The sequence below is a fragment of the Aythya marila genome, assembly GCF_965140915.1.
Source record: "Aythya marila genome assembly, chromosome: 2".
Classification (NCBI taxonomy): Eukaryota; Metazoa; Chordata; class Aves; order Anseriformes; family Anatidae; genus Aythya; species Aythya marila.
In genome coordinates this window covers 41,605,627-41,893,984 of record NC_139043.1, presented here as the reverse complement: position 1 = coordinate 41,893,984, position 288,358 = coordinate 41,605,627, and the positions used below count along the sequence as shown (strand labels likewise).

Genomic DNA, 288,358 nt, shown 5'->3' with positions numbered 1-288,358 from the left:
AGGTCTCCCCGCAGCTCCTGGCTGCCAGAGAAGGAAGGAAACCGAAGCCGAAATCCTCTTCCTGCTGTGGCTATTTGCAGCTGTGTTTTAGTCACCCAAGTGTTGTGTTGCAGAGCTGTTTTGTTCGGTTCCTGTGATGTGATGTGATATGATTTCAGGGCAGCCTTTGGGCTTTTACAGCTTAAAATGTGCTTTGCATCCTGCTAGTAGTTTGGCATCCGCTGGAAAATGAACATTTACTATTTCTGTTGTGGTGATGCCCACAGGACCTGTCATGGACAGGAGCTCCCGGTTGTGTTTGGTGCTGTCTCCACACTTGGAGGTATGGCCCTTGCTGTGCTGTGAAGCTTTAATCACGTAGAAAAAAATAAGTAACCAGACCTGGTTGTTATTTTTGCAGGAAAGAAGAGGGAAGTTTCCTCCTCCTTCCATCCCAAAATTGTCAGCTGTACTTCATCTGTCCCTGAAATTAGAGAGGTTGAATTAATATATCTTGATTGGGAGAAGAAAAAAAAAAAAAAAAAAGAAAAAAAAAAAAAAAAAAGAAAACTTGAAGGGAAAAAGGGCACAGTGATCAGAACTAAGTGAGCAGGACAGACCCAGGAGGGTTTTGACACATTATCATTTGGAAATGGCAAAGTGAAAATCTGCTGTGACTGCAGTGTTTCAAGATTACTATAAGCCAAGAAAAATACCTGCTTGTGCAAATAAGTGTAACCATGACACAGAAACTTCAAGGGATCTATTCCCCTCATTTGATCAAATTACTTTAGATCATTTAAAATTATGGCCATCCTTTTGAGGGTATAGTTCTTGACAAAACTGTTGGAAGTATAAGTGACAACTAAGCAAGCAAATTGTCACTGTATTACCAAGACAAAGTGTGTGAGGAAGAATGTCATAACATTAAAAAATAGAAATCCAAACCTAGTTCTTCTATACAGGCAATGGAAATATATAAACCTAGAAAGAGAAAATTAAACTATATTTGGAGAAGAAAAAAACTTGGTGCTAGCAGGACTTGGCACAGGCTTTTTAGTCCTAGGTACTTCAACTTCTGTTGAAGTCCAAGGGTAGAGAAAACATCATGCAGCATCTCTGCAGTGAATGAAAAAACAACCGCCCTTTTTTTTTTTTCTTTTTTTCTTTTTTATTTTTTTTTTCCCCTACTGTGCTTTTCTCTAATTAGCATGTAGATTCACAGACTTATTTTGTCTCATTTTAAACATTTTATTCTAAACATTATCTTTTGATTTTTTTTTTTTTTTTAAACTGTGACAGTTCCACCCTGACTTCTCTTACCTGCCAGTCTGCAGAGAGAGGTACAGAAACAAGGGGAGAGCTGCTAGGTTGAAGTGCAAACCAGACTGATCTCCAACAGAAAGGAGGAGAGAAACAGTGATATGATGTGCCAGAGGACCTGCATGAAAGTGACAAGGAGCAGAACCTGACCATTACAATGCTGTTGTCCTCCTGTCTTCCAGTCCTGTTGCATGTCCCACCATGTTCTCTGTCCTTGTTGCTTCTTTTTGGTCCTTACTGGATGCTTGGCCTGTACTTGCAAATACTATCACCAGCCCTTAAGCTAGGGCAATGTGAGATTCAGCTGGATTTGTGGGAACACCATATCTTCTTGCTTCCTGAGACCAGCAGTTCTCATAGGCTAGGGCCCCATAGCTGAAGGGAAGTGTGTGCACCATAAAACAACTTTATTCACTGTTTTGGGTTTAATAAGATAGGCTTTGTTTGCAAGCCAAATGCATGACATTATCCCAGTTACTAATTATCTGAAATAACACAAGTTTGCCTTACATTAGTCTTTTTTTTTTTTTTTTTTTTTTTTTTTTCATCCAAGGATCTTATACTTAAATGTCAGTTAAATTGCTCAACAACATGAAAATGTAAAAACATATTTGTTACTTTCCATGCATACTGGATTCTATTTCTTCCCCTCCAAGTACTCTGATTATGTGAACACAAGATAGTGGCAGAGCCTCTGCCTGCTGAGGGTTGTCCTGCAGATGACCACCGGCTCTCCTGTTTGTGCAGTGCCAAGGTGTACGGGTTGACTCTAGCTCTGCTTCTCCTGGGATACTGCTTAGGCTGCAACACCTTCCTACAGAGCCCATCATCAGCACATTCAGCTCTGCAATAAGTGCATATATTTTTTTTGCAGATGAATGAGGTGCTTTCACATCTTTGCAGCTGCACCGCTTTCTTATCCAAGCACATGGTTTTTTAAATTTACATTAAAAAGGATTTTTTTTTTTTTTCAGAGATTTTATAATTTCAGAGATATTTGCCGCTTTGCAGGTGAACTTTCATATATCCAAGAATTTTTCAGATTCCAAATACAGGATCATCAGTGCCTACATGGACACATCAATTCCTGGCCACTATCAGAGCACAGCTGAGTGCAGCAGCTGGAAGCCTTTGTTTTTCACAAAGGCAAAGTGATCAGCTAGGTTGTTCATTTTGTTCTTCATGATAAATACCAGCTCCAGCTAGAATACAAAGGAGATCAGTAGGAGAAAAATGGCTCACACGGGAGCAAAATACAGATCTGTTGCTTCCATCAAGGTAATGGCTCCTTACTCTGAGCTGCTGGGGATGCTGTGGACCGAGCTGTTGTGTGGCTCCGTGCTGTGTGTTGAGCAGTGAGCTGCAGAGGAGCCCAGCCCCAGCAGGGAGTAAGCACACACCTCTGTCTGTGAAGAGGGCTGGTGCCAGTCAGTGTAAAAGCATGGCTGAATAACGCACAGCAGCAAGTACTTCTCAGAGAGGAGACCTAGCAGTGCTGAGAAAGTTTGCAGAGGCTGAATAGATGTCCTGTGAAATTATGGTGATCTCTTTAGACCCACTGATGTTTCAAGTCCCACCAGCCCCATAGGGTCACTATGTTGGGGGAGTGGATTTACAGGAAATTTGTCTCTAAACTTTGTTGAACACAGGTTTGCAGGTTCTGAGATGTGCAGCAATACAATTACATTTTATTGCTACAGTCTTTCAACTAACCCTATGTTTGTCCAGGAGCACCTGGACACAACTATTTACTAGCATGAAGTCCAAGAAAGAGCAGGGATCATAATGTGAGTGGGCATGGAGTCCATCTCTTGGCACAAATGTTTTCTGAGCTCATACCATTAATAGCTTCTATGAGCAATATGCCCAGCTTGTCATCTTTCTTAGGACAAGTTGGAACACCAGGGGTTATAAACCATTAGTTTTTTATTTTATTTTATTTTATTTATTTTATTTTTTTAAAGATAGCTTTAAGGTGAGAGTGGATGGCTATTAGAAGTAAGGCAGCAATAAATGAGTGTTACCTACAAACAATATATTTACAGAATGGCTGTCATCTGAAGCATTGCTCAGTTTCCATATGTCACAGAACATAGACTAGTCACTCATTCATGTGAACTTATATTTGCAAGGAGATTGAGTTTTAGCAGGGTTATTTTATTTAGATGACAAATCATGTCTTCATAGCAAGCTTAAGGGCATTTAATAAATATGCATTGATGTCTGTGTAAGTGGACAGAGGATACATGCATGTTCAAACCTTTTTTTTATTATTTCTGTTTTTAGAGAGAGAGAAAAAAAAAAAAAAAAAAAAAAAAAAAAGAAAGAATCAGGAGAAGTAAGACAAGGCAGCATATTCCCATGAATAAAGTAGGTATGACTTCCACAGTGTACAGAGGATGAAAATATTAGAGGAAGACGAATATTCCCAGAGGTGCCGTGCATTTGTGCAGCTAGTGGAGACTTTCAAGAGGAAAGGAAGACAGGGATATTTTTATCACACCAGTGCTTCCTGCAGATTCTTGGCTGCACCAGCACTTGCCTTCTTGCTTCTTAGACTTGGGTCTATGCAGGATCAGTAACGTTGGTAGATGGGGTATTTAGACATTGTTCATTGGATTATTCAGAATTTGAAAAACGAGTTCATTGCTATTAAAGGAAAGAGAACAGAGTGTCAGAAGCACTGCTTATGTACAGCAAAGTCAAAAATACCAAAGGTATCCCTTTCAAATTGGGATTCTTGTTTGAGTTTACCATTTTCTTGTATTTCCAGCAGAGGGCAGGTTTGTGTCATAAAACCTGTTTTCTTGTTTTATCAGAATCTAACGTGAAGTTCACCAGTCACATTCAAGCCTAGTTAGGAAAAAAAAAGTCTTATTCTGTGGTAGTATCCCATTTATTTATTTATCTCATATATATATGTATTAGAAAAATAATAATAATAAAGTAGGACTTCTAGTAACCTTGAAGCTTGCTAAAAATCTAGCTCCCAAATGCATTAGTCTCGTTTTCTAAAATTGTTATGAAATTGCCACTGGTTCATTTCTCCCAATGCATATCTACCTTGTTTCTATTGTGATATCTAAGATATTTTTAGCATTGACTTCATATGAAGACAATCAATGATGCACTTACTGTTGCAGAGACATGAAAAGGTGGTGTTTTATTAAAGTTAGGTAGCATAAAATAAAATAGTACTAGGAAAACACAAACATAATTAAGATCTTAAGGCTAAAAATGGTTAAAAAATAATAATAATAAAAAATATAATCCTAACATGCAAAACACCGGGGAAAAAAACAGGTTGTTACATCATGGTAACAAGTCCCAGCAGGGTTAACCACATGCCCATGTTTGTGTAATTCTTCTCAATATCATTTTGGTTTCAAAGTGACATGTTGTGGCACTGCCAGAACGGGACGTTCTGAAGCAAAGGGAGGCAATTGCTTTTCTAATTCATGTGTCATCCCCAGGAGTTGTGCTCTTTCTGCTGTGACTACGTGAAAATGTATTTGCAAAAAATAAAAAATAAAAAAACCTAGATGGAATCTTACTGGTAACTGGTATTTCAAATCACATTGCTTATGTATGAATCAACAGGACAGTTTAGACGCAGCAGTGGATGCACCAGTTTTTGCTTTTGCTTCTTGCATCTCATTGTTGCTGCTTTTACCATCCACGTGGTTTTGAGTCCTGGATTTTACTTTAGTTTCACCTACAGCTTTGCATGCAGTGCCCCCAAATGACATTGTGACGAAAATACACATTTTGGAAGGTATTTCTCCCCTTTAGCTGCTGTTGCTGTTCACTTTGCACACTAATGTTCTTGCTGGTTTAGATTTGCTTTGATTTTTATGTAGTATGTTTTAGATTTGTGTAATTTTGAAAAGTACAGACTCACACAATAGTACTGTGCTCAAATCATTATCATCTGAAGATTTAACAATCACCATGAAAAATCACAAGTATAGCCTACTGCCAACAAGCTGTGCACTGCTAATTAAGGAGCTTTACTTCAGCAGTGTTATCCAGGATAGTGCCTCTTGCCTTCAAGCTGTCTCTGTAGTTTCACTTTGTCTGCTCTTAAGGGGATGGCAGCACTTTGCTTTGCATCTGGACATGAGCTCCCACTCCCCCAAGACTAAACATTATTATTAAGTTTACTGTCTGGATGATTCAGTAGTATCAAAAGACAGAGTGAACTTCATCAAGTCAGGAAACATAGCCTATGGTTAGCTGGTGAAATGTAACAAGGACTCTAAATAGCCTCCAGCATGTAACTGGCGTGGCCAATATTGAACCCAGGTCTCCAGAGGTGGAAGACTAGAAAAACTGGCCCTGGGGACAAATACCTTTTCTAACTCCCATCACACTTCTAATAGTTACTAGGGCAGAATAATGTTTCATGACCTTTGGGTTGTCCCATTACCGCAACATAATCTAGCTGTGCAAGCTTTCCAAAGGTCACTGTGAAAATAAAAACATTTCCTGCTGTGATCCATACCCTCAAACACAAAGAAAAAGAAATATCTTAATAAATGTAGTGACATTTGCACTATAGGGCACAGTACAAAGATCATGAACCATTATTCTGCACTAGTAATAATGTCACGATTTTATTCTTGCCCAGTGGTTACTGTATGACATTTGTGCTCACAGGGAAATTCCTGTGAATATCAGTAACTTAAAATATATTGCCTCTGGGTCCTGTCGATCTCCCATTGGAGTCAATGGAAGCTTTGCCATTTGCTTACCAGTAAGAGGGAACAGGACTGACCCGGCATTCTCATGAGCAAAACTGAGATAGTTTTAAAGGGTTATTATTAATTTTTTTTTATTTTTTTTTTTTACATTTCCCATTAAAAAGCATCTGTTAACTGGCTCCTTGATGAAACATGTTTCTTAAGAGAATATAACTGGTCATTCTTATTGTTTTCCTGAGAATTGCTGCAACTATGTTTACAGAGGAGAGATTATGTGATGAGTCCTTTTTGGGAAAAAAAAAAAAAAAAGAGAGAAAAAAGAGAAGTCATAATGCTTCTTGCTACTTGTGCAATTATTTATGACTTGGGAGACAGATGTTACCTAATACTTCTTCACTGCATTCCTATGTGATGGGATCCCTCTATTTCTCAAACAGGGAGATGGATTAATTCAGAAATTTCTGATGGAGTGATATAACAACCTATAGAATGCTTAATGGTAATAATAATAATAATAATAATAATAATAATAATAATAATAATAATAAAGGCCTGATTTTCAAAGACATGGAAGTACTTGGTTTTATCTGACAGACTGGTTCTTATGTTAGTTATCTGCAAGTGCCCTGGAGCAGATGCTTTTTAGACTAAAATACGTCAGCCTTGATCAATTTCTATAAGATTATTGCTGAACTCTTGGAAGGAGGAGGTGGAGGGTTTGTATGCAATTGCAGTCCATATTGGCATTGGCTCCTGTCTAGAAACACACCTTAGTTATCAATACATGTAATATATCTCTGACAATATTTACAAGTCTGAGAAGAACTCCACCCCTCCTCCCATGTTAAGGAGAAGCCTATCTGAAGGAGAGGAAGTATTTGAAAGCTCAGTTAATGATAGGATCACATTATTCATTGTTTTGGATTACACGGTGCCTGCCTCTAGTCTGGCTCCACTGCAGGGGAGATAAATGTTTCCTTCCCCAGTCTCAGAACTGGTTTGCGTCAGAGCAAAAAAACACCAGTTCTGGGGGAAGCACACAGGCTGTTATTTCTTAACGGCTTCTGGTGGCTAAAATTATCCCCAGCTGCAGGGGATGGTTCGTGTTTACAATTTGAGGAAGAAGGCAGCAATCGTAACATCCAGTGCGCCTCCTCCTAATTGCCTCTCTGACACGTGCCACAGTCAGGTTTGTGATGCAGGAAGGTTTCTGCTGCAGTGCAGGTAGGAGGGTGTCCTGTATTCATCAGGTACATCCAGCAGTGGGATTTTGTTGAACAGGGGAACTCAGCAGGTGGGATCTGGCAGTAAACGAGCTGAGACCCACAGAGGCCATCTCAGCTGTCACACCATCCTGTTGCTGCCCCTCATGGACATGAAGTTGAGTCCTGGCTTCAGACAAACACAAAGTGGGAACCAGTCATGTGAACCAATGTGTCCAGTGCATGACGCTGGGCAAGATCAACAGTACAGGGCAAACATTCAGCATGCCCTCCAGAGAGCTCAGGGAAAGACCCGGTCTGGTTCTCAAAAGGGCTAGCCACCAAACAGCACAGCTTACGTTTATTTTCCTGCTCCTTGCCCTGGCCAGAAGCACAAACAGGCTCGCATAGTCTGGAAGCAGCTGAGTACAATTTTTCCTGTGGGTGGTAGTATTTAGAAAGTGTCCCGCCTTGCTTGCTTTTCTCAGATTGCTATCTTCCTGTCCTGATGGGATTAGGAGCCTGCCTTCTCAGAGGCACTGCCTGCTCTGGCCGGATTTCTCAGGGACTAGGCCGGTAGTGGTGATGACTTTGCAGCCGTGCTAGTAGCCTGTCCGGGGGAGGTGAATGAGGGCAAGGCATGAGGACAGAGCAAGGAAGTTGTAGTTCTCACCCCTAGCAGGAATTCCTTTGAATATTGGAAGGAAATGACCAGGGAGCAGACATCAGTCATGCTTTTCTGACTCATTGGCATGTTTTCCAGCCGGCAGACCCTGCCGGTCTCCTTGCTGCATGTAACATTGCTGTCCTAGTCTCTTTCTGCAGGAAGCTAGCACAAGAATTTTCCTCTTTAAAAATATAACTAAGGAATTAATGTTGTAATACATGAAGTTTGGAAATGCACTGAAATCACTGAGGGAATAAATGCTCATTTTTATATTAAAAAGCAGCAGCACTCTAATTAATTAGGACCTGGATGATTGAGGTGCTCTCATGAGCCCTTGATTTCTCTGAGAGACTGCTTCTTTCCCCTAAATGTTACTTATCACAGGATGCCTATAGAGGGGGATAGAGTACGGTTTGATCTAATGAATGGTTAATTGGCTTGCTTCTCTCCCCAGCTTTAGAAAAAGGAAGACCCACAGGAGAAATCATTTGAATGTCACAGTGGGATCAGCAACAGAGCAGGCAAAACTGGAGTGGCCCGTGAGGTACCGAGCTGTCCTTAGCTGTCTGTTTTCTTCTGAATCTGCTTGCTAACTTTGTTACTAGCACAGTGTTCGGGAGCACTGAGGGACAGGCAGCTGCTGCTTTCAAAGTTTGTTGAAGGCAAAGAGCCTGGAGGTGAAAGGCTGGTGTAACTCTGCACTATCCTCATGGAAAGTGCTGTTAAGGCTGATTCTGACACAGGTACTTTTGCGAGCTTGACTTAGCATGTTTTCAGCTGCAGCCACCAATACCTTCAGTTCTGGGTCCAGAGTTTAAAGGATCAGCTTAGTCAGCAAGAGAAACTCAGTCTTCTAATGCGATAGCCTTTAATTAGGCACGCATACATATATAAATACATAGATTATCTACTACCTCCTACTACAAATGTCTCACTGAAATTAATGGGGTTATTCAAAGAGTAAACTATGAGTAATAATGAATAATGTTAATACTCAGCATGACTAACAGTGGTAGGAGGGAGAGTCTGAATGGCTTAGACAGGAGGGTCTGCTGGGAGCCAGCATCTGATTTGCACGAACAATGACTTCTCAGAGCGGTGAAGCTGTTGCTCACTTGTTACCAATCATTAAGTTATAGCACCCATTTTATCAAAGACTTCTTGATCTCTGCCTTTATGCCTTTCTCAAGGCAGAGTTTACATGCGTGGCAGAAAATGAGTCACGCACACGCAGTTGGTCTTCTGATCCCTTTTCTGTTTAGTTTTAGTGTGGTCTACATCCTCGCAGCAACATTTTATGTAGACATGTTTCAAAAAGCCCGTGACAAAGCTTCTCACAAGAGGCTTTTTTTTTTCTTTCTTTCTTTTCATTTAATGTGGGAGAGAGAGCGTGAGATGAGGATCTGATTAAGCAATAAGAAAAAGCAGGCTGAGATCAGATTTCAGAACAGTTAACGGTCCCTGACGCAGTGCCTCAGAGTCCATCTGAGGCTAAGCCATATTGTGACATGCTGGTGTGTATGGAGGATCTAGAAAAAAAATGGTGTATAATGAGCAGAGAAAAGCAACATTCAAGAAGATCAAAAGTTTTAAAAGAACAAAACGTGTATTTATTTTCCCTGATAAGGGTTGTTAGATGGTCATCTCTTTATAGATAATACTGAATTTTTAACGTCACTGGAAGAAACTGGTGGTGGTGTGTTACTGTGGAGTGATATACAGTGAAATAAAATCTGCTGACATTCTACCTTTCTGTAATTGCAAGTTTCTGGGGAAAGACCTGCAGTGTAAATTCACTTGGGATGAGGAATGAGGAAATTAATATTTCTCCTCAAATACAAAGCAATCTGAACTCCATCAGAATTAATTCTGAAGAGATAAGTCTTTTTTGTCAGTCCCTTAAGTCAGATCAATTCCTTTCTTCTTATTATTTCTAGTTCTTGCTGTTCCTCCCAGTCTGTGGTAACCTAGTTTTCTCCTGACAGAAATTTCAGCTTCATGTTTCTAACAGAAAAATCTGGGAAACATTAAAAATTTAATACGCTAGAGAGAGATCCTTGGTTAGACTGAACCTAAGATAATGAGGTCAAGAGGTTTGGGAAAGGGGCAAAGCTGTATAATTCCAGCATTTGTCCTAATGTGCAATTAAGATTCTGATATGTGACCTAATTTTAACAAGCTCCATGACTAGAATAATAAGCCAAACCAAAGGAGTGTATCAGATCATGGACACTGAAAAAGACAAAACAAAACAACAACAACAAAAAAAAGAACAGGTCATTTCAGGATGTCTTAATTGTAAATGTTGTCTCATAGATTTGTGATGCAGGTCTGGACCAGACCGATATTTAATAGTCCAATCTATTAAATGTCTCTTGTTGGTTAAGGAAAAATACATTGGTCAAGGTGTTAAAAGATTAGTTCCATCTGAGGATCTCTGTCAGACGTTGTTACTGTATAATTAAAGCTCCCATTAGAGTAGTCTGTCTGTTATGGCCACATCAAAAGCAAGAGTCAACCTTCTCTCAGCAGCAGTTTTGCAATGTGAATAAACGCTCACCAGAAACTTTCTTGAAGTCACTCAGTCCATTCTTATTCTGCTTTTATATCATACTTGAATCCAAGTTTTCAGATGCTGTAGGCTAATGTAAAATAATACCTATGCTGTCCACCCTCAAGGAGAATATTACTGTAAATGTTCTCAAGAAGCTGGATCATAAACTGTTTCTCAGGGATGTAATTTTAAAATAATTCGTTTGTACTCTTCTTGTTACAACATTGGCCTAAAGAGGATCAGTCCCGATCTGTTTAAATGCAGTCTTTAGACACCCGCTTGTCTGGTGACTGTAATATTGTCTGTTGTGTGCTGGAAGGTAAGAATTTTAAGGTGAAGTGGATCCTAAGGTTCAGCTGATTACTGCAATATGTCTCTTGCATGAATTTGACAAACATCGCTACTGCTTTTCTGTTGGACAGATTAGATGACTAGGCTACCAAGTGGAGTTCTTTACAGAAGAAAACTGAGCAGGTTGCTTGTTACATGAAGCAGTGAAGGTCAGGCAGAGGGACATTACAAAACTGATGAATAATTTTGATTGATGTAAATTTTATTCCTAGGCGTGCATGAATGGAAATCTCTTTTTCTAAAAGTAGGCATGCTAGAACAACAACAATGTTCTTGTTGACTTACCCAGAAACTGCATTGGGTCTCTGGTATTAACCATGTATTACATACATGAGTAACATCTCAAAAAGTCAATGGTTCTATTACTTGTTTGCAAATGTGAGCAAGATTGATAGCTTTCAACAGTGCATCAAAGCTGAATCCAGATCTCTGGAATATAAACTCTGTGTAGGTTGTGCATTGTCTTGTAACACAGAGATTCACTATGAACACTCTCTGGTCCTACTGTTGGTATGTGCACCATGACTGTCAATAAGATTTTGGTTTACTTGTGGTAAGTTGCAGTTTGGTCTTTCTTCTGGAATCTTCTCTGAGCTTTACAGCAAAGCCTTAAAGTGAGCAAAGCTTGTGTGTGTGGTTATTCACATACCATTTATGTGTCAGTCAGCAGCAAACTAAGTTATCTTTTAAAAGATGTTTAAACATTTGAATATTTTTTTTCTGTAATTTATTTTGTTTATCTTATTTTATCTCAATAAATAATTGAAGTGGATTCAGGAATCTCCACTGCAAAAGAAAAATGTGCAATTAACTTTTATATGTGACAGCTGGTAACTGCATACTCCCCCCTTGAAAAGGAGATCCTTCTGTGTGGTATGAATTTGTTGATATCTCCTAACTTAGCTCTTTGTTGTGTCCTCCAAATAAAGCAGAAGAGACCAATACTGCAAATAGGGAAGATTCTTGATACTTTTGGAATTACTCATCCCCTGAATTGTAAACTGTGAAGAAGAAATCTTTCTAATTGTGTATCCTTCTTGGTCTATAATTTTGAAAGGAATAAGCTGCCATCAGCCAGACAGAATCACCACTGAAGTCTTCAATAAGCAGCTGCTAGAAGTTTGACTTAGAAATCAGGCAGAGACAAGAAGAGGAAAAAATCTGCTCAGTGTGGGTGGGGAGAGAAGAGAACTTGTAGGAGGCAGAATTAACTATTTTCATCTTTGCAATAACATTATAGAGAAAAATCAGTGTTATCAGTGTTGTTTTTTTTTTTTTTAATTTATTATTTTTTATTTTATTTTATTTTTAGGGAAATACTGCTAGTGTGGTTAAGAGTGAGCCATTTTGTCAAGGTATCTCATTAGGGCCTGGACATGTGTTTCAGATCTGTTGTTATTTGATGTTGCTGCTGATTCTTATGCAAATGAAGTTTTGCTATTGACTTAATTGTGAACAGGCAGCATTCTGCCTCCTTAATGCTTCACAAAGCTGCATGTGATAGTTAAGATTTTCCAGTTGCTCTCTAGGGAACATGCTCTTTATACAAGGCTTCTCATCTGATCATGAGGTATTCAGCTTAATTTTAGATTATTATCTTTGTTCATAGAATTAAATTAACTTTATGAAGATTTAGTATTCTGTAGTTTGAAGATTTAGTATTCTGTAGTTCTCACAGCTGTTTAGAGTCTATCAACTGGATGTAAACATTTTGGAGAAATTAATGCATTTACTTAGAAAGGTTTTCTAATCTTTCTAGTGCTTGCATGACATTAACTATTCCATGGCTTTCTTGCACATTACTGTCATCACATTCTTCATACTAGAGAAAAACAACTCATTGTAAATAGGTTTGAACAGTTGGCTGTGAAGAAGCTGGAATGTACAGAATGACTCAAGAGTAGACAATTCAAATGTGTGCTGACTGCCAGTTGTTGTTTGACAGTGGATAGATTGGTTCAGGCAAGTACATCTTCCAGGACTAAAGCTAGAAAAGACCTGGAAATGAACTCTCATGACTTTGAGGCTCAAGCATGCTTATTATTTGCCCTTTTTTTTTTTTTTTTTTTTTTTTTTTTTTTGTCTACTTGTTGTCCATTTCTCTCCTTGGTTTCTGAGTCTTGCTTGAGACAGGAGTGGAAGCACCAAAACAACCTCGCAATATGTGATTTTTCAGACGTGAATTAGTCACCCCATCCAGTTAACAGTATTCTAGCTTGTCTGGTGTGGATAGACTGGAATTGCTGTGTGTCATTGAGAAAGATGATTTGAGGATGGGATCTGCTTAACCATCACTGCAAGTGAGATAAAAGTCTTCAAAATGTGGCTTAAAGAAAAGCTTAGGCCTATAGATTCCTTGGAAGCAGGAGTGGATGAAGGAGAGGGAATGAGGCTCAAAGTTCAGGAAGTCAGATCTGTTAAATCTTTGTTTGAGAATAGTTTTTAAACAAATGACTTTCTTTGGCAGTGAGGCTGGTGTGATAATCTCCTGTTCCCAGCCTCTTCTCTGTGTCTGCCTCTCTTTCCACTCTTACCATGTGTTCCCTGCAAGCTGTTCTGCTATAGCTATGTGTGAGGTAGTGTCGTGAGTACAGTCTGAAGACTGATCTGTCTGAAAAACAACTGGGTTGAAAATATTTATGTGTAATGTGGCTCAGGTCCCAGTGTGGCTCACTGTGCTGCCCTGGAATTATTGCCCTAGCACCAGTAAGGGGTGGTGTAGAAGCAGGCGTGAGCACACAGGGGCCATGTGGAAGTAATGTAAACTGATTACTACCAAATTTCTGTGCTGTAATGTCCCGGGATGTGGCCCCGAGGTAGAGGGTTGGCAGGAGTATGTTGCCTGGGGCTTTGCAGCAGGCAGCCCATGTGCAGTACAGGAGCTCTGGGAAGAAACAGGGCTGTGTGTGTTGGCTAGGTGTACCTACACGATGGGTATCTTTGTTTCCTCAGTGCTGATTTCACCTCGCAGGAGGAGGGAGCCCTGGAAGCACCTCCAACTTGTAGCTTCTTGGCAAGGGCAGGGGTATTGCATGAGATGTTGTTTTTGTCCTGTTTTTATCTTTGACCATTTGCATAAGGAATTTGACTCCAGTACTGGGTGTGTGCTGAGATTAATACATGTAATACTGGTAACGGAGCAGCAGCTCTCTGCAGCAGAGGTAGTCTTTTCTAAGATGATTGCTGTGGTATTTTTAAGGTAAAATCTTTCTGGACATTGTGACTGAGAGAAATGCAAACAGTTATTACCTTGTGGCTTGAGAGAAATACATGTCTGGACTCCTCAGAATCCCTCAACACTTTGCATTTTAAGTACAACTCAAAACTTCCAGAACACTTTCTTTGCTAAGATTAGATTATTTTCCATATTTCACTTTTTTTTTTTTTTAATTTTCTGAACTCCAAAAATAATTTTTTTTTTTCTTTTTTCTTTTTTTTTCCTCCTTCCCTTCTTCCCCAACTTCCCTTCTTCCTCTTCCCTACTTGTATTTCAAGAATGGGGATAATTTGAATGGGGGGGGATGGTTTAAGAACCTAGCTTTTATTTTAGGCATGCAAATTCTCTTTCTGGTGATAGAGAATTATCTAAGGACATTGCCTGCAATAGCAAGGGACTGGATTGATAAATCACATTCTATATGTAACTATTTGTACATAATATGAACATATAAATGGATGTCTGAATGTGTTTGGCTTTTTTAATCAATCTAGATATCTTCTGCATTAAGTATGTATAAATAGCAAACAACTATTTCCATAGTGGTGAACAATTGACTGGAATCTGACTTTCTGGAGTGGAGGACAGTGTTTATTGAATGATTCTTTGTATGATTCGTTTTGCTTACTGTAAACATGGCATAAATGACAAAATATGAAAAAAACAAAAACTCAACCATCTGAAAATTCACAACTTAACTGATAGTGTGAGGAAAGACAAAATAACAGGTGATGCCTGAGACACAGACCTATAGGTTTTTGTCAGCAGTGTTAGTCTTTCTAGAGGACTCACTATTTTAGAAAAATGGCATTTTTCAACTCGCTATTTTAGAAAACTGACAGTTTTTCAACTGTCTGCTCATTTTGGCTTTTGCTTGTGGAAACATGCCGTCCAGAATCATTATCTGCATTATAGTTATATTTGTAGTAATTATGCCTCTGCAGGTCAGATGAGCTATTACCTTTTTATTGTGCCATAAAAATTTTTAAGATCTCTGTACCAGTGTAATTAGCAAAAGTAAAATGGGAGATCACTGGGGAGGAGGGAAGGGGGGAGGAATTTGATTCCTTTAAAGTAACAGCTGGATTTGCTATACCAAGTCAGATAAGGTTTGTTTCATTCTGGCCTCATTGATGCTGCAGGTTCAGGAACAGCCATGAACACTGCGCAACTAATGACTTCACTTGGGTGATTAATGCCCATTATCTACTTTACTTCAGAGTTTGATATTTACTAAACTGATTTTAATACCTTGAAATATGCTGAAACCACCTCGATTTCTTGCAAAATTACATCTTGTGAGTAGGGTGGTGCTGAATGCAGGCTGGAGCATGCAGTAGGTGGTAGTCTGCATCAGAGAACGGGCCAGCAGAGAAAATAAAACCAAATTTGGAAGCTATTGTACATCTAAGGCATAGCATGATTCTGGGGCTACCATTTCTCAGATACAGTGATGCTGTGTCATTCTTCTCAATGCCTTGCATCCTCTGTTGGACAGAAATACTATTCCAACCAATGGTCTCCTCTGTACTTCAGTACAGGCTCATGGGACATGCACAGATGTAGAAAGTTGCCAAATCTTACTTAGAAGCATGACTCACATTAAAGCTGATGAGAACGGGGTGCCTGAATGTGTTGGACATTCAGTGGGTTTACAAGGCCTGATGCTACCCTGCATCAAGACTTGTGGCACTGTATGGGTTTTGCAGGTCCACATATGTTCTGTATTAAAGGTTTTTAAGGAGCAGTGTTTAAGTGTTTGGCTGTTATGTTAAGCCCTTTCTGTGGTACTGTTCTTCTTTCTCTGTCCCATCCACCAAGTTTCTGTCATCAACCTGCATTACATGCACAGCCTCTGATTTCCAAAGAAGCCTCACTCTCCCTCTCCCCAGCTCCATGAAGCAACTTTTTCCTCTCTTTCTCACAAAATCCCAGAGCAAAGCTGCTGTGTTCACAGAGAGAGAATCTGAGTTTCATTTTTGGCAGGGAGATCATTCCCCAGGGGAGCTGAGGAGCACCAGCCTTGCCTTTGCCGTATGAACTTGTGCTGGGTGCACTTGCCAGCTTTGGTTCTCTGGAGGGTCTTGATGTTAGTGGTAGAAAGAGAAAGGTCCCCAGCTGGCATCCTGTAGGATAGATCCTGCTTATCATCAGGGCCCACTGGCACAAGGCAGCATTAATATGACTATCTGCTACCCTTTGAAGTAGTTTATCTCAGAACTGGTGCAGATATTTCTAAGTCCTTCTAAATTATGCGGTGTGTATCTAACCTTAGAGCCTAGCTCTGTGTACCAGTAAAAGGTGCCTTTGGGAGAGAGGCAGCTCTGTTTCCATGTTATGTGTTGGTTGTTCAGGCACACAGAGTGTGTCTTATTCAGATCACTCAGGAAATCAGTTGCTGAGCTGTAACTTCACCTGAACCTGAATCCCAAGGTATACAGAAGTACCCTTCCTGACTGTTGTTTTCAACAGGGTGATTTTCATCGCAGCAGTAGGGCCATGGTTCTTTTTTCAAGTCTCAGCAGTTGGCACGGATGGTTTAGCACTTTCATTTAGAGGAAAAGTGAGCATAAGCACTGCTGGGAAAAGTCACGCATCGCAGGTGGTATGTCCAGGCAGAGCTGTGCAGTCCCTTCTTGCCCTTGAGGCTACAGGCTTGGGTTTCAGCCTTTTTCCTGTGCCTCAGTAGGTTTCCAATGTGTGCTTGGAGAATTTCTGTGCATTTTTTTTTCTTCCCTCACAGAAAAGGAAGGCTAGGCTGCTCTGCTCCAGAGGTTTACAGGCAGTGAAATGATGATCTGAGCCTAATGGCTGCTCCTTGTCAGGAGTGTGAGAGAGGAGCCCTTTGCATGCAGGTAGAAGGCAAAGTGCCCTCAACAGCAAGGCCTCAGATGTGGCCTGAATCACCTGTGCGTGCTCAGGTGCTTGACAGCTATCTGTATGGATGTGGTGACCTCGAGTCCTGTGGTCTTTGCTCGGAGTCTGAGAGCCACGCACAGTTCAAGCAGCTTGAGGAATACGTCTCTGCAAATTCTGGCATGTCTCGGCCTTTCTTCTTGTGCCAAGCTGAGGCTCCAATCATCTACATGATGCTCCCAGCACAAATTCACCCTTTTAACCTCTTAACACACCTTGTATATGTGCGTGCACATCCTCACGCTCTGAGGTGATGGGAGCCAAGGATGGCAAGCACTTTTGGCGAGGCTCAGCAGATACAAGCTGGGTGAATCTAAAGGGCTGGTAGGTCTCTAGTTCAAGCAGGCAAATTGAGTAACTGGAGAAGGAGCAATATTTTAATACTCTATGAGCAAGCCATGCAGGTGTGAGGAAACTTCCTGTAACCTGCAGCACAGAAGGTAAAATCAGCCCACAAAATTTTGTCTTTAGCAGGTTTCCAAGTCTGCAACCAAATAAATGTATTTACAAGCTTTGGCTTTATTTCTGAGAAAAGGGTAATGGGAAGAAAAAAATATGCTATGGTCCAGAAAGTTTTAATTTTGACTCTGATGTTAACATGCTATGATTGCCAGCAAGTTATTTTAGATTTTTTTTTTTTCTCCTCCTCTTTACCCTTCTGTTTCTTCCATTGAAAACTCAAGCCTTCTCTGGGCCTCCTGCAAGGATTTTTGGTTAGAATAACCCACGCTGACTCATGTATTATTAATGGGGTCACTTGCTGAGAGTTGTCCATTTGGATGCAACAACAGTGTGAAGTCTGTTGCTGGCTGTTAATGCTTTTGGAACACGAGTTTAGACATGGTCTGTGAGAGCTACACAGAGATATCTTTGTCTACCAGGTGACTGAGGCATCTCCACATACAATATATAAAGGCAGAGTGATTTATTCACCTGATACGTATCTACCGCAGACCTGGTTCGGGGCTAGATCCTAGGTTTTCTTCTCTCACTTTCTGGCCCACAGTTTGTGTATTTGCTGTCACTACAGTCATTCACAGCAAAGTCAACAAGAGAGAGGTTGGCATAGGAGTGATGCTTTTTCTCATTTAACCGCATCACTCTGCTCACAAGTATACTACAGCAAGTGCAGTTATACCAGAGGAACACTCTCTAGCTGTCACTTTGTGCTTTCCCAGCTATATGTGGTGAGCATATGCATTTGTAGTATGTAGCACAGCAAAACCAGGCGCCATTTGGGTATGAGTGTCTGTGCTGAGAGGGCTGTTGGAGCAGAAATCTGTCTACTGCTGGCAGTTATCTGCTATCCCTTGAGTAGCAAAGGAAATGTAACAGGCTTGGGCACAAATAACTTAAAAACAAACACACAGAAACAGATAATTTCATTAGAAAATGTCACCTTATCTTTTGGCATAGGAGTTCTATAGAATGGTCTATCGATGGAAACCTTGAGAAGGACTTCCACAAAGGGGCAATTGGCCATGTCCTCTTCATAGAACCATACGTCTGTGCTGAAAAGTTAGCAAGGGTCCATTCTGCAGAGAGCTCTCCCACAGTTGTTATAGGGTTATGAAGCCTTTCAAAAACAATAATGCTTTCAGGCTTCGTGCACCTCCCGTCCCCATGAAGGACCTTATACTTTGCTTGGGTACTCAGAAGAAAATGTTTCAATTAGCCCATTTTCCTGATCTACCAGAGTGCTAACAGTTTCCCTGACAACTTGACTGTAGTAATATCTCTTGCCTTTTATTTTTTTCCATGCCAATTTCCCAAGGACTGGTAGTTTCAGTTAATTTCCTCTTGGGAATATAGGAGAGGGATATTATGTTTGTTTTCCTGTGGTGAATTCTGCATGAATGGTTCTCTGTGCATGCAGGATGCGGGGAAGGGAAACTTAGAAAAATCTTATCAAACAGAGGAAGAAGGGGAATAAAAGGGAAGGAATGGTGAATTAAAGAGGCTTTTAAATGGAGAACAGTGAAAATGAAGTAATTTTCTTATTATGAATAACTTTTAATTTTTCAATTCTTCACTTTTTTTTTTTTTTTTTTTTTTTTTTAACAATTGTGTGAGTTATTACAGCAAACAGTGTTGTTAGTTCATAATACTAATTCCAATCCCAAGCCATCTTCAAAGAGTAAAGATCTGAGATGTGGCAAAACCTCCATGGTTTACCACTGGACCCTGATTTTACTGAAGAGGCTTAAGGGTCATCATTAGGAACTTAGTTTTCAAAATCATTTAAGCAGCGTTGTTATATCAGCTATTACTCTGCAGTCCAAGACAAAAGGTTCTACAAACCAGCTGTCCCCTTTAATCCTGGGTTCCCAAGAACTGCCCCAACATCCACCTTGTCTTCAAAGCATTTTCACTGAGGACTTCAGCATCAGGGAACTGTGACAACTAAACTAATGCCCAGTTCTTCATCATCTGCTCCATCACACAGACCTCGTCTGCTTTAAGGTCATGGAGAGAGATTGCAAATACGTGGAAGAACAAAAGGGTGGACCTAAACTCGAGATTCTTACTCCAGAGAAGGTTTTCATGCTTGGGAACTGGAGTATTCCCACGGTTTGAGCCAGTAGAGGGAGATGTTACACGCGTGTAAACCACAGGCTCTGCATGAGGTGGCTGCGCCCCTCTTAAAGGGGGGCACCAAGCCCAGCCCAGCAGGCATAAATGGAGGAATTCCTATTTCCCTCCTACATGTCACGTCCCTGGTTGTTTTAGTATGTCTTTCAGAGCTGCTTTCTTCCACAAGAAGCTGAACACTTGGTGTGGAAAATTCCATAAAAATTAAGTTGTTCCAAGCCTACACTGAAAAAAGCAAAAATTCATTTATTCAAGCAAATTAGTGGTCAGACAAAACACTTATTATTGTATACTGTGTGCAGTGGCATGTGAATGCTTCCAGGTGGATGTTTTATGACTGTTAAGAGCTGTTCTGATAGCACTGGAACCGGTATTATGAACTAATGGTTAATAATGATAGCAGTGAGCTGCAGGGAGCATACAGAACAGCTCTGAGGTGTTACAGTATTAGTGGAAGAACACCATAGGTCTAATAATTCCTATCTTTCTTTGTAGTGGATTGAGCTGAGGCAACATGGGAGGAGAGCTGACATGAATGGCAGCTACTTTTCGCGCAGGTGTCTGTGTACTTGGGGACACAAGGGTGGTACTTCACATACACTGCTTGTGGAAGAGGGAGCTGCTCTCCATCATGACTCTTGGGAAATTTTCTTGTATCTGCCCTTATGGTGGGCAGCTGGATTCCAGGTCAGAGGGATGAGTTGGATATTTCAGCCAGTGCAGTCAAGGACTATACCTCTTTCCCCTCTTTATGCTGAAAAAAAGATTTCTTGGGAAGTGGGTGGGCAGGGGTTGCTTCAGTGCATATTATCTGTGTTAGTTCACTTTTAGCCACAAAGTGAGTTTGCTGGGCTGGGAGGCTGTCAGACTTCCATGGGGATTTCTGTGTTCACTTTAAACATGATGTAATGGCTGATTGATTAAACTCCTCCTGCTTCGTTTATAACAACATTAGATTGCATTAACAGTTTGGAGACCCAGGTATTTTTGTCCCTTGTACTGATATTTGTAGAGCTTCTTTGGGGCCACGTTTTGAAACTTGGATACTACTCAGTTGCAGATGTGTGTTTGAGTTTGGCATGTCCTGTAGTTCTGTTGTTGGACAGCATCTTGTAACCATCTTATCCAAAGGAAAAAAAAAAAAAAAAAAAAAAGGAAAAGGTCAGATACTGCCTCAGGCTTTTCTTTAACAACCCCCTCCTATTGATGTGCCTGAATAAAAGCTGCAGGATATGACCTTGATATCTTCTACTTTAAATGCCTGTATTGAAAGTATGAAGTGTTCTTTGTGTATAATTTTTTTTTTCTTATTCCTTGCTATTTTAGAGGCTTTCTTTTTGTTCTTTAGGTTATATTGGATGCTGGCTTAGTTCTGTAACATTCTCATGGCAGGAAATGTCTGTATATGGAAATCTTCCAGCTAGACTTCAGTAATTCCCACAAAGACTGACAGTCCTATGCAGTCACTATGTATATTCTGTCCTCATGTTGGCAAGAGAATTCAATTGTGTTCCTACAATGGGATAGGATTTAAAGCTTTTAGCTGCTTTTGTTTCTTGTGGAAATGATGGCTTCTGGCCATCTGGGCAGAGAGTGACATGGTCTTTTACACAGGACTTTTACCCATGCTAGGGAACTGTTCAAGCTTGATTTTTAAACAAAAAGCTCCAACTTGATATGAAAAGGTGCTAGGACCTAATCTTTTCCTCTCCCACTTCCCTCAGCAGCTCAAGCTCTAACGTACACTTACAGAAATTAAAGGACTTGGTGGACACTGAGTAAAATGTCAGAACAGCCAGACAGATTTAATCACTATCTGACAATCTCCTGGCCTCCCTAGCAGACAATGGCCAAATATCCATGCAAGCCAACCCCTTAATATCCTGATAGCACACTTGCAATGAGGATTAATGCTTCTAGTATTCATTACAAAGTTCCAAGTCAATCATAGGTGAAAGTATTCGGGACAAATGGAGTTTAGACCTCTCCAGGAGGATAATAGTCACTACTGTCTCTCACATCACTGATGATTTTATTTAAAGGAAAGCTACAAAGATAAGTGAATGATCACGTTTTTGGCTGTGACTTATTAGACCCTCCTTAAAATCAGTTCACTACTTGTGAAGTTCAAGTTTATCCTGACATCATGGCATTTCCAGGCCAATCTGTTCTCATTCTTTATATCCTTCATCCTCGCCTTACTCTTTCCAGGACTTCTTGTTAACTGATGTATTTGGTCATATTTGTCCTGTTGAGACAATGGGAAGATTCTTACTAACATCAGTGAAATTAGAACAGGCCTTTTCCATTTTCCTTCTCATATCTCTTTTTTCCCCTTCATGCCAAATGTCTGTGAGTAACACTCACGCTGAAATGGGACACTTCGGTCTCTCTTCAAATTTCACTTTTTTTTAAAATTCTCTAGAAAAACTGCCTGTAATTATCTCATCAGCCACAGATGTCAGAAATGCTTCATGATTATTTTTTCTATTTTTCATTGTGTTTGATGTTTAAATGAGTTTGATTGTTAGATTCTTGGAACAGTGATCAATTTGTTCTTATGACCCATGTAGAACCTATGATAATCTATAATTAAGGTATCTAAAATCAGTAGAGCATAGATTTTCTTTGTTTGCTGCTGAAGTCCTAAGATAACAGCACTCAGTATGTGGGAGGATATCATTGTGCTAAATTGTGGAGTTACCTAATAGAGAAAAACAAAAAACAGCACAACAAAACAATCTATTGTGTACTTTGACCACCTTGCCTGCATTTTCCCTTTTAATCTTTCTCTGTTAGGGGTACTGCTTGCACAGATCCAGCTTTAGATATGCTTGTCACATTGGCCTTAACAATGGTATCTAGAAAAGCTATAGTACATAATCTTGAAGGAGTAGAGATGTGTTGAGGAGGTAGTATTTTTTTGTTTCCCAGGAACTGTATGGTTTGCACATTTGGTAACTAATGGAGTCTGGATATGATTTAGGTAGAAAACATAGCCCCAGTATATAGCATATATTAAAACTAATCAAAACAGCCCTCAAAACCCCAATTCTTAACAGTTCTAGAACTGCCTGGCACAAAATAATCCCATTTCTGCTGGCCATGTGTAATGCCTGTTGCTTATAGCAGTGGTCTGTTTTGTTGTTCCACATTGAAAGATGGTAAAACTGGGGACAAATGGCCTGTGTGTAATTAGCAGAGCCAGGAGCAGAAGTTGAGTCTGTCTGCTTTTCTTTCTCTGGCACTTCCATACCTCAGAACAGATGCAAGTATTGTCCACAGAACTTCCTGAGCATTTATTTTTGAGAGTGACGTGGGAGACTGCATTTGATTTGGTCATAGAAAAAATGCTTAGCAACTGGGAATCATTTTATTTTTTCTTATTTATTTATTTTTTCCTCTCCTTTAGTTATCATGGCCCTTAGGGAATTAACGCCTGATGGCCCAGCCTTCCCCAAGGCCTCCACCCAACCTGCCCAGGGCACCTTCACAAAAGTCATGGGAGTTGATGCGTTTTCGGGTGTGTTTCAGCATGGCAATTCCCCTTCTCCAGCACTGGTCAGTATGGGATGCTGTAGGGGAAGGCACAACTTGTCTTTAATTAGTATGTGTGAGATAATCTCTTCCTCAAAGCAGTCTCCTCCTTATTACAACACAATCTCTAAATACTAAGCCCTGGAGCACGTAGTTAGTTGTCCTTCCCATCTGGAAAAAAAAAAAAAAAAAAAAAAAGTGGCTATTGTAACTGTGCTTTATAAACATATAGGCCCTGGGAGAGTTTTGCCTAGTTTGTAGCTTCAGTGACTGTCAGGTTTGGATGAAATTCTTAAAATCTATACAACAACATTCTTACCAGCTCTGAATTTACCTTCTTGCAGTTTGCTTCAACATTTCCTTGTTCTTTAGTTATGAACTAAAACAGGTTCCACTTCAACTATTTTTTTTTTTTTTTTTAAACCAACTGACGTTTTACTTACTTGTATTACTGTGCCTCATTCATCTTTTGTCTAGAATCAACTCCTAACAGGGAATCCAAGATCCTGTTGAACTGTGCCTTTCTTCTCAGGGAAACCATGCAGTAAAGCATGAAAGCCTGCATCTAGCAAGACAGGTGGCCAGTTCCTCTGTGGCAGTGGAATTAGGTGCTGCCATATCTCATACAAAGCCTGGCATTGAGCAAGTCCTTTTAATGTCTTTAACCCTTAGTAAGAATCAGGTATAACTCTTTGTGCTCCTGATGGTGTGATGAGGCACTGGCACAGGTTGCCCAGAGCTGTGGATGCCCCATCCCTGGAGGTGTTCAAGGCCAGGCTGGATGGGGCTTTGGGCAACATGGTCTGGTGGGAAGTGTCCCTGCCCATGGCAGGGGGTTGGAATTAGATGGTCTTTAAGGTCCCTTCCAACCCAAACCATTCTGTGATTCTATGAATGTGAGCTTGTGCTGCAGCTTGAAGGCTGTGTGATCCATCTGTCTGGGCTGCGCTGCTGTTTGGGACCTCTTGATGCAGAGTGGCAGCTTTACTGCAGTTTAACCAGTTGCCAGCTGTTTGTCAAGCTGCAATAACCGACCATGTCATGCACCCGCCCAAATTTCAAAGAAAACATGTTGGCTTAAACCCATGACAAACAGATTTTAGCAGCATAATGCCCAGTCCTTTCTTTCTTAAGTAAGCATGTCAATGTCCTAGGGTTAACGTTTCTCAGCGTTTGTTTTAGTTCATTTTAAAAACAGCGAGCCTGACCCTACTCTCTATGCACCTTCTGGAGTCAAGTGGGCACACTGGCAAAGGATGTGGGAGATGCCAAAATGCCATTCTACTAGGAGCTAGCAAAGGGAGCTTATTGGGGTGGTTGAAGATGATTCCTCAGGGAAGACCTGGGCCTGGTGAAGTTGAAACTCCCTATTTCAGGTGTGGTGTTGCACACAAGCAATAATAATGCCTTCCACTGAATTGTGCTGGTACCCCCCTATTGTATACAAAGTAAACAAGAATTACATACCACACCTTCCTATTCTTGCAGCTGGAGCTATTCTTCTGATATCTTTGATGTTAGTTCACTTTTCCATTCTTTAGATCTCTTTGTTTTCCAGTTTCCTTTTCAGTCCTCTCTGCTTGTTTTCAATTCTTTGCCCTTTTTTTTTTATTTTTGTTTCCTTGGGCCAGACACATTAAGACCTCAAGATAAACATATGAGGGGATTGGTATCTGGGCAAGGCAAATCTTTTGTGGCCAGGAAAAACATTTCTGCTGTATGAAACTATTGTGGCTGAAACCGTAGAACTAACAGGTGACATTGCAGTGGAGAAACCACACGGATATTCTGCACAAATACTAGATTCCAGGAAATGTAAATGAGCTATCTTTGCTGCAATGTAAACTCAGATTCCTGCTTATGTAGCACTTCTGCTCTGCACTGATGGATTAGAGAGACTTTCAGCAACTCCAGGATTTCAGACAGCTGCGTGTGGTCACTCTGGAGCTCCTGTATGTTATCCTCAGCCTTCTCGTCAACGATATCCCTGCCATTTTTTACTGGGAGTCCTGTTCAAAGCTGCTAACTAAAGGGTGTTTCACCTACCAACACCCTGGAGCTGCCTCTGCTCAGCAAAGCGCCCAGTTGCATTCCCAGGGTAACAAGCCACTGCCATTATAACCTCTGTTATGTTGGGCAGCCTCTGCCTCCTACTCCTTCCTTTACTGAGGGCTGTATTGATCTCAGCAGCTGAACAGGTCCCCTTTCTGAGCTGGGCCAGTGCCTTGAGACTGACTGGAAGGAAGCCAACAGCCAGAAATAAAATATGTGCTGTCCAGAACTAGTTCATTTCAGTGAACTGGTGGGCTAAGACCACCTCTATATGTGCCCTGGAAGTTCAGGCAAGTTCTCCAATAATATTTCTTGGAGAAATTCAGCTCAGTGAATCTGTACCAAGAACTAGAGGATGAAACCAATTTCTTCCTCTTGGATAGGGCATGAATGCTGTGGCTTCCGCTTGCCTGAAGCCAACTGGAGTGATCTCTGAAGAGAAAACAAATAAACTGTTTATGTATACTTATCCTTACTCTTATGAAAAGACTGACTTCTATTAGCTGGGCACTTCAGTATTATTCCACAGCTTCTCTCTGTCCACCTGCTTAAACAGGCTCGTCAGTATCTTCTCTCTGAAGCGCTCCCACCCATCGAATAGTTAGAAGTCCAAATTGCTGAAACATGTTCTCTGTTCAAGTGAAGCCTGTAATACAAATAGGTCTGTTGTCATATGACAGTATAATCTTACCAAACAGTGCACTGGCAGGATATAATAAGGATGTGTACATGTCTGTTCACATAAGGTCTCCTCTTACTATTTGTTTACTAAGGAAGAAGGGTGCTAAAATTAAACCCACTTTTAGTTCAGAATAATTCGCATGAAATAAGTACTCACCTTTGGTCCTGTGATCAGAGCTCATCATCCCTTCTGAAAAAAAAAATTAATCAGACAAGTTTGAAATAAAATGCAAGTAGTGAGGACTTCTTAGCGTGTTTTTCATCAAAGTAAAAATCACAAAACATTTTGAAGGCATCAGCGTTTATTGCTGGCAGAGCTACTGGTGAAAATAATTCACTAGGTCTGCAATGACTAACACCTCTGAATTTCGCTAGGTGGAAAAAGCAGAAGGAAATGAGTGCCAGGTAACATGATGATAGCTTACCTTCACATGGTCTCTGGCTCTGGAGGAGGAGGTACATGTGTTACTGTGCCATGAGGGTACGTCAGTGCAGTTGTCCAACCTCGGCCACTGTTTATGGTCCCAAAGCTGTGTTTCAGCTTGTATAGCTTACTGTAGCCATTGTCAGCAAAATGAGCTCTAGATGCAAAACTGAACTCCTGCCAGTGACGTCTGAACAGAGTATGGCTATGCCAGGAGAGATTAATTGTAATTACACCATACCTCATCTTAGGTCATTCTTCCTCTGCTCTGCTGCCGCCTTGCAGTCGGTTCTGCCTCAGTGCCCCACTTCTATCACAGCAGGGGGTGGCAGCAGCAGTGTACCCCAAGTGCTGCTGTCATCTCAGCCCTGCTCGGTGTGTCCTGATGCCTTACTGTTGTGCAGAGCTGAGGGAGAACCTGGATAGGGGCTGCTAGGCCTATGCTTCCTGCTCAGCTGTGACCCTTCTGTAGAGGAACTGGTGTGGTAGACCAGTATCGTCAGAGCAGCATATACTACTTCCTGTTATATGATGCAGAAGTACGAGCCTAAAAGTGGCTGTTGGTATCATTTTCCCATGCCAAAGTCAAACGTATTCTGCTGTAAAGCACTTTCCTGGTGGGGCTGTTTCGGTTCCAGTAGTTACATAAGTACACAGCCTTTGGGTTAACCCTTATGGGGCTGGTATGGGGTTTTTGGAGTAAATATGGCTTTTGGAGCAAACAAACTCCAGAGAGGAGGATTTAAAGAACAACACACTGTGTCCAGAACACCTTCCTGATGGATATTTTCATTAATAAATAAAGCCTTGGAAGTCTTGGGCTGCATCAAAAGCAGTGTGGCCAGCAGGATGAGTGAGAGAGGTGGTTCTCCCCCTCTGCTCTGCTTTCATGACACCCCACCTGGAGCCCTGCGTTCAGCACAAGAAGGACATGGACATGTTGGAGCAAGTGCAGAGGAGGGCTATGAGGATGATCAAGGGCTGGAGCACCTCTCCTGTGAAGACTGGCTGAGGGACCTGGGGTTGATCAGCCTAGAGAAGAAAAGGCTCTGGGGAGACCTTACAGCGGCCTTCCAGTGCCTTAAGGGGGCCTGCAGGAAAGCTGGGGAGGCACTCTTTGTCGGGGGTGTGGTGACAGGATATGGGGTTATGGCTTTAAACTAAAAGAGGGTAGATTTAGATTAGATATAAGAAAGAAAGACATCACTCGGAGGGCAGTGAGGCACTGGCACAGGCTGCTCAGAGAAGCTGTGGATGCCCCATCCCTGGAGGTGTTCAAGGCCAGGCTGGATGGGGCTTTGGGCAATCTTGTCTGGTGGGAGGTGTCCCTGCCCATGGCAGGGGGTTGGAATTAGATGGTCTTTAAAGTCCCTTCCAACCCAAACCATTCTATGGTTCTCTGATTTGAATTTCAGCTCCAGTTTACAAGTTGAAGCTCATGATTTCAAGAGATGTACTCTCTTCCCCCCCCCCTTCCCTCCCCCCCCCCCCTTTTTGAAAATGTCGCTTACTGGGTAGGCAGCTTCTGATGTGTTCTGGAAATCTGCTAGGTTTGCAGAATGCAGAGTGTAACGTCTCTAAGTATCAGACTTGAAAGCTCTCAGGTTGGATATTGGTATCATGAATCACTGATGGAAATTCAGCCAAAGACTTTGAATAATGTACTCAGAATCACATACATGTATTTGTAACAGTCAGGACACATTTCTTAAGTATCAGTCTTGTGCTTTGACCATGGGTCCATCCCTTCTCCATTCCAGTGGTTAAATAATGAAATATGACAGCATACAGAATTCAGGCTTATTTAAAATCTTTTACAGATAATTTTTGTTATTGTTGTTGTGGCTAGGTACCTTTTAGGATCCAGTGAATTGCTTTATTCCCTAAAAAAAAATAAAAATTAAAACCATTAAGCAAACCAAAAGTGGATCTGAATGATTTTTAGAAGAGACAGCAAAGAGGAGAGGTATCACAGCACAGGGCTGGCCCTTCCAAGACTGTGGACATATGTATTCATTTGGCTGGCTGTTTGGAAAATACCAGTGTGGTGAGGGTGAGGACAGTCTGTAAAGGCCCGTGTGATTTTATTCTTGGCTTGTGTGTTTTCACTGTCAATGAAAATACTGCCTGTGATTCAGTTTCTATGAACTGAGTGAAAAAGCTACAGGTGCCAAATTCAAGGTTGCTTTCTATGGCCATCTTAGGTCCAGAAGCACTATGGAGGTTGTGTAGGTGCTGGGGTTGGAGCAGCAGTGCCTCTAACATGGGGGTGCTACTCCCATCTGCTTGCCAGGAAGACCTGACCACGGGTGTCTACAGAGAGGAAAACTATAGGCGTGGGCAACTGGGGTCTGAGTAGATCTGTTGGACTGAAACTTCTCTGTAGCACAGGAAATGTCTGCCTTCCTCTTTTTTTTCTTTTCTTCTTTTTTTCTTTTGCCCTGTGCTAAACCCTAAATCTGTGAGTGCTTATGCACGTACTTAACTTTACTACCGTGAATAATTCCGTTCAACTCAATAGGGCTATTCATAGTCAGGCTGAGCATGTGTGTTCAATGTTTGCAGGATCAGACAGTGCAGAAGCTGGCTGCTGCACCATTTAGGGCTGGTAATTCCATCCCTTAGGCCCTGCTGTCCTTGTATGGAATGATTTCATTTTACACAGACTTTGCTTCATTTTCCACGTGTCAGCCCTCAGTACGTGTGCTATTAGTGCATACCAGCACTGAATACTCTTGCCTTAGGTATCACATGAAAAGAAAGCAACTTAAAAGTGGATGCAAATTTAAGCTGAATTCCTGTCCGGTATGCTGGCCTGATTTAAAACATCCAGAATATTTTAATGCTGAAAACAGCATTCATCTGTTTTGACAAAGAGGCCTGCCTGTTTTATGTTGATTTTTTTTTTTTTTAATTTTTATTTTATTTTAGTTGATTTGTAATGTGTAAACTCCTGGAATCCAGACCAAAGGTTTGGGAATTATTGTACAGGGTGAGGTGCAAATAGAGTTGAAGGCATTCCGCCCACCTCCCCCCCCCCCAAAAAAAAAAAAAAAAAAAAAAAAAAAAAAAGCTTGCAAGTCTTGCAATCAAGCAACAACTATCTGGATTTGGCCAAAAGGAGTTGAATAAAAGCACACGATGCATAAAGAATTGTTAAGAAATATCAAATTAGGGGATTAAAGCTTATGCTTTGCATAGGGGTTAAACATGAAGAAGAATACAGTCATAGCATACAGAGCTGGAAGGGACCCAGAGCAGTTACTCACTGTTGCCTCAATTGCTTTCAATTGTGATCTTCCAGAGTGCTCACAGCTCCCTCCAGTTTGACATTGTTTGCAGATGTAGTGAGTCTTTTCCAGCTTCCCACTCACAAATGCATATATTAACTAGCTGGCACCCTCGAACCATGCTCTGCCCCACACAGGTTGATAAACTTTCCCGTTTGACAATTGATAGCTCATTGTTCTGGATATGATTTCTCCATGCTGTTTTGCATCTGACTTACGATGCTGCCCCAGCTTGCCTATGAGAACATTACATGTTGCGGTGTCAAAGCCTTGACAAGGCAACTGTGAAGCATTTCTCCACTGGGTTTTGGGCTTGCTTCTTGCCTTAAAGGAAATTAACTGGGACGGAAGTGACTTGATACTGGCAAATCCCTGCTGACGTGTCTATCTCTGAGGTGCTTACATAAGAACTGACTGATTTGTTCTGGTGTCTTTCCAAGAACCAAAGTGATAGGTTAAGTGCTCTGTCATTTCTAGGATTCTCCTTTCTGTCTATTTTTATGGATCAACACTGTATTCACCCTTTGCTGTTTAGGAAAACCTCATCCTTCCTTCACAAGCTTTCAAAGATAGTCGCTAGTGGCTCTGAAATAGCTTCAGCCAGGTCCTAAAATGTTCTAGGCCAAACTTCACCAAACTCATGTGAAACCCCTACTCTGCTCTCTCTCTTTCCTTGCCCGAGTTATGTCTGCTTTGCTGGTTGTGTTCTGTCTGATCACAACTGATTTAACAGTGTCTGCTAAACAGATTAGCGGCACAGCAGGTGTCACTGTAAAGGGCTTATGTTGTTGCTGAGTGTAGGTGGTAAGACAAAAATATGCTGAACTGATAGAAAGGCTGAGAAAATGGGAGATCTTGGAAGCCAGAACAAGAAGTTAACAGTGTAATGAGTAGGAACCAAGAGACAGTGGAAGAGCTCAAAGGTGGGAGATGTCACGAAGGAGATGTTTTGTTGAGGTTATTCTGACAGTGAAACAAATTTACTGTCCCAAAGGGCAAAGAATGGAAGATCACAGTGTCTGTGAATGTTGATGTCTCTGAACACAGTGGTGTCTTAGAGAGTTTATTTGCTTTGAAAACAAAGCTGGAGACTTCCGAGTAGCCTGGATATAAGGACCGATAGAGAAGGCAGTGTTTCTCATGCCTGTCATGTGCTTGAGGTGCCTTTTCACAAGTACCAGACTGGCTCCTACCTGTGCTTCACAGGGTGCAAGAACTAGCTCCGACCAGATCCTGTGTTTTGAGAGCAGCTAAGGGCCGTCTGTGTTGATAGCTTAGTATATTTTTCTTGAAATGAACCGGCTATAACTCAGTTTGAGTGCAAATAGGGAAGAGACAAAAGAGAATGATATGTGTCAATGTATACAACTGTGTATGGATTTGTTCCATCATCTATCCCCTGCTTTCCGTGGGGGAAGCATAAAGCCCAGTGCTGTAAATCTTCTCTCCGAATATTTACACCTGGGTGGGGATGATTGAGAGACAAGCTTCTGAAGGATCAGGTCTCCAGCTCAAGACCACTTATTTTTGAGTGTTTTTGGTTAGCTGCAGAATCTGCTTAGCTATAGTTTATTCTCATTTAGCCTCATTTGTTCTGTTTTCCTTTTTTCTCAAGACGAAGTACAAAAAATATGTTTTTTTCTTCCTCTTGTTCTTTGTTTTTCTAACGAGATCTGGTTACAGCTTAATAAGAATGTTTGCATATAACCCATTAAAAAGAATATTTCACCTGTTTTCTGTGATCAGTTCTTGTGAAGAGGGCTTGGAAAGCTGACAGCCTTCTACAAAAATGGTCCAAATATAAGATGGTGGTTTCACCCCTGGATTATTTACACTACCAGCTTTCTAAGGGTTAATTAAAGTGCATGATCTTGTTACCAAGGATGATGAAACCAATTCACTTATCTGCCAAACAAAGAGCTTTGTGGTTTTTCTTTTTGTTGCTTTGTTCCTGCATTACTTTATACTTTCAGCATGTAATTTGTTCTGATTTATTCCATTATTAATTGCCCATGTGGGTTATATTGTGATGATCACTTTTAACCATGGGCACCTGAAGTACTCAACACTGTACCTTTGAATAATTCTAACCATCACAGATACACCTCCATTTTTATTATTGAAAAATCAGAAATGGCTGATGCTAAGTAATTAATGACAGAATAAATTTTCTTGTCTGTGAACACTTCCCGCACAAAGCAGTTTTCCATTCTGTGGTGATTTATCAGTTGTTGGTATGGAGAGAGTGAATGGGTGAGCTATTTAATTAAAACACTGATAAACACCAGATACTGGAAAAATTGAAGAATGTGTTTGTGAAAAGGGAGGGGAAATCATTTCCTTTTTCTTTATTTTGCTGCTAGCTATCTTGAATGTGGCCACTGTCAGCAGGTGAAAGGGTAGTTGATTAGAGGAATGGCATATTCCTCTCATATAAAAACAAACTCACAGTACTAGGTGATTGTTGTAGTTAGATGAGCTGCAGAATTTGACTGAGTTTAATAAAAATTCCATGCATTTATAAATTATTTATTTTCATAGCACAGTGCTCCTGAATATATTTGCCACTGGAAATGCACAATGCTTATTTGTATATGTTGTAATAATAATTACTTTTGACATTTATGATAATTTTTTTTTATTTTGAAAGATTGGTACAGTTCTTCAGACACACAAGAAAGTTGTTAATATGGCAATCAATCAAATGCAATCAATCAAATATCGTGCCATACTGCTGATGGTAACTCAAGGTAATAGTTAAGATCTACAAGGAAAGATGTTAGTCTTTAGTCTAGGAAAAAGAAGTCAGAGAAAACACGGAAAAAAGTCATAAAACACAGACAAAGTGGCTGCAAAATGGAAGGAAATGAGTGGTTCTGTATCTTATCTGTGCATAGTAGCTGAATTGCAGCAAGTAATACTTAGGCTAGATGCTAGGAAGAGCTGTTTAATAGCGGGGGTAGTTAGCACTCGCAGGGTGATTCCGCAACCTCCCTTGGCAACCTTCAGGGGATAAGGCAATAAACTGCTCAATCACTGTGCCAGGAATCATATAGGCACAGCTGATCCTGACTAATGGCAGGAGAGAGAGGCTCTCAGACATACAGTTTGATTTTTGGTGGTCCTGTGTGGAGCCAGCAGTTGGACTCAGTGATCCTTGTGGGTTCCATTCCAGCTCAGGATATTGTGTGATTTTAAATCCCCCCAAAGCAATAAGTGTTTAAAATCAAATGAATAGCAGCTGACATACAGCACTCAGTATGGAAGATGCTGGTTTAACCAGCTGTAATGAAAAGTCTCATAATTCTTGCATCTCCTACTTTGTGAGTTCATTAGAAGCAGACACAAGATAAAATATCATAACGGGCAAAATATTTCCTCCTCAGAATTCACTGGTGAGTGGTTGAACAGTGGAGCAGTTCTGTGCAAGAAGGCCATAACCAGCCCTTCTATGCAGCGTTGTCTCCTGGGGCACGGGAAGAGAAACTTGCTGGTGGGAATTAGCAGTGGCTCTATCAAACTGGGTAACTGTGGCTTCCTGATATATGCTATAAGAGGTAGAGGCAAATGCTGCCGGTGTCCCAGCTTCACATACAGCAAGCTGTGACCACTTACTGAAGCCCCACTCATTTCCCACCAGCTCATCTGCTGCCCAGTAAGGAGCCACATGTGTTTTAAGTTACCACCTGCAAGCTGTTGGAAGTGCCAGCTGTTTGGGAGTGTAACTAAATTCAGTTGCTGGCTACAGGAAATTTTAGGATGTGGACAGCAGAAGGAATAATCCATATCTTGTACTGGGACTTGGTAAGCATGTATTCCTGACAGGGCACATTTCTTCAAATCCTCAAGATAAGTTTAATGACTCAGATTGAATTGTTTGATATTCGGTTAAGTTTAGGCTTGGATCCTCAAAAATACATAGCTTCCCCGGTTGTTCAGATTAGGAATTAAGCACCTTAAAAGAGATAGGGATAAAAGGCCACTGACAATGATAGAAATAAGTCTCTGAGCAGTTCTGCGTGGCTGACCGGCGTGCAGGTGGAATTTCACTGGGAGGCTGGGATATGAGTGAATGCCACGTGTATTTGAGCGAGATGTTTTTGGCACTGCTGTAAGCGGGGCATGTTTTTACCTGCTCTTACTTATTTTAAAAGTATCGCTGGACTCAGCTCTTTTTTTTTTTTTTTTTTTTTTATATATGGTTTTGTTTTCCTATGGGATCATAAAAATGACATGGTGAAAGCATGATAACCTGCAGCATCTACGCTGAATGCAGCTGGTTGCAGAGGGATTCTGCAGAAGTTCTGCCAACCCAATGCATCTCTGTTTATGCCAACAATGACTCTATCAGTTTTTTAATACAGAATCACATCTTTTTACTTTCCCAAAGGCAAGAAAGCACTTTAATGGGGACATAAAAATGTTCTGGCAGTACCTCTGTGCATGTGTTGGAGGGAGGAAGAGTTTTTTAAGGCTTATCAAACATGTTTGAAGGGAAAGAACAAATAATTCTTTCTGCAAATATGACTAACTGTGAGAAAACTTTGCTGAGTGTGGTTCCCAATTTTGATTTTGCTTATTTGTGCTTATGTAAATCTGAAATATACACACTGAAGTTATCAAAGCTCCACTGACTTAAGCGATTGCAGAATTTACATCAAATTGTCCCCAGAGCTGTTTGTGCTGCTGTAAGAGGTTACAGTTCACAATGGTAAATTAGCTGATATGTGTATGGGACATTCTTCTGTGGATAGTGTGAGATACAGAGACTGTCAAACTAATTCTCTTGAATGGATTTTTCTACAGCAACACTGAAAATAGCTCATTTCCCTTTAGTTGTACTTAGGAAGCTTAGAGATGTAGGAACTTTACTTGTAACTAAAAAAAAAACCAACCCTTTCCTTCATTGGTGTTTAGGTAATATTCTTGTGATCTTTTTACAGTCCTCAATTACAGCATAAAGCTGACAATTTTTCAGGCCATTTCTGTTGCTATAATAGGTCTTATTAAGAGGTCCCATTATAGCAAAACTAGCCTTTTCTAGTTCTGGTCCAGGGAGCAGAAACAATATTTTATTTGAATTGCTCTATCTCTAGGGAAATAATAACTTACTACTCCACCCTTTGAACTTGTTAGGGGTTTGTTGCAACTTTTTGGTAAATTAGCAGTGTTCCACACAAAGCATTAGACTTACACATCCGATCTAATGTTAGATACAGTTCGATCAGAGAGTTTTCCTTAGGCAATAGCTAAACACAAAGCTAAACCAAATCAAAGCAAGAATCGAAACATTTTATGGAAAGCCCTCAGTCTCATTTCTCCCTTGCATTCTCCCACCCTTCCTGTAATTAATAGATTTAATTCATTTGTTGTTTTAATAAGTCTTCCCTCATCCATCCTTCAGCTGAAAGCAGCATTACTGCATTGCCAAATATGTATTTCCATAAAAAAATGAAGCCCTATGTCCAAGATTGCTATTCACTTCTTTCTCTTTCATTGACATACTGTAATATGTATCCAGTACCAATTCTTCAAGAATGTTAAGTTTGTAAGATGTGTTGCATTAGTTTGCAGTTATGAGATCCAAAATGTGTAATATTTAGCATATATAACATGTATAATACTTAGCCTGTGAAGATGCCATACAAATAATCTGTTGTATAAAAACAATGATGCTGATATTTAATCATGAGGCAGGAGGAGGTATATTTCTCCAGCTACAAACATACTTACTGGCTAAATTGACAAACAGTTAAACTTGACCAACTACTTGCAGGAAAAGAAAATGAGCATAAATGCTTTCATGGGTGTAGAAACAAACAAAAAGAAATCCATGGTTGGTCAGATTCATATTTAACAAATAATATCCTTTGCAAGAACAGCAGAAAGATAAAACCTGACTTGAAGTTTTGATAAGGGATTATTAAATGACTTCTATTTCTACAAAGCTGTTCCAATAAGATAACATAAGAAGCAAACATCATACGCACAGTAGTCAATAAACAGAGCGTTGGTTTCAGCCTGGCAGCAGTGGTTTGTATGACACAGGCTCACACTGGCAGCCTCAAACCATTTACTTTGGTGCAACACAGAACAGTGAATACAAATCAATCTCTTTTAGGAGAACTAAAGAGAGAGGCTACAGTGCTTAGGCTAATCCCAAATAGAGGAACTCAGGCCAACTGTTCGATTTCTGTATGCTTGTCACCACTCTTGGCCAAAGTGACTAAAGCCAGGTCTGACACTAAAAGCTAGGTTTGTTAATGGCATTGGCTGCTTAGCTGTTCTGTTTGTGCTCAGGTTTTTGTAACATGCCATTAATATGAGGGACTACAAACACAAAATACACAAGGCACTGTGAAGAGCTTCCTACCAGCACCCAAAGTATTGTGCTGTAGGACCCTTTTGCTGAGCTCCTTGTCCTATAGATGCTGTACTCAAGGACATGTTTTTCATTGCAATAATAATTTTCTTGACATTTAAAAACAGCCTGTCATTGCTTCTCAATTTTGTCACCTTATCACCTTACCGTTTTAGGTGTAGTTGTATGTTTATTTCAGGACTGCTTTCACCAGAGGAACAGTTAAAGAGGTGGGCTGGTGCTTTTGGGTCTGTGTGAGAGATGAGTACGTGCTGCAGGGAAGTAGCCAGGTCCCATCAGGAATAATAAGGAGTAGCATCGGAACTTAAGACTCGGAAGAGGTGTTTCTCTGATGCAATAAAAGCTGAATTATAATGAAACTCTGGAAGTCTGAAATCCTGGGAAGCTCTTGGTGAGAGAGTCATTGCTTTTCTCTGAGTATATGAGGGAGAAGGGACTTATGAGGGAGAAGGGACATATACAGGAGGGATGTATGGCCTTCTGTTGAAGGTGGTGATTGTAGATGTTGTGCCAGAAATAAGAGGGGTGTTGGAAATAATAACCTTCCTGGTGGGCCACCAGAACTCAGACCTGCCTTCCTTGGCTGCACGTGACTTTGCCCCAGAGCACAAAGAAGAGGGAGCACTTCACTGATGTGGGATGGCTTTTTAGGGACTTTATTCTGAGCACTGAAGGAGTAAGTGAAGGATATTTGCATTTTTAGAAGTTCAGGGCTTTCCAAAAAACATCCTAGGAATGATATGCTTATACTGATACCATTGCAGTATCATAAATAACTGCAATGACTTTGGCCTCCCAGCCTTCCTTGGCTCATAGAGCCATGCAGTGCATAGAAGCAAGGACAGATTTCATCGCTGTCTGACCAGGCTCAGGATGTTGAGTTTGGTAGGCCTGGATTTTGTATTCCCGTTGTACATGATCTTGCTATGCTTTGCACACATATGGGACATATATGTAGCAATGGGTGGAAGGGACAGAAGGTCAGGATATTGGCTGGTAATACTTGAACAGCCTTTGTAGCTGCAAGAACACATTCAATACTGTAAAACTGGGTGAGGCTTTAAAAGATAATTTAAACTACGTAGAATAGTATCGTAACATGCTGATGTTTGTGCACTAACTCAAATATTTGTCCAAGTCCATGCAGATATGGTGGAAAGATGCTAACTTGACCTGTGACATTTTGCTTTACTTGATAGTATCTTGATTGAAAAAGCAAAAATGTTACTAGTAGCAAGTCAAAAGAAACTGCATTAATAATAGTGCATTTCTAAACCTGTAAATACTTGCATATTAATTTGTCTTGAATATATATATATTTTAAATGGATGAAAAAATCCAAATGTTTACTAACTCTGAATCAGTCAGTTTTGTTTATGTACAGTACAGACAGATAACGAAGCAAGTTATGTGGCCTCACGAGCACCGAGTTATCCATGGGCTGAATAGTCATTGGTTTTGCAAGTGTCTGGAAAAAATTCTCTTACATTCTGCAAGATGTCTGGATGCCATGCAGTGAGTACCCTGTCAGAATTCATTGATTGAGAAATGTGTTTGGGTGTGGGCACATGCAAAGCTGTGGTAGCGAGCGCCTGTCAGCTGGACTGTGGAAACTGGCTGTGTGTGTGGTCTCTGCTCATCACAGCTGCGAATGAAAGGCGTTAATTTAACTGCTTGCTTAGGGGCAGTGGGTTGGCTGTAGCTGCACCCTGCAGATGGGCTGACAGCCTGGCAGGTACTATGGTCCAGTGTCAGGAGGACTGCTCTACTAGCCTCTGGGTGTGCTTCTCAGTGTAACTCCTTGGTCCTTTGCTACAGTCCTCTTTGTTGGGACATGCCTTTGAACTCTTAGAAAGTTGTGTTATTTTTTTCCCTAGCCACCTGTATATAATGGCATGCCTTTAAAAGGAGTGGGAATGTAGATTTCAGACTTACTGTCTGAGAAAAGCATGTACTACAGAGTCCCTCGAAACCTCTTCCCTTATTCTTACCACGTCCCTTCCAAAGTCTGGGTTTAACATAAGAACGGAGTTACTTCTGTTGTACTCAGAGCCTGTACCAGCTTCTCAATTTATATTTGCAATCAGGGGCAACTCCTCAGATCCATCCTCAGTGGGCACAGCTGATGTGCCTCCTTCTGGGTCTTACGAAGCACGAATGACAACACTGGAGTGGTGTCATCACCAAATTTGGTGGGCACCTCTCTATTCTAGAGGAGAGGAGCCTGGATGGTGTGTTTTCCTCACTTCTGTCAGGCTCTTGCTGTGCCTTTGCCTAGCATGTTTCTCAGCAGAATCTGGTTTTGCTTTCTGTGCTGCAGAAACCACATAAATATTTCTTGTGGTGGGCTGCAAGAGGCAGTGCAAGCCCACATGTCTAAGAGATCCCGGAGTCCTTTCCCAGGCAGCAGTACGGTTTCAAGCTGGAGCTTTTGTGTGGCAAGGTGGGGTAGGAAATGGGCTTTAAAGAGAGGCTCTGGTGGCTGGGATTCCTGGGTGCTGGAGTTTGAACAAGTGACTGAAGTAGACACTGCCTCAAGAACAAAGACACGGTGGGATGGTTGTGATGGCTGCTGGAGGATTGTTCTTATCAGGACCAGTCATGTAGCACCTGCACTGGCAGTCTGCTGTCGGAGTATGTCCAAGGAGTACTTAATTTCTGCTGTCTTATTTTAGTAACACAGTCTAGACTTTGTTACCAGGACTCATGTTTGGGCCTGTTAACGAAGGCAATTTGGGCTGGCAGAGATTTACAGTATGTATCTTGCTGGAGGACTGTAGCAAGGAGAGAAGGATTTGTCCTTGCCTTATTGCTTGGAAAATAAGTAAATACATAAATTAAAAAATGCTGATAGTGCTGAGTCACCTCCTTTTCATCCTGAGCTTGGTGTTACTGAGGAATCTCTCAAGATAGCTCTACATTCATGTAGAAATAGAAATAGGAAGGAGGGAGGGCTCTGGTGTCAGCAGCATGCAGGCAACATGCAGGGCTCTCACGGAAGCCAGGAAGAGTGGACTGATTTTGCTAGATCTAGGGGTGAAAGTGGGCTCAAGGCTAGAACATGTGCCTGGGAGGAGGAAAGTGGAGCAGCTGCTTTCTGTGGTTAGTATCACAGGCAAAGCACAAGACATCCCTTCTCTTTTCTATAGCAAGGCCTGCTGGCTTCGATCACTCTGCTGCTGCTAAAGACACTGGTGACTGTAGTGGATGGAATGTCTTTTCATCATGCAACCCTATTTCTCTCTGCTAAGTATCACAACAATCTGTGCTTCCCTCCTTCAGACTAGACTATGGAAGCTGAGACACGGTGAGCATCTATAATGGCTAGTTTATTTCATACTGCTGAGCCCAGCAGTAACAGAAATGCTCCTTACCTCACAACTTTTTTTTTTTCTTTTTTCTTTCCTGTCTACCACTACTAGTAGTGGCAACAGCAGTAGGTACCATCACTGGAAGTACTGTTACTGATACTTACAGCATGTAGTCTGGGAATGACTGCTCTTGCCCTTTATTGAATCTAGGATATGTCATTTTTATTGTCTCATGTCTCCAGTTGAAATTCCTTTGTTCTGTATTTGTACAGTATCTTGCACAGACACAGCCAGTGCCTCAGAGAGTACTGCCACATGAATAAGTCTTGCAAAGGGGCAGGGTAAGTAAACAAGAGGGATACTTTTTATCTATGTTTATAAAAAAAATTGTAATTGCAGGTCAACAATTACACCCATGGCAAGTGCAGGGAGATTGGAAGAAGAATAAGATAGCTCAGGGAATGCTTATGGAGACCTGCTAAATGTGAGAAGCTGCAAGAGGAACATACAAGATAACTTGTTTGAAGATTTAATGGAGGGACAGAAGACTCTGATGTGATGGTTGAACTGGGAACAAGAATAAAGTTGTAGTACTGCAGCAACTGTAGCTGATGTACTAGGGGATATCATGGTCCTCTCCCTAGAGGACCAAGCCAGACAAAAGATAACCCCCTTTTTAGGACTGGTTTTGAGCTGGCTTACCTCCCTGAGCCAGCTCACCATGCAATCACAGAAGCAGCAGTCCTAGCACAAGAGAGGGACATGATAGCATGCAGAAGGGAGCAGGACTCCAGCAGCCCAGATCCAGATTAAATTATACTGCTATGGGACCACCCTCCAGTCTTCTGAGACAGAGGAAGAAATAATAGGTGCAAGGCAAGGAGACTCACAAGTTATGAGACATAAGCTCTGCAAACAGCTGATATGATCTTGTGTTTGGGGACTTGGTTTGATCATATTATTTCAGTTGCAGAAATAAACTGTGGGCCGTACTCCCTTGTGTCAAGAGAGGGACAGAGTGCAAAACTCAGAACCTGGTGGTAGCAATAAGCACCAGGGTTATAGCTTGTCTCTGGCCCAGACATTTTCGGAGGGCAGCGATATAAAAAAATCACTTGAGGTATTTTGGGTGTAGCTTCTCACAGGGAAAAATCCATTCCCTCTGGTTGTGTAGTAGACAGAAGTGTTCAATTACCATTGCTCCTGCTCTGAGACAGTGATGAGATTTATTATCTCTGTCACAAAGCTGTCATCTTTTGATGGAGCTTTTTTTATCCACTCTGTGGGGCTTCTCCAAAAATACTATTGGCAAAATAATTTTACTTTAGCTAAGAACTGAAAAGAGCAAAAGCCGGATGTGTTCTTGAAAGCTAATCATTTCTGGCTCTGGAAGGAATTGTTTTTTAAATATCATAAGTCCTTGCAGTCTGCTCCGACCAGTGCCAGAGTTCTTCAGGGAGTTATTCTAAACTCTAGTCCTCAGCAAAGTAAGCTTTCCTACAGCCAAGTATTAGAGTTAACCTCTGAGCTTTATTTTTATCTACAGTTTTCTTGGCAAATCGTGAAGCTTATGTTTGGCATTTTATTTCCATCTACAACCTTCTATCTTTGGTTTGTATTATACTTTACTGAGCTTGAAGTTTATACAGTTTTTTTGGTGCATGATGCAGGTTCTAATTAGTGTCTATATAACCTAATTTAGAAGCTTAAACAAAGAAAGACGTATCCTGCACTGGAAGATTTGTGTAAAGCTTTGCCGAACTGCTGTTAGTATTGAATAAATGATGAATTTTAGTAGTGTTTTTTTTTTCTTTCAAATGAAACTGTAATGGAGAAGAAGGTGGAGAGCAATTTTATTACTGAAATGCAATACAACAGTAACAAATATCTCGGAGGATCTGAGACTAGAGACCAAACTAGGGGCCCTAACGTTGTCATTATTATGTATATTTTCTTTGAGAAATCAAATCCTAGAAACTTTGCTTACACAGAGTTTTGGCATGCTAGAGTCCTGGAATGTGTTTCTCTGCAGCTATCATAATAATTTTAAATTACAAAGAACAAAAAGTTAGTGTGCATAATGATTGCAAGACTTTATGTTTTCTCTGTACCTTGCAGTTAGGGAACAAAGAGTATGTTCAGGTTAGTATGAACAGTCTGTAGTTGTACTAATTCAAAACTAAATGTGTAAACCTGATTTATGTATCTGCTGGTGTAACTGGATATTTTACTCCCAACTTAAGCAGTAGTGATTATGAGTGAAATTGCCAGAAGTACTCCACATGACACAGCTGAAGATAAAAAGAGTTGTCTCTGGGTGTTTTTACGTTGCCAGAACAATACAAATGAAAGTTTAAGACAAATGCTAATGGGGACATAAGGTGGAATGCCAAACCAGTGGTAACGCTTGTTGCCTTTGAAGTTCAGCAGGGTGATGGAAATTTTAAGCTGGGAAGAGCCTCATATCAGTTTGTTACTGATACTGTTACTTCTACTACTAATTTGCATCCAGAAATTGGGAAGGAATTAAATAAGAAGTATTTGTTGGCTGTAAATGGACATTCTCTAAAAAGGCAAAGAAGAGAGAGAAAGTGTCAGCAAGTATCTGAGGGTATTCCTATATGGGCTCTTTCTCAGCAGTACGATCTTTTTTTTTTTCTTTCTCAGCAGTGTGATTTTTTTCTCAGCAGTGTGATTAGACCTAGCAGAGTGCCATGCTATGGCACCTGCTTGATTCTCAGTTTGGAATGGCCTCACCACTGGAATATGCTCTTATCTGTCTTCACTTGTTGATGTGAAGATATCTAATCATTTTTTTTTTTAAAAAATCTCCCCTCCTCCCTCACCCCCCCCCTTTTTTTTTTTTTTTTTTTTTTTTACTTTCTTCCTGCACAATTTTGAGACAATGTACTACTATTGCTTAGGCTGTATGTGGACTACTTGACACAGATGTGGTTGGTGCAGACAGTGTAGCCAAAATTATCTACACAAGCTGCAAATCTTTGCTCAGAGTATTTCTTGTCCAGAGATGAGTAACAGAACAGCAGAGACTGTATTTACCTTTTGCTACCCTTCTACATCCATGCCAAGATGTTCTTCTCTTAGATATATTAAGTAGGATTCTCTATTTTCAAGCATCTGTCAGTGTTAGAACTATAAATATGGGAAAAAAATAAAAGAAGAAAATATTTTCTAAGCTGAAATAAAACAGATGAACAGGCTGAAGGATAATTAAGTGCTGTAAGTTGGACCTTGAAAGTGGGTATACATTAATTTTAAGTGCAAACATGCATTCAGATCACATGTAGAAGGCTTCAAAGTCAACATCATAAATCTGCATTTTCAATACTGTACACAGCTGTGCCTTGGAGTACACTGGAGATGTGGGAACAGGTTCAGTGCTACAAACTGAATTTTGTGCAAAGGAGGGACCATAGCAACTAGGTCCCCTTAGTCACCTCTTCCTCAGGAAAAGATAGCCCCTTCCTTGGAGGAATGAAATGGCAGAGGTTTACAAGATCATGTGTGGTACGGGGAAAATTAACAACAAATGGATACTGGCTGTTTCTTATAACTTGTCTGGGAGCTGTTACTCCTTCAGTTACAACAAGGCAGGGAGTTTGAAAACAAAAGGCAGTTGTTTGCTCAGCAAAAGCATAAATCAATTCAAATATACGTGTTGGAGAAAGTCATGGCAGATCTGAACATTTACAGCTCTTGAACATGGTTGTCTGAAGACAGCATTCAGCGTAAGAGATCACAGCACTAGCTGCTGAGAGATGGAAAGATGTACCAGGGTAAAGATTATACTGGACTTGTGAATTAATAATTTTATATTTATTTATTTATTTATTTTCCCCTAAGATTCTGCTATGGGCCAGTGTCAGGAGCAGAATATGGAGCATAAAGAGCTGTGATTTGATCCAGTACAGCAGGTGTTACCGTGTTACAGTTCTTGCAATTACCCTGAACAATGAGCCCACACCATGCGTGTGTCCTATGTGATGCCGTGGGTGCCTGGCGGAGTAGCACAGGGATCCTTGCTCAATTTCGTTCTTTACATTGGGAATACTTGAGTGAACATAGCAGTCAATGAAGTAAGCAAGAGTTCTGTAACTGACAGCTGACTTGATATGAGGTCATAAGTTAACTTCAAGATTTATTCCTATTCTTTTCCATGTTTGACTACTTGAAGTCTATATTCCTATATATGCACTAAGCAAAGAACCTAGATTTTCTCGTTTTTTGAGTATACACAGTAACCTAGTTGGCATACTTGGCAATCTAATCACTGATAAAGACATTTAGTTACAGATGTAAAGTGTAATGTAATGGTGTAAGTAATTGTTGGTCTTGTAAATCTCTTCCCCAAATAATCTGCTTCTGTATTCTATTTCCACTCATTTTTTTCTTTCGTTATTACTTATTTAATAAATTATCTAATATCTGATTTTACTGAAGTCACTTTGGTGAATTCCTGAGCTAATGTTGTGTATGAAACTTTCTGCTATGGAAGGTCATATGCACGATCACAACAAGAAAAGTTTTGTTTTTCAACAAGTCTGACTTTTCTGTTATCAGACAGGAATTTGAGACTGTCTAACCATAATGCACCTTTAAAATAGACCATAGTAAAGAAGTAGCGTTGTGAAGAGTATAAAAGAACATTTCAGCAGCACAAAGGTAATATGGTATATCCCATATACTTGTAGAGCTGTGCCAAACAACTTTTTGTGTTTCATTTCTTGTTTGCTTCTTATTGCAAATAGTAAAAATATAGGAATTTTGAAGGCAACTGTCTGGAAGCTGAATGTAACAGTACCACCAGATGATTCTGGAAGAAGGGGAGACTGGATAAAAGTTTTAGCTTTGCCACTTCAAAGGAAGCAAATTCATGAATTTTTAAATCTTGTCTGAATTTTCATATGGTTAGACTCCAACTTGCTTTCTTACATCTTCCCCCATTAATATCAATCAATCAATTGACAAAAAAAAAAAAAAAAAAGAGAGAGAAAAAGAAAAAGACACTTCTGAGATAAAATAGTCACATTTTACAGAACTGAAAATCTGTGTTGTCTCACTGTAACTGTTTTAATCCCTTGCTAGGCAAGTGCAAGTAAAAGATCAAACTGTTGCTGGATTTCTATAGGAGTTTTTTTTTCCAGACCAGTCTGTAACCTGACAGGCAAATTGTTTTGCAATAGCGGCTGAATTAAGGTGAAGTCCGTAATTCAGACTTGAAACTCTCAAATGCAACTTCTCCATAATTGGAAATATAGTGCCTAGTTGTCTGTCAGGGACACAGCTATTTGTATCTTGCCAAAAACAACTTGGTTCGCAATCACAAGGGAAAACAGCTTCCCAGCTGGCTGATGGGATGTAATGTGACTCCTACTCTGCTACAGAGCGCTGCGGAAACATGTGTTCCAGCTGTTGACAGAACAATTGTCCTGGATAGCGTTTACTTACAGTTCGGTACTTTCATAAATATTACAAGAACTTAAGTTGTATAGCACAGAAAGTGCAGGTAGCAGTTTCCATTTTCACTGCGATGGCCTGGGGCCATCACTTCTAAGCACAGTGCCAGCTCACTTGGTAAACCCTCTAGACTGGAGTATAGGCAATTCAGGAATCGAGACAAATCATGCTGTACATTGCTTTCTTTAGCTGTCCATTCTCATTTCTAGCTGCTTTCTTCTCGCTATAACCTGCACAGCTTCTTGGCCCCAAATTGCCTAATAGGTGGGATTTGTCCCATGGTCATTTCCAGAGTGAAAACCAAAGAGGCATGGAAGAGCCCTTAGTGACAAGAACAAGAGTGCACTTTGACAATGGCTCAGGAAGATACTCAACTGTGATCGGATTTTTCTAGATTCTTTTGCAGACAACCCACCTCACAGAACAATCTGATGAATGCTTCTTTGCTTAGACAAAAATAGGAGAACAGAGCGGATCACAAGGACCTGGAAAATATTTGTTTTGTGTTACCAGTTGGTGATTTGTGAGGAGCTGTCTTTGCTAAGAAAGATGTTCAGGTAGACAGTAATCTCCAGATTTGTGCTGTAATCGCTTTATCTCCTGCAAGCTACGTTTACCATCGATTCTTTTACCTTTCAATTGAGAATCTCATTGCAGCATGTCGTTACGGTATTTCCTGTGTTCTTGAGAAGTCTCAGAGAGGAGTCTCGAAGTTTCTAGAAGTCACATTTACTCCAGGGACTTTGACAGCAGTCCCCTCATGAGGAGGTTATAGCGTCAGTAAATCCTAATCTGATTTGCATTAGGGAATACATACAGCTCATTAGCAGCAGTGTCATCTTGAAGTTAATTACAACATAACAAAACGCGAGACGTGAATTTGCCTTGTAAATAAGTGTTCCTTATCCATATCCATGCTCCTCTGTCAGTGCCAGAAAACCAGAGATAGTAGGGATAATAATGTATGCAGCAAGTATTTCTCTATAAGTGAGGGAGGAAGCAAAGTAGGCCACCCACTTCCTCCCCGAAAATATCACAAAGCTGTGCCTAGTGGGACATGTAACCTCATTTGCATCAGTCACGTCCTTCAGCAACAAGCACCTTTTTCACTATCCTGTCTATGCTCGGCAAGAAACAACATTCAAATCTGCTCTCTTGGGAGGCTGTAAGTGAAAGAGTTGCCTCCCTGTCTTATTGAAATATTCTTGCCAGCAATCTGATCTTCTTGCTTAATTCCTCTTTTAAAATAAAGGTTTTGCTATTCTTGAGGAGAAAATTAGAAATATATGGGGCTGTCCCTGTATGCAAGAGTTGGAAAAGGCAATGTATGGGAAAATACTCAGTAAAACACTTAAGTTTCAATCTATAATTAGATAATATTTTATGATAATTTGATATATGATAATAACATATTTAAATATTAAAGGTCTGTGACTTTATTAAGTGGCTATTACCTGTCCCTACGTACCTTACTTCTGAAAAGCTGCAACTTCTCAAATATACAAGTATCTAAAGTTAGATGTATTTTTGGCTTTGTTGCTGGTCAGAAAGAAAAAAACATGACACTGAATTGAAAACTCAGTACATAATAAAGATACTTCATTCAGAACGGTGATAACTACATAGACATAGTGTCTTTTTTTTAGCCCAGGTGCATAGTATTTTGTAAACAAAAATTAAGATATTGTTGGTGTACTAAGTAAAAAAACGGTTCTGTTGATAAAACATTAAGAAAGGGTCTTCTATGTTTACAATTATTATTGAAAGAAAGGAAAATGATGCTAATGCAGATGATGTTACAACCACTTTTAAAGGTATGGTCACTAGATATTGGGTGAAGACCTTGTGGAACAACATTGTCAGACAGAAATGCCAACTCTGAAGGCATTTTGTATTTAAATAATTGGCATATAGTTAATTGGGCGTTTTGGAACTGAGTCCAGAGGGTGTCCAAACTCATTTAGAAGCTGGCTTTTCATCACAACAGGTATGATTAAGCTCCCTGGGGTGATGGAAGAGAAACTGTGTGGGAAGAACGGGATCATCTAAAGAGCCTTATGGGAAAAGAGATTTGGTGTCCTATATTGCACAATTTACCTCAGCTACCTGGAACCTAGGATATATTAATATCTTTATTTACTTGCTATCTTCTTTCTGTGCATGAGGAAAAAATTACAGAAGCTGACTAGCCTTTAATATTCTTCCTTGGCTGAGGACAGGGCTAAAGGTTAAATTTGGAGCTTTAGGCTAGCTAGTGCTATAATAAAGAGTGCTGATTGTTTTGATGATTTGATGACCTGCATAGGAGAGGTTAAAATGTTACACTGAGAACCTATGAAGATAATAAGGAACAAGTGCTGCAAGTGAAATATGTGGGACTGCAGAATTTGAAAGAGCTTCTTGGAAGCTTTTCTTGGAAGAGTCCTCTCCTACTGCAGGCATTTACATGCTAACATCCTTAATGACTACTTCGAGGTCTGTCCTAAATTAAGTAGTTTCTTGCTTTCTCAAGGTTGCCCCAGACCTATCTTGAAAGGGTTCTTTTGACCTTCATTCTTCTGGTGTCTAGAAGCTTTGTCCAGCCTAAATCTTGCCAATGCTGCATTTTAAGTTAAACAACCTTTCCTTTCTGTGTCCTAGGGAAAGAGAGAAGATGATGGCTGCCATAAAGCTAAACAGTGTGAATGTGGAATGTCTGGAAGGCCTCTTCTTGTCATAAGCTATACATGGTGATGCTGAGCTAGTCACCTTAAACTAGTAACCATTAAACTTATGATTAAGTCTGGGGATATATTATACTGCTTTTCTATATAGGGGCAGAAATTTCTTACATTTACATATAGTACACAAGAAGGATGGAGGAAGTAATGCACATTTATTGATAAAAATCAGCTGCATGTATTTTGACATGTATAGAAACATAACTGACAATTTTCTGCAAAGATTTCTGTTGCTAATTTTGATTGCCAAATTCTTTATTTGTGTTACTCTACTTAGACAAGGTTGGCACTTTGAGAAAAGCTGGAAATAAAGATGAAAAATAGCAATAGATGGACACACAACCAAGATGTTTGGTAGTTTGTCAGAGACCTTTTATACACTATCTGACCGTGCCTTCTAAAATGGCCATGTTCTGTACACTGAAGATAGTAAACTCCTTTCGTCAGAGCTCTGTACTGATTTTAGTATTGCAACATAACTGAAAATGATTAAGCAGTAGATTTTTTTTTCTTTTCTCTTCTGTTCGTTTCAAAGACACTTTAACTGATACGAATTTCCCCAGACAGAAAACCCTTATTGAACTGTGTAACACCTCAAACATGTAACAGTTAAAAAATGTGTATTTGTCTTTCTCTTTATGTGGAAGAACAAAGAAACATAAAGACTATTGATCTTATAAAGACCAGAGAAATGAGGAGAGAAAATGAAATGGAGTGATTTTATTTCCTAAGTAACCTGTCTTGACTTGCTCTATGCCTTTCAAATCTACTTTACTCATCTAAACCTGTACCAATTCAAGTTAGTGACTGTAATAATGGTGACATCACTGTTTTGTTTACACCGAAATCTCTTTTGAGGGCATCACAACAGAGGTGGTTTTAGGAGAGGTATTGATTACGCCTCATCTTGGAATTTGGTAATTTTGGTGCACCTCAAACATGCTGCACTTGTCCTCTAGTCTGCTTTTTTTTCTGAGCCTTAGATGATGAACTCCTCAGGCCTGTGATTATTTCTTCATAAGCATTTAAAAACCACATAGAACAATAAATCATCTGCAAAGCAACAAGAATAATTCTGATCTTTGGCCATACAATAGTATACAATACATACATACAACAAATATTCAGTCAAAATTTTTGAATGTAATATTATATTCACATACTGTGCAGAGAGGAGCAATCAACATTTGTAAATCTTTCTTTGGGATCTGCCAGAATGCAGGTTTTTATTTGACCATGTTGTTCATACATCTTGTGAGATGGTCTTTATTTCCACAGTTGCTTGAGTTTTGTTGTTGCTGTTGTTGTTGTTCTTGTTACAAGACTCTTCTTCATTCAGTGCACACCCCCCAAACATATGACGGTACTCTTTTAATGAACACCTTCTCAATGCTTTGTCTTAGTTGTGCACCCTTAGGCTGCATTTATTGCTTACCGCTCTAGGAGTGAAATTATTATTTTTCTTTCATTCTTCTTTTACTAGTATGCAGCTTTATATGTCTGGTTGTTTCATTCACGTTGATTTTCATGGTGTCTTTCACAAGTAAGGGAAGGGGTATTAATCCTTTTGCAGATGGCTAGCCAAACAGTTTTGAAAGCTTCAACTAATCTTCTCTTTCCAATTTTAGACACCTGCAATTGGTAATTTTTGGGGGGGCATTTAGTATTGTATGACAGGGATATTCAAAATACAACATCTTCTAGCTTTATTTGCAAGTATGTTTGCCTTTCCACAGTTTGGACCTGATAAACAGGTACTTGGAATGTAAAGAATTAATACCTTATTTGACCATGTAAGAGAGTTTCATTTTTAAAAGTGTGATGTAGGAACACATTAGCAGGGGTCCGTCTCAGTTTCAGTGGTCTTCCTGTTAAGTTTTAGTCCTGAGACTCTTCAGTTTTCTGCCATACTCCTGTCTCCCTAGAACCTTTTATTTTTCTTTCAGAGTAGTAGGCCAAAATGCCACCTCCTACTTGTGCATCTCTAGTTTGTGTCTATCTTACCCTCTCCCCTTTATCATCTGACGTTTACCCTTCTGATCCTCAAGAGCATCTTTTTCTACGCTCCTTTGCTTGTAGCCAATCTACTCACCCTGCCCAAGTTGTTTCTCTTGCCTGTTACCTTCTGCACCTGTAATTGTTTGCACTAGTCCTTGTGCCTCTTTGCCCTTATCCCTTTTGATTGACATTTGTTACTCCAATTTTTATGTTCTTTGCCCTAGTGCAGCTATAGGAGCCATGTGTTTGTGTGCTGCATCCCTCTCATCCTCACACAGTGATTTAATTTCTTGAATTTGTGCTTTATTTCTTTTTTTCTTCTTTTTTTTTTTTTTTTTTCCTGCCACCATCAGATTCTCAGTAAGGGCCAGACCTCTTACCTTCCTCCCCCTTGACCCCTCTCCTGTTCTCTTTCCATTGGTGGTTCCTCAGCCTGAGATTTTGTTCTAGCAATGGAGATGATTTCTGTTTTCTATGGGGAGAAAAGGGACAGAATACTGATTCCCTAGCGTTTTCTTTCTTTGCTAACCTCAGGGTTCTGCTTAGGGGCACAACTGCTGCCAAAATAACATCTTGTGATTATCTGCCACAGTTATTCCCCACAATTGTAAATGTTTTTATTAATGATATTGTGTCAGCTCATGAGAACAGCCATTACCAGCAGACAAAAACCCCAAGAAGGAGTCTGCTTTGGCAGTGGTCACGACTGTCGTAATGGCCCATCAAATGTGGTCTTGTCATCCGGATTATGAAGTCTGTGGTGACTTCCTGCCGGAGGTCATACTTGCCAGAGCAGCTGATGACTGGAGTGGATGGGATGCTTGTGTCAGCCTGGATGGAAGGTGCTCTTACCACCTTCCTTTTACTAACTTCCTTCCTTTTGGCCCTGCAAGTGCCTGATGGTTGGCAAGAAATGAAACAGCAGGAGTGTAAGGTGTGAAGCTGATGCTGATGGCTCTACCTTAAGGAAACAGACTGTTTTCCTCATGAGAGGTCTCACTTATCCAACAATTTCTGCCTCTTCCATCCATGTCCAAGAACGTGTTTTTGGGGGGTGGAGGGGGAAATGAACCAGAGGAAAAGCATCATCAGGCCACTCTTGGTGGACCAGGTGCGTTATACTGTTGAAATACTGATGATCCATTTCTCCAGTGCCACACTAGACCTGTGCAGCTCCTTTCATATGTTGTCTGGTGTGTCACTAACAGTTGTGCTTACTCTCACATGCATAAAGCTGGCTTATTTATATTTCAACACCATTTGTTTTGGAAAACATAGGTTTTGGATGTTACCAAGTTCTGGTCAACTTCATGTAAACGGGGGCATCACTGTCTTTTCACTCAGGCAGCATGATGCGGGGAGGCCAGGTTAGCCTTTTCTGCTATAGCTATACATACAGTGACCTGATGGAATGCGGTACGCAAACAAGTTTTTCAGCTCAGCAAATGACTGGGTGTTCACCTGGAGATAGTGTTCTCAGTACAGTGTGCCAGAGGAAGTATGGTGAACGAATGCTGGGCTCTTTTTGTACTACACCTTTATCTGTCTATTGAGTATTCTCTGATGCCATGGAGAATAGTGCTGGAGCATCACTTTTCTGCCAGGCGATGAGCCCCTCTTAACAGATCAGGAGGATAATGGAAAAGGAACATCCTCTGATGCCAAAACCTAACTGACTTTGATGTCAGTATCCTCCTTTATGATGGACTAAACACTCTTCTGACTCTGTCCGTCTGGGTTTTCAGAAAAATTCTACTCTCCCCTCACGAACCTCACCAAACACTGCCATTTGGTGCATATTATGTGAAATCCTTACTTTAGATATTACTATTCTCTGGGCTGTATCCCCAGAGAATGGAGTACATCTGTGCTTGTGAGGATGGCTTGTGTTCATCCCAGTATCAAAGAAAGAGTGCTGTGATCTCCCTCCCAAGACACTAATTTCGCACTGATTAGGACTGTCCTGTGGGAGCTGGTCACAATTCATCCTCATTATACCCATGCTGCGTAGTGTGGTATCATTTTCAACCGTCTGTCTGAGCTGAAACTCTGCCAGCCCTCCTGCTCCTGGAAAAGGAGAGGACAGAATGGGTCACAGTTATTCTGTGTGCAGGTGTAGCAAAGTACTTCATAACACAGTCGTTTTTGTGATGGTTGTGCAAAGTGCTTTATTTCTCTATATTACCCTCACTGTTTGAACTCCCTCTGAGGTCAAACTCAGCTCAGACATGAACCAGGTCCTACTCTTTGGTTGAAGAGTGCATTAAGATTGCACGCTGCTCAATCAGTTCTACCCAGCTTGCCTTACTTCACCTGCCCTGTACAGCTAGGCAGCTATAGCTTACAGTAATGATACGTTCCTCAAACTACAGGTTATAGTGACCTGGTGTAGACTCCTGCCAAGTCATTTACTTGAAAGCTTCCTCCGAGTTGTCTGGGTCAGGAGCTCTGGCATCACGGCCAGGACTCCACCTGTGCCCTGCGCCACCCAGCAGTGTGCACCTGCTGTTCCTTCCGGGACATTTGCATCTGTTCAGATAAACGGTCAACTATTTTCACCTGCAGACTGATCTCTCTCTGCCACCTCCTTTCCTGAAAGCACAGAGCCCAGTACTGGTCACCAACCAGCTGCTCTTGCCCACGCTCAGGCAAAAATTCAGAGCCCTGTGCTAGCCAGTGGCCAACCTCCAAAGCAAGTGGCTCTGAGAAGCTGTGCTAAGCCTCCTGCTGGTAGGCAGCAGAAGAGGCCTGGTTAGCCTCTACAGCCAGGTTTACATTTTTGTCTGCGGGCTCCACAGAGCCTCCTTTTATAGTGTTCTTAGTCCAGCATGGTGTTTGCTGATGTATGCATTCCTTTCATTTGCTGCTTCTAAAGCTACTGATAAGACCAGCAGCTGTCTTATCTCCATCTGAGAGGGATTGTTTGAGACACAGTCTAATTCTTCCCCTTGCCTTGATCTGTCTTGACCGTGTCATATCTACGTCAGCCTGCTCCCTCTTTTACGCTGCTTCTCTAATGAACATGGTGTGATCCTGCAGTCTCTGTGCCTCCTCAGTGATCTATTCAGACTTTGTCTCCCTCAGAAGACAAGCTGGGACCAGGCCTGTGGTGAAAGTCACTGGTGTTTTCTTCTTCCTGAGCTTTCCAAACCATCCAGGGTTCACACACCATAAGCAACAAGTAGGCGCTAAAGCCGAACGCACCCCAGAAGCATTGTGGTGCATTGGCTGCACTGGACGTGTCCTGTGCCCAACAACTTCTTATAGTTAAAGTATTCGAGCTTCATTGACAGCTCAGTTCCAGAGGTCCTGGGCAAACAAAGGCTGCCACCTCATCTTGCTGGGCAGGTTATTAGGGTGGAAGAAGGGGCTCGTGGGTCTCCCCGAAACTACTTAGGAGAAGCCCTAAGGGTGATGCCAGCAGGTTATCGAGCACAGTCAGTGCAAAGGGATGGCTCATCTGTTGTATATGTGCGTGTTCGGTCCTGTGGGCACGAGCTATGTCCAACCCCGCGTGCTTGCAGTGGGCACGATGTGTACGTGTGAGGGGGTGCTGCCTGCCAGCGAAGGGAGAACGCAGGGAGATGACTGAAAGCGCAGCTTTGACCGTAATTTTCAAATCTCGAGCTGTTTAAGCGGAGGTCTGTCGGGACTGTTTAGACAGGGGCGAGCAACCCAGCCTTTTGGCAACGACTGCGTTGATCACGGTTACTTTATTCCAGCTTCCCTCCACCCAAGAATAAATATATATAAATAAATAAAAGGGCTCGGGGCACGTGGGGTGGAAACCCTCCTGACAGGGCCGGGCGGAGCTCCCCGGGGCGCTGCCACGCGGCTCCTCGCGGGGCGCCGCTCCCCTCCCTTCCCCTCACGGCCCGACCCGGCCGGGCCCGGCCCCGCCTCAGCGCCGCGCCAGCCCCCGGGGGGCCGCGGCGGGCGGGGCGGGGCGGGGCCGGTGCCGGCGGGAGGCGCTCCCCGCGCTCCCCGCGCGCTCCCCGCCATTGGCTGGCGGCGCCGCCGGCCGCGCAGGGGGGAGGAGGGGGCGCGCCCAGGCGGCCTGGGCTCGGAGCACTCGCGGCCGCCCCGTCCCGACCCGACCCGACCCGTCCCGTGGGCAGCGAGCGCCGCTCCGCCAGGCAGCCCCCGGCACCCTGCCTGCCTCCCTCCCTCCCCGCCGCCACCGCCGCCATGGAAGAGGAGCGGGCGGGCGAGCAGATGCGACCGCTGCTCACCACGGTAACGGCGGCGGGGGGGGCGCGCACAGCAGGGACCCCTCCTCACAGCCCCGACCCGAGCCCCGCTGCCCGTTAACGGCCGCCGCGTGCGCGCGGCGCGATGGCGCCCGGCTGCCCCCCCCCCCTCCTCCCCATCCCTTCCCCAGCCTTTGTTCCGCCGCGGGGGCGGCCTCGTGTCCCGGCCCCGCCGCTCCGCTCCCCCTCGGCTCCCCCTCGCCCCGCTGCCGGCTCGGGGGGGGCCCCCGAGGCGGCTCCGCTTCCCCTCGGGGCGGGTGCCGCGCACGCGGTCCCCCCGCGGGGCTTTCCCCTGGGCGGGGGTGAGGCGGGGACCGGGCGCTGCGCCGGGAGCCCCCCCCCCCCCTTCCCCTTCCCCTTCCCCTCGGGGCTGGTTCCCCGCGGGGCAGCCTCGCCTCGGAGCCTCCTGGAGTGCCCCCGGGTGGGTCCCGGCTCCCCGCTGCTCGTCCCGGGGCGGCTGGAGCCGCGGTGACAGCCCCGGCGAGGCGCTGGCTTCCTGCGGGAGCAGGGCACGAGGGCGCCTTCCCTTTGTTCCTGCGGGAGCTTCGCTCGCAACTCGCTGTTGGGCTTCGGATGCGTAGGGTTAACGTGGAAGGTGCTGGTGGTTGCCCTCAGGTGAATCCTAATGCAAAGAGGATTACGGACTTGGGAAAGTCAGCGCGCCCCGAGCGCGGCTTTGTCAGGCCCAGCAGGAGTCATTTCGATTCTCTTGTGCCAGAAATTAAGAAGGGGCTTTCGGGTCAGCCGCCTGAGCCGCTGTGCTGCCGCGGGGTCGTTTCTCGTGGAGGCCTTTTGAACTGAGGTGCTCGTCGGAGTGGTCCAAGGTGGTGTCCTTGCAACAGCAGTGAGCCTGGTCTTGGTGCAGAAGGGTATCCGGGAGGTAATTGTAACTGAGGCAGATATGAAGATGTCAGAAAAGAGGGAGGAGAGCAGAGATTGCTAAAAGCTACGGAAAAAAAAAAAAAAAAAGAATTTATAGGGAAGACATGCAGTAAATGGCTTAAAGAAAAGACAGGACACGCTGATCTTTGAGCAATTACATAGTATAGCAGCGTTGGATTTGTTGTGATTCTTGTATGCTCTGCTGTAGTGTAGCACTGCTTAATCCCAAATACAAGTGCTTTTGACAGTACAGCTTGACTTAGTTTTTCTGTTCCTGTGCTTCTGGTAGTAGAGGCCATTACTTCCGCTAGCAGAGCTTTCTGAAACTGCTTACACGTGCACGGCTTTTTCAGAAATAAACAGCTCTGTAAGATGAAAGGATTCCGCAGAAAGTGTGAATTAAGTGCTGTGGCTTAAAAACAAAGAAGCACAATCAAATAACCTCCCTAACTTCCTTTTTGGTCACCCTCCAGTTTTGGTAAGTCAGATGGTTCTGCATTTATGGGCTATTAGATGTAAAGTTTGGTGCCTCTTAGTATGGAGGAACACCTCTGTGCCCCCCCGTCCCCTTCTGCCTGGACTTATTTCATCAAAAGTGTAAAATACCTTTTAATCTTGCTTGTTTTATATTTTAGGTCCAGTCTTAAAGAAGAGAATCAGCAAGTGCTTAGGACATTGGTGTTTTGAGGAGACTGCTTGGTGGCAATATGTATATAAAAGGTGTAGAGGTGTGTGCAAAACAGATGCCTGATGTAATTATTATAGCTAGAGAACAACCAATGATCAGAATGTGGTAGGAATAGAGAATACATCAGGAAAAAGATAAATAACTGCATAAATCCATGGTTCTCTCATACCTTCAGTACTGTAAGCTGCTCTACTCCCCTCTTGGAAAAGAGGCGTTATTATTGGGAAAGGTTCACCGAAGGGCAACAAGATATGAATTAGCTCTTAGGTGAGAAATGACTCAACAGGCTAGGACTTGTCAGCCTAGCAGAGATAACTTGGAGATGGGGCGATGATATGTTAAGGCTCTATAAAACTACTGTGGAGAGAGCAGATAAAGATTGAAAAGGAGGCACGTGGCCAAATCACACAAGCTAGGAGCTGTCAAATGAAGGCAATAGGACATAGGTTCAGAGCTAACAAAAGCAGGCAGTTCTTCACTCAGTGTAGGGATTTCACAGGTATGCTTGTAGGGTATACGCAGGTATATGATGTGTATGCAAGAAGTCCTTGTGGTCTAAGGGGGGGTTGGATGAGTACTGGAAGAGAGATGCATGTTGAGGTTAAGAAGCAGCTGAGAAACAACCTCAGGAAGTCTGAATTGAAAATTCAGGAGGTTATGAGAGTGTAAGGAAGAGGTGTTATACGCCTTTTGTGTGTGTGTGTGTTTAACACTGTAACACTTTAACACTTCTGTTAATTTTTTGGGGGTTTGTTAAAGTAGGACTGGAGCGTGTTAGTCTCTTGGTGTCTACACAGTGGTAAATCTGACAGTTAGTAATGGTATTAAAAAGCTTTATTGAGTACCAATGATCTTGGTTCTCACTCCATGTTTCTGTCATGGTGTTAGTTATGGGATAGCTTGCTCCTTTTTTTTTTTTTTTTTTTTTTTTCTTAAGCAGTCATAAGTAGCATTTAAAGGAACTTACATTAAAGTCCTATCTCTACGTATTTTTCAGGTGATACTGTGGAAAGGCTTCATTCTGAAACAAAAAAGTTGAAATTTCCGTGCGGTATTTGATACTGGTTTGTGTATTTCATAAAGGGTTTATGAAGTTGTAGACCAGGTGGTATGGCTGAGTAATGGGTGATATGTTTTTTTAGTGTGTTTTTTTCCCCTTTTAATGAAACAGATCTGTTTTTATCACAGTTCTGCTGTAAGTGATAGTAGAACTGAAAGTGGCTGTTGTTGGGGAAGATGCTTTTCTTTCTGTCTTCAAGTTGAAGCGTGACAGTAATGTGGTCTGCAAGTTATTGCTGAAGATGGCATTAGTATCCCTCTGCTTTTTTCTGAAGTGACTACGTGGTTGGCTCCCACTTACTTTTCAAGAGCTGTGTGTGTTTTATCAGGTGGGTTTAGGCCTTGCTGTTGAACAGCAATCACGTTTCAATGACAGCTTCAGTCTTTTACTTCAGGCTTCATTTGAAGACTCTTTCAGGTACATTTCACTTCAGAAACACATCAACACTTCAGTGGAGTCTGCCCATCCCCTTATCCCAATGCCTTTTTTAATGCAACAAGATAGTGTCTGGTATTCCAACTTTTCTCATGTGTAACAAAACCTGTGAAGATTTAGAGGAGTGTAGGGCAACAGAAATCAGAGCTGCTTGAAATAACAATACATACAGATTGATGAAAATTAGTCTAACTGTCAGAATCTGACGGCAACTACGATTTCAGCAGTTTAGTCATCAAAAATGCAAATTGCTTTTTCTTTTCAAGAAAAACCTCAAGTACAACCTAATTCTCATGAATATATTTCAAAGGAGAACCAGGTGTTTGGTGGCAGTTAGATGGAAGTACATGGTTTCAGAACTGAGCCTTGGTCTAGTTACTGCATTTCATATAGCCTAGTAACTTTGTCTAGCTTTACAGCACATCTCTTTGGTGGTTATTGAAACAGTTCCTTTTTAAAAGCATTCCAACGTTTGAATTAGCTGTGTGGTTCTTCACATGTGAGAATGTGAGTACCATCAGTATGGTAAAACAAAGTTTTTACAGAATTGACTACTGTGTATCTTTATGCATCTTGTGTGACTCTTTTAGAACTGAGATAAGGGAACACTTTTTCACAGTGTGGTTACTAGCCTTCCTACTTGACATGCGGCTTTTGTGATGATAGGTCAGATGACAGATCTCTGGAGGACATTTATGCTGCTACAGTTACATTTTTTTTTTTTTTCATATTACCATATGCTGGAATGAGTGTTTTCTCTTCATGGCTGGATAAGGGTAACTGAGGGTATGTCTGTACTGCATAGTTCAGCACAGTGCAGGAAACCTGTGAGCTTGTGACATCTGACTGGCCATATGCTCTCCAGAAGTTAAACCAGTACAGTTACAGCTGTACTGGTTTGCAGCTAAATAGCATTGACCAGAGAGAATTTGATTGGCCTGATGACTGTGCTGACTTTTGAGAGACATGTTGCTGTTCTCTGTTGTGCTGTTTGGATATTCCAGGTTTGGTTAGCGTGTATATTTTAGACAGCTTGCACAATGCAGTGGGCTATGGGCAATGGCTATGATCGCTTTGGGTTAGGAGTACTGTGAGCTGCTGTTAACTATGCAGCTTTTTGAGTTCTTAGGAAGTTATCCGTGGCTGCCACGGACTTGAGAACTTTCATTAGGCTTCATTGCAGTAATTTTTATTTGTTGTCCAAAATGAGCTGTGGGTTGTATTGGTTAGTTGTCTTATATCCATGTGATTGATTTGGTTCTCTAGGTGACTTTTGATATGTCACCAAGGTGGTTGTTGACTCTTAATATTCAATGCTTTGCACAAGGGTATCTGTTACATAACATCTTTAGTGGACCCTAAAGTGGTACTTAATAAGCAGAACCACTGTATAACCAGTGATTGGTAAAATACAGACTGTAACTTGAATATTAACCACAGAGGTTCTCCCAAGAACACTTTTGTGCTTTTGGTATGGCATATTCTGGAGTGATAAAGTTTAGGAACACTTTCATTTCACATTATTTACTGAGATACTTTTTACTATTCACTGGCTAAGATAGCTGTCTGGCTAATGTTTTGAAATAATGATGGGAATAGGGAGATTCGAATGATGGTTCTATTAATCATCAGGTTGAGAAGTGCACCATGAGTTGCTTAGTCCTGTGTATCAGTAAATGTCTGAATGCAAAAATATGAGTGTTGATTCTTCTACAGGCGTTCTTGCATATGTATTTCTCAATTCACAATTGCATGATTAGCAGCAAATGAAAAAAAAAAAAAAGCTATCGTTCTGAAAGTGCAACATTTGTATTTAAAACTCAGTCCTGGCATCTGAGAAGCTCCTTTCTGTATTACTGAGAATAATCATCAATTATGCAAGCATCCCAAATCTACCTTGTCAGCATATCTCAGTGGTTATTAGAAGGGATTATCTGTTTAAGAGCCTGTGTTAGTTAGTGCTTGGCACACTCAGAGCTCTTTGTTTCACAGTGAGTTAAAATTTGCTGCATGCAGTAGAGGCAGCATGTCTGTGGCAAAGGAAATTTATATTTTTTACCACTAGATGGAGCCATTTTATTTGCGTATTGACATGCTTCTTTACATAAGTTTTACAAACTTTAAAATCCGTTCAAAGGTTCTGTATTTAGAGTATGGTCCATAGTTATTTTATTATTTCTTTGTTTGTGGAGGAGATGAAATATTTTATTCTTCCAACAGCAGTGTTAGAATTATACAGCAGAAAGGCTATTCCATTTTTATTAAACATGTAAAAAAAAAAAACAAAAAAAAGTGAATGCTTGTGTGTTAGGGGTGATACAGTTTTCTCTGTAAATTGTCCAGTGAAATATGAGTGGATCTTGTGTTACCTGAAGTAACATTTCAGAATATTGATCCATATTATTGCGTATCTTAGCCTGGAAGCTTTTCTGACTGCTGCCCAGTAAGGGCTGTCCAGCTGGACCTGAGATTTTGTTTTTCCTACTCTGGTGCCTTAACTAAAGTGACTCAAAGTTATGCAATGGAATGGTTGTCCTATTTGGGTATACTGGCACAAGTTGTCTTACTCGTTTCAGCAATGTTGGAGTGCTTCATAACCTTTAAAAAAAAAAAACAAAAACAAGTTGCTTGTTAATTCTAGCAAGTCCCATTTTAGCATAAGTATTTGAAATGTTTTATTTCTTGTGTCATCTACTATCCTCTTTCAGCAACTAATTTTATTTTCTAAAAGTTATGTTTTTCTTTGAGTTTGATTCTTTGCCCCTGTTGGTGAAGTAACCAACTTCTAATCTGCAGTGCATGTGATAGGCCTTGACTTCCCCTAAATCTCTTTAAGTCTTTAGTACTGAAGACTCTTTGGTGAACCCAGTCTCAGACTGAAGAGTAAGACCTTATTTGAATCTTAATTTTGAATTCTCTTACCTGTACCTCACAGTATACCATACAGTATGTCCCTTTTTCCCTGTATTCCTGCTCTAAGGGATTTTGAAATTTCTGCACCTGCTTCTTGTTCAATCACACTGAATGTTTAAATTTTCAACAAATGATGTAGAATGAGTACTGATATTTTTCATAAGATATGATTGTGCTGGAAGGCATCTAGACCTGTCAGCAGTATGGCTAAGACAGTATCTTCTAATACCAAAATATTTTTAAACTTAAAAACAAGCTTGAAGTTTCTTTTTAATACTAAAAGAAGTTTCCAGACTGTTGTCAAGCCATTGCCCTGGTTTATCAGATTTCCTAGTGTTTGCTTCCAGACAAAGTGGAACTTCCTGTGAGTAAGGCACGTGAAGCTGAAGAGAAGAAGCGGGATTTAACATTCAGAACTGTGCCTCCCGTCACCCCACTGCATGATGTGTGTTGGAGGTTCTGCTGTTTGACCTCCTGCTTGTTGCTGGTAATTCTCGACAGTATAAGTATACTACTGGGGATCTATCTGTATGTTGAGGTCTGCTTTTCAGGTGGGGAGAACTGAAGGCTCACCTGAAAACTTGACCAGTTGATACATTTTTTTTCCCCATCATCATCTTTTCATTATGGAGGAATACATGCATTAAAACCACATATGTGTGCGGACAGCGTGTCTTGGAAAACTATGCTTCCCTAAAGTGATGATTTTTTTCCTGGTCTTTTACGCACTAGGCGGATGGATTCCTTTGTATTTTCCATGACTAATGGAAATATAGTAAATATATACTGGCTGTGTCTTGACTTGGATCTATTTTTGGATGGAGAGAGACAGCTAAATGACTGTAAATACCTAGGTTATGGTGAGGATAACGGTGTCAGTTATTCCTTGCTAGAGAAACCTAAGATTTTGTTACAACAAAACTACCACTTCTGAACACTGCAACTATTCCATTAGCAGAATAGAATTATCATTAGACTTGAGAATCACTAATCAAGCTGTCTTGATGGTCTGTTACCAAAGAATGGAAAAAGGTTAAAGCAAACCTGTGTTAGAGAGAGATTGTAGTGGAATTTCACTTGGTGTTGGTTTCTGGAGTGCGATAGCTTTCCAGTGCGGAAATTCTGTTGCCTTGTCAAGAGTTTGAGGCTGCTGTGTTCTGGATCCCAGAAGTCACGCGAAGCTGAAGCACTTGTGAGTTCTTTCTTTCAGACAAGGTTATGAATAAGCTACTGCAGCTAATAAATCATGTTTATTGCTAACTGATCAGACTGAGTTCACATTGAGAAGCCCTGATTCATCAGATACTCTTTTGCATGTGTAAGAAAAGGGTGTACAGCAGATAGACCTTGTTGCACCGACTTGTTTTCTGCCTCTGTTGTTTAACTTCAGTTAAAAAAAAAAAAAAAAAAAAGTTTTCTCCCCTTCTTACTGCCCTCCACATCTGTTGCTCATTTCTACTGCTGAACAACAACAGGTAGTTTCAGATGAATTGTGGCTTGTCTGTTTCTACCCCAGCACACTCAGATAATGCCTGCATGTTCCTCCTACCCCTGCTTCCACCTTTTATGTGCTCTGTTTTCACATTTGAGCTCAGTCACAGGTTGCCTTTACATGCACGCTGTCCTGTTGTCAGGTCTGCACAACTTCGTGCATGGAGGAATGAGCCATTCTGTGCTTTGAGGAGGTTGTCCATGCAGATCAGCCACTTCTCCCAGGCTTTTACCCTTTACCCTCGATGGTAGCATTCCTTGAGATTCTACCAAGAAGAGTCCTGAACAGGCTGCATTCTGCTCTCGTGAAGTCCCGTGTTAGAACTGCATGTGCTGAGTCCTGTGCTGTGTACTGTACTATTTGTCTTTCTTGCTTCTCCCAGGACTTGAAACTCCACAACTTTGTGGTTGCTGCAGGCAAGCCAGTTTCTGACTTTCACATCCCTGTCTGTTTCTTCCTTGTTTGTGAATAAGTATAGCAGAGCATCTTCACCGGTTGACTCACACCACTAAATCATCTTCAGCACGCTTGAGAAATCTGCTGGAGTGCTGTGCCTGACCATGCTCTACCAGCAGATACTGTTGTGGGTCTAGGTCTTGATGTGTACCAGTGCCCACAATCATGGAGCTTCCTCCAGCTTTCAAAGGAAGGATTCTTCTTACTCCTTTTCTTGATGAAGAGATCTGTAGTGGGCATCTAGTGCAATGTCAACAATGTTGGACTTTTCTCCGATCCTTACCTGTAAGGTCTTGACTGCCTTGTCATTTGTTCGAGCAAAGCTCTGTGTGTTGCAGACATCCCTTTGAAATCTGTTTGAGATCTGTGCTCTTCACCTTCCCAGCCTGGCTTTCCCAAGAGCCTGCATCCCTCCTTTGCAGCACTGCAGCCATGCAAGCTGTTGCACCCTCACTCTGTAAGAAGCTCTGACTTCAAAGTCTGCCTCTTTACCTTCCATGCTGTGAGGGCAAGAACCTGAGGGCGATGGGCTCTTGGTTATGGCTTTTTTCACAAGGGGGACAGGAGCACCTTCTCCCTTTTGGATGTTCCACGTCTTCACTTAAGTTTGAAAGTTTTCTCCACCATGCCCAGATTACAGTCGTATTCACAAGCTAAGGGAGTTTGGTGGTAAAGATATTTGCTCTACTGTTAACTGGATATTGACCCTCTTCTCGCTCGAGTGACTGAGAACACCACTTGGGCCTCTTCCCCCTTCCCGTGGTGCTCAGTAGTCACTCTTGATTCACTCAACAGTAATGATTTTCTTTTTGGAAGTGTTGCTGGTGTCCCTGTGGGCAAGCAGGAAAGGGTAATAGTCTGAGGGCTGGATGAGCCTTGACATTTTTTCCGAAACAGCCTTGATCCAAACATCCAGCAGGCTATAGGCCTGCCAGGACCTCATGTTTATATTCTGTGATGTTGTGCAGTGTGGTCATGCTGTCCTGCAGTTCCTTCACCTGGCCGCTGAGCACCTCGAGGGTAGCAGCACCTCTCACAGATGAGGCTGCTGCCATCCATTACCAGCCCCAGGGAGGAGCAACACAACTCCTCCCTGAGGAGTTCTTGGGGTTGGCATCTCTGCTCTGAGAGGGCTGGTTATGCTTCATCTGCTGGTAAAGATTTTGCCATGCGGAGTGCCGTTAAGCAGTCTTGAGCGGCATTTCTGGGCCCTTTGTAGCTTTGCTGTGTGAACTGCTGACATCTGTTAGCTGAGCCCTGGGAGATGTGCTGTGCTTGTGATAATGTTATTAAATTAGTAAACCTTGCTATCTAGTTCTTCTCACAACAGAGATGGAAAACATGCAGGTTTATGTAAATATTATGTTCTAGTTGAAATTAATTTCTCATAGACACATTGTGTCAATATTTTTTTAGCAACTCCAGTTTTGTAAACATAATTGTAACAACTGTTATTTTTGCAAGACAGCTATTCATTGATAATAATCCTTCTCTCTTTTTTTTGTTGGCTGATGCCATTGCATTGGCTGATGTTGTTGCATAATTTATCCTCAACACTGAAGGCCCAAACACAACAGAACTTTGTACAGTCTGTTAGATTATTATGATGTTCCTGATTGTATATTTCATGAGATGCTGCAGAATGAATTTGAGTCAGAATCATTCCAGCCCTCAGAAATATAAATTGTTGTCTTCTAAGAAATAATTTTGGTTCATGTATTGCAGCAGACGAGAAAAATTCGTACCTAGGGCATGCTGGTTCAGTTGCATGGGAGCACAGCACTAAGCATCTATTTATGTTTATATAATGCTTCGAAGTTTATTTTTGTGAGTGTCTTCTTACAGCTGCAATAATGCTTGCAATAAGACTGCAATTACCTGCTTGCAGTCTTACTGCTCATCCTGGAGAGCTGTTTAGCTTGTGAACTTTTGTATTTTGAATTCTCTGCTGTCAAATTATTAATTATTCTCAGTACACTTATGGGCTGAGAACTAGACTTTGGTTGTTATCTGAGAGCTCACTGAATTCTTAATATGTTGTTAACAAGTTTCATGTTTGTTTATAGGTAAAATAAAGCTCATGTTCTGTTTCCTGGAAGATCTGGATGCTGCTGTAGGTGCTGATGCCTGTTGGAGGTGTCTTTGGGGCAAGACAATTTTTTGTGTTTCAGTCTCCCTAGTTACAATGTGAAGGCATGTAAAGTCTATAGAGTTTACAAACCTTTAAAAAACAAAGGAATGGGAGTGTAGTTAAGAATACTAGGTAGGAAGTACTGTAAATTTCCAGCTTCCTTCTGAAGTTGCCCTTGGTGTTGTGAAATCAGGTGAAAGCTCTTCTGTCCACCTGACTTCTTAATGCAATTGTGACATTAACCCAGTGAAGCTAAGGGCAGTTTGTCAGGTCATGGCATTTCAGGATGTTCAGTTTCTCTGTTGTGAACTGAACATAAAACCTTGTGACTTTCTGCAATAGCCTGATCTACTGTGAACATTCATCTTGTACTTTGATCTCTTTTCCATACAGACCCTGTAGCAGTCTGTCTTGCTCCTGATACAGTTGGAAAATCTAGTGATTATTTTTTTGTAATTCAAGTAATTTTCATGTGTATTTTGCCTGTTTGATATAAGGCTACACTGAAGCTATCGCAACTAAATGACCCTTAGTGTTGGCTTTACTTGGCCAGAACTGTAGCTTCTGAGAACACTTCTCCCTAATAATCTTCCAGGCTGTGGTTTGTAGGTGTGTTGCTTTCTCTCCTGTCCTTCATTTAATCTTTTCAGCGAGGTGGTATCTATCAGCTTTGAGACTCAGATGGGAGGATGTCTTTACGAAGTCTCCAAAGACTACTAAAACGTTAAGAAGAGCAGCCGGAATGTGGTCGTTTTTTGTTAACATGAAGGTGATGAATGGGTACATAATAGAATAAAGCTGTTGGACAGTAGTGTTACAAACTAGCTTCTCTGGATCAAATCAAAAGTAGCTTACCGTAGTTTTGTGGATTCTCTGGCTAACTGGTGAAGTCAAAAGACTGTCTGCAAGCTCTTTAATCAGTACGCAAAACAATAAGGTGGAATTATTATTTAGACTACTGCTAGATTTATGGCTTCTTTGTTTCTATTAAGAGAAAGCTATTGGTAAGATTATATTTAAACTACTGCTTGTTTTAGGGCTAGTATTTTTTGTGTCATTTTTTTTCCTATTTGGCTTGTACCTCACTATTGTGGGCTTATACTATTATGCAAGCGTATGTTTACTTCAAGTGTAAGCGTATGCATTTCTTTAACAGGTCAAACATATTTCCAGACAGACTTAGTGTATGAAAAAAGGAAGTGAGAAACTTCTTAGTGAATAGCCGCAGCTGGTGTTACTGTTGATGGTAAATTTCTTCATTTTCTGTTTGTCAAACAACTACACCCTACCAGCCATGCATTTTAAAACTGTTTATATAGAAACAAACAGATAGCATCTGATAATTGTTGTGACTCATTTAAGGAAGTGATAAAACCCAAGAGTAGCAGCAATCTTTTCCTTGTTCAGCTTGATCTTATTAACATTGCTGGGCTTGCCTGCCATTGTCAGATACCAGAAGGGAATTTAAACAGGCATATATTCTTGTAATTAATATTTGGTTGGATTGCAAATGGTTAGATAATGATAGGATGGAGAGATGTGCTTCAGCTTATTAATGAAGTGTACAAAACAGTTATTGGAAAGTTAAATTGTAAATACAAGGGAAAGTATTAAAAACTTCGATTTTTGCATGAACTCTTGAGTTTTCAAAGCTGCCAATGTATACCTGTAGAAAAAGGAAGAGCATCAGCCAGTTATTATCTTGGCATTGGTCTTGCTATCCATTACCTGCACTAACTGCTGACACTATATAAAGATCTTACATTTTAAATTTTAAAGAAATGTAACCAGAGTTTTTATTCAGCATACACTTATTTTGGAAAGTACTTTGCTATGTTAACTTTGCTCGCTTTTACTGAAATATGTAGCTGTATCTGAGTACTTTTGGAAGTGACAGAAAGGATACCTGTATTTGCATGCATGTTTGTTTCAGGGAGTGTGGTGTTCGATGTGCATGAGTTTTCACTCTAAGAATAAAAAGCACATGCTTCCAAGATGATACGCTGGCTTCTGTCTTGTGTCTTCTGCATTGCTGCTATTTCTTTTCAAGTCCTGAGGATCAGTTGTACCAGGTGATGTGGCACAAGAATGTAAATAGTTTCATATATTATGACCAAGTTACAGAGAACCTTTCTCATGCTTCAGTTGTCTTGCAGTATAAAACAACCTTCTGGGTGAAGGCAGGAGAAACTGCCCTTCTTGTCTCATGTGTTACTGCAAAACTTCAAATGCTATTAATAGGTATAATATTCTGCACTATTTAGTGAGAAGGTCACGTTGTGACTCTTACTGATGAATGGATTGTTTGTGTGTGTACCTACAAGATGTACTATATTTGTATGGAAGAAGATGTGGAGAAGGTTGTTAAAATTAAAGAATGAATGCAGTCTTAAGTTCGAGAAATGGTCTCCTGTAGATCTGTATTTCAAAATAATTGTGTTGTGTGAGTCTAGTGTTTCACTAACAGGTCATTGATAAACATCTTTGGAAGCCATTATCATTCCTGAAGTGAAAAACAGGGAGGAAGAGAGGAGAGGAATCAAGGAACAGCTTTCAGCCTCCTATTGCTTATAGGGGAACCAATACGGTAATGCTCAAGGAAGAGGCTGTTTGTGAAAAGTGATGTGGGGTGAAGGGGAGCCTATTTGTGTCCTTCTGTAGTCCCTCATGGCCAAGGAACATTTCAGCGATTCCTTGGGAAATTCGTACGTAACAGCTATGAACAGAAATGAGTTTTGGGTATGCCTTGACAAGGGTCATCTTCTCCCTTTCCCCTGCTTGTTTTGGTTTCCAGCTTTGCCATAAAATATGTGGTGCTTTTCTTTGTTAGAATTAACTTTGGCTTTTATCCATGACTTCATCTATTGACAGACGGCCTCAAAGGAATTGGATTGTCACTGAGTGCACTGCTCTGTGTGAGCAGTGAGTCTGTACGCGCTGATGTGGAAGGATTCCCATGAGATGCCTCCCCTAGAAAACGTGTTCTGGGACTCTGAAAAATTGGCGTGTTTTCTCTGTGTACCTGCAAGGACTGGCAATGGCTGGTGCTGCAGCACTGGAGAGAAGTTTCTCTTGGTGGCTGTGGACAAGTGCCTGTCAGCTAAAGTGGGAAAAAGTGCGTTCAATTCTACTTCTGTGTTACATATTTCTTTGTATATACCTAAATCTATTGCTTCCTATATATCTGAAAATATACTTCGGCATAAATTGCTAAGGTCTGAGTGAAGTGCCTTCCTTGTTTCTTTAGTAACTAGACAGAGACCCAAAGCAGCTTTCTGGTGTACTGATTTTAGGCAGATAGTAATGAAAACAGAATTATCTCCTGGATGTAAGCTTTTTAAAATTTGGTTTTCCATGGCTTGTCCTATCTGTACTACTGAGGGGAACGTGTTTCTAAACCGCTTAGGTCCCAAGAAAGGAATCTTCTTAGAAGAAGTTCCAGAAATGGAAGAACTTACAAAAATAATGCTGTTTGACGTTAGTATGCATAGTGATCATGCTTTGAAACAGTCATCAGTGGTGGAGCTCTAAATTTGTTTCACCAGTGTGGATGAAAGTTTCAAAGAAGTTATGTGCTCTGTATCATATCTGATAGGTGGAAAATCCTAAACCAATCCAAACCATAGAAAATTCAAAGCCAAAACCAAACTGTTTGTTGGAAGTCAAAAAGTTACACTCTAAAAGAGCTTGCACAGTGCTAAAGCAGCAGAGCTCTTGGTGTGGTTGATCATGGACCTCTTCGTAGATGGGAAAGCTGTTTGTCTTCGTTAGTGTACCCCACTGATCACGTAAGGTAATGTATTAAACATATTAATAGCAAGTAGTTTGACAGAAGCTTAATTAATGGGGATAATGTTTTTGTTGCAGATGTTCAGAGACTAGATGTAATGAAACAGTGCCAGAATTATTTGCTTGAAACTGAATAATTGGATGTGGTCCTGTAACCAGGACCCCATGTGAGGGACAGAGCAACAAACAAGGGTTTTCTTTGCAGAACGTGCCACCCAGCACACAGCTACAGCAGAACAGAGAGGTCTAGAGCACAGTGCAGCTTGTCTTCCTTTGCAGCTGAAGGCTGAGTGAAGCATATGGTTTTAAATGCTTACTGGTGTGGGTTTTTTGTTTGTTACTGCAGTAGGGAACCTGTGCTTCAAGGCCTGCTCATGATGCATTTGTAGAGTGGTCCCTGATTGACAAGTGGGTATAAGATGGGAGAATTATGTTCTTAGATCATCAGTTAGTATCACGCTGTTAAAAATTGTAACTCCGCTGATTGCTGCCCTCCTTCAGTGGTTTTTTAATAACTTTATTGTGAAGCCCTTGATGGGCTGAACAATACAGACACTTCAGAGTGCTTGTTTGTGTGAATGTTAATTGAGAATAACAGAATTACACATGATCATAAGGAGAGGCTTCTGGGTTTGATCTCTTCTCTGGAAAATTCTGAGAATCAGCTTTGTTTTCTGTTTTCTTTAAAAATGTTGATAGAATTTTATTCCGTAGTTTCATAAACTTTCAATAAAAACAATTTAATGGATTTTTTTAAAATGTTGCATCCTTACTGCTTTTGATTCAGAAAACCTTGGTGATGAAGATAGTGATCGAGAGAGTGTATTTGAGTCGGTGCTTTAGAATGGATAAAAAACATGAAGGGTGCTCAGTTTTTAGTGGTGTAAGCACAGATGTGTTCCCTGTATATTTGTGCTTTCTATTAATATGCAGTTTGACAGTTGTATTGAGGAGCATTTTTAAAAAAGGCTAGAGTTAAGTTCACAACACCTAGAAAATATGCAAATAACTGATTTTTTTTTTCTTTGAGGAGGCTTAACTACAAAATATAATACTACTTTAACGTGTCAGTAAAGATTGTAGATCTATAAAAGTATGAAAAAAAATTAAAGAAAAGGGTTGAGTTTCAGGAAACTGATGAACTCTCTATTCCACCACCCTCTTTCTTATCCCATTCTTCTGCTTATAAACTGTTAGTCTGTGAATGCTGCTAACGGCATCTTTCAAACCTGCATGTCTATCTTTGACTCCTAATGCTACTTAATTCTTTCAGAGCTTTTAGACATGAGGGTTTATCTTCTAAATTCAAACTAAGACCCAGACTAGAGGTGAAGCCTGCTGACACAGTGGTTCTGGAAGCCTGCTATTGTGGTACCAATACCTCTATTGTTGGACGTGTTACTGATGATGCTGATTAGGAAAGCACACGTGTGTACGAATGTCTACAAGTTGCTAATAATGTTACATGCTATCATAAATCCAGTTACTTTATGGGGTCAGTCAAAAATGGGAACAAGCTTCAAATACATAGACTGTACTTTCCTTTAGGCTGCTTTCATTGTTTCATTTCCTAATCAGTAAGTGTAAATATGCTTTGCAGTCTTTTTCAATTGCTTTTTGTTAAACATGCTTCTTTAATAGGCCTATGTTTGAGCATGCAGTTTGATGATTTCCTTCAATAGAAAAGGCTGGAAGAATAGAGAGCGTGATGATTGCTCTGTAGTATTGCATAGTAATTTCCTTTTTGAAATTATTGGAATCCTGTGTTTCCCCCCAAGTACAGTGTCTGACTGTATATTACCCATGTGGAAGTTGCAGCCTCAGTCTGAAAAAATGTCATCTTCGTTCAGCTTTTGTTTTTTGCTTTCTTTAAAAGTCCCGATGACTTTTTTTCCTGTAGTTTCATAAGCTTCCAGTAAAAGCAACTTGAGTGAAAATTTTGGGGTTAATGGCAGCATCAGCATATACAAGTGATTTTTCAAGTGGAGTGCTTTCAAGTTCCCCCTAGTGTCCTGGTATGAATGTTGTAATTCTAGACTGAGCTGCACTTCAGTCTTCCCTTGGCAGGAGAGCTTCTTTTTGGCACTGTTGCTCTGTCCCAGAGAGGAGGTGCCTTACCCTTTCTTTGAGCCTATGTCAATGCACAGAGACCTCAGATAAGAACTGCTTTTGGAGAGAAAAAGAGATTTTTTGGAGAGAAAAAGAGATGTTAAAGTATTTACATGGCTGTAAATACTTTAAAATCTCTATTTGTCTCTATACATGAATAATTTTGCTTCGTATTCTTTTTTAAAATACTTCTGCTAGCATTAATTTTTGATGCTTAACAATGAAAACTGACTGAAATTCCCAGGATTGGTATTTCAGAAACCTGGTTTGAGGAACTCTGTGAAAGGTTGTTAAAATCAGATGATGAAGTGTTTTTATTTAAATCAATTACATCCCAGTCACTAGCTCTGAAATTAATATTAAGATCACCAAAAGCTATGATGTCTTCTTGCCCCAAATATCTAATCTTATTCAAAGGCAATTTCAATTTAAATAAAAGGCACCATTTTCTACTGAAGATGAGTGCCCTATCATCTTAAAGACACAATCTCATTTGATTAAGGCTAGCATGCAGTACAAACTTGTTTGATTGTAAAAATTTCTGATGTAGAGAATAAACAATATGCTGTTCTGTGGTACTTTCCCAGCCTGATTTACTGACAGTTGAGTTTTTCTGCAGTCAGTTCTGTGAAGAAGTACATGAATAACAGCAAAGAATCCGGTGGATAGGTTAATTTAAGTGTGCCCTGACTAAAACAGCATAAGGCTGTATATATTAAATAAAAAAAAAACAACAAGGGAGTGGTGGTGGTTATTTTTATAATATGATTATAATCTAGGCAAATGAAAAATTATCATTAAAAACATGAGGAGTTGCCTAGAGGACAGGTATATTCAAATTCATATATCTCATATTTTGTTTCTTTTCATATCTCATTCAGTGAACACTGGAATGAAGGTATCCCTGTTCTCCCTAACCCATCCCCCTCCCCCCCCCCCCAAAGAAAAAGGGTTAAAAATTTAAAGTTATATTTGTGCATATATGATTAAGATACCTGACTGCAGAAGCTTGTGTGATGTAGTAACTTATGACAAGGCTTTAAACTGTAGTTGGTCGTCTTTACATGTCACAGTAAAAGCAAATCTTGTCTGCTGTGTACATGGGTGGCTTCCCTACAGATTTGATGTTATCAGAAATACTTACTCTGCAGACTTGATGTCAAAATGATTAGAAATGCCATGCAATTTTTGATTCCTCTACTCTCCCTCATCTGAAGTTTGTAGAAATGTAGTTTGGTTGAGACATGTAGTTGCCATTGTCTAGATTAAACCCTTGCATTTTTTTCTCCCATATTTGAAACTTCCCTATTAGTTATAATATCCCACATTACAAATGTCTGGGTAAAGTGCTTGAAGGTATAGCATATATGATTTATGTTTCTGGAAAGTCTTTTCTTTTAGGTTTCCTGTCTGGGTGATGTATTTTATGTATTACTTTTAACGTTTGGTTTACTGTGTGTTTTAGTTTTCTGATTTTTAATGGGGTCACTTATGTTCCTAAGGACGTTTTAAAACTGTTGAATCTCCTTTTCAGTTCTGGCAGAGAATGCAGAAGAAGAGTTTGTACCTAAGGGCATGATTGATATATTGAAGCCAGCTTCAGAGTTCCCAATGCTTGATCAGAATTGCATCTCAGAAAGCACGGTGCTACTCTATAAGTTCAAGTTTGCTGTATAAGAAAATCATGGTGGTAAAACTTTTACGGGTAGACCCTATACAAGACTAGGTCATCGTCTGGCTTCTGGAAGTCAGCATAAAAGCCAAAAGCCTAAGTAAATTCTGTTCCATCCCCTAATTTAACTTGAAATCAGCCTTTCCTTGAAGCTTGTATTTGTGCCACTGGGTGGTGGCATACTGATTAAGCCGTGGTCTTACTGCTGTATTAACAAGACAGAAAGCTTTTTTGTTTATTTCAAAAGGGGTGAAAAGGTCTCTCCTTTAATTTTTTGTGTAACTTTTTCAGAAAGCACCTTTTTGGTAGTTGTTGACTGGTTAGAACTCCCATGCAAACTCGGTTTAAATGATAGTGTTCTCTGAATTAGGGAGTTCTAAGTGTTTGTTAAACAAATCAGATAACAAATAATTTGCCTGCCACATGTTGAGTGTGTTAAACCGTTTTTCTTAAATAGCCCCTCAAGTCACGAGTTTTTCATAACAGTCCTACAGCATTAATTTTTTTTTGTTTGTTTGTTTGTTTTTCCCAGAAGAGTATGAGTGCGCCTGTCTTGGAAGTACTATTTTGTAGATCCTTTTACATGGTTATACAAAAAAGAGAAAATTGCAATAAAGTATTAAATGTTGTAATTGTTGTTGACATAAAGGATGCAGTAGATTTAAAAGAGGTAAGTTTTCTTTCTTAGCTATATTTTAGATCTCTGCCAGGGAGATATAAACTTTTTTCCCTTACGTATTGCCAGTTGAGCTCTCCTATAAAATGCACACCATTTACTGTGGCATACACATATCTGTTGTGTTAGAATCTACACCTTATTTTTGAACTGGCTTCTCCCAGGGCTTCCTAGTCAGGCACAGCAAAAACATTACATTTCATAGTACATCAGAAAATGAGATGCTTTCTCTTTTGTTCTTAAAAAGACAAGCTCAGCTATATAGCTTTCAATGATGTACACTCGGTAGCTGGTTGCTTCACAGCTGGAGCAGCAAAATGCTCTTAGGGCTGATTTTCTGCTGGATCTGTTCCCTGACCTGGAGCATTGTTGGTTCAGATGACTGCCAGCCCTGTTGCAGGAAAGGGAATTGCAACTTTCTCTTACTCTCTGCCTTGTTAATAAAATACACCTGGATTGCTAGGACTTCTGTTTTGATCACTGGGGATTTGGCATGGTGGAGGCTTGCTAACGCATTGCTAACCAGATGACACTAAGCGTGTAACAGTGGGAGTAGTCTGACTGATATTCATGATAAATGGAGATTTTGGATGACCTGAACTCCTCGGCATATCTGGGACTTATGATATGTGCAAAGTATTTTATATTAAAACAATCTGCAGCTGACAACATGTGGATGGTGCATGATATACTACTTGGGATGCTAGAAATGGCACAGTTCTGCCCTTGTTCACGTTGCAGTGGTCACGAACAGGGTTAGAGTTTCACTTCCTTTCTGTCCTTCTCATTTTTAAAGAGAAATGTGGGCTAAGCACATGCAGTGCTGCTACCATCCGCTTTATCGGTCCTTCTATGCACATTGAATACATTGCCTTACCTTCCCGTTACAGTTGCTGAGCTTTGGTTTGTAGGTAATGATTTTTCATCGCTGTAAAGTTGTTGTCAGTTAATTATTACAAATATATTCATTTGGGATGCAATTTTATGAAAAAAGGAGAATTCAAGAAACAGGGAGAGCTGAAGGTGAAAAATTAGGCCTTGAATTCATGTGGACTGGTGAGATTCGTGATCTACTTCCCAATGGCATGGAGGTGAACAATCACTCCTCAAATTTTACAAATTTTTAATTTAAAGGGAACTGTGTTAGGAACTTTCCGATGTGGGTATAGTTTGATATGAGTGTTTTAACTGGATAATCTGGATAATTTGACCCTTTTTTTTTTTTTTTTCCTTTTTTGTTTTCCTGCCTGAGGATCTACTGTCAGGGTTTGTGTGCACATACTTAAAAAGAATCTCCATACAAAGCGGATAAAGTTCCCTGTCCCATATTACGAGGCTTCATATCTGGACTCATCTGCCGTTTGCTTCAGTGCCATCTGTAACTCTAGGAGATGAATGTTTGGTGTTTGTACAAGTGACTTTAGAACACTTAAACATATGACCTTGGTTAGATTGTCCTAGTAGTGTTGAAACAGTTTATAATAAAGCTCTTGTAGACTTGGGTGGCAATGTAAGGCTAAGTTAAAGGAAAAAAAATAGAATATTTGTCACAAATGCTACCAAAATGCCTGGAAATGAATCTACGTAAAAGCACCTGGTGAGGGATGTGTCATAGCTGTAAAGTGAGTAGCTTGGGATTTGGAAAGCGTCCCCCTCCTTTTGCTCAAAACTAAAACCTCGCTCCCCAAAGCCCTGGCTTAGCTCAGTGCTGCTTTCATGGTGACCACACGCTGATACATGCGGAAGTGAAATTGTTGGTAGTGTTCTGTCTGAACACGGTGAACTTCTTCCATCTGTCTCTACAGGAGGGTGCTTTTGAGTCCAGAAATAAGGTACTCTAAAATTTGACATGTAAATTTTTTTCAGCTTCGTTATGTATGCAAATCAGGACTGCAGAATGATTCCCAAAGTAGTCCATGCAACTTGGGGATGACTATTCAAATTACAGCCTTCAGCGGTATCCTCTGTAGATAACAAGTTTGCATCTCTCAGAGTGATGTGTAATTGTGTAATGTCACAAGAGTTCAGCCCGCAGTCTGCCTCGTGCTCTCCTAATCCCAGTGGTTTGTGGCAGCCTGAGAAATCCCAGAGTTCACTAGTGGGGCAGCACACCAGAGAATATCAGCACTGAATACTTCTGTTTTTGTAAACACTCAGGACCGTGCGTACGTGCCGATACCAGCTGAAGCAAGCTGAAGCGTGCTGAGCAGATGCACCTCTTGGGAACTAGCTGTTAGGTGGAAATTTGTGTTCTGAGAAACACTTGTAGGCAGGCGAGCCCTTATTCTTATGAAGGACTTTATTTCATTAAATGATGAGCCACTGCCTACAAAGGGTTCTGTATTTCCTTGCGAAGAGAATAATGTCTGCTTAGAGGAGTGGTTTATATTAAATATCTGCTACGGAAAACTCATATGAAGCTGTTCCTTTTAATGTGTTAATAAGTTTCCATTTAATGAAGAAGCTGAACAAAGCCACAGTATTTGATGGTATTTGGTATTTGATATACTAACATCAGGCAGTTTGTCTTAGAATTTGCCTGTGTCATCTGCATCCCCCAGCTTCCTGCCTCCTCTGTCAATGCTTCCCTATCCCAAAAAAAAAAAAAAAAGCCTCCTTGGGAGGTATAATTTTACTCTCTCGTGGTTAAGTATTTTAATATGTACTTTATTTTCTTTTGCTGCTGTGTTGATGGTAGTGTTGCTCTAATATGCTACAAGGCCTATTCTGATAGATTGATCCAGAAACCAGTCGTAATAAGTGACATAAAAATTGCTCTTATAATCCATTGTAAAGTGTTCTGCTTTCTATCACATGGTTAACAGAGACTGAGGAATTAGTCCATCTTAGTTGATTTTGAAGCAATTTTGAATTGATTTTGGAGGAATCTCTAGTCGATTTTTGAAGGAATCTCTAATGGGAGCCTGCGCTGCCTATGAGGAAATCATGGGCTGTACATAGCTTGTGGAAAGATTTAATCTTCTGCAGAGAACGAGAAGCTCAGGCAAAATCTTTTTCATTCTGGAAAAAAGTATATACATACATATTTGTTATACAAATATACACAATTATATTTTTGACCTGTTTTTCAAAAAAAAAAGTGTTTTTATAGCTGGAGATAAGCTGAAATATGTGCAGCTTGCAGCGGTATTAAAGTGAGAATTAGGAAGGAAAAGACTGATGGACAAAATGTCTGTTTGATGATAGCTACTTGTTTCTATAAATTATAATTGTTTTTATTTTTAAAAGCTCTCATACTTTGTAAGGGTCCTTTTGGAACATCAAGTGTATGGTTGAAATATTGCTGCAGTACAAATAGTTTTGCTCTGAGTTCTCACAGCGTTGTCACTGAGCATGTTCAAGGACATGATAATTCTGAGTGTATTTGTCTACAATTTGTTTTAGAGTAGTTAAGTGTGTTGAGACTGTTGCAGTTGGAAGTTACTGTGTTATTCTCCCGCTGAACTAAAACTTTCCTCTGGTATTTACTTCAGTAACAGAGGACTTTTTTTTATCCACAAGATATTTTGGTATGAGTCTTAAAAACTTGAAAACCTGAATCTGTCTCAAAAAGACTTGTTTATTCTTTATAATGCTGGACTTTGAGCGTGGCTCTACATGCACATGTTCTTTGTTTTCTTTCTTTCTAGTTTTTTTAATGGATAAAGCTTCTGCGTGTTCTGTTCCAAGACTGAGTGACTGTCAACTAGGAGTTGTTTGACTACAGACTAGAAAAACATTTCAATAAACTGCTTCAGTGATTGTTTGTCTTTCTAAATCAAGCAAGTATTCTTTCTAAAACTTGAATCAACAACAAAAAACTTAACAAATTAAAAAAAAACAAAACACAAAACCACACCTGTGCTTCCCCTGCCCCAACCGTATTCTGTCCCAAAGGAATACAAACCACCCGCCCACGAACAAACCTACTTTGCACTCTCTGTAGAAATGAAAATACTTGTAGTATGGGTTCTTGCTAAGGAAGACTGCTTTAAAATGTGGGAGAGCCACCCCAAATACAATTCAGCATAGCCATTTCAGTATTGGAGCTGAAGATCGGGGTAAGCCAGGTGTGTGTCAGGAACAGAATAGGTCTGGCTGAGGATGCTAAGCTCAGATGAGAGAACTAGCAGCTAGGATACCTGCTAGATATCTGCTAGTCTTGTGTAGCCTGATTCTTCCTATATGAATCTCTTAGTTTTAGTCATTCGCACGTAGTGGCAGAGAGGGTCATCGATAGCTTGGAAGGGAAAGGATTGACACACACCTGTTAGAGTGAACATCTATTTACAGAAATGGGAACAAACTGCTTTTAAACTCTTGTCAGTGCTGTCTGAGAAGATTTTTATTAGTCTGTGGCTGGAGAATTTTCCAGATGGAGTAAGTCTGAGGGGAACTGAATGTGCTCGTCTGATTTCTGAACTCATCAGGTGATTAATCCCTCCACAGATGCACAATATTTATTTTCCTGGTGACATGCACCCCAAATTTATGAACAGTACCCTCTTTGTTTTGTCCTGACCAACTTGGTCTTTGGTTGGTTGGGGTGCACTAGTCTGGCTTTGTTACTAGACTGCTTGTCAGATGGGAAGCAGGTATGAAGGGGGGGTGAGAAATAAGAAATGTGGTGCTGTGAAGTGAAGGTGGGGTTATGGATAATGCCCTTGGGAGCCCATTTGCCTGCATGTTGTATGATGGAATGCAGATCTTAAGGTATGTTGGTGATGAAGAGGGGTAGAGTGAAGTAAAGCTCCGAATTTGGTCTGCTGGAGTGGGGGGTGCATTTTTCTGAGGGTGGTTTAAGAAAAGAGAAAATTTTGCTACTCATCATACCTGAACCAGAGGGCCGTGCTGTTCTGGAAAAAAGATAGGAAATTAATCACTGCTAGCAGTGATTTTACCCCTTAAAAAGTAAAAAAAAAAAAAAAAAAAAAAAAAAAAAAGGATTTTTTTATTTTGCAGAATGAGGATATATGGCTTCTGTCAAAAAAACTGCTTTGGAATGAGCACTCAGAGAGAGGTCGATATCGGGGCTATAAACACACTTAGCAGATGTTTTGACGTGGGAGCTTCTCCATTCTGGGCAGCGAGGTCCGGCCGCTTGCATTTCGCTGTGCTAACGAAGTCTTGGAGCAGCGCAACCGCCTAACCTTGGAGCTGTCCTCAGCTGCCGTTGATGCAGAAAAAGCGAAGTCTGGAGCCGCGCGTGAGCTCCTTTTTTGGCCTTCTCCAGGCGGGAGTGGAAGGCGGCCACGCTCGGCGGCCCGGGGGATGAGAGGCTGGCGAGGTGGCCATTGGCTGCGGGGCTGGGGAGCTGCTTCCTCGGCTCCTCCCGGCCTCTCCTGCAAGGACAGTCGCCGGTTCACGCCTTAGCATGGAAGAAGGAGCTCATCCGGGGAGGAAAATGCAGCCGGTACGTAACCAGCAGCTGCCCAGCTTCGTAACGGTGCGAGTGTGCGGTGGTGTGAGCGGCGCTTTGGCAGCTGCCTCAGAGTGGTGTCTGCTGCCCTGGGCTTGTTAGCGAAGGAAAGATCTGGGGGAGAAGTAGTGCTGGAAACAGTTATGTATGGTGGAAGACATTTTCTGTGTAACTAGAGTTGCTTAAGTGTAGTAACTGGCTTAATCCAGAAGGAAAAGGTGCTTGTGCAATCAGAGGAGTGTACTACCAGATTGGGAGAGTGTGTGTGTGTTAATTAGAGCCAGCTTTTCTTAATTCGAAAGTTGCCAGCTGTGGCTTTATGAATAATTCTGTACAAGCATAGCAGGGACGTTTCTCTGAATGGTTCTTGAAATAGTGTACTGATTGCTCCTTTTGACACCCCCCTGTTGTTCGTGTCCCCCCTGTCCCTTCCCCTCCCCCCCCCCAAAAAAAAAATAAAAAAAGAAAAAAAAAAAAAAAAGAAAAAAGGCAGACAGTGATTTTTGTCCCTGAGGTAAAATGGTCGTGGGGGTGTGTTCTTATAACTTCAGTGGGAAAGTTGTAACCCTCCCCCCCCCCAGGTTTCTGCAGCGAAGTTTAATGCTGGTGCTATGAGGTATTGCTCTGCTCCTGTATGGATCATCTTTATCACTGCCGTTTACCTGCAATGCAGTGTGTAACAGGGTTTACTACTTTACAGTTCCCTGGAAACTAAAATCTATGGGGTGGAATTTTCCTCAGCTATAAAGCTTTAAAGGCCTCTGAATTATTTTATGTAAATTTTATGAGGAGACCACTGAATTTTCCATTTTCCTCTTGTGGGCATAATAAAAAAGGGTTTCACTTGCACACGTTAGGATGCATCTCATTGACTTGTTTGCTAGGCTCTGTAGTATGGTAACTTCTGTTTTCCTTTGTGGTTCTGCTTTGAACTCAGCACAGAGCTATCTCAGGCATAGACACGTTGGTAGGGACTGTTATTTAAACAGGTACTAGTTAAAGCTGACATAAAACCTGAAGGAAATCTCTCAGCTTTTCGAAGGCTCGGCAAAGCTCAGTTTCCTGTGTACTCAGCTAAGAGAGGAAGGGGACAAAATGTGAGTTGAAGTAGCTGCTAGGTTTCTCTTAGTGAAACGCAACATTTAAGGAAGTCTTGGGTGGTGTGTTAATATTTTGCACGTATTAAACCATTGTAAGAACAAGATGTGTAATCATTCTGGCTTATGCATTTATGCATATTATCATTTCTGGTTAAATACACTATTATTTAAAGTAGTCATTCATTTACAACTACAAGACTTGAAAATTGAGTATGTGCTTTTTCCCTTTAAGAAGAAATGCTATATTCTCTCTCAATTCCCTTTCACTGAGGTGGCTGGTGGCAAAGATGTTACTATTTGGGTTACTATATTAGTAAGCACTGCTTCATTCAAAATTGATTCATGTTTGTATTCATTCAGTGTTGTGCCTTAAAACTTAAGAGCCTTTGTTTGGCTGTTGGGCAACTGATTTCAATTCTTTCTAAAATTATAGTAAAAAAAAAAATGAAAGGAGCCATGTTTTTTTTTTTTTTGAATGAAATTTTGTGCTGTGAGGCAGTGATAAAATGCAACTTTGCAAAATGACTACGAGACTGTTAATATGCAACTTGATCTCTTGTGTTGGATTGGTGACATTATTTGCTAACTTTATCCACAGTGGTAAATTTTCCAGCTCACAGAATTGACATTTGGTTGAACTCAAATGGGTTCATTTTAATTTTCTCTTGTATTTTAGTCATTTCCTGATATAATATTAATCGAGCCATCCTTTTTTCTTGTGTTCATTCTAACCCTGTTCTTTGGCAAACAGTGTGGTATAGTTGAAGGCAAGTCACTATTGTGACCAACCTTTTTTCAGTGTTTTCTTTTCTTTTTCTTCTCATTTCCTTTTGCGTTATGATTACTAAATGGCCTTGTGTTTATTGCTGTCTGATTTGTCAGGGCCATGGTTTGTCTTGCAGGTTGTGGTGCTCAGCGTGACAGTGGCCTGATTAATATCTGCTAGAACCACTGAAATTATTTATAAATTAGTTATTTATAATCACCAAATGGTCAATGGTGCAGTAAGGAAAATGTATTAAAATAGCAATGTGTTCAGAACTGTTTTTTTCCCCAAAATGGTGATTATTTTTAAGTAGCATGTATACATTTTTTTTCTTTACTGTCCTCCACATATGGTTTCAAAGAAATAAAATGCAACTCCTGCAGAGTCTGTTGAAGTCTACTGATGTCTATTGGGCATGTATATCCAAACTGATGCTCTGTATAGCTCCTTGTTTTTTTTTTTTGTAAGTCTTCTAGAAGCGGATTGGTGAGAGTTCAGTATTTACTGGGATAAGCTGAGCAGTTAATTAGAGGATTAGTAGGATAGAGAAACTTCTTTAAATATTCCTAACCTCTCTTGCTGTGACTGTGGTATTGCCGAAGTCGAGGTGCCAAACTTCCCTTTGTGGCTCAGAATATTGCTGAGGCTGGGAGGGGTTCCCGCGTACATGTGAGGATAGTTGTGTAAGGCAGTAATCGTATAACCACAGGAAGAATTGAGGGGGGGCAATGATACCCAAAAGCCCTTGAGCTGTACTTGAGTCTTGCCTATAGTGCTTGGGTAAAAGCTACTGCTACGATAATGGGGAAATATATATCTGGAAAACAGCTGTTCCTGTGCACATAGGAACAAGGAGAACCCACTAGTACAGTGGGCTTCCTCTTCTACAACTGGCAAATGTTCTCTTTGCACATTATTACTTGTTTTATTCTTACCTGTGTGTATTTAAAGGGCAGGCCCAGCTAAAAATTGCGTGCCAACAAATGGGACAGGCCCTCGTTCTATTCGGTGTATTTTCACGTGGCTGTCAGGTCGATCCGCTTATTTTAGAGCGGGTGGCACGGCGCTGCTTCGGCAACTTCCGAGGAAACAGTATCCTCGTGGCCGTGATGCTGTGCCCAAATGACTTAGTTAAAATGCATTTATAGGCCATTCCCCTAACTCTGCTAGAGCTGTTTAATAGGCTGAATAATACCTCCGCTTACTACTATTCAGAAAGAACTTGGATTTTCACATCCTGTCTGTCCTTCAAGGTGTCAGCAACTGGAGAAGCCTGCCCTCCTCCCCACCATAGGCTCGTCTTACTTGTGATTTAAAAGGGGAATCAATCTGACAGAGAGGTAAAACAATATATTTAGAACTTCCCAAGTGCTGCTGTTAGTCGTTCCTCCAGGTAAACCAGGTCAAAAGCACTTTACCAAAGGATAATTAGTGCTCTGTAAGGGTGGCAGCGGAAGAGCTGCAGCATAGACCTAGTGCTGGTAGCTGCCACTGGTAGAATGATGGGCCTCAAGCTCTTTAGAGAGGAGCCATAGATGGCATTAACAAAAATACTAATTCTCAGGCTTCTTCTCCATATTCACTTCCAGGGTTGCTGTTACTGGTAGATCTGTCATACAAGGTTAGGATATACACTGGTCTTGTCTGACTTTTTTTGCCCCTTCCTTCTGAAGTATTACTGCTTATTAGCTTGCAGTTCTGGGAGACTGAATGGGTAGATGAGAGGCTATACATATATTTTGTAAATTGGAGATGTATTTTATCTCCTGACCACATGGACAGTTAAGTGTGCTTAGAAGAGAAATGCAGGTTTCTGAAACAAACTGTATAGGAGCAGCTGTTGTGAAAGCCTATCATGAATTACTCTACTGGTTATTAATTATTCTGCACAATTTCAGTAGCAGTGTGACAAAACAAATGTATGTGTGTCTATACACCTCTATATTAAGTCTTTTATATATATATGAACATACATGCACACTTGTGCACACATCTGTAAAACAAGTACAAATTCAGGTTTTATAGTTCCTCTTCAGTTATTTTTAAGTGAGATGTGGTCGAAATAAAGGTTTTAGTTTCTTTTTCCACCTTAAGGTTTATTTTTAAAGCAGTATTGGTATTTTTTTCTTTGTTTCCTTTTACTTTTTCTTTTATTGTTTTGTTACTGGAACTGTGATAGGTATCATCTGTTTACATCTGAATACAAGTCCAACAAATCGAGGGCTGACAATGCAACAACAACAAAAAAAAAACAACACGTGTTTGATGGACTGTGCTTCCTAGGTCTAGATCAACCATTTAAAATTTTTCGCACTGATTTTTAAGTTTATTGGAGACTTTGTGTAGGCATCTGCTGTTGTGTCTTCTTGGAGACAGCATGCTGGTTTGGATGGGTGGTGTTTTGGTGATGAAAGGATGAAGAGCAAAATACCCAGAGCAAACCACCCTGTGCAGAGACTCTCCTTTTCTCTTAATCATGGTTATGTACATCTACAGCTCTCTTGTAAGCAGCTATTCAGTAATGCTGTTCATCAGTGAGCCCTTCTGGTCTGTCATGCGTATGTGACTGTGTAAGGTTAGGCGAGCTGCATGGCGAGAAGAGTTTGCACAGGTGACAGTGGAAAGTTTCCTTTACATTTCATATTCGGTGCGTCATATTTGTGCCAGTCCACTAGATGATAACTGACGCATGCTGCAGTTGAGGTTGACAACTTAATCCTTGCAAACTTGACTGTTTTCCTTCGTTTCATGTAATTTAGGATTGATGTTTTCTTAAAAATAGTACTCTTATGAAACATGTGGTGTTGACATTTAAGATTCAGAAAGTGTACTGTACTGAATGAAGGCGGATGTTTGGGAAGGTAGATGAGTAAGGTGTGGGCAATTTTTGGATGCTTGTTTGTCTGCAATAGAAAGGGATTCATTCTATTTTCCTGGACTGAAAAAAGTCATCTGAAAGTCATCTGAAAATCCAGAGGAGGAACTGTAGCTGGATTCTGCTGCCAAAAAGAGTCTTGTCTGGTTCACAGCAGTTGAAAGGGATTTGAGTTTTGTGCTGGGGAAAGTTTGGAAGGCTGATGGGGTTGCTGCTTGTGCTGTTTCTTCTTTTCCTCTGTTATTTGGTTTCTTTGCTGAGAAAAAAACAGAAGTTACATGTTAGAAGTGAGTCTTAAATTTTGCTTTGACTCATCTGCGTCAGCTGTTTTGGGGCATCTGTGGCACTACTGTACGTGAAGTTTCATGTGAAATCAATGGTAAACTGCAGAGGAATGCTTGCTGAGGTACTGCCAGCCTCCTTATGCCCCTGAGAAGGGGAAGCTGACTGACTGTAAACAGTCCCACCTTTCTTTGTTTGAACTTTCTTACTTTGTAAAAAGTTTATAAATGAAAAGATAACCGAATTGGGAACAAGTTTTGATTCAACAGCTGAAAGCTTTCTCTCACTTATGCCTTAAACTGACGTGGTAGATCTATAATTATGGAAACCTATGCCCTACAGACTTTATTTTTAGCAAGGAAAAAGCAGTAGTAGCTTGGAATCAGCTTTATAACTTACTTTAACTTACTAGATTTTTTTTTTTTTAATTTGTTTTTACTTGACCTAAGGCAAAAGTATCTTATGACAGCATTTGCTATTGGCATCACAAACAGTTGCATTAAAATGATGCTTTGTGCTTTTCTAAACAAAGGCTATAAACGATACGCTTTCTCATGTATGATATTTGTGGTTGCTAATGGTTTATTCTTGGAAGAGTCGTTGCATATGTTGAGTACTTTGAGATAGCGATAGAATGGTTTGCAAGGGCATGCATGCCTCTCTGTAATCTAATCTCAAAAGACGTTACTTTCACATGGTGTGGTTTTGAAGGCTGCTTCTGTACGTATGAAGTTGGCAAAGTACCTCTTACTAAAAGCAAGGGATGATAAATATTAATAGCACGGTGTAAGGGATTCAGCAAGTACAGTTTCAAAACATTACTAGGGCCAAACAGAATCTCGTATTGCGCATGAATTTTCCATGGTGTGTGTGTAACTTTCTTTCAGCACGCAGCAGTCTGTGCAGTGACTGGGAGAAAAACTTCGTTGTCCTTTATTGCTAGAAAACTGTGTATCTGGCAAGCTTCCAGATATCCTAAAAGGGCTTTTAAGGAGGAAGAAAAATAGAAGTTAGGATACTTCAGCTGGCTATATGACTGCAACCATGAAGCTAATTATTGATTAATTAGAGGCTTTTTTTTTGACAGCAGTTTCCCAAATATTAGTGTTTTTTTTTTTTTTTTTTCCCCACTCTCAAAGTGTAAGACACTTAAATATTATTAATCAGCTAAGTTATCTTTATTTTTATCTCTAGCTTCTGAGTTTTCTAGTAATGCGCTGCCTTTGCATGCATATCTGATTCTGTAAAGTGGTGTGTACTACAGGCATGTAACTTTCTAATTTTGGGTCACTGATATTGGAAAGCAGTGATGCTCCACTCCTCCTGGGTAGCATTATGGACTTACCAATGCAGTTAAAAGCTTTGCTGTATGGATTTGGTGCCCCAACAGATTATTAATTTAAGTTTTCTAATGCTGCTTCTAGACCTCTTTTGCTATTAGCTTTATGTATGTTAGCTTCCCCCCCCCAAGTTGTGCTGGAAAACACATCTTCAGTAAAGGTAAGAGTTGAGAGTCCCCCTGCAACAGTTTTTTCCATACCTCCAGGACAGTGACCAAAGAGCTGGCAGAGGCTGATTACATTATACAGGCATCTTCTGAAGGGCTCTTTAATCCTGTTTTGGTGTGTAGGAGGCAGGAATGCCCCCTCCCCACGCTGTGATACTTTCTGAACTTCTGCCACTTCTTTATTAATACGACCCAGTAGCAGTTTCACACAGCTGCCCACCAGATACACCTAAACTGATCTGTAGTGGTCTAGGCCATGAAGGACTTCGGTTTTCTAACATGCATCCACATCTCTGCCCTTGCAGTACAGCAGTGGCAAAATGGAGCTACTGTGTAACACCTGCCATGAAAACCCATTCTTAAGGCCACAGAATCCTCCCTTAGTTTTCATCAAATAGTTCTGCCATGTGCTAGGTGTTATTTTGTATCTTGCTTATTTACATAGTGCCAGCTGCTTTTAATGTTGTATGTGGTGTAGCTGCTTTTGTTACAACCGTCTCCAAAGTGGGAAGACACTTGTTACTGTCTCCATTTTAAACCTCATCTGAAAATATTTATTTTCCTGTATATGCCAGCCATTGGTCATCTTCATATTCTTTAACCTACTTGTCCTACTAGTCAATGATTTGGCTTTTTTTTTTCATGGTGTATAATACACTGTAGTAGATACCCGTTTTAGAGAGACTGAGGAGCTTTGTTGATTTTTTTTTTTTTTTTTTTTTTGGGGTAGGGAGAGGGGTTCTTGCTTACAGCTGCTGTACAAGTATGTTGATTTTCATCCTCCTCACTTCGGTGTGAGAGGACAGGCCTGCTCTACACTCAGAGCACTGTGCTGTTGAGTGATTCCAAGATGAGAGTTTTAGTGAATATCACCACTGTAAGGGTTCCCAGTCCCTATAAGACTCCCGATTCAGGGTTGTGCTTTTTTTTTTTTTTCCATCACAAAACCATTATTATAGATCCTGCACTGAGCTACCAAAACGTGGCACTGGGCAGCTTCCAGCAGTGGTGAGCAGCCAGATGCTTTGTGGTGGGCCTGGCTGTCACACAGCCACAAGGAAAGGCGGTTCGGTGAGCTGAGAAATGAAGTCAGTTATTTAAGTAAATAAATGGAAGCAGCTGGCACAGCTCTTTATATCTGATTTCATGATCGATAAATCTGACTTAGGGGAGGAAGGAAAAAAGGTTTGCCTGCAGGATCTGGAAGAGCAGGGCCAGCATTCTTCAGCAGTTGGCTGGCTACTACAGGTAGTAAAAGTGGTAAAACCCTCCATGAGGGCAGGCAGCGGCAGTTCAAGGGGAGATCTTGTTCTGCCAGGAGGCTGGATGCTGTGAGCTGTTAAAAGAAAATAAAAACTGCATTCTAAGAAATGCAATCCATTGGGAGAGAGGCAAATTTCATGTTGCTTTGGTCTCAGTTCTGAGGTGAGAGTATGAGATTTCTCCAGCTCAGTTATTTTGAGTTACTTTGTCAGGTTTGTGCCAAAGGCAGGGTGTAAAGGTGTGTTTTAGTGATGTGTTCTGTGTAGTGCTACATGGATTTAGAGAAAGCACTCACAGATAAGAAACCTGTCCTTGAACCTCTACGTATTTCAGATATTGTGCTTTTACAGGATGAGTGGTATGGTTTTGGTAGTAAACGACTGGAAAAGATCATCTCGCAACTGCTGTTGTCTAACCTTGTACATAAAAAGCATGAATTAGATGGGGTGTGGCTGGTTAACAAGCCTCTTGCTGAAAGCTGAGTGAACAGTTGATTATTTTGATCTTTCCAAAACCGTTTGTCTAGAAGAGGCCCTCGAGCTGTGTAGCTTAACTCTTTTGCCACCCCTTTACATATAACCTTTGGTTCATAAAAGCTCCTTATTTGTGCCAGAAAATCCTACGCAGGAATAGTTTCCTAAGCAAACGTGTTCAAGGTCTCTGAATGGGAACTGCTGGAACTGTGAAAAATTTGCTAGTTAATTTAGTGAAGTAGATTCGCTGCTGTTGAGAGTGAAGCTAAAAGAAGATTCCAATCCTGAAATGTACGTCCTGATCCTTGATAAGATGAAATCAAGAGCATTGCAAAAGGAAATTCAGTGGTATTTAGCATATCTGTGGATTTGTTCTCTGGTTTTCCATTACAACTTCATGTTCACTGTTTCTGTTCATTGGCATTAAGTTAAATGGTTTTAGGTTTCTGTAGACAGCATTTGCTCTGAGTCCTTTTTTTCAGGCTGTCCGGCTGTTGTGTTTTGTGCCCGTCTCCCTTCCCTCTCTTTATTATGATACTGGTTGGAATTCTGATGTGAATTTTTGTCCAGCTTTTTGCCTTTTGCCAGGACAGCTGACTCTGTTTTTAAACTTGTAGGAGCATCTCTTAAAGTACAGTGGCAATTATTTGTGTAAATAATGAGTTTTAAATTGTCCTTCCTGATGACTCTAAACAAATAATTAGCTTAATTTGCTTCATTATTTTATGACATGTAGTTTATATAGCCTTAGTCATACTGATGTTTTCACAAGCAGTGAAAGAAGATGCTTTTCTTCAATACAAAGTAATGTTTTCTTGAGGAATTGTATGCGTAGCTTTTCATTTATATTTTCTTTCTCAGTTTTTAAGAGGTGAACTTTTATTAGTTTAGAAAACTTTTGACAGCTTCCAGAACAGCAGAATATCTTCAGGAATTCAGAAAAAATTAGTTTTATTTGGATTTTCGTAACTTAAACTTGTCTCTTGTTCCTTCAGGGTCATGATGAAGAAGCTGTTGTGGATATGGGCAAAATCAGCTCTACTATCAATACAAACTTTGAGAAAGAAGAACTAGAGAGTAAGTTTGTGGGGCCTCTCTGTTTGCTTAACCTGCTTTTTTCCCCCCACAGGATAAAATATCTATTTTCCTTTGAGTGCGACCAGTATCACTAAAAAAAAAATCAGAATTTTATGGCCAACGTGCAATTCTAGGAATTAAAGTCAAGGAACTGCAGATGACTTGTGCTGTCTTTGTCACTGCACATGCTAATAAGTACTCAATGTTCTTTAAATCTGTCACTGAAAAGAAATCTTTAAAAGATAGTTACAAAGCTTTTCTTCGAAAGCTTTGCTTCTAAGACTAACAATCAGAATGTAGCTTTGAAGAAACAATCACTTTCAACAAGTTGTTTCCCAGCATGAATGATGTCAACTTCTTCAGAATCAAAATTCAGGGAAACAGGGATCATGAGGAAGTTGTTTGTTTTCTTTTCGGAAAACTTCTTGGGACTGTAATCATGTACTTCAAATACTGACTGACTAAGAAGATACATTGCTTTAGTTCCATGCTGAATCGTACATCCTGTCTACAATCAATGAGAAGTGTTATGGAGTCATTGTTTGACCCAGAACCCTGCATTTAGCACATTTTTAAAAAAAAAAAAAAAAAAAAAAAAAAGACATTGAGTCAGTTTCATATGCCAAAATCAAAAAGGGATATTTTGTCTATGGTGTAATTCCTTGCTGGCTTGGAAAGGAAGTAGATTGGCTTGAAAGTTCACATATGTCATTTAGTGATGCAAGAGGAAAAAAAAAAGAGGAAAAAGTATGCAGGGTAAAAATCTTACTTTCCTGTGCTCTGAAGCTTAATTAACATTTGTGAAATGCTGGAGACTATCAGTAGATAAGGTAAGTAGTATTTCCTGAAACTGCTGACTCTTACTGCTTCAGAACAGCAGAGAGCCCTTATAGCAGCAGTTTCTAGCTGACAAAAGTTGGTTTTAGGTTAATGCCTCATTTTCTTATGCTGTATTCTAACAAGGGACAGTTTAAAGTGATTAAAGTTATTTGCTGCTCTTGCAGTTATATTCTTGCTGTGTTCCCTTCTCTCTGTTACTGCTTTCTGTCTTGAGCTGACGCTTTGTTTGTCTGACTGTACAACAAGCGTGGTTAAATGTAGTAAGCCAGCTGAAGAAGAAACACCCCTGACCCCAAAGGAACATAATGAGAGATCTCACGAATTGAGTACCCTGAACCATTTTGCCACACAGGTGGGTGTCTGCCAGTGCTGAGAGGAGGTATGAGCATAAGGCTGAGGGGTAGAGGTGCGGAAGTGCAGTGATGCTAATTCAGTTAGGGTTAAGCTGCTGTGAAGCTTTTTCACTGTCTGTTTTTGCAGTTAAATCTTCAGTGTAGATTTAAGCTGTCTCCTCCTTCGTTTCCTTCTCGTGCGTTTTTCTGGGAGATGAACCAAAACAAGCACGGGTGTGTTTTTGCAGGGAGGCAGGGGTTAAGAGGAGGCAGGCATTCAGCTGGAGTAGTTTGTCAGTGAGCTGAGCAGCTGGAATGCCTCAGCACGAGGAGGAATGACATGGGAACGTGCAGCTGGATCACTTCCCCAGTCTTTCATGGCACAGGCACAGGAATGCCTCAGCCAGTACCCCACTGCAGGGACACAAGGTAGGGATGGAAAGGCAGTGGTTAAGGCTTCTGGAGGCAGTTTTAGCAGTTGTACTGCTGACTGTGAAAATACCTGCTGTCTTGTTACCAATGGCCAAGGAATAAATTACAGTGAAACTCAAACTTGTGTTTCATGAGCGTTCGAGTCAATGTAACGACTACTGAAGGGAGGAACTGAAGAGATTTCATTGTCCTCATCTTGCTCTTAGCCATGCAGCCTGCTTCTTTCTTTGGCTACCTCGTGCTCTCTTCAGAGCAAGACATTGTCATTTTGTAAAGGGAGTGCTGGCTATACAGAGATTAAATGTAGCTAATAAGAAACCTCAGACAAAAATGTATTGCAGTAGGATTAACATGTTTCTGAAGCTTCAGAGAGGCACGTATTTTAGGAGTAGCCAGAATTATTTTTTTTGTAATTACTTATATTCTGTAGTTTCTTAATTATCTGTAAGAAAATTGGTCTTTTTTATAGTAGAGTGGGGAAAGGGAGGGACAGCATGTATTTTGACTTCTATCAGTGGTAACCATTCAGAAGTAAGAACAAGAACTTTTTCTTTTCCTGTACTGAAGAGAAATGTATGTAAATATAGTCATTTGACTGGTATACTTCTCTGAGATTCACCAAAAGGAATTGTTTAGATTCAGGGTGTCTGAGATGATAAATTATATGATCTTAGAGTCCTGTTTATTATGAGATCACTAATTATAAGCTATGATGATGAGAGTAGGCATGTGGGTTCGGGGGGAGGTAGGGAGCTTTGTTTTTAATTCTGGTACTAAAACCTTACAAGGGGGGGAAATGGAATTGTTGTCTGCAAGCAGTAGGAAATTCCAGATAGTATTATTTTTCATTATTGACTTGTGAAAATTTCCTTGTAGGCTTAGGAAGATCTACAGTAGCACTAAGTATTGTAAGTGTTTTAAGAACTGAAGCTGTTTCAGTCCAGTCTTCCAACTTGTTTCTTCTGGTGACTTGAAAAGGAGTTCTAGGAATTTGGAACCCCTCCAGAAGTGTGCGTTGATTCACTTTCAAGGAGAGGCAGCAATCAATTAATTCAGTTCAGCTATGATGTGAAGAATCAAACCTGGAAAGCCAGCAATGACAGGTGATAATTTAACAGCTTAAAAGCATCTACAAACTGATGCTGATCTGTTTGATGCTGCAGAAGGCATGATTTATTACTAATGCTGGAGCAACATTTTTTGGTGCTCTCAGTACTGGATGACTATTTTCGGGTAATTTTGTGATGGGAATGCCAATGTGATGTCAATGGAAAGCAGACTAGTTGCTAAATGCAAAATAAATCTTGGAGTTAGGGCTCTGTTAATGGTTGCAGGGAAGTGTGGTACCTATCCAGAGTGACAGTATTTAGGTTAGAAAGGTTAGAAATAGGCTACTTGTTTTGCAACTCTCCCTGTAAAAGGAAAATAGATAGAAATGGTAAACTGCAGTTGTGGGCAGACTGTGTAATAAATTAAGGTACCACTTCTTACCAAAGTTGTAAGGCCATGCTTTGAAATAACAAATGTCAGTTTACAGAAGAGCTAGAAAGTGGAATAACAGCTTAAAATAGCATCTTTAAGAGCACCTAATGTTCTTAGCTTGATGCCAGACACTTTAAGCCTCAACGAATGAGAATAACAGCGGAGTAAGGATGGAATGGAAGTAAGGCAAGAATAGTAATGGCAGAGGTATTATATCCCATCTTTCTCTTAAGGACCATGTTTTAGGTAAGTGCTCTAAAACCTGAGTTGCTATGTTTGGCTTGATATTACTAGGTCTTATCTTTTCAAATTCATAGATGGCTTTTCAGCTTGATTTGTGGATGCATTTACTAGATCTAGCTTAGGGTAAAAGGGCTATCTTCTGTTACTCTTAGCAGACCAGTTGCAGGCATAGCAAAGATAAGGAGTTTACACATAACAGAGGTTTTGTTCTAGAAACAATCTGAGGTTGAGTGTCTGTCTCAGTAGACTAGTTTTCTGTGGCATAAATCCAAGAAGCAGCTTTCAAAACGTAAGTTGATTTAGTAGCTGCTCTAACACTATCCTGTGGCAGGTGTAAGTAGTGTTTACTTTTCAAGTGACCCTATTATCTCTGATACCTTGATGGCTTAAAGCCATGTTTTTCCTTTAAGAAAACAGCTGTGCTTTTCTGTTCATCTTAGTTGATAAGGATAGATAATTAAACCATCCTGCACTTTTTCTTCCCCCTAGAAATGAATATATCTAAATGGAAAACTTGTTCTGCAAGTTTTGCAATTGCTGTGAATAATCAGAAATTGTTTCAGCACTATAAAAGGGCTTTGGGGAACAAAGAGAACTTAAATTCCACAACAAGTTACAATGTACTGCTAACTTTTTCATTTGTTTGTTTTTTGGTGGTAGGTTTAATATTAATCTACCTTTAAGATGCATCTAAACTATGAGGGTTCGAAAACCCAGGAGTAGTTCCTGCAAAAACTTTCAAGAGAACACATTGCACGGGGCAGGTGAACAGATGTAACGTAACAGGGCATTGTAGCTGCTGGCCCTTTAAAAACATGCTTAGTATTTACTTTCTCATGTTCCCTAATTATAGGCTGCACTAATTTAGGCAGAACGCGTTTTTTCACGGCTCTCAAACTATGGAATGAATGTTTGAGTCGTAAGAAGACCCCCTAATGGTCTAGAAAAGAACTGTATTTAACTGAAAAGAATTTCTAAATGCTGTGTTAATGAAATTACACCTTTTTGTGTGATCAAAAAGTAGAATAAAGCATCATGAAACTAGTTCTGAAAATAAAATTAATTTAGGATGCTCATCAATGATTCTTGGAGGCCACCTTTCACCCATTGGCTCTAGTGATATCCCTGAGCTGCAAAGTTAATTTAAATTGAACTGAGAGCAAAGTGAAAACATGTCTATTCAGGTACAGTACAGTTGGACATGTTAGGTATGTTCAACATGCTCTGAGTCATATGCAGCAGCAACGAAAATATTCACTTGTACCAGCTAAACTAGTAGCTGGTACAGAATGAATTATTTTGTCCTTATTGCTCAGAAATGTAATATTTCAGGAGTACCTGTGCTCAGCTCTTCTGTGTAAGTTACAAAAATCAAGGATGTTTTCCTAATACGACTTTTAATGGAATCTTGATTAAGTAAACGTTGGAATTAGGTTGCATTACTACACCTCTGTCACCTGTGTGTTGAAACTTACAGTTACACAATATGTTGTACTTCTGCCATGGGGTATCTGCATATCCACAGGCAAGTTCCATGTGACTTCTTTTCCTGTTAATTTGTACAGCATTGAGACTTCTTTGTACAAGGAGTAATTTTTCTCAATTTATTGTATTATTAATATTGTTCATCGCAAAGTTAAGTGCTTAAATGGTATCAAAACTACTTGCAGGATGGCTTTTGAGAGGGAAATCTGCCAATAGAATCTGCTCTATTCAGTTTTATAGGCATAAAACTGAATAGAGCACCCAGAACGCCTAGACACAATATTCAATGTTCATGTGGTGGTGATGTTAAAAGGCGGGAGGTTATTTCTAAATTCTAGACCAGTTTTTTTGGAAGTTAATTCTCAATTCTTGATGGTAATTTAACAGGAACTGAGTGTAAAAAGAAAGTATGAACTACTGCACCTCAAAATTCATATTCTTGGCTAACTATTGCATAGACTTAAAAGGGGGAAAAAAAAAATTAGCAGTTCTGATACCACCGTTGTCATTAAGGGAAACTACTCATTCTACAAACAGTGGTCTCAACAGCTAAGGAACCCTCCTGTGTACCCTATTTCATTAGTGGCTGGTGACAGGATGTTTTGTATCTTTCTGTGAAAGATATTATCTGCATTTACAGTCTTTCTGACAGAGCTGAGACTGAGGAGGAAGGAATAAGACTCAGTTTTCATACTAGAACAAGGTTAACTTTTTTTTTGTATATATACTAAGATATTCATTAGATTAAAATAGCAGTACGATTTTGATTTTGGTTTTATTTTGTTTAAAAGGCATTGTATAGTATTATAAAATGGGTGTGATACTCTATCTCAATTCTGGTTTAAAGTAATGAAAACATTTTCAGGCAAGACAGCTTTCCTACAAATTTAGTTTAATATTATGACTTAGGTGTTGCTCTATGGGAGGTGTAGACTTCAGTAATTCAATGACTTTTCCATGGAAAGTGGAGTACGTGCAGGGGATCATACAATTCACTTTAGCTTTCCTTATTACGTAGCCAATTTAAAGTAGATGATTCCTATATAAATAGAGAATCTTAAATGAAATAATCTTTGAAGGAAATGAAGTAGCAAAGAATATGTTTTTAATATGCAACTATTTTTTCTATAGAACGAGAAAGCAGTGCTGAAAAATGAGTACCCTTGAGTTGTTACAATTTCTAACAAGAAAGGCTAGATAATCTAATATTCATTCTCCAAAGCTGACAATGCTGTAAATCCACTACTAGAGGTTAAACAGTGGGAATAAACAAAGTGATTCAGCACTTAAACTTAAAAGATTTACTTTGAGAACATCTGCAGCAGACAATAACTTAGCTTATAGTTAAATGCTTAAAATCCATTTTGGGAAACTCCCATGCTAATTTTAGCATTTCTTTTAAGCACAAAGTTCTTTTTAAAATAGAAGCCATTAAAAACAAGCTAATGCCTTTTACATAAATGCTTAAAATAAATATTTAATGTAAAATGGACCAAGATGGAAGCAATGCTATTTAAAAATGTATGACATAAGTGGTGTCTTAACTTATCTGAGAGTTTATGTGATGCTCCTGTTCTGACTGCATGTATCAGAAATTTTATGAAAAGGTAATTAATGGCAGTTTCATAATCTGAAACATGTAAAATTGTTATTCAAGCAGTAGGGCCAGGATACAGAAGTTTACCAAACAATACCAACTGAAACTTGAAGCTTTAAAATGAACTTGATGGCTCCAGCTTCCTCAAAGATTTTTGAAACAAGGCAGAAGACAACTTATTGTCTGTTGATGGCTTTCCATAACATTTACTGATGTTCCAAACATTGACTAAAGCTGTGAAGTGATGGGTCTCAGAATTCTTGCTGAATAGATGACTTCTCCATTTGAAATTCATCAAATGCTAGTGTTGAACAACAGTTGAAACTTCTTAAGTGTGAAGATTTTTTTCTTTTTTTTTATGTAGAAAAGGTGACCTTTTTTTCCTCAGAAAGGGTTAACCCTTATATGCGACAAGATTCCCCCATAATATTTTTCACACCTTATAAATATCAGGAAATAGAGGTATTTGGGGGAAAATTAATCCACTTAAAGATGTGTGCAGCAGTTGTACAAGAGACAGGTATTTGAACAAGTTTGTAAAATAATGCATTTATGACCATTGATGAAGTGGAGAATTTTTTTTGCAAATGTTTCTCTTCAAATCCTCAATAAATAGTGTATCGACTGTGGAAGCCTAGCCTACTTACAGGGCTTGGCATCCTTGGGAAGGGCTGAGAACACTGATTTATTAGTGGACAAAGGTCAACCTTTGACTTTAATGGAACTTTTGCCTAAATTGTCTGTTTCTAGGTTTTCTGCTCTCCAGCAGAAACAACTCTTCGAAATGATCTTATCTATGCATCCTTTCTCCTGAGCGCTGCTGAGGCAGGCTGGATTATACACCTTCAGCTCAGAGTGTGGAACCCAGCTATGGTCTGACTTGGATGTGTGGTACGAGGGCAGCCAGCTCCCCCAGGTACCCAGTGCTGGCTCCTTCCCCAGGAGAGAGAGGTAGAGGCTGGCTGTGGGCTACAAAGCCCTGGGGCAGACGTGGAGTGCCACAATCCCTGTGTAGCTCTGTCAGCTGGCACTGGGCTTTTCCTATTGCTGGTACTACCTCCACGTCTCATGTCATTACTGACAATGTCTTCTTGAATGCTGTTGATTGTGCCAAATAGAAATAAATATTCAGTGCATTTTTCTCTTATGACTGCCCCATCCAACTCGTTTTTCTGCCTTTTCTAAAGTCTACAGAAGAAACCCACTTCTGTGTGTAATGAGTCCTGGTATTTATTGCTTCTGCCAGTCAGCATAATGTGATGCTGGCTTTCATTGTGTAGTGAGAAAACACTCTTTCTTACTGAGCTGCTTTACCATATGCTATGCATACAAAATTTTTGGATTATGCGTTTCAGTACTATCTACGCAACCATTCCAGTACAAAGAGCATATTCTTAGATACACTTAATTACTATGAGCAACAGGGGATTTGGGGATAGGGCACAGAAGGCTTAACAGATCCTAAAATATATTGGACTGTGGAGAACCTGTGGGCTCCAGCTAAGGCAAATAACCATCTTGTGAAAGGATTTTTTTTTATTCCTTTATAGAAATTTGGTTAGAAAATTCAATATTGTCAAAACAGGATATAATTTTTTAAAAAAGGCAATTAATTCTTTTAACAAAGCACAGAAAAAGACTGCTGATAATAAGGTTCTTTTTGGTAGGAAGTTAATGCTTGGAAAACTGAGATGATTGTATACAAACATTGATATTCCTTTTTCCAACATTAAAGAAGGGTGAGGTATAAAGGAGATTCTAGTTGTTCCTAAAGTTTTACCAGAGCAGAATGTATTTGGAGAGGATCTTTGTGCTCTGAAGTGTTTTGGGGTGTGAAAAGATTTGTTTTCACTTTTACTTAATTCACTGAAGATTATTTTTCATATTTGTGTACCTATAACTTCTGAGCAAACCTGTGATATAGTTGATATAGTTGCGCTAATAAATAGCATTGAGCTCATTTTTGTGTGTACAGGTACTTTCCATGATGTATTAGTGTAAATTGTAATGATGTAATTAGTGTAAAAGCATGAGATGATGGATTTTGAATACTTCATGTTAGGGTAATGTTTTTGGGGATGTGGGAGTTGGAGACACCTGAGAGCACACAGCTTTTCTTTTTCCCAGATGCTTTTTTGGCCTGTTTTATAGTATCATGGAACAGGTTAGGATCTCTGCAGATCCTTCATGTATGACATTACTTGCTTAAATAAAGGCTTCTAAGTAAAATCAATGACCTAACTTTGTATTACTATCTGATGATTTTTTTTTTAAATAGCGATTCCTATCATAAAGTTTTTATCTTTAGCTGACTATTGGGAGCTTATGGAAAAGATAGTCAGACTCTTGTCAGAGATGCACAGTGAAAGGGTGAGGGGGAACAGATGAAAAATGCAGTATGGAAAGTGCTGACTGGATGTTTGGAAGTCGTTTTTTTTTTTTTTTTGGTGGAGTATGTTGTCCGTTCCTACACTTGGAGCTTTACTGGTTGTCTTCCTGAGCAACCTGATCAAAAAGATGGCTTCAACTTTGAAGGTGGTCCTTCTTGAGAGAGATTGAACCAGATAGCCAATCTCCAGATGTCCCTTACAACAGCAATTAGTATCATCTCTGCAGTTCAAACTTCTAAGTAACAGGATTTGAGAATGTATAACGTTCCTTTCCGTGTAGGTGTGTTATCTTGATTTCCCTTGGTAGCGTAGTGAAGAACATTCTTTGTATGAAGCTTAAAAGTTGTCCATCCGTCAAAGTGATGGTTAGGAAGAAGGAAGTCCTGTGTGAAATTCTGCTTACACAGTTGCCACATCAGAGCATTTTGGATGTATGATTTTGATCTCTCCAGGAGTTTAGAAGTCTTCTATTAATATTTTCTTAGGGCTCTGGGAAGAAACCAGAATATCTAAACAGAGCATTTTCTGTTTCCACTTTATTTGACTTATAAACTGTAAACTGACTTGCACCATGTGATTGAGACATAGTGAACTCCTAACATTTACATTTTTTTCATAGGGATAAGGGCCTTAATAGTAAATACCCTTGGTGGATTTGAACAGCTAAGCATGGATAAAGTCATGTTAGATTAAAATGTACAATTATCTCTTGAGTTCTCTATCACTAAATTTAGTATCAGGCAGTCCACTAATTCTATTGATGATTGGTTTAAAGTAATTCTCTAACAGGCTTTACTTGCGAGTGGTGCTGTGGTACAAATGTTGGTGGGAGTTAAGCTTTGAAGGTCGAGCAATTGTACTTTTTAAGCTTTTAAAAACACTATTCAAGTAAAAGGTGGTGTTCCTTTTGAAATAACACTGATTCTGGTAATATGTATCATAGCCATTTTAGAGTTACCTTTTCCTCTATTACTACTATGTTTTGGCCAGGGTGAAGGAAACTGTAAGTTGTTTTTCTCGGTTCATTGGGAATGAATGAAGAAAAATCTTACGTGTTTTTTGTTTTGTTGGAAATCATGCTAGCAACTAAATCTTTATCTGTTCATCTTCTGGCTTTAGTTTCTCCTATTTGAATAATGAAGTTAAGGGAGCACAGACCTACTCGACACAGCACTCTTTATTTTTAGGGGCTTTTTCAGTGCTTTTGTTTGTGAAGTTAGAATTAAGCTTCAACCTGTATAACTCTTGGGCAGCTTTACTCTGCCTTTTGGTGTTAATATCCCTGCAGCATCCAACAGCAGCAGTTTAGGATTTCCTAGGTAATAGAAGAAATGGAGGGTGTGGGTCCAGCTTCCCAGCAGGGCTGGCTATTCTTTGTGGAAGAAACTCATAAAAGAAAGGTCTCTATTGATAAATAGTAGTAATGAATGCTTCAACAACTTAATCTGTGTTCTATGCTTCAAGGGAACAAGTTTACTGTCAAAATGCTTCATTTCAGATTTGGTCATAGTCCCAGTCAGTCCACTCCTATTAAAGCTAGTGTTTGAATTGAGTCAAGCCTCAGGTCATGTAATTCAGAAAATAATCTTGACTAGATGAAACAAACGCTGGGCTTGCTCACATATTACTGATATATTTTTTTTTTTTTTGCTTAGTCCTTTCTCTTGTGTAACACAGAAAATATTGTTTTATAAGGTATTATTTACAAATTTATATAATCTTGAGGCTTAAAGATGCTTCTTAGAAGGCATGTTTGACATGTGTGCATACATATGCATATATGTGTATAGTCACAACTCCTGTGGCTTGCTCGGCTTCTATAAACTTGCTGAATTTACATCTCTCTAGGAGCTCAAAAACCACTTCCTTTTCCTTTTGTTAAAGTCAGTCTTCTGTAATAACTCTTCTACTGTATGAAACAAAGTATTTAGTGTTAACCTCCAGGCTTATAGTTAATGTGTCTTTTCCTGAGATTGTTTGTTTAAAAAGGCATTGAAAAGGTTATTGTACATGCTAACTCCTTTATAGAAGGCATTATAGTAATATGTTCATAACAGTTCATTGATTTTTTTTTTTTTTTTTTTTTGTCAGGCTGTTGGTGCTAGTATTGCATTAATGTGAGAGGTCAAAGGAAAATAAGATGTTGAAAGTAAATTTTTTTAAACAGCAGTATGCATTAATTTGAGGATGTGCTATCTAAATTTGTTAAAGATCCTAGAATGGTGGAGGGAGGGGATAACAACAACTGTGTCAGTTGTGTGATGTTTTAGGAATGCATTTTCAGATGTAAGTTTCTGTAAAGCTCTTCAACTGATGATATTAAAGGAATGATATATTTGAACCTCAGGTTCAGCTAGGTGTGTTGATATTTAGAGAAATATTTGTGGTTCATTCAACCATAGAAAACTTCCAGATTGTAAGCTATGGGTAACTTGCTGAAGTTTATAAATTTAACTGTGAGATCACATCTTGCTATTGTAGCCGCTATCCTGTTACGATGATTTCAAACAAACAAGGTGTATCTTGTAATTTCTCTGCTTTACTAATAGTTTCCTGGTGCTTTTCAAACAGCTTCTTCCAGTATAGATCAAGACTGTTTTATATTACTTGTTTCACAACTGAGTTCTTGAATTGGCCCATAGTTTATTCTTACTCATTTCCCCAATAAAGTGAGTATAGCATTAATTCCTTGACACTGGGGAAAGACAGAAAACAAATGGTAACACTAGTTAAATAAAGGTAGTTCTGCAAAGTTTTTCTGGATTTTTTTTATCGTTGTTTTACTTTGTCAAACTCCTTGTTTTTTGACAATGATACTAAATTTGGGCAGGAGGTAATTTTTTTTGTTCAATTGTTTCCTCTTGAACTTTCTTGAAAGGCCACAGAGCTGTGTATATTGGAGTTCACGTCCCCTTTGGAAAGCAGGGCCGTCGACGGCATAGACATCGTGGGCACAGGCATCACAGAAGAAAAAAAGAAAAAGAAACTGATAGAGAGGATGGCCGAGAATCTCCATCATATGGTAATAAATTTGTTGTGGGAGTTCCTTGTGTCTCTTGAAAATAAGCTTAAAATAGTTACTCTGTGCTTAAACATTGTGCTGTTTCTTTTATTCTTACTGCAATTGTGTATTTCTAACTCCAATCAGGCAAGGATTTTGTAGTTATATTTTATCTGAATGAATCATAAGTTGTTGGGCTTCATCCGGGTCTGTGTCTGAATGAATGTTTAGCAGCCTGCACTGAATAGGTTGGACCAGGGCTTTTTAATACTCCCCTTTAGCTTAAAAAATACTACTTGACTTAAACACCATTTTCCAGATTGTGTGTTCTTGCATTTCTTTCAAAAGTGCTGAGTGACGCAGAGAAAACTATAGATACAGCTGTGAAAAGGCATTTGCCATTTGATCCATTTACTCCACCCTTTCACCTGTCCATTACTTATAGTGAGAGACTGTACTGCCTCCTGAGTTCTAGTTCTGGATTCCCCCATCCCCTCACCCCTCTGTCAGCAAGAAATGACTTGCCATATTCTCTAAAATGAAAGTAGTGGGCACTTCTCTTGGTAGATTTTCTTGAAGACCTCACACCTACTTCTATTCTTGTACTATAATGACTGGAAAAATTATGGTGTAACGGGTAACTATTTGTTCTACTTTGGGTGTGGATACCATGCTGTTCTGTCGTGTTTCTGTGATGAGAAAAACACTGTATTTAAGGCCAGTTCCTGAAACAAAAGAATTTTCAAATAGGAACGCTTTGACGAACCTCCTTTTACTGTTCGTGTACAGTTCTTTGTTTCATCTACCTTCAAACATTACCTTCCTGAATACAAATTATTGCTATGTGATCATGTATTTGTAGAGTCTCCTTGCAGGTTCCAAAGCATCAGGCAATATTAAATAGATAGAAATTTACTTCTGTCTTCTGGGATGTTTTTTCAGATACAAAGGATGCGGCAGGATTCCTAGGATACACTGGATTTGGGACAGGATTTTTTTTTTTTTTTTTAACTTTCCTACTGGTTTTGCTGAGGATGTTTTCATATCGTTAATCTATTGAAAAATTAAAAATACTTAATTGTGTTACCAGAATACAAACATAAATTTCCAGATGTTACTTTGTTTGCAGAAACAAAGCAAATTTTTAAAAGGGCCTCCTTTTAAAGAGATGTCCATGTTTCTATTGTTTCTGTGCCCTCTTGAAGAGAATATTGTACTGCATGTTTCTAACTGAGACCAGGATATTCAAGTATTACATTTTGTTTCTTGCATAATAGAAGCAAGTTCTTTTAATTGTTGGCTTTCTCATTTTCTTTCAGACACGCCATCCCAACGAGTGCAATTTATCCTGGGTACTGAAGATGATGATGAACACATTCCCCATGATCTCTTCACTGAAATGGATGAACTTTGCTTCAGGGATGGAGAGGAATATGAATGGAAAGAAACTGCTCGGTAAGCTAAAAGTAGATTGTTTCAACGTATATTTTCTAATGATTTTATTTCAGAGAACTGCAAACCAAGTCTAAGTTAAAATTATTGTGAACTATAAGAGTTGGTTAAATTCAGGATCAGCAAATTAAAACTTTTTTTGTTTAATTTTGGAAGAATTCATATGTTTTGTTGAAAGACCCTCAGTCTTACTGATGCTGTGTTGACTTTCCTAAAACTCACCATGCTGAGCATTGTGAAAGGTACAACTGTTTGTTATTAATACAGGTGTTCAGCCATGTAGCATAGTATTTACTGTCTCAGAAATCTTTGCTCTGTTATTGGTGATAAATTGGTGTAATTTTTTTTTCTCAAACCTAAATAAAATTAGGTATTTACACGTTCTTTTTAGGAAGTATTTGATTAATTTTTTGCAAAGTTGAGTGCATGAATGTTATAGGAGGCCACAATTATGTTTGGCCAACATCAGTTAAACTGTTTCCTTCTACATGTGCTGTAATATATTCTTCTGGATGAAGTACTTCCAATTATCTTAGTGTGTGCTAGCTTTTGCAGAAGTTCAAGTTGCATCACACCTGTGAATCAGAATCAAGATCTGTAATAGTATAGTAAAACATATTAATGTTGCCTAACTCTTGAACATCTGACTTGGCATCCTTGGAGACTCAAATATTGTATACAAGCATTTCAGACAGCTGAGATGCAGATCAAGTATTGCATTGTTCATAAGAATTCATGAGTAGACAGGTGTTGTTGAAACCTGATGAAACAAAATTGGCAAAAACTAAAGCAGTTGAGCATGGATAAAGGCCAAGATGAAAATGTTACAACCATTAATTAATTGGATTGTTTGAGAAATCAAAACCAGTATGAGCTGACAGGTCTTCCTCTTCTGTGTTGTTTAGAAGTCATAGGGAAGGATGGGGTTGCTTGCCAAGTTGTCTGTCTTCCATGAAGAATATAAATGTGTGTATGTACACATTTCAGGTGGCTAAAATTTGAAGAGGATGTTGAAGATGGAGGTGATCGATGGAGCAAACCTTACGTAGCAACTCTGTCTCTACACAGTCTCTTTGAACTACGAAGCTGTATTCTTAATGGGACGGTCATGTTGGACATGAGAGCAAACACACTAGATGAGATAGCAGGTTGCAGCAAAACTTTTTTGAAATATTTTATTCCTAATTTTTAATCTGTAACTTTAAATGCTTTTGATGATGTCTTTTTATGTTCTTAAAAACACTGTACTGAAGAATAGGTATGTGCTTGCTTACTGCGGTTTTCTTCTTCTGGTTATAAAGAGCTGATCTTGCAAGCTTCACTTATGAGCATCTGCACTAGATGAATAGGACCTCCTTTATAATGGATTTTAGGATGAGGCCCAAATTTTACCTTTATGTTCTAATTCCTGAATGTGTTCTTTGTCTTTGTTTCTACAGATTAAATGTATGTATCTTCCAGAACATTTTTAGGACTTATTTGTGCACTTTAGTACCATAATTATTAATCATAACTTGGTTGATGTTAACTTGATGCCATTAGGGCAGTTGAGTGTTGCACATCTGGTATTTTTTTCACCTTTATAAGAGGTGAGCAGAAATAAACTATGTAAACGTTGTTTGACCCTACTATGTTGAGTGTCCTCACTAATCAAGTGATCATATTGGGTACTATAAAATTAGCTTTGAAAGCTTTCATATATACATATATCTGCGTAGTCTGAATGCCTTTTAACTAGCTTTATGTAATTTTCCTGGTATCTCTTGCTACAGATACCACATGGGAATGCCTTCTCAGGAATCATGCTAGGCTAGGCTGATTGACATGTCTGTGATGGACAAAGTGTTTTGGCATAAAAGCTTTGGCACTGATATATTTTTTTTTTTTTGAGTCTTCAAAATCCTCTCAGGAAATTGATATTTCCTTCCTCTTTTCCTGACTTACAGAGTAAGATTGTTTAGTACGTAGTCTGTAAAATTATGAGGAGATCACGTGAATTTGTTTGAAGTTAACGTTAGGTGCCATTATGGAAGCATGTAGGATAGTAATTCTTGGCAGGGCATGAGGCAATAAATGTATCGTTCTGGTTCCCTGAGTTAGTAATACCTAGGAGGTATTCTTGGTTCTCACTTAAACAGGGCAGGAGTTCTGTTTTGAGAAGCCATAGCAAAAGACTACATTGCGTAGTAATCCTAAAAGGAGGCTGCACTGCACTGACAGACTTTTCCACATATGATTTTGCCTGTAAGGCATTCTGAGCTGTCACCCTTCTCAGTGTGAAAATTTCTATGCACCTACGGTTTACTAGTGCAGCAAGGTTCTTCATGCATGAGTTAATAGAACAATGAATTTTAAAAGTTGTGTGTCACATAGTTTTATGTTAGTTTGTGCAGGTTTATGTATGTTTGTTTCTAAATAACAGTAAACAAGCAAAAAAAAACCTGTTAAGTAATCACAGCAGATATTTTCCCAGACATGCAAACTTCTATGCTTCTTGTAAGCATATGGATGATGTATCCTTCTGAATCATGGAATGGTTGGAAGTTGGAAGGGATCCCTGGAGATCTAGTCCAACCTCCCTACTCAAGCAGGGTCCCATAGAGCACGTTACAACTTGATGCTGTTGACAGCTGACTAGTCAGTGTTAGAGGACGAGACTAGCATTTGCTTTACATTTCCTCTTTGAAAGTATGTGAATGACGTGAAGTCAGTAACTTATTTCTTAAAATGATGCTAGTAATAAATAGTATTTTGGATGCACATGTTGTGCATTGCTTATTTGCTTGTTTGGTGACATCTTTGAAATTTCATTTAGATTCTTGAAGATGACTTCGCTTTTGAGAAGGTACTTTTTGTAAAATAAATTCTATTTTTTTTCCTGTGATTTGGTTGACCTGTAGTGTTAGAGTGTGTAGAAGGAAAGATCTGATATATGTATATAATTTTGATTTTTCTGTTGTTCTTGTTATGTAGATATGGTTTTGGACAACATGATTGCTTCTGGCCAGCTGGATGAATCCATAAGGGAGAACGTGAGAGAGGCTCTTCTAAAAAGGCACCATCATCAGAACGAGAAAAAATTCAGCAATCGGATTCCCCTGGTTCGGTCTTTTGCAGATATAGGCAAGAAACATTCTGACCCTCACTTGCTTGAACGAAATGGTGAGATAAGTTGTAGTGTCCAATTTATTCTAACCTGTTAAATAATGTTCTCACTGGGAGATGAAGGAAAATTCAGCTGATATTAGCAGATAAGTGTTTCCTTCTTGATAAGCAAAGAACTAATGATAACAGTATGTGCTATGTGTAGCTATGGCTGATGTTTCTGTTTATTTTTGAATTTACTCAAATGCTTTACTTCTGCCTGTATGTGTAGCATGCATTATGGTTTTGAAGCGTAGAAATAGACCCATGTTGGTCCTAATACTTTTTAGGAAATACTTTTTAGGGTGTGCTTGAATAAAATGTGTAATCTTTGAGTAATTTCAGCATTGGGGCATAATATATATGTTTGTCAAGTGGCTTGTACTTGCTTATTCAGTCTTTATGCAAGAGATTTACTTTGTAGTTGTGTTGCGATGCTGACAATTAGTGACTTTTAATTCAGCGTTATTATGTTTATATGACGAGAAAGAGTTCACCATCCTAATGGTGAAGAAATTGCTTTTACCTTGGAAACTGTTAATTTTTACCATGTGTTGTAGAGAACAATCTATCTGGGGGAAGAAAAAAACAAACACAATGTAATTAGAGGCTGTTCTAAGTCTTTTATTGAACCAATTCCTGAAAAAAAAATCTGGAATGTCAATAAATTTACTTGAGACATCCAGTTCCAAAGTGCAGATAGCAATAAATACTGCAAAGCAGCTTACTTTTATTCTTACTGCCTCTATTTCCTTCTCTATTTTGTGTTTTCTTATGCTTTGCATTAACTAAGCCATGTATAATTTCATGTTGAATTTCTTAGTCTAGTGAAAACTCAGTACTGATTTCCTGAGTAACTTCTTGCAATGAAGTTCCTTTCCAGTCTTTGAAAACACCTTATTTTTCAGAACATCTACTCTTCTTAGTTATGTGTTTGTTGGGTGATCCAAGTTCAATACATATGTGGAGTATACTCTAGCCTAGTCTTTCTGACACACATTGTTAGCTAGTGAATATATGATGCATGGTTAAACATTTCGCCAGAAGTTTCAGAATTAGTTTTTTCTAGAATGGAAGTGTGACTGATTTAGAGTGTAACTTCTATATAACGTCTGACTCTTCTTGTTTTGTGTAGCAAATGTGAAAATTTCAAATATAAACTTGGTTTTTATCCATCCCTTGACATCTGTATCAACCAGATGTAATTTTTTCATGTGATAGTTAATTTTGCTCTTTATCCTAATATAGTTGCCCTCTATTAACTGGTAAAACAAACACAAGTGCATATTACTTTTTAGTCTCTTTGTACACCTGTGTGTGTTAGGATTAGGACATTTTATGTTCATAATTCAACACAAACATACTGACAAGTCAAATGGTTATTACCACAGTGATTAACATAGACAAAATCAACCAGTTTTCCTTATTGGTCCTTCTGTCTTCACTGTACTGCAGTTTTGATAGCTGAGCTTTGTGGCTTTAGTTCTTATTTTAAACCATTTTTATCTGTAGAACCCACTCTTCCACTGTTAAAGGAGGGAAAAAAATGTATGTGACATGTACCTAAACATATTTTCTTTGCCTCTTTTTTACAAATTATTCTAGGGTTGTCCAGCATGTTGGTCTCTGTATAATGCCACTACAAATGTGAGACTAAATGTGTCTAGTTTGCTGTTTTTTGCTTGATGGCATATTATGTGAAAACAGCATGTTTTGGTCTTCAGAGATTGTAGGAGAAGTAACCAGTACTCCCCTCAAAAGAGACTGCCATCCCAGGAGAAGTGTTTTTTTTTTTTTTTTTTTTTTTTTTATTTGTAAACAGGAGGAATGGTTTCACTAAACCTTCTAACGGAAGTATCGGTATGAAGATTGACAGTCTCTCTCCCTGCTTTATGAAGAACTAGAAATTTGAAGGAACTGTGACAAGACTATGTTCTCTTTAACATGAAAATAGTGGGGCATTGAGACAGGATAGGGCAAGAAAAGTGACACTGAATTTTGGAGAAATATTTTTGGTTTTAGGCAAAAAGGGGATATTTGGTATGTCACAGCAAGAAGAGATGGAGAAGGGACCATGTAACTCCTCTTTGTACCCTCTTTAAAACTATATATTGAGACTACACCTGGCTAGAAAACTTCCTATTAAAATGGGAACTTTGTTGGAAGACAGTTGTATTTAATGTGATTTGACAGTTTGATCATGATCATTTAAAAAAAAAATTCTTCTTAAAAATTTACAATACTTCGTATATAATAGATGCAGTTAAATGTGAAGTCTTGTAATATATTGGCTGCTAATGACTGTTAAAGGTTGTTTTTTTTTTTTTTTTGGATGGCGTTAGGGGGTAGCTGCTGTGTAATACGGAATAAATTCTAGGACATTTTAAGAGTCAGTTCTGAGAGACAGAATATTTTTGTTTTGTTCTTATGTTAAGAAAAATATCTTGGTGACTTTGAAATAATATCTTCTCCCACATATCTTTGGTGTTCTAATTAGTACTTATTAGTAATTTCTGACCTAATGTCTAAAATCGGATCTGCTCTTATCTTTTGTCTTACTTGCATGAGTATGACACTTTTGGCCCATAAAGCTTGCAATTTACTTTGTAAATTGTTAATGCATATTTGTTTCTCTTTTTTTTTATTTTTATTTTTTTTATTTTTCCCTGATGTAAGCCTCATGGTGTTTCATTTGTTTTATCTCAGGGGAAGGCCTTTCAGCCTCCCGCCACTCTTTGCGAACAGGTCTCTCTGCCTCAAATATTTCCCTGAGAGGAGAAAACCGTTTGTCTGTTCTTCTCAATTACCTTCTTCCTTCTTCAAGAGCTGGAACTCCGGCAACCTCAAGGTGTACAACCCCTGTCACTACCCCTCAAAACACACCACCCTCCAGTCCTACCTGCAGCCACCCGCCAACCACAAGTGCCCAGCCAAGTTCACTTCAGGGCAAGGAATTGCTGGTGTCCTCTGCCAGTGATGATATTCCTTCAGTAATTATCCATCCACCTGAGGAGGACTTAGAAGTTCAGGACAGCCAGGAAAAGAAGACAGAGGAAAATATTGGCAAAACACCAGGCAACTATCAAAACTTAAGCTATCCATGTGTGATGCTCTCTGCATCAGGATCACTTGCATTGCAATGTTTTTTAGCACATAACTTGGGCACAAGGGGTTATGTTAACTGTTACCTCTGCCTGCATGTTTTATTTATTCTCACTTGTGACTGTTTTCTTGTATGGCACTTTTAACTTTTTAGCTTTTTAACTAAAGCTAGCAAAAAAACTCTTTAACCTTCATTTGTGTAGTTAAAAAGGAATTTTGTTTTAAAATATATAATACATAAGCAAAATGTCAAAAATGGTGGCCTTTTCCTTTCACTCACCTACAATCCCTGTCAGGTTTTGTTTTTTTGTTCTTTTTGTCAGTGAATGAAGTAGTATTTTACACCGATGTTTGTTATCCAGTGCTGGTTACAGAACAAGTCATAGTGAAGTATTAGAGACAAATACGAAAAGAAAAAAGGTGCAGTTATGACCGTTGTAATAATGAGTGTCTTAGATCATCATGAAGTATTTCAGCAGTTTTATTTTTGCTTTTGGGCTTTTAAGAAACAGGACCATTACAAATGGTAGCTTGGAATTGTCAGGTTGAGTTCACCTGTACCTTTTCCTAGGTAGCTTTCCATTACTGCAGTGTTTCAGCATCAGACAGTTGCTGATTGTTTTATTGTGTTTGATATGCAAAATAGTTTAAGGTAATTAAAAGCATATCTAGGTCAGAGCCCAACAACTTATTAGTTGCTGACTAGCTAGGCTTTTGGTTTTTACATGTAAAAAGTTATGTAGGCATATATATAAATAGTGAGAGAGGATGGGGAATTGAGGCAGTTTCTTCTGTCAGTTTTATTAAATGTTTCTTACAGTCTGCATGCTTTTATCCTTTCTTTCTTTTGCAAAATCATCACCTACTTAGAAACTAGGATTTTCATGGATAAACCTTGTTTTTAAGGGTATCACCTAGCTTTTTAGACTTCAAAGTCCTAAGTCCTGCCTTTTTTTTTTTTTTCACAAGCTTATCTTGCCAAAATCTAGCTTGTAGATTTGTCTACTTATGTCTATTTAAAACAAAAAAAACAACAAAAAAAAAACTGGTTTCAAAGATTATTGGAACATAGTTGCCTCTGAACTGCTGCTGTGCATGAACTGTATGGGTATGTGAAAAATATGATCTGTTTCATCATTTGGTTATACTTAGTGGAAGTATTTTTTTTTTTTTTTTTAACCCGTCCAGCTCTATCCATCTCTTTATCAGGATTAGTTTCAGGGTAAGCAAGAGCACACAGTTGTATTCAACAGTGAAAACAAGCTGGCAGAAAAGGCTGCAGTTATCTGCCTTTTCACATTTTGCAGCAAGTTGCTAGAAAGGAAATGGTAAGCTGTTATAGGCTGTCGTCTTGAGTTGGAGTAGGGGCCCCATCCTTACTTCAGTTCAGAAGAGCAAACAAAAACCTCATTCTCTGCCCTACTTCTGGGAAATTAAGAGAATTCTTGTGAAGACCATTCTCTCTCATGGATGACCTTTCAAAGATAATTAAAAACCAGAAGTAAAAAACAAAACAAAAACACAACAAAAACAACAAACAAACAAACAAAAAACATTTGTAAATAGTTTTCCTGTTCTAATTTTTCTCCTCATCTGGCAGGAATGACAGCATGTCAGACATAAGATCTTCAGAACCCAAGAGAAGGCAAACAAATGAAGATCAAATACTTGATACTACTATTAACGTTAATAAAGCATTCAACCAGAATTTCCAAGACGCATTCCTATTGCTTTTGTGCCTCAAGGAGATATTTCTCATAAAGAAAAAATCTGAAAGTGATGATTTCCCAGTGAATCCATTAAATAAATGTCTTTCCAAAGAAAGAACACCAGTAATAATGGAAGACATTTTTGTTTTTCTGTTTTTCCTCTTATTTAATTCAATAAATCATTTGACCACAGAAAGACATTTTCCTTTGAGATGCATTTGAAGACATTCTCAGACTGTGACTTTCTGGGCTGTAACTGAACTAATCTGTCTTGTCTTCTGTCTAATCAAACTCAGAAGGGAACCCTGAAGAGGAAGTCGTCTTCCTTGTCCAAAACAAAAACAAGCAAAAAAACCCAACACCTTAAACACCATTCCATTAAAGATAACGATCTGTATCACCTTGCTAGTAAGCCAGAATATTGCAGCCTGCATACTTTTTCTACGTCTTTGTGATTGACTTGTGTTTGCCTTCTCTGAATATTGGGAAGTGTTTTAATTTGCTAATAGATGGCTTTCTTCTTTTCAGCATTCTTCTGTCCTTGGCCTTGTGCTGTTCGGATTTCATTGTTTTTATTTTGTACTTTGTAAATAGCTGGAAGGTTACTGAATTTCATGTGAGTTACTGTAAAAGGAGGGAAGGGAGGCACACTTTTCAAACTACTACTTGATTTTCATCAGCCATTCACTAGTTTATAGTGAGTGAACCAGGCAAAGGGTTTTCCTTAACAACTCTTTCTTTTGTCATGTATTTTTGTTTTCCCATCTTCAAAACTGTTGAATACTGAATTCCATAGGAAGAACTAAGAACAGAGATATGCCACAGCTGAAGATCAAGTGTTAATTCACCAGCAACATTAAACTTTTTTAATAACAGCAAAGAAGCCTGTTACAGAACTTTTAATTCACTGATAAATGTACTTTAAAACTGAATAAAATAACTGCAACTTTTCTCCTAAAATTTACTTCATGAAGATAATTCAGAAAACTTTGACATGTTTGCCTTCTAGGAGTAAGTCGTTCTAATTCTTTTCCATATAAGGCAGCATTGAAATTTATTTAAAAAAAATAATTATTTCCTCAAACAGAAATATGGTGTGACTTGGTCTTTAAAAGTTTTCTCCTTAATAAATGTTGCCTATATAGACATAATTATATTGGAACAACTGTGCTTAGGTGTTGAACTCATCTTAGTTCCCCCAACATGATTTTCTTTTTTACTGAAGCAGGGACACGAGGCAAATGTCCTCTGCTTTTCTTTCCTAGTGAACTATTCCTATTAGAATTTTTGTAATCATAGTATTCAAGTAAGTCTAGTTAGCACATAATCTTTAGTGAAGGTGTGGTTATAAGTACTTAAGGGATCTTACAAGGTTTTAATCCAGATTTACTCAAGACTCGTTCCACTGCTGTCTTTTGAAGGAGACAGACAGAGCATCTGCATGACAACATCAAGAAGAGAACTGTACATTTTTAATGGGTGCATCAGTAGTTGGTAAGACTAGATGAATTTCTGTCTGAAAAAAAAATACTAGGTGGTACTGGTTTTACCAAAAGCCTCCAAGTTTGTATCTAACCAAGTGGAGAAGGAAAGGAAAAAAAAAAAGTGCCTTTATTACTGTGAGATTTGATTTGTTTTATTATTAGAGTTAATATTTTATTATTCTGAGTTTCACTGCAGATACTGGACGGACTGATAAGCATAATGCTATGCTATGCAATGTCATTTGGAAATGCTCCATGCTTACTTGCTCCATGTCTGAAAGCAAGTAAGCAGTATTCTCATGTGAGCACAGTATTCCATTCAGCTACAGGACAACAGAAAGAAAAAACATTTATACATAGTCTAGGATTGGACAAATATTCTTGTATCAGTGACAAAACTTGTGAACTTAATTGTAACATTGGGGAAATTTTGAAGGAAGTGTTGTAGAAGAATCAGTGTCACTCAATAACAAATAGTACTGAATTAAGTTAGTTTATTCTTTATTCTCCTCCTTGATTGACTTCACTTTTTATTCTAGTCTGTTTGCTCTTGATCTCAGAGCATTTGTGGAATGTGTGGAATGATGCATTATTGCTCATCAGTTACATACATCTTCAGTTACCTTTATTGTTATGTAGAGAAAAGGTGAAAAATGTTTAAATGTATTTTGATGCCCACCTTGCTCTTCTTCTGCACTGAATGTTTAATATTTCTATTTCCAGTTCTACAAACACATCTTAACATTAATTCTTAAACAGTTAAATATTTTGAACAATTAATTTCACAGGTGGCTGTTTGCTCTTAGTTATTCTTGTGAAGAACAGATCTCGGAGCAGAAGGATTGAATGTGATTATTGTTGGTCTAGCTAACTGAATGTAATATTTATAGTGTCAGGTAATTACTTGTGCGTGGTTAGGTTTCAAAAAGGAAATTACAGCTTATTAACTTCATTTAATTTTTGCTTCAGGAAAAACTACCCACACCATTTATACTCCTATGAACTGCAGGAATGAAAATTAATGCTTAAGGCTTGGACCTGCATGTCTTTGACTGATGATGACTCTTTGAAAGAGTCTTTGGGAGATAAAATTGGGAATCAAAGCGAATTCAGTTGTAATTTGAAATGTTAAATAACACCAAATTACTAAATAATAAATGTGGATAGAGGCAACAGTGCATTTGTTGTGATAGAACAATAGCCAAAATGTAGCCAGGGAGGATTTGGTTTTATCTTGACTAGAGCGATGCTTGATCTAAACACAAATTCTGCATGAAATACAAAACTTAGACATCAGGCTTTTTTTAGTTGTGGTTTTGCAAGCATGTTGAAGCATGTTTAATACCACATCTGAAAGGTCTAGTGTGGACAAGCAAGGCAAAATGCACTTACTGCACATTAAACTGAATAAGGAAATGCTTTGTAATCCAAAAAAATAGGATTTGGGTTTGGTTATGCATGCCTAGACCAGCTTTTAAGTGCTAGTTGGGTAGGGATGACCATAGCAACACGGGATTCACTATATATGAACACGCGTCGGTCACTTTATTTTCACGCCCTTCGCTGAACCTGCAGTTCACTGTTGACTTAGCAAGCTGCATAAAACTGTTGTGTCTTGGTTCAGGTGACAGAAGAAAGCTGTACATTTAACTCTAATAACTGCATTGTACGTGCCTCGATTTAATGAGTTAGAGAGACCATTTCATATAGTATCATGTGGGCAGATCAATAGTTGGAGCTTAGGTATGCTGACTGAAATTATGTTTTGCAAGCTGTTTATCCTTCCTGTATGTATATCCTTCCTGTTTGCTTGTACAGGTTTAGTGAACTACCAGGGTATTGCTCCTTGTAGCTGTAGCCTGAGGCTTTCCAAGACTTTTTACAATTGAAATACCTGTTACACAGGAAATTGTAGATAACAGAGTTGTTTCCTTTTGGTACTGGGAGGCTTCTAAAGATAGTAAAGATGCTGTCTACTAAATACTGGGGCAGTTACAGTTAGCGTCAACTTCTTTTTTCTTTTTTTTTTTTCTGGCAATCAGAGTCTCTCAGTTTCTGGTGACTGTTCTGCAAATGGCCATCATTTAGGCAACATTTAACTTTGATATTTTAAATTATGTCATTATTTTGGCATCACAGTGAATTGTTACGTTGCATTTATGATACTAATGTAGGGCACTCTTACTGAATAACTTGCACATTTGCTTTAAGTAAGCTGCCACATTGAGTTTTTAGTAGTGTTGCATACTCAGTTCACTTTAAACACCATTTTAAACTTATCTCCTTTATTTTAATCTAGGGTTATTAGCATCTCCACAATCAGCACCTGGAAATTTAGACAATGGGAAGAGTGGAGATGTTAAAGGTACTGGGACAGGCGGAAGCAGAGAAAACAGCACCGTTGATTTTAGTAAGGTAAATAATATTAAATACCATAGTGTTTAGCATAGAAAAAATTGTAGCAGAAGTGTGGTGGTTGTTATTGCTGTCTTAGTTATGTAGAAGTTACATGCACAAGTATAAGAATGTGGCAGAGGCCAAATGTGTCAAATGTTTTGAAACTGTGTGGGACGGAACTTTTGATTTCATTTGGTGATCTTCTCAGTATTTTAGTAACTTAATGAGAGCAGCCTGTGTACTTTCTGATGAAGGGGGAGATATTTTCAGACCTGTTATAAAGACTCTTCTGAAAACAACCTTGTAGATGGTTTTGCAATGGTTTCTCCTAGGCTGCCTTTTTTTTTTTTTTTTTTCCAAAAGGCTTTTAAAGGGGATTCGTTTTATATGTTTGAGTTTGCTATGCAAAAGCTAATATTCATTACTGTAAATTCCTTCCATGTTTTTCATAATTGAAATTTGCTGGGCAAGTTGCATTATGGCTGTTATTATAAAACAGTCTGTAGTGTTATCTTTATTGAGCAACACTAAGAAAATTGATTTGCCAAGTTAAATAATTATGTATAAGTAAGGGTAACTTTTACACTGTAGTTCTCATCTGATCATGGCAGGTGCCATTTATTCCTGATCCTCTGTCACAGTTTTTATGTTTTTGCTTGGCCTGTCCTTCTGTACACCTGCCTTGTCTCCTGTTGGGCAGGAGTCAGCCTCCTGGCACTGTAGTTGTGGCACACTTGGTGTGGGACTCAAGAGGCCATCTGTAAGTTCTCTAGTTAGCAGTGTACCTGGTGCTTGTGCGTGTTTGTATAGATGTGGACAAAGAGTTCATGTGCTATACCATTTTCTAATACTATTCTGTAACTCTGTACAGAAACAAAAGCTTAGATTTTCAACTCTTATATTCTTCATGGGTGAAAACATGAACATACAAATTCTCTTTCAAAATTACAGCTTTTGAACATATATGAAAGACGAAAGATTCTGGAGATGTTCAAGACCAGGTTGGGTGAGCAACCTGATGTAGTGGGTGGCATCCCTGCCCATGGCAGGGGGGTTGGAATCTGGTGATCTCTAAGATCACTTTCAACTCAAGCCATTCTATGATTCTGTGCAACTGTGGAATAACCAATTGCTTTCTAGAAACCACGTGTAATTACATGAACTCTCCTTAGTTAATTGTGTTTAATTTGTTAAGTTATGTCCTATCACGGAATGTTTGTCATAAGTTATCCTAGTAAGGTGATTATGTGGTCTGGAGTCTTTTAGAATATAGTAGGTAGCAGTAATTCTAACTTCTAGAAAATAGTTCACTGTTAGTGGCTGGCTGACACTTCATAAATATGTCTGTCTTTTCTGTATTGTGGGATTTTTAATTTGCTTTTGTATTTTTCTTTGTAGCTTGAATGTCTAGTAAATACTGATAAACTAAAAATTATGTTATAAATCTCATGCTAACAAATGTAAAGAAATAAACACTTGTTTAATTTTTGTATGAATAGGTTGACATGAACTTCATGAGGAAAATTCCTTCAGGAGCAGAAGCATCAAACGTGTTAGTGGGAGAAGTAGATTTTTTAGAAAGACCTATTATTGCTTTTGTGAGGCTCTCCCCTGCCGTGCTTCTCTCAGGTCTCACAGAGGTTCCTGTTCCTACACGGTAAACAAATGCCTGGAAACTCTGGCTTTACTTCCATTATAAATTAATATTATTTAAGAAATTAATAATACTGAAGTTCTCAAATAGTCTACTATTTTTATATGCACTCCATAAGCTCGGGAAATCTAGACTTGTGCTTAACACGATTACAGGTTGTTTGGTCATGCCTCAGTCCTAGTGGAGAGAACTTATTTTGTATGCACATTGATTCATTCAACAGTTCTGTGGTATTCGACAAACATTTGTAAATATATGGGTTTGATATTTTTGTTAAAAAACAAAAAAAAAAGAGTAAAATGTTTGTTTATTTTTCATAATTTTTAACATAAATGCTATACGGAAAGGCAAAAATAATCTTGGTGGTGTTGTCTTAAGTGGTTGTTAGAATTTTCAGAGGGTAGTTGACAGTAGTGCTCGTAATTCCAAAATTTCTGCAAATGTTACTGTATTAATTCAGCTAAAATTATCCTGTCATAAGTTTTCAGAATGCTGCAGGCTGATAGATTTTGAAATAGCACACTCTATTCTGAAGATACAATCTTAGTTTTGGTTAGCGTAGTCAAAAAAAAAAAAATAAAAATTGAGCTTTTCATTTTGTGAATCGAAAGTAGGTGCTACTTTTTCAAATGTGTGGTACTTGGGAAATTCATTTACATGGCCTGTAGTAAGAAGGTTGTAGAAAGAATTACTGCAGTTCACTGTTTATAAATTCTAAAGGATATAAACCAAAGTACTAGTTCAAAGAAAAAAAAGTGCTAATGATGATTGTGATTGGAAATTGAGGCTATCTGGTAAAACACACTGTGACCCACCGTCAGATTAGATTCCCTTCCTAAAATGTCACTTTTACCTTCTTAGGTGTCCAAAATATAGAATCCCTTCCCTTCCACTGACACAGGACCAGGATGCGTCTATGAGTATGCCCGATGTGTTGCTTGAAGTATATCCGTGTATCAGTTGTATGATGTACCTGTTGACAGAAATTTAGGGGTGTTTGACTCCTACAGGAGAGGTGATTATCAGAGAGACTAGAGCAGGTCATAATGCTCCTAGGCCCTACAGGGTCTTTGCCAGTGACAATAGCAGAAAGATGTATATAATTCAGAAGAAATATTTATCGGGCTCTAGCCTCTGCATTTCTTCTCCATTTATAGCATTAGGAAGTTGGAAAATTAGGCTTAATTAAGATTTCAGAGTAATCTTGGTTCTGGATTTCAGTTCCAGTAATGACTTTGAGGTGAGCTTTGCAGCAGTCTATAAGACCTGAAATGGGAAGGAAAACATGTTTACTTCACCACCAAATTTTCTAAAACATTGGTTTGAAAAAAAGAAGCCTCCGAGTATATTCAAAAGAGCCAGCCCTATTTATCTCTATTGTTTTCTCCACAGATTTTTGTTTTTGTTGCTGGGACCAGCAGGCAAAGCTCCACAGTACCATGAAATTGGAAGATCAATAGCAACACTGATGACAGATGATGTGAGTGATGTATTTTACACATCTGTAGTTAAAGAAGACTAGAATAATGTATTAACTGACTGTAATAAATGTATTCTGGAATGACGGGTTAAAGAAAAGGAACCAAACCTGCTAAATGTAGAACAGTAGAAACTTATTTCTTGTGTTAGTGACTTACAAAATTGTAAATTAATTTTTCCCCTTGCCTTTCACGTAGAAATGCTAAATGTATTTCAGAAGAGATACTTGAGCTTTGCTTTTATTTTATTTTATTTTTATGTTAAATTAGGAAATAAAATTATTAAATAGAACTGCATCTAATATGGATCAGCATAGCTGTCAAAAATGACAGCAAATTGTTCAAATGACAGCAACTGTTCAAACGAGTCATCACAGGTGTTTTTTATCAAAGCCAGATCGAATAATTAAAGTTAGAATTTTACTAGGAATTTGTAGTCATAGGCTTAGAGCCCTGGTGGACAGTTTTAAAGAGCACAGGGGAATCAGAACTCATTAAAACTGTTGTCATCTTACTGATTAAACTTCGGATGTTTTAATTCTGCCTTTGCATAGAGCGCCACCTGCTGAATTGCTCATAAATATTAGAATTTCTACTAAGTAACTAATAATTCTTCACTCTAGAAAAAGAAATCTGTGTTTGGAAATTTAAATCAGACTGTTCATTTTACAGTTGGCAACTAATCTACAATATGGTATTTGTACAGCATAAGAACTGAGTGTTCAAAATTTTAGTTAGAGCTTCAAATTTTTTAGGTGGACCGATTTTTGGAATACTGTAGATCACTGAAGAAAATTTAAAAAAAATAATAAAAAATTAGTGGTCTTAAAAGACCTGAAAACCTAAATAGTCGTAAAAGATCTAATTTATAATTGGAAGACTTAATGGTCAGGTCTTTGGAGATAAACGTTTTATGCTTCAGAATGTGCAGAAACAATTTAGAATCATCTTCTCTAGTCATTTTAATAGCAAAGCTATCATTTCCTTTCCCTGTTTAAAAAGCATTTTCAAAATTCAGAGATTGTTTTGTTTAAATGCTACCTGTTTGAAATTGCCAATTCAGAGAATTCAGAGTTTGGTGTTGTGGCTTGTAATAGGGCTAGGTTTTTCTTGAGTAGAAAGGGGTTTTCCTTTCTGGTGCCTTTTCAGATGGATTGAGCTAGAGGATCTACAAATGAAATTTTTATTCTTAATTAAAAATAAAAAACAAACTCGTGTTTTGGTTTAAAGCTTGTTCAAAGGTGCTTTTTCATCCTCATTTAGCACAGTACAGCAACATAGTGACCATAGGAAGGAATTGCTCAAGCAATAGTACATTAATTTGATTTACTTAATATGGAAGGTTACAGTCTTAATCAATTCTTAGAAATAAATTCATCATGAGTTTGAAGATAAAGTATCCTTATTCTATGGTTTTTAGGGGTGTGCATACAGGTAATTCTTAATGCAAAAATATGCAAGTAATGAAGAAGCCTAACTATGGAGAATCTTTTAAAAATTTCCCATGCCTTTTAAAAAAATAAAATAAAATCAGGTGTTCCTTTTAATCAGTTTGTCAGTTAAAAAAAATAAAAACTTTAAAAATAAAATGCTGTGTGCTTTCTCCTTGTAGGTTTTCCATGATGTTGCCTATAAAGCAAAAGACCGAAATGATTTATTATCAGGAATTGATGAATTTTTAGACCAAGTGACAGTCCTACCTCCAGGAGAATGGGATCCATCTATACGAATTGAGCCACCAAAAAGTGTTCCTTCCCAGGTAAACAACAAAGCAAAAACACCACCAAAACTCCAATAAAGAGCTCCTATGCATTTCCAAGTGCAAGTTAATTGTGCATTGAGTGTTGACGTCAGTTAAGCATCAAGAAGATGCACAAAACCATTTGGAAGAAAAAGTAGATCATTCATCTACGCATCTGAAAACTGATCTGACACTTTTATTTTTTCTATTTTTTTTTTAAAGTAAATTTTATAGTAGTGGGTCTGACCAGCATGGAGTTAACCTTCCCCACAGCAGCGCATACAGTTCTGTGTGCTCTGCACTTGTAGCTAGAACAGCACCTATATATCACCAGTTTTGTTTATTGCTGAGCAGTGCTGGCACAGCATCAAGACTCTCCACCCCCAAGGCCAGTGGGATGGAGTTGAGCAAGAGGTGAGGAGGGGACATCACCAGGGCAGCTGACCTAAACTGACCAAAGGGATATTCCATACCATATGTCACACTCAGCAATAAAAGCTGGGGAAGAAGAAGGAAGGACTCGTGTTATGAAAGCATCTGTCCTCCCAAAGAACTTCTATGTGTACTGACACCCTGCTTCCCAAAATGTGGCTGAACATTGCTTGCTGATGGGAAGTTGAGAGTAACTTATTTTCTCTCTATGATTCTATGTGGTCTTTGCTTATTTTTTTCTCTTTCCTCTTTAATTATCCTTATCTCAACCCATGAGCTTTTTTTTCATTACGTTTTCTCCTCTTCTTTGCGCAGTGTAGTGGAGTTTAGTTGACTGTCATAAAACCACCACATGTATTTATTGTAATTCTTTTTGTAATACCGAAATGAAGCTGTCTGAGATGGAGAGTTGATCCAAAATTGTACTTGGGTTCATATTAGCAAATTTAATCTAACAATGAACAGCAAGAATATTGTAATTCTTACCAAAAAACACACCTTTGTTTGCATGCGGCATTGATTGAAAATAAGTTTTAATGTTTAATGTTACAGAATATTTATGAAATAGATAAAAGTGTCTGGTTGTGCTACAAGGCTTAGAACTGAGAGTCAGGGTGAGACCTTAGTGGCCTCTGACTTCTTCCCTTTCTGCCTCTTTATTACTGAGGGAAATTACTGCCGCAGGGATCTAAAATGGGGAGAAAGACCGGTGTTCTTCGTTCACAAGGCTGAGCTGGTGTTGAATTATGTGATTATTTAGGGAAGTGGTTGGAATGGAAGGGGGGACAGCAGTATAGCTTATCTCATGAGTAGTGTGAGGCTAGCAATTAATTTGTTGCCAGAATAAGCAAGGCTAAGTGTTTTTTCCTTTTTCTTTTTTTTTTTTTTTTTTTTTTTCTGGAATGCAAGCTTGTCTGAGAAATTTGTGATGAGATGTAGAGCTTGATGAAGAGAGGAATAACTTTTCAAGTTACAATAACATTTGTACTTGGACTTAATACTGTACTTTGTTACAGAGTGAGGTCAGTTTCTGTTACAAGCTGGAGGCTTCTGCTCTGGAAATGACTGAGAAAAAAAATCTTAAGATGTCTAAGCCACGTGGCTGAGCCTATACTATGTCTTGAAAAGGCAGACTTTGTTTCATCATGTCTCAGGGGAGATAATTCTTTTAGAAAGGGAAGATTAGTACTGTTGCGCAAGGCACTAATAAGATCTTTTTGGGAGTGTTGCACAGTTTTGGTCATCTGTATTCAATAAAAGAGGAATTTGGCACATGGAGAGCTGCTGATAAGCTGGGATTCTAAAAAGGCCTGGAAGGCAAGTCTCTGTACACTCTTTGCTGTTGCACTAAAAAGTATAATTTGAAGTATGTTTTTGTCTTGTGTGGCTTTTTTTTTTTTCCTTCTTTAGGAGAAAAGAAAGATACCTAAGTTTCCAAATGGATCTACTCCTACAGGAGAGACTCTTAAAGAAGAAGGCCATCATGCTGGACCCGAACTTGAGAGAACTGGAAGGTGTGTTCACTTCCCTAAATACTAGCTACCACAAAGAAATAAATGTGATAAATCTCCATAGCTTTTAATGATGGCATTTAAACATAAAAACAAACAAACAACACCATTGTATGTGTCAGAATGCATCTGTTTTCCTTTTCAAGTGTTGGGTTCTTGCCTATAAATGGCAGTCTGCTTAAAGCATTTTCAAGCCTGTGGCAGTGTTTCTCAACACGTTTGTGAAGGATTTCTTATAAGATGCTGCCTGATTTAACTAACTGACTTTTAAGTGTTGAGTTTTAATTTTTAATTATCAAGAGCATGCAATTACCATAATTATACCAGGAATATACAATTTTCAGTATTGGGCTAGGTACTAAAAATTTCCATTAATGCAAATCTGTTTTATTAAACATGTATGAAGTGGAATAACAAGGAATATAAAGTGGCAAAGAATACTGTTTTGGTTATGTTTCTTTTAGATCTGAAATAAAAATCAAAGGAACTTTTCGGTTGAGTTGCATTACTGTTCTGTTCCGAAATAATTGCCAAAGAAAACCACACCTCTCTAACAGTGGAAATGCAACTGAATAGGACTACATGTTAATATTGCATATTGGAAATTATATCAACTGAGAAATTCTGCAGAAGATGTATAAAGTTATCCCCAAAATGATAAACTTCTAAGTGATTTGCATTTTTCTCATACCTTTGCAAGAAGGAATTATAAGCGTTGTTTTAATTTTTACAATTTTAGCTTCATCATACTCTTATCTTGCCTTTTTGCAGATGGTATAGGGAACAAAAGTTCATTTCTACCCACAGAATTATCTTTAAATAGCTAAAACTTTTTTTTTTTTTTTTTTTTTTTTTTCCCCACAGGAATGAAAAATTTTGTTAAGGCTTTTATGTATCATTCACAATAAACCAATTTTTTCCTGGTTACAAATTTTACTTAGTATTTTAGTTTTGAAAATTTTGAGAAGCTGCAAAAAGCTTTTTAATTTCTTGATAACTTACCCACTTGAACCGATCTATATACATTTGTTTTTGTATTTCCGTTTAGAAAATATCTCCATACTCCAAATGTTATGCTGTTAAGTAAATACAGGTTCGTTCATCAATGTAGAGAATTCAGATCAAAAACAAAGCTATAACTGCTTACTGGAGTAGTGATATTGAAATGTATCAATGCAATGATTTTGGTTGAAGTTTAGCATATGTCTTTTGTTCCTTGTTCTGAATCTCATAAGACAGATTTAACTTTAAACATAATTAAGCTATAGATATTTGTAAAGATATTTTTTCAGTATCTAGCCCGTTATATGCGAAAATTCCTAGCCAGCTTTTAAAAATGTGGGTGGCCTGATTGATGATACTTTGGAAAAATAACGAATTGGAATAGATAAGATTCTCACTTATATTTTAAACTGTGTTATGCTTTAATCTGGATTATAAAATAGCTAATTTTGTGCTGGCAATAGGCACTGGCAGTCTTGTGTAGCCCATAGTTTTGAACTAGCTAGAATCCTTTAGTGTACAGTTTGACGAGTTTCATCTCACCTATTTAGGCTTTTTGGTGGTTTGATACTTGACATCAAAAGGAAAGCACCTTTTTTCTTGAGTGACTTCAAGGATGCATTAAGCCTGCAGTGCCTGGCCTCGATTCTTTTCCTATACTGTGCCTGTATGTCTCCTGTAATCACTTTTGGAGGGCTCCTGGGAGAAGCTACACAAGGCAGAATAGTGAGTACAAAAAATGGTAGTGGCCAGGCTTTTAGACCTTCAGAGGCAAGTCACTGTGTGCATTTGTCTCGTTTCTTTACACTTGTATTTGAAGAGTTTACCCACAGCACTTGATTAGCCTGCCCCAAAGCAGATCTTCCCCAAAAGGTAATTGCTGTGGAAAATGTGGGGAATCCATGTGAACAGGAGAAGATGCACAGTGGAGGTAAAATTTAAATAAAATAAATTTTAAATGTTTATCCTGCCATATTGGATGAATAGCTTCATGAATTGAGAAAAGGCATTGCCTTCTTTTTGGCTACTTGAAAATAATGAAAAGCAGTAAAGGTGCACCATCCCACTAGGCCTACTTTAGGCAAAATCAGAGGCTCAAGGTGGACAGCCAAGAATATATACTGGCCTTGAGTAGTAGGCCTATGAGGATGATAATGCCTACAGTGTTATGGGTAGCAGTCAATTCTGTATTTATGTAATGGACAGGATATACGTGTTTGCTTTTGCTAATGGTATGTTGTTATCAATTGCCAAAAAAAAATAAATTAATTAAAAAAAGGGTTTATGAGCAGAAAATACTCTTCACTGAAAATGACTTGAATATTAACCATAAATATTTGGCAGTATACAACACAAAAACTTTATTAAAACAAATGTTTGGTTGCACTTCAGTTTTTGGACAGGGAAATAATACTTCCGTCAGCAATGTTAATAACTGTGTCAAATTGCTTGTGAGTAAACTAGTTTGAAGTGTATTTTCTGGTTTTAAATCTTTTACAAAGAACCAAGGCTTCTCTCCTTTTGGGGAAGGGGAAAAGATAAATTTAGGAATGTCCTTTACAAAGTTTAAGAATCTGGTAAAGCTTATGCTATAAAGTTCTTCACAATACTTCTTAAATCAAGTTTTTAAGCTTGTACTGTGTTACTGTTTAGTGAACTTATCTCTCTTCCACGTAATGATGTTGACTTGGATATTTGTTTATTGATGTAGCTCTTCAAGCTGATAACAAATACAGAAATAAGTTATCTTTTCTGTGCACTGTTCTTGCCACTTATAATGTAAGAATGGGTTTCCTTGTGGTTATCAAAATGTTGGTGTAATTTATGAATGTACCTTTTATAACTATGAAAATCTGCTCCTCTTAAAGCTTGATTCTTAAATACCTTCTTTCTTTTAGCTATCTGGAATTGTTTGTGGGTTTGTTCCTGCCTTCAGATACTTGGTGTGCATCATTGAATATAAAATTTAGTTACTGAACACACATGTTCAAGCACAGTAGCTGACATTGTAAGGTACACAGTTTGTGTTTGAAACCTTTCCTCACATTCCCAGAGGTCATCACCTCCACAGTATTCCTGTCCCTGCCACCTTGACTGACAGCCCCAAGGTTAATGCATTCACTAAACCAGTAGTTAAAAGGTAATAGCTAAACAAGAGACGGGGTTTATATATTTTTTCTAACATAATTAACCAAGGACTTGTGTTTTTTATGTTTAATAGCTCCAGTTCAGCAAACCCTTTTGACCTATTTTAGATGCTTTCTTGAATTGGGGCTTAAGTTTGCATACTTTTTCTTTTCTTAATCTTACGTAATTGCAAAATGGCAAACACCTGCAAATTTCCTGACAAACCCTTTAATCTGCTAATTCTTGACTTTTCATAGTTATAAGTGGTGTAGTTAACTATTTTTAAGTAACTTGAATACTATTTTAGGATCTAGAAAGCCCTGCACGTCTCTTGAGATGCATTGTAACGTTTCTTCTTAGCAGAAAATATTATCTTAAAACATGCAATTCATTGAAGAAAAATACTTATTTCAGTTCTCAAAAAGAAATGCATTACCAGGTGGGACATTGGTTTACAGTTCATCTATTTATGGTGTCACATATACATAAACCAATATTGTTCAGTAATATCCCCTGCACCACCTCCTGTCAGTTGTTATTTTTTTGTGATGCTTGGTTGACTGATGCAGGTTTGATGCAGCACACTGTGTCATGTTTTGGTACAGGTATGTTGCAATTTTTTTTTTTTTTTTTACAGAGACAGATAATTCTTTCCATACACTACATAATTTTATTTTCTCTTTGTAGTAATTGTTGGCATATTTTTCCTCCATAGCTAGCAGGACTAGTAACTTGTTCTCATGGTTTTGGATGGCTTTATGTTTCTCAGGAGTGAAGCTTTCCAAATCTTTTGTCCATGGTATTGTTACTGCAAAACAATGTTAAATTACTCTTGTGTCTCAAACACTAATATTAATTGTAGTGTTTTTACATCTTGTCTTGTTTGTACATTAATGCATCTTAAAATTGTGTTTATGCAGATGTGGCACTAAATGCTAACCTGAAAGGCAGCATAGTAAAAGCAGATTCTTTTCCCCCCGAACAGAGTGCAATAGAATCTCTCTTTGGAGCCTCATTAACTGGGATTGCCTATTCTCTCTTTGCTGGGCAACCTCTTACTATTTTGGGGAGCACCGGACCAGTTCTAGTATTTGAAAAAATATTATTTAAATTTTGCAGGTAAGTAGTGATATTTTTATTAGCTTGATGCACTTTCTCACTTACCAGCTTGTTAGAATAGCTGTAACTGAAAGCGGATGTGTTCAGAATGGATGATCACAAAGATGTAAAGACAGCAGCAGGAGATGGAGGTGTGCATGTGATTTAGCAAAGCTTTGAGGTGCTCGTGCCTTAATGAGAAAATCAGTGATGAAGTGGATGGGACTTAAATAGTATATTCTAACTGTGCGGAGATGTTGGCTTTGATTCTGCAAAGGTAAACAGGGATGCTCTCCAAGGAAAAACCATCCAGGTACTTCTGGAGAGAGCATTCCCATCATGCTTCCTTGAGGCAGGTAGTTGTGCCCTCAATCCTAGAAACACCTTGCAGCATTGTTCAGCTCTGGTGGAAGATGAAACAGAAAAGTTTGTGCTTTATTCAAAACTGACTTCAAGGAATTTGGCCTCAGTATACATTTTCAAATATAGTATGGTATAAGTTGTTTTAGGCTCAACTAAGACTTTTTTTTTTTTTTTTTTTTTTTTTTTTACACAGGGATTATGAGCTGTCCTACCTCTCCCTACGAACTAGCATTGGTCTGTGGACTGCATTTTTATGCATAGTGCTTGTAGCAACAGATGCCAGCAGCCTTGTCTGTTACATCACTCGATTTACAGAGGAAGCTTTTGCAGCGCTTATATGCATCATATTTATTTATGAGGCATTGGAAAAGCTTTTTCATTTGGGAGAAATATATGCCTTCAATATGCACAATAATTTGGATAAACTGACTTTATATTCGTAAGTACTGAGTTTCTATTTGTTAGTAAAATACATAGAGAAAATGTTATATTGTCATACCATTTTCCAGCTGTGGTTGGTGCCTCTTGGTGGTAGGGTAGGAGGAATGCTGGGGGTGGTAGGAGCATGAGAAACTTCAGAAAAATTCTATTCAGGATGCCATGGAACTGAATTTTCTGTGTTAGCAATGGGTGGTTGGATGGGATAAGGGGCTGTCACAATGCCTGTTTTATCTGCAGCCTGATTAAAAGTCAGTATGTTCTATTAGCTGGATGGGAGTTGTGCCTTGCCACTTCAAGAAATCATGATGGTTGTCCCCACCTGGGTGAGGATTATTTCCAGGCAGATGAGGCACGGAGAGCTTCTTCAGCTTGTCTGTGATAGGAGCAGAGTTAACATCCTTAAGTACTGTTTCTTTCTACTACAATTATGGGGTACTTGACTATTTAGATTTTTTTTTATATGAGAGAAGAAAATAATAGGAAAAAAATGAAGCTGCTTTTTTATTTCCTGCCTTAGTAAAGCTACTATCTCTTTTTATTATAATAATAAACAGTAAAACTATTAATATTAAATTAACTTCATTTCATTTAAGGAATATAATAAGCTATTTAGGTCTATCTTTTAACATTTGATTTATGGGAATTGTGCACCTTATCTACTTTTTAGTGTGAATATGTACTGTTTCTGAATGGAAGTAGTTCACTTACACTGTGAAATCAGCACTGAGTAGTTGTCATACCACGTGTCTTGATGTTTTATTTATTTTTGAGTATGTGTGTATATATATTATTTTCTATGATCTGCTGCTTTGTCTTTTGCTCCTCGGTGTGTGGTTTTCAAGCTTAGGGTACTGTTTCATGAAATGTGATAAATCGACTTAACAGCTCACACCTGCTAGGACGAGGAAATCCTGCTGTTAGTGGGAAAATCTGCTCAGTTGTTAGTTCAAACCAAATTAGAATCAAAGCTTTAACTTGATTCATCACCAACACACAAGTAACTGACAATCTGTGATCCATACATTCAGCATGAGCAAGACAGTGGATAAACTGCAATGCTGGACACTTCAGAAATACTAGTAAGAACTGACACATTTCTAAGTCATCTTCTATTACTAATCCCCAAAAGACTTTAATCATGCCCACACCAATATTTACCCACCAACCCCAGACATTTGGGTTACGGTCACACGCACTTCGAGGAACACAGGTTCTGCTGCTGGTGCTTCCCTCTTGTTGGACGTGTGGGTGCCCCAGTTTTAATTTGTACCTGTGTGGCTCTCTACAGTCTGCTAAGTCACATTCTGGTCAGAGCTGACTGAGCTGGATGGGAGTCATTGTACCCTGCACTATCAGTCCGTAGCTTGAGGGCAAACTGGCTGGCAAACCCACTAGCGGGGTGGCTCTACCTGTCCAAAGTAGTGGTCATAGTAATCCACACAAGGGAGACTTCTGGTGGTGTCAAACGAGATTTCAGCTATTGTGTTTCCACTCTAGGATCTTGTCACTTTACAAATATTCATGCTTCATTAGCATTTATTTCCAGGATATTTTATTTGTTTGTTTGATTTATTTCCAAAAGTCATTTTTCAGTTTCTCTGTTTAAGCCACCTGATGGTCTGCATCCTCCTCTGCGAAATGATTACTTCTGGGCATGCACCCTCTCAGACTGCTGCTTGCATTCCATTCATACATGGTATTCTCACTCCCTTTCTTGTCTTAACAGCTGTCCATCTATCCAGGCCATTTTGTCATGAGCAGGCCAGTGGGCAATGCAGCTCACTAGGTCCTTGGGGAGCACATTAAATAGGACAGCCAGTAACTGTTGGCCTGTAGGTCATCTTCTGACCCTTGGCCCATGACTGTGTGCTGCACGATGTGCACTTGCCCATTGGGGTGCAGAAAGGAAGGAGTGACGTCTCCTTGGTTCAGCTTTATGTGCAGTCACACTTGTCATTTTGGATATTTCACAAGCTTCAGTTTTTTGGGGGTTTGATTTTATATTGGAAAGCTGTAGGAAATCCGTCCTTTTAAAAGTGCTTTTTTTTTTTTTTTTTCCCCTGTTCTCTCAGAGCGTAATCTTCTAAGTGAGCCAGAAGACAGTCTGGAATACTCTTATGTATTTTGTGTTTTTCTTTTTTCCAGATTTCCACTTATTTACTTGGCGGCATTCTTTTATTGTATTTGTTGAGAAATTTGTTGGTCTTCCTTCAGCATTCTTCTTCATGTTAACTGCCTTTAACGATTAAAGCTGCTTAATTTTCCTTTCATCATACTGTTGCAATTTCTTTCTCAAGTTACTCTGTGACTACTTTATATGAGTTACTTCTTTCCAATCTTCTCCTATTTTCTTTTGCTGTTACTTAAGAATTCAGTTACCAACAGACAGTAGTATATTTACATCCTAAGTTTCCTCAATACCGTGCTTTGCAAATTACATTGGTTTTGTCCATACACATGTTGTGTATTTTCCTTCTAGTCCTTCATGCTATTAGGATGCAGGTTTTACCTTCCAGAGTTCTTCTTTGTTTGTTTGTTTTTTCAGTACTGCGATGAATTTCACAAAAAAAAAAAGAAAAAAAAAAAAAAAGAAAAAAAAAAGTTTCACCTGAGACTTCTAGCTAATTATCTGATTCTCTTCTTCTACATAAATACTTCCATATTAAACTTAGTTTGGTGTACTTCAGTAACTTTATTTGAAAACAGCTCATTAAATCAATATTCAAGGTGTTCTTTTACTGATATGTACTGCTGTCAACCTGTCCAACAAAATTTGGTAGGCCAACAAATTTGTGAACCGTTGCAGTAGGCAGGAGCACTTTTACTTGTACATAAAGTTAATAAAAACAGATACATGCCAATGCTTTAAATATGAGACATTTATGTTTTTACATCTTCATTTAGCCCACTACATACTCAAATTGTGTCTAAATTTAGGGTGACCACTTTTGGTCATGTGTAGATCAGAAGGCATGCAAAATAGAAGATAAATGACTGGGTACCAACAGTTTTGAAAAGAAATGGTTCAGAAACTTCCATAGGCTAGTGACGTGCCTGTTCTGAAAAGGGGATGTTGAAACCAAGTCTTTGACAACAGTCAAATGTAGTGGTTCCAGTCTCTGTTCTCTCTTATGTTGGTGTACAGTGGTAGGAACTGAATTTTGCCTCACTGTAGGATGGTATGCTGTATAGAAATCTGAAGACCTCAATTTGTACGCAGTCACAGAAACCTATTTGTGTCTAGAAAACCTTATGTGGAAATTTTTATGAATAACACAGTATATTTTTGTTTAGTGATGTTGTAAGGTGGTGTCGTTTGGATTTTTTTCTTCTTTGATTCACAATATATAGATATCTGCATATATCATCTATTTAATTTTATTTTCAGGTAATATATTTAAAAACTGGCAGATCAGTCACATATTTAAGTCAATGCATTTTCTGCTTCTAAATCTTTAAAATACACAGGTTGGATTTTGTCCAATCTGTAGAAACTCCTGTGCATTTACTTCTTTGCAACATGTTTTTATCTCCTTTACCTCCTCCATGGGAAAAAATGTAATTCATTTCATGTCAGCCTTGTGCTTTGCTTGTTTTGTAGAAGGTTGGGATAAACTCTGGCTTAAGCTCCTCAGGATTTTTTGAAATTATTTAAGATCAGTGTGTTTGTAATTTTTGTGCTTAAAAGCTTATCTTTTTTTCACTCTTTCTTTCTTTCTTCCCTTCAGATGTGTGTGCTCTGAGCCTCAGAACCCTAGCAACGAAACCTTGCGGATCTGGGGGAAAATGAATAAGTCTGTGGAAACTATTGTATGGAGTAACCTTACAGTATCTGTGAGTATCTAAAAGTTATATATTTGTATGTATAAAAAACAACAACAACAAACAACCACACAATACTGGTCTTGTTAATATATTTCATCTGGTTTCTTTCTCACTTTGAGCAAGGAGTGATTTCTTAAAAAAATGTATTTTGAATACTTTTATTCCTCCAATAATGTTTTTAAGCAGTCATTGTACTGTTTTAGATAAGTGACATTAAATGACATTAAATTGTAGTGTCTTAAATGGCTGCCTTGAGGTAGCCACTTCAATACTGGTAGACAGAGCAGTCTTCTTTCTGAAGTGCAGGTGAATGTGATGAGATGAATAAACAGGGGATATACTTTCTTTCAGTTTTCTGCAAAGGATGGATAAATATTTGTATAAGATGTGAAGGCGGAACTTGAAGTTAAAATATGCCAGCAGACACATTTCTTAAGTTAATGTTAGATATTGGTATAAAACTCACAACAGAGGTGAAGTGAGCAAGTACCTAAAAATTGATTGTTTGGAAAACTGAAGGTTAAAAAAAGATGGGAGGGCTGTTAGAAAGACTAAGCCTTAAAGCATTACTTTCTGAACTTGATATTTTCAGCCACATCTGTTTACCCTTGCACCCTAGCACCTGGACTACGCCCACATCTTGTATGATTTAGATCTGCTGTAGATTTTGCACTGTATTTGCTAGCATTGTATGTCTCCTTAAGCCTTCTCAGAATATATAAAATTAAGATACCTGTGTCTGGGCACTTCTTGTGTCTGAGCCTAGAGGCTCACAGTGAAATTAGGATGTGTTCTGTACAGCAAAAACACTATTAAAAGCCTCAGTGTTGTACTAGAGTTTTAGCTGTAGTATTTTCTACATACTAGCAATGGCTCCTAGTCTGCCATAATTACCTAGGAAGGCAATTTTTGCCTTCTACCCAGAAGGTAATTTGTTATAAATACTTTAGATTTTTGTTTATTTTATATCCTTTTTTTCTTGAACATTTTTTTCTTCCTATGGGTAGGACTGATCCAAGATTTTGTGGTGCTTACAATCAAAATTGGTAGTTAATGGGGAGAACTTTTTTAATAGGTTACTTCAAAAAAAAAAAAAAAAAAAAAAAAAAAGCCTGTGTAAGGACTAGACTGCTCCTTCCAGCTATTTGCTTAATTGGCTTGTTCCTTCCTGGTACTTTGTGTCTGCTTTTAATTATTCAGTTGACATTTCACTGAGCCTTTTGGGTAGGGGTTATCTAAGGATGTTATTTTTTTTTATTTATTTCACTCATTTCTGTTTTTTATTTTATTTTATTACTTTTACTTTATTTCTACCAATTTGGTTAATCTCATTTTGAAAGAATGCTTTTTTTTCTATTTATTTTTTTTTAACCATACGAGGACAAAACAAACTCGAGACTAAAGACGTGGGAGAAACTGGGGAGATCTCATGTTTATGTTCATTAAATTGAAAGTTGATGTTGAGTAGTCTGCTTTCCTGGATTTAGTCCTCAGCTAAACTCATTTACGCATTCAGTCTTGTGGTGCTTCGAGAAATAGAATAGAAATGAGTTGAACATAAAAGATGAATGTTGGGGCATCTTTGGAATTCTGAAATGAGTAATTGTTACAGTGGCTCTTCCGCAACTGACAGTACACAAACTTTTGGCATTTCAGGATGAGGTGTTGATGGTGGAAAGAAGGAACCTCCTTTTGGATATTGTGGACATTTTCGTGTGTGTTTTCTATTGGTAGGGTTAAAACAAATAGGTTGAATACTGTACCTGACTAGAAATTTAAGGATTTTCTGTCTTTGCAGGAATGTTTAGAATTTCATGGTGTGTTTCGTGGATCAGCTTGTGGCCATCATGGACCATATATTCCAGATGTTCTCTTTTGGTCTGTCATACTATTCTTTACAACGTTTTTCCTCTCCTCTTTCCTTAAGCAATTCAAGACCAAACGCTATTTCCCAACTAAGGTAACTAGATATGACTGTTATGTTGTACTAAATAGATCAGTGTAACTTAGCAGAGGTTTTTTTTTTTTTATTTTGCTTCAGATCTTTGTTCTGAGAGAACAAAGAACAAAGCTGAGAGAACAGCTTTAACCACATTTTTTAAGACAGAAAAGCGATTAAAAATAAAATTAGTTAATAATTCAGAAAATTAAGACATTTTAGAATTTTGTTACAAGAAAGAAGAGTAGAATTTTCAGAACTGAATTTCTTTTACTCTAAACATTAGAACACCTACGTGTTTGTCTTTCCATATTAGTAGGTATTGTCAGGTATCATCTGGAGTGATTATTTTCACACAATTCCCTCTCATCTAGTCATACAGAACAACTGATTGCTTTCTCTAAGCTGATGATGTCAGAAGAGTTCTGAGTGGTTCCTGAGGGAATGACTATTTCTAACAGATGTTAATATAATGATTAAAATTTAGTGGTTATCCTTGGACTTGTTTCTACTAGCCAAAATAAAGGGGGTAGATTTTTCTCTGAACTTCAACTTATACCTACAGCGTGTTCCTAATGCTTAAGAAAGTCATCTTTGAGAACAATTCAGTGGTTTTACTGAATGAAGCTACAAGAGACTAGCTGTGATGGCCCATCCTCTTAGTAGGCCAGAGAACAAAGATGAGAAATGAGTTAATTTGGAGCAGTTTGTTTCTTTGTGGTAGTTAAATTTAGATGAGATCATCAGATCAACAGTTGTAGAGAATACTGAGCTTTTCCAACTTCATGCTATTCTGGCAGGCAGCTAAAATATAAAAAAGGAAATAAACATAATATTCAGTGGTGTAGTAGAATATAAATAGACTTCAGTATTCATAGGGAAGAAAATTCTCTTTCTATATGTGCCAATTGTAACGATGAAACAGCAAGAGTTAACAGACCTTTTCTTTATAGGTGCGTTCTACCATCAGTGACTTTGCAGTATTTCTGACCATTGTAATCATGGTTTTGATTGACTATCTTGTAGGAGTACCTTCTCCTAAGCTTCATGTTCCAGAGAAATTTGAAGTAAGAAACAAAACCTTTTAAAATAAACTTTTTTAATTCTTGCAGTTTTATAGGCAATAGAACAATGGAATTGAATTGAAAGAGGATTTTATCTTTTTTTATTTAAATTGTAGTTGTTAATCTCTCTTCTTTTCTGAGCGTATGTCTCTCCTGAAATAAACCACTATGCTTTACATTGTAGTATTACTGAAAAGGATGTATCCTTTTGTGCAAATGTGCAGAAGTCAATGAATGCAATGGATTATTTTAATTTTTTTTCATTTAAGTCTCATGTTTTCATTCAAGCTGTTCATGTTTAACAGCTAGTTGGTATTTTTATCAAAGCTACGGGAAGAAAAATCTAAGCTCATGTTTAATAAGACTACTGACCTGTTCATTGCAGCTAATGTTTGTTGCAATAAAATCTGAAGTTTTAGTGAATTAATTCTTATTTATTTTATCAGCCCACGAGAAAAGACCGAGGATGGTTCATAGATCCTCTTGGAGGCAATCCTTGGTGGACGTTGCTGATAGCTGCGGTTCCTGCCTTACTCTGTACGATTCTCATTTTCATGGATCAACAAATAACAGCTGTTATTATAAACAGAAAAGAGCATAAACTGAAGGTAAAAGTCTATCCATTTTCACAAAACTCTAATTTTTTGTAAGTTGAGTTTATTTTAATTTACATGTAGGTTAATTCTTTAAGTCTGTGAAACATTACCAGCAGCTGCTATATAAACATACATATCGACTAATGCAAAGAACAACTCTAATTTTTTGGGCCCTTCCAATGTCTTTAACTTTTTTAGTAATATGTTATTTATCAACTATGTTTATAAATCTTGTATAGTATAAATAGAAACTTTATCAAATGATTCATTTCTTTGCTTAATTTTACAGAAAGGCTGTGGTTATCATCTTGATCTGTTCATGGTTGGTGTTATGTTGGGTGTATGTTCTATCATGGGCTTACCATGGTTTGTCGCAGCAACTGTCCTGTCCATAAGTCATGTTAACAGCCTGAAAGTTGAATCTGAATGCTCTGCACCAGGAGAGCAACCAAAGTTTTTGGGAATCCGGGAGCAGCGAGTGACAGGATTGATGATTTTTGTTCTCATGGGTCTTTCAGTGTTCATGACCTCTGTGTTAAAGGTAAAAGAGTTTATTCTCATATTTTTTTTTGTTCTTTGTACTTTCTTTTTGTGATCTATTTTTTGTGACGTTACCAAGTTTTATTATGTTAAGTAAAACATATCTAGACTTGTTATCGAGTTAGTTAAATAGAAACAACGGAGGAAGATGCAAGAAAACTGAGCAAGCTAGAAGTGTAGTGAGCAGAGAAGAATCTTTGTCCATGTTACCAAATTTTCCTGCTAGCAATCTTTTTTAAAAATTGAGAGAGTGAGAAAGTCACTTGAACAGAAGTAATGTAATATGGCCAAAGAAGCAGAAACACACAGTACTAGAAGTGATCATCAGAAATGACATTACTCACTTTTCTTTATTTTCCAGCTTTTTAAACTGCCTTTGAGGTTTAAAGTGTTGAGATGACCTTACACAGCATCATGGTGTAATAAGAGATTCTGCAGGTCAAATTGTGGCCTCAGCTGACACTTTGCCTCTGAATTTGTATCAGTTCAGTAAGCTTTTTGCTCAGATAAGAGTCAAATAAGTTTCACTTCTGTTTTGTTGTGCTGACTTCAGTAGTTAGGAGAGAAATAAATAGAAAACATTTGTCAAAATAGTAGTTGTGGCATAGAATTGCATAATTACCAATACCTGTGAAGAATTTTGTAGAAGATAGATCACAACTCATATCATAAAAAGGTAGCTTCTAATGGCTGTTTAAGATTAGATTGGGTAATGGGAGGAAATAGATCTATGAACACACAGCTATAGTTTATTATTAGAACTACATATTATAAATTTTTAATAACCGATCATTTATGCTTGTTAAAGACCATAGAGGTCAGAATAAAATAAAGCAGTATTTAAAATATATATACTCAGATAAGACAATCTCTGGTAGAAAAGCTACCAAGAGCTGAGCTGTATAATGGAAACTGCCAGAACCAAAAGCAGAAATATTAAAATAGATTTATTGTTGCTCAAAAGCACTAAGTAAAGGTGCTGATTGTTGAAGCCTGATATTTATTGCACTTTTTAACAACTGATTCTTGGAAACTAATACTTTAATTTGCTGTGGGATCCAGTGTAATAGGAATGGGATTACTACAAGTCACTCTGAAATACTTTTCTTTTTCACTGTAAACAGCTGTTATTGTTCAAAACCAAGAAATAAGAGAAAGGCTTGAATTTTTAAGCTGCTGTGTTTTTGTTCCATGTGCTGATATATGCTGATTTAATGCAGAAGTTAATGCTGAAGAAGTACTAGCACGTCAAATTACATAGCTCATGATGAAGATACCATCTTCTATATATACACACACAGTAATAAATCCCTAAGGCATAGTTTTATTGCACGCTATTTTAAGTTTCGATAAAGGCTTTTGTTCAGTCTTGATAGCAGCAGTTTTTATTAAGGCTTCCAATTACATCCTGACTGTCTTTTATTCAGATCTTTCATGAATTTGGGAGCAAAGCAAGGCTCGTCTGCTTTCGGTAGGCTGCAGAGGCTTGATGGAACTGCCACTAAAATTAGTGAACAACTTCATTATCTTAGGAAGATCAGTTTAAATCTTACTACTGGAGAAATATTTAGCCTTGAAAAATGAATAGATTTTTATAGATCACTAGATATGGTTTCTTTTTTGCTTCAGCAGATCCTGAAACATCAGCTTAGTGAGGGGGGAGAAGAAAATACGGCAAGCTTCATATGGCAGTTTCATGAAGCTGGTAGTCTCAGTACACTTCCTATCAAGTAGGAACCTAAACCAACATCCTTAGCATTAATAGAAATATTGGTAGCAACCTAGAAAATGTTCAGTCTAGACTGTCCATTCTTACTATTTTTTTTTTTAAATCACAATGACACACTTTAGTATTAGATCTATGGGAAGAACACAGGACCTTCACCACCTCCCAGCTTTTTTTTTTTTTTTCTTTGCTGTTGACTGCTGCGTTTATTCTCTCTATAAATAGAGCCTCAGTGTGTACAATTTTTTCACATAGGTAAAATACAACGTAAAAACAGTTAATGTATTTCACTAATATAGACTGCAATGGTATATCGTGTTGATTCTGCAAGTAACTGGTGCTTTTTCTTCTGCAGTTTATTCCAATGCCAGTTTTGTATGGTGTCTTTCTTTACATGGGAGTTTCTTCATTAAAAGGCATTCAGGTAAAATCCGATTTTAAGGAACAATTTGTTTTTACCACTGCAAGAAAAGAATCATCAATAACGTAAGCCAATATTTATTTTCAGAGTAGGATGTAGGATAATATCCTAAGGATGTAGGATCATTTCCTGTCATGTTGAGTGGCCACTGTCTTCACTTCTCATTTGTTTTACGTTTATTATTTTAGTAGTGTAGCTGAACAACAAATTTTCTGAAATACTCTTAAAATGTTCTAGTACTAATGGTTAAGAGGAAAACAAAACAGCCCCCAACCACACCTCCTTGAATTTTCAGTGTCCTTTGTTAGTATTTCAGTTGGGATAAATTTATCTTTCTGGAGTGTCCTAAAATGTTTGTTTTGTTTTGGAGAGGAAGAAAATCATTAACTGAAGGATGTTTTTGTTTTTCAATGCAGTTTTTTGACCGTATAAAACTGTTTGGAATGCCTGCCAAACATCAACCTGACCTGATATATCTACGTTACGTACCACTCTGGAAGGTCCATATCTTTACAGTTATTCAGCTCACTTGTCTTGTTCTGTTGTGGGTAATTAAAGCCTCTGCAGCTGCTGTTGTTTTCCCTATGATGGTAAGTTATCTGTTCTACAAGTTAATCATTTGCCAAGAGCGTGTGCATCATCATCCGGTATCTCCCCAGAATGTGTTACTACCTTAAGAGGGAAGGGAGTGGGTGGAAAAGAAACAAAAGAACTTCAGTAGTTGTTCACTTTTGAAACATTAAGACTTTTTTTTTTTATATGAAGATTTTTAATTTCTTGAAAAATACGTTATTCAGCTGTAAAAAGCTACAAAGGGGAAATGATCCAACTTTTCAGTAAGGTAAAAACTAGTATTATAAAAAAAAAAAAAAGGCTGCAGTTAAAAATACTGAATGTACTAGAAGTGCATGTGCATTTTTCTTAATTTCAGTAGTTTAATATAAATTATTCTGTTTATGATTCCCTTAAGGTTCTAGCATTAGTGTTCATTCGCAAGCTCATGGATTTATGTTTCACCAAAAGAGAGCTTAGCTGGCTTGATGATCTTATGCCAGAAAGTAAAAAGAAGAAAGAAGACGACAAAAAGAAAAAAGAGAAGGCAGTAAGTGTAAAACCACTCAAATTGAGCATGTTATAAATCATTAGAAAATGCTTAATGACACAAAGGATTTTAAGTGCCATGAGCATATGACTTTATAACCAAACATACGTTTTGAAGTTCTCCACTAATGAGATTTAATGATAGAGAACAATTACTGGCAATTAAGGAAAGTTACTATTTTGAGGATGCTATTATGAGTTATGACTCCCTGTGATGAAAATTAGCAAACGGTTTAGAAAGAACCAATTCTTGGCACAAAATGTTGTTGTCTTTGTTTTTCATCAGGTGTGAAGGTGGGTAATGGATGAGAGAGAAACACAGTGGAGTAGGGATCTACTCTGCTTAAAGTAGAGACAAAGATGTTTACCATATAAGGGACATTCTGCTTGTGTTTGTGTGCGGAGTGGTAGTTAAAAACAACTGCTAGTCAGTAATAATGCACTTGCATAATTTCTCCATAAAAGTCTCCACTAACTGTACACCAACAAGTTGAATTCCTTAAACTTAAACTGGGGAAGAGGGTGTTACTTTTAAATGTTTGTAATAACAAAGGAGGTCATAACTAGATCTCTTGCTTGAATTACAGTACCTACAGGGAGCCCCCATGCCCCTATTGAAATACATTGTCAGTGTGAAAATTGTTTTATCTCTGCTACATGACTAATTTTATCAAATGTTTACTTGAAATTTACAGGAAGCAGAGAGAATGCTTCAGACAGGGGACAATGAAAGCGTACACCTTCAATATGGAGAAGGAAATGTCTTGAATTTTCCCGTAAAAACCCTAAAATACAGGTATAATAAAATGCAGGACTTTTTAAAAGGTTTTGTATCAAATAACATAATTTGCTTTATGCTGAGTTAGTTGTGTATAAGTTTAATTTTTTTCCCCAAGCTTGTCACTCTTCCTTGATTAGGAAGTATTAAGGTGTATCTCATGGTGTTAAAGTGGCATTTTTTTGGTTTATTTTTTTCTTCTTTAAAACTGCATCTTAATGATAAATTTACATGACCATCTTGAACAGATCAGATGACTCAATTTCAACCAGCTGTACTCAAGGTGAAGAAGCTTCCTTGGTCAGTTTTCATGGAGTACTTGCGTGCTACTATGCATGAAATACAACTAATAGCATCAGTTGAGCCATATATTTACCAGCCACTTGGATTTTTCAGACAAAGTCTAAGTGTGCAGTTCTTTGATGGTTTATTTAAGTGAGGGCTAAAGTCTGTAATTTCTAAAAACCAAATGTTTTACAGGTAGCCTTGTTGCTTAAGAAGACTATTTTCTTAACATAAATGTGAGTGCAGTGGGGGTTATCAATTCTCTTCCAGAAAAGGAAGTACTGGAATTTCACAGATTAAAAGGTTCTTCCAGCAGTAGAAGGAATTTTGCCTCAGTATGTATTTCTCTTACTACTGAAGTGTTATGATTAGTAGCAAGGTATTCTACAGCTGCCAACACACCTGGAAGATGTGATAGATAAATAGCTTGTCAGCTTTTTTTTTTCCCTCTCTAGTATTAAGGGTGCCTAGGTTAAAAAATTGGGCTTTAGAGGTCTATCCTGACCTGGGTTGGGAACAGGCAGATTTGGGGGATAGATAGAAGTTCCTGCTGAGTCCTGTTGACTACATTAAGAGCAGGCTTAATCCAACTTCAGCAACTCAAATGACAATGGCACTAAAGCATTTTGTTTTAAATCGAGATGCTAATTACTCTCACAATAGAACTATGATTTCACCAACTGTGTGCTTATGTATTTACTATATATTTTACTGTCTTGCATTGTGTGGGGATTCCTGAGTTTAAAAAACAAGAAAAACAAAATCAAACAAAAACACACACAAACTTTGAAATGTTTCTGTGCTGATTTGAAGAATTTGAAAGATCTTATCCTCTGGGGTAGATTCTGAAGCTTGAGTGTGGAACAGAACAAAATACCTACAGGCAATACCAAAGTCATCTTTACATGTAAATGTGTGAAGTTCATGGATTTTAAAAGCTTACCACCTGTGAGGCTGAACTTCTGCAGGAGGTAAAATGAACAGGTCCAGATACTGAGATTTATAGATTCTTAGTACTTTTTAACCTCAATTGAATTACCAGTTTCAGATTTTTTTTTTAACATCTATTTTTTAGCACTAGATTATTTCCTTGAAACTGCCTAAAATAATTCTGATCTATGAAAGCATTAGCAGAACAGTATGATTAATTTCATTTTTCCTGAACATTCTAAATAGTTTTCTGAAGTTACAGATTATTTAGAAAAGAGATGGTCACAATCTTGTAGTGATATCTATGTGAGAAACTGCTTTATGATACGTGATTAAGGCTGCACAAGCGAGTTAAACTTTTTCAAATTTTTGTTTAAATACTTTTCTAAGTGGTGAATTCAACTTGTGGCTGCGTAAATATTGAAAAAAGGCACAACTGATGTAATTGATGAGTGACAATAAGTATAATGCTGTTGCAAGGTATTGAATACTAACCAGAAAGTATGTTTGTTCTTTAGCGTTGATCCCTCAATTGTAAACATATCAGACGAAATGGCCAAAACTGCACAGTGGAAGGCTCTTTCCATGAATTCTGAGAATGCCAAAGTAACCAGAGCTAACCTGAGGTAGCTATAATTGCTCACGCATTTTCTAACTACTGTCTTGTGTTCAGCAGCTAATAGCTCGTATTTCTTGAAATATATCTCAAAAAATGAGCATACATGGTTTATAGATTTGCATTTACTTTTCACTTGCAGGGAACTTGAATTTTAACTTAATTTTTTCTTTCTATGCTGAAGTTAAACAATGTCTAAGGAATTCTAGTTGTTATGTTAAATGTATTATTATAGTTTTAAAGCTACTCTTAATTTGCTTAATACAACTGTATGCTACTCTGGGTTTAGGGTTTCCAAAAGTTTTATTAGACTGTGTACGAGCTTGGGAATTGTTTATTCCTAAATATTACAAACGCCAGTGGGAATAAAAGGTAAGTCCAGCACTTTCACTGGTACACTGGTAGGGTCTTCCCTGGGTTGGTGTCTACAAATTAAACCTGATTGAAATATCATCTTTGCTGTGTAAGAAATATACTTGAATAAAGTGCTGTGTTGACTGTTACGTATGAAATGTTTGATAAGCAACCTTTAGTAATGTGAACCATATCTCAAATGATCATCTTTGCTTTCAACAGCCCTGAGAAGCCGGAAAGTGTGAAAATAAATGTAGAAGATGCACCTGTTGTGAAATACGTGGATGCTGAAACATCTTTATAGAACTGAACCAAGGGGAATTAATTGTGTGTATTTGTGCGTGTGTATATATCACTGTAGGGTATTACACCATTGAAGTGTGATTTCCAATTTAAGTAATATGTATTTAATTCTGCCATTGTTTAGGGCACTGTAGATATGCTTACGTAAGGAGAAGATTTGCCTACAAGTCAGATGAGTGGTAATCACACTTCAGCTATTTATTTTATCGGAAATTTTATTTTAATTTTTAAATAGGAAGATTGTAATGAATGCATATTATTTTCAATAATCAGTATGTGCATAAAAGTTAAGTCAGCTTTTGCTGATGATTACTGGTCCACATTGCGTAGAATTTTGCAATACCTCTGTTTATAATGTGCGCTACAGAAGTTTGTTTTCTGTGCAGGAAATTACTGCTTGTTTTTGCAGGGTATTTTTTTGTGATTTCATAGATCAATTATTAATGTGCTGTTAACATGAACTACTGTGTTTTATGTCTCCACTACATGCCAATGTTATTTGGATTCTGTCACTCTCATTTTACAGACATGGCCTAGAGCCCTAAGTCAGGTGGCTAATCAATCCTTAAAACATATGTAAATATTCTGTTCTGCTACTATTTTTTAAAATACACTCTTGATTTTTCATTGTCATTCAGTAGCAGTATGAGTACAGTAACTATAGTTACAATCCCAAGTCAGTATTTGCCATTCTGGAAACTCCATGTTTACACAATATAAATTGGATTTACAGACAGCAATTTGGTCTATAGGAAATCATACATACTTGCTACACTAGCACTCTTGAATTGTTTTCCTGTTTTTACATTTTCCACTGACTTTGAAAACCTGATATACTCAACTGTAAGACTGACATTTCAGAGTATTTCTTGTCCTCATCAAAATATTTTTCTTGCTTAATTCATTTTAAAATTCACTGTGTATTTGATTAAATTTGCCATGGTTTAATTCTGTGATAGGTTTAAAATCAGTATTATTTTATGGATTACAAATTGCTTGTGGTATTTGTTTGTACAGTTCTGATCTTCTCCATTGTAAAGGGCATATATGATAGTACATCAACTTAATTTTAAACATTTTATTTATTTTAATTAGTATAAAATTTTATCATGTTAGAAGAATTGAAAAAATAAATATTCATTTATTAAAGTAAATGGGATTTTTGGGGGCTCACCGATAAAAATGCAGTCAGTGCATTTTATTGTACTTATTTTCAAGGTCTAGTGTTTAGCATTATAATATCTCCAATGAGAATTTTATGTGTAAATGAAAATCTTGATTGCTTACCTGCTGCAGTGTCCATTATTTTTTTTTCTTTTTGCCTTATGCCTTAGTTTCTTGACTTTATTTCCTGAAATGGTCTATTTTCTGGAGTGATACCAGCCCTTTCTGGATGTGTTAAAATGGCTTTAATTGGGATCTGCGCGAATTTCAAACCGAGACTATGGCTGCTTGCTTAATTCTGTTTTTAGCAAAGTTGGGAGTTTTACCATGGGCTGCGTGGTAAAATTCTCAACAAAAGCAAAAGGAGAAGATTTTGGAAGAGGGCAGAGTTCATCTGAAAACACCATTTAAGGTGGAATTCTGGTGCTCTTCAGAGAATTGACACTTGGACAGAAGATGATTGTATATTACAAAATAAACCAATCACTGAGAATAAGTGAAAATATTTAAAAACAGCTTTTAAGTTACACGCACTGTTACCTTTTGCTTTACATATAATGTAGTTGTTGTTGTTGATGTTCTTGTCCATTTGGCTGAATTGATAAGGCAGTTTATTGAAAATCATAACGTACAGCAATATGAGTAGTCCTACCCAAACTGTCATGATGAAGGCTCAGGTCAGGGAAAAAAAGTGAGGTCTGCATTACAAATTAGACTAATACTTTGTATGGCCTGTATTGATGCTCCTTTTTCCTTAGATATAGTAGTGTAGCTTGTGCTTTACCTTGAGTATGTTTTCTGTCAGAAAATACCTATGCTTTCCGTCTAGTCGAACTGAGATGCAATAAAAGTATGGCAGATGGTTTTCCAAAACTTTAGCGTTATCAAAAAGAAAAAAAAAAAAAGTAAACCACAGTTGTTGACTGTTAGTTAGTTCCTGGTGAAAGTGGGAAAATGCTATTTTAAGCAGTTTACATAGTGTTATCCACAGTACACTACTCATGTACAAGTCTTCCTGTTAGTATTTTATACTTCATGTTCACAGCCCTACAGTGATTTCCAAAGACCCCCCAGAAATTAGTATAAGCCTCTTAGATTTTTAACTCTTTAATGCCAGAAATCAGGGTTTCCTGGTGCTGCACATCTTTTATCTGGCTTCTTCTGAAGGTTTAAGTTTGGGACAATATTAAAAGAAGTGGGCTTTTCTCTAGTGGATTAATAATAATAATAATAATAATAATAAAGTCCACACAGTATTTCTTCATTAATTCTGTAGACATTTAAATCAGTGCCAGAAGTACTATGACTTGCAAAGCAGTTTACAGTGACCTTTAGTTCCAGTGTTCTTTGTTAGTAGTATGTTATGCTTGCACTTTTCCCACCCCACACAAATATAAGAAGACCTGGTATTAAGTGCATAAAAAACCCATTGATAACTTATGGTTAAGTAATTTGCTGCTCATTTTACACCACTTCTGCTTTAAAATTGTGCATAGTATTAAAGTAAAACAGCTAATGATATAATTAGCATACCATATGTAGATTTATGTTTTGCCTTAATGGGTACAAAAGAACAGTGATAAATACTGTGCACTGATTCTTTCATAGGGATTAAGCCCTATAAAAATTAAGCCAATATATTTCCATTCCAACAGTTAGAGGAAAATAAACAACCCTGCACTTTTTTTAGATGCCTTGGTTTCCCGGAATGGAGCTTAGTGCTACTGTGTATCTGGCTGCAGAGCCACCTCAGGAAGTCCCTGTTTTTTTTTTTTTTTCCCTTTTTTTTTTTCTAATTTATTTATAAATATGAATGTTTACATAAAGTGTAGGTCTTAATTTTGACCACTCCATTTAAATTATCATCTAAAATATTTCAGAGAAAATGCAGTCTCCTGTTTAAACAATGTTCTACAAAACTCTTTAGTACTTTTCATGTGTATTACGATTTCATTCTGTTTACATATGCCCAAGTTCATTATACTTTCTTCCTAGATTAATTTTGCAGCTGTAACAGGACATCTTACATTGTTATTTAGTGAAATGTTCCAAATTGCCAAGTTTGTCGTCGTAAAGCCTGTTAGGATAGAATTTGGTGCCCTAGTGGGATTTTTCAACCAAATGTGTTGGCCATTTTTTCTATATGTAATGAAAGCTCTCCAATAACTTTTCATCTACTTCACCTCTATCTTTGTCTTTATATGGTAGCTTCCTAATTTGTGCCCTTTGCAAAGACAGGTTCAACTTGTTGTAAAATATATCTGTAACAAATTGTCATGTCACAGAGCCTGCACCATTTTAAAGGGTTATCTTGTACATACATACTGTAAATCAGAAGATAAATGGTTCATGATTTTTGGGTCAGAAATGTAGTCTGTTAGATGAGCATCGCTATGATTTTAGTTTTCATTTTGCTGTATGTGATTAGTAATGTTTTAATTACTCATCTAGTTCAAATTCATTATCAAGTACAGTACAAACGTGTGAAATACTTTGTTTATACCAACAGTAATTTATTTTACAGCAGATTTTAAGACTAGAAGCACACAGCTTTGAGTCAGTGTAAAAGTAGTGCTATAAATACAAAGCAAATTGCTTAGAATTTTAAGTCAATTTTATTTTGTAACTTTTTAGTGAAAACTTATAGGAAGTTCTTAGTTGTCGTTGAAGTTAATCTAAAGACACTTTCATATTGAATTTAGTATCTGTTGACGTTTATTTGGAATAATGACTGAGTTTGAAAATCAGTACTTTTCTAAATGATGATTTATCAACAAGACACATGATTTATAATGGGTTTCTTTCTATCGTTGCTGATACTCCTGCGCAACTGGGTCTTCCATGGTTCAGCATCTGTAGCTGAACTACGATTTTGATCTTAACGCTGATTATTTGAAATGTGATAACTGTACGGTTCAAATTTTTATGACTGTTTTTCTAATTACAATGATGCTTTTTTATTTTAACAAAATCCAAAGCCAGTGACAACATTATTCCAAACATAGAACCGCTCGCTATTCAGTTCCTGTAGAAAACACGACTCTCAGACTTGTCTTTGATGTGAAAGATCCAGCCTTTATTGTTTTAATTACTGGTAGAATAAAATTATCTTTTGTAATGTTTCGGACAGTTGGTAAAAGCAATAAAAATCAACCGAACAATAAATCTGAGGGCTTTTGGCGTTTTTATTGCGGGCCGGGCTGCTGCCGCGGCAGCCATGTCAGGGCCAGCGGCGTCCGCGTGCCCATGGCAACGGCGGCCGGCGTCGGCGGGTCGCTAGGGCAGCGGGCACTTCGCAGCATCGCCCTTCGCGGTTGGCCACCGAGCCGTTCCTTGCCAAGAAGGCCGGACGCGATTGGCCGCGGGCTGGGACCGGAGAAGCCTGGCAGCGGCCGGGAGCGGGGGCTGGCAGGTGAGGGGGGCAGCGGGTTGACCTGATCTCCGTCAGGGCTCGGAGGGGGCAGCTGAGGGGTTAGGGTGGGGAGGATGGGCGGACTCTCAGGGTGCAGGTCATGATCTGGAAAACAGTCCACAGACACGCTGCGTGGGGATAAGAATTTGGGAATAGACCCGGCCGTTTATGGCTCACTTAAACTGCTGCCTTGCGGAGAGAAAGTGAACAAAAACCAGCGGCTTGAGTGTTCTTATCCGCTGGCAAAACGGGAGCCTCATATTGGATCCTAATTAATCTCCAAAGAAGGGATAAAACAAAACTCAAGAGGTAAATATATGCGTATGGAGGTTTTCATGTGTAGTAAACTTGCAGATTTCCATATGGGTTCAGTTAATAAAACAAGTAAGTTGATTAAACACACACGAAGCTCTTCAGACGCTGCCTGTGCGTGCTCACCAGCCGGGAATTCCCTGGGCTGGTGCTGATGCTTCTGACGTGCTCTGCGAGAACAAGGGGGTAAGTGCTCCAGAGCTGCCTTCGGTTTCATCTGCTTGGAGGAGGAGAAGTACATCTTGGGAACCTTTTTTGTCATCTTTGATCTTCCTCTGACGTCATTTGACCGTTACTCGAAACACTTTTCTGTTTTGACAATAACATGTCGATAACTGCGCTTTTGAGTGATTTTTCATCTGATCTCACCCAGCTTAGATACATTCCTATCTAGGAACAGCATCAAAAGTCTTACTAAAGCCAAGATATAACGTATCTGTTGCTTCTTTATCCAGCTTAAGCCAGTTCAACTGCTGTATATAATTAGGTAGTGGAACTCGGCCCCTGGAGTGATTAAGAAAGGAGTTCAAGGTCAAACAAGCAGCTAGTTAGCTTACAAAGCTGTTTGTATCTGTTACTTACATCCACTGGTTATTGCTAATAAAGATTATAAAGGCCATAACATATCATTTTCTTAAAGCAAGTTTCTAAGCGTTGCGCTGTAGTTTGTGGAGGTCGATTTATCCTCCAATGTGTCTTTGTGTTTTTGTTTATTTTGGGGTTTCTTTTCACCTTCTGAAGCTTTATGTGCTTGTGTCATCTGAGACACATACTAGACTGGGCCACAGATCAAATCTGTTGCGGTAATTCCTTTGTCTCCTGTTTCTCATCATGTGAGTTCGTTCTGTCAGGGTTCCTGGAACATTTCTTGTCCTATCCTGCACGCCAGCACTATCAGAATGCATCTCTCTTCCTTTGTAATTGAGTTAACATAAATAATTAAACGTAATTATTACCTTTTAAAATGAATTAATTAATATTGCTCTCATTTCATTGTTTTAAATGGAATTGAATAAGACTCCACACCGTAGAGTTATTTTCCTTAATGTGTTTCTGTTGTTTTTAAAAGTTGCATGATCTCAATCTTTTTCTGGCACTACCTGAATAAAGTGCAAGTGTTGTTTGGTTTGTTTCTTATGCATTACTCATGGGGCCGGCTTAATAGCTGGGGCACAGTTAATAAGATAGTTAATAGCCTGGCTCCATGGAAATTTCTTCTGGCACAAGTAAAGAAGAAACACATGGGTGGGAACTTACTTAGCGATTCAGGAAAGTCAAGTCACTGTGTGAATTGGTAAGGAAATTTTTCATGTCTGTTTTCTCTCAGGTTTATGGCTGGTACAAGGAAAACAAGGGGTTGTTCCTTTGGTAACCTCTTGCCAAGGGCATGGTGCCAGTACACCCACCTGATTTCAGGACTGGCTACCAATGAAAGGATTTTCTGCTCTTCTCTCCACCTTCTGCAGCCGTGCACTCCTGCCCTCTGCCTTGTCAGCAGAGATGTTCATTGGGCCACTGTAACAGCTAAATTTGTAGAAAACTAACCATACAAACAGACTTATACAGTTTTCTTCCTGTTTAGTTCTCTAAACTGGCACAGGTTTGGGGCTGGTAAGCTGAAGAAGTGGAGAGGAGTGGCTGAACTTGGGAGGGGACAGGGGCTGTCGTTTTCACCGCAGCTGGCAGTTATGTTGGCTTATATCTGCAGGAAAGCAGAAGGGCACCAACACTTTAAGCCTCACGGACAAATGCTGTGTTGTGTGCATTTTCCCTGCCCTTGTACTTGGGGACAAGCTATGGAGTGATGAGGGTTAAGACAGAGAAGATATAGTTTGTATATTGGAGGAGAGTGGAGGAATTTCTTGGGGATCCACATCAATGATTCTCTGTGTGATTACTGGTGATAGGATAAAGGCTTGTGCAATACAACAGGAGCAGATGAGCTGAGCTTACAGGACACTTCCCTGAGTGCATGAGTTCATATTGTCAGCAGTTGCTTTTTGTGTAGTTCTGTGCCTGATGTGAGAATGTATAATTGGGAAAACAGCTCTAATTTTCAGGAGGAAAACAGCAGCTTCTGATAGTTTACCATGCTTGTTTCCGTCCTGCTTGTCATCATCTTTGCCTTTATGAGAAAGAGGAATAAAAACCAATTGCATTACTCTACCCTGCACAAAGAGAAAAGAAGGCTAGAGGATTTCAAAGAGATGTCCTGTTAAACACACGACAGGGAACATCCAGTCTGTTTAGTGAATAGTAAAACAAGTAGAAAGGATTTCACACAGCGGTACTGATCCTGTCCAGTAAGTGATACTTATCCTTGTTTTTTTCTTGGAAGTCAGACCTACTGAATCTGATGCAAATAAACAGAATGTTTGTCTGCAGTGGATCTAATGTGTGGTAGTGGCCCTCACAGGGCCAATCCATTACATCTCTGTTCATCTACTGAAATAAGCTATACGTCCCACTGCAAGGAAAGCTGGGTGCTGTTGGAATAAGGCATCCGGCTGAAATTCATAAGACCTGGATTCTAACCTCTGCTGAAAATTTCTGTGGTTCTTTCCTAGACTGCATGATGTGTGCATCTCATTTATTTGTCAGATACCTCCTTTTTCTACCCTTGATCCACCTTTTGTAATTAGGTGATAAAACCATTATCTTCTTTGTTGCCTGGACAACAACTTGTAAGATACAACCTCGATGTCAGCCTGTGAGCACTGCTGTAACATCAATAGCCAATCCATGGTGAAAATAATGGTAAAAATAAGAAGAAAAAGCCTAATAAAAATGAAGTGCAATAGCAAGACAGCTGGTATTATTTACCCTCACCAAAAATGTGTAGGGAAACTAAGGCTTCTGTATATGAGATTTATTACTTTCTTGTTAATATCTGGAATTCTAAAGAGTATCTTCATGTAATGCCTAATGTTTTGTGTTGCAAAAATGGTAGAGCTGTTTTTTTTTTTTTTTCCTAGTCATTTCTGTTAGTTCTGTGAGTAGACGTGTTGCTTAATGCTGCAGTAATATAACCCTGATCTACTTTATTTTTAAGGAAATGAGTTCTTAGTCATGCAATGATGACAATGATACATACAATGCCTGATCAGGACAAAAAGCTGAAGAGCATAGAAAAAGCTACAGACAAAAAGCCTCATGGGATTTCTGTGAGGTATAGTATCTGACGTCTTTGTTTAAACTTCAGCAGGACCCACGTGGAATTTGCACTAGCTGCCAAAGCAGAATGCTTTAATTTGAAATGCAGTATAAACATGACAACTGTTACTCTGGTCACGAAGTTTATTTACACCTTTGTTGATTTAACACATTCTGGAGAAGCTATAAATTCTTCTCCATGTAAAACGAGGACACTAAACACCAGAAGACTTTATTTTCTGTCAGTGGTATTGTTGTTTGCTGACCTTCTTTACTCTTAAGAAATACGTTTATGTAGCTATTAACATATATTTATGCTATTTTGTTTTATTCTAGGGATTATTCTGATCTTAAAAGACTTCAGTCCCTCTTAAATGTTCTGTCAAGCAAACAGCAGGTATTTTTCAATAACTATAATTAAACATGCTGAAGAATTGTATAATTATAAATAATAGTGATTATGGATTGTGGCAGATACTTACGATATTGTGCTCTATTATGATGAAAAGTTACTAAAACCTTGTGTAGTGGATGTGGTGGCCCCCCCCCCACCTCTGCCTGCAATATTAGTGCTTCTCTGTGGGGCAAATCCTACTCAGAAAGGGTGAAAGAATGAAACTGAGCCAACTCCCATCCTACTCTGCCATAATCTTTATTTAAACAGGAAAAACAACTACTTTACGTCAGTATCTCAAGCGGGTTGTATCCAGCTATTAACACACACAGTCAGTTACCCTCACAGATTTACTCCACACCCTTCCACAATTTCACAAGAAGGAAGGTTAATAGATTTATTAGTTATGACATGGTGAAGAGTAATAAAGTACAAAAAATTTTTAAAAAATCAGCATTTTAACCATAAACAATTTGTCTTTGGAGAATAACACTTCAGCTAAAAGTCTTCAGGGCATAAATATCAGTGCCTAAAGCTTCTAGGACAGTAAAATCTTCACCTCAATCACAGAATTGAGACAGGTAAGAAACAGAAAATGAGTATATGTTGCAGATTTTCTCAAGCTTTACTATTATAAACTTGAAAAGGTACTATTCCTTATATTTTATGTCTCCACACATGTTTTCCAGCCTTGCTTTGCATCAGTGTCCACTTTGTTTTTTTTTTTTTTTTTTTTTTTTATCGCATGATGTGTTTTTGTGTGTGTATTTTAAAATGGCAGTTATGGATGGAAAGTTTAACAGTGTCTATAGTTCAAGCCAGAACTTGAGAAAAAGTATTTTTTCATGTTAAAATTCTTGTAAAACCATTAAAACCAACTCTTTGTCTCATGAGTACCCTGGTTTTCTTCCTTAGCTTCCAGCTGTAGGTTTCCAAAATGGTCAATCCAGCATAACAAGATACCTGCAAAATGTCAAAAGCAATGGACAAAACCCTCATGGTCAGTGGCAAGAATCAACTGAAGTTGTTGAGCTGGAAAACTTTAGGTAAAAGAAAGAACCAGTACGATGGTACTGTGTTATATTTCTGAACATCTTTGTGTGTCTTAGACTTGGTGAGGTGTTGAAGGCATTTATATTTGTATTTAACTGCGTTTCTTGTACTTTCATGTTAACCCGCTGAGATACAAATTATATACTTTTAGTTTTCTAAACCTAACTGAATATTTTTGCTTTTGTAAATTTGACACATGCTTCCACTCAGTAGGGTGGACTGTTGAAAATTAATATATCCAATTTAAATAAGATGGTTTCTTTATTTGGAAAGCTTATAATATTCCATTATAGTAGTACCAAGTTATCCAAGAGACAGACTGTTCTTCCATACATATTAGTGTCTGGAAATCTGAAATTATGTCATTCCCTTGTAAGTGCTCATGTGATATTTCTTAACTTTTCTTGCTAGTGTTAAGTTTTGGCTTGTTAAAAGATAATTACCAATTCAGCATTTTTCTTATATTTTTTATTAGTGTGACCTACAAGAATGAGAGAAATTTTAGCAAACATCCCAGACATAAGCTGTTTCAAGAGATCTTTACAGCTTTAGTTAAGAACAGATTTACCTGCAGGTCAGTATATTCAACACATTCATACCCAAGGAGGGATCACTTTTTTTGCCTTAACTAGAGAACCAACATGTGTGGATAAGGCCTGGTATATATATGGTTCAACAGTAGACCTCTATGTGGAAATTAGTAGCTTCACATTTCTACATAATCTTAGTTTTAATATTTTAAACAGTCATTTTGGGGTTAGCTTTGAATGTTTGGGTGGTTGGGATGGAAGAAGGAAGGACTGGGTATCTTTTAAAAAAATTGGATGACTGAATTCTAACATCAGCTATGTTTCCTTTGATCATTTGCCCATATCCGGTATTTGTAATCTATAGTTTCTTTTTCCAAATAGTTTTGTTCTTATTTTATTGATTTTTATTTGTATTTTACGGAAATATTTATGTATTTTCTTATGCTGCTGCCATTTGGTTGAGCAAGAAAAATGTGCAAGACCTTCTAAAAATAGGGGAGTAGAGAAAGATGTTTTCTGGAAAAAAAGTATTTTTCAGGATTTCTGTTACTATACACCACTGTTGTATGATGTATTTTTCCTTTTTCAATCCAAAGTACATTTTCTAAAAAATCCTAAATGTCACAGAAGCTTAAAGGAGGAATCCTAAAATGTTTAAATGTGCTAATATGTAACAAATTGATTTTATCTAAGTACCTGAAAACTACCATAAAATTCACAGTTTACTTAGACACTTCTGCAGATCTAACTAGGGAATTATCTCATCTTTGATTATTTAAATAGCAGGAGATTTTAAGACAAATCAAAAAATCATTTAAATGATTTCTAAATCTGGAACCTGGAACCTCTTTCCTTCTTTCTTTCTTTTTTTTTTTTTTTTTTTTTTTTTTAATTTTCCCAGGGAGCTCTATGATCTCAGTACCTACCAGTGTCACATCAGAGACTCAGCTTCATTTGCCAAAAATTTAAGTGTTTAAGAGTAACTTCTTAAGAATAAGAAGACACAAAGAATAACAAGTTCTATTTATACATTATGGCATACCTAGCTCATATTTTAGTTTTTGTTTTCTTTGGTACCCGTTGATGATTATAGTGATACACCAAAACTAGCATCTTGTATTATAAATGTAAGCAGCCAGGTGTAAGGTTAATGAAACAAGCATGTATTAATAAATTTGACAGACCCTTAGGATAAGTAATCACCTTACAAAGGTGATTTAGTTGCCTTTATAAATATTTTACCGTGGCTGTGATAGTGTCCTCACTTTGGAACAACTGCCGTTGCATTGTGTCAAGGCCTTAGAAGTTGTCACCCTGACCTGCAGTACATAATTTAATTGCATAGCTATGTTGTTTGGGGTGCAAATTGAAAAATCACACCCACTTACCAATGTCACTGGTTGGAGATAGTTCTGTTGGCAAAAAAAAAAAATCACCGTGATGAGTACAACTTAAGTTGTTTGGATAAGGAGTGTAACTAAGCAGGCAGAAAAAAAAATAATCTTGCTGGCATATGCTGGATATACACTAAGGTCTCTAGTAACAGGAATAGGTTCTCAAATGTTAACCAGGCTCAGAGAATTACTGTCACTGAATTACTCTCCCCTCAGAAATGTGACAGATGTGTTGCACAATTAAAGAAACTAACATCTGCCAAGAGTCAACACTTTTTTAAAGTATAACTTTGTAGAGCCACCATTTAAAGTAAGCTAAGGATAATTTTCTAATTTGGCTTACAAATTCTTGCCTGCCAGTATATGGTTGCTGTTCACTCTCCATGAAAGTTATGCACTTCTTGAAGTGGCCAAGTATGGAAGCATAATGAAAAACACTATTACTTTGGGCAGAATGTTGGCGTGGAAAGGCTGAGATTTTGCTAGTTTCTACTTATAAAACATTTATTTTTATCAAAATATTTTTAGCCATTCATTGGCATCATTCCCAACTGCAAATGATAAAAGCGTAAGAGAGCTGCCATGTCACAGACTTCTGTTCCTTGGAAGCTTGCCAAGATACAGATTCTGTCCTCTCAGTTAACAAAAGAAATTCCCCAAAGATATCTGAATTTTTGTTTGTTTGTTTGTTTTTCCAAAAAGAAAATGGTGATATATACCTATAACAGACAATGGAAATAGTAATTCTGTTTCTGGTATTTATGCAGGACTGCTGTCCCTGGATGCTTTGTGCTTTCTGCCAAGTCTTGTGCTGGAACTGTGTGTAGAACCATAAAAGAGGAAATTCTATTTGGAAACATACAAACAACAAGAACAACAACATAAAAAAAAATCCAAAGACTAATAGTACTCAAATTTTTAAAACCCAAGATCATTTAAAAATAAGTATTTCAAATCTAGGTAGTTTAACTTCTGAAACACCCATGTAGTTTTATTATGTATTTATGTAAGTAGAAGTTGTGAGCTGAAGTTTGATGTGTGCTTTTAGTGCTTGTGCCTTTTGGGCCTTGATCCAAGCACTTAAGTTTCTACCAAAGCATGATCAGCTTGTGCTTAGAGATAAGCATGTACTTCCCAGCATCAGTTCAGTGATAGTAAATGTTGGCTGTTAGTGTTCATATAATGAAATCAATTTATTTGAACTTATCTGTTTGAATACAAATGATATAAAAGGTCTATAGCATAGAATTCTACAGTATGGTATATTGTACAGTTGTTGTAGTTCAATAATCTTCTAGTCGATCGATTCCTGAATCCAAATTTTTTGTATAAGTATTTTTGCACTTCTTTATTGTATTTGGTTTATGTTTTGGATATTTCTGTTACAGAGAGTGGATTGATCAAGCTCCATCCATCCATTTTCTTAGAGTATTAATCTGCCTGAGATTATTAATAAGGGATCCATGCTACCAGGTCAGTATATCAAAGTATTGTTTTTTTTCTTGGACAAGAGTATGTATATAACATCATGCATACGCTTGTGTTGGTGCATGTGTATATAAATGTGTATATTCTTATGGATGTATACTTAATATATACATGCACCTATATTTCTATATGCAAAGATATAAGTGAGTTGCAAACAGATTTCAATAGATAACTTGCACTGCTACTGGGTAGCTATTTTTTCTGGTATTTGTTTTTTGTAGGTTTTGGTGTTGCTAACCCTAATAACCTATAAATCTCCGTAACAGATGTCTCGGTCATTGCCCAGAGCCCTAGACTGTGTATGTGACTTTACTGCTCTGTACAGATATGTAAAATTTCCATAACTTACTAACTGAAGAAAACCAAAAGCTACCTATTCCCCCTAGCAGCCTACTTTTAAGAATTACGAACAAGCAGATTTTCTTTTTTTTTTTTTTTCTGGCTGTTATAGCCATTCTTAATAAGACAGCCCCTGACATCTGTTAAGATATTTGTATTGTTTTTTTTTTTTTTTTTTTTTTTTTTTTTTTTTTTTGCATGTGTTGCAAAGCTTATACTGTTGTTCTAATTTTGGAATCTTTCACATTTCACCTCTGTGTTTTTACTTATCTACTTACTGTAAGTCACTCTAAACTCTGAAACAGCTAAGCATCTCCAAAATGCATTGACTTTGATCACTAGAGTTAAGGTTTCTCAACATTCATAATGAACAGGGCATTTATGTTCGTGTAGTCTCATTGGTAGTGCCTTTTGTATTCTGACTTTATTTTTTCATCTTTTTATTTTCTTTCTCTTAGGAAATGCTCCACAGCTTGGGTGGGATTGAAAATCTAGCTCAGGTAAAATTCCTTTTAGTACCTGTCCTGGTTTTGGTTGAGATATAATTGTTTCTCCTTCTAGTAGCTGTTAAGGCACTGCATTTTGAATTTAGGAAGACAGTAATGCTGATAACACACCGATGTTTTAGTTGCTGCAGAGCAGTGCTTACACAGAGTCAAGGGCTTTTCTGCTTCTCGTGCTGCCCTGCCAGCAAGGAAGCGGGGGGTGCCTAAGGAGCTGGGAGAGGACAGAACCAGGATAGCCAACCCAAAGTGGCCAAAGGGATGTCCCACACCATGTGGTGTCACGCTGAACAATAAATATGGGTTGGCTGGCAGGAGTTAGGGGCAGCTGCTTGGGGACAAGCTGGGCAGTGGATGTTAAACAATTTCATTGAGCACTACTTGCTTTGTATTTTCTTTTGTTATTATAATTACTATCAGCATCATCATGATCATCATCATTATTACTATATTTTCCCTTCCTTTCCAGTCCAATTAAACTGCCTTTATTTTCCTTTTTTTGGTCCTAATAAACTGTCTTTATCTTAACCTATGAGCTTTTACCCTTATTCTGAGTCTCTCCACTATCCCATGGGGTGGGGTGGTGGTAAGCAAATGGCTGTGTGGTGCTTAGCTGCCTGCCTGGCTAAACCAGAACAGTACCTTTACCCATTGTGTTGAATATCAGTTTATTATGATTAGAATAAAATATATTGTAAAAAAAAAAAGAAAAAAGTGTATTCTTGGTTCATGGAAAGAAGTGAATCTATTCCTGTGTTTGCACTTAAACGGTGTTTTTTAAATTATTATTATTATTTATTTTTTATTTTTAAAACTAGTACACAGTGCACTTATATCCTTATAATCTAGCAGCATTTAACAGAAGACTTTCCTTTTGGAAGGCATAAAAAATGCCCCCTAAAGTGGGGAAAGGATTAGAAAAGTCAGTACAATTGGTTCAGTCAAAAAAAAACTATATATTTTGAAGGAAGATATGTAAAGGCACCTTGAATTTTAGCAAATGACTTTTCGAAGGTGAAAGCATAGTGATAGAATGGTTGAACAGGCTGAAAACTGGGGACTACACTAATTCTACATTGCAGAATATTATTGTTAACCAATTACTGTATTGTTGTTGCTTTACATTAACACTGCTTTACTCCTAGATTTTTAATACTCGTTCTTCATTGAGTGGAATCTGCCCATTTATCAGTGAATTATGGCGTATCTTGAATATGGCCCTAGAAGTAAGGTCTTTGTATTTAGGGGTGTTCAGTTGTTCAGTGGATTTTCCTCTTGTGGAATTTTTACACTTTTGAGTTCTTGTACTTCCAAGATCTCTTCTGTACCCTGAGAAGTTTTAACAGCAAAAGTGTCACTTTATAGACTTACTTTTTTTTTTTTTTTTAATGATACAGCTGCACCACCTACAGGCAACTTGTGTGCATAACACTCTAGATTTATGAACTAAAACTTATTTTTTAATGTACTTTTATTTTTTTAATTCTCCCCACGTATAGTATATGGAAACCGTAGCAAATAGCTATCTTGATTATGGAGAGCAGCAGCATGATATAGACAAATTGGTCAACATGACATGTAAGTAGCCAATAACATAAATTTTGAGTGCACTTATGACATTTGTATGTGAGGCTTAAAAACATTTAAAATACCTGAGAGGGTCAGTAACTGAGGTGTTAGATTCATTATTGGCATCATCACGTAATTATAAAGGTAGCTGAAACTGTAGAAAGCAAAACCTTTTTTTTAGGTTTAATATTTCTTCTTAAGAATTTAATACCTCTAAATACCTCTATGCACTGAAGTAACAGGGTAAAATGAGCTAGTCGTGGTTCAAAGAACTTATCTGGTATTTTATTTTATTATCTGTTAAGTAAAATGGAAAATACTGAGTGGTAAAGCTCCAATATATGCAACTTCCTTTGTTCCGTAGACATTCTTCAAAAGATTGCTGCTGTTAAAGATCAAAGAGAATGGGTTATAGCAAGTGGAGCACATAAAGTAAGTGCTTTATAAAATTACTAATCATAACCAATTAGCTACTTAACTAAATGAATTTTCCTTTTCAGATTTGATCTAGTTGGCACTAAGTTCCTTACAATGTCAAGTTTGTAAAGTAAGATAATCTCAGTTCTGTCTTTTATTGTGGTGTACGAGCATCATGATGATTACTTCTTCTGTGTGACTAACTGGCTCAATGTATAGTTATTGGATGTTTGAGAAAATTAGTTCTTAAATATTTGAACTAACTCATTCCTATTAAAAATACTAGCCATGTTTACACTGTCTGGGACTATGCATCCTATGATATGAATTGAAATGTCTGCTTTGATTTTTCACTTAGGCAACATTGTGTGTCAGTTTTGCTAGAGATTACTCTCAGTATAAGGATCTACACTTGATGTATTTTATTGCTGATTTGTGGGAAAAAATAGTAACATTGGAGATTGAGATCAGTATAAGTAGTGCTTTGTGATTCTGTTATGCTGCAGTTGGCAATTAAGATCAGATAGGACTGGATTACATTTCTAGAGGATCTAGACAAATAAGAATTTTACTTTGATATAAATCATTAAGAATGTATATATATATATATGGCCTTAAATTATCTACTGTATGGTTTAAATATAAGCTTAAAATTAAGTTTTTACTTCAAGAGGACTTGGTTTAGAATTCTGAAGTGTTTTACACAGGAACAGTTGTTTACAAAGTTATATTAAAGTGCACAGATATTTTAAAAAATCTTGAGAGATGAATCCTTAAAAAGATGAAACGTCCTTGTTCGTCCGAAGACTTGGGTGTATTGTAAGACTTTAAGAGTGTATTTTAGTGTACCTAAAATGTACTTTAAAAGTACCTAAGACTTTTAATGTATTCTTTAAGTATTTGGTAACTTTATTTTGAAAATTTATGGCATTTCAATAAATAACTACTTATATGTTTGAGTCATAAAGGAAAATGAATAATTTATATTCATTTGTCTTGTTTGATGTTTCATTTTCTAGACCTTAGTAAATTTGTTGTCTGCCAGAGACAGTAATGTGCTTTTAGGTGCCCTCCTTGCCCTGATTAGCCTAGCAGAAAGGTAGGTTCAACATAATGTGCTGCTGTTCACAATAAGAATTTCAATGTTATGTCTTTACACATTATGCCTTGTCTTGTTTGTGAGGAATACTTTTTTTTTTTTTTTTTTTTTTTTTTTCAAATCAAGTCTTGTTCTGTGGAAGACTAGGAAGTCTGCTTCATTTTACATTGTATGAGTAAAAATGAAAAGTTAAAAAGGTTTTACTAGCTACTAATTGGAAACTTTGGTCCTTGCAGCACACTTGCTGCTAGTGTGGAGAGCTTTGCAAGGCTGGAGTCATAGAATCTCTTTCGTAATCCCTGTGCAGAATTCTGTAGTTCTTACTGAATTCTCTCTATGTGAAGGTCTTTTGTGCTGAACTTAATATATGTGTCCCACAATAGCAAGCAAGAATATTGTTCAGTGTAGTGAATAGTGAATGCATACACCCAAATCCATATATATGTACCCTTTCTTCACAAAATGACTGGTTTAAATGAAAATAAGGTTCTTTTCTTTCCTTTTTTTTTTTTTAATTATTATTATTATTATTTTACTCTGTTGTGGGTGGGGATGGGGAAAATGAAAAAGGAAGATACAGCATCATTAATTCTTAAAGACTTATTTCCTAATGTCTCCCAGACTTGTTTAACAATTTTATCTTTAAAATGAAAAATTATAAGGAAAATTTTAAAACTGAAAATAATAATACTATTTGTTAAGATCAATAAAAATTTACTTACTAACCTTTCTCTGGATGTTCTCTTTTCCCAAATTTCTTTTATTCCATTTTTTTTTTTTAAATTATCAGTATGAATTTGAATTTGAATCTTATGCATACATTTGCAACTTCCATTTAAATTTCTTCACAGATTTAAATGTTTCACATTTTGACTCAGTAAGACAGTATATGGAGTATATTACAAACATTTGCATAAATTATATTTTATTCTAAAGGTACACCTAATTTTCTTAATTTCTAGTATGAAACAAATTATTTTCAACTTTACTTCTGTGCATTCAGGTGTCCACATTCATTTTTTTTTGTACTGAGAAAATTGAAAATTGTTACACTGTTAGTCTTGAGCCAACGTATATTTGTGTCTTTAAATATCTGTGATGTCGTTATTAGATAAGATTTGAGGAAAAAAATATTAGTCAAAACAGGGTATAAGGAATGGGCCTAAAGAGCAATGTGTTTTTTGATATGATTTAATTTCATAAAAATGCCAGAAATAATCAATTTGTAGTCCAGAATGTAGGGAGAAGATAAGTGAGCTCACCATTGTTGAGAACTTGCTGGTGATATTACATGAATACGATTTGCTTTCTAAAAGGTGAGATTTTGCTCGTAGATTAATTATGTTAAAATATTTTTTGACTTTTTCATTTAGAGTCATGTTTATTTAGAGGAATTAGATAGAGTGCCACTTTAAGATTCTCAGAGTAAATTTCTGAAACCTATGCATTTTCTGTCAGATATTGATATAGTGAAATCTCTTCTAGTAGTTCTGTTATAGGCTGTCTCTTCTCTCTCTGCTGACGGCCTACAGTGCAGTGCAAATAAACTGTGACGTTACCAAAAAGTGACAGCAGAAGATTTTCTTGATGTATCTTTGCTGCTGTCAAACCTGAATGGTTAGATGGAAAGTATATTGAACTCAGGCAGTTCCTTCGATATTGAATATAAAATAGTAAAACACTGAAGAACATATAGCTGCTGTAGTTTATACCAGAGGCTAGATAAGACCACAAATCCCTCTAATCACAAAATTGTACAGATCTTTGAACATCCACTTTCATCTCAGCTAAGCCTGCTAGTTGAACATAGTATATCTGCACTTCAGTAAGAAACAAATAGCCTTCAAAGTTGATATTTCACATAAACTATCCACATTTATAATTCTGAAGACTTAAAAAAAAAAAGTTGTGCTTCTAGTATGCAAATTATTCTCCATATTATTAGAGATAAATAAAATGAAAATGTGAAAATATGCTACTTACTTTCTGCATTTGAAATTATTTAGGTTATATATAAACCAAAGGGGTGTTATAAAAACTGGAATTTGAATATAGGCAGGAAGCTGATGAAGTTGAATGCTACTTATGAATAACTTTAAATTCAGTTAGGGATTTTCCTATGTTTCATGAGACATACATGCAGCTTTCTGGTCTCAAGTGGAAGTGAAAATTCCTAACCACAGTTTCACTGAAAAGTCCATCTTAATTACATCTTAATTACACTGAAGTTAATGAAAATCTTGTATGAATTTTTTTTAGTAATACATCCAATCCTTTTGTAAACATAATATTCAAAATATACTGGAGAAGAATCTGGATTGTTTGTGGAGCTATTCTGTTTTAACAGATGGACTTTATACTTGTACACACACTTCACACATGCAGTGCTACTTGTAGTAGTAATGCCGTTAGCAAGAAGGTGGTAATATGAATGGCTGAATGACTGTAGTCCACCTGGCCACCTCCATGCTGGCTGTGTATGCTTGGCCGTCTTTTTAGTGGAAAACTTAGTCATATTCAATAGTAAATGTAATTTCATCCTTTACAAAGGATGAAATTATATCTATATCTGTATATATGTATATATATATTTTTCTAATAGGCAATAAAAATTAATGATGAAAATATTGTTTAAATCCCTTACTGATTTTTTCAGGCTAACAGCAGAGTTGTTACGTCTCCTATGTGCGGAGTCACAGGTCAAAGAACAAGTAAAAATGTATGAAGGAATTCCAGTTTTGCTCAGTTTACTCCATTCTGATCATATTAAGCTTCTATGGAGTGTAGTTTGGATTCTGGTTCAGGTTTGTGAAGACCCTGAGACTAGTGCGGAAATCCGTGTTTGGGGTGGAATCAAGCAGCTCCTTCATATACTACAGGGGTAGGTTTTCGTTCCTGAGCATCCTGTCACTTATGTGAGACTGTTTCATATTTTAAGTTATGTTACTAGACTCCATTTTATCAAATAGAATCTTTGTTTTGTTCAGCTGTGTATGATGTCTATAAAAATTAAAACACTATTTAAAACATAATGAATAAGCAGTATTTTTTTCAACTATGCATTGTTCTCTTAGAGTTTTTCATATTTTCAGTGTATATATTGGTATGAATAGATTATAAATGTTATTAATGCTTACTTAGTTTCCTTATAATTAGACACCTATTTATTGAACTAAAATGGTGAATGTAAATAATGAATGCATTAAAGGGATTTTTTGTTTAAAGGCTTCTTTGCTTTTTCAAATTGTATTAACAATTAATAATTAACAATTAACATTATTAATGTAGTGAAAAAAAGACTTTTTCAGAACTTCAGAAATGGCTAACAAAGATGTGTTAAGACATTTTTATATTGCAATTTAATTCTTTCAGGGAAAGAAATCTTGTTTCTGATCGCTCTTCAGTTGGAAGTTTATCTAGTGCAAATGCAGCAGGCAGAATCCAACATCTTCATTTGTCAGATGATTTGAGTTCTGATGAGATACAAGAAAATACTTTCTCCCTTCAAGCAGGTTTGTTCACAAGGTGTAATCCTCAGTCATGTGTTCACTTACATCTGTAAAAAGGGATTCAAAATATTTCAAAATTAAATTATAAACATTTTTACCTGCTAGTGTGTATACTCCCACCTGGAAGGGTAGCACAAAGTCAATCTGTGTTAATTTCTAAATGTGCAGTACCAGTACATATGTTCAAAAGCACACTTTTTTTTTTTTTTTTTTTTAGAAAGAAACAAAGGATAAAATATTATGTACATGGGAATCATATATTTCTTCCACCTGTATAAATGTCTCAATTTTAAAAGATTTTATTTTTAGCTTGAGATTAGTTTTATTTGATCACATTGTTCCCTCTGTTCAAACTTATTATGATAGATCAGTCATAAATTCATTATAGTGGAAATATCAGAGTGTTATTTCTAAGATTGTCTTTAGATGAATACAGTCAGGTGAGGATCATTCAGTAGCTCTGGAGAGAGTCCCTTTTAGAGGAGGTTTTTTTAATATCAAATATCACATCAAGTCTCTGCTCTGAAATGTCTTCTGAAGGATCACGTTTTTCTAGTGATTACAGAAGGACCGTGGAAACTATCCTTACTAGGATTACATGAGAAGAATATTCCTGAAAGATGTAGCATAATCACAGACTCATAGAATGGTTTGTGTTGGAAGGGACCTTTTGAATGCTTTATTACTGTTACCTTTGAGGAGCTAGTAATGTGAAATGAATTACATTAGCAGTTCTCACATCCATAAAGACTGTAGTGCCTTACCAAAAGCACTACCTGAATGGAGCATATATTTGGGTTACTTCTGCTTTCTTTAAGGACCCCTAGGTAAAACAGTTGTACGTAAGCACTGAATTTACAGAAGACTTCTAGTTATGATGGGTGTACCTATCTATATTTTTATCTCTTGGGTACTGGTTGTAGGTTTCAAGGTTTTGGTAGTGGAACGCCTGCAAGGGTGGCCTCTGGGAGGTAGGAGTCAGCCTGTGCTGGACATAGCTGTTTCCAGGGGGCTCCACAGCAGACTCATCGTTGGCCAAAATTGAACCCATCAGCAAAGTTGGTGGTGTGCCTGTGAAAATGTGTTAAAGAAAGGGCAAAAATGCTGAGTGAGCAGAGGAGGAGAAGAAAAAGGAGAAACAGCAGTGTGAACACCAAGGTCATAAAAGGAGGAGAAAGAGGTGCTCTAGGCACTGGAGCAGAGATTCCCCTGCAGCCCATTGGAAGCTCCATGGCAGAGCAGGTATTCACACTGCATCCTGTGCAGAGGACCCGTGCTAGAGCAGAGGAAAAGTATGAAGAGGAAGGAGCAGCAGATAGGAACTGTTAGCTACTGACTGTAACACTCATCTGCCACCCTCCCACATCCCCCCCCACTGCTGGGGCATGGGGTAGATGAGCTGGGAATAAAGGAATGAAGATGCTTTTGGGGAAAAAAAAGGAGGAGGTGGGGGGGGGGGGAGGGAGGGAGGGAAGGTGTTTTAATTTTTAATCTTTGTTTCTCACTATCCTAATCTATTCTAATTGGCAATAAGTTAAATTATTTTTTTCCATAAGTTAAGTCTATTTTGCCTGTAATGATAAATGGTGAGCTATTTCCAGTTCTTTATCTTCACCCATGAGCTTTTCTATCCTATTTTTCCCCACCTGTTGAAGAAGGGGAGTGAATGAGTGGTGGGGTGTGCATTTGGCCCTTAGGCAAGGTTAATTCACCATGCCATCTGAATTTCTTTATGAATTTGGCCCTAAATGTTACATCTGAATTTTTGTCCTAGCTTGTTGTGCTGCGATTACTGAACTGGTGCTCAATGATACAAACGCTTACCAAGTAGTACAGGTAGGTAGACTTTATTAAGTTAAGTAAGGCATTGTGGTTTATAATTTTACTTATTTGTTCTTACTGGTCACTACTAATTAACAAGCCAAATGCAATTTAAAGGGATTGGACAATATGCCTTTATATAACTTTCATATACATTTTATATAACAGCATCTGTATACATTTACAAACAAATAAGGACAAAGATATCAACGTATGTATCTAGCTGTTTGGGATAATAAACAGCTTTACTTAGTGTATATTTTGGTTGGCATCTCTTGCCATGCTTTTGCTGTATTCATAACAGAATAGTAGTAAGTGTCATCATGGAATTAACTAAGAAAAACAAATTCTTAGTTTCAAACTGTGCAGCTTAATGTTGTTGTGTTGTTGTTTCACAAACAATTTCCCTTTTCCTCAGAGTCTGATATTTCTGAGATGGCTTCCTGGCATTCCATCCCCAGGGGTGTGTTTCTAAACTACATTTTAAAATGTAATATTTCAGTTGGGACTTATGGATTTGAAAACTGTTCTTAAAAATCCCTGCTATGTATTGCATGAATAGCAAAAGACATCAATGCTTAGGACAATAATATCAGCTAAAATCCATATCCAACTTTTATACCCTATATGTTGTCAGTGATCAAAGCTCTCATTTTATTTTAAAACCCAGCCGAAGTTATTCTTAAAAGGAATTTAGAAAACAGAGTTATCTTAATTATGATAAAGAAGGTATTTAGGTAAAGACATTTGTATACATTTCAAAAACTGTTGTTCAGGCAGAAAAGAATGGAAGTCTAGTTTTGTTTTTTTTTTTTTTCTTTGTATCTTAAGCACTGAAATTCAAGGTAAACAAAATTTGTCTTTTTATCTGAACAACATAACTTCATATGTTTAATGCTGAGTCTGATTTCATCAAAGTAAAACATCACTTATTAAGTTAGATATATTTTGAAAACAGTGCAACACCTGGGGGACTTAGGAAACAAAAGGTTGATTTTAACATAGAGTAGTTTTTTTCAGTGTTGCTCCAGCAGTGCATGATAACTGTGGTGTCAGTTAAAATTGCTGAAAATTGATGGGACAATGTACAAGCTGGAAATAAGATGTTTCAAGTTTAGCTTCTTCCCCCACTCATTCTGTTTAAAGGCAATGATGTCTCCCTCTGTCAAAATATCAGCCAATGTCCCCCTTTCAAATCAGGCCAAAGCTTCAAGCGTGTTCATTTTAACAGATTTCTACACTACAGCAGTCTCTTTCATTTTCAATCCTACTTCTTTCTCTGTGCTATTGTAATTTAGTGTTGTACAGTGAACAAGACGAAGAAACTTAGTTTAAAAATAGATAGAGGGAGAAGAGTTGCAGCACTTTTAGTTATGTGCTGAAACTTGTATAGAAAGTAAAGCTAAATACCCTCTAAAGGTTTTTATCAGTAGCAAAGGATATCTGGTTCAGGCTGTTCAGAACCGTTTGCTTCTGCTGTAGCTGCCCTCTTTCTGTCCATCCTTTGTCTTTGTCTGAACTTACAGCCTTGGTAGCAGCCTGCAGGCCAGAACATGTTTATGACTCAATGTCTCTATTTCACTGGCTAAAATTTTAGGTTAAATCCAGCCTTCATGAACAGTTGAAGAAAATGTGTCATGAACTGCAGCAGAACATCTGCAGAGCTGACACACATTCCCTTCAAGTCTGCTAGAGAGAAGAGTAATCCCCAGTAGGGAGCTTATGAGGTAACTGGGAGCTGTACTGCAACTAAATCCACTAGTGCCCATCTCTCAAACCAATGTGATGGACATAATATGTTAGTGGAGGACAAAAGCATGGTTACAGGGAAATGGAAACTGAAACACAGTATGGGTTTCACAAAATCCCACCAAAGGCACAGACTCAGGCTACCACTTCTGGTGTCTCTCTAGTTTATGATATTTATTGCAAGCTCACCTTGTAGTATCTGTTTGAATGTAAAGATGATTTCATTATGTATATTTAAGCTATTTCAGTTTATAATTCAGGAGGTTGAGAACTTGGAAATTTGTATTAGATTCTGATTTATCTGAAGTAGCAATGTTTTTATTTGTGGTTTCTGTGCAAAGGAATGCTATTAATGTTGACCTTTCTCTGTTCCAGGCAAATGGGATATATACAATAGCAAAGCTTATTTTACCAAACAAAGAAAGGAATGCTGAAAAAGCTAATTTATTGCAGGTAACTGCCTTTATTATAATTGCATATTGAAAGTCCAAAGCAGTTCCTGAGAATTTTCATGGTTTTAAAATTTATTTTAAAGTAAATATCTTACTTGAGGAAGGAAAAAAAATCAAACAAAACAAAACAAACAAATAATAATTAAAAAAAAAAAAACAACCAAACAAAAAAAACACAACAGCCAACCAACCAAACAAAAACAGGAGTAACAAATGGCCCAAGAAGTAAAAGCTGAACTGCTGATTCAATTTAAGGTGCTCTGTTCTGATCTACCTTGTTTCTTGCACCTCATATAGTGTAAAGGAAAATGAGTATTTTTCCAGTGATAGGACTACTTCAGGCTGCCCAACATCAGATCTTTTTTTATTCATTGCTCTCACTGAAACTTGATGAAAGCTTGATGTCGTACTAATATCTGTTTATTTCTGGAGCATCTTATGGTGGGTGTTAAATAAAATTAATTATTTTAATAATTATATTTTATATCATTATTTATAAATGTTTATAAATATAAATAAAATAAATTAGGCTGAAATTTATCAGCAGTTATTAATTATCTGATGGCTCTTTTCCAGCCTTTGTGAAATGGGTGTCTTTCTAAGCTTTAATAAAGTAGTGGTCTGTGGTTCAGGGATGTTTGTGACACAACTGGTGCTTCTCTTCTGTGGACAAGTATGAGATCCTTACCACAGCTGAATTGCTGTCTGTAAGGCCTTTATCATTGTTACTGCTATGCATTACAGTTGTAGCTATTGGAATACCCTTTATGAATTTCATAGGCATTTTTCTAAGATTCTGACAGTGCAGTGTAGTTCTTTACTGCTCCATTTTCTGTGCTTTCAATGATTACATTTTCAGCTTATTTCTACTTGTTACCTTAGTGATTTCATTCCTTCACGTCAGTTGTGGCTGTAGTATCAATCATTGATTCTGCATAAGTACCATGTATAAAAATCAGCATGCCTTAGCTGAGGCATATCACAAATATTAATATTTAATCTCAGAATACTAATGGAAGAAATACAAATACTACTGCCATTTTAAATGCCCACTTATTATTAATGTAGTTTCATGGTATCCCTTCACTGGTGGGCTTTCTAAAATAAAATCTATGTACAGTCTCTAAAATAAAAACCTTTCAAGGTAACATTTACGGCTCAGCTGGTCTGGGTTATTTTGTGTAGCTAAGTTCTGAGTATGATTCTTAGTGGAATATTAGACATAGCAACCCACAATCCTTCTTGTGTGATAGGGAGTTTATTTTGGACTGAAAAGAAACATTGTCCTGTAAAAGAGACAGCTTCTTAGTAGCATTAACAATCTGTTTATTTTCTGCAAAATTTCCATTCAAGTAATATTTGGCCACTATTTTCTTAATTTAATGCATTTTCAAAATATTGGAAAATGTGTTCTTAACATACGGATTAGTTCTGCAGTTATCACTAAGATACAGTTACCATCATCAAAACAGGGATTAACAAAATGAACTGTAGTAGCATTTTAGTCACTGATACAATAGAGTAATTCTAAATTGTTAGAAGCATTTACTTATTTGCACTGTTTCAATACCTTATTTTCCTTTGGTTTACTTCATAGCCATCTTTGTTTGGTCAGCCATATTGTGTAGCAGGTGCAGTAAATGACTCTTGATAGAAAGAATTCAAGATGTGTTACATAAAAGCTTACATAAAAGTTACATATTAACTACCTATCAGTGGATGTGTTACAAATAAACTTTGTTGAGTAGAGATTATGTAGAAACTGTGGTATGTAAAGATTTCTGTAATGTAAATGTACTTTATAGAAAAAAAATAAAATAAAAAATGAACATTCTCTCTCTCTCTTTTTTTTTTTTTTTTTTTTTTTTTTTGGCCCCATGTTAGAACTTCTGGTGTTCTATACTGCATTTTTCAGAAAAAAAAAAAAGTCAAATGCTGATTCTACTATATCATTTCAAAAACATTGATTACATTTACTTTTTTTTTTTTTTTTTTAAATTTGTTTACCATTGGAGAAGAAAGCAACTCTCAAGTCTTGAACTATCTGCAGATGAAAAGATGATGACTTACATGCTTTTCAGTGTGTACTATAGCTATAGTTATCTACTTTTCCTCCCTCCCTCTTTCCTTCCCTTCCTCCCTTTTTCTTATATAGTCCTACCTAGTACAGGAAGTGCCTAAAAATACATTTTTACTCCCTTCATTATCAGGTTAATAATGTAATCTACCTAGTCATATAAGTACAGAGCTTACTGACATGTTGGGCAACCTTGATGTTTACCATTGTTTTTTCCATTTGTGTTTAGATTTGTCATTAATTTTAGTATTTTTCCTACTGTAGTGTTATGCTTTCAGAGCCTTGAGATTTCTCTTCAGTATGGAAAGAAATCGACATATCTTTAAAAGGTATGTTAACAAAATGTTTTCTGCAACTCCATTAGGATAGCTTTCAGCAGTTGTCATTCCAATCAGAAAGATGTTATTTTTAAATGTTTTTATTTTCAGCATAAATAATAAGTAACAGACAACTTTTGTTCAGTCTGCAGCCACAGATAAACTTTCCTGCATTGCATCAGTGCCAGCCTACAAGGTCTAGATGTTCAGTAGAGACTTTTGTTATGCTTGCCAGAGAACCTAGCTCAGTAGGGACTTCCTCCTCCTCCATGAATGATTGTTTAAAATTTGTTCTAGACAGATTTTATACTGTCGGAGATAAACTGTACTTACATGTATATCTGAAGATTATCAGATGCAAGTTACAGCCCTGAGTAGTAGCAAGTAACTGGGAAAACTAATTTTTTCCTCTGCTCAGTCATCTGTTCCTTCACTTGTGAATAACTTTGCATCAAGCCAGCTTACTTAGGAGCATTACAAAAAGGTTTGGGCCAGTAAGGGGAAAAGGCCTTTCATCAATTACCTATTTTTACTGGTGGTGACAGTTTCTTCAGGTAGACTACAAAGGCTGTGTAAAACTTAACAGTTTAATTTGTGGGATAGTTTAATTTATTAGGATAGTAATCATATTGCCTATAAGGTCTGCATGATAGTAGTATTTCTATATGACTTTATTCTGTATCATAAATTCCTAAAATTCTAAATATAAATTTTATCTCATTTTTACTTTTAAAAAGGTGGATTTTGTACTGGAGAATGGCCCCAGTTTCTAATGAATATTGCTGGCTGGTGTCAAGCATGGAAAGTGATAAATCTGGCCTGCTTTGCTGTCTTTCTTTCTTTCTTTTTTTTTTTTTTTTTAAACATCTTAGTTTTCCATATTTTCATTTTTGTCAGAACTTTAAAAAGAAACTGACCTCCAGTTAAGCATGTCACTAATCAAATATCATATTGTATCTGTTAGCTTCAATGTGGCCTTTCTGCTGTTCTCAGTCCCTTCCATCTTTTAGGCTAGACTTCCTGGGATAAACATTTTGAGATGGGTGTTGTGATTCTTTAAATGCAGACAAATGTTAATCCTACCACTTAATGCATTACAAGAAGAAACTCAGATAAGGTGACTACAAGCATAATGTAATATACTATAAGAAAAACTATGAAAAAGACTGGAAATTCAGGAAGTACATTGACTTTAAAGAGGCTTACACTTTGGAGAACTGGCATTTATGTTAATACCTGACACATGGAGACTCAAGTCTAACTTTTGAAAAGTCTTTTGGTGCCTATATATGTAATGAGTTAGAACAATACGTTAGTCAAGAATAAGTGTATTATTTAGAAAGTTCTAAAGTAAGAATTAATAATAAACACTGAATTTCTGTAGATCACAATCTATTATGAATACTTTCTAAATATATCAAAATGTTAAACCTTTGCAGACTTTTTCCGACTGAATTGTTTGAAATCTTCATTGATATTGGACATTATGTGCGTGATATTAGTGCTTATGAAGAGCTGGTATCAAAGCTGAATTTATTAAAGGTAAGTATAAAGCTTCATAGTTTTAAGAAGCTGTATTCTTTGCACATTCTTAGCACAAGAAAGGCATGAAATATTTTGTATTTACTTATTTGTCACTTAATTTATAATCAGGAGGATGAATTGAAGCAAATTGCTGAAAGCATTGAGAGCATCAATCAGAATAAAGCGCCTGCAAGACATATAGGCAACTATGCAATTTTAGAGCACCTTGGCAGTGGAGCTTTTGGAAGTGTATATAAGGTAAACTTTTTGGTATTAGTTTACAGGCTTGAGAGGAACTGTAACAAAGAAGGTTTAATACCAGTTTTAGGCACTAACTTCCTTTGGATTTCATTAAGAGAATGAAGGTACCAGAAGGTACCATTATCTGGGCTTCTTGCTAACAAATGTTTCTCCTTTTAGCATTTACTGTGCTTTTGTTTTGTCACCTCTTGTAAGATTGACTAGTATATTTCTTTGGTTGAATAGTTTTACTTCTTATTAATTCCTTCCCACAAACAGCATATCTGCATATTGCTAACAAATCTGTGTAAAGCCACAGAAGTTCAAGTATATTTTATTTGGAAAGGAACATTGTGCGCTGTTAATGTTCCTTCAAACACAATGCCAAGTTCACCAGTTTAATGGTAACCTTCATTGTGAGGCAGTTATTTTGGCTAATCACATCAAGTATGCATACATATCATATGCGCAGAAAAAAAAGCTATGACTAACTTTTGTAAGGTGTATTTGGACTCAGTTAACTAATATGGTAGCCATAATAATGTCCTTTCAGTTCCCATCCTATACAATTTTTACGGGGATTTTAACTTTTTTATAGGTTAGAAAACATAATGGTCAAAATCTTCTGGCAATGAAAGAAGTCAATTTACACAATCCAGCATTTGGAAAAGACAAAAAAGCCAGAGACAGCAGTGTAAAGAACATTGTCTCTGAATTAACTATCATCAAAGAGCAGGTAAGTCTCATGGACTCCAGTTTCATGTATGGGCATTCTGCTATTAGAATTAATATTGTGAGTTCTCTTGTAGCAGGGCTTCCACCTGCTGTTACTGCTTCTATCTGATCAGTACTGTATTTGTCCCTTTCAGCTGAATGTTGTCAAAATTGCAAAAGTTCTTGCTGCAGTGTTAGCAGCAGTGCAAATGTTTGTTATTGAAGATTCTTACTTTTTTCTTGTTGGTAGCGTATGAACTTTTCTCAGGAATTCTGTAAATGAATTCTTGGATTTAAAATATGTTGAGAAGATGGTTGTTTTTATAATTGTAAATTAATAATAATACAACAGAACAGACCAATCATTAGTGTTCTTAAACTATGAAAGTCAATACTTTAATGTAGGTGTAATTGTCTGTTTTCAAACTTCCTTTATTCTGTTCCAATCATTAACAGGAGAGAGGGGTATGAATAATGCTTTTTTTTTTTTTTTTTCTTTTTTTCTTTAAATCTGTTTTCTCTGGTAATCTGCAACACTTTGATGTTTTCTTTGCAACGAAGTGTTGGGGATAGCATTGCAGTGGAGATCATAAGCAAGTTTGTGGAATTCTTGTGGAATTCTTCCTTCCATTGTGTAAACATAAATACTGTGCCATCAGTCTAAGTATTCTAAAGATCTATTTTTTTTTTCCTCGTTGTAGCTTTATCATCCAAATGTGGTTCGCTATTACAGAACCTTCTTGGAAAGTAAGTATAAAAGTAGAGAATTACAGTATTATACATAATGAAGAAATAGAAATACATAATAGAAGTACTTACAACTTGGAGTGTGTCAAATTTGAAAAGTAAATGGTAACATTTTCTTCAAGAACGGCTGTGGTTCAGACAGGCTTATATTACTTTAAGATTGAAAAAAAGATGAGAAATATTATTTAAATGTGTTTATCTATCAGTAAAACTACATGTAGTCTAAACATGCAGAAAGTATCATTTTCATTCTATAGAGAGCTAAGGAGCCCAAATTTGCAGATGGAATATTAAGTAGGGATAAAAGATACAGTAGAATGAGTGATACAAACTGCTTAGCCATATTGTCTTTTTTTTTTTTTTGAATATATATATATTATATATATATATTTTTTTTTTAAAGAGCTAGCTACCTACTTCCTACTGAGTGATTAGCAGGCAGTGAATTCCTTATAGTTGCTGTGGTATAAATGGATATAGAGGAAAAATTGTAAAACAAGGAGTAGAAATAATAATAAAATGTATTTGTCTGTAAAAAACAAAACCAACCAAACAACTCCCTCCCCCCCCAAAAAAAAAAAACAAACAAAACAAAACAAAACAAAAAAAAAAACACACAACAAACCACAACTGCGTAAAAATGTATTTTAACCTCAAATACTCAATTTTCAAATGCCTTCTGTATACGTGTATTTATTATTATTGAATTTTCTTTTTTGTAGATGACAAGTTGTACATAGTCATGGAGCTCATAGATGGGGTGCCATTGGGAGAACATTTTCACTCTTTGAAGGAAAAGCAACAACGGTTTACAGAAGAAAGAATATGGCATATATTTATCCAAGTAAGGCTGTACATTTTTTTTTTCATCAATACTTTTCGGCATGTAGTTATTAGCACCATTTATGTTTGTTAGGCTAATAAAAAGCAAAGTAATGCTTATTATATCAAGCACTAATACCAGATATGAGCATAATTTTATGTGCCTTTACTTAGATTGCAGTTAAGAATCTTTGTAAGGCACTTTCTGTTTGTTTTTAAGCTTTGCCTAGCTCTTCGTTATCTGCATAAAGAGAAAAGGATTGTTCATCGAGATCTCACTCCAAACAATGTCATGCTGGGGGATAAAGACAAAGTTACAATTAGTAAGTAAAACTCCTTTACTTGAAGAGAATTTCCCATGATGAAAGCGAGTAGAATTTCTTTACTGAAACTCACAGAAGGTTTCAGATACTGAGGTGTTGGCCACCATAATTGGAAGCTAGTAAATTATTGTATTTATTATACTGTTGTGTAAAATAATTGCTACTGCAGATTTTGTGATCATTGCTGCCAGGTATCATCAACCATGACTATGTTTGTTGCAGCTGTTATGTCAAATATGACAGAGGAGATGATTTAGCCCTAAAAAAATTAAACTGTAGTTATGCTTCAAGGCCTTTTATTAAAATCAGAAAGAATATTGAGACAAACAGATTATATAGCCAGTGCTAATGAACATGCAAAGTAAAATGAACATTTTTTCTATTCGAGTTCCACCATGCAACAGTTTAGTACCTGTCAACTGTTCTGTGATCAGCTGCAGTGAGATGCTATATTTCTGAGCCTGCAGTAGTAAATATTCTTTATGTGTTTCTTTAGTCTCTACAGTGTGAAAGAAGGAGCCCAGGGAGGTTTCAGGATAGGGTTTGAAAACTGTAGATATGTGAATAGTGCTTTGAAGTATGGTAAATTTTTACTCTTTGAATTAATTAATATAACTTGGAATATACAGCAATGCTTACCAGCAATGCAGATACTGTAATTGTTAATATCCTCAAAGAGCTGCTGCATGCTATCTTACTGCTTATGACACAGAACCAAATAAAAATTAGAGTGTTATGAGAAGTTGTGATACAAAAAAACAATCTCTCTTCTTTAAAAATAAAGGGAAACTGTAGACATATGCACACACCCAACCACAGAAAACTCAGCTATAATAGGCAAATTTATTTAGCATCTGTCTTTCTATAGTATTTATAACTGACAACAAGCCTACTTAAATTCATTAATGATTAAACTGTATGTGTTAAAACCTTCTGATTCTTAATAGTAACACAATTTTGAAAGGAGTAGTTTTAACAGAACATTTGTCTCTAAAGGATGAAAATAAATAATCAGAATGTTATTTTAAAGTAAAATATCATAGTTGTATTTCATACCAACATGCTGCCACTGAGGGGCACTCTTGTCTTGATTCAACACCTTTGTCTCTGCTCTGGTCCAATCTAGACCTATATAAAAGCATAATTATATTTTTAAATATGCCAAAAATTACCTTTGAAATGCATAATTCTATCAAGATTTACAGGTGTTGAGGAAAATGGAAAAACAAACAAAAAAAACATTAAACTTGCTTTGACCATTTCTGTAGTGATTGGTTCAAAACGATTGCAATATTTAAGCAAACACTTTATTTAGTACTTTAGTTACCAATGTATATTGAATTTTCGGAGGGAGCTGAAATTCTTTTATCTATTATTTCTGAATTTTACAGAGACTTCTTGCTTTACAGACATAATGAAAGAAAGATGGATTTCCTTTCTTTCCAGTTATAATAAATATGCACTGTATTGGTGCATGCTGTGTTGTACCTAACACATGAAGTCCATGCATGACAAAGAGTGGACCGTTTATAGGCTTGATAATTATGTCTCACAGTATTTTGGGACTTTTTTTTTATCATCTATTTAACAATTTCTCGTGGTTTTAGATGAAAGTAAAAAATGTGAGAAAAAGATGAAAGCATATGCTCATATATTGAGAAATCTTAAATCTGTCTTTACAGATTTAATGTCAGTTTTTAAAAATAAGAGGGTCTTCTCTTATTTTTATATCTCTGAGCCTGAATATTTTGCTCAGAACTGTAGTCCTGCACAGTCATCATATAGAGACAGAGTTTCACTTTTTGTAGTATTTCAAGTCCTAAAACCATTTAAAACTTTAATTAATCTTACTAGAGAAATACCTGTGAACCAGTGTTGCATGACTATGTATTTAAGATACAGCCTCTGATGCTCCAAATGATTTTGCTTCATAAAAGAAGCTTCTGTATCTTACAGTGATGCACATTTTTTTCCTCTTCCTCAGTCAGTCCTTCTGGAAATAGTAACACTTGTTAATCTTTTGCTGTGAAACCCTCAAAGCTGACAATATAACAAAGGCATCTTATCCCTCTGTAACTAAAATTTTTCAAATATGTTTTTTTTTTTTTTTTTAATGGAACACTAGCTATGGCTTAGTTTTAGACATTCACAGAGGATTTTGATTTAAAAAAAAAAAAACAACCAAATGTGTTAAAAAATAGGAAAAAAAAAAGTAAGTAAGCAATAAAATAGCACAAAGTGCTTCTATAGACAGAGATATACATTCTATACTGTGCAGGGCTATACAGCAGTCCCAGCTATAAACTGCTTTAAAAAGTTCAGGGACGCACAGATAAATTTCTCCTCCCCCCTCTGCCCTGTATGTGAGAACTGAGCCACTCGTTCTAAATCCTATGAAGGCCTCTTACACAGATACTGAGTTTATATTGCTTGAAAAGAAAAGTAGTTCATAGTGTGGTAGACATTCTTATCTTGCTGTTACACACACAAATCAAAAAAACAAACAAACAAACAAAAACCAAAAACAAACAACTGCTAAAGAATTATGCTTGAATGTCTTAAAAGCACAAAGAAATTGTGGAAAAAAAGAAATATAGGAGGCCAGAACTTGGCAGGCAGGGACCTATGTTGAAAGGTAGTTGAACACTAGAACTCATGCAAGCAGAGAACTCTGCAACTGGTCTGGTGCAATGTAAGATTAAGCTATGAGGAACCTTTTTGAGATATGATCTTTGAATATCTGTGCAGTAGATTTTACTGCAAAAAGAGTATCTGAGGCTAATTGTAGGAAGAATTTTTTAATTTGTATAACTGCACTATATTTTCCTTCTCTTAAATTTTGAATGTGATTGATCAGACACTATCCTTATCCAGGTTTATTTATTTTTATTTTCTCATTTTTATTTTTAAACTTTTGGAAAATACAAATGAAAGTTGTGAAAAGAAAGCCCAGTGAAGTGCTTCATTTTAATCTGAAGATTAAGTAACTTTGCATTTCTGATGACGTCTTTTACACATCAATTAAATCTGCATTATCACAATCTTTTTTCAGGCTCTTTTAAATCTTTTAATTTTCATCTGATTTTCATTTTCAATCTGATCCTAGCCATATTAGTGGTGGTACAAGATTTCTGTTTCTGAAGGTAGAGAATGCTGTTGTTACACAGTCTCAGCAATTGCCCATTCTACTCATTTGTTCTGTCTCATCTCTAACATATATTTAATAGTAAGAGGGGCCAGAACTACCATCCCTTATATGTTGTTATAGCATTTAATCATAATTGGTTGACCTACAAATATGACAAAAATATAAATATTAAATTATTCTAACCTGTAATTTCATAAAACAGCTCATTCTAAACTGGTAGAATGATATTGTATGAAAAATTGTACAACTCTAGTCAGATTGAATGTCTGATTTATAATTTCTGATAGAAAAACAAAAACAAACAAAAATGAATATGCAAACCATGTATAAGTAGAATATCAGGCACAACCTAAACAAAAGCTGTTTTGTATAGGCTTTGCATAGGGTTTTAGAGACTGAACCCATATTAACTGTGGCTCTCAATTTAATTTGCTCAGCTTTCCATATAAGATGTTGAAAAGTTACAGTTTTCTGAATTTAAAATATCTGTTTTTATTGCAGCTATATTTTACTGCAGCAGTATTTTGTTCCTAGCACAGCATATTTCTCTCTAGAGCTTCCTAGTTTTGTTTGTTTCTTGTCTGTAGGACAAAACAGAAGACTACACTTTTCCTCAGTGCCATCTGGTTTCAGCAAAGTTTGGATCTTGATGGTCCAAGAGGGCTGTGTGGAATCACTTTAACACCTTTCAGATCCAATATCAAGATTAGTGAAGGATTTTCTATGCTCTTTTGTGTGGTGTGCTCTGTTTTCTGTTTAGTACACACAATACAACAGCAGCAGAAAAAATCTGTATGGAATTGTATTAAACCTAGGATTGTCATATAGCACCGGACTAATAGTTTTGAGCCACATCATCCATTTGACGTACTTCTAGTTGTAGCAGGCAACCAGGATGTGTTAAAACAGTGAAGCAATTGAGACTTGAAAAGTTCAAATGGTTGCCAGATGCTGGAAGAAAGCTACCTGTTAATTTTGTAATTCAGAGTATTTTGTTGTTTAGTACACTCTGTAGAAGACCTGTTGCCTTGTGATTCTGTGCCATACCTAGAAAAGCAGTGGCAATGAGGTGAAGTGATATTAGCTTATGTTGTGTGTCAGTCACTACTTTTTGAATTCCCTTAGAACAAAGCTAATTTTTTTTTGTAGATTTTATAGCTCATTTGCTACCCTTCATACCAAGATTCAAGGAAATGCTTGTAGTACTTCATTTTTAAAGCTTCCATAATAAACTCAGTGGAATTTTCAAATTAAACAAGTGATTATGTTTGATTTATGTTCATACTGTAAATCAAACATTCTGGATGATATTGGTGGCTTAATAGCACAATCACATCTCTCTCCACAGATCTCATATCTAGATGGGGAGCAATGCTAATGTTCTTAGTGTAGAAGTTACAGGTTTCACAACACTGACAGATAGTAGGCTGACTTTATGGGACATTGTCTCATTTCCATGTATTACCACATGGAAAGGTAAAAAATAGAATACCTAGAAGCATATATTTGGGAATGATGAGAAATGAATTCTGTTCCCATTCTATTGACGGGAAAGACTAGAATAATTATGTACTACTGTTGATTAAATTGCAGATTATCTTGATTTTAGGATATGCTTTTATGGAAAATAAAATTAAAATTCTGTCTTTATGTTCCAAATCACTGTAACACAGTAACTTAAATGTGTAGCAGGTTTACTTGGCTATTAATTGGTTCTACTTATGCCAATAATTCTTATCAAGCGTAAGATATACCAGTATGACTAGTCCTGTTGTAATTCATGGTACTATACATGTTATCAAGCACTGGTCTTGATAATTAAAAATTTATAGGACTGGAATACCCATATATATGATCATCACTTCTGAATTTTAGTTAAGAAATACTGATTTTCTATTATTAATATCGGCAGTCTGACACTTGCTCAGGCTTTTGAAGAAAGTAAATTGAGATAAAAAATAAATATATTTTAGGATATTGAGCTTGGAAATCTTGTTACTATGACTAGTAATAAAAGAATGCTTCAGTATAGCAGGAGAAAAGACTTATTTGTCTTTCTAAATTTCTAGAAATGCTTATTCTATATTTTATGTCAAAACAGAGGAAAAATTATTAGCAATGGTATTGCTGCATCATTTGAAAACATCAAATACTTAATACTACTCAGTGAGTTGCAAAAAAGCTTTCTTGATTACAGCTGCAAACCAGCTGATGAGTAGCAAAGCTAATCTGTCTCAGCCTGAGCCTTTAAGGATAAAAGATGAATCTGTTCAATGGGGACAGTGAAAATTTGACCTGAATAGGTCTGAAGTTCATATGTAATTTTATTGCCCATTCATCCTTTTTTTTTTTTTTTTTTTTTTTCCTTTGCTTTTCATCTTTGAATACATATTTGTTTTTAGGAAAAAACATGGTATTTTCAAATATGGTTCAAATATAAGTTAAGGCAACAAACATGCAAATAGAGATTGCTGTTGTTAAGAAGTAGCATCTGGAGAAACTCAGCTTGTTTATACTGTTGAAGATCAGTTGTATAGGTGAAATCTTGGGAAATAAAATGGCAAATGAAAACAACTAATTCTGTCAACAACAACGACAACAAAAATATAGGTACCTAATATGCTCCTTTAAAAAGTTTGCTAATATTTAGAAAGTTTGTTATTTGGGTATTGTGAAAGTTCAAGACACCCAGTAAGAGGTTAAGATACTAGTCAAGTCACCCTACTAATTTTTTCATGGTTCCATCTCCCTTCATACCTTCTTCCCAAGCATGTTAATGTTTTCTGAAACAATCTTACTTCGAAGACTTAATTATCACTTTGCTACCCTAAACACAATGTCACCAAGTGAAGAAGGGTTTTTCAGAATCTAAAAAATTATGATTGCATCATTTTGTTTAATATTCCTTCCCATTTGAGGACTCTCTTGCATGGTTGTTGGACTAATTTCTATTTTTGTTTTTCTTTTTAAATTAAAATCACATTTAATTTTCTTGACTCCTCATACACATGTTAATAGAGGAAAAAAACAGAGTGTAAACATTAGTTAAATGCAATAATACCTCAGAGAGAAATGAATCTATTGGTATTGAATTGCTGGTGAAATTACATGTTTAATCTTAATTTATGAAAATCCATCTAATGGTGAAAGCCTGTTAGTTTTTTATTGTCTTTGAACAGAATTAAAAATAATATAAATTTTCAATGAAGAATGCCAAGCTTCCAACCATTAGAGAAATTAGCTGTAAATAAATCACATCAATTCAGGTTGCCCAGTACACAAAGCACCAAAAGCTATTATTAAAAAAAAAGAATATTTTATAAAATGTTATGGCTAGATTAGTGTACCTACCATTCCCCGTAGTTTACTAACGGTCATGTATTAGGTTAGTAATATAAACTATAATGTATGTAATTCACATGAACCTGAAACGTTTAAGGTATTGTTTAAAACAGAAAAATTATATTTTTTCTAAAATATTATATGCAGATCAAACAGCCATTATTTGGCAGAAATAGAAGCTTGTCTTCTTTGAGCAGGTAGATGAATCTTTCCACTCGTGGTATTAAAACTTCAAGATGACTTCCTCATAGAAAGATGTCATCCACTAGCATTTTGGTTTTCCTTCACCTGCACTATAAACTATTTTTTGTTTGTTTGTTTGTTTTTATTGGCCCAAAATACTTAATACTTTTTTTTCATGGAATTTATGTGAAGGACTCCAAAGAAGGGAAGTTATTATGATTCACTCAAATTAATTCAGGGAAGTATCAACATTGCAAAAATCCCTGGTTCTATTAGGGTTAATACTCTCTGGAGTGAAATCCCTGAGTTGTATCAAGCTTGAGGGCTAAAGAGAGAACTCTTACATATCCTGTTAATTCAATGTTCTTTCTACTTATATTTTTCAAGCACTACAGAGCTAGTCCTTCATTGAATATTTTGTTCAAAGAAAAAGGGTCTGTGGCCTTGGTACCTAGATTTGGCGTTCTTGTCAAAGGCCATTTTTAAATAAGAAACCTACCCCTCTTCATACCCTTGAAGCTTACACTGAGCAAGAGCAAACAGAAAATATTTTTTCTTACCTGTGTTTCATCTGCTCTGCAGCTTTTTTGCTGAGTAGAAATATTTTGAACTGAACTGTTAACAATCTCACTGTAAAAACAATTGAAATGGGAATGTAATGGCTTCTGTCGTATTTATCTTAAGAGTATCCTGGGTCCATGTAGAACAGGAACCTTTTAAACAACATAATTTACTTTGCAAATCTTACCAATTCTAAAGTAGAATTCCAATGAAGAATTTATTATAAAACTTTGACAAGTGCAATGATTTTCCCTTGCTGTCTGTGCCTGGATTTAGTAAAGTGCAATGTATTTTACCTGCATTGTTGCACTGAGACAGCAGTATAGTATTGAAATTCAATATATTATTGAATTCAGAAAAATGAACTTAAGCTGCTTTCATGAAACTTAGGTTGAAGTATGGTAAAGATTATGTGACAAATTTGTGAAAGAACACCTGATAATTAGACAGAAGATACTTATATTAACATAACTGCATGATCATCTAAATCTATAGCTTTTCCCATACGGTAATGCTAAGATTTTTCATTATTTCTTAACTAATGCAATCTTTTTGAATCTGAACTTTTCATATTAGTAGACCCCTTGTACTTTGAAATTAAATTTCTGAATTTAATTCTGAATTAAAAGTCCGTCCTTCCCATCTGATTATTATAACTTGAAGGAAAACCAAATAATTACAACTGTCATTACATTATTTTTCAATTAATTTGGGTGTTGTATCTCAAATTATTAGATGATACTTACCATTGTCATGTACTTGTCATTCAAATATACTAATAGAAACCTGTAATTGATCTTGTAGTTTGTATTGAAAGTATCGGAGATGTATTTATTTATAATATTTCTAAAGTTAGTAGACCTGATTCAAACGTAAGTTATTAATTTATGTGTTTTATGTGGAGGTAGGAAGATAGTACTATACTGTAATTTTAAATGTAAAAGATAAAAGGAGGAAAAAAAATCCAAACCAACAACCTCCCCTTCACCATCCCTCAGCTTTTCAGTTGTTGTGAACCTAACAGCACCAATCATCATTTGAGAGAGGGTGGTCATTGATGTGTGAAACTTTTTTTTTTTTTTTTTTCTTTAAGCTGATTTTGGTCTTGCAAAACAGAAGCAAGAAAACAGCAAACTCGCATCAGTAGTGGGAACCATTCTGTACTCCTGGTAAGTACTACTGCATACATCATAGTGAAATGATTTCCATCTTCATGGTAATTTTTTTTAGAGCAGATAGGCAAGTTGCAATGGAGTAAGGTACAAGGCGCAAGTTACTCACCCACAGCTACTCTGTCCTAGCTAATTCCCAGCCTATTTTTCAGTTGCCCTTTCTTGCATATTGGTATTGGTACTGTGGGCTAGGTTGGTGGAAAAATGAAATATCTGCAGTTCTGTAATAACTTATTCATCTACCCATACCCTTAAGAATAAAGAAATGCATTTCCAAGGAATAAAAGGATGTATGTAAACAATATGAATTAATTTTAGTGGCTCTTAAGGTAACTGTGGTGTTGGTGTTCAGTTACATTGTATATGTACACAACTTAACTTCTGAAAATTACTTGAAGTTTTTACTAGTGTATTTGTTTTGGATCAGTAGGTATTTGGTTTTAATAAAAAATATTATCCATAGTTTCAAAATTTCAAAGTTGGGAAAGCAGAACACATACTGTTTGTAATTTACGTTTAGTAAATGCAGAAATGACTACAAAATATTACCTCAGACAATACATTCAATGTGCAGAATGAGCTGTAGTTTCCTTTGTCATCCCATTTGTGAGCAAGCAAAAGTGAGCAACCATATTGTGTTAATTTTACATTACCAATATAGCTACCTAACTTCCTAGATTACTACTGCCTTGTGTTTTGTTCTCTCAAGAACATGGAATAGATGACATTTCCTGTCCCAAAGGTTCACCTCAGTATGTCTATAGCATGTGTAATTTACAGCACTTATCTGCATGTCAGATTGTCCCAAACACATTTGATTGTGGGCAGGACGGAGTTTATTTTTGCGTTGTATGATTACAGCATGCCATCTCACTGAGGTCACTGTATTGCAAACAAAAGCAAGAAAGTGTAATCTAGGTAAATATGTAAACAGTGGAAAGCACTAAGCCTGAATACTAATTCACCTAATAGCAGTTGATGTGTTCTGGGCCTGTCATTTACATTCAGAATTTCTGATGATTGAAATTCTAACATCAGAAATTAATTCAGTAATTGCAAATCAGTACCAGAGTTCTGGATCTCTCTTCCAGTGCAAAATTATTGGTTAAGCTTTGCCTGCCCTCTCTTGTTTTATTATGTATTTAAAATGCAACTAGAGAACTGGAGAACATATTTATAATCTCAGCTGGAGAACTGCAGACCAACTATTCGTTGTTCCTGCACAGGCTTGTCCCAGCTTCTTTGTAACACCTTTTTTATATACACCCCCTTGCTGTTCCTTCTCTTCAGAGCAACTCTGTTGCTTCTGATCAGGGTTCAGCTTTCTAAAGTCAGAACTTGGCTTTCTTCATCTATGGACTTTATGTTGCTCTTATTTGCATTACTGTGAATTCCCATTACATTTTTTTACAGCTCCTGTAAATAAAGTGGAGTTTATTTGGCCTAGGGAATTTAAAAACAACCAACCAAACCAAACAAAAAATACAGCAAATGAGAGATACACAAGCCAAGAATGTTGCACAACATGCTAACATGCTGTCTTTAATAGCATTACTGTTTTTGTCAGAAGTTTTCATTTACAAAATACCTGCCAATCAGGAGAAAAACTTGACACAACATTATATCCTAATAATAATAATAATAATAACATTGAAGTGGTGAAATTTTAAATTTCACCTAATATCATCACTGTGGCCGTGGCACTGCCAGTATCTTTCTCAGACATTTATAAGCCTTTTCTGATGCCAGTCTTCTTCAATCTTCTTTTCTGCTGTGGTGACCACATGTGATGGCCATGTACCTATCTGAATTCCTGGCCCATGTGCTTGTAATAAATTGTTAAAAGTTCCAGTGAACCAGTGGTTCTTCCAAATCACAAGTGTGGGTCAAGAACTCAGACTTTCACCAGGTGAATATAATTCATATTGTTGCTTTTGAAACTTGTGCTTGTGATGTCCTACTGCCAGAATGGTGGTGATTGACACTTAATCCCTTAGTCACTAAATCTAAAATGGCTTCAAGAGTTAGCCCTTGTAATGTGTTGAATGTTCAAGTCCATACTTTAAAGACTAATGCGTATGCTGCTGCTGCTTAGTGAGTAAAAGACAATTGCAATGCTGCCTTAATTGCTTCCCCAAATTCTCCTGAAGCATAGGACAAGCCATTGCTGATAGTTTGGATAGTTTAGTTTAGCAAGGTTTTGGTATAATTAATTCCATATAACCATTTTCTAGAGATGAGTTATAAATAAATAATAAAATTGATAATAAAAATTGATTTTTGTTCACTTACAACTGGGCAGAAAAGTTGTCTATGGGAAGTTAATGTGTTCTTTTAAACATGTTGTGGGTAAAGTGTCTGCAGGTTAGAGCAGTATTAGGAAGTGTCAGGTTCCAAACCATATACCAAAGGTCCTCAGGGTCACTGAGCTGTAATTTTCGTGTCCTGTCAACATTGATTTTCTTTTTCTCGTGTTCAATTCTGTACCAAATCTAGCTGATGTTGTTGGGTCTTTTCATATTTTAGGTAATTATTATATTATAATTTATAATATATATATATAACAATATGCAATGTATATTATTATATATATTCTATAATCATATTATAGATAATTATTATTTGAGAGTAGCTCTGGAAATCTGTTGTAGACTTAAATATATATATATATATATATATATTAATGTTTGCTTATACCACATTTATTATTATTCTCATACCCTGTCTTCATACATGGAAGAGTGCATCAGAGCTAGGATTTTGGCAGTTCTTTTTCTACCTCTTTGACCACTTATTTAGAAGTAGGCATGAAGATAACATTTCACTGATACATTGCAGCCTCTCAGTAAGTGATCTTTTGGGGCATTTGCTGTCAGTTCTATTCCACAGGCGAAATCATGGAAGCAGTGATTCTTGCCTGTATGCAGTCAGAAGACAGAATGTGGATAGGATACCGATGTCTTTTTATTTAAAATGTATACATGAGTAATATTTAAAGTGACAGGTAAACCACTAAAGTCTTTCCAATGCCATAATCATTTAAGAATGTTAAAAAAGTTTTGCAAACAACTGAATGCACGGGTTTCTGCATTCCAGGTACATGGCTAGTACTCTGAATGACAGAGATTTTTTGATATAGAAACCTGTTCACATAGAATGAACTGACTGAATTTTTTCAACACAGGCAATGAAGCAAAAGTCAGAGAATATAGACTTAATCAGTGCTTGAACTAGTTTATTTTTATTTTTGGCTGATTTAAATAGAGGTGGAGGGCTATAAAATAATCAAAATATTGGGAATTCACATCTAACAAGAACAGCATATTCCTGCAAAAGCAGGAATTAATGTTCCTTCTGAAAAAAAAGGAAAGGGTGGAGAGAAAGAGCTATGAGGCAGCATTGTCATTTTAGAGTCACAGAAATTGCTTTCTTCTAAATTGATGGGAAAATAGTTCTGGGTAGTTTGAAATGCAGCCTGTCCTTCTTGGAGCAGTACAGAAACAAAACAATAAATGTCAAAATAAGCAGTGTCTGATACTTATTATTGAGACTTGGCTCTACAGCATTATGCAAAGTGGTTTAGATAAAAGCATATCTCTGTGTGTACCAAACATTGACTGTATTTGGTGTTGACTTGTAAAAGGAAGTCCCGAATCCATTTGCTAATGCAATTTGACAAAAACTGAGTCTTTCTAAATAACACCAGACACTGTTTTATGTTTAGAGAGGGGATTATACAATTATGCTTTGTAATTGTGATGTTTTAAAATTCTACTTCATGCTATTTTTATTCTACTGTCATACTAATTAAATTCCTCTTAATTGGTTATGTCCTTGAATTAAAAAATCCAGCAATGCGTACATTTAGAATACAAAATATATTAAATGGATTTGTTTACACTTAATACATTAAAAATTGAGGAAATGAACTGCTTTAGGGAATTGATAATGAATTCTGAAATGTTGTTCCAGCTCATAAGTCACCAGAAACAATCTGCTAGAAGTTAGTGGTGACAGAGTCTTTATTATCAAGCTGTCTTGAAAGCCTTCCCAGAAGAGAGTGCAAACTGTAAATGCATGTAGAGTACAATGTTTCCTTCCATGTATTCCCACCATTTATTTGTTTCACAAAAAGGATCTTCAGTTTATGAAGGGGGTGCAACAAAAATAGACCAAGACATGTAAGTAAAAGTTAGTTGAGTCATGATTACAACTGCTTTTGCATTTGTATATGTGTACAGAAATTTTAGAAAAACTCTAGGAAAAGCTGTAAATTTTAAGGTTGGGATGCAATATAGATTCCCATCATAATTCCCTGAGGACTTGACTGATTTGGAAAACTGTTGGGAAAACATGAAGAAGAGCAGACCTTTCAGGCATCATTAAAAACTAGGTAAGAATGTTCTACACTAGTAGGAGTTTTAACATGATGTTTCTGAAACATCATTGTATTTCCTGGTAATTGTAATATTGTATTTCCGTCCATCATCCTTTTAGCTGTGAAGGAGGATTCCTGGATCTTAATTTGGAGTAAACACTCTGTATACTGTATTATGTTACCTAAGTTTCACAGAACATGTGGCTTCTGGAGAACATTTCCTGGTTTGATTAGAAAAGAGGTGGAAGTTGAATAATCCTTTCAGTATATTAATACCGCATTTTTATAAGAGGATCTTCTGAAAGTTGATTAATTCACTCTGAAAATGAAATATAGCTATGAAATGTAATTGTGATGTTGCAGTTTTAGTTTAGACATAGGTTTATAATAAAATGTGTCAGCAAAAAGTCCAGTGCAATTTGAGTGGGAATCCTCATGCATAGTATAGCTGAGGACAGGCAGGTAATACTGTCTGTATACTACAGCACAACTCTGCATAGAACATTGTTTCATTATGAGGATACCATTGCTAAAAAGAGAAACTGTACATGTATGAACTTCAAGGAAGAACATAAAGAGTAGTTGACAGTGACTGACTTATAGAAAGACACCTAAATGCCTTAATTTTATATAATTTTTATTAAGTAACAAGTTTGGCTAAATAGCAGCTGTCACCTCACATTTGAAATATATTCGACACCACATCCAGTCTCACACAGCATTATGGAATCATAGAATGGTTTGGGTTGGAAGGACCTTAAAGATGACCTCTTTCCAACCCTCCTGCAATAGGCAGGGACACCTCCCACTAGATCAGGTTACCCAAAGCCCCATTCAGGCCTGGCCTGAATGGGGCTTTGGGTAACCTGATCTAGTGGGAGGTGAACACTTCTAGGAATGGGGCATCTGCAACTCTAGGCAGCCTGTTCCAGTATCTTACCCTGCTCATAGTAAAGAATTATTCCTGATATCGAATCTAAATCGTCCCTCTTTCAGTTTAAAATTACTCCTTATCCCTCTTTATACGTGGGAGTAAAACTGGAGATGATGTAAAAGAAAAGAAAAGAAAAGAAAAGAAAAGAAAAGAAAAGAAAAGAAAAGAAAAGAAAAGAAAAGAAAAGAAAAGAAAAGAAAAGAAAAGAAAAGAAAAGAAAAGAAAAGAAAAGAAAAGAAAAGAAAAGAAAAGAAAAGGCATAAAGATCTTTGTACTGATTTCTGGAATAACATTCCAGTGGAGATGATGGAAGTCCCTACCACAAAACATAATTTAATACTACATTGGAGAGAATACAGAATTGGAAAGAAAAAAATAAATAAAAGAATGTAATATGTAATGACTTTGTAAACTCCATGATGAATTTAAACTGCTGTCTGAAAGAAAAAATAGTCTACCAAGACAACAGATTGTAAACGTGTTTCTTGGAAATAATTCTTTATGTAGAACTTGTATAACAATTATTTTAATATATATTAATTATGTCTTTTGTCTCAGTGGTTTAAGACTTTTAATTTATAATACCTTTGGAACAGATCATAATGATTGAACTCTTTGTTAGAAAAAAGATTAGTCATTTCATCAAACTATGTTATGAGCTTGTAAGTATCTTCTAGTCCAATGATATGTGTATTTATTTGCTAGAATTATTTCTCTTATTTTTCTTTTAAGTAACGTTAAATGAGCTATGTGTTACTTTGACATCTGAATTGCAGGACTTGGAATACTTCTAGTGTTTGTTCTTTCTGGTTCCCTACTCCCTATTCTCTTCTATCTTAGATTTCAGCTGTATTAGTATCTTTATAGACCTTTACAGATTCTAAGTCTTTATTGTTTCTTTTTCTGCTTTATTTGTTCTTTAGTACATGGTGTGTGGATTCAAATTCTAGTGCCATTATACATCAACTTGCTGTCTTTGATGTTTCCTTAATACTGTATTTGCTGTTTTTCTATATCACTTGTCACCAGTTAAATGTGTTTCCTGTTTTCACTTGGGTCTTGAGCTTTAGTTTCTGGCATGGCTTTTGTTCAGTTGCTTGCTTTTTCATAGTAGACAGATTTTAAAATTCTGTCAAGGGTTGGTCAAACCGCCCTAGTTTTCCCTTGTTTTGTTCTATCCCTTTAATTCCCCTCCCCCCTCCGACAGGTTCGTGCATGGAATAGTTAGTGATTTTTCTGTACATTAGCTATTAGGAGGAAATTCTTCGCTCTGAGGGTGGTGAGGCACTGGAACAGGCTGCCCAGAGAAGCTGTGGATGCTCCATCCCTGGAGGAGTTCAAGGCCAGGCTGGATGGGGCTTTGGGCAACCTGGGCTGATGGGAGGTGTCCCTGCACGTGGTGGGGGGGGGTGGAATGAGGTGATCTTTAAGGTCCTTTCCAATCCAAACCATTCTATGATTCTTCAGTGGTAAAATCAGTGAAAGCACATAGCTTTCTAACAATAGGGTTCTTGAACTTTATGGAGGCATTATTAGAGTAAGCACAGGAGCAGTGAGAGGCCATGTCTCATTAGAGAAATGTTAATACTGGTTTTTAATTGTCTGCTGTCCTCTTTTCACCATTTCTATCTTTGTGTAGTGGTAGGTTGACTATTTATTTCAAGGAATGGCGGGCCAGATGTGGCCCAAAAAATGCTGGTGGCAGCATTAGGTATGCCAGTTATATGACTCAAAGAACAGCCAAGTCAAGAACTAGCTAGCAAGTGGGAGAACGAATATTTGTAATACTCTTCCAGGATAATTGAAATACAGTGAAATAATTAGAGTTGGAAATAGGATAAGCATCTTAGTAAGAAATGCTAAAAAGGGCCTAGAAGAACGAGCTGTTTGTGTTTGAGTCATCTGAAAGCAGAGCAGCCAGTAGTCTTTCCTTCTGTTTCCTCTCTTAGCATGAGTGACCATATTTTCTGCTTGAGATGTATCGACAGTCTTACCAGGGTCCTATTTAAAAGGGACATTGTGTTTCAACTGAAGGAGGGGAAAGGTTAAAAAAAAAAAAAAAAAAAAAGATTATTTGCTAATACTTGAATAGTTTTTATGAGTTTAACCATCTGGAGTTAAGCTGCCTTTAATTATGTTGTTCACAATGGCAACTGGTATTTTCCACACTTATAGTTCTAGAGGCTCATTCAAAAACTGGGGATCTAATTCAAGTCAAGCAGTTAGATGACAACTGAAAGTGATGGAGAAAAATAGTCACTTCAATAATGAATTTCATCCCATGTGTCTTAAACATCCTTATCTATTTTAGGATGAGATGAATCAACCTCTTGACATGCCTTTCTCTCTCCATTTGCTGCAGAGGGAGCTGGAGTACTAGCTTAGCATAAATCTAATTTACAGGAGTTTAAAGTTAGGTGAAATTAACACATGTGAAATCGGTAATTCAGGATTTATGTTTATTTTAGAGTTGCTATACGATTGGATTAATTACTGCTTGTGGTCATCTTCTAGCACATAATTGTTTTCCCATGTCTCCCTTTCAATTTTAAATATTCATATGATTTCTCGATAAGCTAGGTTATTTGTACAAAGTACACTGCATGAAGTTAATTCTGGAAGGCATATTGCTCAATAAACAAAAACCTTGACCATTTTTAAACATCCAAGTTTCTGTTCCATAGATAAAAGGAAAAAGAACTTTTCTTTTGTTGAGCTGTTAAGACTTAAGGCCATTCCTCAAAGTATTTTATGTGAAATTGTAGTTGCAGTTCACTGGAAAATGTGTCTGGTTAGAAGAAATCAATTCTTAGAAGTATCTGTCAGATGCATGTTATGAGTACTTTTTAGGATATGAATGCTTCGGTTTCTATGTTCATGGGTAGCACTTTGCCACATCAATTTATCTACAGCATTTCTGTTAAAACTGACAGCTTGACATTCTTCTACATATTTTTGTATGCATAAGAATACTACATATGTGGACCAGGTAGTGATACTTGTCTTTAGTAATATCCATAAAAAATCACATTAAAGGGAGATTTTTATTCTGTAGGTTTCAGAATCTGACTTATAACTTCTCTTGCTGTTTTAGACCTTGTTCCATGATGTGTCTGAAGGAATAATAGGTATAAATTAGAACTCTGATGTGTTTTTCTTTTTTTATGCTTCCTGGAAGCTCTGCATGTAATACTAAAACACTAAACTTCATCTTGATGATACTTTGATTTTTCCTTACATTTACTCAGAGATACATATGATAATCTTGAAAATTCAGTCATAAAACCATTGGAAACAGCTATGCATGTTTTGAAGTTAATTAGATGCCATAAATTTATGGTTAATGCTGTAAATTTTATGGCATTCTTCAGTAATACAAACATTACCTTTGTTAATAGAGCCTGCAAGGCTTTTTCAATTGTTGTTGAAAGAAGTAAAAGCCTAGAAACATGTAGTAGTTTTACACATTGATAGCAAGCTTTTTTTTTTTTTTTTTTTCTAGATCAACAGATACAGCATGCAGACAAGAAGGCGAAATTCAAACTGAATTGTATCATTATGGGATATTTTCCCAACAGGTCTACACACTTACACACTACAGGCCCCAAAATATCTTTGAGCAGCACTATATATGTATGTTGATACATGCATACATGCAAATATGCGTATGTATAAATATGCACACAAATCTCTCTCCCTATAAAAAAGCGACTGTTGATACTTGAAGAGAAGTTGGTTTTGTTTAGAGAGCATAAGGTAGATGTCATGTTCTTTAAGTTTAATTTTATGTTCCACATTGTCAAATTAAGCATAGATTTGTTTATCCAGGTAACAGATTTCTGGCATAATTATATTCAAACAATGTTGGTATCTTCCTTACTTCCAAGTACGTAAGGAGAATTTTTGGCAGATTTTTGGTTCTACTACATGCCGCTGATACTTAAGCAAAAGACTTCAACATTGTACTTGCTGGACTACCACAGAGAATGTTGACAGATGGAAGTTTTAGAAGTGCCTTAGAACATCTGAAAGGGTGTCTTTTGTGAGGAAGAAACTTTATATATATATTTAATAGTTTGCAAGAAAAAAATAATCATTTATAGAGAGAAACATATATACAAATTAGTAGACAATGTAATAAATTATAATTACTTGAGAATACATTTAGCAATAGAAAATTGTGAAGGCAAAATTTCAAACTAGTTTCTGAAAATCCTGTTCCAGCTTCGTCATCAAGGCATAGACAGAATATCCCAAACAGGCTTCTGTTAAATTCTTCTTATAGGTGAGAAATGCAAATAGCTTTTAACAATTTTCACAGAAACTCTTTATTTAAGCCATCAGTTGTTTGGCTCCTTTTCTTTCTTTTGTTGCTTTAAGTAGTAACTGTGAACCTACAATGCTGAACGTAACCGGTAACTTACAGCAAACTGTCCAGAGAAAAGTCTGTGACAAGCAGCAACTGCTTTTCTGTTTTCCTTGATTTCTTTCTACAAAGGTATTGTGATTAGCTTCTCTTTCCAATCCCCTGTCCTTCTGTGATTCAAAGAACTGATTATAGAGTAGTTAACATTCCTATACTACTCTCAGGACACTCACTTTTGTGTGAGTATCCTGCAGCAGTTTAGTAAAATGTAGGGTCTGTCATGTGAGTGGAAATTTAAGTTCTTTCTTCTACTTGGCTGTGATGAGTTATACCAACAACTAATGACAACTAAAAAGATTATTCACAACAAACATTATTTTATAGATAACTTAGTAAAGATATCTGAATATCTGAAGCTAATAGAAGCTGCAAAGACTCTTTTAGTGTTTGGAAGGAAAAAAAAAAAAGGTATATAGCAAACTTGTCCATAGGAGAAATGGCAATATGTAGATGTAGGGGAGGAAGAATAAAATAAGCATATTTGATACTCTTCTAGCGTATAACTATTTTCATCTCGGGTAGCTTCCTGAACAAGATATGGCTTCTATGCATGAGCATTTGTAGAACCAACAATACAACTGCAGGAATCTTCATCTTCCTTCCCGTCTGGACGCCAACCTGGGCAATCCACCTTGGCAAGGGAAGTTGGACACGATGATTTCTTGAGATCCCTTCCAATCCTTACCATTCTGTGATATGTGATTCATCAAACTGTAAATAATTAATTGGAAGAATGATAATGATAAAAAGCAATAGTTATCAGTCATTGTTAAAATCTTCTGCAGCAGTGTTTGCTTCTTATTTCTTTTCACTTTCATTATAGCCATCAAATTTTCTGGGAGTTAGTCTTGAAGAATCATTCTTAGTTCATTTAATCCATAACTGTCTAGCTGAAGTCATGTCTCATTTGAAGATGCTCCTTGGGTGTATTCTTCATAGGGTGACATACACCAGCCCTTACTTAACTGCTGTCAGAAACACTTAGACCAGTAAACACTGTACCAAGACAACTCAAGTTTGGTTTATTGAAGTTCTCTGCAGCATGGGAAATCTTCACTTGTGTCTCATGTAAAGTCAGCCTGATAGTATTGACAACATTTCTTACAAGCCTTAGAAGCTCTATAAAATTAATGCTATTTTGAAACTGTCATTCTTTCGGCTCCTTCCTTCCTTCCCCTCCAAATTCAGAACTTTTTCCTTCATATTGGAACATTTATCCAGTAAAAACTAATGAGACCATGAAAGACCATACAGGTTAGTTATCTTACAGGATAAACCTTGCAGGATAGTTATCTTTCGTATAGGTACATGATAGTACTAATGTATCAGAATCCAGATTTAAAGTCTGCTTGTAAAGTTTAAAATATTCTTAAATAAATACCACGACAAAATAATATCAGTGAGTAAAATAATAAATGAAAATTTGATTGTAAAAATATCTACAAGGCCATATAGAGATGATTTGGTGAAATGGTACTGTGTTATAACTAGAACAGATACTGATAAGATTTGATTTTATTTGTTTTTCACCCTAGAAAAAAAAAGAGGGGGGGGGGGGAATAATATGGAAAGTTATCTTGTCTATTAAAATAACTCTTTAATTTCATAAGAGTAGTTCAGAAGGAAAAAAAAAAAAAGAAAAAAAATAACTTTGGATTAATAGATGCCTGTATCAAATTCAAGACATTTTAAAGCTGCTGGTGTTGAAGACTATTTGTTGTTATATACAAAAGAAATGCTCATATGATGACCAAGAGTGAGCTTTCTGAGAAACAATTGTAAACCAGTCTGTTCAAGGATACTGAGAATTTAGAGAATTATTCTGCGGATATAGCTCTGTCTTTCATTTAGATGGATTTAGCCTTGCTTTTGCCATGGACATTTGTTCAATGAAGGACTCTAACATAATGCTGCTGAAGTAAGCCTTTTCTGCTTGAATATGTAATTTTGAAATGAACAGTGATTTGTAAACCTAGAAGAAAACTGCATCAATTATTCTGAATAAGTTAACTGCGAGCACTAAATGACAATTTTTTAAAGTATCCACTGCCTCTTATAATATTCAAGACTGTGGATATCATAGAGTAAAGCATCTGCACTGCTGCTTTGCAGCAGTATGATCAGCCCTGGAAGCGATGAAATTTAAATTCTTTATCAGCTCAGAGTTTCTCCCTTTAAGTATTTTATTTTTACACTGAATGCATTTTATGGCGTGCACATCTGTTTGCTAGAAATTTAATTAATGCCACTGTCCTATTTTGTCCAATCCAAATCTCTTAATCTAAGAATTAAAGGAAGAAGCCTGCTTTTACAAATAAAACGAAACCCATACCAATGCTACCCCCTTAAATTATTTTTCTGTTCTTGTTGCTAAGACAGATTTTTTAAAGATTTTTATGGAATAAATTTCAAAGTCTGGTTCTACTAATTCTTTCTGGTCTTGACCAGACAGTGAGAGTTTATACACAGTTGTCAACTGAATTAGAGAAACCGTATGTACTCCCACCACCCACCTGTTTGTGGGCAGCAGTGCACACAAGAACAGAACTGGGAACTTTCTCTGTCATCCCTCAACAGTGCAGATCCAAAAGGTGCAGCTTGACTGCAAAATTGTTTTGCTAGTCAACAAGTACTGCACGACACCCACATTTCTAACTAGCAGATGGTGAGGCATGCCTTTAGAACATGGTGAGGGATTTCACTACTTCATCTCTTAAAAGTAAATAAAAAATATTTTAAATTTCTATTTAAAAATCTGAAGTACAGAATTCATTGGTTATATGAAAGCACAATATCATATATGTATAGGATTTTAGATTTTCTGTAAAAATGTTGTGGTCATCTTAGATAAATATTACTTCAGTTGTTTACCATATTTCTTAAGCAGACAGTATGTATTTAAAGTACTGGTGATCCTAATGTGCTAAATATCAGAGACTCCTGGCTAAAGATATTTGTTCTGTAAGGAAAGATCAGGTAGTACTCTGCTGTGAGTCCTCCTTTTGATTAAAAAAAAAAAAAAAAAAAAAAAAAAAAAAGGATTAGAGTTAAAATGAGAAGTCTTTCAGCATGAATAAGCAGACCAAATGTCTTTGTTAATTTCAAGCATTTTTGTGAAACTGTTATAACTGCAACCTTCAAAAAGCCTGTCCGTTTTTTTCTGTGATTTCCAAATCATAGTAAGAACAAATACATTTTTTCTTAGTCACCAGCCCAATGGACCGCTGTTTGTTCTGAATACCAAGCTAGGTTTTTTCCCTGTTGTTCATGGATACAAGATTCTGCAGGCCAAGTTAAGGTTTCTTCTGTTTCTCCCTATCTCCTTTGTCTTCAGCATATTCTTTCAGTGATGGCTATGCAACCATATTATTTTTAGCATAGATGCATCAATTTGGATTGAATAATCTCAGTTTGGGATTTTAATGTTATTTAGTCACTTTCAGTCACAGAATGAAAGATTGTAAAATTCAAATCAGATTCAGTTTTCTGTATAGCAGCATGCTTGGAAGTTTACTAAGTCAGGGGCTGTTACTAAGCTAACCATCTTTATGTTAAGTTGCCACGGTGATCTTTGCTCTAACAGACACATTTAATACATTAAAGATGAGATTTCTACCAAGTCCGCTAAAGAACTGGTGTCACAATGAGGAATAATGACAGTCCAGCTCCAGAAAGGTTATTATGTTCTAATATTCAACGTCCTTTATTCTCCCATTGTTATATAATAACAAAAGCAAAATTCAAGAGAAATTGTTAAATGGGTTTCACACAGAAATCTTTATGTTGCCTGATAATTTTACCTGAAATGTCTGACCTGTCAGTCTATATCACTTCCCCACACTGTGACCTTCCTTTTGACTTTCTGTTCTGCTAAGATCATTTAATACCACTTCCACATAATAGTTTGTCTAAGGGACGTCATCTGATTTTTTTTTTTCATGTGATTTCTTCATTTATTTGGTATATACCAGCAGCATACCTTCTAGCACTTTACCCAGACTGTATCCAGTACTGAATTTACGCAGTACCTCTCATCTCCAAAAAAGATACTTTACCAAAGATAATCTGTAGTGTAATCAGAACGTTGCAAGTGAGTCCAAATTCTAAGCTGGAAGGAAAAGGAAAAAATACTATGGTTTCAAGTTGATTTTACAGATGAAAGTATTCAAGTATGTTTTACATCTCTAAATAGAGTGAAGATGTCAAGTGAAAAATCCGCCATGTGAGACAACCTTTACTTCCTGCTAAAACTTAAATTCCAGTGTCAGAATATCCCTATCCTTATAAATCATTGTCTTCCAGATTTATGAAAAGTACTGAAGAAATTAAGAGAAAGAAGTGGAGCCTGCTTTGTACTGAGTCAAAACTGAAATAACTGCCTTCTTTCATTTGCTTTAGATGGATTTTTCACTGGATTTTTTAAATTGTCATTAGGCTGTTGAGTGTCCATGTAGTGTCATCACAGAGAATGCATTATAATAGTTTTAGCAGGATGGAAATGATATCATGAGTAATGTTTGTTTTCTCACATTAGTAGTAAAATCAGATACATTAGTGTTCTAAATTAGGAATGTGAATCAAATCTTTCAGATATTTGAGTTGCAACAGGATGTAATATATTTATCCATTCTCTAGTGCATTTTATTGAATTGCCTTCATCATAAGCAAGTTCTGAATCCTCTAGTTAATTTGTATCCATTAATTCCAAAGACATTATAAAATGAAATAAGTGGAAAGGACAAGTGAACAAAATTTAAACTACTAGAGTTGTGAGGAGAATTGTAGTAGAAGCAGAAAATCTATTAATTGTACTTCCATTTAAAGAACTTGGCTGGTAAAGAAAATGCAACCTTTTGAAAGTAATTGTATATGTTCTGATAATATGTTTTAGTGAGTAACTAAGGATTTTTTTTTTTTTAATCACCTTACCACTATGTGAAAACTATTAATTAAACACTTGTGGATTGAATTATTTTTTACTTAGCCCTGAAGTTGTGAAGAGTGAACCGTATGGAGAGAAAGCTGATGTATGGGCTGCAGGATGCATCCTTTATCAAATGGCAACTCTGAACCCACCATTTTACAGCACCAATATGCTCTCCTTGGCTACTAAGGTATTCAGGCTTGCCAGATTAATTTACTAATTATTTTTCTATGTTTTTGCTAGATCCATGAGAATTCATATTTAAGGTTGTAGATGCTCTCTGGACCAGTGAGCAGGAGTGTTTATAGTATGTTAATACTATAGCTTATAGTATTATCAATTCATAGTATCATAGTATAGCAATTATCTTGTCATTCTAATTTCAGAAATTGCTTGCAAATATAAGCATATTATTACTTCTCAGACTAGTATATTTTTATCATTGCATTATATGAGAGGATATTTAAATATATAAAAGATGTTGAATGTACTATAATATTGGATTTTTGATAGGGCTGTGTATTATCTTAGGACATGATGACAAATAAAAAAAAAAAAGTAAAAATGTTATGTTTCCCTTATTCAGATATTACAGGCCTTTGATCTACAGTGGTTATGTCCATCAATGCATCAATGTGAATACCTGATTTGAATTGACATTCTGCATTAGAAGACGTGTTTTAAGTTTTTTTTTTTTTTCAAGTTAGAGCTGATGATGTAATGCCCATCAAGTTGTTTCAAGAACAAATATTTATAATATGAAATTTCCAAATAAAAAACTTAATATTTTTTTCTTCAATTAACTATAGATATTTTTTCCAGATAGTAGGGGCTGTGTATGAACCTGTGCCAGAAGGACTGTACTCTGAAAAAGTGTCACTTACTATTAAAAGGTAGATATTCATCTAGTTTTATTTTGATATCTTGCTGAAAGGATGTTTTGTTTTGTATGTTTCCAGCAGTGACAATAAGACACTGACTTTTGCTGACTTTAGCAACTGTTAGTTTTTGTCTTCTTATTTAATGGAGGTATCCACTCACCTTGCTAATAACACGTGCGGTATAGGTGAGGTCTAAAAACTGCATGCCAGTAGAGTCAGCACATTCAGCAAGACAGTGTAGAATCATTACTGAAGTTTAACACTACCAGTGCTATACTTGATCCCCTACACATCAAATTATTTTTTTTTTTTCATAGATTACAGCATTTTGAGTAATTTCTAAGAGCAGTTTGTGGTCAAGTAGGTAACCCTGTTGCAAAATGTTTTTTTATACATCAATGTATGATCACATTCATAGCTTTGTGTGTTTGTGACTGACAAATACATTTCCCACTAACTTCTAATACTGTTAACAAATCGGAAAATACACAGTAATGGAGGAAAAGGCAAACATTTCTTTGTTCCACTCACTCATCACGTTTTTCTCTTAGCTATGATTACATATTCCTCGTGATAATGTTATATGTAAGGCAAAGTATAGAAAGTGAGTGCACTCCTAAGAGATTTAGCTCCCTTGATAGCCCACTTTAGAAAAACTCCACTTATAACAAAAGTAGCTTTCTTTTTCAATCAGCTGTTGATTCCATCTCTAAAAAAAAGCACTTTATAGTGCAAAAACTAACATTTTAATACTATGTTTTATTGTACAAAAAAAAAAATAAATAAATGTTTCTGTTATTTAAAGACCTTGAGGATGAAGATCTACAGTGGAGAGGATAGGAGCTAATACAACTAAGATTTAAGTTTCAAAGGTCCTGAAAATAATAGTTTTAAATATTTACAGGTATTTGTAGTCAGAATAACTGGCTTTACTCATTCATTGTTCTCCATTTAAGAATAATGCAATAATTCCAAATGTATCCAGAAAATAGCTTCAAGGCAGTATATATATCAGTATTGATACGTGTTACAATCACTTATAATTTTTAACACATCTTTATCAATGACTTAGATAAAGCTATGATGTGAGAATCTGGCCTCTGTCTTTTCCTTCTTTCTCGTCTTGATAATGATGAGAAACTGTGTAGTATGGTTCTTTCAAGGTCAATTATTGAGTTACTCTTTGTAATTATATATGTAGCAGCTGTATTAAAACAAGTTCTCTAGTCCCATATCTTTATGCTCCTTTCATTATTATACTGGGACTACCTGGTTTAAATGGATGACTAGATAGGCATTTGTATGAAAAATTATCATTGCTTTTTTCCTATCTCATAAGCATTTCCCAGATTATTTTAAAAGCAACAGGTAGCATAACATTTTAAAAGTGTTATTGATTCTCTTACTCTGAGTTAGTTCTTAAATGAGATATTATGTTTAGTTTTTATCTTATACTTTGTGATATATTTAGGCAGAATGAAAGAACAGCAAATAAATGCAGTAATAGGGAGATTTTTGATAGTATAGATGAGAAAACATGAAATGAGGAAGTAAATTTCCAAATGACTGAAACACAATGCCTGTTAAAGATGAATGTCATATGTAAAAACAATAAATCAATTATAAGGATTAGAAAACTAAAAACTTCATTTTGCAACTGAAAATTTGCATTCAGTATTGTCATTATTCATTATTATTGTTAAAAGACAGTTTTATTGGATTAAGCTAGTAAAGAAAATTCCAGAATTATCAGCACCAAAGTCTTTCAGTGCTTAGTCATCAATTAATTGTTTCTTTCTAGATACAAGGGAAATAGTCTAAAGACCTATCAGAAATCTTTTATAGCCCCCATGGTTCTTGGAAATTTTGACCAGTTTCTATGAATTAAAAATCAGAAGAAAAATCAAATGGGACAGTTCTTAAGGGTGAAAAACTTGTTCCTATTTATATGAAATTTAAAATTTTAAATTAAACAGATAGTTATGATAATTAAAGAGATTACCTAAGTAAATTTGAGCATATTTGAACAAACAAACAACAAAAAAATGAGATTAAAATCCAGAAGTTTAGGTACTGTAAAAACATTTTTAAAACTGCTGCTTTACATGTGTTACACTGTTGTACTGTTTTAGAAATAATAAAATCATTCAGTGACGCTTTTCTTTGAAGAAGGGTGTTGGGTCAAGTGTGTCTGTGTGCTAGCTGGTCAATAGTACTCTGAAAGCAAATCATAGTAAATTATCAGGTCAACTGGAGTTAATAGATTTAAGACAATTTATAGCACATAAAGAACTGTCTCTGATGGCCTTCATACCTTACCCTATGTACAAAATATTCTGGGGATTTAAAAATGAACCTTATCGTATTTGATTACAGTTACTAAACAGTTCCCTAGAGTGCCTGAAAGATGAAACACAGAACTGCAGAGTAATTTAGGTTGGAATTGACCCCAGTGGTCTTTGCTCAAAGCAGAGACAATTAGATATGGTTTGTCTGGATCTTGTCTGAGTTCTAAATATTGAAGGACAGAGATCCCACGACTTTTCCGGGTTCTCTTCCAATGCTTATCCACCTTTGGGTTTAAAAGTAATAATAACAATATTAGTAGTAAAAATAACCCTCATATCTAATTGGACTCTTCTGTGTCCTAATTTATGTATGTTTTCTCTTGCCCTATCATTGTGCACCTCTGTGAAGAATCTGGCTCCATCTTTTCTATACTGTCTGTATTGTTTTTGGCTTGGATAGAGTTAATTTTCTTCCTTGTATGGTATGGTGTTGTGTGATTTAGGATGAGAGTAATGTTGATAACATGTCAATGCTTGTACTTGTTGGAGAGCAGTGCTTACACAGAGCCAAGGACTGTTTTGCTTCTTGTGCTGCCCTGCCGGCAAGGAGGCTGGGGGTGCCCAAGAAGCTGGGAGGGGACACAGTCAGGACAGCTGACCCAAAATGTCCAAAGGGATGTCCCTCACCATGTGGTGTACTGCTGAACAATAGAACTGAACAGGGGGGTTGGCCAGGGGTGGGATACTGCTTGGGGACTGGATGGGCATTGGTCATTAGGTAATGGGCAATTATATTGTGCTTCACTTGTTTTATATATTCTTTTTATTATTATTATTACACAGCAATCTTTATCTCAGCCCATGAATTTTACTTTTTTTTTTTTTTTCTTTTTTTCTTTTTCTCCAATTTTCTCCTCCATTCCACTGCAAGGGGAGTGAGTGAACAGCTGCATGGTGTTTAGCTGCCTACTGGGATAAACCACCATGCTCTTCCATTATAAAGATAGCAATCAGATCTCTGTGTAACTAGTCCAGGCCCCTCTGATAGCAGCCCTGCTCCCTGTGTGTCAACAGCTCCCTGCAATTTAGTGTTCACAAGCTTTTTGAGAGTGCATCCCGTCTTCTAGGTCTTTAAGAAAGACATTAGTAGCCCACTATCAATCCCTGAAGGGTGCTACTTTCAGCCACCATCTGGACTTTGTACTGCTGATGACATACCTATTTGAGCCAGTAAGTTCAGGCAATCATTTTCAATTGTAATCATACTCCATTTGTAGTCATCTGGATACTGTAGGATATTGTGTCAAATGCCTTGCTACAGTGAAGTTATACACAGCATGTACTGCCCTCCTGTTGTCCGCAGTTCCAGCAGTCTCATCATAGAGAGCAAGTCAGGTTCATCAGGTATGGCTGGAGTTTGGTAAATCCATCCTGGCTGTTCCCAGTCACCTACTTGTCCTTTGTGTGCTTGTTATAGTAGGTATCTAACATAACATCACCCATGTTGGATCTGTTCCTTTGATCCTTACACACAAGCTCTTGACTGCACCATGTGAGGTGTTGACATCTGCAGGCTGCCTCCACCCTGATTTGAGCCTTTCCCCCACATTGAAAGAATTGAGATCACTACCTCAGCCCTTTCCCCTTCACTCTTGGTCCCAATACTTTGTAGTCATGTTTGGTATGTTCAGAATTGTCCCTAGAATCATTGGTGTCCATATGGATGAGCAACAAGGTAATGGCCCAAAGGTCAGATGAGTCTTGTTAGTCTTTCCACTACAGCCTGAACCCAAACACCTCACAAACAAGAGATTTCACAGTCAGATCAGTAGATAGGTGCCTCTGTTCCCCACAACAGGGAATCTTAAATGATTGTCAGCTGCTGCTTCTTATTTGTGACACTTGATTCAGACTCATCTGGCTCTGGTATGTCCTCTGTTAGTTCTTGATCCTTCTCACCCATTCCCAGGTCACTGTACCTATTCTGTAGTTACAGATTTTCAGAGAAAGAGCGTTCCTTCTGCTGGCAGAAGTCACAAACCTTCAGCCTCCCCCCATCTCAGGAGCCTCTGTCCACTGCTCCTTTGAGGGTAATATCTAGATTTCCCTCCTCTTTTGCATTATTTATAGTTCTTATCTCTGCAGAGTCTCTGTGAAGATCTTGTCAATCTCCTGTACATCCTACTGACAGCACATACTGCACTCCCTGCCCAAGACCTGCACAGCAGCATCCTCCCATAGCAGTTCTGTCTGGGTTGGTGACTCTGAAGTGCCAAGGACAATTATTCCAGCTGATGCTGGAGACTGTGCTCTGTGGCGTGTTAATACCAAGGCTGCTCAGTGTCAAGCTGTCCCATACTGGCTTGAGCAGAGTTTTTGGGCCCCTTTGTGCACCTGCTGTACAGTCTGTTGTGACAGCTTCTACGTCTCTCTTGAACAGGAAAATGCTGCTTGATAATTTTCTCACTGTGAAGACTTTGGCAATAACATTTTTATAAGCTAGCAGATGTTCTCCCTTCAGTCTTTTTGCTTAAAATTATTTATGCCTTTCTGAATTGTATCCATTTGTGAACTTTGAGTGCATAAGAACTTGAAATTGTTACCTTGCTAAATTTCTGTTTTATCTCAAGTGCTGGCCAGCATGGTTTAATAAATACCAATGGAGGAATGCAGTGGTAGGAAACGGCTTCCAAGAAAGAAGTAATCAGTATTCATTAGAGAATGGTTCTTTGTATAGGTGCTTGACTCCTGATGCAGAGACACGTCCAGACATAGTGGAGGTCAGCTCTCTGCTGTCTGATGTGATGATGAAATACTTGGATGTTTTATCCACCTCCCATCTCATGTTGGAGAAGAAAATGGAGCGGGAGAGGAGACGAACCCAGAGGTACTTCATGGAGGCTAATCGAAATGCAGTAACCTGTCACCGTCAGCTTTCCACTTTACCACAAGTACGTACATATACTAGGCTTTATTTTTGCTTATCACTGTGTGTCATATCTGAGAAAATAAGGTACAATAATACTGGCAGAAAATAAATCAAAATGAAAAGACCCATTATCTTAAAACATTTTTCCATGTAGACTTTTAATTTTTTAACCCGCTATTCATTCATTTTTTTTGTGGACATGCTTGTGCAGCAAAAATAACAGTAACTTAAAACCTACTGTTATTTCACTTAGGAAAATGGTCTTATTATGAACATACTTGCTGTTTTGATAGAATTTTATAATGTTCAATTAATAATTAATAAATAAATTATTAAATAATAATAAATTATTAAATAATAATAAATTATTAAATAATAATTAATATTGCATATTTGTGAATAGGAAAATATACACTTAGCTAGAGTGAAACAAATGCATAACCTGTTGCATGATTCACAAACAATGGCACCTAGAAAATGGAACATATATAAACATAATTTTTAATTACAGATTACTAGATAAAGAGCAGTGAAGCTGATAAGGTATTTGCTAGTGCTTTCTTACTGTCTGATACAGTTCAGATGAAATACTTAAAGTTCTTTTGTTTGCTTCAGGCTATGTTTTAAGCACTCTTCGTGAAGGATTCAGTATTTTACATAATGAAACAATCTTGTATGTGATCCTGGAGAATTTTCTTAATTTTCTTTAAGCCTTCCTTAAAAAGGCTTTTTTTTTTTTTTTTTTTTTTTTTTTTTTTTTCCTGTGTAAATTATTGTTAAGGTAATTATAAAGTGAAGTTGTGATTTACACCACTACTCTTTTGTATCACGGTCAGAAAAAACAGATTTTTTTTTTTTTATTTTTATCAGGGCTCAATAGTTTGCACTGAAGTAGTAAAAAAGTTTTTTTAGGTATGGCTGGTTCCAAACACGTATTTTTTTTACATGTTTTTTGTCTTCATGTGCCTGGTTGAGTAGAAAGTTTGTAGTAATTGATGTTTTTTTTTTTTTTTCTGTAGTTTTTTGAACTATTGATCCAAGATAAGTATTTGTATTATACACTCTTTTTTTCTCTCAATGAAAAATTTGCCAACAACTTCCAAAAAAAAATCAAAAAACCCACTGCGGTTTGAAAAGTAAGAGGTATGAATATGGAATAAAGATAAAAGATAAGATTTATAATGCAAAGCACTATGAACAATTATTTTCCATATTTATTGAGTTTTCTTACCCTACATGTTTGGAAACTTGTTGTATATCATTATTTTTCAAATCTTGGTTTAGTCATTCTCTTGAATAGATATGATGAAATTTGCAAAAACACCTATGGATATAAAGCTGCTTGATTTTGGATTTCAGTGCAATTATCCTGCTTTGAGAAAAGTGTTCTATCCAGATACTTGTAAGATATGATATGACTCATAACTTTACATTGCACTTAGAGTGTAAATTCTTGTATAAATACTTAAAAAATACACCTATATACAAAAAGAAGAGGAAAGTTCCTCTGTGTTTTAGGATATAATGGCTAGTCTTCTCAAGAAAGGAATATTGTAATTCTACTTCCACTCCACTGCATATTTTCTTTTGTGTATTAAATGAAACAGCTAAAAACAGGACACTCTGAGAAAGATTCAGAACACTACAGAAGCTGAGAGAGTATGGCTCGCTAATGAGAAGTGGGAAACCTGGCTGTGTTCTTGCTCTAAGTAAAACACAACAAATCAAGATAGAATTTTCCAAATTTCAGAGGAGTGCTACAGAGCTTAGAAACAAAAGGAGCCATGTTGTTTCCTTGTTTTCACTATCATAAGAAAACTTTATGAAATTGGAGGATTTATTAGAAAAAAAAAAAAAAAAAAAAAAAAAAAAGACAACATTCTGAATTAAAACATTGGGAAGAATCAAGCAACAAGCAGTTGTTCCTGAAATAAAAACTTTGTCAGGTATGGACAACCTAATTCATCTTAGTCGAGGCTCTGGCAGTTCCACAGCCAGGCAATTTGTCATTTTTCCATGGTGTTAGGGAATTCAGTGTTTCTGCCATGTTGTTCAATGCTTTGTGGAAGCCAGTTATCTTACTTTTTTTTTCTTTTTTTTTTTTTTCCCCACTTAAATGTACTTATGGCCTCCTTTTTCATCCCAGTTGTGTCACATTGTGAATGTTTCTGAAATAAAGTGCATGCTCTGTGTCCTTGCTTATGGAACTATGCAGCATAGGTCTTCTACAGCCAGAGCAAAATCTGTTTTATAAATAGTTTAAGACAAGTATGGAAACTGATAAGTAGGTAATGTGAAAGGTCAGTAGATGATGCTTAAGAAGTTCAGTTACCTTGCCTGACAAGTATAGCACAGAATCCATTCCTGAGGAAAATCCTAGCAAGAGAATCATTATGAGTTTCTTACCTGTATTTTTATTTTTCCTTGTCTTCTATAGATGTTGTTTAGGTGAGAATAGGTGCAGATGTAAGGATGAGAGATATTTAATAGAGTTAGTGTGTTTAGTTCTGAAAGGTTAAAATTTGCTGACACAACACAGAGTACAAAGGACCTAAACCAGTAGTTATAGTAGTAGTAATTATCTCACATAATGCCCTAAAATAACAGTAGTTTTAAGTAATAATTAAAGTATCTTTTTAATATTTTCCTTTAAAGATATGAGAATAACCAAATATGAATATTATTGCTTTTTCCCCCTTTTTTTTCTTTTTTTCTTTTTTTTTTTTTTTGTTATTTATTTATTTATTTATTTATTTCTGATATCTAGATTTGTAAAGTGTAGATATTACTTTGACTATGTACAAAAAAAATCAAAATAAGTTACTTCTAGTTCTTTGGAAATAAACATTTGAGTACATGGCCATCAGCAATTATTAGCATATTTACTGCACATATCCTGACGTATTGTTAACTTAAAAATAATGCTTAGAAGCCCTTGATAAGTATGTTCACATATTATTTGGCATATAAGCAGAGTAACTTTTTTCCTACTGCCACATTTTTTTAGCTTAAAATACCAATACACCAAAAACAAATCAGGTAAAAACCTGCACTTTGTATGACAAAGTGTGTTTTTCTTTAGAATGTTCAGTTGACCTCCAAAACAATATAGAATGATGAATATTGAGATCAGCTATATTAGGAATAAATTCTTTACTGTGAGGGTGGTGAGGCACAGGCACTGGAACAGGTTTTCCAGAGAAGCTGTGGATGCCCCATTCCTGGAGGTGTTCAAGGCCAGGCTGGATGGGGCTTTGGGCAAGCTGGTCTGGTGGGAGGTGTCCCTGTCCGTGGCAGGGGGGTTGGAACAAGGTCATCCTTAAGGTCTATTCCAATCCAAACCATTCTATAATTCTATGATTTTGAATGTGGGTGAGAAAGATGTAAATTTTACAATTTCAATCTGTCAGCTAACATATATATAATAATATAAGAATCATTTCTACCTCTTGCTACTCTTGGCAGCCGGGTAGTCTGTCATGTCTGCCCATTTTTAATGTATTTTCAGAGTACCTTCTTTTTCTTCATTTCTGCATTTCTAGTTTGTGCATCTGGCATACATGCACTGTCACAATCCTTCTCTATAGCAGGATTTTATAAACTGTATTCTTTGGGAAGTTAAGCTTATTTTCACTTTTGTATTAGTAATGTCATTTGAATGTATATTTTATTTTACAATCCTTAGACACAAATCTATATATTCAGATAAAGTTTCCAACTGTGCTGTGCCTAGGCAATGGAAAGGTATGTACATTTTATTTTATTTTATTTTATTTTATTTTATTTTATTTTATTTTATTTTATTTTATTTTATTTTATTTTATTTTATTTTATTTTATTTTATTTTATTTTATTAATTATTTATTTTTAGGATAGTGCAATCTAGAAGAGTAGCTCTATATCTAGCTTCTGTTAGGGCTAATGGGGTGTCAGAACTCACGCCTTACCAGTGTTTGGTCTAAGCTGGTCCATTTGGGTTACTGTTAGTTGAGTGCTTTGTCTTAATGTTCAAACGCACAAGAATGTTTATGAGCAACATAAAAGTTTTCTCTCTGAATTTACCTGGTTTCACACTTGAATTGGTGAGCCTTCCAGCGTGCTAGAAAGCATGCTACATAGACCCCAAAATTAGTCATTTTACCTTTACATAGGATTTTTAGCTGCAGGTCATAGGACCTAGATCTGCAGATATCAAAGTTTTGTATCTCTAGTGGGCTTGGATGTCACTGCTAGGAGCCATACTCTGATTGTTCTGCTTGATTCCAGCCTATGCTAAGAAGCCTGGCTTATCTCTTGCAGAAGCTGATCAACTATTTATTGGGTAGAAGTACTGAAAGAAGCAATATAACAGTTTTCAGACAGGTCAGCATCTAAACTGAAGAGCCTGGTCAGACTTGAAATGTCTGTGCAGTTTTTCTGTCTTCCATCCACAGCATGAATAATCTACTTTCACAGATTTTTAGATAATTAAAATATTTTTAGATAACTGAAATATTCTATTATGTCTTTTCAAGATTGGTTTAGAAACATCAGCAGAGTAAGTCAACTAATAAGCTGACATTTTTTTTTATGTCACTACTATGATGAAGACCCTAATGTAAATAACTATGATATGTTTCCTAAGAATGCCTGTAAATACAGAACATATTACTGCTTCCACTCTTCTTTATCCATAAGAATCAAATTTGCTTATCTCAATCTGTTTCTTTGTTCATGGGGATGTGTGGCCAAAAGAGGAAGAGTTAAAGCTCATGGTTTACAAGTCCATACTTCTGTAGTCACCCTGCAGGCTACAATAATTCTTGCGATTAAAAGCTGGCATCGATTTCCTCAATTTTTTTTTTTAGAAAAGAGGACACACTCATAGCTATGTGAAAGGCATAGAAGGACAAAATGATGTAACCATTTTTACCAAGTCATCTACCCCCACATCCAAATTCAGTTTTGCACTGTTGGCAATTTGATCCTGCTAATAAGTACATTGGTAGTTTCTAAGCATCACCACATGCATTACAAAGTAGTACTTAATTAGCAATTCAATTTTAATTCATCCATTTTTCTTGTTAACTCAGACACAGAAACAAAAATGGGAGCAATGTTCATTTTAATTTCCTTTTTCTGAGTAGCTGGATATGTCTTTTATTTGTTCAATTCAGACAATCAATGTATAAAGATTTTTCTTAAAAAAGCTGCCTATGAAGGTAGTAGGTGGTTTTTTTATATTGGCTGAAGCAAATAGAGTGTTTGATTATACATCACTAGAATGCAACAGGGTATTAGTGTTGTAGCAATGTAGTCCAATCATTACATTAAGTTAGAATACTCTATTTATAGGAAAAAAAAAAAAAAGAAAAAAAGTGTGATAGCTCCAGTATGTGCACCACTGCATACAATTCCCATTGCTTTGAAAATAAGCGAGGGCTCAGGAATGTCATGGAAGTTTAGCATTCCACAAGCTGTTTTTTTCATCCATCTTTCACTCTGTTGATTTTGTTCTGACAGTTGTTGGTTTTGGAATTTAAGTAGCAGGTACTGGAATTAAAATTTAAATGCTAGAAGTTACTGCTTTTAAGGGCAAACCCATAATACATTTAATTTCACTTCAATTATTAGTATGTCAAAGTTCTTCAATATAATCACAGAAATAAGGCAAGAAGGGTTGTCAGAAATTCTTGTTTCCAAGAAATCTCTGAGCCTCAGAGCTCTGTGTCACTCCTGACTGGTATTTGACCATTCATTCATAAAAATGTTTAGCAATAGAAACATCTCTATGTGTCTATCCCACAGTAGGGAACAGTTTGGAAACAGCAGAAGTGTAGAAACTGTCTTTACTTTCAGTGATTGAGTGTCTGAGTCAGTCTTTTATGCCTGACAAAGATAATGTGTGGAGCACTATCAGGAGTGCTGAAGCACTATCAGAAGGTAATTGGAAAACCCATAGCACAGTATAATGTGCTGTGTACTGTATCTGCAGTTTTTCTGATATTTTCTTCAGAAAATGTTGGTCTCACATTGTATGTTTGACAGAATAGACGTATTATGTATGTCTTGTTTCCAGGAAATATGCATGTGCATATATGGCATGTATACAACACTTGAAATTGTCAGATCCACTCTTAACTACTATATAATTGGTCTGAGAGCAGTAAATCCAGCATGTCTTCAGAACATTAGATTTGTAGAGCACATTCAAACTTGTTACGTAGAGTGTGAATACTTCTCTCTGCAGGATTCCAAGTAGATGCAGCAGTTAAGTCCTTCCTTCGTGCTTTGTGGTCTTAAATTCTAACCTAAATTTTATTTGTTGCACCTTAAGCTGTTTACTTTTTGTCCTCTCCACAGTGAAAATATGTGGGACTTAGTTCTTACCTCTTATATCCTCTGTCATTATTTTAATTTGGACTGAATAATCAAATTCCATCAGTCTTTGTAAGTCATGTCTTCTAAACCTCTGATTATTCTCACATCTCTCCTTTAAGTGCTCTCCACTTTGTTAAAGTGTAGTCAAAACTGGATTTAGTTACTCCAAGTGAGAATCTTATTGGTACTGAGAAGAAAGATTGCACAGCTCTTAAGATGATTTTCCTCTTCTCATATCACAGTATGTTTACTTTTTCATAGCAGTATGATATTGTTCAGTCATGCTCTATTTCTGATCCACCAAAGTTCTCAAACATTTCCCTGTGGAGATGCTGTCTTACTAGTCCTTCCCCAAGTCTGTATGCTTGTACAGTTGTTTGTGCTCATAGAGCTTTGTATTTTCCCTCTTTATTTTTTTCCCCAGTTTCTACAGTTTCTCAAACCTGTATTTAAAATCTGTCACTTGCATTGACACAACTTTGTGTATGGTGTGTATGCTGTAATACAACATACATGCATATATTGCAGTCTATGCATGTTTAATGGACACTGCATCTATCCCATTATGCAAATTATCATTGGAATTCAGTGACTGTATTGAGCATTTTTGGACCAAGGTCAAAAAGGATCCAGAAAAATTGTACTCGTTACCCATTTTCAGTATAACAAACCCTCAAAGCAATGACCAAGTTGAGCATGATTTTTCTTGTCTGTTGTACAACCAGCTGTATTATTATGGTTTTCTCTAGCTCACACTTCCCTAGCTTTCCTGTAAGATATCATGAGAAACATTGTCAAAAGCCTTACAACATTACAACAACATTGCAAATAACATATACTTCTTGTTGCTAGTGCACAAGAGTTGTTGCCCTACTACAGAAAGAAGTAAGTTAAAATATGGTGGTTTTGATCCTTTTTTTTTCTTTCCCTTAGCTCATCATGATTTACAGATTATTGTTAACAATTTGTCATTTGAGTGTGTAGTTTGGTATTGACAACATTTGATCCTTCTCCCTTTACCCTGCTTTTTATGTCATAGAATGGGAAAGCTACCTCTCTTCAGTAATTGGGCACTGCCTGTTTAGAGCACAGAAAGCATGTCCATCTGCCGTGACTAGACTGCTCTAAGTGAGCTTTAGAGTCACCTTTAGAGGCTGCCATACTATGCTATGCTGTGGAAACTGCTATTGTGGCATCTTGACATAAGTCCATTGCTGAAATACAAAATGCTTTTCCCAACAGAATTTAAAGTGAAAATCCTGATGAGCCATCTTTTACAAGTTAAGTTATAGTGTTGGGAGTAGAACAAAAGATAGGGAAATAATTGAAGCAGACAATGGGATAGTCAGTGCTCAGGGATGCATGAGTAAGGGTTTTCAGACTGTACCATTCTGGTGTGTCCCAGTAAGGTCAAAATTCTCCATGAAAAAGACTGGGGAAGAACACTGTCTTAGATAAAGGCTGAATGGCCTTTAACACATGGTAAGAATAAAATGATTTAGAAATGTATTATTATTATCTCCTGACATTACCTTTGTACTAAAGGCAATAATTTGTTTAATCTGATCTGTTTATATAATTTATCCCCTAATCTTTATTACACTTTGCTCTGGAAAAAGTAAAACTAAAACTTGAATTTATTTGTGCACAACAGCAGCAGTATGAGAGGACTTGCAACAATATAGAGAAAGATCATAAAAAACAGTCTGCTTTCAAAAATCATTGCATTAAAATGGAAGCAATAACAGGGATCAAGTATTTCTGTTCTTTCCAGAAAGGCTATAAACAAAGACAACAGCAGAGGTAGAATTTTATTTTCATTAAAGAATCCCTTGCTATAGGCAAAATTCGGCACTTGAATGAGACAGGTAAATAATTAATTTCCATGTTTTGATTTTCTAGGCAGTTCTTCGGTAATGCCAGTCAGCATTTGGTCAGTTCAGCCTTGGCGAGTCTCTTTGGCATCCCATCACATCTCATTACATCAAGTTTGCTTGGTATTTTACTACCATCTTGATTGTTGTGCAGGTTTTGTGTTGTCCAGAAGTCACCTTCTTATTATTATGTAAGATGGAAGAGAATAAATCTCCCACAGCTTGTATATGGGATTCATACTCTCCTTGTCCAATCATTTATTTTTATGGTTTTCAGTTTCCTCATGGTCTGGCATTTTTTTCATTTTATTTTCTTTTAAGTGCTTGTTATGAAAAGACCTTCACCACAATCAAAGATGCTTTTTATGTAAAGGCTCAAAATAATTAGGCTATATTAAGAATTTGACAAGTTTTGCTCTAAATTTAGAATCAGCAGCTGAACCTGGCACCATCTAGTTCTGAACTAACAGCTATGTGGGAACTACATGTACATTTTAATCTGTGCATGTGATAGACGAGTCACTCTTTCACGTTTTCTAATGGATGCTATATAGGGGCAGTATGTAACATTTCCTTTTTGCTCTTTGTTGTCAGAAGCATTATGAGAAGTTGAGCCTTCTTAGCAGCACCAATGGAACACCTAGTTGCAAAACTGAATTTTCAGAAAACATTTACATTCCAGATGAAAGTTTTCAGTCTGCATGTGGAAAGAATGAGGATGAGGAAAGAACTTATGAAGAAATCCTGATAGAGAACAACAGCACTTTAGAAAACTCTGAGAAAGGTATTAATTAGCAAAAGAAAAATCAGGAGTACTATTATGCTGCTCGGAGGTGGGTTAAAAGTTGTTTTGCTTTCATTTTTATGTGCAGGTATGTTCTCAGAATTAGATGATGAGCTGGATGTATTGGACAATTCAAGTAGCTCCAGCCCAAGTCATTTGAAAGAATCTCCTTTTGGTAAGATCCCTTAAGAAGCAAGGGGTATAATACTTTCTAACAGTTAAATTGTCATGTATTCTAAAATAGTTGGGTATTTTATGATTCATTGCAAGTTCACCATCTGTTGTGGGTCCTAAGTAATACAAAATTAAAATAGCTGTGCCTCTGTGGCACCCATTTCCAGGGTAATATATTTTCTATCACATTTTCTTTATGTAGCTCATCCCCGTATGTTCAAGGAATGGCTATGGAAACTGGAATATTATTGAGCAACTTGACAAAGAAGGTGATTTTAGATTTGAGCATAAGGTAACTAAAGTTGATAAGAAACAGAAGGCAGACAGCATAAGAACTGTCATCTCAGTAACAGGAATTACATGCATATGAATAAATGGAGTGCACTGTTAGAGGGTGTAAAAAAAAACTTGGTAGAGGCAAGCATTAGCTGTGCAGGTGAGTTCATTGAAAGGAACCACAGAAATGCTGAATAACTAGAATAAAATTAGGAAGTGATTATATGACAAAACACAGCAATCATTCTGCCTTTAGTTACTTGTGGCAATCAGTTAGGAAGGCATCAGCTATGTTGAGTGTTAAGTAATAGTTTTTGTATTATATTCAAATATGAAAAGGAAATTATATTCAAATATAAAAAAGAAAAAAGTTGTGACATCAGTAATCATAGAATCATAGAATATCCTGAGTTGGAAGGGACCCTTAAGGATCATCAAGTCCAACTCTTGACACCGCACAGGTCTACCCAAAAGTTCACACCATGTGACTAAGTGCACGGTCCAATCTCTTCTTAAATTCAGACAGGCTCGGTGCAGTGACCACTTTCCTGGGGAGCCTGTTCCAGTGTGCAACCACCCTCTCTGTGAAGAACCCCCTCCTGATGTCAAGCCTAAATTTCCCCTGCCTCAGCTTAACCCCGTTCCCGCAGGTCCTGTCACTGGTGTTAATGGAGAAAAGGTCTCCTGCCTCTCGACACCCCCTTACGAGGAAGTTGTAGACTGTGATGAGGTCTCCCCTCAGCCTCCTCTTCTCCAGGCTGAACAGGCCCAGTGACCTCAGCCGTTCTTTGTACGTCTTCCCCTCCAGGCCTTTCACCATCTTCGTAGCCCTCCTCTGGACACTTTCCAACAGTTTCATGTCCTTTTTATACTGTGGTGCCCAGAACTGCACACAGTACTCGAGGTGAGGCCGCACCAGCGCAGAGTAGAGTGGGACAATCACCTCCCTTGACCTACTAGCGATGCTGTGCTTGATGCACCCCAGGACACGGTTGGCCCTCCTGGCTGCCAGGGCACACTGCTGGCTCATATTCAACTTGCTGTCTACCACGACCCCCAGATCCCTCTCTTCTAGGCTGCTCTCCAGCGTCTCATCGCCCAGTCTGTACGTGCATAGGCTGCCTGCTAAAATATGATCTATGGTGATCTAAGTATTAAATGGGATGGGATTCTGATCACATTAGAGGAAAACTAAAGAACATATTATACTAGAAAAAAAAAAAGCCATATTAGAACTAAAGAAATTCAAGATTTTTGTTTATACTATGAAGTTCTGACAGAAAATCTGTGGATCTTTTAAAATGGCCTTTTTAAATGTGAAGGTAATAAGATTAACAAATTTTATTGGTGCAAGGTTCCAGGCTTCAAAACCATAAGGTAATATTACTTAATCTGTTTGTAGTGCTACTCGCAAGCTAGATTTCCTTCAAATTTTGTTGCAGGTACGGAAAAACTTGACCGCTATTAATTGAACTGTCTAGCCGTTAGTTAAGAGCAACTAACTGATTTGATAATTCTGCTTATAATCTATTAACTTAATTTGCTATTTATAATTGGGTAGCCTGCCATTCTATAAATTGGATGACCTGTCGCAGCCAGCCTTGAGTTTCTTACCAACATTTTAAAAAAATATATATAAAATATTTATTTATTTCCTTTATTGCTCTTTTGTGCTAAGACAGTGACAGGATAAGGTTACCAGGTACAGAGAGGCATAGCCTGATGCTGGGAGGAGAATGCATAGGCAGAATCCCTTAAGGAACAGCAGTTGAAATATTCTGTTTTGGTGCTTATTTTGAAGAATAATACTTCATGTGTCACCCAGAAACTGAATTCTTTGTAAGCTAGTTCAGCAATGTTAAGAGACATTGGAAATCTCTGTGTGGTTTATTACTTGCCACACCCAATATGTTACTGGTAATTATTTCCTTGTTCATTTTTCTTTATTAAGAACCAAGAACTAACGAATTATTCAACTTAGCAGAAAATACCAGAAATTACGCTTCGTTGGGTTAGAAACTGGCTGGATAGCTGGTCCCAAAGAGTCATGGTGAATGAAGTCAAATCCAGTTGGAGACTGGTCACTAGTGGCATTCCTCAGGGCTTGGTGCAGATCATTGATGATCTGAATGAGGGCATTGAGTGCACCCTCAGTAAGTTCGCAGATGACACCAAGTTAGGTGCGTGTGTCGATCTGCTCGAGGGTAGGAAGGCTCTGCAGGAGGATCTGGATAGGCTGCACCGATGGGCTGAGGTCAACTGCATGAAGTTCAACAAGGCCAAGTGCCGGGTCCTGCACCTGGGGCGCAATAACCCCAAGCAGAGCTACAGACTGAGAGATGAGTGGTTGGAAAGCTGCCTGGCAGAGAAGGACCTGGGAGTATTGGTTGATAGTCGGCTGAACATGAGCCAGCAGTGTGCTCAGGTGGCCAAGAAGGCCAACAGCATCCTGGCTCATATAAGAAGCAGTGTGGCCAGCAGGGCTAGGGAAGTGATCGTCCCCCTGTACTCAGCTCTGGTGAGGCCGCACCTCGAGTACTGTGTTCAGTTCTGGGCCCCTCGCTACAAGAAGGACATGGAGGTGCTTGAGCGGGTGCAGAGAAGGGCGACGAAGCTGGTGAGGGGCCTGGAGAACAAGTCCTACGAGGAGCGGCTAAGGGAGCTGGGCTTGTTCAGCCTGGAGAAGAGGAGGCTCAGGGGCGACCTTATCGCTCTCTACAGGTACCTCAAGGGAGGCTGTAGCGAGGTGGGGGTTGGCCTGTTCTCCCACGTGCCTGGTGGCAGGACGAGGGGGAATGGGCTTAAGTTGCACCAGGGGAGTTTTAGGTTGGATGTTAGGAAGAACTTCTTTACTGAAAGGGTTGTGAGACATTGGAACAGGCTGCCCAGGGAAGCGGTGGAGTCACCATCCCTGGAGGTCTTTAAAAGACATTAAGATGTAGAGCTTAGGGATATGGTTTAGTGGAGGACTGTTAGTGTTAAGTCAGAGGTTGGACTCGATGATCTTGAGGTCTCTTCCAACCTAGAAATTCTGTGATTCTGTGATTCTGTGAATTCCATTGTTTTAATTAACTGGTTTTGACTGGGAAGATCCAACCAGTTCCTATTAATCCCAGTAAATTTAACCAGCATTGCCAGAAGTCATTGCACACTTTCCTCCAAGCAAATAAAGTTTAACTGATGTATAGGAACATCAAGATTGCTTTTTCAAAAAAAATAGTAACGTGGTCATACATTCTTAGATCATCTGTAGTTCTGTTGGATGTTGAAGTTAGTATTCAGTTATAATAAATGCCAGCAGATGTTTTTTCTTTCCATGGAAAAAGAAAAGATAAATTTTGAAAAATTATTATGAATTTCAGATATTTGGGTATTGCTTGGGTTATACTCCATTCATTGCTAATAAACATCTAACAGTATATTAATAATCAGCTATGATTTATCAAGCACATCAGCATTGCAGGGATAAATATGACCAACTTCTATCTAGCTAATTTGGAAACTGCTGTCATGAAAAAGAGAATTAAATTGCAGGTGTATTGATTTGGGTTTTGAAGGGGGCTGTCTCATCATGCTGCCATCATATCAATTTCTGAGAAAACAATCTGTAAATAAGGAAATATATCCCTCTAATTTAAAACTGGGTAATAATTTGTAAAAAGATGTCATGTGCTGTGCTGCTCAGTGGTACAGAAGCTGATATGCAGGTGAGTGTGAGTATAGCAGTGATTTGTTTTTTTATAGTCTACTAGTTGTAACAAAATTTCAGTAATTTTACATAACCTGTGCCTTTTTATTATAACTTAAGAAAGGGACTGTTGTTCTTAGTCTAGACAATGTCATTCCACAAGACCAATTTCTTTAACAATTCCTATGATTGCCAAATGCAGGATATATAGATTCTTCAGTAGTAGTTTCATGCTCCTTAAAATGATTAAGTCTACAGGATCAGATTATGCACATTTCAGATGCATAGAGGCAGTAGTGGAAGATGTAATCATTTTTTTTTTTTTTTTTTTTCCCCTGAATCTTTATAATTTGAAATGATAGAGATGGACAGAGAATAAGGACACAGTCAAAAAGCAATGAAGAGTGATAGGATGATAACAGCTTATTTGCATTTTTCTTATTTTAAAATTAAGAAGGTTCCCAAGTACACCTTAGCTTAGTCATATTTATTTTTATTTTTATTTTTTAATTTGTTTTTATTTACAGTGCAACTGTAAATTTCTGCTGGTAAAACCAAATAGCAGGAAAATGTGATCTCTCTTATAGCATAATAGTTCAGAAGTACTAGATGCCAGTTGCGTGAATGAGAATTTAAATGTTTACTCTATCTCTGGGAAACTTTTTGGAAAAGATTTTTCTGTTTTCTTGAATCATATTTACTTACACTGCAGCCAGAACAATGTAGTATCATAAATAATGCTTCAGAAAGGCAATAAAAGACTAGTTGTCTGCAAAATATGCTATCAGAAAACGCTGTTTTTTATATACTTGCCTTCTGACCTTCTTCATAACTAAAAGGTAAATACACTATAGGTATTTCAGAATTGCTCAGCTCCTAGCTTTTCATGAGGTGAAGAAGACTTAATGTCCTGTCATTCTGCTGGATCTTGCACGAGTTTTTCTATTACCTCATAGTGCTGTATCTGTGTCCAGTATTTGGAGGAATCTCTGATCTTGCATGACTTGACCAGTAAGAAAAGAAGTAGAGATTCAGGACTCTGTTTTCTTGCCAAAATTTCTGTAGTGTAATTGTAATGTAATTCAGGGTAACTATATAGGGAAGAGACAACAGATCTGCCAGAATATTACAGTGAAGTAACTCTAGAAAGGTCTTCTGTGTCTGTCTTTAAACTTTTAGAAAAACAACTTGTTTACAAATTGACAGAACTTGAGTCTTGTGCCGGTAATGCCCAAAGCAGTTAAAAGTATGAAGTGCAATAACTGGGAACTTACAAAACTAGGATACTTTCAATAAATGAACTCTGCATGTGTGGTGGTTTTACTCGGGTAAGCAGCCGAGTTCCACCACGGCCACTCTCTCACTCCTCCTCCTCAAAGGAAAGGGGGAGAAAATATGACACAAAGGGCTCAAGGTTTGAGATAAAGGGGGAGATCGCTCAACAATTACCGTGATGGGCAAAACAGACTGAATAGGGAGATAGTAAGATTTATTGCCTATTACTAACAAGCTAGAGAAGTAAGAAACAAAGGAAAGAAACCAAAAACGTGTTTCCCCCATCCGCCCTCTTCCACCTCCTCAACCCGAGCAGCACAAGGGAACAGGGGAATGGGGGCTGCAGTCAGTCCCTAATGTTTCGTCTCCGCCGCTCCTTCATGGTCACTCTCTTTCCCTGCTCCATGTGGGGTCCCTCCCACGGGATGCCGTCCTTCGGGGGCTGCCCACAGGCAGCAGCTCTTCAAGCACTGCTCCCACACAGCTCCATACCACGTGGTCCATCCATCCCCCAGGAGCAAACTGCTCCAGCACAGGTCTCCCACAGACTGTAGCTGCCCCCAGACCCCTGCTCCCGCGTGGGCTCCTCTCCACGGCCTGCAGCTCCAGCCCGGGGCCTGCTCCTGTGGGGGCTCTCCATGGGCCGCAGCCTCCTCCAGGCCACATCCACCTGCTCCACCGGGGGCTCCTCCATGGGCTGCAGCGTGGAGATCTGCTCCATGTGGGACCCATGGGCTGCAGGGGGACAGCCTGCTCCACCAGGCGCCTCTCCACAGGCTGCAGGGGAACTGCTGCTGCGATCACCTCCTACCCTCCTGCTGCACTGACCTGGGGGTCTGCAGGGCTGCTTCTCACTGTTTTATTTTTTCCTTTTCTTAAATATACACTCACAGAGGGGTACAAACAACATCACTTATTGGCTTGGCTCTGGCCAACAGCAGGGCCCTTATCTAACATGAGGCAGCTTCTATATTGTTCTCACAGAAGCCACCCTTATGGGCACCTGCTACCAAAACCTTGCCACATAAACCTACTACAGCATGTTGTACGTAGCAAATAATGGGATTCTGAGTCAGGGTTATCACTTAGCTCCAGATTTATCTGTTTTTGAGAGCAACAGCAAACATACCAGGAAATACCCATTCAGTAATGGCACCTTCTGTCTGGAGCTAGTAGTTTCATTCACAATTTGGGTTTTCAGCAAAGTTCGCAGGAAGCTACCTTGTGTTTTGCAAGTTCTGTGATCACAGAGATTTTTATTATTATTCAGAGTGGTTGTAGTTGGTGTTGGATTTGATGATTTTAGAAGACACTGCTTCTTCAAGACATTACCCCTAAGACTCAGCCTAAGATACTCTTACATCTGCTGTACATGGTTCTTTAGGTTGTATAGAGAAAGCTTCAAGAATTTAGTTGAAAGTGATTATTGCATTAAGAAACTCAGAATTTGCACAATGAGCTGTCTGTGGAGAGTTTCAGAGATCTGAGTGTTTTGTAGGCTTGTTTTTCCCAGTTTACCTTTGTCCAGGGTTCAGATTTCTCTTGAGATCTTAATCTGATGTATGTGATTTTTTAGACATCAACTACATTAAAATCTGCCAAGTCCTGTTTTTCCTGTATGGTGCTTGAGATAAGCTTAAAATATGTTTATAGCAACTTCTGTTTGTTTACGTGTAGTCACTGCTAGTAAACTTATGCTGTTTGATCTGCAAACCAGATTAATGTTAAAGATATCCATTCCAGAGTACGGTGATTTAAAGGGCAGTTTACTAAGAGTATATCATATAAATAAAGGTAATTTGACGGGTAATTCATCCTGACAAGATTATTAAGCTGTCATTCAAAAAACAAAACCAAAAACAAACAAATAAAACCAACCAACCAACCAAACAAAAAACACTTTCTTTACTTCCATTTCATTCAAGGAGATAGACTGAAGTTGTCTGTAAATGTGAAATCTTGATTCAGTTTTGGTATCACCTTGACGAAACTTGAGTTTTTAGAGTTTTACTTATTTATTTATAGATACCAGTGAAGTGAAAGCTAAAGCAAAACTTTCTATCCTTCTAGGTTTTTCTGAACTCATATCACGTTCTAAGCTTTTTTCTTGAAATTACATGGTTAGATGCCTGCAACAGAAAAACACTAAACACTAAAATGTATATTAGAATGTATCTCTATGATTTGCACTGATGCCAATGAATGCTATGATGTTAAACTGTTAGAAGTTACTTTAATTACATCAGCTATTAAAGGCTATAGTAGCAGCGAGAAAAATTCTTGATATCTCATTTGATTTATTCTAAAAAATCCTCAAGGAATCTGCATAGATCTATTCAGAATAAGGAGCCTTATGCTAATCAAGATCTTTGGATTTTGTACATCTTTCACGTTCCAACAAAGGTGGACACAAAACAGGAAAGACATAGAGCATTTATCTTTCATTTTCCATGAGATCATCTTGAACTTAATTAATTCCCTCTTGCAAGACATTTGAACACAACATACATTGCCTTGCTCTTCCCATTTATAGTAGAGGAGTAACAATGGTAAAAGAAAATATCCAGCTAAAACCCTGGGCTGAACATCAGGATCTACTGCGTGCTTCATGACTTCTGCTAGTTAACTTTCCTAAACATCTGTGTAGTAGTTTCTTACTCCCTGTTTGGCTTAGAGTGCTTAAAATAACTCTTACACACAAGACTATTACTAGAGTCATTAATGTTTGATGGGTGCAGGTATACACACATGAATATGCGTTATAATGGTTTTTAGATGTCTGAGTCTCCTTGTTGAAGAAATTATTCTGAAGCATTTTCATAGTATCTAATATAGACTCTCCCCGTTGAGTTGCTTGGTAGGTTTCTAACATAATAACAAGCTATAAAAATGTGGCTGAAGGGTGTTGGCTGTTGTTTAGTGATGTTCTGCAATGATTTCTTTTATTTATTTATTTATTTATTTATATTTCTTTTCACTTTAACATTAATAAGTATTTTCCTAATTTTAGCATATGAATCAGTAAATATTATATCTGTGCCATGTACAATGAGTGGTGAGACAGACTCTTTGGTGTGAAATACCATGCATTTGCAAATATACTCATAAGCTGTCAGATTTGCAAGTCAAATGTGGTGAGTCATCTTACTGATCAAGAACTGTTGGATATGAGCTCTTTACTGATAGAGAGACCGTTTCTTTGAAACAGCCAAAGGTTGTAGTATTTCAGATCCAATTTAGTACATAAATTCTTGTAAAGGGAAGCTGTTTTTAAAATTCCAGGAAACAGCTGTGTTCAGTCTTAGTTTTCTAGCCAGGTGTCTTCTGTTACAGATTTTCTCCCATAAATATTACATAAATATATTATATTCTTGGTTTATAGCAGAGTGCCTGAGACTGTAACTAAAAATCCTTATCCCAAGCAACATGGTTCAGGTTTGGTCAGAGCTTCTACTTTTATCTATCTATTATTGTGTCTGCAGCATACACAGCTAAAATATCTATTCCATGAATAGGTCCAATCATAACTTTTCAAAAGGCCTTTCTTGCTTTCTAGGCAGTGGACACGGCGTTTTCCTATCTATTTTTAAAAGTCAATTGAAATATCTTTGCATCTGTAAGGGACTGGTTTATTTGCATCAACTGCTCTTACAAAACTTACTTTTGGATTAATTACTACAGAGTTTCAAAGTCTGTTTTGCTATGCAGAACATTAGCAAGAAATAAGATACTATTTCTTTTTTTTTTTTTTAATTTATTTATTTCTGTCTATCTGTGTCTTCCTTTTAAGCAGACAGGTTTGGCCAAAATAAAAGATACATAATATGGGGGGAGTTTAAACTGAATTGTGTGGACAGATGCCAGCCTCCCCAGCCTCTTCCAAGTTTTTTTTTTTTTTTTTTTTTTTTTTTTTTTAATTCATGTTATGTCATGTCATGAATTTAATTCATGGATCTGAGAAAAGTAGGAAAGACAGAGGCACTGTATTTCAGAGCACAATTGAAAGTATGTTTGAAAACAAGGAAAAAAATTAAAAATCTCAGAAATGCGTTTGCTCTCTGAAAGTCCTCTGCTGTTGCTCTAGAACTAATATAACTACAGTAGGACTAATATAACTACAGTATACCAACAGCAGGAAAACTAGTGTAAGACTACGTAATCTTTATTTTATTAGCTAGTATTTGAGTGACTAGATGCTTCTGTTCTTGTTTTATAAAAACGTTTGTGATGTTACTAGTGTGGAAAATAATCTCATGTATGCAAGGATATGGGGTTTTGTATCAAAAATCAATGGTTGTATGGGAAAAATGAATTTCCTTATTTTACTAGTTAGACCTACGGTTAGATGAAATATCTTTTAATTTAAGCATATGTTTATTCCTTCCCTTTCAAAAAGCATGCATAGGAAAGAGTGGTCTCAAGTCAAAATTAGCATGAAAGGAATGGCTTTGTAGGAATGTTTTAAGACCAGTGCTTAAGATGTCTGCTTAAGAAAAATGTTTGTATTAAGACAATGCTTTCCAAGTGCAATAAAAAATGAATAGCATCTACTATTACTCCTTGCTATTCATATTTTTTTGGCACTAGGCAATACATGATAAAAGTTCTGTTTCAGTTTTTATTGTCAATTGGATGTTTGACCAATTACTGGTCATATACCTGTCTTCAGGGTCTTAAAATCAGTAGGATTATTAAAGAGGTAAGGTATTAGATATGTAATAGTTTGCAAAGTTGGCTAATAGAATGGTGCCAATAAAACTTTGGTAGAACAGGGTTCAGGACCTGTCAAAGAACAGGGTTCAACCTGTCAAAGGTCCTCTGAGAAACTGTGTAAATGTTCTAGCTTCTTATCCAGACTATAGACGTTGTTGTGGCTACAGTGGTAGCAGTGGTAGTTACTTAATGCTAATCCAGATAACATCTTTTGTGGGTATGCAGTCAGCATGTGTTATATGTTTCTGTGAAATTCTGAAGCTATTTAATAAAATGCTGCACAGGACTGAGACTAAATTGCAAGTGTATTTTTGACACATCAAACAGCAACTCCATATCCAAATGCGGATTTAGAGTTATTTACCATTTCTATTTAAAAGCTATTTTGACACCATATCTGGGAAATAGAAAGTATTATTATGTGTGTGTGTATATATATATATATTTTATGCAGAGATAATGTTTATGGATTTGTTTCAGGTATAATTAAACAAAGTCTCAGTGCTTCTGAAAGACAACCTCAGATTAGGTAGGTATAATTTATGATTTTAATATAGATTATATAACTGACCATTGTTATGATCCGGTCATTTCACAACAGAACACCTGCACTATTTACCTCCATGAAACATTTCCTTACTCACCATTACAACTTCATTTTGTCTCAGCCAATGACAATCAATCTGTCTGAAGATATTATTTGAGGATGTTTGCACACAGAAACTTTATGTGAATAATTTAAGGACTAGCAGTAAACTGATAAAGGTTTAGAAGTGAACCTTGCTGTATCAGCTAAACTGACGTAAGCTGGTTAGACAAATTCTGGTTGTGCATTTTTAAGCAGCTATTTTTCCACAGAAAAATGTGCTTGCATGTTTGATGGTGTAGAGTAATATCATGACCCTTTGAACTCTTCTAGACATTTTGTATAACCTTAGATATCTATTTCTGAAATTCTGGAGTCCTGCTCATTACTTCTAAAACATAAATAAACCAAAAAATATAGCATGTTTTCCCTTATTCTCCTTCTAAAGGTCTTTCTTTTTTTTTTTTTTTTTTTTTTCTGTAATTAATTAAGAAATGCCTCAAATGCATTCTTGATCAATCATTATTTTTTCTAATGTCTTTGACACTGCTTCTATTCATAGATTGTTCTTTATAGTTTAATTTCTGCTTTCCTTTCACATGTGAAAAAATCCAAAAATGACTTGTTTTCATCTGCCTTCTGATTTTTTCCCCCTTACCTTTAACTTAATTAGGTGAGCATTTATAATACTGGCATTGATTCCTCTCCTGTTTCCTTAGTCCCTGTTTGATTCAGCTTTTATTTAAAGAATATTACTGAAACAGCTCTTACTAAGCTGTTTTAGTGACATCTTCGAAATCACAGTCCCTCAATTTCCTTGTTCTTAGTTGTTCTTAGCATATCACCATCCTGTCTGTCACTTACTGCTCACTAGCTTTCCAGCTTTAGCCCCTGCTGAAGTCAGTAATGGCAGACTCCTAACGGTTGTATGCCGAAACAAACACCTTTGTTTTTATTCCATCTCTGCCCCTCACGCAAACATTAGCAAAACTATCATCTTATCCTTCATAACTTCTCATTAAAACTTTCATTTTCCTCACTACTTAAAAAGTAAGTAAAAATTATTGCCAGGGAGGGTTGTTGAGGCTACTGGCCATCAGGACATCATATCTGTTCTTTCAGTTTTCCATTTGTCTGTATCCATTTGTTGTTGCTTATATCAGCTAATGAAATCTTCAGGCTGGGACAGTGTATTAAGTATAGCTATAAAAAACATATGGGATTATATTTCTGGCATTGAGATAATGTTCTGCTAATGATCTAATATTATTCTTTTATTATTATTATAATTAATTTTAATGTTTACCACTTTGGACATGTAGAGTAAACCAGACTTATGAACACACAGTTATAAACTAGTGAATCCAGACAGGCTTTGTTTAGAGGAAATGTGAGAACAAGTCAGGGAATTATAATATTTTCGCTACAGCATCTGATGCCAAATGTAACTATAACTACTCTATTTTGTTTTGATTCATTTTATTTTGTTTTGCTTTAATAATAGAGATTATATTGAAGGCCTGGGATCAAGACTGCGACCAGGTAACTTTGTGCCTGTGATAGAATCAAAGTTTAGCTGAAATTGAACTTAATAGTTTCCAAGTTTTTAAACCATATTTTCCTGTTACATATACAATGTCTCCTCTTTCATTTCCTCCTCTTTGCTGCCTTTTAATCTGATCTTGTTAGTGCCTCTACTCATGTGCAAGGCCCACATTAAGATAATTCACCAGTGGCAAGGTGGTAGTTTCATAGCCTTCCAGTTGCAGTTCTTTGCAATATGAAAAATCATGGTATTATCTAATCAGTGTATTTTAAAATTATAGAAAAGCAGAGAATTGCATTCCAGATACAAATATGTTGTCTGATGAATCATGGAATGTTTAAAAAATATAAATTCCAATAGTAAATCAGTATGACCTCATTTTAGTGTTCATTGTCTTAGCTCTAACGTTCACTCTCTTACCTCTGTTTCTACTGGATGCAATGGGAATTGCTCCTATAAAAGGAATATTTCTTAGAGGTCTTGTAAATTATGGAGTATTTATACATCACTGATTAAACAAGTTTTGCATTGGTGATACTTTTCTCTCCTACTGAGAAGGTTCAGATATTGTAAGCTGCTAAGCTGTGACTTCAGAATACTTAACGTTGTCTGAATTAAATAATAGTTGAAAGAAAAATATTTTGAGCAGTTGGAATATTGATCATCATAAAAACACAACTGTGTGTGTATACTAACTTATTTCACAGCTTTTTGATATAAAAGTTGCATTAGAAATTTTAATTATGCAGTAAAAATACATTTTTTTCCTCAAATTTTCAGAACTTTTCAGGGCTATTTACTAATAAGTGCCATTATAATAGCAACACACACTTTAAACGAACTATCCAGCCATAATGCATCAGAGCTATAGTGATCTGCAGACAAACACATTAGCCTTTGCAAATAATTTTGGTCCTGTGGGTCATTTAAGCAATTTTGATATCTTTTGTCAGTAATGTTTTATTCTTGAGAAAAACAGTGTAATTTGTGTAAGGTCTAACCCGAGAAGAAAAGGGCACTTGATGGTGCCTTTTCTTCGGGAAGTAGACATATTTAAAATAAAATCTACTGTTATGTTAAATGGTTTGAAGAAAATTTATTGATTTATTGGGATCCTTCAAGGTACTTGAAGGTTTGCTGTTATGCTCCTAAAAGGTTTGATCACTGACCTATTCACACACATCCTTTCATTGCTCAAATGATGTTATTCCTATTTATTTGAAAACAACAACAAAACAACAACAGTAGAGTTGTCTGGAGTAAATGGATTTTCTGGGAACTCCTGAAGTTCCTAGCTGAACTGGGGTTTCTAGATGTCCTTGAAACACATAGACATTATCTGTATTTTAAGTATTGAAACTGGTCCAACTAGACTTGTAAGTCATACTGTTGTTGATGTACTAGAAAAGAGACAAAGCACTATACCCTGAATAACAGAAAAATCAATGTTAGGTCCTGCTCAGTCTTTTATGTTTATCATTCTAAGCATATTTTTCTTCAGGAAAAAAATAAAATAAACACCATCTAAGAGATGAAAAAGAAAGGAGACTGATTTACATGCATTTATTTTTTAATAAAAGTCATTAACAACAAAGAAGTCAAATACCACAGGACAGGGACCGGTCAAAAAGGTAGTATGTTGAGGAAATAATGTTTTAATCACTGTCCTAACAAAACCTGAAGATTCCTAGGTTATAATGGCAAGACCATGCTATTTGTTTTAGGATTTGATCTATCAGTGTTGAAATGGTTAGTGGAGAGGTGACAATGAGATGAACAGAGCTATACAGAAATTGTTCTTCTCATGGTACATCATATTTTAGATCATTATAGCATGGCTTTCACTGTCACCTTGAGCAGAAAGACCAAGGTAAATTCTTCCTTAAGTAGCTCAAGGGAAAAGCTCTCTTTTTCTCATTGATTATTAAGAGGAGTCTTTGGAAAAAAATGTTAAACTGAATTCCTCTCTCAACCTATCTGCCAAAAGGCATTGCCACAAAAGATCTGACAATAGCAATGATGTCATTATCTTCCTGATCCTACCAGAAATGTGTTTCTGTCATAGAGAATGATATTTTCTATAATTCTTTAGTTTCTGCTAGGTTGCAGCTCAGATCTGGTTAGTTAATTCCTCACCCTTTCAGTGGAATTTTCATTCTTGTTACTGGATCACTTAAAAAAAAAAAAAAAAAGTTTAGGTAGATATAAATGTGTACATACGACTGTGATCTTCAGGGTATTTCTGCATGAGAAATTTTTAGAATTTTGTATTTAAATTAGCCTCTGCAACATGGTTTATTGATAACTGGATTTAAAAGTGATACAGGGCTGCTGGCTGTTCAATACATGGACCTAAGCTTTTTCCTTAGTTTCCAGAACTAATACTCAACTTAGAAAGATAATTTTGTTAACTGGTGCTCTTTAGTGAGACAGTAAGTGTTTTAGAGTGGCAATCTACTGATAAACTTGTGCTTAATCTCTAGAAATGATAGTGTGTATGACAAATATACAATATCAAAATCATAATTAATGATTGATTTACGACATAAAAAATAAAAATTAAAGAACCTGATTTGGTTTTGGCTCCATATTTTTTCTCAGCATGCATAGCATGATAGAGGGGAGCACTAAATAAATAACAACCAAGGTGTTCATTTTTTAAAAATTATATTTATATATATATATATTTAAATATATATATAAATATTTATATTTTCATTTATATATATATAAATATATATTTATATTTAAAATCTGATGTTTTGTAAATTGTTCATTTTGAATTACAGATTGTATCTATTTGTATGTCCTAATTCTGTTAAATGATCTAAAGCTTGATCAGCAGTATTCTTCTGCTGGTTCATATCACACATATTCTTCCATACCGCATGCATCAATTCTTACACCTTTTTTGTTCACAAATTAAAAATTAACAATGCTCTTTAACTAACAAAATATAGCGTACCTTCTAGGTGTAACTTCCACAAATCAACACTGAGTTAATTGAGTGTGCTTTGTAAATGTTAAATAATGCTAACTTTTTTCAAGTGGTCAAGTGAATTTGGTTTTGATTTTTAGCAAGATGCCTATGGCAAGTATTTATCAAATATCTCATTGTATATGTCAGGAAACACATCATGTGGATATTAGACATTACTTTGTAGTAAAATAGGGTAGTTTTGCTTTAGAAAAAGAACACACAGTCTTTTAATTGCCAGAAGCTATTCAAGAAAAAGAGTGTATCTACAACAGATGAGAATATCTGTACCAAATTCTGGATAACAAAGTTCATATTGAATTTAAATAGTTTTTTGTGACAAGTCCCAAATAAACTTTCACTTCCAACTTTAGTTTTCAATTTTTGCTTACAATAACTAAATATTTTCACATTATTGATATATATATTTTTATCTGATCTTAACAAAGAGCAGTAAATTAAGAGGTTAAAATAACTGTGACATTAAATTTGTTTTGTTGAAAGAAAAGTGTAACTTTTCATGCATGACTTATTTTGCAGTGCTTTTGTGAATGAAAACTATGCATTATGTACAAAGATTTGCTTGACAGAGAATGGTAGTCTAGCTTTAGTGGAAGAGAAAGGTTTCTACCAACTTACTATTTTTGTGAAATGAGAAAAGAAAATTCAGCCTTTTTCCTCCTTGTCATGATAATTAATTTACAATTATCTAAATAAAATCTACAATAATTCAATACAAGTGATTTGAGGAAACCAAGTGTTTGAAGTACCACAGTATACGTAATTCTAAGGTCATATTTTTCCTTTGAATTCAAAACTAACTGTATTCTTTACTTTAGAGTTTATACTACAAAATGGATGCTATTTTTCTTAGAAAAGATCACATTTGGATACATAATAAAATAGTTAAGCAATCAGATATAAGCCTATGTGTGCACTGTTTGTGAATTAGTGTATTTATACCTATTGTTTGAAGAGGTAATAGCTAAAGGAAATGCTCAAATAAAATGTGAGAAAAAAATAAAGTACTTTTTTTGGAATATCTGTTTCAGAGGAAAAATTAGAAACAACTTTTTTTAGCAATCTTTTCTCAAAGAAGTTTCTCCACCTTCTTGATCTTGTATTAATTAGGCAATGAGTATTTTATCTTCTGATAGGTCTAGTGTACAAAGCTACTGGTAATGTTAATACCTAGAGAAATTATAATGTCTGCAGATATATTGAGAGACAGAATACCTTGCAAACATGATAAAATACTAAAATACTAAATTTGGCAGGAATTATCCTCTGTCTTCAAATGGGCCAACTTTATATCCCATGTCAGAGCATAAAATTTTAGTTGTATATGTAATGTGCAAACTCGTAATTAAATGTTTACATACATGAAAATTGAATCTGTATTAATATTTTCTGATTTGCTCAACCCCATTTTGCTGTTTGCTTAGCTCCATGCATTTTTCTATCAATACCTAACTAGTTTTGCACTTGCAAGTTTTAAAAACCCAATTTTCCTTTTTATTCACAAGTCAACACTACTCCTTTTATGGAATTTACAAGTGAAAGCAGTATGTAGTCTGTAATACAGATCGATTGTCTGCATTCTTTCTTTTGTGGGAGGAGGCTTTAATCTTTGCTTGGCATTGATGATCTTGTATTCTAACCATGAGACATTCCACTTTTGTTTCATGATGATGACATTTTGATCATGGAGAATGCTTATAATAGGTCCCTTCCACAGACTTCATCGATAGATTCCTCCCTTTAGATAGGGTGGTCTCTGTTAGGGAGGATCTTCTTACAAAGAACAGAAACCACTAATTTTCCAATGTAAAATAGAGCAGACACGGAAAATTTATAGCTCCTTGCATTTTTTTTATTTATTTTATTTTTCTCTCAAAACACGATCTTACTAGATGTTGAAAATGAGTAGTAGTTGTGATAAAGCAACACACACCACTACATTTTTTTTTTCTCCAAATTGTCCACATAAAACATTCTTATTGGAATTTTTAGGGTAAAAAGTGAATTAACTTTACAACATCAACATACGTAAATAAATAAAAATGTGACTTAGTATGTGGAATAATTTTTTTCAGTTAAAATAAGAAAAATCTGTTTATTGTGTGTCTTTATGAATAAATGTAGAAAAATGTTTATGTTTAGTGAGGTATATTAATATTTAATCTCCGAGTAAGTGAATCAGAGAGAGGTTTTTTCTTTGGAAGTCCATTATTAATTCCATTATATAAACTTAAAAATTATTAAATTAGCCTGCTCCCTCCCCTTTTTTATGTTGTTCCCAACACTATTGGAAAATCAAGTCATGCATAATAAAAACGGAATATTTCCATCTACAGATTTTAAGCAGTGCACATGTTTAATATATAAAGGCAACAAAATGAGCTGTCCTGATTTTAGTGTTGTCATCTACAGCATCGACAGGAATTGCTGTATCACAAAGGAAGGTGCGTCAGATCAGTGACCCTGTTCAGCAGATTCTTATTCAGCTCCACAAAATTATCTTCATCACTCAAGTATGCATTACTGTTTCTTCTGACATTCTATCCATTTTAGTTATTTGCTGTTGTCAAAAAGATGATACTGCAAAGTACTGCTAATTTAGTTGCTGTTCTTTAAAAACAACAGAACTTGACATTTTTGCAGATGGCAGGATGTTTTAAAAATATATCATTTAAATAAAGACTAACCTTGAATATTAGTGTGTGGAGGATGGCAATAATTGAGTCATAAAAAAAAATCATTGGTTCACCTCAGAAAAATAGATTGTACTGTAATTTATTTTTATAACATTTTGTCATGTTAGCAATATGGATATTTTAGGTGACTACTGTATATTGATGTGAAGAGCACATAAAATTCTTTCCACTATATTAATATTTTCTAAGTAATAATTTCTATTATCAATACGTAGTAATAATTTCTTAGGATTTCTAGTGCAATAGTTCTTACCCTGAATATTGTAATTCAAATATTTTGAAAAGTCAATACAGTGTTTTTTTTACAAACTTCAGAATTATTTTAAAATTAATTTTGAACGTTTCATGGTGAATTCCAAAACAAAAATGGAGGTGGTTATAAATATGCACTGAACTCTCAACTAAAAATACAATAGTAGACTTTTTGTACTCCAGAAAGATGACTGGCATTCAGTTATTTGCAAAATTTGTCGTCATTAAAAAAAAAACCAAACACATCATTTTGCTGTCTAAAATGAAAAGTTTATGCTTAGGAAATCACATATATCACATCAGGGGATTTCAGATTGCAGAGCCAAATTTATATGAATTTGTTTAAAACATAATAACGTAACTAAATTAGGAGCATTTTACATGTCTTAAGCATTTTTGTTATTGTTTTGAGACTGTCAAATATATTGAAACAGGTAAAACAGGAAATCAATTCTCATGAACAAAGAAAAAATGGTTATTTAAAATAACTGGAGTTGGAATAATTTACTGCATTACTAAGCCCTTTGCTTGGTAACAGAAATGAGGAAGTTTAGTCTTTCTGTGCTATATTACAAGTGTGTCCAAGATGCTTATTAGTGAACCTACCCTCTATGGTGAAGAAAGGTTTCTCAAGTGGCCTACTAGTTAGTGCTAGTTCTCATAAGTGAGAGCTAACAACAACATAGACTTGCTTGAAATTGGCCATTGAACAACTTTGATGCTTTCAGTGTCAGTTGATCTCAGAATGAGAAGGCAGAGAAACCAGAGTCCACATCTGTACTTGGTCACTGTGCAACATGCTTCTCTTGTACTTGGTTATATTCTTGCAAATCTATGGTAGAATATATATATATATATATATATATATATATATACACACACATATATATATATTATTAATATATAATTGTTTCCTACAATTCTCTATTACATATTTCAGCTGACAATTTGAAACTGAACTTTACAAGGGAGAGTTCTTTGCTGTTAGGTCTTGGCAGGCAAAGCAGCCTTCCCAATCCAGTTTCCATGGGAACAAGAGTTGGACTGATTTGTTGGAAAATAATGTAAGAGGAAGCTTTTAAAAAGCTTTATGGCCATTTTTTAAAAAACTGATCTGACATCTGATTTCATTAAAACAGAACTTAAAATTGAACAGTAGTGCCTGAGGCAACTCTGAGTTTCTCATGCAGTGGATTTGTCCTTTATCACTGTTGCTTCAGAATATCCCAGTATGTCCATGGTACATTAACTGCACATAGTTCATTGCAGTGGCATGTAGTTTATGGAGTGTCTTGCAGGCCTTTCCTAAGGCATCATTTTTTCCTCATATATAGGCCAATGAATGTTCAACATCTAACTTAAAGCATACGTGTAAGGTCTCATCTGCACAAAAACACAGTAGCATCTATCTGTAACAGACAGCTGTATGCAGCCAGCTGTCTAATGAAGTCGTTTAATGCTTACGATTTAACCTTGCCCTTAGTTTGCCAGAGCAAATCAGGAGTGTCTCCTGTGAAGCCAATACAGCTGTTCCAGATTGATAGCCATCTTAGAACAGTAGGTTGTATCAAAGGGAACAAAATCTTTAAAAAGTATACTGTGATAGTGTTTTGAATATGAATCATTAATGGTGAAAGCTTCCTTGCATAGTCAAGAACCTTACAGAATTCAGTGGAGTGGCACTTTGTGAATTTACATTATTGATGTGATTGTAAAGAGTATACTAAATAATAGAAAATAATTTTCACAAACGCTGTCTGCGGATATAATAAACTATACAGAAACAGTGTAGGAGATGGTTTCCAAAGGGTGGTACATACCAAAGAGTGGTCATCAAAGAGAGGTGACAGATGTGACTGTCAATATGACTGCCGCTACCAACAGCTGAAGCTTTACATTTACTCATAAAATCATTTAAAAATGATTTTATAATCAGGGAGGCAAATCTAGTATTAATCATACCAGGCTTAATATAATGATTTTTCAAGGTTAGAGGGACTTGCATGATCTGCCAAGCCTAACAGAATGGGTAAACTAAGAAAGATTAGTATAATATGTCATTAAATCAGGTTTTGTACTGTTGTCTGTCACCATGCTATGAAACATTAATGTTTCTTTTTGCAATGTAGCTACTTTTTTCAGTAATGGTACTGCTGATTAGGCGATCTTTAGGGAGCTGTAATTGAGTGGTGAAAACGTTTGTTTCTCTGTGTTGCATAGCTTCCTCCAGCTTTGCAGTGCAACTTGAAAAGGAGAGTCATTGAAAGATTCAAGAAGTCCCTCTTCAGTCAGCACAGCAATCCTTACAATCTGAAATCAGAAATGAAAAAGGTGCAGTACATCAATTACCATATTTCAAGTTTGTCTCTGATCGTTACAACATGTATTGTAAATGAAGAGGGCCAGCAAAAACAAAATTAATCTCATTAGAGCTCAGAAAGCAAAGAGGAAGGAAAATGTAACATTTTTTTTTTTTTGTGGCAAAAGCTAATAAAAATAATATAAGCTCTTAATTTATATAAGCTCTTCATAATTTATTATTAGATTGCCAATATTATTCATATTATGGAATGTCTTTCTACTTGAACTATGAGCTTTCATAAAGCACATAAACTGCCCAGAGTATCTTGAATATTGAATACGTTGTCCCATAATGGTGTAGTATCAGCAACAGTTTAGAATCCTCAGTTTAAAAATACTGCAGATTTGCAAAAATTGCATGGCTGAAGAACCATGCCTGTATGTTTTCCAATGACATGCTAGACATTTTCCAAACAGGAAAGAGCTAGTGACTAAAATTCCTACCCAAACCATTCCATGATTCTATGAAATCAGAATTTCTAAGTGTTCCTTCAAAATATCCTGAGACGACTGTAGTCAGCAGAGCATCTGAAAATAGACATCTGTGTACTGTGGGAGACTGTGGAACTATTTCATTTTTTTAATTGATGACAAAGCAATTATTAGATATGTTGCTGTATATAAAATTTGGTGACAAGGATAATTGCTTACCATTCACTTCAGATGTGAGACATAATACCCCTTTCTAACCTAATTTGCTTGTCACCTGTTTGCACTGAATTGTGGAATATTCCAAGTCATTGTTACAGAATTTATTCACCCCAATTACTAAATCTGCTCGCTACTTTTGTATTAAGTTATCTGAAGTGCTTAAGCTCCGTGGAGTGCCTATATAATGTTTACATTGTTGTGCATTTGAAAGATAGTTAAAGATGCTTCTTAGAGCCATCAGTTTCATGCAAATTTGCTATTCTGTAAATCAACCTGGGATTTACATTAAACAAGTCCCATATTTCAGTCATAAAATTAAATCTAAGGAAATGTTTTCTATTAATGTATTGAGTGGATGTTTCCAGGAAAGGGTGCCCAAAAATATGAGAAGAAAAAGGAAGTATTTGTTAGAAAATTAATCTAATTTTCAATTGCCCAGAAATAATGGAACCTATTTATTTATGAATGTATAAATGCTCTCAACTGTAAAATTGTTAGCTTCAAAACTATTGAATTTGTGACCGAAGAAAATGGAAGAAAAACACTATTTAAAAAGTAAATGATAGTAAATTGAAGATGTTTGAAATGCTGACTGCAATTCTGGGTATTTATACCTCAAAGGAAATAGAAAGCAGCAAAAAGTACAGTTAGAAGGATGGGGAACTGATAAGCATTAGTGAATAAATAGGACATATTTTAAGTCAGTAAGAACAAATACATTTTGAGAATTTTACAAAAATCACCACTATAACTATGCTGGGAAACATGAAATGAATTTGGAAGTAACAAAGTGCTTTATACAAAGTGCAGGTTGACAGATTGCAGTGTTCACTAAGTGACTTGGGGGAGAAGGTAGAACATTCATAATTGTGTTCACTACTTTTTCATTAATCTAAAATGTATTGAAATCTCCTTTGACTTCTGATAGTTTGGGAAACACAGAAAGAGGCAGACTGCCTGTCTCAGATTTACATAGGAAAGGGTAGACTGCTTTACAGAAGTCTGATGTGTTGGCAAAAAGGAAGTGTGGAGATTTCAGGTGTCCTTTGCTTCTCTCTTTCTTTCTATCTTGCTCTCTCTCTCTCTCTTTTTCTTCTCCCCTAGCTGCTCCAAGGTTCTCCTGAACTGATTGAGCCCAACATCTTTACAGCAGATTGGTGTGCGGTACTTCTCTCATCAGCTGCAAATACATTAGCACCAGATGATAGAAAAGGTAACAAAACAACAGAATATTGGTAGTGGCATATGTTTCTCTAATAAAGGATATTGGACTGAAGTAGAAAGAATTCCTGCTCTGATCTAAAAGCTATCTATAGAGACAGGAAAGTTGTTGACTATACGAATTTTCTGATCATTTTTTTTTCCCTATGTGTATGTTAGTTTGTTTTTCGATTGTTGGTGAGGTAAGTAGTTTACCATTGTGGAACATTCTACTAAGTTCAGAGAGTATATTTTGAAATTAAAAAGAAATAGCAAAGATACAAATAACACATGGTTCAACCACGAAAATTAACAGAAATTTTTGTCACTGAAAACGTCCTGCTTAGGATTTGCCTGTCTTTTCATGTGATTTTTAAACAAATTCTATTTAAACCCTTTGTTGTTCTGTCACATTTAAACTAGTAATCCTGACATGAGACAATTACCTATCTGAATCAAACCCTAGAAACTTGGAGAGAAATGTACGTGCTATACTACACCTTTATAGTGTAAAGAGTGTACATATACTTTAGAAAATAAATAGAGCCAAATACAATTTGGACTAGAATTACTCATTGATAGGTCATTAAGTCAAACCTACTATCACAGGCAGCATCCAAGGTGGGGAGCCATAATTCCTAGTTCAGAGACTTCTGTCATTTGCCTCTTTGTGCAATACAGCTAAGAAAATATTGAAGGAGCCTAAGGGAAATGCACAACTTGCATTTTGTCATCGGTGCCATTTCCATTCTTCTAAATGCAGAAAAAAATATGGCTGCAATTCATAAACTAGAGGACATAGTATGGTTAAAAACTGTTGTTCCGGAAAGAAGGGTAAGAAACCTTGGTTTTGCTGGCCTCTGTGTTGAAATTGGCATATAAATTCCACAGATTATTGTAAAAGTAAAGAATAATACTAGGTGTTGAGTGTGACATTTGGATAAGAAACAAATCCCTAACAGTCGCTTAACTTATGAACTTTATTTTGTTCTTAAAAGAAAAAAAGCAAATTGATTAGGTGTTCAATATTGGTAATTTTTGATTCTCTTAACATGCAAACAATACTTTTGTCCTCACAGTTTGCTGCTGCAAGTGTACCCTTTTTACTGCAAGTAAACTGCAAGTGGGGAAGAATAAGTTACATTGCTATGTTCTTTTACATTAAATATATATATATATATTTAAATTAATATTTTTTCATCAGTTATCACATTTTATAATGTGATAACATCTTGTGACTCAAATGTTCATGGAATACCTTAAGATCCCTTCTGCTTTTGCCAAGGGGTCATTGTGATCAGTGGAATAAACTGCTGATAACCTAAATTAACAATCATCTGACATGTCATTAGAGAACTGCTAAAAAAAAAATAATGAAGAACCATAAACTCCAGATTCAGTAGTATAAAATTACATGCCTCTTATTTTAAGGTATTGTTGGCACTTCTGACATAGCAGAAGGGATGACATATGAACAGTTGCAGGTAAGCTTTATATATATATATGTATTAATGTATTTTATTGCTTTTAATAAAGGTAATTTACTGAAATTAATTTCTTTTAATTTGTAGACCATAATTGAAGAGATTCTAGAGGAAAGTAGTTATTACAATTTCTCTTCAAACAGGTGAGTCTGAGTGTACAATTTGAAAAGAAAAAGTTAATTAAGATGTGCTAAAAGTTAACATATCATCTACCTGTTTGAATGATTGCAATTTCAGTTGAAAGTTAGTGCAATGCATCGTTATTATAATACATGGATGCATAGACTGGAAGAAATTGATATGGTACATTTAGTTAATATAAGTTGTTTTGACCACATGGCCACATTTGTTTCCTTCACTCAGACAGTAGACTGGTAGACGTTTGGCAGCAATCTCCTTAATTTTTTGTTGAATAAAACCAGAGATGAATGTAAGTTTTATTTTAATAGAAGTATATTTTATAGGGCTAAAAAGATGAAGCTAGCATATATAGTAAAGCGTTTGAGTACAACTCAGAAAGCAGAAAAAGTAGTTGCTATCACAAAAGTGCAGGGGATGAAAAAAAAAAAAAAGTTTTTTGAAACTGTGTGTATGCCTTGTCCTAGGGGTAAGTCTTCGCAGCAAGAACCCTTGGAGAAACACAAGAAAGAGAGTATATGAAAAATACTTAGTGTTTCTTGTTCTCTTTACCTGTTAGCTTGTATTTATTACCTCAGGTATTCTTTAGTGAAAAAAAAAAAAATAATAATAATTCACTGCTTCTACCAGGTCTTCCTCGTCTTTGCAACAATCTGCATTTTAATGCCTGGGAGACCACCTGGGAGTTATCTTTTCTAAAAACAACAACAAAAAAATGACCAAACAAACCAGAAAAAAAAAAAAATCCTCTAAATTCTGATATTAAGAGGTTTTAAGACTTTGTATTTCCTGGTTCTTCACTAATATTTTTCAGTTATCTGTTATCTCTGCATTTTTTTCTGTGTGGAACTATTTATTGACTACAGCTAGAGAAGTTTCAAATGTTAATCTGAATATTTTTATAGAATACTCACTAAATTGGAATTCCAGCTTACAAATATCTTACAGCTGCCAGTCATTAAGTATTGAAAAATCATGATTCAGAACTCCCAAAATAAAATAATAATTTGCTCTTTAAACCTTCAGGGTAAAATTGAATCATGTTTACAGATCACTTTTGCAGCTATAAGGTCTAACAAATGTTAGTATTTAAATTTTTGTCCTGATCACATGCTCCCAATATTTGGAGCTGTAAAAAAATCAAATATTGTGCAACTTAGAAAAACAATATGAAAAAGGCTGTCCTTTTTAACACTGAGATCTAGCAAATGTACAAATGTGGTGTGTAGACATTTAATTCACGCACTGGCAAAAGCATCTTATTGCAATTTACTTTAATGATGCAGATGTATATTGAATATGGGCATGAGTATTTTGCACAAACTACTATGAAAATAAGAAATCTATTAATAAAAATGTAAAGGACATTTAAAGATTACAGAAAAATATGTTAGTACTTACAATGTATAACACAAGAATGCCACATGAGACTAACAGCAGTGCAATAATTAACATTGCTTTTTTTTTTTTTTTTTTTTTTTTTTTTTTCTGGTGACAGCATTTATTTGGGACTTTGTATTTTTCCTGCTGTGCCAAAATTCCCTACGGAGTTGTTGTTCTTCAGAATCTTAAGATATTTTTGTATGTTTTGGGAAATTTTGTTTCAGAGGAGACAAAAAATTATTCTTCATAGCCACATGGGATGACAGTGTAGAATAGGATGTTTTTTCCCTATGCCATATTTATCCTGTAGGGGGAAAGAGCAAGTAGTACATCTTCACATATTCATAAAGGCTGGAGAGGAAGGCCAGTGAATGCTCAACATCTTTCTACACATTGTGTTTCCCCTGAGTCATACAACTTCTCCAGTAGTGCTGATAATGTGTTATTCGCAGGCAGTGCTGATTTGTACTTCGTTCATGGGGCTTGTAGCAAAGCCAAAATTGATTTTAGAGTGGGAGAAAGGAATGAAGTGAAATCTCCTTAGAAGTTTAGAAGTATGTTGTCTAAATTTGATATTGTTTGCTTGTTTTTGCTTCTTATTTACAACTGTTAATGTGTGCATGTAACAGCTACTGTAGACTTTGACCTACTCCAGTGCATGTGCGTCATTCTAGCATGCCCTAGCTTTAGCTGGCAAATGCAGAGCAGCCACACCTAATTGTTGGTCTGTCATCAGCAGCAATACATGCTCTTGATTTTTCACTATGCTGTTGAATCGTGTTATTTGTCATGATGCATAATTACATTTGGTTCCCCTGTCACTATTACGTTAATTCTTTTCTGGACAATGTTTTACTCCCAAATTAATTAATATTTTTCCCTCTCTGAAAATTGGTACACCACGCTTTCATTGTCAGGAACATCTGTCTCTGTTTCCAGAGGACTTACCATATTTTCTAGAATATGCTTCACTCAGTACTATTTAGAGCTTTCAGCATTTTTTTTCTTCTCATACTTTGTCCAAGTAGTCAAGCAGTACAGTTTCAATAGCTTTTGAATTCTTTATGGTTCATTTGTCTAGCAGACATGCTAGGGTTCTTCCCAACAGTTCTCCAAACAGTTTGAGCAGGCTAGAAGGACAAACCTCAGTATGCAGCTTGTTTGGGACTTTCACAATGGACATAAAGAATGGTAGTGTATCTAGCAGAAAGGCAGATCACCTTTCCTTCTGCCCATAACACAATTCTAGGTCTTCTGATAGAATTGTGAAAAAAATGAATTCTAAAGGAGTTGCATCTTTGTCAGTGACATGGATGGTGGGATCAAGTGCACCCTCAGCAAATTTGCTGACACTGAGCTGTGTGGTGTGGTTGACATGCTGGAAGGAAGGGGTGCCATCCAGAAGGACCTGGACAGGCTTGAGAGGTGGCCCTGTGCAAATCTCATCATGTTCAACAAGGCCAAGTGCAAGGCTCTGCATCTGGGCTGGACAAATCCCAAGCACAAATACAGGCTGGGCAGAAAATGGATTGAGAGCAGCCCAGAGGAGATGGACCTGGGGGTGTTCGTGGGTGAGAGACTCTACATGAGCTGACAATATCGAGTCCCTGAACCTCAAGGCTGGGCTTGGGGAAACAGAGTCCCTCCCACTGTAAGTGAAGAGCAGGTTCAAGACCACCTGATGAAACTGAACAGGTACAAATCTGTGGGGCCTGATGACACACATGGTCTGAATTTTTGGGTTGACGCGTGTGGTGCCAGGTGTTGGACTTGATGATCCTTGTGGGTCGCTTCCAACATATTCTATGACATGCATCCCAGGGTCCTGAGGGAACTGGCTGATGTAGTTGGCAAGCCTCTCTCCATCATATTTGAAAAGTCCCAGCAGTCAGGTGAAGTTCCTGGTGACTGGAAAAAGGGAAACATTGCTCCAATTTTTAAAAGGAATGGAAAAGAAGACACGGAGAACTACAGACCAGTGAGTCTCATCACGGTACCTGGGAAGATCATGGTACAGATCCTCCTCGAGGCAATGTTAAGGCACATGCAGTACAGGGAGATGATCTGAGATGGCTAATATGGATTCACCAAGGACAAATCATGCCTGACCAGACTGGTGGCCTTCTATGATGGAGTTGACTGCATCAGTCAACAAGGGAAGACCATCTGACTGACAATTGCTTACCTGGACTTCTGTAAGACCTTTGACACAGTCCCATATGACATTTTGATCTCTGAATTGGAGAGAGATGGATTTGAAAGGTGGACTAGTTAGTGGATAAGGAATAGGCTGGATGACCACAAGCCAGAGTTTTGGTCAATGGCTCTATGGAAGCTAGTAATGAGTGGTGTCCTGCAGGGGTCCATATTGGGACCAGTGCTGCTTAATAACTTTATAAGTGATATAGACAATAGGAGTGCACCCGCAGCAAGTTTGCAAATGATACCAAGCTGAGTGGTACAGTTGAAGCAACAGAAGGAAGGGAAGCCATCCAAAAGGAACTGGACAAGCTTGAGAAATGGGTCTTTGTGGACCTAATGAGGTTCAATAAGTCCAAGTACAAGATGCTGCACCTGCGTCGGACAATCCCACACATGAGGACAGACTGGAAGAAGAACTCATTGAGAGCAGCCCTGCAGAGAAGTACGTGGGGGTTCTGGTGGACGGAAAGCTTGACGTGTCAGCAATGTGCACTTGCAGCCCAGAAGGCCAACTACATCCTGGGCTGCATTAATAGAGGCATGGCCAACAGGTCAAGGGAGGTGATTGTCCCTCTCTGCTCTGCCCTCATGATGCCCTACTTGGAGCTTTGTATCCAGGTCTTGGACCCCCGCACAAGAAATATGTGGACCTGTTAGAGCAGGTCCAGAGGAGGGACAAAGATGATCAGAGGCTTGGAGCACCTCTTCTGTGAAGAAAGACTGAGAACTGGGGCTGTTCAGCCTGGAGAAGAGAATATTCTGGGGAGACCTTGAAGTGGTCTTACAGTATTTAAAAGGAGCTTATAAAAAAGATGGAGAGTGATTTTTTTTTTTTTTTTTTTTTACATGCGTAGATACTTATAGGATGAGGGGGAATGGCTTTAAACTAAAAGAGGGCAGATTTAGATTAGATATCAGAAAGAAATTTGTTACTATGAGTGTGGTGAGAAATGAAACAGGTTGGCCAGGGAAGCTGTGGATGTCCCATTCCTGGAAGTACTCAGAGCCAGGCTGGGTGGAGCTTTGAGCAATGGTGGGAGGTGTCCCTGCCCATGGCAGGGGGCTTGGAACTAGATGATCCTTAAGGTCCTTTCCAACCCAAACCATTCTGTGATTCTATAAGGCTCAAAAGTCTTCAGAAAACATATGAGAAAATCACAAACTTAATTGGTAAAGTTGAAAATTCCTAAAGCTATTTCTTCATTTCAGGGACAATTTCTTCAGGATTTCTGAACAATGTAACTTGACAGTGTCAGTTCCATATGTTGGAAAGCTGCAAGGAGAATTATGTTTTGGAACAAAGACTTCCACAGCTGTTGTGCAACAACATGGGACATGTGCTTTTGCTAAAAGTGCTATTAAAAGCAGAAGAAATAGCTTGATGTCATATACTGTACTAATGCAATTTCCTACTTCATCATGAAACAGGCTTTATACAAAAAACATTCTTAAAATATTTTTTCTTTACTTTCTGCTTAGGGGGGATTTTGTGTTTAGTGTTTCTTTCCTGTCGCTGTTGCCTTTTGCTGTTCCCCAGGAATTCCAGGAATGGGACACTAAATCTTAGCTGGGGGCAGTGACATGAATCTTGTAGCAAGATTAATTAACTGTATAAAGGGTTAAAAATGATTCAGCCAACTTTATTTGGTGTGGATTAAAACATGAATTCTTTAGAAAATGAGACAGGTTCATAAGAAAAATATCATGCTTTCCCCCATTTCATTATAATAGTAATTACTATCTCAATAGCAGTCATTTCATTTCATAGGGATTAATGACCAGCTGAGGATAATGACCCTCAGCTTTATCTCGAATGATCAACTCGTGCCCATTTATCACTAATGTCCTGAAATTATTCAGAGCTCCAATTTTGTTATGTATTTATACTGACATTTGGTAAACATGCATAAAAAAATGTAGTGTTTTGAAATTATTCTAATCACACCATTTGTGCCAGTCTTTCTTTTTTTTTTTTTTTCTTTTTTTTTTTTTCTTCTATTCAGATTTAATATTATACCACATAAGTGAGAGGCAGTGAGAGGCACCTTGCTGTTGAGTCTGTCATTTATGAATAGGACAAGAAATATTAGTTTCAAACTTTCATCGCACTTCTTCATATTGGAGTAGATATGTAATACGGAAATTGATGGAGAAGTCTATTTTTAATCAGTTGCATTAAGAGACTTAATCCAAGCACAACTCACTTATATGATAGAAGATTTGTCATATCATAAATAAACAAAAATAACAATGGTCAAAGACAGTGGTTGTGTTCAGCTGGGTGCCATAGCTCATATAAGAGGTCTGCTTACAAGAGAAATCTTCCAGTATTTATTTCATAGGACAAAAACAGTTGCAATGCAGATAAGAATAGATGGCAAAATTGTTCATAATTAAATGCATATATTAATATGTTGTCAGTTATAATTTTCATATCTTTGTTCAGTGAAATCTTTTCCATTGTTATTGAAGTTTTTGAATGAAAGAAACAAGCATTCATGTACTTAGAGCTTTTTCACAAAGAGGAAAACTGTCAAGTCTGGTTCTAATGATAGCTATACATTTTTAACTACTCAAAGAATAGCACAAGGTATTACTCACAAAAGGATAATATAGCTCAGTAACAACATATAATTCTGAATTTTGGCTATTTGAAGCAGCTCTCATTTGTGACTGGGGCTATAGTCCATGGGTATATTATCTGAAAATACAGATGCATTTCTTGGGCTTTTTCTGTCTGCAAATTCTCACCATGTCAGCTATTTATTTTTCAACACTATTCTGTTTGTTTAATTGTGTTGCATGACCAAAGAATTCAAATTTGTTTTTAGCTTAGTTAACATTTTTTTTTAATGTTCTAGAACAGACCAAACTAGCCAGTAGATGAAAAGTACGCAGCTCCAGTGCTTCTGAAATCTAAAGTGAATTTTTTGACTTTGTGATATCTTCGCGATTTATGACACTACTACTTTTTTTTTTTTTTAATTTTGGTACCACTTTCTGTTAATGTTGCCTGACATTTTCTGTTAATTGTTTTCTTCTTCCAAATGATAGTCCATGTTAATTCTTACTTATTGTATCTCATAAACACAAAAGAATATTGTTTTGGGCAGGAATGTTTATCTAAGTTGAACCAGCAATCTGTTGGTTTGTATTTCTCCACAGTGTGGTAAAAAAGCAAAAGCTCAGCAGTCCTGCTTTGTTTTGTTTTATTTTGTTTTATTTTAAACATCTGTGACTGATAGAGTGTTTGGTCTACTCAGTTGCAGGTCTGTGTGGCACTGTAAGCATGCAACCCTGTTCCCACAGAGCAGCATTCACTACACTGTTTAAGCTGACTGTCCTTCCACTGAGAGGCAGTATTGGCTTACCTTTCCTAAATAACATACTCCACAGAAATTAGAAAAAGGAGAAGTAAGATGAAAACATGGAGTCACAATTGATTCTAGCTTCAGTTTCATCCAACTCTTAGGATAAGGCAGTGATTAACTCCTGTCACATTGATGTATAGAGTTCCAATGACAATGAAATATGTGGCCAACAAATGGGTTGAAGACATTAACTGAATAAAGTTCACCACTGCATACAGTGATAGGCATACTGCACTTTTTTGTGCTTTCTAGAGACAAAAACTTTATTAAGTTGTTACAGCCACGCTAGTATTGGCCATACTCAAAAGAGAAAATATGTGAGAAGTGCCAAGACCTCCTGTTAATAGTTCAGTGGAGCTCTAAAGATATATTGACATAAAATAGAGAAAATGTATGCCTTAGATGCTAGGGTATTAGCACTTGCACATTGCAGAATCAGATGGCCAATTGTAAAAAAGTTACTGCTTGCTGAATCTTTAGAGAATTGCAGGAATGTTCCTGTCATTTCAGGGATGCATAGTAGTCCAATGACACAGAAGGAGGATTTTAATTCTTCTGATACTACAATATAAAAACAAAACACTTTTCTCCCTTTGGTTAGTAAGTCAGTCTAATTAAGATTTTTATTTCAGGCTCTTTTCTGTGAACCAGCATGATAGGAGCTGTAGCATAAACTGTTTAGAGCTCTAGCAGATAGCATCAAGATTACTAGATTTTGCTAGCATCAGGGCTGCTACATATAAATTACTTGGATTTAGAACTTGGTTATAATTCATGAGATTGTGTTGGGCAGAACAGAGAAGTGATCCATGAATCCTTCTGGTGTAAGTACCAAAATAATCTGATCCTGTGGCAGGACTATGAATGATGCAAAACATCTCTCTTCACTCAGTTTGCTGAAGATTCTCTTTAGCAATAAGGTAGGCAAGGAAGGAGGTGCATTTCAGTTCTTTTGCTGAAAAAAAAAATAAATGAAGACTTGTCTGGACTACTATAGGATTTTGGATGCCTGGTAGGTACTGGTTCATTGATACAGTTTAGTGATGATACACAAAGTAAGTGGTCTCCTAACAGTGGAAATGCCTGAAGTCCACACTGTCTGTAGCAAAAGTGCATGTTTATGAAGCTGTCTGTCAGCATTTGGACTGTCGGAATGACTGTTTTCAACACTAGGCAGATGGCTCTGATCCCTTGCAGAGATCACATGCCCTGAGCTCTCAGACGTTCTTATATGAGCTTCCCATCTTTGAGTGGAAGCATCTGTCATCACAGACTTGTTTGGCTGAGTTAATATGGGTGTGCTCTTGCAGTTCTGAAATGGATCTTTCTACTAGTTTAAGGAAAAGATTTACTCTGGGACTAACTTCTGTGTGTCTGAGATATCTACTTGGCAGAGTTCTTGTACAGAGCATAGATAAAGTCTGTCAAATAACATTAAATAAGAAGGCAGGTTCCTACCCAAGGCAATTGAAAAAGCTTGCTGTAGTCTGGAGTCATCCTTGTGCTAGCAGAACTGTATCTTACACTGCTTTTTTGAACAATATACTGAGTTGAAATGAAGGGGAAATTTCCCTTCCTCCCCTTCCTTCTTTTCCTTCCTTCTCTTTTATGGCTTGGTCCAGCTAGGTCAGTTTATCTGAAAGGAATGTAATACCTTTCCACGTCACAGCAAGATGCAGTTAAAAGGAGTTTTAGGGATAGGCTTACTTTCTTTTAAGGCTAAGTGCAAGATAACCTGAAAGTTTTCTAACAAATGAAACCCATGATTAGCCTCAGTGTTTAGAAATCACAATCATTCAAAGTTAAAACATTTTTAACTGTCTCAAGATATCCTGATGACTGGTAGGATGGTTGATGATTGATTGTTAAACAGGTTGTTGTTTTGATATAGCAGTGTAGGATACAACCAGAGTTATTCTGGGATGTCAGTATGCTACTAACTGTCACAGTGTTCCTCAAAATACTGTAGTTGCATTACTTTTCCATGAAGACTGCATTTTTACCAATAGAACTTGTATTTATAGATAAGGGAAAGCCAGATCCTTATGGCTCTGACATAGTAATCCTTAAGAGAAGATAATTCTTAGGCCTCATCAGCCTGAGTTTTGAAATTTATTTTAAAATATTTTACTTAAATCTAATTATCTGGAAATTATGAAAAATCAAGGAATAGCTGTTTGTCTTACTGGAATTTTGTATCTGTAAAAATGCCATGATCTCCTGAGTTTTCCACGTTTCCATGGAGTCCTGTAGCTATAGAAATCTGTGCTACTGAAGGAGCTGAAAGATTTTAGCTTTTAAAGCACTGGATGAAGATATTAAAAATATGAAGCTTTGCCCTACTCTGCTTGCCCACATTAAAAAAGATAAAAGGAATTCTAGTGACACTTTATTAGTGTTGCATTAGAACAAGGATTTCAATTTTTGGCCAAGAAAGTACATCTTTTGTCACAAGTATGACTTTAACTGTTCTCTTAGAAATTTGTGCCGGTGTAACCAAGTTATAATTTTAAGAAATCGCAGCATGTATATGTTGAAAAGTAGTCTTGACGGAGCACAGAAATGTTATCAGATCAAGTCAAAAGTTTATCTGATCATTGAAAAATAACATCTGTGCAAAGAAATAACTAGCGACTGATGAGAAGAAGGCCAGGAAGTGAGCAATAGGTAAATCTAATGCAGAGTCAAGAAAAGCAAGAGACAAAATACAAGAATCCTGGAGGAGATACTGGTATGTGGAAGGGAAGAACCTGTGGCTGGGACAGACCAGGTGAATAGAATGGTTTTCAGTAAAGCCAGATGATAGAAAACATAGGCCTACAAAAGAGCCATGCAGAAAAGCAGGCAAGTTCAAAAGCTGAGACAGAACGTTGAGCCTCTGGCAACTGGTGCACTCAAGTGCAGTGTCTTTTCTTATGTTGTCAGAAAAGAGCATGTGTCATCATCATCTGGTGCTGGTCCTCATGTGAGGATAACTACCCATACAGGCTAGAAGCTATTTATTAACTTAATGACGGAGTCTGCGCATTGCAGTTAATAGTTTCTGTCTTGTAGATGACTTGTGTGGGTGATATCACAACAAAAAGCCTGGAGAGGGGTTCTTTTATGGTGAAAAAATTAGGAAACAACACACACAAACCTTTATGTTAAGTATTATTATTAACTATATTGCAGAAGCTGTGATTGAAGAAAGGTATAGAAAGTACTCTTCTGAAACATGGTAAATATTTTTGGGGTGTGACTACATCCTATTTTTTGCACAGATACAGTGCCTCATTAATTATTATGTTATCCACATATGGGGCTGAATGAAATTTTGCTGTCAGCCTTTTGTCTGTGTGTTTTCTCTTATGTGTTTTCCATCTTAAATAATGACCTTTCAGCTAGGGATTTAAATGTAGCAGAAGTTATTTTTCATACGTTTCATTTCCTCATTACTTGAACACTGCTGTATCTTTCAGTACTTCAGTAATCAATGTAATGCTCTGCATCCTGAGAGGCTGTTTGTATAGAGGCACGTATGAAAGGGCTTTGGATATCTGGGTTATACTTGCTGTAAACTTATGTCAAGGAAAATGTTCTGAAGAGGTTTTGCTTTTGAAATAGAGACAAAAGGGAAACACCTATTTTACTTTCTTGCAGCACCATTTATGAGATGAAGTCTTTTACATATGTTAACAGGATAATTCTAATAATATAATTCAACCTGATTCTGAGGTAGTCTTCATCTCTATAAAGTCAAAAGAAGTGGCTCGAACATTTTCTGTGCTAATTTTCTGTGTACCATTCTAGAAAGGAATTAGAAGAGGAGAAGGAAGTGATGTTAAAGACTTTCTTTCAGCTAATTCTCCATTATGTTGAAGTCTCTGGAGGTGTTACATCAGCAGCATAAGTTAACACTGGCCTGCAGATGCAGTATGTTGCATTCGGGCCTCATTGATTAGCTGTGGGAGACCTTTGCACCATGCTGCTCTAATTCTATTTGTATGCAGTGCAGACAAGTCCATAAATTTTGAGTCAGAGGATCATTAGGCAAACTAAATCCCTGTGTATAGCATAAATGATAGAATTTCACACAGAAATTTCTGCATCAAACTCTGTTCTAAATTCTGAAATAAAATATTTATTTGGATAGACTTATGAGGTTCCTTCAATTGTGCGTTATAGTCATAGCATGGTAGCTTTCTGCTGATAGTGCAGAGATTGATCCCAGGCCTGGTGAGTGTGAGTAGCAGGGAATTTTTAGTTCCCACACATATTAACTAGCTTCTTTTCCCCCACAGGTATTTCTACTATCCAACGAAGGACTATCCAGCAAAAGAAGAGAACTCATAATTCTGAACAGAGTTCAGAACTGTTTCTAGTAAAGTCAAACTGCCTGTGTTTCAGCTGATGCTGTCTGATTACCAAAGGGGGCAAATTTTGCTCGTTAAATAGCAATGAGAAGGAATTCAAGTGTTGGACAGCTTCAAGAAACCTTGTGATTTTTCAGGATGATACTGTTAACCTTAGCTTTGTTTACAGCATAAGCACTTTACACAGAACCCTGTGAACAATGCTTCCAGGTTTATACATTATGAGGAAAACATGAGTCCCAGCAGTACGTACCTTCTATTTTTTTTTTTTTTTTTAAAGAATTGATGCATAGTGAAGTTTTTCATAGTTCAAAGCCTGTAGACTTATTTATATCCACTCATGTCTTCCAAGGGAAGAAAAAAGCTTTGCAATATCACCAGACAGAAAATATACGTAGGTTCCCTGTATGAAAATTAGAAACAGATTAAACATTGACAATATGATTTTAATATTTAGATTTTCTTTACTTGCATTTAGGTAGTTGCAAATTCTAATGCTTGTATGACATGTTAATAGTCATTATTTACAACTGGCATAGCACCTGGAAGGACTGTTATTTTAAAATAGCTGTTTTTACAGCTATTTCAAAATGTATGTATATTATATGTCAATGTTTAGGCATGAATTTTATAGATATGTGTATATGAAGTGTCATATGCATATATTTTATATACACATTCATTTATTAACAGGTTAAATGAAATACATGCTTTGCTAATCAAAACTGTAGCACTAAAAAGAACTTTGAGAATTTGAATATTTATTCACTCTATATTAAATGGAGAGAAAAATCTCACTGTAGCAGCAAGAAGTTTTTTTGTGTGTGTGTGTGTGTGTGTGTGTGTGTCTACAATTCAGTAAGGAATACTTATAAACTACAAAGGCTTTTCTACCCAGTTGATGCTGTGGCAATCTGAACTGTTGAAAATAACTGGAAAGTGCTTGCTGACATTGTTGAAAATTATTAAAGTTATGGCCATCATATGATTATTCATAAGTAATTTGATACAGAGGTACAATCTGTGCTTTTCAAAGGCTGACGAAGATTGTTCCCCATCTTCCCCAACTCCAGTATTTTGTTTTTAACTACAAATTGCTAACTAGCATTCGTTTCCTAACAACTCAAGAGTATTCAAGGTATTATTGCTATTCAAGGTATTCAAGTAATTCAAGGTACTATTTCATCTATAATGCATGACTTACAATCCAAATTGTGAAGTGGTGAAAAAGGACTCTCTTTTCATATACATACATGTATTATGCAAAAAGTCATCAGGTGCTATCTTTATCTTTTTTCCTAGAATGGAGAAAGGGAAAACAGTATGGTTAATCTGTTGGATTATAAGGTAAATCTACACTGTATATAGCTGCCATTGGAACTGATTTCACTGGTCTTTTATCCTAAACGTTGATATGCTAGTCCTACTCAAATTGCATTTCACTTCTCATGATCAATTTTCCTTAATGTAGTATGAAACAGGTCTACGCTTAAAATTGTAACCTATTTTAATATCTTTACGCAGAAATGTCTTATAATTTTTAAAAGTCAGACTGTAATGAATTCATTAGAAATACTTTCAACCTTTTTTCAAGAATGTTTTGAAGTAGCATTGTTTATTTTTTATCTGGATGCATGTGATAGTGCAGTGTTCATATGTGATGGCATTATTTTTGTTTAGAAATTAATATGATGACTCCTATTATATTTCTCTTAATATATTTATAGTGCTGTTAACTTTGAAGCAAATGTTGTGCTCATTTTTGACAGTAAATGATGGAGTACTAGACGGTGGCTAGCAAAGGAGAGCAAACTTCTTTCCAGTAACTACAGGATGGGATGTAGATTGGTGGCATGTACAGCTGGATCTACCAAGGCAAATCAAACCAGAGAATCAGTGGCCTTTTCTTTTCCTTTATTGAAGTTCAACGAGATTTTTTTTTCTCCCTGGTTGCAACTGAACTGATGTGCTGGCTGCTGTAGAAAAGAGCTGAGACTTTTTTTAAAGCATTTCTTGAAAGTGGTCATTGCCCTTGTGCTGTTAATGATTTTAAAAGCAGCACCAGTCAAATCAGTGGAATGATAAGGAAAATGACTGCATTAAAATGGTAGACAGTTTGTATAATGTGGCTCAGTTGACCCTGTGTGCTCCTGTATGTGTTATGAAGCATGCCACCAATACCATCAAAAGTCAGAAATGCTAAGTGTACACAGACAGATATTTTATTGCTCTGAACAGTGTTGAAACCAGTCATTTGATTGTTTCCAAACTATTAAGGTAGGAATTGCTTAAAAAATGGATATTCACATAGAATTATACGAGTAATTTACTGAGGGTAAATATGAAGAATACTTCCTATTATTTTATTTTGACTTGCCAGTGAAGTCTTGCTACAAAGAATATCTATTCTCTTGTGCTATTTTCTTATAAATAGGAGTTCACAAATATCCTTTGGGCATCATTTTGTGAAAATGAAATATCTGTGTATGTCATTAGATTTAAACTATAAGTTGCAAAAGATGTCTTCTGTAGTAGATGGTGTTTGTGATGCAATACGGCCTGGAAAGAGCTGCAAGTAGTCCAGATTTTTTTTCTTTGCTCATCTAGATCACTATTGTGGGCCCTTAAAATAGTCTGTCTTGGATGCACGTCATTAAATCCTAACCCATGTATCTGTAATACTGGAACTTACGGTTTTAGTTTGAAAACACAGAAGGCAGAGCAATTAACTGCCACAGAAGTCTGATTATCTTAGCTGTCAATTCATTCAAGGAATTAGTACATAGATGTCCTCCATTGGTAATCAGGGTACATTATATTTTACACTGCATGTAAAGTAACAAGAGCCAGCTCTGCCATGAATAATTTTAGTATGGCTAAATACAAAAATTTAGCCAGCAGGTCAAGGAGAGTACTAAAAATGTTAAGACTAGGCAGCACTGAACTCAACAGAGAAAGGAAGTGGAGACTCTGGCTGTTCACGTAACAGAAAAGAAATACAGATTTTAGCCCTAAGCAATGATGACCAGGACTGGGGACCAGGACTCTCTGGGATGGGGGAGAGAAATAGGAAAATGAAGCCTGTGGGTAGAGACAGAGACAGTTTATTGAGACAGGAAAAAAAATAAATATCAGCCATAATAGTACTGCTACTACTAATGTGTACGGAATAAGTGATGCACAATGCAATTGTTCACCACCTGCTGACCGATGCCCAGCCTATCCCCGAGCAGACGGCACCCCCCCATCCCGTCTAGCCACCCCTATCTATTGTTTAGCATGACATCAGAGGGTATGGAATAACCCTTTGGCCAGTTTGGGTCAGCTGTCCTGGGTCTGTCCCCTCCCAGCTCCTGCTGCACCCCCAGCCTGCCCGCTGGCAGGACAGAGCGAGAAGCTGAAAAGTCCTTGGCTTGGTGTAAGCACTGCTCTGCAACAATTAAAACATCGGGGTGTTATCAACACTCTTTTCATCCTAATCCACAACATAGCACCCTACCAGCTCCTAGGAGGAAAATTAACTCTATCCTAGCTGAAACCAGGACAGCAGTTTTCTGGCAGGTCATGGGAAGAAGATTGGCTGGCTTGGGGGAGCTTCTGTGCACATGGCTTTTAGGCTGCAGCCAAAGTGTTCCTCTAGATCTGGAAGTCTGAAGATGGTTGAGTGGTTAGAAAGCTGCCTGGCAGAGAAAGACCTGGGAGTATTGGTTGATAGTGGGCTGAATATGAGCCAGCAGTGTGCTCAGGTGGCCAAGAAGGCCAACAGCATCCTGGCTTGTATAAGAAACAGTGTGTCCAGTGGGTCTAGGGAAGTGATTGTCACCCTGTACTTGGCTCTGGTGAGGCTGCACCTCGAGTACTGTGTTCAGTTTTGGGCCCCTTGCCACGAGAAGGACATTGAGGTGCTTGAGTGAGTCCAGAGAAGGGCAATGAAGCTGGTGAGGGGCCTGGAGAACAAGTCCTACGAGGAGCGGCTGAGGGAGCTGGGCTTGTTCAGCCTGGAAAAGAGAAGGCTCAGGGGCGACCTTATTGCTCTCTACAGGTACCTTAAAGGAGGCTGTAGTGAGGTGGGGTTTAGTCTATTCTCCCACGCACCTGGTGACAGGACGAGGGGAAATGGGCTAAAGCTATGCCAGGGAAGTGTAATAAATGACTGAGTCCCAAATAGGATTGCAATTAAAGTTTACAATTTATTAAACGAATAGAGGTAAGCAAACAGCGCTGGGTGTGCCGGGAGTCTCTGCTCCAGCAAGACGCACACAAGTTACATCAGGCGGCAGGTTTTTATGCTCCTAGGCTAATACATATTCATTACTGCTTCTAGAAAAGGCAGGATTATTATAATTAGTTCCTGGAATCCGAACCCTCCCACTGGCACATGTGTATCAGTCTCTGGTGGTCCCTCTGGGGGTCTCTTGTGCTGAAGGCTCGTAGTCTTCCTCCCAGGCTTTTTCCTTGTCCTTCTCCTTTGTCCATCTTGGCCGGATGTCAGAGACTTGTGCAGTGTCCCATGCAATAGTCATAATAGTTTGCAGTTATTCTGAAACCCCTTCGTTCTTGTATCCCCTATTGACACAAATTGCTGCACAATTCCTTTGCAAGATACAATAACTATATACATTAACCACTCTGTTTTTCTTAGACTTTTATAACTACAAGGGTATGTAAGACAGAAGGTCACATTTCATCATACCGTGCAGCCCTAGCATTGTTCCATATTGACATGAATCAGACGAACACATTTCACGGGAGGTTTAGGTTGGATATTAGGAAGAACTTCATTACTGGAAGGGATGTCAGGCTGCCCAGGGAAGTGGTGGAGTCACCATCCCTGGATGCCTTTAAAAGACGTTCAGATGTAGAGCTCAGTGATATGGCTTAGTGGAGGACTTGTTAGCATTAGGTCAGAGATTGGACTTGGTGATCTTGAGGTCTCTTCCAACTTAGACAATTCTGTGATTCTGTGAAATTCTGTATAGAACATATAGATAAAACATATTTTGGGAAAGACAGAGAAGAAATACAAGTTAGCCAATTAAGCAAATCAGCAACAAAGTTGAGAATGGGACCTACAAATCCTGAGTTCTGATTCAGTGCATAACTGGAATCCTTCAAGGTATTATCTCTTAGTTTTTCCTTGTATGCTTGTAATCTTTAATGTAACCTTTGTAAAAAACAGAGCAAGAGGTGTAGATGTAATTATTTAGCTAACTGAAAAAGGTTCCATGAAGTTTGGTACTAAAATGTTAAAGGCACTGTACTAACTATGCACTGCTAACTTTTGATTATGTGTGAATTAATCTAAGATGTAGTTTACACGGGCCAGTCCTTCAGTTTTCTTGGCTGCAGTGAAGTACGTGAGATTATGTAGTATTCTGCCTTCTATTATTCATACTTGCACCTACCTTCTTTAGTCATCTACTTACAAGTTGTTTCTCAGGAGAATACACTGTGCGTGTATTTTGTAGTCTGATTTACATATGTTTTGCTCTATCTGAATCATTTCCAAGTCCCCTGTCATATCCCTGAATAATCAAATGTTGACAGCAGATCATCAGTTTTACTCCATATGGGAATTCCTGTTTACAGTCACAGAATAACATATTTAAGAGATTATGTTTCTTACAGCCATTGCAACTTACAGAATTACTGCCTCATTATTGGTATTTCATACCAAGAAACTTGACAACTAGCTTATGGACTTATGGAATCATGTTAATTAAAGAAGAAAGGCCTTCCTTTCTAAAACCAAGAAAGCTTTTATCTTTAACCTTCTCAAACTGAATAATATACTCAATTTTAGCATGCATATAATTTGTAGGAAATTCTAGCCTGCTTTTGGGAAGAACTGGCAATTCTGAATCTCAGGAAAGGCAAAAAGAGGAAACCATATGAGAATGTTAGGTTTTGACTGTATGAATTAGCCATGGATTTGAATTTAAAATCTTCTGAACTGAAAGTTTTGTTGTTTAATTTGCCCAGATAGGCAATAGTAATTGGGAAAGAAAGGTCTTCTGAGTCATTTTGTTTCTTGACTTGCAGGAAGCTTAATCATATGAATGCAGTTCAGCTGTTTTTAACAGGAGATGGTGAGAATCACAATGAGAGAACTACTTATTTTAAAATATTTGACATCTGAGAGTCCTTAGATTTTCTCCCAAACTAAAAACTTGCATCCAATAGAATTTTGATTCCTCAATTAAACTAATTGTCCACTGCCATGTTTTGGCCCAACTTCTGTCACTACTTTCAAGGCAGCTCCAGTATGTTTTTAATTTCACCAACCAGCATGCGTTCCTTCACTTAAGCTGTAACTGGATGTACTCATTTTTGCTCAGAATTTAGATGTACTGTTACTGCACTACTGTCTTTTGTCTGCCTCCATCTCCATTGGTATAGTAAGTATAGATGATGTTGGGTGTTAGTCTCAGCTATGGAATTGGTAGTCTGCTACACTCAAAATCTTGTTTATGGACAAAGAAGAAAAGGAAATTTTTAGATATATACATATGTGTACATATATAGAGATCACCATTTTTTTTTAACTGTACAGTTGAAATCTTTGCAGTCTAATTCAAAAATCTTTATTAATCTAAATCTGTTACTGAAAAAAAAAAAAAAAAGAAAGAATAATAATGAAATTAAAATTGCTTTGCAAATACTTAACTTCTTCCAATTTCTGGGGGCCTATGCCACCCTTTCACTGCTCCTCTGTGCCCTAAGTTCAGTGGCTTTGTTCTTGTGGGGGTGTTACTGTGAGTTGTCAGCATCTGAGTCCTGTGCCAGGAGGAATATAATGGTCATATTTATGGCTCCTTCTTCCTTACTCCAGAATTCACCAGCTGGGATAATTTGTATTAGTTTTGTATCAAGCTTTTGTACCTTTGCTGTTATCTACAGCTCCAAGATACACCTGAATTTTTAATGTATAACGCATGTTACATGTGTTGGATACTAATTGTTTTTCCTCTTGGTTACCCCTAGACTCAGTTTTGTCCAGGTCTGCATTTTGTTGTTGATCATGGGTGAGTTGTTTGTAGTCTCCAGTGCCAAGTCTTTGCCTCATCTCCTGTCATCTCATACCTATACTCCTCTGCACTGCATCCTGTGTCTTTACTTCTCCAGGCCTCTTCCGCTGGACCAGACCTATATCTCTTCATACTACATCATTATCCTAGTCATAGGTATCTTATTCTGCATGGAGTAGAGGTTTGTTTAAAGCTATGGTTGTACTGTACAAAGATAAACAAAAGTGAAACAAATGAGTGGGACACACCTGGTCAGTTAAAGGAGTCTTGGCTATGCCAAGTAAAACAAAGCTATGGGGAGGTCAAGACAAGCTCAGAGAGCAAACCTGAGAAGTCTTGCAAATTCACCATGAAGCTTATGGCCTGAAATTAGCAATGGTAGTATTATATTGCAGATGTATAGGATTGCAGCCATAAGAACTTCTCAAAATGCAGTGATGTTTGCTTATGTAGCCCATGTGCTGCTCTTATTACACTCAAGAAGTACAAGTAATTAACACAGCAGCTATGTTCCCATGTCTCTGAAAAGAAGGCCATGTTATGCAAGTGTGGTCAGTAGGGTCTGGCTGATGTGTGATCAGCAATACTCATTTGAAAAGAGAGAATGTTTCAGAGCTTGCCAAAATGTGAATTGCAGTTTCTGAGTGCATGACCACATGGCTGAAAAAGTGGTGAGCTAGTTGTCTTTCAGAGCAGCAAACAGTGCCACTGTAGGATAAAAAGGAAAAGCTGAAACCAGGAGATCTATTGTGCAGGATGGAGAAATGATCCCCTTTGCCAAAGATGTGGTCTGAATACTTACAACTCACTGCCTGTGCATCTGGTACAGCCTACGCTGCAGTGCTGGCAGTCAGGAAGAGAGCACCGGCCTTGTGAACTAAGCAGAATGCACCCTTCTAGCCGTCTTGGCTCCTTCAGTGGAGCTCCATGAGGAATAGTTCAACTTCTAACTGCTGAAAAGATCACAAGTTATCCCATAGGGTACCTTTCTAACTGAGTTTCTTCAACAGTGTAGTATGTATATGTTCAATAAACTCAGTCCTCTATAAAGTCTTTGAAACTATATATTGTATTTACTTCATTTAGAAAGTTATTATATGTTTTAACTAACAGTATCTGGAATTGAAGGCTTACATTTCTTTAAATTGATCATAATGATTCATTCTTTACCTTTTCTTAGGCAGGTAGGTGGTGATAAAATGGGATTGTACAGGATGGTGAATGTTGGCACACTGTGTCAGTTTGATGTAGTAGATCTGGTGCTCTGGCCCAGGGCAGATGACACAGAATCTGCCTAAAGGGTTGTGTACTCAGTATCTGTTGTGATTCATTTGTGGTCCAAATCCAGCCAATAAAAATAAACTGGAGGCACCAGTGTGCCAAGCAGAATCAGGAATGACCAATGTTACACCTATTAGCAGTGTTAGTATGAGCGGTCCACTTGTGAAGACCTGTAGGAGCCAGCAGCAGCACAATAAACCCCAGAGACTTTTGTAGAGCTCTACAATGCAGTCTGTTAGTCTTAAATTATTCTGTGCTGAATGGATTATTTCTGCAATTAGGTTTATATTGCAGAGTGTATGCATTAATAAATGAGGGAGGTGTAGCACTGTAACTGCAGACAGCTATTTTTAAAGATATCCTCAGTTAGGCTTAAATTAAAGTTAACCTATCTGTCATCTCTTCTCTGAGACAGACGTTCCCCATGCTCCTTTACATATGGTTTGAATACCCTCTCAGTATCACAGAATTTCTAGGTTGGAAGAGACCTCAAGATCATCGAGTCCAACCTCTGACCTAACACTAACAGTCCTCCACTAAACCACATCCCTAAGCTCTACATCTTAATGTCTTTTAAAGACCTCCAGGGATGGTGACTCCACCACTTCCCTGGGCAGCCCATTCCAGTGCCTAACAACCCTTTTGGTAAAGAAGTTCTTCCTAACATCCAACCTAAAACTCCCCTGGTGCAACTTTAGCCCATTCCCCCTCATCCTGCCACCAGGCATGTGGGAGAACAGACCAACCCCCACCTCACTACAGCCTCCTTTAAGGTACCTGTAGAGAGCAATAAGGTTGCCCCTGAGCCTTCTCTTTTCCAGGCTGAACAAGCCCAGCTCCCTCAGCCGCTCCTCATAGGACTTGTTCTCCAGGCCCCTCACCAGCTTCGTCGCCCTTCTCTGCACCCGCTCAAGCACCTCGATGTCCTTCTTGTAGTGAGGGGCCCAAAACTGAACACAGTACTCGAGGTGCAGCCTCACCAGAGCCGAGTATAGGGGGACGATCACTTCCCTAGCCCTGCTGGCCACACTACTTCTTATACAAGCCAGGATGCTGTTTCCAAGGTTTGTTCACTGATTTTGTGTATTTCTCTGTAGCTGCACTGTTCTTTTGTACACTGCAGAAAGATCTAGAGGATTTTCTTAGTTCTTCAGCCAAACATCCTTGGCAACGAGCTGAATCTTCTATTTAATGATGAGGGGTTACCATCATTTTAAAATGTGTTTACCCCGTCTGTTCTCATTCCTATTTATCAAAAGTGCATGCTGCAAATGTTCACTGTTTGCTGCTTGGAAGAGACAAGCCAGTGCATTGCATTCACAGAAACTGAAAACAGCAACAACAAAAAATATACTGAAGGGTATCCTAAAGCTTGTTTCATCATAATCTGCAAAAGAAACTACAGTGAATTTTGGACTGAATTTCTTTAACCATCACTGTAGCATATAACTGTTTTTTTCCTAAAGCAAATTATACATTTCCTCTTCACTAAAATGTGTTAATTGCTTGACAGTAATTATTCTACCTTTGCTTCATTACCAAATAAAACACTATGGCTTAAATATCCTTAATGGTAGTGGCTAATATTCTGTACCTTTGATTCATTTGTATGTTTATAAAAACCCTTCAGATTTGTTGAGCATTTTAATATTCTTTCATATTTGAGGAAGATTTTTACACTGGGATAAGTAGATGGAGGAGGAAGGAAGAGGACTAGGAATCATTATAAATGTTTTAAAACATCATTACTGTATTTGAGAACCCAATAATATCAGTTCTGTTTAAATGACACAACTGTATTTTTGTACATATGGGAGAACTTGATAGTAATTTGCATTCCCATACAGCTTTCCATCTAAGGCTTTGAAGTGCTTTATAAACATTGATGAACTAAATCTCTTAGCACTCAAATAATGATAAGATTATAATACACATTTTCAGGATGCAAAACCTATACAGAGAAAGAGGAGCTAGCAATAGCTTAGGCCTTTACCCATGGACCAAAGCTGTGGTGGCATTTCTTTTTGGAGTGATACATCTCATATCATGGGTAAGAACAGCAGGTTCTTGAGAATCTGTTGTGGGCCTATTTCACTCCAAGCCACAGGATGAAAGTCTCTTGATTCTTCTTGTATTTTAGCCATGTCATCATCTTTCTTCTCTCAAAATGGAGACCTCAGATATAAGAACATTCTTAAAACTATTTACTTGCTTGAAAAGAGAGTCTTTTCTATGTGTTCCTGAAGGTAAGATAAAATTTAGTTTCTATGAGTTTGACTCATTTCAAATCCTGTTACTCACACCACTGCTTTTGAAGCTAAAATGCCTAAGCAGAAATGTAGTGATATAAAGCTGCATTTTGTCATTGTTCCTAGATGGTGTTGATGCAAATGATTGCATGAATGTCTTAGTACTGGCAAACAAAACAAACAACAACAAAAAAAAAAGACAAAAACTAGTGGGAAAAGGGGGTGTTGAATTTCTTTTATGAGCTTATAGGTGATCTGCAGAAGCTTCTAACTAGCCTGAAAAAAATCAGGTATATTCAACTTGCCGGACGTTAACTGGGAGTGCCACACGGCTGACACGAGCAAGTCCAGGAGGTTCATGAAGCACCTAGATGATAACTTCTTGGTGCAGGTGCTAACGGAGCCAACTAGGAAAGGTGCCCTCCTAGACCTGTTGCTAGAAAACAGAGAGGGTCTGGTGGGAGATGTGGTGATTAGTGGCCGCCTCGGTCATAGCGACCATGAAGTGGTTGAGTTCAAAATTTATGGTGACAGAAGGAAAAGTGCCACCAAAACCTCATCCCTAGATATGGGGAAAGCGGACTTCAGGCTGCTCAGGGAACTAGTCAGCAAGGTCTCCTGGGAAACTGCTCTTGAAGGCCTCGATGTCCACCAGTGCTGGTCACTCTTTAAGTGATGCCTCCTAGAAGCACAAGATCAGGCAATTCCAAAATATCGCAAGTCAGGCAGGCGGGGCAGGAGGCCGGCGTGGCTGACCAGGAATGTTCTAATGGAGATTAGGCGGAAACAGAGAGTGTTTCGCTACTGGAAGGAGGGCCAGGCGTCATGGAAAGAATACAGGGATGCTGTTCGTGTTTGTAGGGAGAAAGTTCGAGTGGCCAAAGCACAGCTAGAGTTGAAGCTGGCTGTGTCTGTGAGAGAAAATAAAAAGGGTTTTTTTAGATATGTAAATGGAAAAAGGAGAACTAAAGAATACATAGGGCCGCTCCTTGATAGGGAAGGTCTCCTCACAGACAATGACATAGGCAAAGCAGAGACGCTTAACGCCTTCTTTGCCTCTGTCTTCAATGCCGATGATGGGCTTCGGGACCCAGGGTGCCCTGAGCTGGAGGGCCGGGACGGTGGGGATGACAAACTCCCAACTGACCCTGAACGTGTGCGGGATTTGCTACTCCACCTGGATCCCTACAAGTCCATGGGTCCGGATGGGATTCATCCCCGGGTGCTGAAAGAGCTGGCGGATGTCATTGCGGAACCTCTTTCAATTATTTTTCAACGATCCTGGGAATTTGGAGAGGTCCCGGTAGACTGGAAGCTGGCAAATGTTGTGCCAATTTTCAAGAAGGGTCAGAAAGAAGACCCTAGCAATTACAGGCCTGTCAGTCTCACGTCAGTGCCTGGTAAAATCATGGAGAAGTTGGTTCTCGGACTTATTGAGGCGCACCTGGGGGACAAAGCAGTCATTGGTCCCAGCCAGCATGGGTTTGTGAAGGGTAGGTCCTGCCTAACTAACCTGATTTCCTTTTATGATAAGATCACCTGTATGGTGGACCAAGGGAAACCAGCTGATGTGATTTTTTTGGACTTCAGCAAGGCTTTTGACACGGTTTCCCATAGGATCCTACTGGACAAAATGTCCACCATACAGCTAAATAAAAACATCATACGATGGGTGAGCAATTGGCTAACGGGCAGGGCCCAAAGGGTTATGGTAAATGGGGCTGTGTCAGGCTGGCGGGCAGTCACCAGTGGGGTCCCTCAAGGCTCCATTTTAGGGCCGGTACTTTTCAATATTTTTATAAACGATCTGGATGTAGGAATAGAGGGTATTTTGAGCAAGTTTGCTGATGACACCAAACTTGGAGGAGTTGTGGACTCAAATGAGGGCGTAAAGGCCTAGAGGGATCTGGACAGGTTGGAGAGCTGGGCGATCACCAACCGCATGAAGTTCAATAAGAGCAAGTGCCGGGTCCTGCACCTGGGACGGGGAAACCCTGGCTGCATGTACAGACTGGGCGATGAGACGCTGGAGAGCAGCCTAGAAGAGAGGGATCTGGGGGTCGTGGTAGACAGCAAGTTGAATATGAGCCAGCAGTGTGCCCTGGCAGCCAGGAGGGCCAACCGTGTCCTGGGGTGCATCAAGCACGGCATCGCTAGTAGGTCAAGGGAGGTGATTGTCCCGCTCTACTCTGCGCTGGTGCGGCCTCACCTCGAGTACTGTGTGCAGTTCTGGGCACCACAGTATAAAAAGGACATGAAACTGTTGGAAAGTGTCCAGAGGAGGGCTACGAAGATGGTGAAAGGCCTGGAGGGGAAGACGTACGAGGAACGGCTGAGGTCACTGGGCCTGTTCAGCCTGGAGAAGAGGAGGCTGAGGGGAGACCTCATCACAGTCTACAACTTCCTCGTAAGGGGGTGTCGAGAGGCAGGAGACCTTTTCTCCATTAACACTAGTGACAGGACCCGCGGGAACGGGGTTAAGCTGAGGCAGGGGAAATTTAGGCTGGACGTCAGGAGGGGGTTCTTCACAGAGAGGGTGGTTTCACACTGGAACAGGCTCCCCAGGGAAGTGGTCACTGCACTGAGCCTGTCTGAATTTAAGAAGAGATTGGACTGTGAACTTAGGCACATGGTCTGAACTTTTGGGTAGACCTGTGCGGTGTCAAGAGTTGGACTTGATGATCCTTAAGGGTCCCTTCCAACTCAGGATATTCTATGATTCTATGATTCTATGAATCATTTCTGTGGATGTCAACATTTTCAGCTGTAATTGCAAAATGTTCTGTATGCAATGGTCATGAAGGAATATAAGCCAACCCTGCAGGCTGACATAATGACTTCTTTTTTGATTGTGGAAATACAAACTACATAACTGCTCCTGTGTGATAATCTTTCTAGATGACGTTATGCAGATATTTCTCCGTAATCACCAGTGACAGGACCTGTGGGGACAGTGTTAAGCTGAGGCAGGGGAAGTTTAGGCTGGACGTCAGGAAGAGGTTCTTCACCGAGAGGGTGGTTGCACACTGGAACAGGCTCCCGAGTGAAGTAGTCACAGCACTAATCTGTCAGAGTTTAAGAAGTGTTTGGACTGTTGCACTTAGTGACATGGACTAAACTTTTGGGTAGACCTGTGTGGTGCCAGGAATTGGACTTGATGATCCTTATGGGTCCCTTCCAACTCAGGATATTCTATGATTCTAGATACTGAATGACTTTCTTTATTAGTTACTGAGTGGCAAAGGCAAAATGGTATCATGTTCCACTGAAACAAATAGACAAAATTTAGTTGTGTCATGAAATGTGCTATTTAAATAGGACTTGCTTGCAATAGTAATTAAATCTTTTTGTTGTTGTTGTTTTGTTTTGTTTTTAAGCTTGTTACATCCTAAGAAACTTTTTGAAAGGGAGCTTAGGATTGCGAGGAAAAAAAGATCTACAAAAAGTAAAGGTTGAGAATTTGGGCAAAGTTGTGTTTTCCTGAAACTGAAAATAATCAACAAACAAATGGATATGGAACTGTTGCCATTTCAGGGGGAAAGATTCAGCCTGCTAAAGCAATGACTACACTTTTTTTTTTTTTTTTTTTTTTTTCTAGTCAATTTTATTAGACAGTAGTAGTATGGCAAGGAAACTCACATCTCCATATTGAAAAAAAAATCAATGTAGTAATGGGACCTTTTATATAATTTTCCTGACTTTTTGTGTAGGTGGGTGTATGTGTGTGTTTATGGGTGTGTGTAATTGTTAGAAACTCAGAGATGGCATTAGGGACATTCATTTGGAGGTATTCAGTTCTAGCAATGCTGTAGAAATGTGCTCTGGTGGTCAATGTACATAGGGTGCAGGCTTGCTATCTTCTGGCTGTGCTACTTAGCAAGTGTCATCCATTGATACACAGCACTCCCTGGTTCTTTTTGTTGATGAATTATGTGTTATTTGATCAGTCTCCATGAAGGAATCAGAAGTTAGAAAAACATATGCCAAATATTTCTTTATTCTTATTGTTCAGTGAAACCATATATTTTACATGATGCATGAAGCAGGCAAGCAAAAACTGATCTCTGCATAGTGTTAATCTCTCCTCTTGGCAATTCACAACTACTGCACTTTTACTGTGTTCCTTGCACAGGCACTTATCCTTCCTCATTTGGATGTACTTTGCCCCCTTAAGCTACTCGTACCATTAACTTCAGATTGGTTACTTCTCAGCTGTGTAGTAAAAATCTTTGTGTTATACTTCTTTCTAAATGTTTGGGATGTTTATTTGGTCACTTCTTACCTATAGGAGATTTTTATTTATGCATCCTAGGAATATAAGTTGGGGATAGAAATGCTAACTTTTTAATCATTTTGGATTTTCTTGCTAATAAAAACAGCAATGTCCATGTAAGTGTTGACTTTCTACAAATTTCTTTTAGCTTGTTATCCTGTCCCTCAGGTGCAAATGTGATTATGTCTTTTAAACACATTTAGATTTTTGTTTTTCCTTTTTTGATTCCAGACAGTATCATTTGCTTCCTGCCTATTAGACCTTTTATTTAATATGCATTAGCCTGAAACATTCCATGAAAAATGTGTTGAAAGTGAATTTTAATATATTTCAGAGACTTAATTGGTATTAATAGAACAATAATACCAGTAACAGGCAAAAACTGGATCTGTAGCTTTGCAGCTTGTAAATTAAAGCCAATGTACTAAGGACAAACAGCATTAAGAGAACATCATTTGAACATTAAAGAAATTGTGTTTGTAATCAGAACATTTGCCAAAACCATATCCAAAGATGTAAAGGTCCTCTAACATGCTTCTTTTGCAGCATGCGTTTATACAGCTCCTGATGTCTTCATCTGTCTAATTTAATTAAGTATTTGAAAGTGCAGCCAGGAGGATAATTATTACAGGAGTACCAGATACAAATACAACTTACGTGGAGGTAGTGTTTGCAAAACGTGGTCTGCCGACAGCCTTGGATATAGGACTCTCTCTCTACATGAGCACAGGGATGGATTTCTATCTTAGGTAGAGCATCACAGAGAATCAAGAGATTTGACTAGTTGCTATTCTACTCTGTTTTCAATCTCTGACTTGAAAGTACATTGGCACACCACCTAGATAAGAACATCTTTGAACTCACGGTTGCTTGAAGAAAAAAAGCGATCTTCCTAGCTGGAGTTTGAGTGTAGCTGAAAATCAGAAGGGACGAGCTTTTCTATTTTTTTTTCTTCTTTGTAATTTCCAGGGTTTTCTTATAGTTTGTCTGCTCTGAGATTTCTGTTAAGAAAATTAATCTTCCCAAGTCTTTTTTCCAAAGTCACATGAAATGTGGTCATGTTCCCAACCTTGCTAACATCCCCAAGCACTTAAGAACATTTCCAAACATGAGACTTAATTCCATGCGCATAAAGAATTTTGAAAAATGATTCTGGTGAGAGGGGGTGCAACTTGAAATGCAAAGCTATGGACAAGGTGTCTAGAAAGTGATCAAGAACAGATAGATACAGTGGACAGCTAATCTTTTGAACAAGTAGTGTTTTATATGCATTCCGTCCTCAGTTTCTGCCAAGAAGAGGGCTTTTCATCAGTTCTCATGGTAGATTTTGATAAATCGTATCTATCAGTGGGGATTTTTTTTTAAACTAAAAAGAAATAGCTTAATGGAAAAAGCACATACCCAGTCATTAATAGATCATAGATGATAGATGACAGCAACCACTTACAAAATCTGTTCACTCAAAGAAGTGAGTGAAAATTGAAAAGACAATTAAAAAACTATGGACTAATCTCTAGCTAGGTCATCATCATAAGCTCAATAGTTGTTTTGTGTCTAGCTGTGCATGTCCTATCACTTTAGGCTCTGGTTTTCTTGGCATACAGCTAAAATTCTTGTGTTTACTCTCTAGGTAATTCAGACACTAATAGTTTACTCTTTGTGTGTTTGAATCCTGTCTGTGATCCTGTAATATATTTTCAACTTTTCTGCATTTATCATATGCTGTTATCATACTCAGTTTCCTCACTTCTATTTCATATTTCTGTTGCTTTCTAACACTACCTGCTGTAGTGACCCTCTAATCATTTACACCAAAAGTGGCCTGTCTGCTTAGATCCCTTACAAGGTCTCCATAACAGTGAGAACCACATGCTCTGTAGAGCCTTCTCACAAACCAACTCCTTCCCACCTTGAGGAATAGGGGCAAGGCTATCTCAGGTTGCGTGAAATTGATGGACTTCAGCATTTCCAAGGCATTTCCAACTTTCCTCTTGTTTGACACTGACACTTTTAAAACCTGTGGTATGTATTGATACTACAGTAAAGAACTAGCCAGAGCCTTTTAGCCCAAGGTGAACACATCTCTACATAGTCCAAGAATATTCCTATGAGAGAGGGTGGTAGACAAAGACCACCATCTCTGCTTTTACCTACAACAGCAGGAGTTTACCTAGGAGTATCAGAGGTCTTTTTCTGAGACCTCTTCTTCCTCCTTCTACAGTCAAACTCCAGTCCTGGGCTTCAGTTTTCACCCACTAGTCCTTTCCTGTATGCTGGAAGGACCAGCATCCCAAGAGAGAAAAATCAGTTTAAGGCCTTGTAACTCTTTCAGATTCCCTTATGTCAATGTCTGTACATGAAGTTAACTCATGCAGTAAATTAGGCAAGAGTAAAAAAGACACTAAGGAAACATTCTTAAATTAAGTACTTTAAAGGGCTCAAAATCCTCAAATTGCTGCTGAGCATAGCTTGAAAACTAACTTGGAGTTTAATTCGTTTCTCTTCTCAAATTGACATGGGTTTTGCAGTCATGCTCTAACATTAATGTTTTAAGGGACTAAACCCTTATTTTAAAAATGGAATTAAATCCATCTTTAAGGCCCATAGGGAACTGCCAGAATAGGTATTTATATGACCACATACTTTTAAAGTTTCATCTTCACTGTAAAATTGCTAGTGGGCATTACAGGGAGACAGCAAAGTCAAGGGAAAATCCTAATAGAGGAATTGCATGACAGTCTTTACTTAAGGACATAGGTCATAAAGTACGGGAGGAGATTTCAGTAATATTTGCTTTATGCTAAATGCATGTTCCATGCATTTGTTTCAAGGCACCAGATAAGGGAATGCAGGAGAACTGAATATTGTCAAAGGAATCAAACTGAGAGTTTTGGAGTCCAGTTAAGAGGTGCCTAAAACTAGGAGGGTTTTCTGAGAGCAGAGTTGGCAATTGGCCACAGCTGCAATACAGATAAGTTTGCAAATGTTGTAACAAAAAAAGAAAACTTTGAAAACTTGGAACAAAATAAAGGAATATCAACATACAATTCTGAAGGATCCATTCTCTCCCAGAATTTTAGAAGAGTTATATTCTTGGATAATACAAAATTGTATGAAAGATTAGCCAGTTCAGATGCTGTCTTAAGGGCTTCTCTGTAGCATATAGTAATTTTGGAAGAAAGATTTCAGAATACTTTCATGTGTGGATGCTCCTTAACATGGAATAGGAGTCCCTGATCTTTGTTTACATTAAATTATTTTGGAAGGAATAGCTTTAAAAGTGTTTATGTACATAAAAGCAATAAAATGCAATTATATCTTGTAGTGCATTCGCTAGAGCAACTGGTGCAAAACATCTTCCCTTTTTTCTTCCTCTAGTTGGTTAGAGAAATAGCAAATAAGTCTGGAAAGGATCTCAGGATTGATTCTTTTTACCTCATCATGGATGATTGTGTTTAACCAATAATTTATGTTTATTTTTTTTTCAAATATCATAGATGAGCCTTTTATAAGCTTGTAAATGATCTAAAGCTCAGTTTATTTAGGACAGAGAAAAAATAACCATATATACCTGCTACCTGTAAGAATTTAAATTTGGTATCTTGCTCTGGATGAACTGATGTTGGTTATTACAGATAGTTAGCATAGTTAGCAATTCTCCAACTAGTGACAAAGCTTGACAACCAGCAGTTATACTTTGTTCTCATTGAGAAGTTAGGAAGGCTCCAGCTTCTCCATTCTGGGGTTACTGAGCTGCTACTGACTTGCTGTATGATACTTGGCATTTATTTTGGACTCTGTCAGAAACCCTGAGAAGGTCATCTGACTGAAAAACAAATATTTTAAAACCTGAAAATCTCTCCAGGTTTCCTAGCCTCCTACTATTTCACAACTGTTAACATTAAAAAGTTTTTTCTGTTATCTAAGCTGAACTTTCTCTCTTTAAAATCCAGTTTAAATTTGTTATTTATTATAATTTTCTCTGTGAATATTGTTTTTCTCTTTTCAAAAACTTTTTATGTTCTTAAAATCTGTTTGTATGTTCTTAGTCTTTTTTAGGCTGACTCAAATTTTGATTAGATCTCAGAATATGAATTTAAGGTCTTACTTTCAATGGGAGTTTTTCCTTTGGTTTCTCTGAGGAAAAAAAAAAAAAAAGCTGAAGCCAATGCCAAATTGTTATAGTCTGAATATTAAAGAACACTTGAAATTGATTTTAACATTATACACTTTTTTTTTTTTTAATAACAACAAAAATCTTCTACTATTTAATGAATATGTGAATACTATTATGTATAAGCTAAATATCTAAGCATTCAAAATCAAGAGGAAAAAGAAAACTAAAGGGCATAATCTTCAACTTCTGAATTGACCTTAGCCTGCTTTGTCTACCTTACAGGCTAAACCTTGCTTCCAGATTTGTCATCTACTGCAAGGATATAATGAGTCAACCTTACTATGTTGAACCTAATTGGTACACTTGTCTCTTTTCCTTTGCAGATTGTCTCATTCTAGATAGATGGTTGTATAGTTATTGTGTACTTTCACAAGTATCATTTTAACACATTTGTGAATGATTGTGGGCCCATAACTTTAGATAATGCTGCTGTCTTCTGATTACAGTAACAACAGCTATGTTAGTTGGCTTGTACTTATTCTGGCACAGTTTGATTGCCCATAAACTATGGACTCTGGAAACTTGTAAAAAACTTACAATCTTTCATTAAAGTAAAAATTGCTTAATGATTTTGTACGTAAATTCTAAGTCGTGATTAACATAAAAATATATATTCAATATTTTTTTTTCTATTTGTTTTATAGGAAACTGGCACATAGTTCTCAGGAAGCTCATGCAAGTATAAAACCTATTGTACTGGTGGAGTGTTAAATAAAAATCACCTTTAAATTGATTAGATCATGGTCATTTCAGAGCAGAAAGACCTTTAACTTATAAACAGTGCTCTTCACAAACCAGGTATTTAAATGGAGATTGAAGCTCAGGTGACTAAAGACATATGAAAAGCAAGATCAAATGCAAAATGTCATATTAAATGTTTGAGAATTCATTGAAACATGCCAAATGATTATTGATGAAATACTAAGATTAGAGCTAGAATTCTTCAGACAAAATCAGTTTTGAGTTTTCACTGAGAAATATTCTGCTGTGATAAGGTTAAACTAGAACAATGGTCATTATGGGGAGTACTCTACAGGTTTAAACACCAATGATAGAAGAAGTTGTGCAAAGGTACATGAAAAGTGTACGAAAAAGGTATATTAAGATCTTTGTATTTAGTTGAGAAAGCATGCTGAAAACTAGCTGGGCAGAAAGAAGGAAAAATCATTAGATATTAAAGGGAATGGCATAGACCAGAGAACAGGTTGTCAGCGCAGGAACTTGAGATAAATGATAGGTGAGAAATGGAAAAATCAATCAGAGGAAGGAAAAGAACAAGCTAAGGCAGAGTAAATGGGAATGTAGCAAAAAGTGACAACATGAAACATGGCATGGAATTATGAGCTGTGGAAACTGATCATAACCAAACCCCAAAACAGAGACACTACCCAACCAAGCAACCAGTCTAATCACTGTATCTGTTGTTATGGACTTACAACATAACAGAAAAAAAATAGATTGAAACTTTTTTTCTGTAGTCTGAATTCTGCAGTTTTTAAGATGTGTAAGCAGAAGCCTTAAGAAAATTAGCCAGTTATGTCCAGTGGGGCACAATATGTCAAATGCTGTTTTTATACTTCTTCATTTTGCACATGTTTTCTTAAACAAGAAAACAACATTTCCTTGTTGAAAAAGGCTAAAATTGGTATGAGCAGATTTTTTCAGAGTCAAGTTTGTTTGGTATCATGACCAGAAATAGAAAGCAAGGAGAAGAAAAATGTTAAAAACCATCAAACCAAACAAATTGACAACAGATGTAAAGAAAAACTGCATGGAAATTAAAATAGAATTGCATGGTAACATAAGGGCAGAGAAACTATATATATCTTATTGGAGAGCTTTAAACATTAAAAAAAAAAAAAAAAAAAAAAAAAAAAAAAAAAGAGAGAGAGAGAAGTCCTCCAGGCAATATTTTCACTAATGGAAATTATTGCACTTATTACACTTTATTTATACGAAACAACATTTCCTGGATTAAGTTGTATGTCCATGCCTTCTAGATGAGTTCCACAAAAGTACAGCAATTCAAAAATATTTAAACATATTATTGTACAAACATTCATCACATTGTAAAGCCTTCACAATTTCTTTAATGACTGTTTTCTACCAATAGGGAGGGAACACCCAAATAATTTTCTTTGAAATTATGCAACTCTGTCCCTTCTTGCTGTCTAGTTCAATAGCCTCTTAGTCCTCCTCTAGAGGCAATCTGTTTCTATCATTCTCCCCATGGCCACTTTCCATTTGCTTCTTCATCAGTCTTCAATTCCTTCTTAAAATCATCCTTTTCACAGAAGTGGTCACAACTCCTCAATCAAGAGGATTAGAAGAGAGTCTTGCAGGTGTGTTGGTGGCTCTCCTTTTTTGTTCTTTTGGTTTTGTTTCTCAGTAGCATAAATGTAATACACATGCCTGTTATCAGCTCCTGAGTGTATGTTTGGCATTGAATAATCTAAGTACATAAATTATCATGTACTCAAGATTCAGAGGACTGGATTACAAGTGGCTTGAAGGGATTTCTATTTTCTGTCATAGTTTTTGCTGCCTCACCAGAAGAAAGGAAGGTTTATTGGTCTTTACTCCTCAAAATGTTTCAAATTTTTATCAGAATTCCTGTCCTCCCTTCCTCAAATACCAGTGACTGACTTAAGTGCAAACTCAGCAACTTTGTATTGGAATTCCTTTAGTACTCTTCAGGGATATTCTTTCTGAGCATTTTTTACTATTTCTTTTACTGATTTGTTCCAAGGCCTCTGTTACTGGCTCATCAGTTTGAGACAACTTCTAATTATCTGTACAAAGCACTGTTTGGGTGAAGAAGCCTAAGTTCCTCCATAGCAAACACCAGTACAAAGAGTTCATTCAGTTTTACCCCTAAAAGCGTGCTCTTTTACACCCCCATGATCCAGCAGCCTCACAGAGTTCATGAACCATGGACTCCTGTCTCACGTATTTGAGAAAGATGTTATTATCCATTAGCAGGTTGCTTCTGTTCTGTCATGTTGTATATTTCTAACATGTTAAGGTTAAATGCTGTTTTTTTTTTTTTTTTTGGAATGGATGTGACTTGCTCTTTTTGAGATTGTTTTTCTTGCTTCTGACCTTTGTAAATTACTGTTTAATGGTGTTTTTCTTTGTTGGTCTCCAAAAAAAAAAAAAAAAAAAAAAGGAAAAAAAAGGATGGTTTATGTTTCCTCTGAACTTGTACTTCTGCTCTGTTTCTACTTTGAAAATGTCTTCATCTTTTGACTATTTTTTTAATCTTCTAATAAGCTTCCTTATTGTTATATAGTTGTCCCTTTTTAGGTTATGTGCTCTTTCAGTGACTGTTTCTGAGTTATGTCCTAAAAATATATTGAATTTAAATAATAAAGGTCACTATGTCAGTATTATTTTGATCCAAACACAATAGTGTACTCAGGAAACAATCAAGCCTTGTTTCTCCTCTTCTGGGTGCTAGTTGTTGCAAGTAAATGTAGTTTAAATATGTGTAAAATTGTTTGTTATGCACCACTGTGACATTTACCCAGTATGTGTGGAGATAAATCTCTATTATTAATCTTCTGCACTTGCAGTGTCTCATTTTCTTTAGCACATCACAATAACAGCCACTTCTCTAGATGCTTATGCATGTAATAATAATAATAATAATAAAAATATCCCTTTTCAATTTAGGCATGGAAATTTTAGTCTGTAGGGATTCAGTTCTTGTTATTGACATTGTTAATATTTCTGTCCTGTTTGACTCTCAGCTTTCCTTAACGTTTAAATGCTCCTTCACAGATGTGATTACTATGCCATTCTATATAATCAGATCACCTTCAGTATTACTGGGCACCACAGATTTTACTTTCCACCACATTTTTTTGACATATCATTATTATCACAGAGTCAAATATTCCAGTTCACCCCCAGATTTTTAGCTTCTTGTAAAGTATTTGAAAGAAACCTTGAGCTGGCCACCTATTTTCATAGACTTACTGTGATAGCAGTTTTATTTGTTGAGACTGTAATTCATTAATTCCTGTTACAATTTTATCAGATTATATGTTAAACTTTGTTTGAAAATGTAAACCTCAATTTAATCCCTTGAATATCTGTTGCATCAGGTTATTCTCCTTCATCCCTTTTGTCTTAGCTTACTGTTTTCTGAACTATGCCTTGAGCTAAATCAGCAGGACCTCTCCACTTTGTCTAGTCCTTGTCAAGATACAAGAAATGTTTCAGAAATATGGTATCACAAAGATCTAAGTCTCGGGCTGCTTATAGGCTCTTCTTTCACCTTGAGCAATTCTTTCTCATCCCCTTCCTTCTCACTGCAGTATGATTCCTTCCCACCACCCAAGGAGACAGAATTATATTGTCCTCTTCACTGACCCGATGTCCTGCGGCAGCAGTTTCCCACATTGGCTTGCTTGCTTTAAGCCTAGGCCCCTATGCTCTTACTGATCCATATAATATATATACATGTATATATATTCATAATATGTAGCAGAGTATTTTCCACCTATGAGTTTCATGTAGCCAGGATACTTGGGTGGCTTCCCCTCTGCAGATGGGAGGAGTCAACAATTGAGATATCATCCGTTGACCTGATTGTGTTTATTGTTCCTATAATTCCTGGATTACGTGTTTGTTCTCCTCTAGGTCAGTTGCCAACTAGGTGACTAGAGACCACCAGGAAGCTAGAAGTATATTCACATATAAGAAGTGAATAGATCAAAAATAGATGAAAAAAAAAACTCTGGGGCAGTGTGGGAAAGTACTGGAAGACTGTAACAACTGAGGTCTGACACCCAAAATCCAGCTGACAGAGTCAAGCCAGGGAGGTAAGCTTGGGTTCAGAGTGCGTCCTAGTGCAAATCACTTTTTTTTTTTTTTTTTTTTTTTTTGTGGCTGCTTTAGTTAGGCTTCCACTAAGTCTTGTCAATGGTTGAAAGTAAGTCCGTGTTGAAGACATTTAGTCCTAAATGGTTAATAATCTTTGTGCAACAACTGATTCTGTGCATGAGTGAGGAGTGCATGTTTATTACCTGTGTAGAAAGAAGGGGAGAGTCTTTTGCACACCCAGCAAAAACAGTCAGCATAACAGTGTTGCAACACAGTTGTCTGTGTTCAGTTTTACTTTCAGTGCTGCCTTGGAAGGTCTCTGTTCAGTAAAACCACTCCTAATCAGTTTAGGATTGCTTTCCTGAAAACATTACCTCTGAACCTGCAAGTTTTGTTTGCCAGAAAGCAATCAATGCACGGTCTGCTGCAATCTGTCAGACACAGGGTTTGTGTTTTTTCCAGCGTGCTTCCAACAAGCACTTTCTTGCATTGTGAGGCCTGTGCAAAAGAGATAAGGCCAGCCTCAAACTCCTGAACAAGCCTGAAAAGGCATTTTTTTTTTTTTTCAGCAAGAAAAAATAGATGATGCTGAATTTTAATCCAGATCTGCATCTCAAACTGGAAGCTCAAATCTATCTCTATTTCACATGCACTGACCCCCACAATAGCAGAAAAGATTAATGTTTCTTCAGGACAAATAAGGGTTGGTGGTTCCTTTGCCTTGCTTTTCTTTGGAGAGCCCCTGAATGTGGCAGACTTCTGCAGTTTGTTCATAACAAAGCTTTGCGTCTGTGTGTGACCATGTCAACTGCTGTCAGAGCATCACTGCCATTTGTCAATGCCTCTGATGCTTCATTTCCCAATGTTTTGTCTTGGACCAGTTATTGGACTTCTACTGCTGCTGCCAGGAGATTTGTGCTCTTGAAGCTGGTGACATAGACAGATGCCTGTTACCGGTGTGCTGGCGAAACATCGAGCCTAGCAGGCCATGAGTGATCAGTGTGCTTAAATGAGCTGTGACAACCACGCAGTAGTGGCTGCGGCTGGCAAAACTGGGGAGCTCTGCAGTGTTTAAGAGCTTTTTTTTCTCTTGCACAAGCAAAACCCTGAAAGTGAGAAGCACTCTTTGTACTTCAGTGAGACCCATGAGACTTGAGTTTCTCTTCTTTCTCTGCTCTTTTATTACTGCAATTAACATAAAGCAATATTGTTAATAAGGTTAACATTTTATGTGTGCACGTGGCATCAACTTGCCAAGACATGCAAGTAAGCATTTATAGCAACTACTAATTGTTTTTCATTTGTGAAATCTGAAGAACTACTACTGAAATTAATCATGCCATAGCCTTTTAAATTTGATATAATTCAATAGTTATTAGATTTAATAAACAAGAGGATATATTGAGACATTGTTAACAGGATACAGAATCTTCAAGCCCCCATCTGAAAGTCAGTGTTGCTTACAGGTTAAGTAGCTTCTGTGAATTGAATTTGGCAATGCTTGGAGTGGATATCCAGTCATCACAGTTCATGTCATAAATCTTCATTATTCACATTCAGAGACTGGCATGAAAACCTTGCGTGGAAATCTGGATATAAGTGGGATGAGGCACCCAGCCATGTCGTGGAACAACTGAGATGCTGAACCTCAGAGCATGGAAGCACTTGCAGGATCCATAGGTTAACTTGGATTTGTAGACATGCAGTCTCCAAATTAGCTGCCTTGAGGGTAGCCTCAAGAGGATTTAAATAGTTGGAAAGACATGCCACCTTCACTATCATATGAGACACACCCAGATGAGAGTTTTTAGAGCCCTGGAAAGATGGGAAATTCTCCATAATTTTTGTAATTGTTCTGTGGGTGAAAGGAATTTCCCTTGGGTATTCACTTAACAACTTCTGTAGGCTTTCCATTGATTTGAGAAATAACCAAGAATAGTATGTACAAAGACTGCACAGTGTGAAAAACCAGGTTCTTTTGGCAAATATATTTATTTTACTACTTTGAATTCTACAGGTATTGTTACTTCAGCTGTCACCAGGGTATCTAAATAACTTCCAGCAATAAGCTAACATGTTAACATGAGTGAATAATCTCAGTCATGAGAGGTTCTTTCCTTCTTTTCATCCTGACAACTGAGTATATATTTTTGGAAGGACCAAATGAAAATGCAGTTTGTGTAAGAAAGTGAGCCAAATTTGTATATTTTACTCTTATATCATTATACATATATATATGTATAAATATTGTAGCCATATAGAAAAATAGACTATGTATTAAAATATATCTATTTACATATATTTATAAAGTTTCTTCATTGCCTTTTTTTGAGGCAATGATTAAAAGATTCCTCAGACTTTGGGAAAGAGATGTGGCTTAAGGTAGTAATCAAATGCAATGGAAAATTTATTATATAGAACAAAGGCAGCTCAGAAGCAAGTGTCTAGTCATCTGCATGACCAGTATCCAGGCTGAGGTTACAGGCTAGATATTTTTTGAAGGAAAACAGAAAAAAATAGGCTCCACACCTGAGACATGAATGATTTAAGACTTTGAAGAGCATGGAAGGAATACAGGTTTGCATTAATCTTGTACCTAAGGCAGTGAAGAAGAGCTGTTTGTTATGTATGGCAGTGCAGCTTGTTAATCAGGGCAGCTTGTTAATCCTTTAGCACAGCTTCTAAGAGAGAACAGTAGCTAGTACCCATACTCTGAAACTCCTTAAAGCTAAACATTCTTATCAAATGATTTTTTGTTGTTGATGCTAATTTATTTTCTTTGTAAAGATGTGGAGAAATGTTATGCACATAGATACATAATTTCCTTCACGGATGTCTATTTAAGACATGAATACAAAAACAGAGAATGACTAATTCTGTGGGTTTTCAATATGTGTATGTTTGTTCCTCTGTGCACAACAGAGGCAAAACTAGAAGAAAGGAATCTGCAACTGTTGGAAAATGGCCAGGCTGGACAGGGGAACATTCCTACTGCTTGCCTCATGGTGGTGTGAATCTCTGAAATCCTGCAGTTCCCTAGAAGACTTACTAGTCTTTGAGTTTCTCTTGACTCATATTTCATACAGCAAAACTGAAGCTGACTATCTGCCCGGTGTAACATGAATCCAAACCCAGCCATCTCCAATTCTTCTGCTGCAAACTCGAGCTGTAGAAGACTGCCAGACATGGACTAGAATGGCACAAACCAAACTCTGATTTTATTTCCTCTTTCCTAAAATCTTCCTCCAAAGAAAATGGAATTTTATTTCAGGCATGAAACATTTCTCACCTTTGCTAACGCCTTCCTCTGCCAGCAAAAACATACTGCAGGTACAGATGTCTAGATGAATTATCATATTTGAAGAGATGGGTAGTTTCCCAATGTTTCTCCTCTTCTACATTTAAAGTTTAAGTCTGTGAAATGGGTATTTATCTTCTTTCACTCTTGGGCTCCTTAGAAAGTTTGAGAGGATGGATTTTCATATGATCTGATCCCCAGCAGTTAGATAGGCTCAGCTACCAAGAGCTTAGTGACCATCATAAATAAGCCACCCACTGATGGAGGATGTGTAGAATTTCCTAATGTCAGAGTTTACTGTAGGTCTCTGCTCGTTTTCTTAGTCCATCTAGACCTTGTTGTGGAACAAAGCCTGAAAAAGTGAAGTAAACATGCCAAGGAGCAAAAAGATAGCTTAAAATATCTAATATTTGTTTTTAATTAAAAATACTCCTAAGCAAATAAATAAATAAATAAAAATCTGCTGATTCATTGGTTTTGCATGCAAAACTGAGTATAGGTTCATACATGTACATATGAGATAAAAACAGTATCTGTAAAAAATTTGGCTGAAGTATAATGATGGCCAAGTTGGTTTTTCAGCTGCATGTGGCCTCTGGTGCCAGGCCTACATCATGTGAAGGGTTTGACACATGGCCTGAAAGGGGAGAAAAATTGGTAATCTCTGAAAGAATACAGGGAATCATCTCATCAGACTGTTTTTCCCTTGTTGCTTATTTTCCCATTTTGATAATGCATATTCTTACTGCTTTCATTTACATTTTACTAATGTTTCTGTCTCTGTATATATCCAATTCTCAGGGTAAGGTGGAAAATGTTTCTATCAATAGTTTGCAAGCTTTATGTTTTATTTTGGAAGAGGCCTAAGGTAGTGATGATTCAGTAATGAAAAGAGAATTTCCAGTGAGTTGAGAAACTTCAGTCTGTTGTTAACTAACAGCCCACTTATAGAGTTCTTGTTGAACTTTCTGTTCCACTTGTCCACCTGCGGGAGAAGAGCAGACAGCAAAAGTGGGCAAAATCCTTCCTTCCTTCCCCTGAAGAAAAGGTAAGAAGTTGCAGAAAAATCATATCATTTTGACTCTCTTATGCCTCTCCTGTCTCATATGGCCCTGAAATGTGATGGCTGTTCTGCCCCTTATGATACCAAGTTTTGAAAGGGAGGAGACCACAGCTGTACCAGGCACAGACTGAGGAACATGAAGCTGGAACTGAAGGTATGAAACTGGGAAATAAAAGTGGTATGCATACTCTTTTTTGCCTCTTTTTTATTTTTGGAAAGGGAATAATGCTCTCCAAAGAAGGCTGGAAAAAAGCAAATATCACTCCTTTCTTCAAGAAACAGAATCTGGAGAACTACAGGCTGATCAACATCACCTTGATCCCTGGGAAGCTGATGGAACAAAAAATCCTGGAAACCATTTCCAGATAATTCAAGGGCAAGAAGGTGGCTGGGAGAAGCCAGCATTAGTTTATAAAAGGGAAATTGTACCAGACCAATCTGATATTTTTATTTTTTTTTTATAATAAGATGACTAGTTTGGTGGATGAGGGGAAAGCAGTGGATGTTTTTAAACTTGATTTTAGCTAGACTTTTAACACTGTCTCTCATAACATCCTTACAGAAAAACTGATGAAAGGTGTCCTAAGTAGTCTTTAGACTACTTAGGTACATTATGAATGTACCTGAAAAAAAATAAAAAAAATACTCATCATTTTACGCATTCCAGATGGGGCTATAAATGGGCTATTACCCTGTTGGAAATAGATCTTGATATCAGTTGTTGACAATTCTCAGAAAATTTCAATCCATATTCCTGGGTTTTTATGAAGAGAATAAAGAATAGAAGCTTATACATACATACATACATACATATAATAGAAAGAATAAAATATAGAAACTGCTCCAGATGGCCATATCAGATGCACTAAACACATTTCTGATCAATCTGCTTCAGAAAGCATGTAGCAGATAGAACTGGAGTCTAGAGAATTAGGAGGAAAAAAAGGTGACAATAACTTCTCCCTTTTGTCTCTCTCTTTTCAGCACCTGTATTTCTAGCTGTGGAGCACTCTCAAAAAGCCAAACAAAATCATGGTGGTGCTAAAGACAGCAACAGTTTCCGCCTTTTCCTCCAGTAGCCAAGAGAGACATATATCAACATCTATTCTGGTCCCATGTGTTCCAGGCCCTGTTGGATTAAAAAAAAAAAAAAGTAAAAAAAAAAAATATATATATATATATAATATTATTTTTATTATTATTATAATATATATATTATATTGTTTATATATATATATATATAAACAGACAAACAACAACAACCAGTTGAGAGCTATTGTCTGACTGTTGAATAGCTTTTCTGAACAGTGGAACTGAATGGGCTAGGACTTGTTAGTCTGGCAAAGTGGTGATGGGAAGGGGAATGTAAAGGATGATTAAGTAATTTCTGATATGGAGATGATGGATTAGAAACAATTACTTATGGCTGCTCATAAAGGGAATCACTGTAATGAAATTCCTCTTCCCCATGTTCCTCTCCATATCCCCCATCTCAATGAATGAAAGAAAGAAACAAACAAACAAAGCAAGAAGGAAAGAAAAGAGAATGGGAGGAAGGGGGAACTGTTTATTCCTTCACTGAAGCTGTGGCTGTTATTGCCCCAGGAATGTAGCAGTGGTGAGAAGTAAAGCAGCCTCTGGAAGAGCTGAGGTATGGGGCAGGAGGAATAGCTGCTCTCAGTCCTGGTGGTCTGGTTGCTGTCTGTGGTGAAGAAGGACTCTAGCACTGGTGTTAAAGAGGTGCTCCATGGAAAGTTTTCCACTAAGCACCCAGTCCAGTCTGGTTTTGAGGGAGGAGACTGGGCTGAATCCTTCAGCTTACCCGAGTTAGGGCATCCATATATCCTTAGGCAAGATGGTGTAGCAGACCACAGGACCTGTCCTCTTGTGAACCTCATTTCCCAGAAGATAGCTAAATCTTGTTTTTAATTATAAATTTTGTCAGTATGAGCACAGTTTCCACTGAATTCAATACAGTCTAGCATTTGATTATTTGTTTGGGGGGGGGGGGGAGGGAAGGGAGGAGGCAGGGAGTATATTTTAAAATCTCATAATTCAATTAGAGTTGTATTTAGGTTGTGAAAACTACTGCCAGAACACAGTAGCTGGAGAAAGTGCCAGCAGCAGGAACAGGGTGTGATAGCAGTGACATGTATCATCCTTTCTTCCTGCTGTCATTCCTAGTGTCCCTAAGTACCGGGCATCTCTATCATTTAGTGTCACATGCCAAATATTAATTATAATTATTATGAATTTAAAGTTTGGAGTCTTCATTATAATAAATACTATTAGGCATGCTTTCTGTATTTTTGCCTGCAGTACTGTTTGTCTTGAATAGAACCTCTCATTTTTGCTTGTGGTGATGTTGTCATTGAATGGTCAGGCATCAAAACCCACTGATTATGGGAAATAATGTGGAAAAACTCCTACATAAATATCAGTCTCCATTTCACTAAAAATAATGAGTAACCAGAAAGTCATAATATGTTTTTGTTGTTGTTTTCTGCCTCTTAGACTCTGTTTGATTGGTTCCCAATTAATGTTTCAAAGTCGAAAGCCAGGAATAAATCAAGAAAGATCATAACTGGAGGGATGCCAATGTGTCTAAAGGTAATTTGTCTAGTCTGTGAACAAAGGTGCTTATGGGGTCATGACTAGTAATAGTATTCTAGTGATCTTTTCCACTTGAATGGACAACTTAATGAATCCTCATAAAATATTCTGAATCCAAATAAATGGCAGGTATCCTACCAGAAAAACATATTTGTAGTGTTTTCTGAGGCAGTGTTTCAGGTCAGAATATGATATAGCCATGATCTGAGACAGTGTCCCAGTTAGAGAAGCATGAACCTGATCAGAGCTATTCTGCCCATTAATGGTCTCAACTAAACTTTAGTACAAAGAGATCAATGTGGTTAAGAGAAATGATGTTGCCTTCTTACAGATCTCCAAAGGTCTCTTGATCCTTCTCACAGCCTTTAAAACATCAATTAGCCCTCAAGTTCTTTCTCTTCTATTATGTAGTCCTTCAGGTGCAAACTCTGAATCCTTCTATATACCCCACCCAAACACTTTTGTTCTCTCCTTTCTAACCCATCACTCTTTAACCAACTGTCATTAAGCTAAAATTACATATACTCCATCATTCATAGCTCCTTAACTTGCAGCACATGTATTCAGAAGCAGATGGAAGCAGGATGAAAAATTGCCTGTACTGCTGGGTTTCATTTCCCAAGGCAGACAGAGACTATAGATCAGGAAGGAAGAAGAAACAGACTCAATAGGAAGATGCACACAAACTTTGTTGTACTGTAGAGCTTGTTTGAACAGCTGTAGCAGAGAGCTAGAGGGTTATTGCATGATCAGAAAGGACAGAAGGCTTGCAGTGGAACTGGGAAGGAGACCTCTGGCTACGGCAGGCAGAGGTGAAAAGGAATTTTTGTGAAGGTTTATCTCCAAATAACTCATCCTTGGTCTCTACTATTCTTCAACAAGTCTTTGCAGGTATTTTGCTACTTGGAAATTATACGAAATGGTATTTCTAGTCCTTCTGTTTGAATAATGTTATACTCCCAAAATGTGCTGTGCTTTTTGACTACTGGCCTGTTATCAGTCTTATGGAAAGTTTCCTTAGCTGCTTTGTCAGCCAGTCTCAGTGGTGAGTTTGTGCAGGACTAGAGACACCCATTAGTCAGAGCAGAGACAACTCTGAAGTAGACATGAAGACCATCTCCACCTTCCAGCAGCTAAGAGATGTTCACTCACCTTGCTTTTGAAAACTCCAAAAAAAAAAAAAAAAAAAAAAGTGCCTTTCTTAATGACTGAAGACAAAGTATTATGTACTTCCTAAGCTCTCATTTCTTCTTGAAATCTTTGGATACATCTTGCTCCACAGTTGCTGTCCTTTGTGTCATTCCTTTGGCATGGTGGGAACGCAAAGCTTCCCTGGCACAGTCCCCTCTAAGTTCCCACCAGTGGACAGATTTAGGTAGTTATGTACTTGGCCCACCTGGGCTTTTTGTTGTAGGCCATCTCTGACATAGCATAGTGCTTGCTGGGTGATGTGAGAACAAATCCTGTGCTGGCATGGGAAACAACATGGCTAGAAGTACTGTCCAGGGAGGGGCACATAGGCAGGAAAGCTTCCTAGCATTCAACAGAGAGTACATCCTCTCTGTCCCTGAGATCTAGATCATTTCTCTGAGAAATGTGAAGCTCTGTGTTATATCACCGCATAACAAGCACCATGCTGCTCTAGCAGTGGCGTGCCAGTGCAGGGCAACACCAGGAGACTTCTTTTCTCTACTTAATGTGGGTGAATGTGGAGGTAATGCCCTATAACAGAGCAGAGCTAGCAGCAGAGATGAGTCAGAGCAATGTCAATTTTAGCCTCCTAGGACAGGCAAGAGTGCTTAGTTCTGCCTTCTCTAATGCCTTCCCTTACTGACTTAATGTCTTCAGTGGCTGATAAAGTACAAAGAGAATTAGATTATTCCTTACTCTTGTGCACTGGGCCATTTTAGGAGGAAGCCATTATTGCTGTCAGATAATAGCAGTTTGCAGTTTTGCTGTACCCAATGTCTTGAAGGAGGGAACAGATGTGTTCTTCACCTCCCCAGAACATCCCTACTAAGCAAGTAAGAAGAATAAGCACTTGCTGAGAGGAAGCTGAGAAGAAAAAAAAAATAAATCTCCAAGTGCTAAATGAGAACTTTGCAAAGTGGTTAACAATGTCCTAGGCAGTGGCTTTTGGAAGAGTTGGCAGTCTTTGCCACTGCAGCAGCTGGAGGAGTCGTGTAGCTGAAGTTCGAGAAAGTTGCCTAAGGATTTGTTATAAAAATAGAAAGTACTCCCATATAATGGTCATGGAAGAAACCTGATTTTCAGCTGCCCTGGCACATCTATAAATTAGGCCATTAGCCTGCTACTCACAATTTCCTCCTGCCATTTATAAGTAGCAGAGAACGACAGGGTCTAATGTAATATGATATGGAAAGTTTTGAAGTAGATTTAAATTTAAAATGGAAAATGAAATGATGGTCCTGCGTGTAAGGGCTGATGTAATAGAAAAAATGTATTCCCCTTGCCTAATGAATTTACTGGGAAATATATTGCCAATTATGCTCATCTTTCTCTGCTAAAAGTCACCAAATAACAGCAATAACAGCTGTGGTTATTTAAAGAGTTGCTGGTGCAGGGCAGATGAGAAGAAAGGAGTGGAAGAGCAAAGGAACCTGTGAGACAGGCAGATGGAAAAGTAAAGTGGAAATAAAGAGAAAAGGCTATGTTACTGACAAAGATAGAATGACTGCTAGAAAAACTGCATTTCAAATATCATCTTTATATAGGTAGCTCTCCAGAGATTTCTGGCAGGTGCTTCATGCCCTAGGTTAGCATTTCACTGACAAGGAAAAGCCAAAAAGCTTTTTAATCTGTATCATTATTCTGTTGTCAAGATCCTCCACATCAAAACCTTGGGTTTGGATTTTGCTTTGTTTCTTTTCAAACAGTGTTTCTGAATCATGTACATGTCTGTTGATACAGTCTCTGGAAGACAAGACAAACCAGACTTTTTTTTTCTTCCCAGAAACAATTTCTATATTTCTTCAATAGAATAGAAAGACGTTTTCCTGTAAAGTAACCTCAATATAATGGAGAATAATCCATAGTAATTGATGCTCTGTGAGAAAATGAACAACTTAAACGAAGTATATGAACAGAGTCCTGATGACAAAGGACAGGTTTCTGAACCAAGCCAATGCAAATTTGGTCCTGAACCCGCAGTCCATGTTCATTCTCTGTATTTTACTTTTCTGGTCTTATTTGGTATGAGAGGTATTTCTGGTAGTTTAGACAGGTTTGATGATTCCTGGCCAAGATATTAAGAATGAAATCAAAGCCCAGCCATGAAAAACAGCCACAACAACAGAAGTGAACATGTTTGATCTAGTTTTACTCAGTGAGTGGTATTTACAGAAAAAGAAAGAATGTTACTGTTAAAAGGTACTATTATGAACTCACTGAAAATGAAGCAACCTGTATTGTAATCTTAGGCACTGCAGCATTCAGTAATATGAAGTCTTCCGCCTTTAATCTTACACCTAAAATCACCACCCTTTAATTTCTTTATGGATACGTCTTTTATATGCTAGCAGAAAAAAGCTTTGACCCAACTTTCTGTTTCAAGGTCTTTATTTCTATACAGAAATCTGTGATCCTTTAAGGACCACGTTATTTCTCTAGTGATACGCTGAGTTTTGTATAAAGTTCTACTGCATGTTTTTCCTAGGCACATTATTTCCATTTGAAAAGAATATTTATCTCATTCCATTTCAATCCTTGGGACCCAAATGTCTTTGACAACCATCTGCCACTGTAGAAGGTAGGCCTTTACCTTAATGGGTTTTGAATTCTTTTGTGCAATTCTTAGGAAATAAAAAGTTCATTTTATTACAGTGTGCTAATGTGCAGAAAAAATAGCTCACCTACTTCAGTTTTGTAGCAGGTCTCCAGCTGAATAATTCACCTCAAAAACAGCACTCACATTGGCTTTCAAAAGCTCAATTTTCAAATGTTTAATGACTGAGAAGTATTTATTTCTGCTTTGCACATTCGAGATCTGAGCGGCAGCCTGGTCTGGATGAAACACTAGCATTTGACCATGGGTAGGAGTCTGGTTTCTAACACATGAATAGCTTGCCTACATTGCCAGTTCAGCTGCTGTCTCTTGTTTCTACATGTCTGAAGAACTGCTTTCCAGGGGAAGTGTCTGAAAGAACAAACACACACAGTAAACCCTAGAAACACCACATCCACACAGAGGAGCACTGTGCAGAAAATTCAGGTGTTGGAAACATGATACAGTCATATCAGTACTGCATGGCACTTGGGCTAATAAACCACATCTCTGAACAGGTCTCTGTAGGATAGGAGCAGCACAGCTACAAGCTTTCTCTTCCTTTTCTAGTCTTGGAGGTGGATCTGTCTCAAGGACCTCAAGGCAGTATTTTTTTCAAAGTGGAACTGCCCCAAGTGTCACATCATTGGAGGTAGTGCTGTTTCTCCAGAGATTTGGACTAAGTGGGAACGTACATGCAGATATAAGCCCTTCTGTCATGGTGTTCTTATCTCTTAACTGCTTCTGCTTCTAAGGTTTTATGCGAGGAAAGAAATGAGCAGAATGACTTTCAGAAATGTTAAAAAATTATTTCCATTTACTTCAATTGGAATAGTCCTAAAAATAAACTGGCGTTGACTAGTGCATTCTAGATGCTAGCAGTCCTTACATGTTTCTTACAGTGGAAAGAAACCAAATCTGATTAATTATGCTAGGATAGTACAGACCAGGATGCAGAAAAAGTAGCATGTGTACATATGTCAAATTGCTAATGACACCCCTGCCTACACTACATATAGAAACAATTCCAAGATGTGTCAAAAAAGGAGGTATATAATAACTGACAGTGAAGAAAGCAATATGAACTTTACACAATTAACATTAGAACTTGCATCTAAAAATCAAAATGAGATTACTGTGAGATTAGCTAATGAGTTGAGATTCATGAATTTGAACAAGTATCTAGCTTGACTGGCTCCTCATAGTGTCCAATCAGACTGGAGACAAAAGAAGGGAAATAGTGTACATTTCAGTATGACAATGCAAGCAGATAAGACATTGGTTTGAAACCAGTATCTTAAAGATATTGGTTAAAGAAACTTACTCAGCTTAAAGAAACAAACAAAAAATGGGAAAGATGACGGACCAAATGCATAATGGGTCATTATGCATTAATACATATACAACATCTTAACGTTGTCGCAATATAGTAGAGTTATTGCAAGATTTCAAGATGAGTCACAATGACTTGAAGCATACTGTTTTCATGTTCTAGTTCTCTGGATCTTGGAGAATTGAGTTTTCTTATCTGATTTCAACTCAGAAATTATTTTTGGAAATTACTTGGTTAGTTTTTCTAGCTAAGGAGAAATTAATCCATGAGATCGATCCGTTTCTATGAACTGATCTTTATTTAAAGCTTTATTAAATGCATATATATATATATATTATATATATATATATTATATTATATATATATATAATATATATATATATATATTCTGCAGAGTTCTACTGTAATTTAGGCCATTTCAGCATGGGAAATATACTACTTCCATCAGCACAGTGATTCAACTTTCCTGCTATGCCTTGAAGGACTAAAAAATCCTCAAGTCAAAGAAAACACAAACTAAGCAGAAATGCCAGGCAATAGAAGAAAAGTGATTGAAGTGTCTTATATATGCATATTCCAATCTCTGTGGGGAAGCATTTGCTGTCCTTTGGAGGCAGTTTGATCACCTCCATATGGACTGTTGAAAATGTCACAGCCTGCAATTTAGCTCACTGAGAAATGCAAGATGTTTTCTTCCTTCTCTCCTGTAGATCTTTCTATCACCTGCCATCTTCCTCAGCCACTTCTAGAAACTGCAAAATTAGGAATGACAAAACATGCAAAAATGAATCATAGGTAGAAGTGACAGCTCAGAAATATCAAAATGTGCTGTAGGTGGGACTTGATTTAAAATGGAACATGAAAAAGAGCAGGAATTCTTTCAAAAAGATAGGTGATATGCAGAAAGTAGAAATCTGAAGGCTCTGAAAATCCTCATGAGAAAAGAAATGGCAAAAAAATCAACGTAGCCAAATATACACACCAGAGACCTCTAAATATACTAACGCACGTTAGGATCCACTGATCCAGCTTGTGCCCAAGCATTGGCTTCTATATAAGTCAGACTTGTCCAGGTCTCTGTTTTTTCTGCCTTTTTAAATCCAGGAACAGTTACATCGATTCACATTTGTTCCCACTTTACTGGTTTATGTGCATTTGATGATTTAGCACTCAGTAAATGACAGAATGATGTTTTGTTTGTATTGCTGCAATAGCTAAAGATGAGTCAGCTGCTTTAAATGTAATTTTACAGGGTTAACTTCTCATTTTGTATGACTAAGATTTTTTTTTTCCTTTAACTATGCCTACAATCACTTACAGTGAAATTTGTGAGACAAAGTGATCTGATAAACTGTGAAAATTGAATATACTACGACTAGTTAATCTGTTAAAGTTCCAAGGCCCTACTGCATGTCCAAATACCTCTTTAAATGTTAACACAAAAGTAGAACAAGTATGCATGTATGTACACAGCTCATCTGGCATTCAGAGTATTATTCTGGGGCAAGCAGTACAGAAATTACATTTATTCCTCTATTTGCAGGACACTCTCTCAGACCTCATTTTGCTGAAATGACAACTTTGAATTCTTTCCTCTAATAGAGAAAGACTTCATTTTTATCTTACTGCTGTTCAGACTTTAGCCTTTTGCATAGAGGTGGCCTGGATCTAGACCAAAAGCAAACTTTTTGTTTTGTTTGCTTCATAACAAAAGTGCTTTAGAAGAGAGACAGTTCCTGCCTGAAAAAGAGCTTGTGGTTTTCGTGTAGGCCCAGAGATTGCTGAAGGATGCTACTAACAGGTAATGAGGTAGCACAAAGTAACACTGTGGTTTCTGGAGTAGATAGCAGCATTGAACATCTACATGTCTGGGGAGAATGTACAATGAAAAACACAAAATTACTTGGGGACAAAGATGTTACTAGGGCATACCACACACACCCTTTCATGATCCCAGAACAATATTAAGCCATGGAACACAGTAATTCCCGCCTTTAACTCTTTTATACCAGACCATGCATCCAAAATATGTGACATCTAAAACCACTGGGGATTCTGGAACTTGTCACCCCAGTTTCATTCAGCCAAAATATCAGGGAAATGAGGTGAATGAGATTTTAAAGTTGAGATAACTGATAAAATCTTTGTCTTGATTTCAGAGATCTTCAGCTCAAAGCTACAAAGCATTAGTTCTTCAATTCTGGAGAGGTCAGAGCCAGGAAAGAAGAATTAGGTGAATATTGAATATTCTCAAGGATTATCCCTTTTTCTATGACTTCAAAAGTCAATATATATATATATATATTTAATCATACAGAGTGATCACTTTTCTAGAGAAGATAAATTCTTGGGGAGGTCTAAAGCTACAGCACATCTGTACTCTCATACATGCTAATGTTTCCTGAGAAACATCAGGTCAGACTTAAAGAAATACTATAAGGGGATGCCAAAGCTTCCAGTGAAAATGTGGATATTTTCCAGCTGTTTTGGAGCTACCTCATGGAGCTGGACCCAAAACCCAATGTAATTTTACACTCTTGGACTGGTCTGGGCATGCATTCCCTTTGACTGCAGACCAGTTTATTAGTGCTGGCGCCAGCATTTTTTGTATATAAGGGAGGAATGGGGAGATATTTGTGGAGAGCTTTTAAAGCACAGTGGGTTATCTGCAATAATTACCATAAAAACTGCCATGTGCCATTTTGTTTTATTATTTTTTTTAATTATACTTTTATTTTCTTTTGTCTTGAAGGAGAGGAGGAATGGATTCAGAAAAAAAAAAAAAGGTGAAATATATGCCTCTTGCATTTCTTCTTCATATACGTTGCATAGGCTTTTATCTGTTGAGGTATTAAAAAGGAAGGTTGTGAAAACCATTTTGAAGAAATCAAACAGTACTCAAAATACTCATAAGCACAAACAGTTATACTGCATATACACAACCTCGTGTATGACCTGACTTCTGACTTACAGTCTAATGCTCTTCTGTGATCAGCACAAAGAATCTCTAAAAGTAAACTGTTCAGCATCAGCACAAGAAATGGATGCTTTGGCCATGCTGTCCACCAAAACCCATGTCTCACAAGACAGTACAACTATGGCTCAGTCAGGATGGGTCCCTTCAGGTTTAAATTCTATCCCAGCCTTCCACTTTAGCCAAAAGCAGCTGATGGGGTGGCAGGCTGCCAGCCTTGGCTTTCATTTCAGCTATTCATTTAGAAATGGCAAAGAGAGATATGATTACATTGAAACTCCGTCATAGTTCCCTCAGTTGTAGAGATGAGGATCAGTATCTATATAGAAATAAATAATAATAAAAAAAAGGCTACACAGCTACACTATCATAGCTGCCCCTTTGGCAGCCTTAGAGGTGATAACAGACAGAAAGCGGGAAAGGGGAAAAGGTTGATTTGGGAGACAACACCTCAGATAAAACCATGGAGATAAGCTAAGAGATGGTCAGTTACAGATATTTGGACAGGATGTTAGAAGATCTACACAAGGCCTTAGGAGTGCACATGTGGAGAAATGTTGTGTGAGCCATTTCTTCAATGTGGCCTACTCCTGTTGTATGTACCCTCACAAGTCCCTTCACTGCCAGGAAGCATGTGCATTTAGCCTGCCCAGCCTTTAAATAGAAAGTGTTGCTTGGTCTGGACCCTACCCAGTCTTGCTGTCTCTTGTCAAAAAAACAGCTTTTGGGGTGTAACTTCTGAGGCTTGTCAAAAGGGCCCAACAGTAGTTTAGCAAAGGGCCCAGGTACCTGTCTAATGTATGGAGCCTCAGGACTGCTGTGTCAAAAGATGAGTTGAATGGGGCCTTGAACTGGCATGCATAGAAATAGTGATGTCTGAGTGAAAAGCAGGCTTCCTGAAGCTGTGAAAGGGAACAGGGCCCGCTCAGGCATTTGTCATGGTTCCGCTCGAGTGGGCAGCTGAGCTCCACCACAGCCGCTCTCTCACTCCCCCTCCTCAAAGAGGAATGGGGGAGAAAATATGTGAAAAGGGCTCAAGGGTTGAGATAAGGACGAGAAAATCACGCAATAATTATTGTAACGGGCAAAACAGACTCGGCATTAGGAGATAGTAAGATTTATTGCCTATTACTAATAAGCGAGAGAAGTGAGAAAACAAAGGAAAAAGCAAACCAAAAGCACCTTCCCCCCCATCCACCCTCTTCCACCTCCTCCCCCCGAGCGGCACAGGGGAATGGGGGTTATGGTCAGTCTACAGCACTTCTTCTCTGCCGCTCCTTCTCGGTCACTCTTGTCCCCTGTGCTGTGGGGTCCCACCCACGGGATGCAGTCCTTGATGAACTGATCCGGCGTGGGCTTCCCACAGGCAGCAGCTCTTCCAGAACTGCTCCAGATATGGGTCCGTACCACGGGGTCCATCCCTCAGGAGAAAACTGCTCCAACCTGGCTCCCCTACGGGCAGCAGCTCCTGCCAGGTCACCTGCTCCTGCATGGGCTCCTCTCCATGGGCTACAGGTCCAGCCTGGAATCTGCTCCGGCAGGGGTCTTCCACAGGCGGCAGCCTCCGTCGGTGCAGGTCCACCTGCTCCACCGTGGTCTCCTCCACGGGCTGCAGTATGGAACCCTGCTCCACCGTGGTACTCCATGGGCTGCAGGGGGACATCCTGCTTCACCATGGTCCTCACCACAGGCCGCAGGGGACTTCTGCTCCGGCGCCTGGAGCACCTCTCCCCCTCCCTCTACACTGACCTTGGCACCTGCAGGCTGTTTCTCACTCCCGGCTGCTGTCTGGCACAGCATTTTTTCCCTGTCTTAAATATGCTCTCACAGAGGCGCAAACAACATCGCTTATTGGCTCAGATCTGGAAAACAATGGGGCCCTTCCCAAACATGGGGCAGCTTCTAGATCTTTCTCACAGAAACCACCCCTATGGCTCCCTGCTACCAAAACCTTGCCACGTAAACCCACTACAGCATTTCACCACCAACACCTGTGAAGGTACTGATTATTACAACATATTAGTACAGCCCACCACAGCTTCTTAAAAAGCTGTAACTAGGTGGTAGGCTGTAAGGCTACTTGCCTGATTGCTCCATCTGAGAGGAAAAAAGTGAGGGGAAGAGGAGGGGATTATGCTTCTCCTGAGTGCTTCTCATGGGCTCTGCCTGAGGAAAACTGTTGGATGGAGATGGCCAAGGAAAGCTGTCTTTTGAAGGAGAGGGAGGAATGCTGTAAAAGCAAAGAGCATGTATGCCATGTGATGAAAAAAACACTTCTCTGAGTTGCAAGGCACTGGTCCAGAGAGGGCTGATAAACCTGTGGCAACCTGGGAAGCTGCTGACAGTTGCTGGACTGGAAGAAAAGGTCTGCTCTGCAGGAATGCAGTAAGTGACAGGGAACAGGGGACATTTGTTTTCGTTGTATTTTCTTTTAATATATCTCATCTAGTAGACCTGTCTGAATGTTCTCTGTTTGAAAAGTAACTTTGTTCCGTTAGAACACAGAGTTGAAAATGAACCCATTTTGGTGCTTAAGGTAACTTTATTCTGAGGAAAGTACTGACAAATCCATCCCAAAATCCCAGCCAGCTTGCGTCCTGTCACAAAGCAACAACTATGTGCAACTTCAAGGCACAGCTCATGTGTGTTGGGTACCGTTGTTTGGCTACTGAAGGAACTGAGGCTCAGGGTAATACAGAAGGTAGGTAACAGGTTTGATCTAAAGCATCTGAAATCAAAGCAAGAAAGACCAAAATAGTGTACTGACCTGGGAGTTGGAAGAGTCAAATCAAATTATTGATTTTCATCTTACTTCTGTGATCTTACGGGTCCGTCTGTAAAACAGAAATGAATGTATTTCCCTCCCTGGTGGTAAAATTATGAGATTCTCAACTGCTATCTTAAAGGGTTCCAGAGTACCCATGACACTGTCCTCTTTGGTGTTCAGGCCCACCAAGGACTGGAACGGAGGGAGTAAGTGACGTAAGTGTCATTTGGAGAGTTGCTGCATGAGACTCCTGTGAGGCATTGTTTGAATTTTACTCTGTATGATTTGATCAGTGAGTTTAGGTTACTGAATACAGTGCTTATTGAGTACTCAGTAGCAAAGAAGCTAAGGGATGGTAGCAGCAGAGGGACAGAATATGAGAGAAAGTTGGGAGAGGAGAACCATGGGAGTAAATGACCAAGAAGCTAAATGACAACCCAGAAGCTATCCTTTCCTACACACTTCTGCTCAGTTTACCTATTTTCAGGGTTATAAGAACTATTAATGCTTTTACTTCTCTTTGTCACAGTCCTCACAGAGGTGAGAGGAGTCACTTGAGTAGATTCTCTTGCACATTCTATGAGGATTATTACCTCCTGATGCTCTTGCACTGTCAGTGTGTAGCTCCTGGTCTGCCCTTGTCTCTGTGCTGTTTCTAGTTCTGCTATTTGGCATGGCCTGCTCACTCAACTAATCATCCTAACCCAGTTTCTAGGTATTTAAGAGGGTTGCAGTGATGCCTGTCTGCCTTCCACTGAAAGAGCTGTCCTGACAAACCTTCACCACATCGTTGATAATGTCGGCCTTTCCAGGTCCTGTGCAAGGAACAGGCCCTATAGGGCCTATGTGCAATCTATGCAGCTCTCTCTTTAAACATTACTCAGGCCCCAGTCCATCTAGGAGAGATTTCAAATTTAAGTATGACTATAAAGAAAACCAAGCAGCCGGGTAGGAGCTAGCTTCCTATCTTTTTCCCTCTTCCCCTTGTCCTTTTCCTCTCTGATTATTCACCAGACTATGCAACCCAAAACTTGAGAAAAAAAGACATCCTGTATGTGTTTGGATTGTTACGTTATAAGCTCTGTTATGTTTAACTGTGTAGTTCTTCTTTGGTCACCTCATTTTCACTTTTAACAATATGTGTGAAATGGCTCAATGATACAGAGATAGGGATAATACAGACTTTGTGTGTAGAGACTGTAAAGAGACTAGCATCAGTGGCTTTATAATGCACAGTCAGATGCATAGATATATACTGGAATATTCATCTGAATGAAATCCATAAGATCTTTCCTCCCTTTCTCTAAAATACTACATCACATTTTCTGAGAACTGTTTGTGATGAGGAATGTGTTAGCATTCCTCGTCACATTCTGTTTGAACACCAAGCCTTTTTCTCAAGGGAAACTTCCCTCTCCTTCCAGCTTTCCTGCAGTACTCCCACCTGAAGCTAGAGAGGGACTTTGAGGCTGAGAAGTGACAGGATCACTTCTTTTGTTATACATGTAGCTGCATTCTGGTGAGTGGCACTCCCCCCACATCTCCAAGCAGGGCTTGTGCATGCCTTTTTGAGAAGATCTTACTGAGAGCATGAAAAGTGGGCAGAACCCATGCTCTCATCCTAGCACAACCTGGGGACAAAGAGGCTGTTTAAGAAATGGGATTGTAACAGAAGAGTCCAGTGACATCTGGGCAGGTTTTAAAGACAATCTCATGGATCAACTGACAGATCTCCGTCTATCTTTTCATCCATACTGCCTGCTTCTTTCGTCTCTCTTTTGACTAAGAAAAAAATCACGATAGATTGTCTAAGAAGCTCTGCCCTTTCTTCCCATTCAGAAACTGGTGCAGGATATTTACTTTCCTAGAAGTACTACCTTCCCCGGCTACAACAAATGTATGTGCTTTTAGAGCTTTAGCCATTAGTCAGCTGTATTACTGTAACATTATTTTTGCAAGCAATGCCTCAAATATCCACAACTCCAATAGCAGGAAAACAGAAGAAACACTATGGGAATGGGTACCCAGTGATGACTTTCTGTCTTTCCTCTTTCCTCAAATGGTCTCTGAAGTGATTTTACAGAAAGTGCATGGTTGTAATTAAGAGAGAAAAATGAGCTGTTAATCAGAAACACACAGTTTGCTCTAACAGCTCAGATTTACCTGGGGCAGAGATTGCCATCCATATTAAACAGCATATGGGAAGGTTTTTCTTTTCATGGTTGCCATTGTGAGTAAAAATTAGTATTGTTCTTGCACAGATGGCTTAAGCCTGAACAGGGTCTGGATGCCTCAGTTATTCAGTGCATCCTCAATGATGTCAGTGCTGAAAGTCTTCAAACAGGATATGCTGAGCACTTCATGTGCCCTTTCACTGGACCTGTTAATATAAAATAGAAATGCTCGTGATTAATATACTGAAGAGACTGTTGTGTAAAGGATAATAGACCCTGAAGTTTAGAGGTTAATGGCAAGATCTGCATCAGAATCACTTAAAAATCACAGTGGTAATGTAGTTTATGAAGATGTTATTAAGCGCTTTTCTTCTTTTCCTGGACACTTGAGTATCCCAGATTCAGAGAACCTTCTGTCAGCCTTCTTATCAGCAAGGGCACATTGCTGAATCATGTTCAACTTGGTGTTCACCAGGGCTCCTAAGACCTTTTCTGCCAGGTTGCTTTCCAACTGGTGGCTCCCAGTATGTACTGGTACCTGGTGTTGTTTCTCCCCAGGGGCAGGACTTTGTATTTTCCTGTGCTGATCTTCCTGAGGTTCCTGACAGCCAACATCTCCAGCATGTCTAAGTCCCTCTGGATGGCAGCAAAACCCTCTGGTGTATTAGCTGCTCCTCCACATGATAGCCTGTTTCAGCAGCAGCCTGTGCTTTGTCTCACATTTTGTGTATCATGAATTAGAACCATTTCTGAGGACTTAGAAAAGCAAACGTTAAAGCCAAAGGCAAACAGAGGTATCAGTATCAAAGCTTCTCACAATGAGGTAAGGATAAACCCTGAGATCAGTAAAAGTATCCTTTGGCATTCATGTTTCCTTTGGCATTTTCTGCACTCATACCTTACTCATACTCCTAACCTCGCCTTCAAAAGCTACAGCCAACATTCAATCATAAGGCAACATTTCCATCTGCAAGCATTCCTTTGGCAGAATTCAAGATGGTATAATATTAGGAAAAATGGAAGACTGACAAAGGAAGGGAGATAGTAAGTAAAATTAGTTCAGTTTTATATTAGCTGGGCTGAAAACTGTAGTGGTTCAGGAGTAGTTTCATGAACAAGGCTGCTACTATTAAGTTGGCAAATTCTGTGAGAGAGGCAGGACAGAAAACTAAAACTATTTTAGATGCTGAATTTTTATTTACTGCTTAATATTTATCAGAGATCTTGGAAATATATTACATTTTCCAGGAATCTCAGTCCCATCACCACTGAATTTGCCATAATATTATTAGGACATTTTCCTAAGAAAGACATTACAGATGTCTATAGAAGAAAAGGATCAAAATTCAAGAGCTGAGAGGTTTGTGCTCAGAAGCCTCGGGACACCACTGCTAGTATGCTAGCATGCAAGGTAGAGTTGATTGTAGATTGGGAGCAGGATTCCCTGAGCAAAATTTTGCTTGTGATTAAAGCCAAAGAAATTTTGTAGTTTCATTAGATTCACTTCATCTGATCCCCCCCATCGACTTTAACTCAAGTTACCTTTAAAGAATTATCTACATTATTCTGAATTTGGAAGACTGTAAGCTCTTTGAATAAATAAAAATTGGTATTTAAAAATAAATAAATTAAAAAAAAAATAACACCAATTTTATTTCAGAAGAATGAATATCTACGGATAGTTTTCAGTTCTGTTAGGGACTGGCTTCAGCGCAGAGATTATTTATGGCCTATGTTAGTTTGTTGAGAGCC

At 37.5% G+C, this 288,358-nt stretch overlaps 2 protein-coding genes across 26 annotated transcripts; both read left to right on the top strand.

Moving 5' to 3' along the window:
• Window positions 1-53,397: 53,397 nt before the first annotated feature.
• SLC4A7 (solute carrier family 4 member 7) lies at window positions 53,398-142,429 on the top strand. Of its 12 annotated transcripts, XM_082754576.1 has the most exons (28): window positions 53,979-54,242; window positions 76,893-77,343; window positions 86,611-86,692; window positions 98,372-98,515; window positions 99,814-99,949; window positions 100,934-101,094; window positions 102,920-103,108; window positions 105,797-106,165; window positions 111,685-111,800; window positions 112,483-112,542; window positions 113,282-113,439; window positions 114,829-114,916; window positions 116,527-116,673; window positions 118,498-118,601; window positions 120,152-120,326; window positions 122,713-122,846; window positions 123,382-123,627; window positions 127,358-127,463; window positions 129,253-129,414; window positions 130,347-130,460; window positions 130,904-131,065; window positions 131,343-131,594; window positions 133,675-133,743; window positions 134,157-134,330; window positions 134,711-134,842; window positions 135,537-135,637; window positions 137,353-137,460; window positions 138,027-142,429. In XM_082754576.1, the coding sequence occupies exons 2-28, from the start codon at window positions 77,305-77,307 to the stop codon at window positions 138,106-138,108; spliced, it is 3,810 nt and encodes a 1,269-aa protein (XP_082610702.1). In that variant the 5' UTR covers window positions 53,979-54,242; window positions 76,893-77,304; the 3' UTR covers window positions 138,109-142,429. The 12 variants fall into 12 exon arrangements, with proteins under 12 accessions (XP_082610697.1, XP_082610706.1, XP_082610698.1 ...); XM_082754571.1 differs by lacking the exons at window positions 53,979-54,242; window positions 76,893-77,343 and adding an exon at window positions 53,398-53,613; XM_082754580.1 differs by lacking the exons at window positions 53,979-54,242; window positions 76,893-77,343; window positions 137,353-137,460 and adding exons at window positions 53,398-53,613; window positions 135,868-135,919 and having other exon boundaries at window positions 138,027-138,126.
• A 1,844-nt stretch (window positions 142,430-144,273) lies between these two features.
• On the top strand, window positions 144,274-266,495 carry NEK10 (NIMA related kinase 10). 14 transcript variants are annotated; one of them, XM_082752098.1, is made up of 34 exons: window positions 144,274-144,289; window positions 147,458-147,588; window positions 150,908-150,992; window positions 151,805-151,846; window positions 153,349-153,427; window positions 153,783-153,850; window positions 154,855-154,934; window positions 156,164-156,250; window positions 157,591-157,815; window positions 158,307-158,446; window positions 160,218-160,279; window positions 160,683-160,727; window positions 162,389-162,466; window positions 164,807-164,871; window positions 166,299-166,401; window positions 166,513-166,641; window positions 167,222-167,359; window positions 168,039-168,084; window positions 168,807-168,928; window positions 169,127-169,229; window positions 177,557-177,632; window positions 192,358-192,487; window positions 193,120-193,190; window positions 198,204-198,417; window positions 207,224-207,413; window positions 207,502-207,588; window positions 218,020-218,068; window positions 219,630-219,667; window positions 225,082-225,182; window positions 227,838-227,948; window positions 229,734-229,842; window positions 231,261-231,313; window positions 231,401-231,456; window positions 242,691-243,587. In XM_082752098.1, exons 4-34 carry the CDS (start codon window positions 151,808-151,810, stop codon window positions 242,740-242,742), a joined length of 2,946 nt encoding a protein of 981 aa, XP_082608224.1. In that variant the 5' UTR covers window positions 144,274-144,289; window positions 147,458-147,588; window positions 150,908-150,992; window positions 151,805-151,807; the 3' UTR covers window positions 242,743-243,587. The 14 variants fall into 14 exon arrangements, 13 of the variants coding, with proteins under 13 accessions (XP_082608224.1, XP_082608229.1, XP_082608228.1 ...); XM_082752103.1 differs by lacking the exons at window positions 144,274-144,289; window positions 242,691-243,587 and adding exons at window positions 146,925-147,123; window positions 266,418-266,495; XM_082752102.1 differs by lacking the exon at window positions 144,274-144,289 and adding an exon at window positions 146,925-147,123 and having other exon boundaries at window positions 207,227-207,413.
• The last annotated feature ends 21,863 nt before the right edge of the window (window positions 266,496-288,358 follow it).

Coding starts and splice junctions, on each gene's coding strand:
- SLC4A7 (XM_082754571.1), top strand. CDS start 53,566: ATGGAAGAGGAGCGGGCGGGCGAGCAGATGCGACCGCTGCTCACCACG. Junction 99,950..100,933: donor GAATGGAAAGAAACTGCTCG/GTAAGCTAAAAG, acceptor TACACATTTCAG/GTGGCTAAAATTTGAAGAGG. Junction 131,066..131,342: donor GAAAAGAGCATAAACTGAAG/GTAAAAGTCTAT, acceptor TTAATTTTACAG/AAAGGCTGTGGTTATCATCT.
- NEK10 (XM_082752098.1), top strand. CDS start 151,808: ATGCTCCACAGCTTGGGTGGGATTGAAAATCTAGCTCAG. Junction 154,935..156,163: donor CTGATTAGCCTAGCAGAAAG/GTAGGTTCAACA, acceptor ATCAATTTGTAG/TCCAGAATGTAGGGAGAAGA. Junction 218,069..219,629: donor GAAAGACAACCTCAGATTAG/GTAGGTATAATT, acceptor CTTTAATAATAG/AGATTATATTGAAGGCCTGG.